Genomic DNA, 288,358 nt, shown 5'->3' with positions numbered 1-288,358 from the left:
ATGTGTCCCAGAGATTCTGGTATGTTGTGTCTTTGTTCTCGTTGGTTTCAAAGAACATCTTTATTTCTGCCTTCATTTCGTTATGTACCCAGTAGTCATTCAGAAGCAGGTTGTTCAGTTTCCATGCAGTTGAGTGATTTTGAGTGAGTTTCTTAATGCTAAGTTCTAGTTTGATTGCACTGTGGTCTGAGAGACAGTTTGTTATAATTTCTGTTCTTTTACATTTGCTGAGGAGAGCTTTACTTCCAACTATGTGGTCCATTTTGGAATAGGTGTGGTGTGGTGCTGAAAAAAATGTATATTCTGTTGATTTGGGGTGGAGAGTTCTGTAGATGTCTATTAGGTCCACTTGATGCAGAGCTGAGTTCAGTTCCTGGGTATCCTTGTTGACTTTCTGTCTCATTGATCTGTCTAATGTTGACAGTGGGGTGTTAAAGTCTCCCATTATTATTGTGTGGGAGTCTAAATCTCTTTGTAGGTCACTCAGGACTTGCTTTATGAATCTGGGTGCTCCTGTATTGTGCATATATATTTAGGATAGTTAGCTCTTCTTGTTGAATTGATCCCTTTACTATTACGTAACGGCCTTCTTTGTCTCTTTTGATCTTTGCTGGTTTAAAGTCTGTTTTATCAGAGACTAGGATTGCAACCCCTGCCTTTTTTTGTTTTCCATTTGCTTGGTAGATCTTCCTCCATCCTTTTATTTTAAGCCTATGTGTGTCTCTGCACGTGAGATGGGTTTCCTGAATACAGCACACTGATGGGTCTTGACTCTTTATCCAATTTGCCAGTCTGTGTCTTTTAATTGGAGCATTTAGTCCATTTACATTTAAAGTTAATATTGTTATGTGTGAATTTGATCCTGTCATTATGATGTTAGCTGGTTATTTTGCTCGTTAGTTGATGCAGTTTCTTCCTAATCTCGACGGTCTTTACATTTTGGCATGATTTTGCAGCGGCTGGTAGCGGTTGTGCCTTTCCATGTTTAGTGCTTCCTTCAGGAGCTCTTTTAGGGCAGGCCTGGTGGTGACAAAATCTCTCAGCATTTGCTTATCTGTAAAGTATTTTATTTCTCCTTCACTTATGAAGCTTAGTTTGGCTGGATATGAAATTCTGGGTTGAAAATTCTTTTCTTTAAGAATGTTGAATATTGGCCCCCACTCTCTTCTGGCTTGTAGAGTTTCTGCCAAGAGATCCGCTGTTAGTCTGATGGGCTTCCCTTTGTGGGTAACCCGACCTTTCTCTCTGGCTGCCCTTAACATTTTTTCCTTCATTTCAACTTTGGTAAATCCGACAATTATGTGTCTTGGAGTTGCTCTTCTCAAGGAGTATCTTTGTGGCATTCTCTGTATTTCCTGAATCTGAATGTTGGCCTGCCTTGCTAGATTGGGGAAGTTCTCCTGGATAATATCCTGCAGAGTGTTTTCCAACTTGGTTCCATTCTCCCTGTCACTTTCAGGTACACCAATCAGACGTAGATTTGGTCTTTTCACATAGTCCCATATTTCTTGGAGGCTTTGTTCATTTCCTTTTATTCTTTTTTCTCTAAACTTCCCTTCTCGCTTCATTTCATTCATTTCATCTTCCATCGCTGATACCCTTTCTTCCAGTTGATTGCATCAGCTCCTGAGGCTTCTGCATTCTTCGTGTAGTTCTCGAGTCTTGGCTTTCAGCTCCATCAGCTCCTTTAAGCACTTCTCCGTATTGGTTATTCTAGTTATACATTCGTCTAAATTTTTTTCAAAGTTTTCAACTTCTTTGTCTTTGGTTTGAATTTCCTCCTGTAGCTCGGAGTAGTTTGATCGTCTGAAGCCTTCTTCTCTCAACTCGTCAAAGTCATTCTCCGTCCAGCTTTGTTCCGTTGCTGGTGAGGAATTGCGTTCCTTTGGAGGAAGAGAGGTGCTCTGCTTTTTAGAGTTTCCAGTTTTTCTGCTCTGTTTTTTCCCCATCTTTGTGGTTTTATCTACTTTTGGTCTTTGATGATGGTGATGTACAGATGGGTTTTTGGTGTGGATGTCCTTTGTGTTTGTTAGTTTTCCTTCTAACAGACAGGACACTCAGCGGCAGGTCTGTTGGAGTTTGCTAGAGGTCCACTCCAGACCCTGTTTGCCTGGGTATCAGCAGCGGTGTCTGCAGAACTGCGGATTTTCGTGATCCGCGAATGCTGCTGTCTGATCGTTCCTCTGGAAGTTTTGTCTCAGAGGAGTACCCAGCTGTGTGAGGTGTCAGTCTGCCCCTACTGGGGGGTGCCTCCCAATTAGGCTGCTCGGGGGGTCAGGGGTCAGGGACCCACTTGAGGAGGCAGTCTGCCCGTTCTCAGATCTCCAGCTGTGTGCTGGGAGAACCACTGCTGTCCTCAAAACTGTCAGATGGGGACATTTAAGTCTGCAGAGGTTACTGCTGTCTTTTTGTTTGTCTGTGCCCTGCCCCCAGAGGTGGAGCCTACAGAGGCAGGCAGGCCTCCTTGAGCTGTGGTGGCCTCCACCCAGTTCGAGCTTCCCAGCTGCTTTGTTTACCTAAGCGAGCCTGGGCGATGGTGGGTGCCCCTCCCCCAGCCTCGCTGCCGCCTTGCAGTTTGATCTCAGACTGCTGTGCTAGCAATCAGCGAGACTCCATGGGCGTAGGACCCTCCAAGCCAGGTGCGGGATATAATCTCCTGGTGCGCCGTTTCCTAAGCCCGTCAGAAAAGCGCAGTATTCGGGTGGGAGTGGCCCGATTTTCCAGGTGCGGTCTGTCACCCCTTTCCTTGACCAGGAAAGGGAACTCCCTGACCCCTTGCGCTTCCCGAGTGAGGCAATGCCTCACCCTGCTTCGGCTGGCGCACAGTGCGCTGCACCCACTGTCCTGCGCCCACTGTCTGGCACTCCCTAGTGAGATGAACCCGGTACCTCAGATGGAAATGCAGAAATCACGTGTCTTCTGCGTCGCTCATGCTGGGAGCTGTAGACTGGAACTGTTCCTATTTGGCCATCTTGGCTCCTCCCTCCATATTTTTTTCTTTTCAGCAGAATTGATGTGGCTTATTTTGTTCATTTTTTCAAAATTCTATTGACTTTGTTAATTTTCCCCATGCTTGTCTGTTTTCTGTTTTATTTATTTCTACTTTATACTATTTCTTTCTTCTATGTAATTTGTGTTTAATTTGAGGTTCTTTTTTGATATCTTCCATTAAAATCTTAGAGCATTGCTTTTAAACCTGTCTCCTTTTCTAATACACACATTTAAAGCTATAAATTGTTTTTCTGAGCACTGCTTTATCTGTATCCTATACATTTTGTCATGTTATGTTCTTATTATCATTTAGTTCTAGATAATTTCTATTTTCTTTGTGACTTCTTTTAGTTATTTAATTAGAGATGTTTTGCCTATTTCTAAATATTTAGGAATGCTCTAAATATTTTTGTTACTGATTTCAAATTTAATTTTATTGTGGTCAAACAATGTACTCTGTATAATATCTAACATTTGAAATCTACTGATTTTTTTTTTTACAGGAGAGAATATGATCTGTCTTGGGCAGTGTTTCAAGTACACTTGAAAAGAATATACATACTACTGAAGCTGTATATATTGCACTATAAATGTCAGGTAATGTCAGTTGTATTACCACTATTTTTTTTATTACTTGTTTTATCAATTACTGAGAAGGGGGTATTAAAATCTCCAGCTATGATTGTAATTTTGTCTATTTTTCTTTGTATTCTGGCATGTTTTGCTTCACGTAGTTTTAAACTCTGTTATAAGATGCATACATATTCAGGATTGTTATGTCTTGAATTGACCTATATATCATTACAAATTATTCCTCTTTACCTCTGGCAGTATTCCTTATTTAGAAGTCTAGTTTTTCTTGTATTAACATAGTCACACCAGCTTTCTTGGGTTTAGCATTTTCATGGTATAATTTTTTCATTCTCTTACATTCAGATTATTTGTGTCTTTATATTTAAAATGCATCTCTTATAAACAACATTAAATTGGGTTTTCTGTTTGTATCTAGCTTGACAATCTCTGTCTTATAATTGGATGTTTGTTCATTTTTATTTAATGAGATTGTTGATATGTTTGGGCTTAAATCTTGCTATTTTTTTCCTGTTCATCCCATATGTTTTTATTATTTGTCCCTCCTTTTCTATATTCTTCTACTTCATTGAGTATCTTTTAGTACTTTTTTTAACTTCTTCTTTTTTTTTTTTGAGATGGAGTCTTGCCCTGTCACCCAGGCTGGAGTGCAATGGTGCGATCTCAGCTCACTGCAACCTCTGCCTCCCAGGTTCAAGCGATTCTCCTGCCTCAGCCTGCCAAACAGCTGGGATTACAGGCATGCACCACCACACCCGGCTAAACCCCATCTCTACTAAAAATACAAAAGAAATTAGCTGGGCGTGGTGGTGCATGCCTATAATCCCACCTACTTTGGAGGCTGACATGGGAGGATTGATTGAACCCAGGAGGTGAAGGTTGCAGTGAGCCAAGATCATGTCACTGCATGCCACAGCCTGGGTGACAGAGTGACTCCGTATCAAAAAATCAGAAAAAATTCATATAAACATATTCACTTCCCTCTCCTCTTTGTGCTATTATTGTTACATATTTTACTATTATTAAATTTCACAATACATTGTATTATTTTGGCTTTAAAATTTAATTATTTTTAAAGAAATTAAGAGAAAAAAAAATGTTACCTGGGCCAGGCACAGTGGCTCATGCTTGTAATCCCAACACTTTGGAAGGCCAAGGCAGGAGGATCACTTGAGCTCAGAGCTCAAGACCAGTCTGGGCAAAATCTAAAGATTCCATGTCTACCAACAGAAAAAAAAAAATTAGCCAGTGTGGTGGCATGTGCCTGTGGTCCCAGCTACTCAGGAGACTGAGATAGGAGGATGGCTTGAGCCCTGGAGGTTGAGGCTGCAGTGAGCCGTGATCATGCCACTGCACTCCAGCCTGCGTGACAGAGCAAGATCCTGTCTCAAAAGAAGAAAAAGAAAAGTAATCTATATGTATCCACATATTTACCACTTGTTGTGCTCTTTAGTCCTTTATATAGATCCAAATTTCCACTTGTTATCATTTTCTTTTAACCTCAAGAACTTCCTTTAACATTTCTTTCAGTAAATAAATGAAGAAAATAAATCACCTCAGCACTCTTTTTTCTCAAGAAAAAAAAATCTTTACACTTTAAAGATACCCTATTGTGTTTTAACTTTGTTTTTCTGATGAGAAATCATATATTACTCTTTATATAATATGTATTTTTATCTGGCCATTTAAAAATTGTTCCCTTTATCTTTAGGTTTTCACAGTTGGGCTATGATTTGTCTACATGTGGTGTTCTTTTAATTTATCTTTCTAGGAACCTCTGAGCTATTGGATCTTGGTATATTTCCACTATATTAGGGAATTTTAAAATCCTGTTTCTTTTTTCTTTTTTTTTTTTTTTTTTTTTGAGATGGAGTCTTGCTCTGTGGCCCAGGCTGGAGTGCAGTGGCGCAATCTCGGCTCACCACAAGCTCTGCCTCCCAGGTTCATGCCATTCTCCTGCCTCAGCCTCCCGAGTAGCTGGGACTACAGGTGCCTGCCACCATGCCTGGCTAATTTTTTGTATTTTTAGTAGAGACAAGGTTTCACCTTGTTAGCCCAGATGGTCTTGATCTCCTGACCTTGTGATCCACCCGCCTTGGCCTCCCAAAATGCTGGGATTACAGGCGTGAGCCACCGCACCCAGCCTAAAAATCCTATTTCTTTTAAAAATATTCTACTTCATGCTCTTTCTCTCTCTTTTCTTTCTGGTATTTCAATCACACACATTTCAGTCAGCTTGCTATTGTCCCACAGGTCTCTGCAGTTTGGTTAATATTTTCTCTTTTATTCTCTGTTCTTCAGTGTGAGTGAGACTGATTCTTTCGAAGTGTCTAATCATCTCTAATTTCCATTGAGTAATTTTTTTAATTTTCTGATATTGTATTTTCAGTTCTAGAATTTCAATTTGGTTCTCTTATGATTTCCATTTCTCTTCTGGGATTCTCTGTTTACCCATTCTGCCTATCTTTTCTTTGAAATCCTTTAGCATATTTAGAATAGCTGTTTTAAAATCATTGTCCTAGTCTTAACATCTGAGTCATCTATGGATCTTCTCTTGTTTTGTGTTCAATTGATATTTCCTATTTTTTCCTGCTAATTAAAATGTTCAGTAATATTTTATCCTGGATACTTGGGAATGAACATATAGAGATTCTGTATTCTTACTCTAAAGAATGTTGAGCTTGTATTGGCAAGCAGTTAAGTTACTGATGGATTACGTTAATTTTTTTTTTTTTTTTCCTGAGATAGAGTCTCGCTCTGTTGCCCAGGCTAGAGTGCAGTGGCACGATCTTGGCTCACTGTAACCTCTGCCTCTCAGGTGCAAGCCATTCTCCTGTCTCAACCTCCTGAATAGCTGGGATTACAGGCACCCGCCACCATGCCAGGCTGATTTTTGTATTTTTAGTAGAGATGAGGTTTCACCATATCAGTCAAGCTGGTCTCAAACTCCTGACCTCAGGTGATCCATCTGCCTTGGCCTCCCAAAGTGCTGGGATTACAGTCATGCACCACCGTACCTGGCTGGATTACATTAATCTCAAATGAAGGCTTGTTTTAGGTTTTGTTATGGTGGATTTATTTACATCTTGCTTTACATTCTAAAGTGGAGTTTAGAGTCCTGGGCTTAGTCGTAAGGTGTGGCTTTTCTGAGGTGTTAGTGGAAAGTCTAAGATGTTTACCAGAACTTTCTAACTTGGCAGAACTTAAACTTCAATTCTTTCCCCCCAGCACCATGCAGCTATTAATGCTAACTTCTACCTCCTAGCTGCTGCTTTCTGCTAAGCGTCTTGATTTCTCACTCTGTGCATTTGCCTCTCCAAAGATTTTGAGAGGATTTGAATGCAGTATGTAACTATCCTATTAATATAAAAAGTAATAAATCTTTAGTCAGGATAGGCTAAGTTATTTTTATAATAAACAACCAGAAGATCTTACTTCTCAGTAGCTTAAAAGCAACAGAAGTTGCAGCTTGCCTTGAACTAGCACTTCAGCTGACAACAATGATAAATTCTAGACTCTAAGCTTATTATGTTTATTTGAAAAAAATACAGCTATCAAACCAACCCCTTGATTTCAGTCATATTATTACTTAAGTTGAAATAAAGTGAGTCACTTAAAACAAAAATATGAAGAAAATAAACGTACAATCGATGCTGGGAAATAGACAAAATTTCTGAGGATGATGTCATTGGTGCATGAAAAATAGGGGTATGGATTATTCCCTTAAGTCTAAAACAAATTTAGGTTAAGAAAAAGTTCATTTGAGATAGTCACTTGAACAATGACACAAATGATTAATTAATCTTATTTTTTTCCATTAAAAACTTACTATGTTTTTGGTGGTACATTATTAAGGAGGTGTGATCTTATAAAAAGATTGAGTATATTCATAAACGTTGGGGAATAACAGGTTATTATTTAAACTATTGTAACTTGATGCTTTAACTAATACTGACATTAAGTTTTCCAGGACTTCAGGCAAGTTGTAACCTTGGATAAGATACTTTGCATTTCTGATTCAAAAAGTACCTCTGTACTTTGAATTTCTTAGTGTCTGATTTAAAGTTTGTAGAATAAGCCATTATTTTAGTGTAGTTTGATATTGGCCAATAGTAAGTGAAAAGAATTAGGGTTCTTTAGCAAACTTATATAATTTTGACTTAGGCCATGGATATTTCCCTCCTTTTCAGTTCCCCTTTCTGCTGTTTTTTAAGTGGCATCTCCATGCAAGATTGAGGAAAGATGGCAAAGATCCACATGCCACTATTGTTTAAATGCAAGTCCATGACAACCTGAATCTAAAATGAATGTCCGAGTCAGTGTTAATGAATCGGTACATTCATAATTGGAAAATAAGCCTTTTTCTCCCTCCCCCTGACTTGCTGATACCTCTCATTAGCTAGTGGTTCTCAGAATGCCTGTGATAAGAATCTGAAGGCAAAGTTGGATGGAGAAATATTCTAATCCTATTGATAGGAGAAGAAAAGGGAAAGGAGCTGGGATTTTTCACCCAATTTATGGAATTTTAATTAAACTGAGACTTTATTGTGTTGTTTACAAGCAGGAGGAATACACAGGCAGCTGCATTTTACATACTGAGTAGCTATAAATAGAAGAATTAATATAGAAAAGATTAAAAAGCTATGTGGATAATGGGCATCTGTTACCTCCTGGTACACTATTACGTTTTTATTGAAGAATGCCAGTCTGTGTACTCGCCTTTTTAAATTAAATTTTCTAAGCAAGAAAGATTGGAACCAAAATTCTGAACCTGGGAACTTATAAGAGAATCTCCCTTTTAATTCTCACACATAACTCTGTAAACATGATTTATAATTATATCTAGTTGTATAACTTTTTATTTAAAAACTCTCTTTTTCACCAACTGGTAAAAGCTATACCTCATCTGTTTTGTTCACTGACGTCAGCCTCTGGCATAGGGCCTATCACAATGTAGGTCCTCGACAAATATTTATGGAATAAGCAAAATAATAATTTTTAAAGAGATTGACTATGAAAAAGTAGTGTGAATAATTGTTGTAGCAAAAAATATGTAAGGAACAAATATAAACCTCAACGTGTTAATGACTAATGAGAAAAAAAGATGAAATACTTAATTAATATGCTCAGTTTTTCTAATGAAAATGCTAATATTATGGAAATAGATCAAAAAATTTTGCAAGGAATTTATAGGCAAATTTTACAAAATTTTATAGGAAATTAATGTAGCATTACTTTCTGTGAATGTCCTCTGACTGCAATCTATGCACCAAATACTGTGTCAGCCCTTGGGGCGGAATGCATATATCTGGAAAAGCTGGTACCTAAGTGCAAAGGAGCTGGCATTCTAAAACGAAAACCAAGAAAGTCCTCAAACACCCTAAGGTTGTAAATGTGGAAGATAGAGTGGTGCCCCAGTGAGAGCTGGATTAGAAGATGGCAGCCTCAGCATTCTAAACTGGATCATTCTGCTGCTGTCACTTAGACACCCTCTCACAGGAGTGATCATCTAAATCACACCCCCTCCAATTCAGATTGGCCTTCTAATAATCAAATCAAATGAAACATTTCATTCTCTAGCTCCTGGGAACTCTCTTAAATTATCCCTACAACTTACTGCCTTCTTCCTGAATTTTAATCTTTCAAGAACATGTAACATTGTCACTCACACTGAGGCCATGAACAAAGCTGATGAAACATAAAAAATAAAAATTAAATCCTGCATTATCTGTGAGGATGGGCGAGCACTGCAATTCTCTCTCTCTTTTTTCCTTTAATGGTACTATAAGTATTTTAACAACAGTTGTATCTTCTGGCACACTCAATTCCCAGTTTTCCCTTTCCAGAAGCAATCATTTCCAACTCTTTTAGCCACTTCTAGTATTTACCACCATATTTGTAAATTGCATGTTAAGTGCTATTCCTTGATTTTTTTTTTCCATTTTAATGTTGCCTTTTAACTCTCAGATGGAAGACTCTCAGGTCTCTAATCTCCACAGAAGATACATTTCCTTTTCCTTTCATTTCAAAATAGATCATTAATTATGGTTAAATCATTATTCAATGTTTTCATTATTAGACAATGAAATATTGTTTTCAGCTTAGCCACAAAGATTCTCCTAATAAAAACACCCAATTTTTTGTTAATTATTCCCAAATTCTCTGACAGAACTAACAAGTCTTCTCTTCATTTTTTCAAATACAGCAGGTAACCTGTCAGGTCATTTTTCTCACAGCGAGGAATACTTCATGGGTCTCTGTCTTCCTATTCCAATCTAGACTGGAGGCTCTCTCAGCATTATTTAAGTACTTCCTTTAATGATATTTCTGCCAGATGTCAATATCTATAGGTACTTTCCTCTTGTACTGCCTGGTCCCTTAGAGGTGCCTTCTCTAATAATCGCTTGGGAGTATAATTCTGGCAGCTAGCAATCTGGGAGCTGAAAGGAGGAGTGGTTACAAATGGTATTTGCAATTGTCAGGGAAGAAAAACTTTTCCGCTATCCTTTTAGGTCCAGTAACTGGGGGCCTGCAAGTTAAACTAAGACAGATTAACAGGAGAAAAAGCATACAATTTTTATTAATATTTACATGCACAGAAGTTCACAGAAAAGAAGTGAAACGCAAAGAAGCAGTTTGACTCCAGGGCCTTATATACCCTTTTAACAAAGAAATAGTCTTTGGACGTTAAGGGACAACATTAAAGGGAAATATATGCCCTGCTTTTAGGTAGATAAGATGTGGGGAGATAACTCTTTCTGCATCTGTTGATTTTGAATTGCCTTCAGCTCAAAATAATTCCCACTCTAAAGTGGCATATTTTGGGGTTGCATATTCTGGGCCACATTATGATACATTCATTCCATCCTCCAGGTTTTACTGTGACAATTCACCCCTGCCTTTATACCACCTACTGGGTCTACTCAAATCCAGAGCCTTCCCTCTGCTTTCTGAATATAGGAGGGGTCATCACTTGGTTAAAATGGGGAATGGGAGATGTGATGGTTTAACTGCTACTCAGAAAGCCTTTCACTCAGCCCTACTCTTTTCAGTCTCATCCTGCACCCAAAACTTCAAAGATAACTTGTGCCTCCACTTCCTGAGACTTGTTGAGGTTATGCAGATGACTCCATTGCTCCTTGATGGGTTTCCCCTCACAGGCTTAGGTTTTAGTTTCTCCATCTAAGTCAGTTACTACTCATCCAGCTGTTTTCCAATTTTTATTGACATTGCCTGCCTGCTGTCTCCTCATCTCCCATTCTCTTTCTTTGCAAGTTTATGCCTTTTTATACTCCTTTATTTCATATTACTATGATTTTGGGAGAGAATGGAGATGAAGATTTGTTTTTAAATCACCATGCTTAACATAAAATTTCCTGCATTTTCTTTACATGTGAAAGAAACTTAGAACCAGGAAATGAAAGTGACTCCCAATTTCAGAGCTGCAACTGAAATCCAGGTTTCATGAACTCCCTGCCCCACCAATGATAATATTATGATAATAATAAGACGAAGAATAAAAAGTCATGTATTGAACAACTACTCTGTGGTTAATAATGTTTTCGTGTTTTATATATTCTGAGTTTTAGTCCTCACAACAACCCTTAAGATAATGATATTATCTTTTATTTACTGATGAAACTTAGAATATCAAAGACATTAAGAAACTTCTCCCAGGCCACAACTTGGTAAGAGTACGAGAGAAGATCCAAACTTAGGACTAATTGGCCCAAGGATCATCCTTTTTCCATTAAGTTGCAAGTTGACATTTATAACAGTCCTTAAATGATAGCCAGCATCTCCCAAAGTACTTACTGACAAAACTTTATTGTGTTCTATTTACAAGAGAAGGGCATTCCAAGCTGAAAAATATAGCCTAAAATTATAAAAGGAAAGCCATAGTTATTATCAATTATAATAATAATGACTTTTGTTGGATGTTAATCAATGCCAGACAACTTAGAAAAATATGATGGCATGGTTTAGTCTCCCTGTTGTTAAAATTCATAGAGAATATAATCAAAAAACAAAATAATGGTCACAAAATAACTGTCGGACACCTTAGTCCACAGCATTTTGCCCTTCGTCCCCCAAAATTCATGTCCTTCTTGCATCCAAAATACATCTGTTTCATCCAAAAACTCCCAAAAGTCTGAACACATTCCAGTAGCAACTCTAAAGTTTAAAGTCCAAAGTCTCATCTAACTATCATCTAAATTAGACATGTGTTAGACTCAACATATGATTCGTTCTGAGGGAAAATTTCCCATGAGCTGTGACCCCATGAAACCAGAAAAGTTATGTACTTCCAAATTATAATGGTAGAACAGGCAGAGGATAGACATTCCCATTCCAAAAGGGAGAGATGTGAGAGGTCCTAAGCAAATTTAAAACCTTGCAATATGGATTTCATCAGATCTTAAGCCTTGAGAATAACCCTCTTTGGTTAAGTGCTCTGCCTTCTGAACCCATTGGGGTGGCAGCATCATACCCATATAGCTCTAGTGGGGGTTCCACCCTCACAGCTCTGCCATACGGTGCTCCTGCTCCCAAGATTCTGGATGGCCACTGCCTGGCCTGTTGAAATGGAGGTGATGCCCCCCACCTTTGAAACCAAGGAGGCAGCCCTGATTATCTCTGGATCACCTTCAAAATTATTCTTCCCTTGTCTTGACAAATAGCTCATGTTTGCAGCGAAATAGCTCTATGTCCTGGTCCTGTAGGATCTAAGAATACTCACAGTCTTACTCCATATTGTATCATCTCTTTCCCCTTTAGTTCAAACTAGTAGTGTTTTTGCTGAGGTAACTGATTGGGTCTGGGGTTCATACCCATCCTTATCTCCATATCAAATGGCTATTCAGCCACATCCTTGGTGTTCTTTTCATAAAAAAAAACTTTTTCATCTTTTTGCAAAATGGATAGGCTGAGAATTGTTTAAATCTTTAAGTTCTGATTCTTACTTGCTTAGTAAGTCCTTCTTCCATTTATTTCTTTCCTCTAAAATTTTACTATAAGCAGTCAGGAGGAACCAAGCCACTCCTTAAATATTTTGCTTAGAAATCTCCTCCACTAAATATCCAATTTTATCTCTCATAAGTTCTACCTTTCACAAACAAGTTCTTTGCCACTTTATACCAATAGTCACCTTTTCTCCATTTTGCAATAATGTATTTCTCACTTCCATCTGAGATTGCACCAGAATCACCCACAATGTTTGTATTTCTAGCATGCATCTCAAAACTCTTCTAGCCTCTATCTATTACCCAGTTTCAAAGCCACTTCCACATATTTAGCATCTTTAGATATGAATTGTAGCAGCACTGCACTCCTTGCTACCAAAATCTGTCTTATTCTGCTTGGGCTGCCATAACAAAATACCATAGACTCTATAGCTTAAATGACAGAAATTTACTTCTCACAGTTCTGGAGTCCGATAAGTCCAAGATAAAGATACTAGCCTATGCAGTTCCCTGGTGAGGTCTCACTTCCTGGCTTGCAAACTGCCACTTGCTCACTATGTTCTTGTGTCCGGAATTGGTGGGTTCTTGGTCTCACTGACTTCAAGAATGAAGCCGCAGACCCTCGCGGTGAGTGTTACAGCTCTTAAGGTGGCGCGTCTGGAGTTTGTTTCTTCTGATGTTCGGATGGGTTCGGAGTTTCTTCCTTCTGGTAGGTTCGCCGTCTCGCTGGCTTCAGGAGCGAAGCTGCAGATCTTCGTGGTGAGTGTTACAGCTCATAAAAGCAGTGTGGACCCAAAGAGTGAGCAATAGCAAGATTTATTGCAAAGAGTGAAAGAACAAACCTTCCACAGTGTTGAAGAGCATGCGAGCGGGTTGCCACTGCTGGCTCCAGCAGCCGGCTTTTATTTTCTTATCTGGCCCCACCCGCATCCTGCTGATTGGTAGAGCCGAGTGGTCTGTTTTGACAGGGCGCTGATTGGTGTGTTTACAATCCCTGAGCTAGATACAAAGGTTCTCCACCTCCCCATCAGATTAGTTAGATACAGAGTATGGACACAAAGGTTCTCCAAGGCCTCACCAAAGCAGCTAGATACAGTGTCAATTGGTGCATTCACAAACCCTGAGCTAGACACAGGGTGCTGATTGGTGTGTTTACAATCCTTGAGCTAGATACAGAGTGCCAATTGGTGTATTTACAATCCCTGAGCTAGACATAAAGACTCCACGTCCCCACCAGACTCAGGAGCCCAGCTGGCTTCACCCAGTGGATCCTGCATGGGGGCTGCAGGTGGAGCTGCCTGCCAGTGCTGCGCCATGCGCTCGCACTCCTCAGCCCTTGGGCGGTCGATGGGACTGGGCGCCGTGGAGCAGGGGGCGGCGCTCATCGGGGAGGCTCAGGCTGCACAGGAGGAACCCACGGAGGCAGGGGAAGGCTCAGGCATGGCGGGCTGCACTCCCGAGGCCTGCCCAGCGGGAAGGCAGCTAAGGCCCGGCGAGAAATTGAGCACAGTGCTGGTGGGCTGGCACTGCTGGGGGACCCAGTACACCCTCCGCAGCCGCAGGCCTGGGTGCTAAGTCCCTCATTGCCCGGGGCCGGCAGGGGCGGCCAGCTGCTCCGAGTGCGGGGCCGCCAGGCCCACGCCCACCCAGAACTCCAGCTGGCCCGCAAGCAACGCAGGCAGCCCCGGTTCCCGCTGGCGCCTCTCCCTCCACACCTCCCCACAAGCTGAGGGAGTGGGCTCCCACCTTGGCCAGCCCAGAAAGGGGCTCCCACAGTGCAGCAGTGGGCTGAAGGGCTCCTCAAGTGCCGCCAAAGTGGGAGCCCAGGCAGAGGAGGCATCGAGAGTGAGCGAGGGCTGTGAGGACTGCCAGCACACCGTCACCTCTCATTCTCACATCAAAGGGATGGAAGTGGGGGGAGGGGAGAGACAGACAGAGAAGCAAGCTCTCTGCTGTCCCTTCTTATAAAAACCCTGATCTCATGATAAAGTCTTGACCATCATGACCTCATAAAAACTTAATTACTTCTCAAAGGCCCCATCTCCAAACACCATCAAATTGAGGGTTAGGGCTTCAATGTAAGAATTTTGAGGGACACAATTCAGTTCATGGCAATAACCAATCTCAAAAGAAAGGGAAATCACCAAGGAAACAAAGAGCTCTAAACCAGGGAGGTAAGCACAAAGTGACTCAGAAAGGGTTCATATTGGGTGAGAGAAAGGGTTGGTTTTAGATATGAGAAACAAAAATAAAACTCTAAGCCCCCCACCCAACTGAATCAACCCCTTAGCCAAGGGGACCCCTCTCCCTTGCTGACCACTATAAGACTTTCTTTCCTAAGAGTTAAACAGAAACCAGCCCTTTCAAAGATTTGCTTTATTGCACATTTCCCCTCCCTTTTTTGTTTTTTGTTTGTTTGTTTGTTTGTTTTTGTTTTTTGAGACAGAGTCTTACTCTGTGGCCCAGACTGTGTTGTACAGTGGCAGGATTTTGGCTCACTGCAACCTCCACTTCTCAGCTCAAGTGATTCTCCAGCAGCTGGGATTCCCAAGTGGCTGGGATTACAGGTGTGGGCCACCACACTCAGCTAATTTTTTTGCATTTTTTGTAGAAACAAGGTTTCGTCATGTTTACCAGACTGGTCTTGAACTCCTGAGCTCAAAGTAATCCACCCACCTCGGCCTCCCAAAGTGCTAGGATTATAGGAGTGAGCCACAGCGTCCGGCCTCGCCTCCCTTTTTGCAGTTTCAACACAACTGAGCAGCATTCCTTCCTGATAGGAGACCACCAATGACAGACTGGTTCTGTCCAGTCCAGGGAGATTGCATACAGAGTGCCTCTGTGTCCTCCATTTGACACGTATAATCTAATTTTGCAATATTTACATGTTAAGTCTCTCCACCCCAAAGGGAACATGGGATGTATGTAACATGCATGTTTGCTTAATATGTGTGCATGGCCCCCTTTCCGTGAATATTCATTGCTCTTCCTATAACCTGTTGAACATGTATACTTAATCTATTCAGCATAAATTTCTCTCACCCTTCCTCCTTTGAAGTGCCTGCTTTGGGTTTCTGCCTGAAAACTATGCTCCCCAGACTGAAGGATGGCCAGCCTTCAGGCTGTAACCCTTTATAAGAAATAAAGCTCTCCTTTTTAAATGTATGTCCAAATAAGGATAGTAGATGCTGCTCTGGGCTGGAGATTTGGAGTTAGCTCCCCTAATAAAATGTACGGCCTCAAAGAGCTTCCTGTTTTGAAAAGGGGACAAACAAAAATTCTGCTCACTGACCTAGGGAAAGTATCAAAAATACTTGTCATTCCAGAGCCTTGGATACACAGAAATGCTTCCACTTTTAAGAAATCATCTCCAAGGAAACTAATTCCAAGTTCTGTGTGTAGGGAAGAAATTATATAGACATATAGAAATATAGAGAGATTAACATAAAAGTTGGCCCAGGATTATTTAAACTTCTAGAGTCTACATAGAAGAAAATAATAGTGGATTCACAATAAGAAAAAAAAGATGAGCTGAAAATGAGCTAACAACAACAAAATCACAGTTGCAGAGAAAATGGGAAAATTGAAAGAGAGGTCTGAGCAAATCTCCCATAATGCAGCACACAGAGCTAAACAGATAGTAAAATACATGCGGGCCAGAAAGAGGAAATCCAACATATGCCTAATAGGAGTTCCAGGAGAAGAAACTAGAGAATGTTTATTCATTCACTGAACTTTTGGTGTGTCAAGCACTGAGGTTTGTGCCTCTAAGTGTTATTTCATTTGATCCTTCCATAAGCCTCACTGGTGGTGATTTTTACCTTTATTTTAAGATGAATAAACTGAGGCTCAGAGAACTAAAGGGATTTGCCCATGGCCATACAGCTGGCAAATCCAGGTCTTTCTAACTCCAATGCCCATACTACATTCCTTCAGGACTCATGATTAGTCCTGGAAGACTGGAGAGATATCACAAGAAAGTTAGTCTTTTATGCCATGTCAAAAAGTTAGAATACATTTGGTAAGAAAGAGGGAAGCTCTTTCCCTTGTTCTTCCTTTTCTAACCTTCTATCCTCCCCTCAAATTCCAAGCGCCATTATGCTTGCTGCCTCCTCATGTCGCCATGGCAATGACCATATATTCTTGACTCTGTCTTGGAGGATGGTGATAGATCTTCACACTGTTCAGTAAGAATATCTACAAGACAAGAAAACTCTCTGCTAGTGCTGATTGCTTCTCCTCTTGTAACTTTAAGGCATGTATTTTTAGAGTCCCTCTCCAAAAGACTTCTTTTCTTCCATGCAGGGATGAGAATGGAGGTATTAGAGTCCTTTCCTGTTACATATAAAACACAAACATTGAAGAACAAACAGGTATTTGTTGACAGAGTCTATTTTATCTATTAGTCTTAGTGTGTTTTGCAGTGCTGTAACACAATACCACAGACTGGATAATTTATGAAGAAAATAAATTTATTTCTTACATTTCTAGAAGCTAGGAAGTTCAAGGTCAAGGGGCTTGCATCTGGTGAGGGATTTCTTGTTGATTTTGGCTGGGTGCAGTGGCTCATGCCTGTAATCCCAGCACTTTGGGAGGCCAAGGCAGGAGGATCTCTTAAGCACAGGAGTTCAATACCAGCCTGGCCAAAATAGTGGGATCCCATCTTTACGGAAAATAAATTTTTTTTAGTTAGCCGGGCATGGTGGCACGTGCCTGTTAGTCCCAGATACTCAGGAATCTGAGGCTGGGGGTTTGCCTGAGCTTGAGAGATCAAGGCTGCAGTGAGCCATGATCATGCCACTGCACTCCAACCTGGGCGACTGTCTCAAAAAATAAAATAAAAAATAAAAAATAAAAAGTGTTGTTTTAAAACAAGTATGGCAAATCTTGATATATGAAAACATTTGAAATAATATTAAGTGGAAAAAACAGGACACAAAATAAAATGCATTTACTGATTACAGTGTTATAAAAGGCATAAAAGCCTTTTTATGAGGTTAGAAGAAAATAGAGATACTAATGGTTGAGTTTTAAAATATTTATGGTGGGTTTTTTGTTTTGCTGAGAAGTTAGTATACACATTTGTAGAAAAAAAAATACTTGCAACTTGAGATAATCTGTATAACCAGTTACTAAGAAACATGTATTTACAACTTTTCTTTGACTCGTACTAAAAAATGCTAACTCAGTTTTGTTCTTGAGACATGGAAATGTTAATTGTTTTCAAATGGAAACCATCACACAGAGCATATTTTCTGAATTTACAGGAGTAACTTTATTTAAAGTGTGATGCATTTAAGAGAAAAATATTATCTAAATCTTTGCTACAGACCACCATATCCAGATACAATTTACTGAAATCCCATGACAGACCAGAATTATATAGCCCAGGGTTTATATAGTAAAACCCTGTATAGTGGAATTTTTAAAAATACTGAAGTCTAGTTAAAAAATTTCAGTGGTTATTTCAGAACTTTGTGAAGATCTAAACCATGTGATAGGGAATTCTGGGGAGTCTAAAGATCTCTCCAAGACTGCAGTGCAAAAGAAAACTTCTTTTCTTTCAAATATCTTTAATTAGCTAATAGTTACAAAGTGATCAACAAGGGGAATTGACTCAGTAGTTTTTCAGTAAACTTTATTTGGAATGGCTTCAGTAAATGTTGCTTTCATGGCACATTTAAAATTTATACATGTAGATGCTTTCACAGATTGCAAGGGAAAGGAAGAATTCATTTAATATTTAAACTCTATGTCATGTAAATTATTGATTAGCTTTAATCTAGATACACACATCGATTCATATTTGTAATCATTGTGCACATATTTTTCTTTCCTGTTATATGTGCATATCCATGTGTCACCATGTTTAATGACTGTCTATTGCCAAACTTTGTTGGAAGACAGAAAATCTTCTATTAACTGTGAAAGGCTACACTGTTACCAGCCTAGAGACCAAACACCAACTAGATTGCTTCCAAATGTGTTTACTTATCACATTCCAATTTTTCAACATTTTGTTCATTTCCAATTTTTTATTTATTTAGGGGTCTGTTGAGTATACTTTTATACAAATTGTCCCTCATTTGGATTATTTCCTTATGAGAGATTCAGTAAAAGTGAGATTACAAATGGAAATTCAAGCAATATTGATTGACCGCCTACTACTTGGCAATTCCATGGTTTTTTAATATGCATTATCTTGAAAACAGACATTATTTACATATTGGTCTCTTCAGTGACTTTTCTTCTGAATATAGATTTATTATTCATGTAATTTGTACCCTGGTTTGTTTTAATATAACATGGATACCTTAAACATTTTCAAATTACAGTAATAGGATCTTCATAACAATAGTTTTTAGTGAATCAAGGATTATCCGCACTTTATCTATTTGTCTCAATACCACTCTTTCTATTTTTCAGTAGTTCTCAGTAGAGTCCCTGCTGGCACCGGTTCAGGAAAGTAAAAGAATTTTTCCATCAGAGGATATATAAAGTATCCACAGTCTTATCGTCAGCCTAAGGGTAACTCAACGTCCACCACTTGCCCCCTCGCCGATTTGTATTCCGAAAAGAAATTCTGTCCATCAAGGTCAATGCTTTACCTTTTCTACCAGCTCCACCAATCCTATCTGTTTTTGTTTGTTTGTTTGTTTTGAGATGGAGTTTCACTCTTGTTGCCCAGGCTGGAGTGCAATGGTGCGATCTCAGCTCACTGCAACCTCCGCCTCCTGGGTTCAAGCGATTCTCGTGTCTCAGCCTCCCGAGTAGCTGGGATTACAGGCACATGCCACCATGCCCGGCTAATTTTTTATATTTTTAGTAGAGATGGGGTTTCAACATGTTGGCCAGGCTGGTCTTGAACTTCTGACCTCAGGTGATCCACCCGCCTTGGTCTCCCAAAGTGCTGGGATTATAGGCGTGAGCCACTGCACCAGCCTCACCAATCCTATATTTTAATGACTTACTTTTCTCTCTAAGTCTGCCTTTTATGTTGGTGAAGGTGAGGCTGAAGGAGAAACACATGAAGGGAAGGTAAATGGTAAGGTGGTTCAGGGGAATTCTACACCTCAGAAATCCACAAAGTCCACACTGGGATCTTCAAATATTTACACTGCAAAGCCTCTTGATGAAAACAATCATCTCAGATTTGAGAGTTGCTCTAAGGTTGGCAAAATTACTTTGAAATTCTGTCTTGCTCTTGGCAAATTTATATACATAGAAAAAAGTCATTATTTTAATCTTTCTGGAAACAGCTCCCGAGAGGATGGAACCACCAAAATTCTAGGACAGCAAGCAAACTAATAGCTAACAATTCTAAATCATGTTTCTCTTTGGGTTATTTGTTTTGTTTTGTTTTGTTTTTGAGACTGGGTCTCACTATGTTGCCCAGGCTGGAATGCCTTCAACTCCTGGGCTCAAACGATCCGCCTGCCTGAACCTCTCAAGTAGCTATAACTACAGGCATGTGTTACCATGTCCAGATTCATATTTCTTTTAAAATGCACATAAATATAGCTCCAATCTTTAAGTAGTAGTAATGCTAATTACATTCAAACCATTAAAAAATAAATACCATTAATGAGATGTATTCATTTGTAATACAAATAAATTCTTTTGAATCAATATATACTTTTACCGAAGTTCTTTCTTTACTTCTCTGACATATTGTTCCTGGAACTTATATGATACTTAATTTTCAACTAAAACATTGTTCTTAGGGAAAATGTAAACCTCATTACATTCATTACCTTTAAACACTCAGTTTCCGGGAACACATGGTATTTTACTCTGTATCCCTTCTCCTCTTAATATATTATGTTTATTTTATTGATTATTTTTATAACTTTAATATTTAAAATTCTACTTCTCTATCAACATCAGTCAGCATCCTGACTCGACTCTATGTAAGAGGAGAAATGAATTCTACCCTTTTCTTCACATTCCTCCCTAACTTCACTTTCTGCCTTCTGTCAGTTACACTCTTACATTACAATATTAACACTTACTCTGTTTTGCAGCTACAACTGACCCATGTCTTGTCTGAAGGCTGACTCTTAATGTTAAAACTAATATACGCAATGTTAATATTTACACCTATGTAAATTTTTTTTCACACTGGTTCAAGAAATGTGCTAAGATTACATCTCTTTCTTTTCATGGTCACTATCTGACCCTCTGGCCACATAAAAGAAAATACACTTTACTAAAAGTATTCAATGAACTCTGTTTTATTACACCATTATTTCATTTTGTTTCATATTTCAACATAATTTTATTGTACAACTTCTGTTTTTCCTTGAGTTTCTAATCACCATCCTTTTTATCATTCATATATATGTATATATATGAATGAAATATTATATTCCAGATGAAGCCACATGACTGGTCCCTGTAAATGGAATGTGAGTGGGAAATGGGAGTGGGAAGTATTACATATATTATATGTGTATATAACTTACCAGATTCTCAAGTTGTCCTGTCCTTTTAATCACATTCACAGTTTCCAATATCCCATGCCTTCTTCTTCCTTGCTTCTCTGAGTATAGTCTTAATACTCTCTTGTAGTAGCACTAATTATTTGTTGTATACCCATTTCCTAAAACTTTCTCTGTTTGACCTCTGCATTTTCTCCTTTTTCAAGCCTACAGCTGAGACAGCTGGCATTCCACTATCCATCTTGAATCATGATGTGACCCTGAGTATGAGAGCAAAATGTTAGGATGGTAGAATAGAAATATAAGTGCATAGGTCCAAAATGACAGTGTATAGACATCATATCAATCCTAGTCTGCCTGCCTCTGAATTTATTTTATGTGGAAAAGGAAAAAATGTCTACCTTGTCTAAATAACTGTTACTTTTTCTGTCTATTACATGCAACGAACCTGAACCTAACTAATATGTATTTAGTTTCCAATATTCCATGCCTTCCTCTTCCTTGCTTTTCTGAATATAGTCTTAATATTTTCTTGTAGTAGCACTCATTATTTGTTTTATATCCATTTCCTAAACTTTTATCTATTTGGAGAATTCCTTATTTTATGAATCTTGATAAAGAAAAAGAGACCACCTCATTGTATAAGAGCTGAAAATGCCAGCTAATTGCAGCTAAGTCACAGATGTTTCCTAGGATATCGTAGTTAACTGCATCCAGAAGGTGGAAGAGGAAGAAAGAATGTGAAAAAAGACCCAGTCTGACTCTGAAAAGCCTTGCTCTGAAAGGGACACACATCACTTCCCACTCTCATTCCATTTACAGGGACCAGTCATACAGCTTCACCTGGAAAAAGGAGTGGCTGGGAAATGTAGTTCCTAACTAAAAAGCAGCAGGCCCCAGAGTGGCTAATTTCTCTAATACCCTTTACTAAATTCTTCACTCTTCTTTTTATTTCTATATTAAGTCTTTACACATATCAGTGTCAGGTTCTGGACTACATATTTAGTTGACTTTCTCTCTCTCTCTCTTTTTTTTTTTTTTTTTTTTTGAGACAGTCTGGCTCTGTCACCCAGCCTGGAGTGCAATGGCACAATCTTGGCTCACTGCAACCTCCACCTCCCAGGTTCAAGCGATTCTCTTGCCTCAGCCTCCCAAGTAGCTGGGATTACAGGGACCCGCCACCACACCCAGCTAATTTTTGTGGGTTTTTTTGTTTGTTTTGAGACGGAGTCTTGCTCTTGTTGCCCAGGTTGGAGTGCAATGGCACAATCTTGGCTCACAGCAATCTCCGCCTCCCGGGTTCAAGTGATTCTTCTGCCTCAGCCTCCCTAGTAGCTGGGATTACAGGTGTCTGCCATCATGCCCGGCTAATTTTTTATATTTTTAGTAGACACAGGGTTTCACCATGTTGGCCAGGCTGGTCTCAAACTCCTGACCTCAAGTGATCTTCCCACCTCTGCCTCCCAAAGTGGTGGGATTACAGGCGTGAGCCACCATGCCCAGCCAACTTTCTCTCATTCTTAAATCAATACTACACTGCTTTAATTATTTCACTTTAACTATTAGTAGGCAATTTCCCACTTAATAGTCATCTATGTCAATAACTGCTTAGTTATTCTTATTCTTTCCTTTCTCCAGATAAATTCTCGAATTATTTTGTTACGTTCTTAAAACGTACAATTGAAATTTTGGTTACAATTTTATAAGACTCACAATTTCAATTGGAAAAAAATGACATCTAAAGGTTTTAAAAACACAGTCTTTCAGGAGAGAAATGTAAGGTAATAAGTGAAGTTTTTTAATACCTGAGACATTTGAGGTTTGTCCTCTCTCTTTACATTCTTCGTTAAGAACTTATTTCAAAACTTCACTTCTAAAACAGTCTGCAGGATGGAAATGAGATTCACTGTGCCAACTGAGGACAAGAAACATGTGGTGCCTTAGTCACATGGGCCTGCTGTCTTTGTCCCTTTTGACTCATGTAGTAAACACTCAGGACAACCACTTTCCCTTAGGGAGGGTGGCATTTTCTGTCTGTCCAGCCTCTCTTTATATGTTGGAGTAAGAGGATTTTTAACATGTGTGTTTAGGTTTTTAAGTATAGTTTAAAAGAAGAAGACATCTTAAAACCATTTGTTCATAAACAAATATACCAGACATAGGTAACACACTAAAACAACATAAAAATTAGTGAAGAGAAATTAAAGAGGTTCCAAAACCCAGAATCTACGTAGAAAAATAAAATGAGTGAATGATTATAGATAAGCTAAGAATGTGTAATCAACTTTCAGCCCAGTGAAAAAGGGCTAATTTATTATTTTCTTGTGTCCTTGTCCTTTGTACTCCTCAAGGGATGCATATTGCTTTGGGTTGCAACTTTGCTATAGAGGAGGAATTCTACTTGTTTCCACTTGGCCCTTTGACCCATGATTGCTAGTATTTCACAGATTAGGGATTCAATGTGGAGTTCAATTGCCTGGGATATTCGCTTGGGATCAAGGACCAGAAAAATAACTATAGAAATGGATTCAGCGTTCCATCAGACCTTTTATGAGATGAATTCAAACCAGTGTGGCGTCCTACAGTGCCCTCTCCCTAAATTTAGGTGTTTCTCCTTCCTGAATGCGTAGTCACATGGACCACAAGTCCTTTTGTGGAAAAGGAAAAGGGAGATTCACAGTAGGCTCAGCAGGGTTCTTACTTAGGGGTACTCTGTCCCCTCTTCCTTTAAGGAGCTCTGGAGCTGGAAGCTCACTCGGGTCTGGAAATGGGTGAGAGGTTGTGACCTGATAGTGCAATGACTTATGTGAAGCCTCTGTTTACCAGGCCTGGAGGGTTTGGGGTTATGCAGATCAAGATTTTAGTGGGCAACCTGTTAAATTAATTTCTGTGACCCTATGACTAATTAAACTTACCTTTAGCAATTTATCTAAAAGAGACTACTGAGCTCATCATACTCCCTATTTTAATTACTGTGCTTACTTTGCCACATGAGCTGGTCAATCTGGACGTCAATTTTTCTAATAGTCAGAACCCTTTGACTGCTAATGACAGAAGCACAATTTGAAAACCCATAATCAAGAAAACGGAATTGCTGTACTCTTGAGCCTGAGAATGGTTGAAGGTGACTGGAAGCCATGTCTCAATGCTTCTAGGAAGCTGTCAAGCAATTCTGCTTTTCTCTAATTGTCAACTTTATTCTCTCCTGTGGCAGACACATGGGGCAACATGGCTGCAGATGGCTCTAGATTCACATTCCTATCTTGGGAACCCGACAGTATTACCTGGCCTGGCACAAATTAGAAAAGTCCTAAGAAAGGACTCTGAATGGTCCAGCTTGAATCACCGAGGCCAGGAGGAGATGAGAACCAAGCTGCCTGGTTTGGGCCTCAGCACATTTACTCACTTACTAGTATAGTGACATGGGGAAAGATACCCTCTCTATGCTGAAGTGCCCTCATCTTTGGAGGAATAGTTATCTCATAGGGTTATTATGAAGATTAAATGAGTTAATTTATGTACAGCACATAGAACAGTGCCCATGCCCAACAACTGTTCAAGCATGATTCAGTGTCCACTCCTTTGGCCAGAGGAAACGCCTGTTGCCAGAGAGCATGGATGGTACACATGTGGCAAACACCTGTTACCAGAGAGCATGGATGGTACAGATGTGACTGCTGAGGCTACATCTATGAGGAGGGCCCATCTTACTCCTCCCTTCATTTGCCCATTTGTGAATAAGCATCTGCACAATCGCATAACCTTGAGTCAGAGCAGAGTACCAGCATCTACCTTGGAGAAGAGAGGGAAAACAGGTGGAGTGAAGACTCTTCAAAAATTGGCAAAAAACATCTATGAACTTCATACAGTCCTAGAAGCAGGAAACGGAGAAAGGAAATGGCTGGGTTTGCCACTGAGGGCCAAGGTGTGCCACAGTGTACTGAAAATGAGGGAGCAGCCTGGGAGTGAAAGCTTTCCGTGTGAATGCAGCAAGGTGGAGAAGTACTTGGTGTGTCCAGCAAAGGCATACTACTGTTCTACTATACAACCGACATAAGAAAGAAAATAGGAAAAGAAGGCTGCAAGCAAGTGCTGGAAGTATGGCTGCAGGCATACGAGGAAACCTCACCCACTGGTAAACATGGCTCAGTCTCTGTCCTGGTGTCTAACCAATCAGATTAGCAATTCTTCAGTCGTTAAAGAGGATTTAGTGAGAGGAGATGAACTGAAAGCCGAGGACACTGTGCTAATGTTTTAAATGTGTACATGTTAGAATCCATCTTGTCTCTGGTAACCTCCGTGAATTTCTCTTCCACACCTGGGGTTGATGTGAAGTTTCCTTTCCTTCTAACAATTTTTCTAGGTGCTTGCTATAGTTTGGATGTCTGTCCCCACAAACCCCATGTTGCAATTTGATTCCCAATGTTGGAGTTGGGCCCAAATGGGAGGTATTTGGGTCATGGGGGCAGATCCCTCATGAATGAATGGCTTTCTGCCTTTCTCATGGTAATGAATGATTTCTTGCTCTATTAGTTCTCATGAAAGCTGACTGTTAAAAATTGCCTACACCACCTGCCTCCACCCTTGCTTCGTCTCTTGCTACTTGATCTCTGAACACACCAGCTCCCCTTTGCCTTCCACCATGCGTGGAAGCAGCCTGAAGTCTTCACCAGAAGCAGATGCTGTCTTCATACTTCTCGTATAGTCTGCAGAATTATGAGTCAAATTAACCTTTTTTTTAAATAAATTACCTAGTGCTCAGGTATTTCTTTATATCAACATTAAACAGATGAGGAAAGCAGTGCTCAAACAATAGATATTTATTGAGTGCCTACTATGAACCAAACTAACACTTTGAAGTATCTGAAAATTTTTGCAATACTGAGTGTGAAATATGAGTGACTGTGAGTTCATTCTCAAATCCACACTATAGTTGATTATTCCAGCAAAATGTCTTAAGAGTATCCTGTCCCAATTATTACACTGCTCCAAGTTTGGAATGTATTAATTCATTTACTTCATTCATTCATTCATTTTTTAAAATTCTATGTTTATATCCTTCTCACTCCTCAAATTAATTTGAAAATAATTTTACAAGACATGAGCACATATGACTATGAAAATAACTATGCTAAATTCTTTTAGCAGTTTAAATTTGTTTCTAAATTCTATTCCATTCTATTAAGATTTTTATTCTGCTTTTAAACTGAAGCCATGTGCTTTAATTCATTGTCATGTCGTAACAGAAGAATATAAAGCATAATGGGAGGAAAGCATGGGTGTGAACGAGAACACATGGACTCATTGGGGGTAAACAACACTCACTGGGGCAGTGGGAGAGGGAGAGCATCAGGAAGAATAACTCATGGATGCCAGGCTTAATACCTACGTGATGGGTTGATAGGTGCAGCAAACCACCATGGCGCACATTTACCTGTGTAACAAACCTGCACATCCTGAAGGTGTACCCCAGAACTTAAAATAAAAATTGAAGAGGAAAAAAAAAATTTGAATGTAAGCCCTGACACCCCCTTTCTATCCCTGGAAATGGGAGCTCTCCACTCTTCAAACTTCTCAACTGTAAGGTGATGTACCTTGAGGCTTTTTTTGGAAAGGGCATCTGTAACTAAATCCAAAAAGTAAATAATCTCTAAAGTGCAGATAACACTAATCCTCTCCTGTTCAATCTAATAGCGTTATTGTGATAAATAAGTGAGAAAATGTGTGAAAATACTTTATAAATTGTAAAGCACCAAAAATCGTGCTATCATCATACTGAAAAGGTGTTTTTACTCTCATAGAGTTTCTCATCATTTAAATAAATAATGTATTAATGACTTTTTAGTTTTCCAGTGGGATTTTCACACTCACTTTGTCTTATATGTAAAGTATCTCATAAAAAGTGGTGTCAGATTAAATATACATTAACTTAAACAGCATTTTTAGCATAACAATATTTCATTTTCCCAAGGTCTCGAATAAGAGCCATAATGCATCTGTCTATTATTTCTTCCTTTATTTCTTCCAGAGTGCTTTCATAATTTCTTTTAATTAAATCTACCGGAGCCAAATGAATATTTAATTATTTAATTATTATTCTGAAAGAAATTGATTCATTCACTTTATTCATCTTAATTTATAGGTGTGTGTCACTAACATATAGCACTGTAATTTATTTGTGAGTGAATGTTGGCTTTGACTGGATCCTTTAGGAACCAGAGCCTTAGGCGGGGAGAAAATGCCAGAACTTTATTTGGAGCTGCAAGCTCAGAGCAGTGAGGTAAATAAAAAATTAAAGGGCGAGTGAAGTAAGAAAATAGGCAAAGTAATGCGATGAACCACTTGGCCAGTGAGCTGCAAAGTGTGTTGTTCAGTACTCAGCATCTCTCCAGAAGGGCTGCAAGGAGGAACCACACTTCAGTACAGTCCACAGGAAAAAAAATAGGGGTGGAGTGGGAACTTTTATCTGTGCAGCCCTCTTGATCCTCCTATTTCCTATTGGTTGAGGTTCACCCGACAGTATAGTAACTCTCCTGCACTGCTAGGTCAGGTCATCCAGCCCTCCAGCAGAAGCCAGGAGTTAAAATGCATACGACAGAGTATCATGACATCCAAGCCTGGGAGTGGTGGTTAAAGGAAGTAATTCTTCATGGAGAATGTGTGGGCCATGAAGTCAGGGGCTTCAACTTAACTCAAGCAAGCTTTGGGAGTTCAGCAAAGGCAGTGAGGCTAGCACAGGCTTGGAGGCAAATGGCATCATTAGAAAGAAGGAGGCAGGTCAGGGTATCTGAGGAGATGCACAAGATCTGCATCTGACACAGGTGTGTGCTTTGTCCGCTACATGTATGATAAGGTATGGGTGAAATATTTATACTTTACTATAATTTTGTTGGAATTCTAAGGAATTTTAAACTATGTCATCTGTGGACATTTGTTTTATTTTTTTCTATATTTTAATTTCTATTTCTTCTCAAATAGTTATTATCAGTGTCTGGTAGTATGTTGAGCAGGACTAGTGTCTCAGTCCATTCAGACTGCTGTAGCAGAATACCATAGACAAGGTGGCTTATAAACAGCAGAAGTTTATTTCTCAAAGTTCTGGAGGCTGGAAGTCCAAGATCCAGGTGCCGGCAGATGCAGTGTCTGGTGAGGGCTTGTTCCTCATAGATGGCATATTCATGCTGCATGCTCACAACATGGAAGGGAGAAAAAAAAGGGCCAAACAGACTCCCTCAATCCCTTTACTAGGGCACTAATCCCATTCATGAAGACCCCACCCTCATGGCCTAATCACCTCCCAAAGACCCTACCTCCTAACTCTACCAAATTGGTGATCAGGTTTCAACATCTGAATCTGCTGGGGGCAGGCAGGGGGCATGGGGGGGACACAAACATTCAGACCATAGCACCTAGAAACAGAATTTGTTCTTAAGTTTATTCCTGAGGAAATAACTCTGTCAGGCCCACATTAACTATAAATGTGGGCCTCCATGTTAAATATGTTACCATGTAAAAGGTATAAAAAGAAGGTTAATGGCAGATATTTTCCACATCAAATAGTGTTCTCTTTCTTGATACACAACTAAATTACCTTTCCCAGTCCCCTTGCATCTGGATGGAGCCATGTGACCCACCCCAGTCAATGGAACATGGACAGTGTGAGTACAATCCGTGTTCTCTGTCTTGACTTGCCTGCTGGCTGGGTACATGGGATCCAGCAGAGGACTCAGAGCCCCTAAGGAAGTGGCCCCTTGAATGACTAAGTGGAACAGGGCCCTGCCTAGTCCCCTTCCCCCCATACCACACACATACTATGCCAAATGTGATGTGAGCAAGAAATAAATCTTTGTCAAGCCCCAGCATTTGGGAGTTGTTTGTCATAGCAAGTGCAAAATCTCTCTAGTAAACTTTCCAAACCAAACTTTTAAAAAGTTTTCATCAAGAGTAAAGGGCAAAGTTTACTGGGTGACTTCTTAGCATCCACTGAAGTTCTTATGCAATTCTTATCGTATTTTTTTTGGCTCTCGTTTTCCTTTGGTATTCTAATCTTAGATAACACCTAAAATAAAATTATTTTCTATTGCTAACATTTCAGCTGAGAATTTCTGTTTGTTTGTCTGACCTGTGTTCATGGGAGGTAGTATGGCCTCTTTGGAAAAACATGGGTTTGGAGTCACACTGAATCCCATTTCAGCCATAGACCCTGTTGAATTTGTCATGAACTGTTCCGAATCTCAGTTTTCTCATCTGGAGTAATAATTTCTATCTTAGAGGGTTTTGTGAGTATTAAACAAAACATTATATATAAAATACCTGATACACAAGACCACCTTAATAAATTGTAACTATTATAATTATTATTCTTATTTTAACTTGATAAGCCATTCTCTGTCTTTCTCTGTGTCTGTGTTTATCTCCTCCCTGCACCTGGCCCTTTCTCTTTCCTCCCCTCCCTTTCTCTCTCCTCACTTGTGCAGTGTTCAGACTTGGGAATTCATACACATAGGAGGTGTTAGGCACTATGTTTAGCTCCAGTATTTCCACAAATTAGTCGGTTAGTATTCTGCCCCCTCTGATGTGAATAAGACTGTTTATCCTTAGATACAGTGTTCAAGGGCCGGGCGCAGTGGCTCACGCCTGTAATCCCAGCACTTTGGGAGGCCAAGGTGGGTGGATCACGAGGTCAGGAGATCGAGACCATCTTGGCTAACACAGTGAAACCCCGTCTCTACTAAAAATATTAAAAAATTAGCCGGGCGCAGTGGCGGGCACCTGTAATCCCAGCTACTTAGGAGGCTGAGGCAGGAGAATGGCATGAACCCGGGAGGCGGAACTTGCAGTGAGCCGAGATAGTGCCACTGCGGTCCGGCCTGGGCGAAAGAGCGAGACTCCGTCTCAAAAAAAAAAAAGATACAGTGTTCAAAATCTGAAGTCTATTTCTTGCTCATTGTAGCCCATTGACTTTATAAATCTCCTTAAATTGTATGAAAAGTATTTCATGGATGTGCATTTCCCTGGAGGAAAGGTACATAGCTGTCATCAGATTTTCAGAGGGATCTCCAACCCCCAAAATATTACAAATTTCTGCCTTAGATCCATATCACCAATAACTTTTCTAATCCACCACTCCTCCAACTCTGATCATTACCATATCAACTATTTGCCCAGAAATACAATCGATTAGATTTTTGTAGCATTTATATACAGATCAGCTCATCCATCTTGAAATTCTCTTTCCTTAATATTTTGAAACTCTCTCTTTCCTTGACCTTTGTCCTCCTCCTACTTCTTTGACCATTTTATCTCTATATATCTGCTTTTCCTTTCTCTGGATAGTCTCTGAAAGTGGATGACACCAAATCCTTTTACCCAGCCTGGAGGTGGGGGGGAGTCTCACTCCGTGGCCCTGGCTGGAGAGCAATGGTGCAATCTTGGCCCACTGCAACCTCTGCCTCTCGGGTTCAAGTGATTCTCCTGCCTCGGCCTCCCGAGTAGCTGGGATTACGGGCGTGTGCCACCACACCTGTCTAATTTTTGTATTTTTAGTAGATATGAGGTTTTGCCATGTTGGTCAGACTGGTCTCAAACTCCTGACCTCAGGTGATCTAATCACCTCGGCCTCCCAAAGTGCTGGTATTACAGCTGTGAGCCACCACGCCCGGCCTTTCCTACAGCTTCTAATCTCACCTCTTTGCAGATGACTTCTAAACCTGCCCTGCAGAGTTAGTCTTTCTCCCCAGCTATAATCCTTCTTACCAGTGGCCTGTTAAGCACTTCCATATGGTTATTCTGCTGACACTTTAAACTGAACGAGTCCCAAACCCACGGACTCTTCTTTAATCCCCAACCCAACTCTTTTCTTCTGACTTCTTTTACTCTAAGAGCATCACTTTTTCTCTGGCATTTAAGATTATAACTTTGGAGGTTCATTTTCCTCTCTATTCTTCTTCTTCCATCAATCACGCCCAATCAATTGCCAAGTCCTATAAATTCTAACTCCACAATGGCTTTTCAATTAATTCTCTCTTTTCCAAGAGGTGACATATTTATTCTCATCTTTACCATTTGAATGGTAGCCACGCTACTGCTGACACACATTTTCTCTCTACTTTGGCCATTACATGAGCTCCTGTGTTGGCATCACTCCCTCTAGCCCTTCCTTCACCAGTCTATCCCTTTCCAGAGAAGTCTTCCCAAAGCATACATATTTTTTTCACCTTTATATTAAAAAACCATCAACACCAATTTGTTATCTTTCAGAGTTTCATGGCAAATCATCACCTTGCCAGTCATGCTAGGCTCTGCATCATACAACTGGTACATACCTTTTCAGCCTGGGTTCCACACTAAGACAGGCCAGGGTTCAAATCCTGATTTTGCCACTTGCTGATTATGCAACCTTAGGAAAATTGCTTAATTTCTTCAAGCCTCTTTTTAAAAAAATTTGTTAAAGTGGGGGTGATAATAATATCCATCTGTGGTAGACTACAGATAACTACAACCCGTTTACAGCCTCTGCCTACTCAAAGTTGGACTGTGTTTTCCCACCCCTTGAATTTGGGCTGGGTTCATGACTCACTTTGGTTAGTAGAATATGTGGAAGTGAACTTCTGCAATTCATGAGCTTAGGCCTCCAAGAAGCCTAGGGAATTCTTGTACACACTTGAAAACCTGAGACCACCCTGTGAATGAACTCGAGCTAGCTCTCTGGAGTAGCCACGTGGAGGAGCTATGTTTGCCCTCCAGCTGCCCATCACTAGTAATGTAACTGAGGCCATCTTAGATCATTCTCTCCAGTCAACCAAGCTGACTACAGCTGCAGGAGTTAGCCCAGGCCAGACCAACTACAGCTCCTCTCAGTTGAGCCAAGCCCACAGATTGTGAGCTAATTTAAGCCACTATGTTTTAAGGTGGCGTTTTATGCAATAAAAGTTAACTGATATATTACCTCACAGCATTGCCATGAGCATTAAATGAGACAGTATACATAAAAGTATGTAAAACGGGGTCTGACACAATAAAAGACAGTTATTACTAAATTATTAGTTCATTACACACACACTATGAACCTGTCTAACTTGGCTATTCACTACTACCTGAACTCGTTCTGTTCTTGCTTACCTCTGCACTTTGCATATGAATTTTAAAACTGGGGGAATACACTTCCCACTCTCCCTCCAATTTATCTAATCCTACCCATGATTCAAGCCTCATCTCAAATGGCTGCTTCTTTATAAAACCTGTCTTAAATCACTAACTAGATAAAGAGATAGTTCTTTAAAGCCAGAACTGGATCTGAATTCTGACTTTTCATTACCATTTAATCAGCTATACAAACTTAGTTAATTTTTTTTTTTACTTTCCTGAACCCTACCTTCCACCCCTTTAAAAGGAGTTGTTGTGAGGATTTAATGACAATATATAGCCTGATGCATTATTGGTCGAATGTGTAATATTGATTCAACAAATGCCAGCTCTTCCTCTCCCCTTTGCTCCTCCCAATGCCCCAGCTCTCTCTACCCTGCCTCAGGGTACATAACATGTTCTGCATGTGATTATAATTTTGAGTAGTTATTTTATACTGTACTTAGGGAAAAAGTGTTTTATTTATCTTGGAGTTCCATATAGGACCTTATATGGTTATTTTCACATGGTAAACACTCAATAAATATTTATTGCATTGGAATTTTTTAACTGCCAAATTATACAAGCAATGTTCGAGGAGGAAGAGCTCATTTTCACTGGGTGGTCGGGGTAGGATTTATAGAGAACTTGGATTCCAACTCGGTTTTTAAAAATAGGAAGGAGGCCTTGTGCAGTGGCTCTTGCCTGTAATCCCAGAGCTTTGAGAGGCTAAGGCAGAACAATCACTTAAGCCTAGGAGTACGAGATCAGCCTGAGCAACATAGCAAGACCCTGTATCTACAAAAAAAAAAAAAAAATTTTTTTTTTTTTAAGACAGAGTCTCGCTCTGTCACCCAGGCTGGAGTGCAGTGGCGGGATCTCAGTTCACCGCAAGCTCCGCCTCCCGGGTTCACGCCATTATCCTGCCTCAGCCTCCTGAGTAGCTGGGACTACAGGCGTCCGCCACCACGCCCAGCTAATTTCTTTTTGTATTTTTAGTAGAGACGGGTTTCACCATGTTAGCCAGGATGGTCTCGATCTCCTGACCTCGTGATCCACCCACCTCGGCCTCCCAAAGTGCTGGGATTACAGGCATGAGCCACTGCGCCCGGCCAAAAAAAGTTTTTTTAATTGGCTGGGCATGGTGGTGCACACCTGTATTCCTAGCTACTCAACAGGCTGAGGTGGGAGGATTGCTTGAGCCTAGGAGTTTGAGGCTACAGTGAGCTTTGATTATGTCACTTCACTCCAGCCTGGGTGACAAGGGTGAGACTCTGTCTCTAAAAAAATAAAAGTAAAAAAGAGAAGGAGTTGGAAAGATGAAGAGTAGGAGAGAATCCTAGGAAGATAGGCGTTAAAACACAGAGCTGGAGCATGCATGGCCATTCGGGAGACAGAATCGAACGTCTGGCTGCAGCAGAGGACTGATGGCAAGGCTAGAGGAGTAAGGCTAGAAAATCAGGTGGCACCTTGCTTGGCAGGTTAAGAACACTGGATTTTTGTTCCATAGACAATGAGTCATCACTAAGAGATTGTTATTATTGTCTCTTTTGCTTTTATAAAAATAACATGGGCATTACAAAAGGCATAGGAAATATAAATAAGCAAAAACAGAAATTAAAAAGTGTCTCTAAGCTCCTGATTCAGAGATCACTAACATCAAAACTTTGGTGTATATCCTTCCATCCTTTTTTTTAACTTTTAATTTTGAAATACTTTCTAGCTCACAGGTAAGATGCAAAAATACTACAAAAAGTGTTACATGTGTCCTTTACCAAAGTTTTCCAATTGTTAACATTTTACAAGATTTGCTTTATTTTCCTTGTTCTCTTTTCTGAATTATTTGAGAGTAACTTGCAGACATGAATCCTCCTTACCCCTAAATACTTCACTGTCTATTTTCTAAAAACAAGGACACGTTCCTACACAACCATAGCACAGCCATCAAAATCAGAAAATGAACACTGGCATAACAATCTACCTCCATCTAACCACAGACAGAGTGAGACTCTGTCTCAAAAAAAAAAAGTATAAATTGTTTATTTCTGGAATTTTCCATTTAATTTTTTTTTTTTTTGAGACAGGGTCTTACTTTGTTGCCCAGGCTGGAGTGCAGTGCTGTGATAACAGCTCACTGCAATGTCAACCTCCCATGCTCAAGCAATCCTCTTGCCTCAGCCTCCCAAGTAGCTGGGACTACAGGTGTGTGCCACCACACTTGGCTATTTTTTTTTTTTTTTTTTTTTTTTTTTTTTGTAGAGACGGGGTCTCACTATGTTGTGCAGGCTGGTGTCGAACTCTGGACAAAAACTGGGATTACAGTAGCTGGGATTACAGACACAAGCCACTGTGTCCAGTGTCATTTAATATTTTTGGCCACCAGGCCAGGCATGGTGGCTCATGTCTATAATTCTAGCAGTTTGGGAGGCCAAGGCAGGTGGATCGCTTGAGTCCAGAGGTTGAAACCAGCCTGGGCAACATGGCGAAAACTTGTCTCTACAAAAAGTACTAAAATTAGCCACACACGGTGGCACACGCCTGTAGTCCCAGCTACTTGGGAGGCTGAGGCAGGAGGATCGTTTGAGCCTGTGATGTGGAGGTTGCAGTGAGCCCAGATTGCGCCATTGTACTCCAGTTTCAGTAACAGAACAAGACCCTCTCTCAAAAAATTTAAAAGATTTTAAAAATAGAAAAAAAAGTTTGTGACCCTTTGTTGACTCTGGGTAACTGAAATCACAGACAGCAAAACCCTGGATGAGGGGGACCATGGTATATACATGTGAATGCCCCGCCCCCCCCCCACACACAATATCTATACCCATTATCATTTAAGAGTTCTTACCAACATTGCAATTCTAATCCACTGCTACAAGAAATATTCTAGCCTTCCTGCTCTTCATAGTCTCCCTTCTTCACCAACAATGAGACACATGGCTCCCATTATCTTCAATATACTTATTGGCTCAATCCCACTGTACAGAACCAATCTCTCTATAACACCAGCTGTCTCCTTGGCCATCTCCCTAGCCCCTACCCTACCAGCTGCCTCCTAAGTCACTCCCTTAGTCCTGGACATGCTCACCAGTCCTCGGCCCCAACCATAATGGTCCCCTTCTTGGCTGCCTCCAAAAACTATTAAAAAAAAAATGGTCAGGTGCAGTGGCTCATGCCTGTAATCCCGGCACTTTGGAAGGCCGAGGTGGGCGAATCACAAAGTCAGGAGATCGAGACCATCCTGGCTAACAAGGTGAAACCCCGTCTCTACGAAAAATACAAAAATTTAGCAGGGCGTGGTGACACGCACCTGTAGTCCCAGCTACTTGGGAGACTGAGGCAGGAGAATGGCGTGAACCCGGGAGGCAGAGATTTCAGTGAGCTGAGATCACACCATTGCACTCCAACCTGGGTGACACAGCAAGACTCTGTCTCAAAAAAAAAGAAAAAGAAAAGAAAAGAAGGAAAGAAAATGTATTCTTGGCTTCTCTTTTTGGATATGTGGCTGCTGTGTATTGAGTACAGGTACTATACTAAGTGCTCTATATGTACTCTGTCAATTAATCATCACAATTACTATCTTAAGTTAATATCAGTACCCTTATTTTATAGATGAAGGTCCTGAGGCACAGAGAGGTTAATTGGCCAAATATTAGAGACCTAGGAATTGGACAGAGCAGGCATTTGAACCCACGTACTCTTCAAGTCCAAAGTCTTCACTCCTAATTACTACACTCTATTCCCTCCCCTTGTCTATGCACATGTTATTTAAATGTATCAAGAGGAAGTGTAAGGTAGAAATTATAATCACAAGCTGTAGAACCAGATTTAAAACTTAGCTCCATGATTTATATTTGCTCTGGGACCTTGGGAAAGTTACTTAACCTCTCGCTGACTCCATTTCATCTGTAAAATGATAATGATTGTGCCTTCCTAGATCACTCAGGGTCCCCCATAGGAAATTGTAACCACTAGATGAATTTTAAGGAGAATGGAATTTAGTGCAAGGAGTTAGGTGCTAATAAATATTGTTGGAAGGAATGGAGGAACAAGCTATAGGCTTGGACTCCAGAAGAAACTTTTGAACATCACCACCCATGTATCATTGTTAGAAAGGTGGGGACTCAGGTGGCCACTACTAGAACAATTGAATTAAAAATACATCACCATGCTACAATCTAGGGAATTAGTAAGACAGATCAGCAAAATTGCTGTTGCCTCCAGCACCAAAAGTTTAAAATTGGACACTGGAATTCTGCTCCTGGAAAACCCCGTGTCTCTACAAACCCACTGGTCAGCAGAAAAGAGCCAAAAGCAGCATTAGATGCTCCACCTCACTTCTACTTTCCAGGTCTCTCCCATGTGTATCTCATTGAAAAAACTAAATTCTCATCAGAACCCTACCTGAAGAGAACCTGGGAAATGTAGTTTGGTGACTTCTTGTCTTTCTATTAGGTTGGTGCAAATGTAATTGCTATTTTGCCATTAAAAGTAATTGCAAAAACTGCGATTACTTTTGTGCCAACCTAATACAATGTTAAGGCTTACCAGGGAGTAGAAATAGATGCTCAGTGCCATTGCCCACCTCCATCACCCCCCTCCCAAAAGATAGTTGTGAGGATTAAACAAGTTATCCCTTCAGTGTCTAACCCAAGATAAACCTAAGTAAATGTTAGATATTAGTATTACTGTATAAAAATTTAAGAATGAACTCCTGGTATATAGTCTGCTGTGGGTTTCAAGTTAACATTCAAGGGTTTTAAATAAAGACCTTGGAAGACTTCAGATTTCATTTTCTATAGACACGTCACCTCAAACTCTTTGGAAACAGTAATAAACTGCTTGGCAGTCATGTGCAGATTGGAAAGGAGAAGGGAAAGAGACTGAGAGATCCGATTCAGGGAAGTCAGCTAAGGAACTATATTGCAAATGAGTAGAAAGAAATAAAAGATTTCATCCTGGTGAGGGAAGCACAGATGCAGATAAAAAGACAGGTAACGAGAGCACTGAGTATAAAGAGACGAGGATCTAGAAACTTATTAAATACAGGAATAAGAGAAATGAAAGGCTCAAAAGTACTTCAGTGATTTCCTATCATTTTGGTAGAAACGTGTAACCTTGATGCCAGTTAAGTGCTCCTGGTCCCTCGAGATCAAGATAAGAATGATTCACAAACCCATTCTGCTGATCAAGGAAATCCAAAATCCTCTTCCAGTCATCTTTGAACTCCTAGGGGAGCTGATGTTCTTTTTTTTTTTTGAGACGGAGTCACCCAGGCTGGAGTGCAGTGGCATGATCTCGGCGCACTGCAAGCTCCGCCTCCCGGGTTCACGCCATTCTCCTTCCTCAGCCTCCCGAGTAGCTGGGACTACAGGCACCCGCCACCACGTCCGGCTAATTTTTTCTATTTTTTAGTAGAGACGGGGTTTCACCGTGTTAGCCAGGATGGTCTCGATCTCCTGACTTCGTGATCCGCCCACCTCAGCCTCCCAAAGTGCTGGGATTACAGGCATGAGCCACCGCGCCCGGCCGCTGATGTTCTTTTGAACAGTCTTGGCCACAGATTCCTACTTCTCCCAGTCAATTTTATCTATCTCACAACATGGCAACCCAGGCTTAACATGCTGCTCCTTCCACCCCAATCACACCAAGAACTTTGGACATTGAAGACTTTAATAGTAATGTGCAGGAAAATGGGGGTCTTTTGCAGCATTATGACAGGCTTCAAACAGAGCACTGTTTAATGACTGTTTTTTAAGTGAGTCTCTCCATTTAAAAAATTATTCTTGAACCTAACCTTCAGGAATTTTCTCTGATTCTTCACCTCACCAACTTCCAGCCTCTCTCCATCTTTCTGGCCCTTCTGTCTACCTCCTTACCTTTTCCTTCCTTCTGTTTCAGGAAAACACACACAATACTGCCCCAAATATCTTATCTTATACTGGACAGGTTGGCCACTATTATTTTGTGTCTTAAGAGACTCCTTTCCTTAAATCATTGTCGTTGAAATCTATACTCTGACTGATTTGTCAAGAGAGTTTCTGTAAAAACATTTCCCTTCTTAAAAGAATTCTGGTGCCTAGTTGCTAAAATAAGGACTATTTTTTCATCCTATTCTAAAAAGTAAGGTGAAGAGCCTGAGAGTCTGCTCACGGGATCCTGATTCTAGGGTAGCTGGGAAGCTGGGAATGGGGTGACATCAAGACAATGGATGGCTGACAATTACCCTAGAGACATAGCACGCCAAGATGAAAGTCACCCACCTGCTCTGGCTGTCATACAAGGTTTCTTTTCTGCCCATTTTTCTTTTTTACTTTCTCAAATTAATTATCAAACATGTCTAATGGAAATGAGTTTTGAAGTCAAGCTGCCTGTCCACATTTCAAGAACAAAAGTAGACTCCCCCTACATGTTGCACAGCTCTTAAACCTGTACCTCACCTACAGAAGTCCCGGCCTGAAGCAGGGACTGGTAAGGCACACTGAGACCGTCAGATACACACATTTATTCTAAGAGGCTGGCATAGGGTAAGTGAAGTCAGAGCAGAGCAGGGGAGGGAAGAGGGATTAGCAAAGAGAGTCAGCGTGAGGCAAACTGTAGGGGAAGGAGCTTAAGATCCAAGATCCTATTGTCAGAGGCTGGGAAGGTGGGATGAAGGGGGTAAGGCAAGAGAACAAGAAGGAGAGATAGGCATGAAGAGGCATTGATGTGTACCTCATACTACCATTCAGGTGAACGTACCCAAGGGAGGTAGCAGATATCCACAGCCCACAGGAAGCTCAGGCCCCAGGGCTAAATTCTACCTAGGCTTTGGGAAAAAAAGGAAAGGAAAGCAAGGCCAGGGCCCCAAACCTCTGTAAAATTGCTGAGAACAAGGTCAGACCCCAATGCTAAGTTCTACCTAAGCTTTGAAAAAATAAAAAAAATAAAAAGGAAGAAAGGAAGAAAGGTCAGGGCCCAAAACGTCTGCAAAAATGCTGACAGCTTGGTTTGGCACATCATATCCAAGCCCAGAAAAGTTAATTGTATTCTTTCTAACTTAGTCTTATTTTTCTTAAATGTTCCTTCTCCAGAAATTTAGAATTGGCCACCTCCATCCAGTTCTTTCTCTGACCTGATTTAAGCATTCTGTGAATATTAAGACTGGGATAAATGAGACTGTAATTGATTAAACTGTTAGTGCATGCAAGAATGTGTCCGGATATTTTATTCCTCAATGTAATATTTTTCAAAATATGTCTTTTTGTTAGTATAAGTCAGTCTTTCTATTGGAAAGCTTCTTTGTTCTGATTTGTTTTGTTTTCAGATTTCTAACAAGCTTGGAGTGCATCATAGTTATCGCCATGCAGATTGTGTTGAAAACATCTTTGATGCTTCTCCCAGTCCCAAGGTACTCCTGGTAAACGCAGAAATCCATTTTTTAATACAACATTTGTTGACAATTGTGCATGTCTATCAAAAAGAAATAAATCTGGGAGGAAATTTGTGACGGCAGGAGGCTAAGAGTGCAAGGGAAATGAAACAGGCAGAGATTATGCATGTGAGGATATTTGCTTCACTCTTAGCTGGATGTGACCAGAATATTTCTTAGTGGATACCAGAATAATGGCAGTTTCTTAGAAAACATTGTCTTCTGGAGTGTAAGAACAAGAAGATAAATACAACTAAAACATTGGCCAAAAAAAGCACCCTACGATCCCGCAAATAAAAAGTAATGAAAAAATACTGGTTTCTGAAAGCCAGGAACTGGAATCACTGAAATAGCCGGAGGAGAAGGGCTCTTTATGGAATACTAAGTAGACCTGCCCCCTTCAGTGTATCATTAGTCATGCCTCTTGGGCCAAGTGAATGCATCTTCAGACTCCTCAGCTGCTCTTCACCCCTCAGTCATAACAGTAGCTACGTTCTGCTTTGGCCAGTGGGGCTCCCCTGCCCAAATCAGCTGTTCTGCCCTGCTTCGCCCCTCCAAACCTTTCTCAGCACTCAAGGCTGAGCTCCTGTGTCACTCCTCTGATGGTGCCAGCCCAGAATAATCTCTGCCACTTGGAAATCACTTTGGCACGGGGTCTAGGTGGGCATCATAGCTACCAGAGGGTCTGTCAGGTGAACCTCATGGACATAAGGATTAGCAACTGAAATCAGAAACAAAAGGCTACAGACAGTACAATTCCATTTATGTAAAGTTCAAAAGCAAGTAGAATTAATTCATGGTGATAAAAGTCATAACTGCTATTACTAAGGATGAATAGCAACTGGGAAGAGGGATAAAGGAGCCTTCTGGGTTGTTGGAAATGTTCTAGATTTTGAAATGAATGGTAGCTACATGAGTGTCAGTGTTTGTAAAAATTCATTGAGCTGGGGCTGGGTGCAGTGGCTCATGCCTGTAATTGAGACCAGGAGTCCAAGACTAGCCTGGGCAATATAGCAAAACCCCATCTCTAAAAGAAAAAAAAAAAAATAGCTAGGCATAGTGGCACATGCCTATAGTCCCAGCTACTTGGGATGCTGAGGTGGGAGGATCGCTTGATCCCAGGAGTTCGAGGCTCCAGTGAGCCATAATTGTGCCACTGCACTCTGGCCTGAGCAACAGAGCAAGGTCCTATGTCTTAAAAAAAATCATTGGGTTGTATACTTAAGATTTGGGCATTTCAAATTCTTAAAATTTTTAAAACAAAAGTCACATTGACAATTTAGCAGAGTCTTTAAGAACATGGCTCTGGAGCCAGATAATTATTGGTTCAAATTCTACCAAATGGTAAATACCAGCTAAAAGAACTTGTGTCCATTGCTTCATATCTCTATCTCTGTTTCCTTGTATGTAAAAGGAGATAATAGTAATGCTCGGGGGTAACTGTAAAGATTAAATGAGTTATATGCAAAATTATTGGTATATTGTTTGGCAAACAGTGAAGTATTATAGAAATTGTATCAATTATTAGAGCTTGGCATGGTGGCACATGCTGTATCCCCTGCTACTCTGAGGTGGGAAGCTGTCTTGAAGCCAGCAGTTTGAGATTGCAGTGAGCTATGATCATGCCTGTGAATAGCCACTGCACTCCAGCCTTGGCAACATAGTAAGATCCTGTCTCTATTTTCTAAGAAAAATTATTTAAAAATACTGTTGTTACTCCTAAGTTAATCAATTATCAATGAACTATTATAAGTTAGTAGAAGCATTAATATTGTTCAGAATTATTAATGAATTATTATCTTAAATCATTTCTATTGATACAAGAACAGAAAAAGAGTTTGGGCAAGAGAATGATACCTTAGAGTATACATGGATAAGAAATACATAAAACAAGATTTCCTCATGCAACATTACCAACTGATCACAGCATTCTTGCCTGGGGAGTTTAATGACTCAAAAGCCTTCCCCAAATGAACTCCAGGCAGCTAACACCAACCAACCAGAGGTGATAATAGAGCTGAAACTTTTAGCCAATGCTGGATTATAATCACCTAAAGGCAAAGGCAAGAATAGGCAATATGCGATTAAATGTTTGATAAACCTTCTCTGATGATGCTCCTATAATGTGTACTCTGCATATCATGTGATCAATGACTTTCATTAAAGAGAAAAGTATAAAGGAACCAAAGTTGAAAGGTACCAGGTTTTCACTAAAACTAAGTAGTCAAGTAGATACTAACACCAGGGTCATTGGCAACCAGAGGCTTGGATATAGGGCGAAGAGTTGGGGTGGTTTAGAAAAGCTGCAGCTAAGCAGGCCTTGCCAGGAAAAAGAAGCCTATAAGGAGCAGAACCTGGAAAACAACAGGCAAAGCAAAACTGCAGGTCCAGAGCAGCGTGAAGCAAGGATAAGATCACTAAGTGAAGGTCAGTTTAAGGCTACAGTCAGAACAAGTAGTTAAGCCCACGTCAGGGCATATCAAAGCAGCAGAGTCAAGATAGTCATTAGGCCAAAGCCTAGGAAGACAGGTGGCAGTCAGGAAAACACACATTTGGAAGGGCTGGCTAAGGTGGACCTAAGAGGTTTGAGATGCCTATTGAAGATCCAAGTAGAAATGCCAAGTAGACTTGGATATTCAGGACTGAAGAGGCTGGAACTAGAGAAGTGAAGTTAGGACCTATGGTATAATATGTAAAGGTATCATATGGAATAAGATACCCTAGAAAGTAGAGAAGTCCGAGGACTGAGACCTGGGGCCCTTCAACATTTCAAGGTCAAGAAGAGAAGAAAAAGTAGAGGACACTGAAGAAGAGAAGAGGAGAAGCCACCAAATTAGGAAAATATAAACAGTAGATGATCTGAAACAAAGTGAAGAAAATGCTCTCAGAAAGTGTTTTGAGTGGTATCAATAGGTTCATAAGATAAGGGCTGAACATTCACCACTGGATATTGCAAGATAGAGGTCACTAATTACCTGGACAAGAGCATTATCAGTGGCATAGTAACTACAAAGGCTTGGTTAAGAGTGGGTTAAGGAGAGATCTGGAGGTGTTAAAATTAGAAGAGATAAAATGTTAGAAGAGTTCTGTGAACTGTAAAATGCCATACATACAATGATAATTTTGTCACAACTGATCATTATGGTGAAAATTACTTAACGTTAGTACTTAAGACTTGTTGGTGTAGATAAGTGAATGGTTAGTAGATAAAGATGGTCAGCTGATGACAGATGGTGACAGAGTCATGTCTTAAGAACACATTAAGGGTGCAAAAACAATTTTTCTGCCTCTGTTCCAAATCTGTTTAGGAAATAGCTGGGAGTCGTTGACAAATGCAGTAAGCAGAAGAAAAGCAGATCTTCAAAATGGAATCCATGCATAACTGAATGTAAAATTTGTACATTTGTAGGCCCAAGCATACATGTAAGCAATAATTTGTTATCTTCAGACATTACAATTTGGCTAATTAGAAAGCCATGGAGACTTCCATTTGCTGTGGATAGTAAATTTGATAATCCAGCTAGCAATTGCTGGGGAAAAGTGAATTGTGGATTCCTATCTATCTGTCCAAATCATTTACTAAAATATTATTGGATGCCTACTACATGTAAGGTTTCTGAGCCATGCCATACTAGTAAATGTAGCCAAGGAAAACTTTTTTTTTTTTTTTTTTTAACACAGAGTCTCACTCTGTTGCCCAGGCTGGAATGCAGATCTCGGCTCACTGCAACCTCTGTCTACTGGGTTCAAGCAATTCTCCTGCCTCAGCATCCCGAGTAGCTGGGATTACAGGCACCCACCACCACCACACCCAACTGATTTTTGCATTTTTAGTAGAGACAGGGTTTCACCACGTTGGCCAGGCTGGTCTTGAACTCCTGACCTCGGGTGATCTGCCCACCTCAGCCTCCCAAAGTGCTGGGATTACAGGCGTGAGCCACCGCGCCCGGCCAAGGTAAACACTTTGTCACACAAAACTCAGAGTATATGAGAGACTTGTAACTTTTAAATTATCTCTGATGAATTAAAGTTCTTCAGCAGCCTTAGTCCCACAAGGCAAAAGGAAAAATTTACTTAAATGCATACATAAACAGTATATTTTTCCATTAAATTAGTCTCTTTAGTTTAAATTTGCTCTCTTTCAGGTAAATACTCACCACTCAGGGGTATTCTTTTTTACCTCTTCTTCCAGGGTTAGCTGGTTGAAGGATAACTCGCCTGTCCTCCTGGTGATAGAGGAGTACTTGGTCCCCATCCTGTCCTCTGGGTCTTTGACAGCCTCTGACGTGGTACAACTGTTCTGCTCTCATCCCTGGCATCTGGCCTGCACCCACTGCTACAGTTGTCAGCTAAAGAAGCATCTGGTCTATTCCGTGATAGCTCTAGCTATGGGTGTCTTCATATGTTCATGTCTCTGATGCTGGTGGCATCTTGCTGCCAGCTCTATCAGATGGCCCATTTTCAACTGCCCTCTTGGGACTTTCCTCCCTATCCTTTAGGCATTAGGAACCCCACAGAGGCAGAACCAGGGAGCTTCTGATTCCTGGTGCAGGTCCATCCAACAAGATTGTGGGGAGATCGTGGACATGGCTCACCTTCCTGCTCTCTTCCACAGCCATTTCTGGGTCCACAGGAAGGCTAGGAATTCTCTCCTTGCCAATCAGGGCTTCTTATGAAGCAAGGGAGATCGCTCATCTTCCACCTTGCTATGCCTCTCTGCCATCTCTGCCTTACAGCTTGGTGGTGCTGTCATCAATGCAGAGCTACTTCCCAGAGAAGCAAGGACAAGTCTCACAGCTTTGTGTCCCCTCAAACCTATCTGCTTATGTTCCAGTGACTTTCTACCCTCACCCTCTGGGGTTTTAGGCCAATAGAAGACAGCCAGGCACATATGTCTCATTTCCTTTACTTACCTTCTCTCCTCCAAAGCCCTAGTTCTTGGTGTCAAAGAACTATCTTTTTCTTCTCTTCCTGTCTGAAAGGGCTTTCTCCTACAACTGGAAAACCAGCCGGGTGCATCGGCTCACGCCTGTAATCCCAGTACTTTGGGAGGCCGAGGCGGGTGGATCACTTGAGGTCAGGAGTTTGAGACCAGCCTGGCCAACATAGTAAAACCCCATCTCTACTAAAAATACAAAAAATTAGCCAGGCGTGGTGGTGGGTGCCTGTTATCCCAGCTACTCAGGAGGTTGAGGCAGGAGATCACTTGAACCGGGGAGGTAGAGTTTGCAGTGAGCCGAGATAGTGCCATTGCACTCTAGCCTGGGCAGCAAGACTGAAACTCCATCTAAAAAGAAAAGAAAAAAAAAAGAAAAGAAAAGTAGAAAACCAAGCAGGGGAACCCACTGGGAAGTATTTTTAGAAAACACCATAATTGTTTCAAAAGAACTGAGTATATGAGAGATTGCTTGTCTTTCGAAACCTTGCAAACTAATTGGAAAGATAAGACAATATGTAAAAAAATAATGCACAAGCTACTGCCATGTTGCAGATGCTATCATCTGTCCAGGGGCCAGCCCAGCTGATTGGAGAGCTGAGCTAGACAGAAGGCTGCAGGGAAGCCTCCCTGAATTAGCACCAGCATGGAAGGCTAGGCTAACGTGAGGGGTGGGTGGAAATGAGTAAGTTAGCAAAAGGCCTCCATAGAGAATTCTGGGCAGCATTATATTGGGTTGATTCTTTTTTTCTTCCTGAGTTGTGCTACTCTGAGCAAAAAGAATTTTGGACAGACTGTCATTTTGCAAATTCATAGATTTGAACTAACTCTAGCCTTAATGGAAAATATCCCTTATTATTCACACCTTACTTTCAGCTGAAATGTTAACAAGTATGGGACACATTCTTCACTAGCATTCCAGAAAGGAACTTGCACCGTCAAGGTCAATTTAGGCTTTTCCCTATGAAGGAATGTCCTTTTACAAAGCTATGTGTCTATGGCTTATATTTCATTCATTCTTCCTTGGATATTTCTTAGTCTGGTAAATGCAGTAACAGATATATTCCATGCAATTAGATTTTCTTACTTTGATGATGTACATTAATTCTTCTGTTTGTCTTTATTCTTTTATTCCATGAGTTAGGTTAATATAATGGCAAAAGGGGAAAAAAACACAAAAGTTATATATGTCTATTTACATACCTAGTATGCATATAGTATGTATAATATCTGTGTATATTTACATGCAAACATATGGCATACATAACATTGACATAAAGTATATGTATATAGTTAAATATTGTGAATTTATGGAAGAAAAACATACATAAATATATATATACACACATTTGGATAAATATAAAAGTACTGAAGTCCATATTGAGGTATAAGCTACAGATCCCCATTTGATACAAATAAAATGTTTCATGTCTTTGCACCTTTGCATAGATTGCTTCCTTCAGCCTGAAATGTTCTTTGAATCTCCTTCACCTCCCAAACTCCTTAGTCTTCAAGAACCAGCTCAAGATCCACTTCCCCATTATGCTGTTATTGTGCTAGATTTCACCGAATTCTTTCTTTCTTTCTTTTTATTTTTTGAGATGGAGTCTCGCTCTGTTGCCCAGGCTAGAGTACAGTGGCATGGTCTCAGCTCACTGCAACCTCTGCCTCCTGGGTTCAAGTGATTCTCCTGCCTCAGCCTCCTGAGTAGCTGGGATTACACGCACTTGCCACCATGCCTGACTAATTTTTTGTATTTTTAGTAGAGACAGGATTTCACCATGTTGGCCAGGCTGGTCTTGAACTCCTGACCTCATGATCCACCCACCTCAGCCTCCCAAAGTGCTGGGATTACAGGCGTGAGCCACCATGCCCCACCACCAAATTCTTATATTTATGCTTCCATTATTATATATTCCTGTCTCCTCTCCTAGACAATGAGCTCTTTGAGTATAAGAACTGGGTCTCATTCATGTTTGCTTTGCCTCAGACCTTAACCCTCAGGCACATACTAAGCACTCAATAAACATTTTATGAATGAGTAAATGCAGTCCTTGAATAATAATTAAGACTTCGATGTGAAGGAACATAAAGCCCTCTCCTAACCCAGACTGGGGAGGGACTTTGAGGAAGGCTGGAAACTTTTTCTAAGGCAGAGAGAAGTTAAAGGACATCAGCCTGCTTGGGGAAGGTATCTGGAGGATGGAGACCACCTGCTTGGGTGACATGGAGTGATGTCATATGGATAGCTTTTGTGTCTAGGCCTTTGCAAACTAACATGGTATAATGATTACTTTTCTAAAGCTAGAAAAATTCTAAAGAGGGTCAAGCTCTTTGAAAGTTGGCTATGCAGGCAGTGGCTTTGGAGATGGATGTTCCTCCACTTACCACATGACCTCAGCAGGCCATATCACTTTTCTGGAACTCAGCTTCTAAGGAGGCAGTGGGGAGGGAGAATAGTGCCTACCTTGCCAGGTGAGGCAGAAATGAGAAATTTCACCTAACGTGCTGTGTGTAATATATTATTGAGAGTCAGGGCCTGGTCAGGAAAACTTCAACTATTTCCAAGTATTTAGACCAGAGGAAATTTAATGCAGGGAATTTGTTAAGTGGGGTCTGGGAGAACTGAAAGCAAAGAGGTATAGTGAGGAAATCCAAAGATCAGCCACAGCAGGAAGCCACAGCTGTCCCTAAGCTGCAGAGATAAAGGGAGGGAATGGTGTTACAGAGACCAAGAGCTGAGGTGACCCAAGAAAAGGTGAAACCATGTCCAGCGGGAACTGGGACCATGGAGGAGACTTGGCTATTGCTAGGAAGACACCTGCACCTAAGGCAGAAAGGAAAGGGAGAAACACCTGGGTTTCTTTTCCCCTCTGCCCTCTTGTCTCCCACCACCACAAGCCACTATCTGAACCCAGGACTCAGCCGCTTTGCAACAGAAGGTAAAGCAGGAGAATAGAGAGAAATGAATCTCAAAACAAATGCACAATTCATTTACACAATCAGTTATTCATTTACACAGTCAGTTAGAGTTAGTTTTGTCCATGAGGGACAGAAAATTCAAATAACTGTGGCTTAAATAAGGAAGAAGCTCATGTTTCTGTCACGTAAAAGCCCAGGTAGGTGAGTTAGGTCTGTGATGGGACTTTATCCTGACAGAACCACAGGCATCTTCCATCTTTATACTCCTTTGTGTGTGGCTTGAGCTCATGGTCCCAAATGGGGCATCTGTGTTTCAGGAGGCAGATGGTAAAATGGACAAAGAAAAAAAGAGAGAGAGGAGCACATTAAAGCCATGATTTTAAAACTGTGGGTCATGACTTACCAGTGTGTTGGCAAGTCAATATGATGGGTAACTTTAATAAATGAAATGGAATAGAATAGAAGATATCAGACTGTACCACCGAGTAAAGATATTTCTATATAAAAGTTTTGTTTCAGAAATATATGAGTGTATAAGTGATAAATATGTAATATAATATTTCTTTTTTTTTTTTTTTTGAGATGGAGTCTTGCTCTGTTGCTCAGGCTGGAGTGCAATGGCGTGATCTCGGCTTACTGCAACCTCTGCCTCCCAGGTTCAAGTGATTCTCGCCTCAGCCTCCCGAGTAGCTGGGATTACAGACACACACCACCACGCCCAGCTAATTTTTGTATATTTTGTAGAGACAGGGTTTCACCATGTTGGCCAGGCTGGTCTTGAACTCCTGACCTCGTGATCTGCCCGCCTCGGCCTCCCAAAGTCCTGGGATTACAGGCGTGAGCCACCGTGCCCGGTCATAATACACATTTCTTATGGTTGAAATGCTGTCCAGAAAGTGCAAGGCCACCGTTAGACAAGAATTTCCTGGAAACTACTCCACTTCTGTTTCATCTCACTGGCCAGAACTTAGTCACATGACTGTGCAGACTTGTAAGAAGAGCTGGGAAATGTACCCTTTATGACAGGGAGCCATTTGTCTGACTAAAAATTAAAGACTTTATTAGTATAAAAGAAAGAGAGTTTCCATATTCAGTGATAACTAGGAGTCTCAGCCACATCCACAGGCATTGTTATCACCGTCTGTTGTTATTGTTATCACCGTCTGTTGTTATTGTTACTATTGATGGTTATTATTGACAGAAAGCCATCCCACTCAGGGGGTGACTCTTGGCAGTTTAACACAGTGATGACAAGTTTGGTGCCTGGATCCACACAGTCTGTGTGTGAATCCCACTTTGTCCTTTAGCTTTCTCATCTCTAAAATGGGGATAATAACTGTGTCTTCCAAGTTTCTGGAAGGACTAAATGGGGATGAGTGTTGAGCAGACACATGGTCCCTATGTGAGCCCTTAGTGATGTTGGGTGTAGATGTCAGCACCGGAGCCCAGAGGCAGGGCATATGGGAGGGTGGCAGGGAGAAGGCATGCTGTGTCCAGCCAATGTCCGTTCTGATGCTGAAGCAGTTGTTAAATATATGGCAAATCACCTCTGCCCCATAGCGGCACACAAGAACTGGGCCAGGAATGAGATGCTAGCCAGCCATGAGGAACAGTAGACAACAGCAGAACACTCTGCAACTTTTGAGGAAGAAAGTTGAGGAGCACTGAGTGCATCTTTCAGGGTTCAACTAAGCTTGGAGTAATAATAACCGCAGTACCTGGCATATAGTGGGCCCTAGATTATTTGTTGGCTGATGAGTGAATGACCAAAGTAGAATTGTGAAAAAATACCTTTTGACAATGACATAAACTTCCTTTTTTTCCTGTTGCTGATGTGACATGGAAAAGACAAAGGTAATATAAATAAGAAATCACACTTAAGTTGATCGTGTTTCCAAAAATAAAATTATTGTCACACTCTTTTATTAAAAATACATAACTTTTTATTCCACCTTCTGTATGTTATGATCACTCTTGTAACACTAATTAAACACCCGCCATGTGCTAAGTGGTAAACAGAACATGTGAATAATGATGTTTGTGCTCTTATGGTGATGGGCAGAGAAACTGGGTAGAAAACTCCACAGGAAGGATGAAGGTGAATTTGATATTTTAATATTAATCATATTGGCATAGTGTTTTCATGGAAAGTTGTGAAACATCATTATTTGGATGTATGAAAAAAAGATAAGCCACACTTACTGACAATCAGAGAAAGTAAATGGCTTGTCTAGGTTCCTTCTTCATCTCCAAGGAATATCATGTGCCTAAACTAGAGGTTACTTTAGGGAGGGCACGTGTTCCACATGGCCAGTGAATGCATTTATTGTACCTGCCTGGTCTCAGTCAGTATTTAAGGTGATATTTCTACAAACGTTTAATAGTCTCCAGAATGTATTCATTCATTCATTCATTCGTCCATTCATGTATTCATTTTTATTCATTCATGTATTCCTCAATTCAGTAAATGTTTGTAAAGTCCCCACTATGTGCCCTATGCCACTGAGAAGTAAAATATTAAAAGACTAAAAACAAATTGCTTTTCCCCTAAAGGAAATGTCTGCCCTCTGAGAAAGACAGTCAAGAGCTACTAATTGCAGTGCAGTTGGATAAAGGCGAAGACTGGCACAGGGGGCATCATGGGAGCATCAGGAAGTGGTTTCTACCTCCACCTGGAGTACAGGGCAGAGTGGTCAAGAAAGGTCCCCTAGAGGGACGTGATTCCAACTGAATCTTCAAAATTTAGAATGCCTGAGCTAGGTGGCAAGGTAAGGAAAGCAGGGAAGTGTAGCACCGGGGAGTCAGAGATTGTAGTAGCTCATTTTGGCTGGTGCACAGGATGTAAATGCATGCTGGAGGAGGGTGGGGGGAGGGGTGGGGACAGAGAGATGCCTGTAGGTCCAGATCATGCAAATCCTTGTGTGCTTAAGAATTTCCTTTTCGTCCTAAAGATTATGTGGGATCATTGATACATAAATACAGGAGAAATGAAATGACTTGATCAGGCTCAAGAAAAGAGCATTCATGGATGACTTAAAAAATAATCTCAACTTTTATTTTAGATTTAGGGAAGTACATGTGCAGGTTTGTTAGATGGGCATATTGTGTGATGCTAGGGTTTGGGGTATGGATGATCCCATTACCCAGGTAGTGAGCATAGTACCCAGTAGGTAGTTTTACAGCTCACAGCACCCCTTCTCTACCTCCTCGAGTAGCCCTCAGTGTCTATTGTAAGGATGACTTCTTTATTTCAGCCTTGACACACTCAAGTTGCCCTTGTGTGTCCCCACCCCTGAGGGTGGTCAGGCAGGAAGTAGGTCTGCCAGTCAGTGCTATGAGCTGAGGGAAAGAATACTAATGTTAAGATGCCGGCCGGGCATGGTGGCTCACACCTGTAATCCCAGACTTTGGAAGGCCAAGACAGGCAGATCACGAGGTCAGGAGATTGAGACCATCCTGGCTAACGTGGTGAAACCCCGTCTCTATTAAAAATACAAAAAATTAGCCGGGTGTGGTGGCACGCACCTGTAATCCAAACTACTCGGGAGGCTGAGGCAAGATAATCACTTGAACCCGGGAGGTGGATGTTGCAGTGAGCTGAGATCATGCCATTGCACGCCAGCCTGGGCAACAGAGCAAGATTAAAAAAAAAAAAAAAAAAAAAAAAAAGCCTCATGCCTGAGAGTGACTAATTCAAATGTGTCAGAGATGACACTGAAGTAGTGGGTCCAACATGGATCATCAAACCCAAGGGCACTGAAGGAGAGACTCTGGGGTCAAGAGTGAACTGAAATGGGCCAGGGAAAACTAGAGATGGCAGGTGGAATGAGAAGTCTTCTGGGCTTGTTTTGGAGGTTTCCGTTGCATGTTTTTAGTACCGCACTAGCAAAGGCTTGCTTGGGTACTTAAGGGTTCTTGACCCCTGGGACTGTAGGGTAAAGTTGCAATGCTCAGTATGCACACCCAATGCAGTAGGAATTCTGAAATTCTCCACTGTTGTGGGGACATCAGTACAATAGGAACACTGATCCGAAAATGCCTAGCACAGTGTCTGCCTCTTATAAAATTCCTCACTTGTAGTTACTTGTTCTTGCAGTTACTAGTTCAGTATCTGTCCTTGCCACCAAGTTGTAAGTGCCGAAAGAAAGGGAGTGTGCCTGCCACATCTCTGTTCTCTAGTATGTAGCCAAGTTCCTGGTGTGAGTGAATGATAAACAATTTTAAAATCTGAGGCCAGGTGAGGTGGCTCACACCTGTAATCCTAGCACTTTGGGAGGCCGAGGCGGGTGGATCACCTGAGGTCAGGAGTTCAAGATCAGCCTGGCCAATATGGTGAAACCCCATCTCTACTAAAAATACAAAACTTAGCCAGGCATGGTGCTGGGCGCCTATAATCCCAGCTACTTGGAAGGCTGAGGCAGGAGACTTGCTTGAATCTGGGGGCGGAGATTGTGCCACTGCACTCTAGCCTGGGTGACAGAGCAAGATTCCATCTCAAAATAAAATAAAATAAAAATAAAATCTGAATCTGGTTTGCCCCATTAACCACTAAGATATTTATGTACTAATTCAAACTCAAGTCAGTTGGATGACATTGATAAACTATAGCATTTATACCATTAGTGTTTCTGATCCTTCAGAACATTTTGTGGTTAAGTTCCTCTGTTTTGGCTTTCATACAGACATGTTTTGATAGCCCAACTTTTCTAAACAATAGTTTCCACCTTTGCAAAATGGATTTGATCATAATACCTAAGCTGTTATTATGAGTCGAGATAGCACTTAATTAAGAATGAGAGCCTGGACTTAAATAATGACACTAACACATATTACTTCTGAAACCTTGGGTAGAAAACTCAATCTTGTGAAACCTGAGTTTCCTGATCTATAAAGTGGGGATGATTATATCTACTTAATATGTTCTCTGCAAGAATAAAATAAAATAATTCATTTAAAACACTTAGTATAGTGCCTGGGACCTAGTGAAAGCACAAAAATGTTAACTATTATTCTTATGACTCATAGAGTTTTAAGGATTGAATGAGATCATTTCATTTAAAACATACAGCATCATGCCTAGAACCTAGTAAGCACTCAGAAAGTGTTAGCTAACATTAATAGTTATCTATTAATATTAATAGCTATCTATCTACAAATGCTTCATGGCCTTCCCACTTGCTGTTCCCTATGTCTTGAAACTCTTCCTTATAATATTAATATAAATAGCTAATATTAATAGATAATTATTAATATTAGCTATTAATATTATTTCCATATATAATCATCATCTGTGTTTTGTTTGGTTTTGTTTTGTTTTTTGAGACAGTGTCTTGCTCTGTCACTCAGCTGGAGTGTAGTAGTATAATCTCAGCTCATTGTAGCCTCGACCTCCTAGGCCCAAGCAATACTCTCACCCCAGCCTCCAGAATAACTGGGCCTACAGGCATGCACTACCACACCTGGCTAATTCTGCTTATTTTTTGTAGAGATAAGGTCTCACTGTGTTGCCCAGGCTGGTCTCAAACTCCTGGGCTCCGGGGATCCTCCTGCCTCGGACTTCCAAAGTGCTGGGATTACAAGCATGAGCCACCACACCTGGCCTACCTGCTTTATTTGCTTTGTTCCATCTCTTGTATTGCAGCCTCAATAGGTGGTTTCAATCTCTTATTGCTAATTCACTTTGTATATTTCTAAGTCTTGCCTCCCTAGCCAGTGAGTGAGTGCCACAATTTTCTATGGGTTTCTTGCATTTTTGCATGCCTTGTGAGCAAGATGTTAACCACTCTTTTGTTCTAGACTGTATTTTCAAAGACTGCTGTTTACTGAACAGCCTGGGCAGGTAGAGATAGTGTCTTTCTTTAGAGCAAAGGGAAAATTTGCTTTCTGTTCAATATATTAAACATATCTATTTCTGGGGCAAAGGGCAGTTTTGTTTGCATTTCATCATAAAAGATTTGGGCTATCTAAGCTTGGGGTTTCTCTCTTTCAATACTACCTGTTGTATGCAGGTGTCACCTGGCTCTCTTCATATTGCCCTGTGGAAACTGGGTCTTGGAGGACTGGCACAAACGCTGACACTCTGGCTACTGCTATCATTCTGAGCAATAAAGCCCTTTGTCTCTAACTCAGGAGTCTCATGTCTTCTGCCACCATCATGAGGCTGTGGTGGGTTGACTTGTTGGCTTGCAAATGGCATAACCTTTCACAGTTCCTAAGAGTGAAAGCAGATATTTGAAGGAAGAGCATTCAAGACAGGGAATAGCAACTGGAAAGGCCATGAGGCATTTGTTGGACGTAATATTCTCTGTCTTGATTCACTGTCCTTTCTGATAACTGTAAAGTTCTTAAGGACAGCCAATCATATTCATCTTTATATCCCTAGCACCCAGCAAAATCATTGGCATATAGCAAATGCTCAATAAATGTTTGTTGAAATTAACAGGAAAAAATAATTGCTGCTTTGGAAATAAGGATGTTTCTTGGGCAGCGACTCATGGGGTGCCAAATAACATAATTTCTTTTCTTTTTTCTCATTCAGAGAGAGGCACATGATAGAGTTGCAAAATAATTGAGCTGGGAGTCAAACAGACCTGGGTTTCCGTCCCACCTCTGCTGTTACTAGCCTGTAACCTTGGTCAAGTTACTTTACCTTTCTGAGCCTCCTTTTCCTTGTGTATAATATTGCAATGATCTTGTCTTCCCTATTTTGATGCTTAAATGATAGAATATAGGAAACATACTAAGAGATTAAGAAATGAGTCTGGGCATGGTGGCTCACTCCTGTAATCAGAACACTTTGGGAGGCTGAGGCAGGTGGATCATCTGAGGTCAGGAGTTCGAGACCAGCCTGGCCAACATGGTGAAACCCTGTCTCTACTAAAAATATTAGATGGGCATGGTGGCAGGCACCTGTAGTCCCAGCTGTTCAGGAGGCCGAGGCAGGAGTATCTCTTGAATCGGGGAAGCAGTGGTTGCAGTGAGCCAAGATCCTGCCATTGCACTCCAGCCTGGCTGACAGAGTGAGACTCCATCTCAATGAAAAAAAAAAAAGAAAGAAAGAAAGAAATGATATGCTGTGTGTCATATACAGCACCTAACCATAGAAGGTTCTTAGTAACTTGTACCTCTCATGGTTATTCAACCTTTACTATCTCCCAGTTTGAAGGGAAATGGGAAATCTGATGATTTTTTAAATCAGCAGGAGGAATGTGAAAAACAGAGTCCGTGTTCTAAGATTCAGTCTAGACCATTTCCACTCATTTAACAATAAGTCGCTGGGCATGGCAGCTCATGCCTGTGATCCCAGCATTTTGGGAAGCTGAGGTGGGAGGATCACTTGAGCCAGGGAGTTCGAGGCTGCAGTGAGCCATGATTGTGCCACTGCACTCCAGCCTGGGTGACAGAAGGAGACCATGCCTCAAAAAAAGATTTTTTTTAACTTAAAAATTAAAAAAAAAAAAAATCGTAAGTTGCACTGGCTGAGATTTGTAGTCTGCTAGAAATTAACAAGTGAGTGTTAATTTCTGCCCTTGGAGTTACCAGTCCCATTCTCCTGAGCTCCCTGAGTTCACAGGTTCAATATAGTTTGCAGCTGGTTATTGTTTTGTTTATTGATTGATTGATTGATTGATATGGAGTCTCACTCTGTCACCCAGGCTGGAGTGCAGTGGCATGATCTTGGCTCACTGCAACCTCTACCCCCCGGGTTCAAGCGATTCTCCTGCCTCAGCCTCCCGAGTAGCTGGGATTATAGGCGCGCGCCACCACGCCCGCCTATAGTAGAGACAGAGTTTCACCATGTTGGCCAGGCTGGTCTTGAAGTCCTGACCTCAAGTGATCCGCCTGCCTCAGCCTCCCAAAGTGCTGGGATTACAAACTTGAACTACTGTGCCTGGCCCAGTTATTGTTTTGCATGGGAGACCTGCCTGTAGCATTAGGCTGAGAATTTTTTGCTAACTTGGGTCTTATGTCCACCTCAGAGCATGTAAAGGGAATCACGGTAGCTTGGGAACTCCATACCACATTTCTGGAAATCTGGCCAAGAGTTCCTCAAAACAATTTCACATATAGTTTTTCTGTGATGAAGATCTTGGACAGTGCGTACCATGAGGCGGTCTATCACTGAAGTAGCTTTATAATTCCCAAAATATGGAAGAGCAGCCAGTTTGATCAGGACTCTTGGTTATTCTTTAGCAGTCAAGGAGCAAAATTGTTATTGTAGCTCCTTGCATCAGAATTATTGATTCATGGATTTTTCTAATTTTTCCCCCAATTATTTGGTTCAACAATTCTTGGGTTTCTACTCTGGGTCTAGAACTATGCTAGACTCTGTGGCAGTGAATAAAACAGACATAGTTCCTGATAGGTCATTCCTCTGTAGGTGGTTAATAGAACACACCATGAGAAACATTAAGATGGAGAAAACAGACTTGCAAATGGACAACTGCAATGTTAATTGCTGGAGCTTCTGGAGAGGAAGCAGATAATGAACAAGTGTCCAACTCAGTCATAAGCAAGGGGTAGAGGATTACTCTGTGGAGAAGATAAAATCATCAGACAAGTTTCATGGTGATCTGTGGTCTTCTAGGGACAGTTGTGACCCACTTACCAGTCTTTTCATTATTTTGTAGTTCAAACAACTGCACAGTCAATAGTGTCCTCTCTGTATAGAATGGATGATTGAACTTATCTATAGAGTTACATCAAGACAAAAGATAGAAGAAAAGGGTCTATTATTAATAGAACATATAGACTGGATTTGGAATGAGAAAGTTCTGAAATCAAGTCAGTTCTGGCTCTTGGTGACAGTCTCTGTTACAGGCCATAGGTTCTATGTACTCCACTCTCCCCTGTCTCTGATTGGCTTTCTTAGCTCTTTCATGGGGTTTGCTCCTTCACAGCTTCAGCTTGCAGAGTCACACTGCTACTTATTGAGTGTGTCTATGTACCAGGTCCTTTGCAAAGTGTTTTATGTGCCTTTTCACAAAAACTTTAGGTAGCATTATTTACATTGTATGGATGAAGCAACTGAGGCTAAGAGAAGTTAAGTTTTACAGAGATGACAGCTAAGAAGTATTGTCCTGGGGATCCAAACCCAGATTTTGTCCAAGATGCACACTCTCAGCTTTGCTATATGACTATGTATGTGTGTGTGTGTGTGTATATGTATATATGTATATATGTGTATATGTATGTGTATATATTCACATACATATACACATATATACACGTGTATATACACACATATATACACGTGTATATACACACATATACACACATACCTATGTGTACATATACACATATATACACACATACCTATGTGTACATATACGCATATATACACACACATGTGTACATATATGCATATATACACACATACATATGTGTACATATACATATACACATGCATATATATGCATATGTATTTGTATATATACACACATGCATATACATGTATATGTATTTATATACAGCCATCTAATGGCTATATTTATTCTATATCTATATCTGTGTACATATATATGTATACAGAGGTGTATACATACATATATGTGTGTGCATATCAGGGACTATATAGTCATTATATACATCTGTGTATATATTTGTGTGTTTGTGTGTGTGTATATATGTGTATATATATATGCCTATATATTTCCTGCTATATACATTATGAGATTCATGGTTCCTATGGCCCCCTCTCATATCCTTGTAGTTTTAACTACTACTTCTAACTGCTTTTTCCTCAGTATTTCCTAACTAAAATTTTTTAGAATGAGGACTTGTCCCAGTTAATATTTCTGCCATGCCTTAGGTGCTGTAGATTGGTTGCCTTGATGTCACATATCTACCCTGGTCCTATCAGTTGACTCTGCCAGGGAAAGAATCAACTAGTATTGAGCAGAGGTTGACGGGTAGGACAATTTCACTTATATGGATGAGGAACATTAAGGATTGGCAGTTTATCACACAATAAGCTTTTATTGGTCTGTCACATACCAGTACACATGTGGGTAAATGTTCTCTCTGACGTCAGACTAGTAGCTCAGAGCTTTTGGTTTGGTGTTTGAAGGCCCAGGTTTGTATACTGACACCACCATCTAAAAGTTGTATTACCTTGGGCAAATAACTTTATTTCTTTGAGGATTTTCTCTACTGGCAACATAGGAATAGCCATATGTTCCTTTCCAGGTACTGAGACCCTCCTGGCTATAGACACTGGGCTAAATAGAGCTCCAGGATGCATGAGTTACCATCCTGGCAAGCTTGCTTGCAGTCTAGCATTAGTTCATAAGACTAATGTCAGGGTCGGCGGGGGGGGGGGCGGGGTCTATAAAATGCATATTCCAGGACCCAACCCCCACCTCCAAAGATTCTGCTTTAGTAGACCTGGAATAGAGCACAGGATTTGCAGTTTATTAAGTGTCCTGAGGCTAGTGTGTTTGGTGGATCACACTTTGAGAAACAAGATGGAGAAATCAAAGCTTTCAAGTGGAAAATCACAATGCTGCTTGTTAAGTGCTGCGGGGACATTAAGTACTGAGAGAAGAACCAAGAGTTTGGAGCACCAAAGAGGAGCCGTAAACTCTGTGGGGGTAGGTGTCACAGAAATGACACCTCAGCTGAATAGGGGTCCTAGCAAGTGGAGAGAAGGGGAAGAATTTTGAGGCTGCCAGATAGGTGTTTTCTGGGAGTGGTGAGGCAACCGAGGGGCACAGTGGCTACAATAAGGCCAGAAGAGCAAACAGGTCAGAGCACAAAGGGCCTTGTTTGTTAAGTTTACTTATCTGTGATGGGGCATCAGAAATGTTTAGATTAGTGAATGATAAGTTGAGATTTGACTTTTAGAAAGTTGATTTTGACTTCTATGTGAAGAACAGAATGAGGGGGAACAGAGAGACTGCACAGAGACCCATGAGGAGACTGGTCATAATACAGGCAAGCTGCAATGAGGAACTGAAGTCAGGCCATAGGATGCAGATGGAGAGCGGGGGATGGACACGGGAGATATGTTGGGAGCTGGGGTGGATGGAGAAGTGGCTACCTAGCTTGCAGAGTGGGTGACATCCACCTAGATTTGCAGCCAGGCATAGATTTAGGTGGAACATGGGGGGAAAGCAGTAATGAGTTTTCATTCAGGTATATTTACTAGAGAAGTCAGGAACTTGCTAGAAAAAAATGGAGATCCATGTTGAGCTTTATTTAGAAGTATGATAAACTCGTGTTTTGGTAATAATTGAAGGCATAGGTGTGGTCGAGAGTCCTCAAAAAGAAGAAACTGAGAGTGAAAAAAAGGTGACATTGGATTAGCATCCCAAGAAATAGGACCTCAAGAAATACCAACATATAAAAGATGGGCAATAAATGCCTATTGTGAAGGCATTTCAGAAGTTTAGAGATGTGTGACACCTTGGTGATGGTAACCTTGAAGAATCAAATACAAAAAATAATGCTATATGTCATTATTATTTTTGTTCTTTACTCTTCCACTAATCACGTGGACTAATATGCTTTCTCTTGCTGAGTGTCATGTCAAAGGTACAACAATTAAAAAAACAGAAGTTAAAGGATCATCTTTCTAACAAATGTCAGCTCAACTCCAGGAATAGAAGACATACAGGTAGGTTTTTACCCCATTATTAACTCAAGAATCATTTTTCCAGTACTACTATGTGCTTGTGTGGATGATGTGGAGGTGAAGGGATTGGTCCCCACACTCAACATGCTTGCCTTAGTATGTAAAACAAACATCACAGGCCAGGCGCGGTGGCTCAGGCCTGTAATCTCAGCACTTTGGGAGGCCGAGGCAGGTGGATCACCTGAAGTCAGGAGTTCGAAACCAGCCTGGCCAACATGGCCAAACCCTGTCTGTACTAAAAATACAAAAATTAGCAGGGGAGTTGAGAATAGAGAAGTGATCTCAATGAGGTAAAAATGGGCCAGGGACAGCTTACAAGAGAAGATGACTTTTTAATACAATATAGTCAAAGATGTAAAACAGAAGGTTTTGCTGTAAAATGAAAAGAGCCTTAAATCCGGGTTCTAATCCTGCTACCACCTCTGCTAGGTAACCCTGGACTAGTCCTTTAACCTTCCAGTGTTGACTCTGTTCTCCAGGAACCTGCAAGCAGCAAACACACAGGGCTTGGAAGGGAGAGTGGCTGTTCTCCACACACAGCCGGTTGACTTGTTCCAGGTGCTTCCAACAGGTGATTTCTCAGCGAGCCTGAGCCAGTAGTCAGGGACAAACAGGAAGGTTAACCTTGCCTCTCCATGCTTGGGAGAACAGGTGTGTGCGCCGTGGACTCCGGTTTAGTCGTTCTTTTTCTTTTTTCTTGCTTTTGATGGGATCAGATGGTTCATTTCCAAAGAGAGACAGAGAGAACTGTGTCGTGTTTAGGAGCAATAGCCTTGGAGTAAGACTTGTGCTTAAACTCTGGATTTGTTTCTTATCCCCTGGGTGACCTTTGGCAATTTATTCCACCTCTCTAAGCCTCAGTCTTTGTTACCTAAAAAAATTGGGATAAAGATTCGTACCTCCTATGGCATGTCGCGGAGATTAAAGGATAATGTGCACACCCCCGAGCCCAGTGCCGGGCACACGTTGGCTGGTTGCAACAGAAATCTGTGGGTGGAACGCTAGCTAGCCATTGTGATGAATAACATCAAGGAGAAGGAGTGGACCTACACATGGCAGTCCCCTTCTTCCCCAACCGCTGCCAGGCAGACAGCCAGCCAGCGTCCTAGAACTTAAAGGACTTTTCGATGGGTGGAACCTGGGCCGGGTGGGCTCCCTGGCGCGGACGGAGGCGGAGAGCGCTGGCGGGGGTCTCCGTCTCCGGCCACGGGAAGGTCCGTGGGCTCCCCTGCCCGGGCTGGGCCGGTCCCCGAGCAGAGAGAGAGGCTGGTCCCCGGCCCCCGGCGTCCCGGGGGGCAGGTTCTGAGGCGGGAGCCAGGAGAGAGAGGAGGGGCAGCCGGGGGAATTTCCCCGCCTCTCTTGCTGGTTCCATAAATCACCGCAGTCGCCGCGGCGGCCCAGCCGGGAAGTGCACAGAGCCGGAGCGCAGCGTGGTGGCACCAGACGCCTCCCTTTCCCCACTGCTTGCTTTCTTTCTTTCAGTTGTGTGGGTTTGTGAAGCCTCCCCTTTCCCTCCTCGCTCGGGTGGCTGCCCCAGTCTCGCAACCCGGCCGCCGCTCCTCCTCCCCGGGGGCCGCCGTCCGCCCTCGCCGCCGCCTGCTCGCTGCGCCGGGACTCGCAGGAAGCGAGAGCCGCGCGGCTCGGCTCGGGCTCCGACTCCGACTCCGATTCCGACTGTCAGCCCTGGGGCCCGCGCACCCCAGCCTGCGGGCGCCCCGGCTCTCGGAGACGCCCTCTGCGCCGCGGGGGCCGTGTGGGCGCCGGGCTCCGGGGACCGCTCGGGCGGCCGCCTCCTCCTCCAACCGCCGCGGAGCCCCGCGATGGTGGCCGCCCGCGCTCCCGCGCTGTAGCCGGGCGCCCCCTAAGTTTGAGAGCCGCCGCCACCGCGGCGCGGAGCAGAGCCTGCAGCAGAGGAAGAAACTTTTACGGGGTGCGCCGAGCGGGGCCCTGGGCGCACCTCCCGCGGCCCGCTTCCCCGCGCCCGGAGCCTGTCGGCGGGGAATGGGGGGAGGCAGCATGGCCCGCCAGCCGGAGGAAGAGGAGACGGCCGGGGCCCGGGCGCCGCGGCCGCCCCTCTGGCTGCTCTGCCTGGTCGCGTGCTGGCTTCTGGGCTCCGGGGCCGAAGCCGACTTCTCCATCCTGGACGAGGCGCAAGTGCTGGCGAGCCAGATGCGGAGGCTGGCGGCCGAGGAGTTGGGGGTCGTCACCATGCAGGTAAGTGGCCCCCGAGCTGGCCAGACATCCCGCCTTTCTCCTTTGCTCGAAGCCCCATCCTACTCCCAGTACAAGTCCCCTGGACTGTGTGCATCGGCTCCTTGCATGCAGAGCCCGGCTTCCCGTCGGACCCCTCTGTCCTCTGCACAGACCCCCTGACAATACACCAACTCTTCTTCCATGCATTCGTCTACCCCTGCCCTTCTCCTCTGCAGAATCCCCTGCCCTCTGCACGGAACCCACCTTAACCTGCAGAGCCCCGCTCTTCTGAGTACCAGCTCCTTCATCTCGTCAAGGATTCTCCAGTTTCCTCGCACGTCTTCTCTAATTTGCACACATTTCCCATGTAGGCTTGTTTTCACCCTGCCACCCCTGCAAACTCCCCTCCCTCTTTGTGTCCCCATCCCAGAGCAGCCAGCCCCGTCTGGCTCGGACGATTTTCCGAAGTCCCCACCCTACCCCCTTGACCGCGTCCTCGCGTCCTCCCGACCGAGGCGCACCAATGGGCGCCGGGAGGGAAGGCGCCGCAGCGTACGCAGCTGCCCCAGGGACACCTAGGTCCCGGCGGAGAGCAGCCCTCCGAGTGGGCTCCGCGCTCCTTTCCCCGCCCGGGAGCATGGGGGGAGGGGCTGGCCTGGTAGATTCCGGGTAGACTCCCGACTCTAATCCTGCTGGGGGACTCTTTTTGTTGCTTTCCGCATATCCTGCTGTGGTTTGCGTGCTGTCTGCTGTATGATTTTTGTTTCGTGTGTGCCTTTTTGGGGCGAGGAAAAAGGGAGCCAAGTGAATAAGGTTCCCATTTCTCCAGATTGTTTATCATGTCCGTCCTCCTCGGGAGAGGAAGCGGGGCTGACAGAAAAACTGCCCGCAGCTAGTAAGGAATCCTGATGATGTTACTCACGACCAACAGTAGTAAAAATTGCTGAACACCAACCACCTGGAGATTCTGCCCCGCTGTTATTTTAATCCACTTGGCCATAAAGGCCCACTAGATTAGGAGAGGTTGAGATGACATTCCCAGCTTGAAACCTTTGCTATAACATTCTTAGATAAATTAACACCATTCTCTTATACATTCTGACAATCATGGGGATGAATGTGGTCTTCGAAAGATTGAAGTTTCCAAGAATGCGTTCTTGGAATAGGTTTCTGATTTCCAGCCTACTGGGACCAATCCTTCCACCTCCCACCGGGAGAGGTGTTTAAGTCACTTTTGGGATTTAGGTTTCTTACTTCTTTCTTCTTCGTCGTCGTCCTCCTCCTCCTCCTCTTTCTTCTTTCTTCCTTCTTCTTCCTCCTCCTCTTCCTTCTTGACCTCCTCCTCCTCTTTCTTTTCTTTTTCCTTCTTCCTTCCTCTTCTTTCCACTCACCAACACCAGTCTCCTCCTAAGAGGTTACAATTTTCTTGAGGCAAGTTCCACAGACCTTTTCTACTGTGGGGAAAGACCACCGGGATTTTTTTTAAGGGTGACATGAGGACTGAGGAGTGGATTTTGAAAGGTAATTTTGCATTTATTTGTAGACACCCAGCCCTGAAGTGCGATGGAGTGGGGTTTTCTTGATTTGCTTAATAATAGATAAGCTTTTAAGATGCATCATTCAACTATGCTGATCTTTCAGGTTCAGATTCAGTTGCAATTTTTTCCATATGCATTTTCTGATTTCTGATTATTGCTGAGTTCTTAGGAGTGAAGTGACTTTTAGAAAAGATGGAAAACTAGGATTAAAAAAACAGTGGTGAATATTTCCATTCAGAGCACAAACAATTGTATTTTTGCATTGAGGCACCTCTTTTAATAAAGGAAACTTAATATATTGGAGTTGTGGACTCTGCTTGTAGGATTTGTAGGCATTTGCCACCTTCACTCCATCACTAGGGCTGGACAAGAAATCTTAGGATTCCCCCCTATCCCGCCCCCCCATGCCTTTTCCTTGTAAGCTAAGGACTTGCTTTTTCTAAGATGCTGACAGCCATTTTACTGTTTCTCACCCAGTCCTTGACAAAAGGTGAAATTGGATCCCAACACATTGTCATTCAGGTAGGGATCCTAAGCAAATGTAGTTTTAAAAGGCTGCCCAGTTGAAAAAGAGACACTTCGAAAAAAAGCTCTGATCGGTGGGGGGTTTGTGCCCAAATGGCCCTTTATCTCCTCCCAACTGGCCTCTTTCTAACACCTTTGCAACCTCATTGTGGAAATGGACCTCCTGTGGACAGGGTTTTGTCTGGCAAAATGTGAAGTGGCTTCTCTCCTTTTTTGAAAGGAGACATACATACTGTATTTAAATTCTGCTTCTTGAGCTGTACATTGATCTGCCGGTTGCTTCTATCTGGGAAAATTGCAGAAAGTGTCTCTTTTTAATTTAGTTAGACTGGTTGGAAAAAAAAGTCGAATGCAGGTTAGATTTTTGGCCTTAGAACAAAGATTTTGAGCCCCACATTCTCATCTGTAAACCTTTGGGATTTGTTCAGTGGGTCTGAAATTATGTGGGTTTAGTTACCTAAAGTGTAGGTTATATAGCCCTCCCTGCAGCATGTTGGATTTTATAGAGGTGGAGCTAATCTTTTTTCAGAGGTAAGCCTCACATAGGCTTTAAGGTGTGACTTCCTACGAAGATGGTCAGGATGGGGATGGAGAGGGGGATAGTTGTGTCTCTTTGGAAAAGAATGTCTTCCCTTGCTTAAGGGATTGACTCCTTTCATTTGACCTTGGCATTTTGAGCATAGTACAGGCCCTTCAGGACAGCATCTCGCTTTATGAGAAACATTCTATAGGCCTCTTTATATGTAAAAAGCCAATGTTCAGACTTTTATATTGCTTCTGCTGCTGAAATTCTCGAAAGACAATTTTAAAGTTTGAGAAATTATAAAGTAGCCCTCAAACCAGGCCTGTTGTTTTGCAGCATTTCAAGTGGCAGCACTTACTGCTTATAAGGAGTTGCAAGGGGGGGTACTTTTACAAAAACAAAAACCTAGGCTTCTTTTAGCACTATAGTTTCCCCTGACGTAGTTTTTGCACTTGCTGATAGAGAAGACAGTTTGAAAAGTGTCTATCTTGAAGATTTTCTTGGAAAATTCTCCAGCGGGGGCTGCCTACTCATGATTTTTGTTGTTCCTTTTTAATAATGGACAAAATATATTTAAAAAATCTTTAAATAAGTTGTGCCAACTAATTTCACCAGTACTCTGGGAAAGCTGTCACTGAATACTGTTCCCCTGACAGCAGACATCATACATCATGGATAAAAGTCAAAAACCTAATCATCATCTTCTCATGGGTCTGGTGCAGAGGAGCCATGGTGGCATTGAGGTCTGGGAGCAGTAAGTGGCTGTGTCCAGGGAGACGTGTTTTTGCCTATTTATTCATGCAACAAGTTTTTATCAAGCAGCATCATGGAGTGGAAAGAGTCCCACGTTGGGTAGGTAGAGACCTGGATTCCAATTCTGCCAATTGCAAGTTGGGTGATTTTATCTGTAAAATTGAGGATGGTGATTCTTCCTCAAGATTTGCTCTGTGGACTTAAAGGAAATAGTGCGTGTAAAGGCATCTGTTAATGTTAAGCCAGGGCTGAGAAATATTGATGGATGTGGTTGTTCTCAAATGGAGAAATAATTATTGGAAGCTTACTGAGCATGGAGCTCTATGCTGGGTATTCAGGGGATTTTACAAGGACATATTCCAGCACAACTCCTTAAGGAGTTTACATTCTCGAGGAGGAGATAAGATTGCACAGGTAAACCAGCTAAGTAACAATGCCTGCTTGTTAGAAGGCATATCTGGCTCTGGGAGCCATTTCACCAGGCACTTATAAGGCCCATTTAACATTATAGGACAATACAGGCTTCCTAACAGCAAGGGCCTGGCACAAGGCCAGTGTGCCTGCCTTAAAGTTAGCCCAACTCTGCTGGGCTGGGCACACTTACTATGAAGTTGGCGGACAGACCAGCAGGTTGGTCAGACAGCTGCTGGATGAGGCCTGGGAGGGAGGGAGGAGCAGGGTTTCTTCCAGTCAGGGCAGAAGAAATACCAGAAGCAAGAACTGGAGCTTCAACTCCAATTGAAGAAAAGGCAGCAGCTAGAACAGAGGCATGTTCAGGAACTGAAGGACTCAGCTGGGGCAGAAGTGTCAAAGATATAAAGCAATGTTGTAAATACTGACTACAGCTGGAATTAAAGAGCAACCCTTCTTTGTATGCAGTAAAACAGCAATGCACTAAATTCCTTCCTTTTTTTTTTTTTTTTTCTTAAGAGACAGGATCTTTGCTCTGTCACCCAGGCTGGAGTGCAGTGATGTAATCATAGTTCACTGTAACCTCAAATTCCTGGGCTCAAGCAGTCCTCTTGAGTAGCTGAGACTACACACGCATACCATCACACCCTGCTAATTTTGTTATTTTTTTGTAGGGATGGAGTCTCACTGTGTTGGCCAGGCTAGTCTTGAACTCTTGGCCTCAAGTGATCCTCCCACCTTGGCTTCCCAAAGTTCTGGAATTACAGGTGTGAGCTACCGTGTCTGTCCTGCATTATTCATTTTCGCATATATCCAACAAAATTTTGGGGAGCTTCTGCTCTATGAAGGGTCTTGGGTTAGATTTTATTTATTTATTTATTTTTTATTTTTTGAGATGGAGTCTTGCTCAGTCACCCAGGCTGGAGTGCAGTGGCATGATCTCGGCTCACTGCAACCTCCGCCTCCCGGGTTCACGCCATTCTCCTGCCTCAGCCTCCCGAGTAGCTGGGACTACAGACGCCTGCCATGACGCCCGGCTAATTTTTTTTGTATTTTTAGTAGAGACGGGGTTTCACCATGTTAGCCAGGATGGTCTCGATCTCCTGACCTCATGATCCACCCGCCTCAGCCTCCCAAAGTGGGGTTAGATTAAACTGGCAATCAAAGGTGACTAAAAGGACTAAAGATTAAGCCCATGCCCTTAATCTCTCAACTAATGATGGAAATAGACACAAAAAGAGGCATTATGATACAGGTAGTTAGCGAGAGACAGAGGCGTTACACTGCAGTAGGTTAGTGCAGTGGTAGAGAGAGAAACAGGATATTGTGGGAGCATAGAGGAGCCTTGCTCAAGCCCCTCTGGTGAAGTCAAGGAAGTTAGCTACTTCTCCATTGTCCTTTTCAGTGAAATGTCCACACACACAGGCCAGTCCTGAAAGCAGCAGCAGCAGCAGCAGCAGCTTCACACATGAAGGGTAGCCAAATCAGTAGTTCATCAGATGTTTCTGATTCCTTTGGTGGCACTGAACAAGGTAGCTGGTGTATCTTGAACACCTGAACAGGACTCTGACTCCTGTGCCCCTTCATATGGCTCCCATGTCTCCTTTCTTTGGCCATTATCCTAGAGCTTCTGTGGTTATTGGACATAAATATCTTGCTGGCTCTATTATAACTGCAAGCTGATTTGCAGTCATGTTTGGTAAGATGTGTAATTTCCTCTAAATCACATGCATCGTAACAGGACAGGGCTGGTTTAGAATTATTTGAATGTGTAATTATGCAATATAGAACATTTTTGAAGGAAAAATCACCTGTATATGCAAATAATGTGATTTGATTCTATGCGTTGTGTACCATATAAGCCTTAGTGGAAAAACTGCTGTGTGGCTTTCTTTTGAAAATGGATATTTAGAATAGAAGAAAACTGTCCATTGGCAGATGGATGACTCTGAGTTGAACTTGTCAGGAATGAGCCCAAGAAAAAGCATGTTGAATGACTTCTGATAAACTGTCTCTGTTGTGCTTAGCACTTCCTCGACTTCCTTCTCACTAATGCCTATCTTAGCTGGCCTTATTCCTTGTGCTTATTATGTTTTTCCTGCCAATAGTACTTGAGTCTGGAAGGGCTTGGGGGAGGGAGAGGAGATGGTTTTACACTTAGTAACATGTTGCTGCTATTTCTGGTTGCTGCTTGAGGAGTTCCTTCCTTGAGCTTAAGTGGATGAGCAGGCAGGAACCTTGCAGAACTCTGGAATTTTGGTATTAGATGGAGTGGGATTTATTTTAGATATGCTTGGACCTTGGAGTAAGAATTTATTGAAAGTCAAAATATGACGGGACAACAGGGACAAGAATTTTGACTCAGCCAGTTAGTTATTAACTGTGTAACTTCTATCATGTTATTAAATCACTCTGAACTTTAGTGTCTTTGTATTTCATGTAGCTAATGGGGGTAAATATATTTTAAAGGATAACCAAGTGTCTAGCTCAGGGCCTAAGGTAGGAGCAGTCAATAAACAGAAATGTAAATATGAGAGCAGTTCATTTAGTGCCAGGGCACAGAACCTGGAAGGTAAGTAAACATGTAGCTCCTGAGCCTGAATGAAACTGAAATCTAATTTGTAGACCTGCAGATTTCAATATGGTCAATCCTCCGCCCCCAGGTTTTTAAGATATAGTTCACAGACCTTTGGATGTGGTGCAAAACCATGCTTGGGGCTTTCTGAAGAAAATACTAGACCTGGCTAGTCATAGTTATTTCTTTAGTTTTAAACTACAAAGATTTAAAAACATATACAAAAGTAAATAAAATAGCATATGAATATCCACATACCTCTCACGCAGCTTAGACAGTTATTAATTGATGGTCAGGCTTGTTTCATCTCTACCTCTGCTTCCACTTTCTCTTCCCCCCAGATTATTTTGAAGCAAGTTCCAAATATCACATAATTTCATCTATGACATTTTTATTGTATCCTTATTTAATTTCTTTATTTGTAATGTTTTATAATATGTATAATATATTGGTACACTAGTATATAAAATTTACAATTGACAAATAAATATAAATATTTTGGAGGTTGTTTAGGCTACATTTTTTAACAATGTTGTGCCTGAATAAAACCATTGGTGACCCTCCTAGATTTTTACAAATTAGCTAATACCTTTGCCCAGCAAATTCCCCAGGCTTCCAGATGTAATGCCAAGTTTCTTTGGGGAAGCTCCTCTGGGTCTGTCCCTAATTGTGCTGTCTGGCCCTCGATTTCATGCCTGGCTTTCTCCACAAGACTAGGAGGGTCCTTGTTTTTCTTAAAGGCTGGCATATAGTCTAGGCACACACATTGGACTACTGCAATATGAATCACATCTACTGCTTGTCCCTGTCCTCTCCCCCTTCCAGAAGAGACAAGAGTCAGAAAAGGACTAAGCGAGATAGCTGTAACTGGGAGAGAAGAGAGGCGGATTGAAGAGGAAGAGCTGGACTAATATATAATGTCTTCTGATCAGTCTGTCAGCAAATATTCACTAGATTCCTTATTGCAGGGAGGCTGAGAGTAATACAGGACATCCAGTGCCTCCCCCTAAGACCCCAGAGCTCTGTCCTATCCGGAGAGGCTAAACCAACTTGGATGGCTCAAGACAATATAGAAATAAATGCTAAAATATGGGATCTAGAGTACACCCAGGGTTGCTATATTGAATTCATGTTTCTAGAGGTCAGTTAGACACAATGAATGAAGTGGACCAGGTGTAGGTAAGCAGGGAATGGTGTTGGATGTTGCAAGCTGGAGGGCATGTGCCAAGGGTGAAGGGGGGCAGGACCACTCAGCTACTCTGTTGCCCAGTAGCCATGTGGGTCCAATGTTGTCACATGACTTTGTTTTTTATGAGAAGCTAGGTGTCTGTTTTTTCCATAAATTATCTTTAAATTTTTGGCAACTAATTCAGTTTAAAAAAAGAAAAAAGAAAAAACACACTATGTGGGCCAAACCAAACATGTCTGCAGGCTGGATAGAGCCAAAGGCCACCAATTTGCAGTGTCTGGGTTGGAATTATTCAGCGGGTTACAGAAAGAAAACGCAGTGCTTGTGTGCAGGTTATGGGGAAGCCAATTTCTTTGTGATACAAAGGAGAACTTTCTGATAGAAGAGTTGTAGAATGGATTGCTTTGAGATATGAGCTTGTCATCATAATGACTTCAACACAGATGAATGTTTACTTGGTGCCAGGCACTATGTTAGGTTTGGGATACCTACCCATCAGTTAATTTCTGATGTAATGAATGTTATGAGCAGAGGTTCGGGATGCTTGGAGAAAGTGTCAGGGATGTTAACCTATTTAAGGGCACAGAGGGATTCTGGCAGGCCTCCCTGAGAAAGTGGAATGAATTAGGAGTTGGTTAGTCAAAGAGTGGACTTCCCAGAAGGCTCCTTTTTGAGGAAAAGCATAGCACCTTTGATGAGTGGAAAGATGGCATTATGGTTTTGGAGTTTAGAGAACTAGTGGGAGGAAAGGGCATAAATAGAGGTGGGAGAAATAGGCAGAGGTCAAGCTGGGGGCTGTTTCTTGGATGCTTCATGTCAGTAAAGACTTGTTCTGCGGGCAGCAGAACACTCAACTCACACTGGCAAGAAAGGAAGCTACCACCCTATGCATTTGAAGTGTCTGGGGGTAGATCTTTGGGCAGAACTAGATTAGGGCTCAAAGCATGTGGCCAGTATGCTGTTTTTCTCTCTTTGCTTGCCTACTTCTTAAATAGGTTCTCCCCTCTATTTCAACATGGCTGGCAGTAGCTTATCAGTGTTTGAGTTGGGAACTGGCTGCTGCTTGTGCCTAAGTTCCTTGTATTTGGAGGTGATGTGCTCTGAGGAGAAGAAACAAAAATCTGGAGAAAGCTTAGAACCTAGAAAACTCAGCCAAAATGACTTCAGACTCAGACACTCTTCAGCAGTCACCAGTTGCCAAGGCCTGCTACATTTCTGGATTCTGCCTCCCCAAGTCCAGCTGGAGCCTGCAAGGTGGACTCCCTGCTTCTGGCCCAAAGACAGGCTGGCTGCCCAGTGTGGTCCTTCCTGTGGAGCTGGGCAAATCCAGGCTTAGCAGGCCTGCCATTTCTCCCCGACCTCAGATCTGCAGATCATTGGCTGCTATGAGAACAGGGATGGACCAGAGAGATAGTCAAATCTGCCCTGCTTGTATTACAAATGTTCATTTTACAGAAACTGAGGCCCAGCAAGGAAGTGGCTCTCTGGAGAGCATACCAGTAGTAATTGATAGATTTAGAACTCATGTTTTGGTTTTAGACTCTCATTTTTTGACCCTTTTCGTGATATTATACTGTGGGGCCCCTGTTTTTTCCGCATTTTTCTCTTAGAATGGAAAAGGAAACTTGACATAGTAGTATACATTCCTCTTTTGAAAAGAAAGTTTGGCTTAATGATTTAATGGCTGCAAACTTAAAGCTGATGGTCTAATTTGACAGCTGACTAGATTTTTAAGTTGTTAAATACCTAGAAGTCAGTGAGCCAGTGAAGAAAGTTAAAAAATTCTTAGACTTACTAGAATGTTGTTAGATTTTTTTTTAAGTGCAAAGTTAAGTGGTCAATAAATATCATTGTGAACCAGTACCATCAAAACAATTTGTTTTTTGTTTTTTGGTTTTTTTTTACTGAAAAAAATAACTTTACTGAAAAGTTATTTAAAAAATACTTTAGAGGAGGAATGACTTTGTTTTGTGTTTGTTTATGTAAAAGCCACAGAAGAAAATTCCACCTGTAATTTTCAGGTAAAGTTCTATTTTGAAATTGGATTTTATGACCTACATCTCTCTCCCTAGTCATTAAGGGGATATGAAGTTGTTTCTTTCTCTCTCTCTCCCTTTTTTTTTTTTTTTTTTGGTGAAAATTGCAATAGGATTACTACTTTGGAGGAATCATTCATTTAATTTGATGATGAAACAAACTAAATGTCATTTAAATGTTTCTTTACCTTGCCATCTTTTTTCTGAGTTCAAAGGTAGCTTTCTCTACTTCAGATTTACACAGTCAAATGATTTCCGAGTTAATTACAGTTTGAAAAGTTCCAACACCTAAACACCAGAGTGGGGAATGTAAAAAGTAGCTTATGGTCCATATTTCTCTGGAAATAGTATGCTTTATTGTAATTGTAGAGTGGAAGCCAGGGGACTAAATTCTTATCTTGTACGTGATAATGTCTTGGTTCTCTTCCAACCATAACAGTTGTTATAAAGATGCAGTCAAAGCCCAAGACGGCAGCACTTTTTTTTTCTTGCTTCCCCTTGGATTTTCATTTTATTTTATTTTTGCATGGAGTATTTTTAAAGATATTCAAGGCCCTGGTGGAAGGACAGTGAAAATCGGCAAACCAGTGAAAATGAATTTGAATGTTTAATTAGGCTTTGAGTTGTTTCTTCAAAGTGTGGAGACATCATTAGTGATGTAAGTCTTGTTGCATTAGCAGAGACTGACATTTTACTTCAAACGCAGAGAGTGCAGCTGTCCTGTGCAGATAAAAGTCGCCAAGTATGGAATAGCAAGGTGGATTGGTAGATAATTAGCTGTCCCACATTACTGCAGTGTGGAAGAAGCCTGCCAGTCATGGGTAGGAAGGAAGAATTATTAGCAGGAGAAAATCCAAGTGTATCATAAAGCAATTTGGAATCACTTCAGCTGTGGCAGAGCTGATAAGGCTCATGTTAAGGAAAAACACAAACTGAGTCTAGTATATGGTGGCCAACTTTTCTTGCTTTCTTTTAAAAAAATCTTAATTCAAAAAATGAATTGCTGGAAATTAATGATCTATAAATATGCTGAAATATAGATTCATCAGTCTGCCTTGACTCTCTATATAAAAATTTAACCAGCTTACAGTAGTTTTATTTCCATGTCACTTGGAAATAAGGTAAGGATTCTATATAGGAAAAAAAATATATTACAGAGAAGCCATGAACCCATGGCAATTACTGTGCTGTGTATTACCATTAAAAGATATTCGAAGAAGAAAATTGGAAGTATATCACCTCTGATATAAATGTATAGTATTTATAAATGGTTTCAAGATATTTTCATGTCTATATTACTGGTAGCATATGTCTGTGTATTTAAATATTTTAAGAGTTTTTCTGTGATCATTGCATTCATTTCTAAGGGACTAGAGGTGTAGAAAGACCTGTTGGGTTTCTTGTCCATCCTCTATCATTTGCTAACTCACATGAAACTTCATGGGATTTTTTTTTCCCCATTTGGATTACTCCGTGTGCCTCTGCCAGAATACTGGCCTTCTTTGTTCTAACACAATCCACTTTAATTGATTGGCTCTCTCTAAAGCCTATATTTCTCATGACAGCCCAAAGACAGGATGTGCTGAAATGGGTTGGTTTCCATAACTCTGCTTGGTCGTGCCTGAACAAGGGTTGCCCTTGGCCACTGCAGGAGACAGCCAGTGCTTTTTGCCGCTTTTTCTGCTCCCTTTCTAGGGGACTGTTAGTCACAGAGTTGTTGCTGCCGTTGTTGCTGCCCTGAGTGGTTTTGGGGGAAAACCTGGAGAACATAGATTGGGTTGGTTGGTTTGTTTTCTATTGCAGTCTTGGCTATTCGATCCAGAATTGGCTTCACTGAACCATTTATGAAAAGGGGAAATTTGCCACTTCTGTAGTCTTCAGGGGGGTTAGCCTGTGTGCTAATTATGAACCAAACACATTTGTTAGGAGTATTTTAAACTTGAGATAGTATAATTTCAGTTGACCATAAAAGAGGCAAATACATTATTTGCACATATTCAGACAACAAATGTAGGCAAGAGTTATAAGCAGTAAAACATCCTGAAGATTACTTATTAGAGCATGAGCTCTTGCAGGAAAGAACACAGACTTACTCATCTGCGTAGTCCTGGTATGGTTACCCCTGTCTGTGTCACATGATGAGGACTCAAAAAATGTCTAGACCACAGACATTGCCCAGCAGCCTTTAAATGGTAGACTTTGTAACTTTTTAGTAGTTACTGTTACAAATTTAGCTTTTACTACTATGTTTAATGTGTCCATTTCATTACCTTAGAATTACTAGGAAATGTCTAGGGTCTTTATCTGCTACTAAAGATTAAGAATGTTTCAGGTGAGTAGAAGTATCTGCTACAGTATCAAGCACATGAGGACTCTAAGTAGACTCTAAGTATTAGTTGGTTCTAATGTTTAATATATTCACCTAGAGAATGTTGGGCTACATTTAGGAATGTAAAACATACAAAAATGATTGAGTACTTGCAAACTATATACTTGGAGCTGCTTTATCCTAGAGGTTAGACTTCATTAGTTAATTCATTTCACAAATCTTTATTGAACACAGACTATGTGCCAGGTATTATGCTTGGATTTGAGTTTATGTCGTCACAAAGAGAGAGACATGGTTCCTACTCTTATGAAATATGCAGCCTGCTAGGGGAAATAGACTTTAAACAAATAATCTTATAAATATACATTGTAAATTTTGAGTAATGTTATGAAGGAAACATGGGGCCTTTAGAAAGAGTACCAAGGGCAGGCTGGGCTGGGTGTGGTGGCTCACTTTGGTAATCCCAGCACTTTGGGAGGCCGAGGTGGCAGGACCCCTTGAGGCCAGGAGTTCAAGACCAGTACAGGCAACATGGTGAGACCCTGTCTCTACCAAAAAAAAAAAAAGTGCCAAGGAGATCTTTTAGAAATGCAAGTCAGATATGTCATACCTCTGCTTAAAACTCCCTAAAGGTTCTCATCTGACTCAGTAAAATCCTGAATTACTGGTGGCCTTCACAGCTGGATGTGATCTGGCCCCTGCCACCTTTGTGACCTTATCTTTTACCTCCCCTCCCCCTTGCATATAGCTCTGTTCTTTCAGCACTCCAAGCACATTCCTGACCCAGAACCTTTGAACTTGCTGCTCCTCTTGCTTGGGAACAGCAAGAAGTATCCTTGCCAAACCTCTTTGAAACAGCACTGTCCCTTGCCCTTCCTCATTGTTTCCTACCCTGTTTCTTTTAATGTTCGTCATGCCCCCTAACCTCTCACAGGTAAGCACTGTATTGTTCAATGCTATATTCCTGTAGAATGGTGCTTGGCACTTAGAAGTACTCAATAAATCATTATTGTACAAGGGTGAGCGGGAGCGACAACTCTAAAAGGGAATCTGAAGCAGTGATGGAAAGGAGGAGCCAATCAGGGAAGGGGCTTGGGGCCTAGTAGAAGGAGGAACCAATCAAGGGAGAGGTTGGGAGGGGACATGGCAGAAGGAGGAGGAGCCAACCAGGGGAGAGGTTTAGGGGGTCTAGCATTCCAACAGAAGGAAGAGGCTTTATAGAGGTCTTGAGAGACAGGACCTTGGTGTAGTTTAAGAACTGAAAGAAAGCCAGGCGGCTGACAGCATACAAGCAGAAGGGTGATGTGAAGGGAGGAATTTGGGTTCTTATTCCTCTTCAATTCAGGTATATTTCCCAGTAGCTCTTTTAGGCATGGCCAAAAGTGTACAGTTCTGTGGCATTAAGTACTTTCATATTGTCATGTAACCACATCACCATCCATCTCTAGAACTTTTTCATCTTCCCAAACTCTGTACCATTGAACAATAATGCCCCATTCCTCCCTCTCTCCAGTTCCTGGCAATCACTGTTCTACTTTCTATCTCTCTGAATTTGGCTACTCTAGGTACCTCATAAAAGTGGAATTAAACAATGTTTGTCCTTCTGTGACTGACTTACTTCACTTGGCATAATGTCTTCAAGGTTCATCCATGCGTAGCATGTGTCAGAATTTCCTTTCTTTCTAAGGCTGAATAATATTCCATTGTGTATATATGTCACATTTTGTTTATCCGTTCATCCATCAATGGACACTTGGCTTGCTTCCACCTTTTGGCTACTGTGAATAATGCTACTACAAACGTGAGTGTACAAATATCTGTTTGGGTCCGCTTTCAGTTCTTTTGAGCATGTGCCCAGAAATGAAATTGCTAGATCATATGGTAATTCTGTTTGTTTGAGAAACCGCCATACTGTTTTCCATAGTGGGTGTACCATTTTACTTTCCCAACAGCAATGCACAAGGGTTCTAATTTCTTCCCCTCCTTACCAATACTTGTTTTTTGTTTGTTTGGTTTATTTGTTTTACAGTAGCTATCCTAATGGGAGTGAAAATATACACTTTTTGTTGAAGTTTCATGAATTTTGAAAACGCAGTCATGTAACCAACACCACAGTCAAGATATACAACAGTATCATCACCCCGCAAAATTATCTGATGCTGCTCCTTTATACTTAGTCCTTTCCCCACCTGAAACTCCTGGAAACCATCGATATATTCTCCATATCTATAGTTTTGCCTTTTCCAGAAGAGGATAAATGGAAATATTATGGTGTGCATTTTGAGTCTGGCATCTTTCATTTAACACAGTGCATTTGAGATTCATCCATGTTGTATGTATCAGTAGTTAATTCCTTTTTATTGCTGAGTACCATTCGATTGTATAGATATGCCACAGTTTGCTTATCCATTCACCAATTAAAGAACATTTGAGTTTTTGTAGTTTTTTGTTTTGTTTTGTTTTGAGACAGGGTCTTGCTCTGTCACCCAGGCTGGAGTGCAGTGGCATGATCACAGCTCACTGTAGCCTCCACCTCCTGGGCTCGAGTGATCCTCCCATCTCAGCCTCTTGAGTGGCTGTGACCACAGACATGCCATCATGCCTGGCTAATTTTTGTATTTTTTGTAGAGGTAGGGTTTCACCATGTTGCCTAGGCTGGGAGTTTTTTGATGTTTCAAATCTACTATTAAACATTCAGGGTTTAATAGTAGTTTTGGGTTGAATGTAAGTTTTCATATTTCTAGGGGTGGGATTACTGTGCCATATGTTAAGTGTATGTTAAACTTTATAAGAAACTGCCAGTCTATTTTCCAAAGGGGCTATATTACTTTGTATTCCTACCAGCAATGTATGAAAGTCCTGGTTGCTCCACAGTCTCACCACAACTTGGTAGAATCTGTCATTTTAATATTAGTCATTGTAAAATGTGTGAAGTGGTATCTCATTTTGGTTTTAGTGAATATTTCTCTAATGAACAATGATGCTGAGCGTTTTTTCATGTGCCTATTTGCCATTAGTATATCTTTTTTGGTGAAATATCAAAACTTTTGCTAATTTTAAATTGGGCTGTTTATTATTGATTTTTAAATAATTTAATGATTTTTATTAAATTTGTAGCATTATGCAGTGAGCACCACTATCTGGTTTTATAACATTTCCATAACCCAAAGAAGTTTTCACATATTCATTTATTGTCAAGTTTTGAGAGCACATACACACACACACACACACACACACACACACACACACGTATTCAGATGTGTTTTTCATCTTCCGGATGTGGACTAAGTTCTGCTACTACAAATTGATTTTCTTTTGAGTGACATTGTTCTCAAAGGAAATTTGCTTTTATTATTTAAATAATAATGACATCCAGGATTAGAAATAATAAAGTGTAATCCAGGGTATATAGAAATCTTCAAGAGAGCTGTGGGTTTTGCAGTTCTTGTTTTCAGCTAAAAACAAAGCATCATTTAGGATTTTTGGGTCAATGTGGCCTGTGCAGAATCTTGGGCTTAGTCAGTCAATCTGCAAGAAACTATAGATTGAACTTCTGTTATGCGCAAGCACAGCTTTGGGAGCTGGGAGCACACTGATGGATAGAACAGAGTCCCTGCCTTTGAGGAGCTTACATTCTTATAAGAGGGAGATGAATATTTAAACATGTAAATGCTAAGTACAGGTAATGTTGGACCCTGACCAGTTCTGTGAAGGACATAAAGTAGGTTAACGTGGAGTTCAAAGACGCCCTCTTGGGGGTGCTGATATTTGAGTGGAGGCATGAATGATGGTATTGGCAGCAGCCTTGGAGGACCTGGAGTAAGGAATAAAGCATACAGATACCTGTGGAGGGAAGGAGATCAGTGTGTGTGAAGGGCTGAAAGAAGGCACTGAAGAAAGGTGGGAATAAAGGAAGATGAGCGAGGATAGGATCACTGTGGAGAACAAGTTTGGATTTTGTTCTGGCTGAAATGGGAAGCCACTGGAGGGTTTTAGGCACAAGAGCAAGGGAGTTGGCTTTTGCTTAGAAGGATCCGTCTGGCCGGTTCCATTTTTTTCTCTTACTCTCTCGGCTCTATCACCCCCTGGCTGTCAGTTTATCCTCAGGCTGGTTTTGCCTGTAGTAAAATGAGTGCGTTCAGTAGAAGAGGGCACCTTTCTCCCCCAGGCTTTGAAGGATGCCTTGGGCTCACTCTGATTGGACCTTAGTGGAATACAAGAGAATGGGATTACATTAGTTTATGCCAATCAGGACCTACTCCTAGAGCCTAAAGCTCCTAGAGCTGGGTTGATTCTACTCACATTTTATGACCTACACAATCCAGTGATTTGGATGGCAGAGAGGTGACACCAATATTTACTACAATTATCACTGTTACTATTCCACTGGCAGTAGCATGCAGGGAATGATTTTGATCATTTTGGCTAGTGTCTTGGTTATGCTGGACCTCCTTTTTTAAAAAAAAAAAGTAACTGATTATCTACTTAGCACCTGCCATACCTAATTTCAAGACAGACATGAAACAAAGGAAATGCATGGTGGTGTTACGTCAACAATAGTGCCGGGAACTGCTTAATTCATTTGGTTAGTAGAAGAATTCAAATCAATTAGTTTAGAAGGCAATTCTAATACTTTATGTATTTGAATATAATTTCAACTTTTTGTGAGGTGATGTGATTGTGGTTTGGAATTGCCCATGCTAGTGGGGTTTACATTTTATAAACATATTACTACAGATACAGCTTAAAAATATAATATGTTTTATAGATAGAACTGGGTTTTTAAGTAGCTGGTGGTAGATGCTTTTATGATTTGTGTTTTGTAAGTTTCAGTTCTTTGACCAATCTCTGTTTGTCCATCTCTAATTTCTGGTTGGCTGTGTCTGTTCTATGATGATACTGAGAAAAGTTACAAAGAGAATTGCTGCTTTTGGATGTGGCTTTTAAACAGCGTGCAATCGTTTCATCTAATTAGTGAAACTAAAATACATGATTTTTATAAATGATTTTTGAGAGGTTTCTCGTTCCCAAAATATTAAAATCTATTCGGGACAGTTATAGAGAATTCATTGTACAGAGAATCTCATTATGACATAATAAAATATTATTGAGGTAAAATATGAAAAACATCCTTTTTGAGTTTATCTTCCTCATAAAAATTTGTCTTCTATTTGATGCAAATCAAGATTATATAGGACTTGCATGTAACCTGGCAAATTTCTTGTTGAAATTTCATTTAGTGTTTTCGCTCATAAATTATTGAAGTGAGAGTATTGTGGTACTATTTTCCAAAATGTCTGACATTGAATGAAGAGGTGGGAGGTCTACTAACATAACAATATGTTCCTCCATTATTCTTTCTTTCAATATGCATTGTGCATACAGCCTGCCAAGCTGTGTGTCTTATCCAGTGAATTCAGGTATCTTCCATTTCATTAGAATTTGACTTTTATACACTGGTTCTCTTAGTTACAAGACTGAGATCAAAATTGTGTAGATAAACATTGAGCTATTCTTACTTTTATCATCACATTAGAATTCTATAGATGTCATTTTCCTCAAAGCATTCACATCACTGTAGAACACCTTTAAAACATTACAAATGATTCTCATGTTGAAACAATTTAACCAGGAAAATTAAATAAATAAGAAACTAAATAATTATTTAACATATATTTAAAGTCTGTTACTAGCCAGGTACTCTGGTAGATACCTAGGATAGAAAAGTCAACCAAATACAGCCCTGCTTTCCTGGAGTGAACATTCTACTGGGGGATTAGTAAGCAAGCTAGGAACAGCAGGGGATGAGGGTCAGCTCCGGGAAATTATGGGAAATTGTTTGTAAGCAATGGTGGAGATTTTTGCTTGATGGATGCCCATGGGTCATGTTCCCTGGAGGACTGTGTTTGAGGGATTAACTCTTTTTAAACTAGTCTGTCCAAAGCTGTATTTCTTATTTATGGCATTTTTAGACAGCCCACGAGTGGCCTGTAAACAATTACTATGCTTCATTCTTCCTTTGTGTGTTTTCTATAAACCTTCAACTTGGTTTTTTATTTCCTTCTTATAACTGAGCTGCCAGTTGCCCTGAGACTTTTTCCATTTTCCAATCTCCCAGAACTGCCCTGCCAGGAATGCTTACCTTTGTGGGCTTTGTGGATGTGCTTTTGAAGGAGGAGTGAGTCCTCCAAACTAAAAGTGATTTTTAAGTAGTACAGAGACCTTCCCCAAAGGAGGCGAGAGATATGGATGGTTCCAGCAATCCCCAGTTTACAAAGAGTCTGGCTTTCAAAGCTCATTTCAGAGTCTGTTGTCTGGAACAACATTCACCTAGAGGGGTTATAAAAGCAGACCCCGCTCTCAGACCAACTCACAAAAGCCTGTTTAGGAGAAATGGGATTTTAATCCAAGCTCTCTTGCTATCCTTCTGAACCTCAGGTTTCTTACTGTAAAAATCAGGGCTGTTTCCACCGCTGTTGTAGAGTTAAATGAGATGAGGTTTGTAAGAGTATCTAGCACAATGCCTGATGCCAGAGGTCTCAGGAAGTGTTTGCTTTTCTTCATGTGAGGATACATAATGCTAAGTCTTCAGAATTTTATACTGTACTCCCCACTTCTAGATTTGAGCAGCCAGGAAGAGTCCTGGGTGTGTGGGGATGATAGATGAGGAGGATGAATCTCCTGTTATTAAGGACGAGGAAAAGGGGAAGTGTTATAATATTATTAGTTCCTATTTATTGAGCATTTACTATGCACTGCATACCATGCTAAGCACAAGTTAAGTATTGGCTATTATTACCTAACTTATACATACTCCAGTGGACCAAGCTGGCTGTCAGAATGTCCATTCCTAATTGCCTTAGCCAAAGGGAGTGGTACAAAGGTACCTAATTCCCTTGGCCAGAGGTACAAATAGCTCCACCTCAGCCCCTGCCCACTTTCAATGTCGCCCCTGTCCACCGATCAGGAATAACTATTTGGGGATATTTTTGTCTGTCACTAAGCATTTTCAGCAAAAAGGAAGATATTTTTCAAATTCCCAAAGGGCAGAAGCAGCCCTCTCTCTGGTACTGCAGGTCTGACTGGGCATGGTTTCCTCTTGAAATGTCTCCTTGTGATGTTATAACTTAAAAGATGGAGGGCTGTTTGATCCAAGCCCAGGATTTGTTGGCTACAGGGTTTTCGTTAATAGAAAACATTCATGCACCTCTAGGGGGGAGAAATTAAAGCACATACTTCTTCCTGTTTGACCTTCGAACCCTTGCCATTTACATCAAACACTTGCTGGGAGAGAAAGCTAATTTAATAAACTGTGATAGCTTCTTCTCTAACAAGCCTCACTTTAAACTTGGCATTTTCTCCTCAAGCTGATGAGTTTCCGTCTTCTCAGAAGATGTGTGTACCCTTCAGACATCTGAGGGGAGAGAATGTACTTTGTGGGTGGTGCAATGTCATGTTCTCCCTTCAGTGAGTTTCAAAAATAGCTTGCCTTTTAAGAACAATTACAAAGGAATCGTGCAAAGGCAGAGTGACTTGGCTTCAGCAAGCCTCAATTTCTTGATCTGTAAAATAGGGATTTTACCCTACCTCAAAGGTTGTAGTGAAGACCAAAAGCAAGAATTTATATAAAGGTACTTTGTATCATGCTTTTTCAGTTATAACCTTTTATTCTCAGGGAAGTCAGCAAATGCTGGTGGGAACATAGGTGCAGAGCAACATTTTCGCTCTCCAAACATGGACTGAAAACTCTTGCCCTTTAATTTTCAGAAAACCCCCCATCCTATGGGGTTCTCATGTAAAAATTAAAAGATAAAAATCTAGAAAAATCTTTGCTTAAATAATTTTGAAAAAGTAAATAAATAATTGAACCTGTCTAAAATCGAGAGACCAGTATGATATGACTGTAATATTAATAATGTCTAAAATTTGTTACCCTGCTTAAATTTGGGCAGGGGTTGCTCTCAAATGGTCCAAATTATAAACATGCAGTCCGTGAATGCCAAGGTCCCTCTATATAGTAACTAACCCAAAGCACTGGGAAAAGAAATACCTTTCTTCAAGGATTGCTTCCTCTCTCTCTCTCTCTCTTTTTTTTTTTTTTTTTTAAGAAATGATCTCCCTCTGTATTACTCTGTTTTCACACTGCTATAAATAATTATCTGAGTCTGGGTAACTTATAAAGAAAACAAGTTTAATTGACTCACAGTTCTGCATGGCTGGGGAGGCCTCAGGAAACTTACCATCATGGTGGAAGGCAAAGGGGAAGCAAGGCGTGCCTTACATGGTGGCAGAAGAGAGAAAGAGCAAGGGGGGAAGTGCCACACTTTTATACCATCAGATCTCGTGAGAACTCAAGAACTCACTTACTATCACAAGAAAAGCATGGGGGAAATCCACCCCCATGATTCAGTCACCTCCCTCCAGGACCCTCCCCTGACACATGGGAATTACAATTTGACATGAGACTTGGGTGGGGACACAGATTCAAACCATATCACCCTCTGTTTCCCAGCTCGGCTCACTGCAGCCTTGACCTCTCATGCATAAGTGATCCTCCTGCCTCAGCCTCCTGAGTAGCTGGGACTACGGGCATGTGTCACCATGTCCAGCTAATTAAAAATTTTGTTTTTTGTAGAGCCAGGGTCTTACTGTCTTGCCCAGGCTAGTCTCAGACTCCTGGACTCAAGCAGTCCTCCTACCTCAGCCTCCCAAAGTACTGGGATTACAAGTGTGAGCCACTGCACCCAGCCTTTTTTATTATTATTATTAATAAGAATTAACAGTGAGACACTAGCTTTGCTGTGTTGAAATCATATACTGTACTTGATTTCCTGAAAGTACCTTTCACTAGTTTTCTTTCTTAACAAAAGATGGTTTGAAACTGGAACTTCCCTCAGTATTTCTGTATGAATTTTAAAAGATGGAAGCTTTCTTTAAAAAAAGAAATTTGGAATAAAAGGTGAAGAAAAAAATTGTTTTCATCTAGGTAGCATTATTCATTTGGGAAAAAGGAGACAGTTGAAGAAACTATTCTATACCTGCAGTTTAAACAACTTATATTTTGGAAATGTTTTATCCTTAGCAAAAGGCTAGTGGAATTCTTTGTTGCTTGAAGAATAAGGGCACTTGTATAACTTGAGAAAAATACAGGGAAGGATGGCCTTTATTCTGATAGCATGGAGTTGGGTCCCCCTATTGTTTTCTTAAAACAAGCCGTTAACCAGCAGCTCTGGCCTCCATGTCCCCTTTGGCCTTTGTCTGTGGGCACATTAATGCCACTGGACAAGACCAAATGGCTCCTGGCTTCAGATCTCTCTAGGCCAATCTCACAGGATGAGTTTTCCTGCTCATCACATTCCTTCTTGGAGATATACTCCTCCCCGTTCTGATACTTCATCATATGCCACACGGAAACAATAAGCTTCAGGTGCCCAGCAGCGCTGTGCCGTTACTCTGCTTATCGTTAGAGTTAACGTCAGTGTAAAAGACAGCACCGCCACTGGGACTGCCTGGGCTTCCTGTCCAGTTATTTTTGTCTTCTGGCACAAAGGTGATTATCAGGTCCATTTTTTCTTAGCCTAGTTTAATACTGGTGAGTCGTGGAGGACATGTTGATGTGAAAAGAATAGGAAATTTATCCTTGAAAATTCAGCTCTGACATAGTCTTCTCTAGAAAGATGCCTGTTTTCTTACACCTAAGCTTGGGTTGCCCTTGTGAGATACTTAGCAGTAGAGACTACATCTGCTTTCCCTGAATCCATACCTTCAATAGTGCCCAGGCCAAGACTAGGCCCTCAGTAAGTGCTGAAGGAATGAATGAATGAATTTGGAAGGAAAGACTTGGGGCTCCACTTAATCTCTCTGGGTCTCTTTCCTGACTTGTAACACGGAAGTTGTTAATATCTGTGTCACAGAGCTGTTGTCACATCGAACGAAATGTCTCTAAAATCCCTTTGTGAACTGGGAAATCATTTGCATATCTTATAAATGTTTGGAAATACTTTTTGAGTGAAAGATTTTTTGTTTTATCTTATGTATAGCTAGGTAAATAAAAGGACATTCCACTTATTACTATGGGTAAACTTGCTTTTTGTGTAACTTTAATTCTTCTCCAGGAGGAGGTGATCATGAAGAAATAATGAGGTGAAAAGCTGAATCATTCATGAAGCCAGTGTGATGACCCATGAGGGGCTTAATAAATCTATAGTCGAGCACTTCACTTATCTATTTTGAGAAAATGCATCACACATTTTAGTGGAAAATTACTTGTTACATTTTGTGCTTCCTATTTCTAAAAATTTGGGAGACTGTGGAAAGTGCATATTACCACATAGGGAACTGTTATGCCTTTCTTCTTACAACTTAGAGGAAGGAATATTTTTGCAAGAGTTATGACCCATAGCTGGACAATATAAGAATGCAAGTGGAGGAAAGGAATTGTGCAGATACCAAATGGCTCAACCCAGGGGTTGTGGCAGCCTCATTGGACAGTTTTGTCTATACCTTCTTTTCCCCAGGGAATTACCAAGAAGAGTGGAGGCCCCCTGCCACTAATTTTAAATCCTCCCTCCTCCCTGCCACACACACCTTTTCTCCTCCCTGCAGTGGATTTACACACATTTTGTGGGGCTGATTTAGTGAGCTCGTGGTTCTCATAATCTCCTTATAGAAGTGTATGCACATTAAGGGGACCTATTTAATAGACACGGCTGCCTCTGTGAAAGAATGCTTTGTGGAAGGGAGCCTTTGTGTATTTCTCCATCTCAGCAGTTCCTGGGGCGCTTCCCAAGTCTCTCTGACACCGAATGGCAGAGCTGGGAAGGACCTGCTCCAGAATAATGGGAGGGAGCGGTGGGACAAGGGAGGGAGGAGGCGGCCAGCATTGGAATGTGGAGACCAGGGTATTGGCACTTCAGAGCTGAGCATCTTAACATTTTCTCTTCTTACCCCCAGCTGGGGACTTTGCATTTGCAATGAGGGCCCCACTTCTCTGAGCCCTAGTGAAAGTGGATCACTTTAAGCCCACAACAATGGTGGCTACTTATCCTCTTAGTTAATGCTTTAGATAACTTTTCTTTTAGACCAGGTAGGGGCTTGTAAAGTGGGACTGTGGCTCTGGCTTTGCCTAGTAAGACACGTGAAATTTTCTCATCTTTTCTAACTATCTTCCCTCCCCTGTTTTCTCTTAATTTGAAAGAAATCTCTGCATTGGTAAATGTGGACAAGTCAAGCTGTATTAGTGACATATCTCCAGCAGTTGTCACGGACGAGATTTATTTATATAGGATAGCAATTCTCGAGCTCCCCAACAACATCCCAAAGCTTTGGGATGGTTGTAACAACAAAGAATTTACATTTGTCTTTCTTTAGTTTGATTTGGAAGCTCCAATCTAGAATTTAACCATGTAGTAGCTGCTTTTATTTGCTACCTATTACCTACCAGTGAAACCACAAGGCTAGTGGAATTCTTTATTCCATAAATTGACAGGATATGGTTGCTTAAATTGCTAGGAAAGGGGGGAAAATCTCCTAAGGACCACATTTTATTGGTAAGTAGGACTTGAAATAGTGCTCACTTTTTTTAGTGTTTTTCATGTGCCAGGCATTATGCTAAGGGTTAGAGTTCTATTTCTAATGCAGATAGCTACTAATTTCAGAAAGAGAAATGACTTATCTAAGACGTGAAAGCCACAGAGTGGTAGATGTGGGGTTCAAACCCATGTCAGCTTCTGCTTGAGCGCTTAGGATTATTACATTAATTGATTCAGCATTTTAGTGAGCCCCATAATATTTGCTGTTGGCATAAATCTTGTTTCTTTGTGTAGTGGTCTCTTTGTGTGGGGGGCTCTGGAGAATATGGGCATGGGTTATGAGAGGAACTGGTATTAGTTACAGTTCGGTCAACAGGAAATACTTTACAGATCCAGTGGTTGAAAACACGTTTGTTTAGATCATTCCTCTGTTCCAAGTAGGCATGTATTGGAAACCAACCTCCCCTCCCCTGCTTAGGGAGAATGGAATGTATGAATATATGTAGAAGTAATTTGAAAACTGGAAATGAATGCAAATGTAAAGTATTATTGTCATCATTATTAGAGGAAGAAAAAGAGAAAAGGAAAGAAAACCTGAGGATAGGATGCTAAATTCCAGCCTTAGGTAAGTTTATTACAGTATATAGTGTCTATGCTATATTCTGGAATTTTTTCCTCATGTGTTAGGAAAAGCTCTCCTATATAATCTTAATTTATTTCTTTTTGACTTTCTCTGTTGAAATAAAATGGCTACCATCTCTTCTTACATACTTGAAAGACTAAGTTCTCCCTTATCTTCCAAGTGTGAATGACCACACAAAAGGGTATGTCCCCAATGTACTTGGTCTGTCTGCCTGGATTGAAGTTGGCAGATGGACTTTGCCCTCAGTTCTTGATAGGGAGAGAGATGAAATGATAGATACACATGGACAGAAAGAGAGCAATACAGTGCTTTTTATTTGACTCCGAGCTAAGAGAATTACCTTTTTTTTTTTTTTGACCCTTTTTGAACCTGAGTTGCTGTAATGAGTTTTCAAAGGGCCCTAGCACCAAAATCCTCAAATTTCTTCATCTAAGCCTACTTTTTTTTCTTCTTTTTCTTCAAGCTATGGCTGTGTCTCCTGCTTTCCCCATTTCTTCCCAGGCTTGTCTTTCACAAAGAAATACAACAAAAGTTGGAATATCTAATCCATTAAAAGAAAAAAAGAACATGTATGGACTTTTCTCCTTTGTTGGCTGGGACCTTGGTAGCTATATTTTCGTTTTATTATATATATTTGATTAGCTTTGAATGTACTGCCAAAGGCAAGAGGGCACTTAATACCTTTGCATTTTATAATGATTTGTTTGCCAACCTGGCCCATGTCCCAGACAATGCATCCTAGAACATGGGTGGTAGTGAAAGTGACTTGATGTATGTTTAGTGCTTGTTTGAACTACATTCAGGCCTATCCTTTGAAATTTGTGGTGTATTTCACTTCTGGTAGTAGGCTCAAGGTTCTATAAAGGATGTCAAATTGTGCAAAATTGCCCCACCTCAGTCTTACTGAAAATATTTTGATTGCTTTTTGGCTTATTAGTAGTAGTAGTTGTAGTACTTAAGTTCAGCCAACCTAGAATATTTAAGAGGAGATGTGCTAGAGTGTCAAGAAAAGTCTAGTCATCTTTGAGGTAGGAAAAATTATTCTACATCTGGCCATATATATGATGAAGCCTTGAGCTAATAACTTAGCCTCTCTGTGCCAGCTTCCTCCTATAATCTAGTAAACAACCTTCCCAGTCTAATTTTCTAGGATTATTTGCTGACTCAAATTTTTCCAATCTTGTAGCCAATGGTATCCCACTTGAGGTTCTTATCCTACTTGCAACTTATAGCTTACAAACTTCACAGCCTTTGGGTGAAACTAGAGTGTGTTCTACCTAACATGAAAGTTAATAGTGGAGACGGTGCACTGGGAATTGAGAATAAGAATCTGTTAGAGAGGTGAAATGAGTCAAAGTCTCTTCCAGCTGAGCCAACCTGGGAAAGCTTTATTTATGGGTCAGTTTATGGGTCAATGAAGTCACATGACATGGACTGCCTTCCTACAGGACACTCGTGCATGGAAGCCCAATTTCCTCAAAACCTAGATTTTCCTTAGAAGTTGTCTCAAAAAAAAAGAAAGAAAAAGAAAAAAGAAAGCTTTGCCTAAGTGGTTTCCTGTCCTTAAGGTTTCCATGGAGAGAACATTTTCAAGATTAAAGGAGTCTAGCTGTCATTTTTAACCCGAGGGGTCTTCAGATTTATGTTTCAAAGCAGGGTGGGAATTTGGTCCTTAAAAAAAAAAAAAAAATCATGTTTACTTTTTCTTCAAAAAAATGACGAGGAATTAGCCCATTGGCTACTGACTATTAGCTTTGCAGTAAAAAAAGAGTGAGAAAGAGACATAATCTGTAATTTTATAGTGCCTCCAACACTAAAATGAAGGCAGAGCTTTTTTCTTTCTGCCAAGGATGCTACAGGGCTTTGATTTGCAGTGGTCATCCTTTGATTATCCACTCACTCGGCTAACATTTTTTTAGTCCCTACTCTGTGCTTCCATCGTGCCTTGGGAGGCTTTAGGGTAGATAAAGGAAAGGACACAGGCCCTGCATCTGCTTATTGTGTTTGTGGGCTGGGGGAAATCAAGAGAGTCCTTCCTAGTTTTGAAATTTCACTTTCAATTAATTATAGCCAGCAATGGTTGGCAAGGAAAGTAGGGAAAGATGGAAGAGCCCCTTAACCAGGAAGAATTAGGAGATTTCAAGGCCTGTTGAAATTAATGTGATGGTTATGAGAACTGCGGCTATTTGGAGTCATACAGTTCAGGAAAAAAAATACCCCAGAGAGAGCCAGGAATCAGCAGGCATTAAACCCTGGCTTGTTCTCCTGGTAAATGAGTCAGCCTCTGGGGGGAATATAATCAAAATAACAACAGGACACATCAGCATATCAAAAAGGGACAGAGGGAGTTTATCAGGGGCCAAGAGTGAGCACAGACTGGATCCCAAGCCCTTTGACAGGCCTTTGGGCATTCCTCCTTTCTCCAGAAAACCTTTCCAGAGTCTTCCAACAGTGGGGCAATATACCCCTAAACAAAACTGTGGCAGGCTGGGTGTGGTGGCTCATGCCTGTAATCCCAGCACTTTGGGAGGCCAAGGTGGGCAGAACACCCGAGGTCAGGAGTTCAAGACCAGCCTGGCCAACATAGTGAAACCCTGTCTCTACTAAAAATACCAAAAATTAGCTAGGCGTGGTGGTGCATGCCTGTAATCCCAGCTACTCAGGAGGTTGAGACAGGAGAATCGCTTGAACCTAGGAGGCGGAGGTTGCAGTGAGCTGAGATCGTGCCACTGTACTCCAGTCTGGATGACAGAGCAAGACTCTGTTCCCAAAACAAAACAAAACAGTGTGGCATATCCTCATGGAGCTAACAGACAATTAAACAAGAGGTTCACCAAAGCTCGGAGAGAGCTACCAGAGAGAAGGCATAGGGGACTCACAACAGCATATAGATGCTAACTCATGCAACTTGTAAAATCACTCATGTACAGTACCAGATACAGTGCCTGGTCCAGCACATTACAACTACTTATTCTCTTCTTTATTTTTTCACCATTCGAAACTGAAATACTGTGTTTTCTAAAACATTTAGTTTAAAACTGTATTTGATTATATTCCTTGTATCATCGTATTTCTGAGATTTTTAAAGTTTACTGCATCTTTACTTTTGTGCGAGGAGGCGCCTTCCTTATAGAAGGAATCTGAAGCTCAGTGCACTGTGGCTTCTTGCCCATGTTTGCTGAAATAACTGGTGATGGGGCCTAGATGAAAAGCTCTGTTTCACGACTTTTGATCCAGTGGCACTTCTACCAGACTACAGCATCTCTCAGTATTTGAAATGTGAAAAAAGATTGAGTCTCAAGCCCCAACTTCTTGGTTTTCAAGTCTTGCATGCAGAGTCTTAATTTCAAATACTTCTTGATATTCTGATCTCTTGTCTCCCTATCAGGACTGACATCTACAACTCAGTTGTCTACTCTGTCTCCTATTCTTGAGTAAGGTGTTGACTACCTTGCTGGGCTGATTTGGTGGTTTCCCCTGGGGAAATAACCAGAAAGAAAGTGCAATAATCATGTGCTTAAAGTACATTGATCATTTCTCTCTTTGCAACTTGCAGAATGGAGAAACATCTAAAACAGTATTAATTATTTCAGCATTGCTGTAGCCAGCCTTCCTAGATTTATTAAATAGAACTGATTTCCCAGTTAGTTTGGGGTATACATTCTTGAAATAGTGCTGACCAGCTGCGAACTGGACAGCATTCTGATAAGCGGCTCCAGCACCTCGTATCAGCAATCTTCAGGTGTCTTGATGTTTCTTGAAGTCATGACAAGCCTCCGGACCCGGTGTTTTACCAGCAGCATTTTGTACAACTGTTGGTTGTTTTTCCCAGACTGGATGATGTTTATCATGTTAGAGGACGTGACCAGCCCCTTACGGGCTGATTCTTATCAGTTTTCTTGACCATTGCCTTAAAGGCACCTAAGCCTCCATAAAATTGGATTCTAGCAACTGGAACAATACTCTTCCTTAGTTCACTGCAGTCATGTTCAAAACTGTTTGCCGGTACACAAAATCAGTGACTGAAACTCAATGGCAGAAGACAGGCCAGAAAGGAGTCTGCCACACACACGGCAAAACATGCAACCCTAGGGAGCTCAGTAGAACTTTTGCCTGAGAAGTTAGATTATGATTGTATTAGGAGATGGTGAAACTCAGAGCTTCTTATTCTGACTCCACAGAATTCAAGGAGTCCATGAACTTGATGAGGAAAAAAATTACAACACAAACCTCTAACTAAAATCTATCATTTCTTTCCATTACATTGTAGACAACAGATCCTAACAGTATTAGCAGCACATGGAGAACTTTATCACAGAAACAAATACTTCATATATAATTGTAGATTTCTACAGATAACTTGAAATGGCATAATCTTCAGTACTTTGAAATTACAGTAGTTGTTAGACCCATCGTTAGAGATGTTGTTGATTAATAATAAAGAAGCATATATTACTATGTTACAGCTGTAAAAAATTATAGTGGGTGTTCTTTACAATCTTGTGTGTTTTTTGCATTTAAACATATGATTCTGGGAGATTCTCATACTTCACTGCCCTGTCCCTGAGCTGCGTGACACACAAGAAGCTAAGAACACCTGGCTGAGGATAGGCTGTGGTAACAAATGAATCCTTATTATTTCAGTGATTCTACACATCTTTCTGGTTTAATGTGTCTTCTAAGGATTGATGTGGCCTTCTTCTATCTTGAGATGTTACCATCTCAAACTGTGACATTAAGATTTGCCTCAAGAGGGCAAGAGAGGCATGGAGAGCTCACCCTCATTCATGTAGGCTTTGGCTGGGTAATGACACAGGTTACTTCTGATCAGCCCATTGGCCATGACTGGTCACATGACTCCACCTACCTGCAAGGGAGCTGGAGTCTATGGGAGAGCACTTGAGAATTCCAGTAGACAGCATACACATGTCTGTTTCACAATGGTATGTTTTTCATTTGCCAGTAGTGTTTGGCCTTGTGTCTTCAACATATGTGACTGTTGGGAATGAAGTTTTTGGTGTCGCAAAAAAAGAATGCCTTTTTATAATCTTTGAAGAAGAACCTTCCCATTTCTCACATACCTAATAAATATCTATGTTCTAAATAGTATCCTTGATTTGGCATGCAAACAAAACAAATGAAACCCAGAATAGAACTTTCATAAAATCCAGTATTTAAGTTCATACACAAATTATAAGAATTAACCTACTGCGGCTGGGCTCAGTGGCTCATGTTTGTAATCCCAGCACTTTGAGAAGTTGAGGCGGGAGGATCCCTTAAAGCCAAGAGTTTGAAACCAGTTTGGGCAACACAGCAAGACCCAGACCAGCTTGGGCAACGTAGCAAGACCTTGTCTCTTAAAAAAAAAAAAAAAAAAAAAAAAGGAGAGAGAGAGGCCGGACGCGGTGGCTCATGCCTGTAATCCCAGCACTTTGAGAGGCCAAAGCGGGTGGATCACCTGAGGTCAGGAGTTCGAGACCAGCTTGGCCAACGTGGTGAAACCCCATCTCTACTAAAAATACAAAAAATTAGCTGGGCGTGGTGGCAAGTGCCTATAATCCCAGCTACTTGGGAGGCTGAGGCAGGAGAATTGCTTGAATCGATGAGGCGGAGGTCGCAGTGAGCCGGGATTGCACCATTGCACTCCAGCTGGGTGACAGAGTGAGATTCTGTCTCAAAAAAAAAAAAAAAAAAAGAGACAGAGAGAAAATTAACCTATTTTAACCTATTGCTATGCAGATAATAAGAGTTTATTATAATTCTTATATAATTAAGCTACTTCTTGCAAATGAAGATTCTCTGTTCCCTCCTCGTGCATTTTAATAAATAAAGAAGAAATTAAGAGGAAAGTGCAACGAACTTACTACCATTATATTTTCTAGGAAATAAGTGAAAAGAAAAATAGTTATAGCCAGAATAATAAAGTGGTTTTGATACACTGTATTTCTTGCCTCTCTTGGAGTTCACAACCTCTCCCTCTACCAGCTCTATCTTTATTTTATGTATCATTTCTCTTGGGATAAAACCAACTTCACTCATCATGACCAGAGGCCTTCCAGTCAGATTGGCAGCTGTATTCTTGGATTTATTTTAGTCTAGGTTCACCTCTTTGAACTGATTTATGCCTTTTTGTGTTGATGCCTTCAGCAGTTAATTTCATAGTTTAACTACTTTTTCTGTAAGAAAATACTATCTGAACAGTTTCTAGAAATTACATCTTCTGGCAAAAACTGCTTCTGGTGAAATTACTTCTACTTCTGGTGTTTTTGTGCACAAAAATACCAAACCATAGTAAGTGTAATATAAACACCTTGAAATACTACCTACCAGTACCTTTCTCTCTGCAAGGTGTAGAAGGATGGCTATTCCACTTTCTTCCAAGGCTGATGAAAAAGAAATGGAAGTGACTTCCACTAGAAAATCATCAGCTCCATCTCACTTTGAATAAAACACAGTTGATCTTTTAGGGGCTTACATGTAGATTTAAGCCTGGCCTAGATGCCTCTTTGCTGGCACCTATTAAATAAACAGAGTAACTAAATGATAGGTAAAAGGTCTAGAACTCGGGTGTCATTACTGAAAAGTGTTCTCTTTTTCCCCTTCACTTTCTTCTCAGTAGAAATTCCCCAACAGCAAGTTGGATATGACAGAAGACTTAGCTTTACTTTACAAATATTTAAGGTTAATTGTTTTTGGATGTTTTCCCAGTTGTTGTTGTTGTTGTTTTTAAAGGCTAAGGAAAAGAAGCAACAGAGATTTTTCCTTGTTTTGAATAGAGAAGACAAACAACAACTTAAACAGGACAGAAAACATTGCAAGTAGGTGCCTTTCCCACAATGGAGCTGTGAACTTATCCTGTAATGTACACTTCATAGCTGTCTTATTTGAGCAAATCCTCCTGAGCCCTAAAATTGATTTGTTGTATTGCTTCCACATTTTTTGCCAACAGTTATTTAGACAGAGCTGAAACATATTAAACACTGGTTGAGTTCCCCATTGTCCTGTCTGGCACTCTGTTTCCATCCATAATATACACTGGTGTACATTAGATCACTGAGGGGCTCATTATTACTGAATTCCAGCCACGACTTCATTCCTAAAAAACACATGTGCCTGCCTGGTATTGCTTGTAGGCTTTAAGCTCTACTTTTCCCTCTCTCTGTGTGTGTATGTGTGTGTGCAAGCATGTATGTGTGTGTGTGCATGTGCATGTGTGTTGTTTTCAGATAATAGGTACAGCATAAAATCTTTTTAGATTATAATTGTTGTTTCTATTGCACATTCTGTTATGGTGGGGGAATTTCAGGTTAAAAAGGAAAATACCAACTCTGTCTAATTAATGTCAAAATTTAGGTGAAGTAGGTGAGGAGAGGTTGAAAATTTGTGGTAAGTAGAAGAGTATGAATAAAGTTAACTGCAATTAAAACCACTTAACCTGTAGTTACATTTCCCAAACCCAAGTGGCAGCCTTAAAACTGACCACTGAATTATGGAAACTGAACGGAAAAAGGGTTTGTTTCATTGCATCAAAGTATTTTTCTTTTCCCATTTTGGGTGTATTGATCTCCCTGTATTCCCTGGGGTTGCTGGAAAAACTTGGTCAAAAAAGGATAATTACTTTTTTTATTTAGTTGCATGCTCTTCAAAAGGCAACAGCAAGTATTCATTAATTTCCATCTGATAGAGCCGAACTTTTTTTTGTGGTTAAACAATTGAAACAGGAAATGACCCAAGATACAGTTTCCATGACACCCTGTCACTTGGATCCAGTTTTCCAGAAGATGAAAGACCAAAGCCGGCTTTTGATAGTGAGTAACTAATTGGACTGGCTGATAGTGGGAGTTTTTTAATGTGAAAAATAAAGGAGAAAAAACTGGAACAGCTGTGTTTTGGTACAGTTGTCTAATCCCCAGATAAAACACTCCAAGGACATTGAAATTGAATAATGCCTTTAGTTAAGGGGAAAAATCTAAACTCTGTCAAAGCAGTGGTTTACTTTAGAGAAAATACAGAATATATTTACGTGAAAAAGCCAAAAAAAAAAAAAAAAAAAACCTCCAAAAATTTACAGAGCCAAGATACTAAGTGATGCCTTTTAGGAATCATCTTTGTTCATACAAAGTATGATTTCATATTTTTAAGGTGAATTCTTACATGTGAATAAAGAGAGTACTTGCTAGATTACTTTTTCAGTCAACATTTTCAAATGCTGTGTAGCATGGTGGGTAGACCTGAAGAGTTTTGTTAGAAGGATGAAAAAGTTTTGTTTAACTCATGTTAAACAATTTGAGGCATACAGTTAGAAGTGTTTTTACTGATGATCCCCCCATACATACATAAATGTAGGTTCCAATTGTTTATATTTTGTAGAGCTTCTTTAGAGAATTAAATGTGAATAAGCCAGGGGTTTGTTAGACTAATGGGTAAAACTTCCTGTATACTACTGGGGAGATCATTGTTTTGGGCTCTAATTCTAGGCCTTGCTAGCCATCAGCATAGTGACCTGTGACGCTGTTTCCCTTTCTTTTGTAAATGAAGAGGTTGGGGATAGTTCTTATATAATAGCTTTTGTCATTCTGCCTACTTTGGAAATGTAGGACAAGCACTGACCTCTTCTAATATAAAGGTAACCCTGATGGACACAATGGAGATGCACATGAAAAGGTGAAAATATTTTTATTTTTTTGAGACAGGGTCTAACTCTGTCACCAAGGCTGGAGTACAGTGGTGCAATCATGGCTCACTGTAACCCCCACCTCCTGGACTCTAGCGATCCTCCCACCTCAGGCTCCCAAGTAGCTAGGACTACTGGCGTGTGCTACCATGCCTGGCTAATTTGTGTATTTTTTGCAGATATGGGGTTTTGCCATGTTGCCCAAGCTGATCTCAAACTCCTGAGCTCAAACCATCCCACCTGCCTTGTCTTCCCAAAGTGCTGGGATTACAGGCATAAGCCACTGCACCCAGCTGCTGAAAATGTCTTAAAAGGAGAAGACACCTATTTTACTTAAATGTGACACAACATTTAATCACTGGAACTTAATGGTATACATTAGAACTGTTTTTTGAGGAACACGGTCTTTGACTTAATGAATTTTCTAGCAAGTCTCAACCTTTCTCTTTTGGGTGTACCAGAATTCTGTTGTCAGTTTTCCATTAGTTGGATTTACCTGTTGGGTTTAATTCTTTCATTTTGTATAAAGGTACCTCTGCTTGGTTTCATTTTGCTTTCCTAAGCAAAGGAGTAGAAACAGATGTTAAGACTGAAATTCTACTATATTTAGGAAGACATAAATATATCTTCCACTATGGTAAAATGGAAAGATATACTGACCTGGGCATACTCATGGGCAATGTACCTGTTGTAAATCCCCTCCTTTGCAAATTGTACCTACTTTGAGGTGGACTGCAAGTTCTATGAGGCCTGGGACCTCCCTCCAACCCTTTTACAAAGCCCGCAGTGTAGTGCTATCTATGCCTATCTGATTGAGACACTGATCAGATGTTTGAATGGATTGTGAAGACAAGGTGCAAGGATGTACACCAGGAGCACACAGTGGCTGTTCAAGAAATGGTGATAGTTTTTGTTTATATTTTCATTTCCATGAATTGATATTTTGATAACAGCAGTCTTTGAGACCAAGACTTCCAAACTTTTTTCTGGAAAGAATTTTTTTCTTCCTCACCCAGAAGAACATTTATTTTCTGGATGTAGTTCAGATTTCTCCTAAACTGGCATCTCACTTGGTGTGAAACTAGAGGTATAGAGGTAACTTTTTATTACACCACCACCCAATTTTAAGCTCTGGATGACCGTGCAGGAACTGCTTTTGTTTTCCCAAGGCCACCATCCCCGGTGCAGATGGAAAGGAACAAGATACAGGAGGGCAGTCAAGAGCCACTGGGGAGCCCCTGTGCTCAGCCCCGGGAGCCACAGGCATTACTGTCAGGGTGGCTGTCTCCTTATTGCTCGTTTTGTAACTATGACTATGCTGCGAGGTCTGGAGGGGAGGGGAGAGGAGGGGACATTCCTCCTGCTGCACCCTTGGAGGCTGCGGGCTTTCCTGGGCCTCGGAGAGCGGCTCAGCGAAGGCCCTCAGCTCAGCAGCCTGATGAGGTGCATAAAATCGCTGTAGCCAGACGGGACCTCCCCGCCCCGGGGCCGGGCCCCGGCCCCTCCTCTGGGGCACACCCCACCCCGCCGCCCCTCCCCCTCCCTGGGCACACCCTATGCCGCCGTTCCTCCCCCTCCCTGGGCGAACCCCGACACCTCCACCCCTTCCCCCTCCCTGGGCGCACCCCATCCACGCCCGACCTTCCCCCTGGACCCCGCCGCCCCTCCCCCTCTTGGCTGCGCCCCGCCCCGCCTTCCCGGCGCCCTCCTTCCCGGGTCTGCCTTCTCCCTGACCCTCCTCCCGGCCGCCAGGACCCCGCGGCCCGCGAGGCAGCTCTTTGTTCCCCCGCCTCGCGCCTCGCCCCGCCCCGCCCCGCCCCGCCCCGCCCCGCCCCGCCCCGCCCCGCCGGGTCGCCGCCTTAGTCCCCGGCCGCCCGCTCGTCTCTCCCCTCGCTGCTCTGCCCTTTGTCTTCCACGCCGACACCTCGCCTGCCCCTTCAGCTCCTCTTGCCCTGCAAACCCCGGGTCGCCACCTCCACATCCCTTCCACTTCTACCTGCCTGCCTTGGCCTGCATTTTATTTTCAACCAAGGTTGAAATGGTAGCCCCACGCAAAATCCGATGGTGTGTGGAGGCACTGCCCGGTCACTGCAGTCTGCACGCCTTCTTAAGTGTCAGATGCGAGCAAGGCCGACCAGGAACTGCCGATGGGCTTCACGTGTCAGACTGGACTGCCACCTGCCACACATTCATTGAACTTTTAATAAGCACTGCCGTTGTGCTTGGCGTTTTGCTGGGCTCCAGAAATAAAAAATTCAGAGAGGCCAAAGTTCTTCAGGGATGCAGACAGGTGATAGAACCATCATTTATTGAGCACTTGCTAAGTGCTAAATACTCTTACCTGCGTTATCTTGTGTAATCCTCACAACCACACTCAACGACGACCTATTGAATGCTCTCTAGGTGTCTGGCAGTGTTCCAAACAGTTTATGTGTATTTGTTTGATCTTCCCAACGGCCAATGAGGTAAGTACTGTTATTTTAATGCAGAGGAGAATTATGGAGGGACAGAGATTAAATGACTCAGAGCCACATGCTCATGACAGCAGAGCCAGGAGTCAAAATCAGGCAGGTTGTAGTGGGTATACTGAGAGAAAGTACGTGTTTTTTTTTTTCCTAGTTGGAGCGAAGTGGATGTGTCAAGAAAGATTCAGAGGAAGTGACTGTTATGCTAAGTATCTGGTGTATCTTGTGTCATGGTTTTGTTCTTGCCCATTACTCACTGTGTTTAGAGAAGATGTTCAAAGAGTACCTAGAAAATTGTTTTAAATACAGTTAAAGCTGTTTGGTATTTTCACTTGCGTTTTTCTGTGTAATACATCAAATTGCCTGTTCTTTGTTCATGTAGCTCCCCCATTAGAGCATGTTTTTTGAAACAGTTAGGAACCTATAGTTGTAAAGTGATTGAAAACCTTTGGTAGATAGGAGCTGAATTTGCTTTTCAGCTCTTTTTGTTACTGTTGTTAAGTAAGGATTTCAACTTATCTATAAAACGAGATTAATAATAAACTCTACCATCTCTTGTGAGATGTGAATATTTTGAGGTCCCAAGGAAAAAGGCCTTGGAAGTTCATGACTTGTAAATTAGTATGTATTTCACACATCATGCTTTGAAGGTTGTTCTTGATGTGTTAGGATAGGACCAGGACACTGACTTTAGGATCACAGCTACCTCCCCGGAACCTCCCCTCATTTCTCCCAGCTAGAAAGGGTTCCTTTTACCCTACTTTCGTGTCTCCATTGTACTCCTTACTGGAGTCTTGCCTTGTAGTTAGTTGTATCCACTTCTGCCTGCCCCACTATGTTATACATTCCTTGGGGCCAGGGACTGCCCTACCCATCTTTGCTTTGTCCTTGAGTTTGAGGCCACAGTTGGGACCACAGCATATGCCAATTCAGTTGAACTAGTGGGCTGCCTGGTTAACGTTGAGATGAAAGGTGATGTTTTTTACTTTCATCGATGTTGTTGTTATTTTACTTTCTGGGGTGGAAAAAGAACATCTTGCATAGGTAGATGTGGAGCATGGGCTCTAAAGCCTCCAGGGAAGAAGCAGGGGCAGGAAAATGGGAGAACTGGAGTAGGAATCCGCAGACAGCCTAGGAGATAGAGAATGTGGAAACTCAGGTTGTTTCCATGACCCAGGGAGAAGTAAGAATAAGCTTTCTGGAGCTGCGAGTGAGAATGGAAGTCCAGCTCCAGACAGAAAATAGCTTCTTTTTGATTTGTCAAAAATGTGATATTTAGCGGAAAAAAATACACCTTTAGGAGTCAGAAGACTTGAGTTCAAACCACCAGTATGTTGCCTGGGCAAATAATTTAAAGTTGGGGTCTCCATGTCCTCATCTTTAAATCTTAAAGTAGAAAAATGAATGTATCTCATCTCCTTCTGTATTAGTCCATTCTCACACTGCTGTAAAGAAATGTCGGAGACTGGGGAATGTATAAAGAAAAGTGGTTTAATTGGCTCAGGGTTTCATAGGCTGTACAGAAAACATGGCTGAGGAGGCCTCAGGAAACTTAAAACCGTGGTGGAAGGTGAGGGCAAAGCAGGCAGATCTTCACATGGCCAGAGCAGGAGGACCAGAGAGAGAAGGGGGAGGTGCTACACACTTTAAAACAACCAGATTTTGTGAGAACTCAGTCATTATCATGAGAAGAGCAAGGGAGAAATCCACCCACATGATTCAGTCACTTCCCACCAGGCCCCTCCGTCTTCCAACATTGGGGTTTACAGTTCTACATGAGATTTGGGCAGGGACACAAATCCAAACCATATCACCTTCCTGATGTGGTTTTATAGGAATTACATGAGAATGCCCGGAGAGGTATTCTTGTATTAAGTGTAACGCACTACGCAAATGCTGGTGTGAAGGTGGGTGAGAGCTTCTGGTGGAAGAAATAGCACTGGATTTAGCAGGGGCTATGAGAACATATGATCTTTTTTGTGTGTGTGATCTTGGATTAGCAAATTTATCTGTCTAAACCTCAATTTCCTCATGTGTAAAATGGGGATAATCATGCCTACCTTACATGAAATGGACCTGCCAGGCAAAGCACATATGAGTTGGGTCTGTCCTGGAAAACTTGTTTGAGTGATTGACATTAAACACCTGCTACCCTTACTTAGATATATTCCTCCCAAGTCCCTAAGTTGTTCTCTCACTAAGCCTGAGAGTGAGGGGGCTAAGTAAGATAGAGATGTACTGCATTTAGAGAACCATACTCAGTCTTCTGTTAAGACACTACCAGGTCTGACACTGGCTTACTGCCGCAGGCTGTTTATTACTCTTAAGCCCAAGACAACTTCTGCAGTCTGGGTAAGTTGCCTCCCTAGTTCATCTTTTTATCCTTGAAAAAGGCCCAGGGCTCCCAGGCATTTTCTTTTCTTTGGTGTCTCCTGCCATTCCCCACCCCCAGGGTTCTTCTCTTTCTATGATTGGCTGCTACTCCCCTCATCTTTGCTGCCCAGAAGGCAAGCACAAAGGAAAAAGGTCTTTTTTTCCTTTTAAGGCTTTTATCGCTAATTATAAGAGAAAAAGCAATAAGGCCACAGGACTGAAAATTTAATGAAGTTCATACTCTCTTTTTTTCTCTGTTACCTTGTTCCTAACTATGAGTATGGATGAAAAATGCTCTCTGCTTTTATTTCTGAGGGTTGGGGCTGCTCATCTCTTTGAACTGTCATTAGCAAAAGGCTCTATAACTCCCTCTACCTTGGCACCTTTCATGCCTGTGTTATCCGCCCCTTGTAGCAAGTGTGGAGTTTTCATTTTTTAGAGATCTCCAGACTTGGTAATAACAAGTTCACTGGGCCTCAGCTCTGCCCAGGAGGGACTAATTGCAAAGTAAATCCCAGGCCATAAAAAGGAATTGATGAAAAAGCACCATCTTTAATCCTTTCTTTGGCTTCAGCCACTTGTTATTAAAAAGGTGTATTTGAATCAACTAAAGATGAACAGCTTTAGTTCATTTGTCTTTCTTGGCTTAAAAAAAAAATGGTAGGAAGGAAAAGGATCTTAGGGTAAAACACTCAAGTTATTCAGTAATTTTATAAGTCTTTATTTTTCTTTGACCATGAAATCAGCCCTAGGGTGCTTTTTAAAGTAGGGAAGTTTTGTTAAATCTCCAAGGATAGAAGGAAAACACTACAACATTATATATAAATGCAAAATTAAGACTGTGAGGTAGATTTTATGATATTTTTTCAAAACCTAATCTAGATACCTATTTTAATATTGTGACATTTGCATCCCTTCTCAGTTTATTAACAATAGGAGAGATTTATTTAAGACATAGCAGAGACAATGATTCTCAAACGAATACTCCTAGATGTATTTTGTCTTGCACAATTACTGTTAAGATTTTTCAGTTTAGGATTTGGAAGAAATAATACCTTTCAGAAAAACATATTTTTTAAATGCTGAAAAACTGGCAACCCAGATAGAACATGCCCCACATACATACATTTCACATTTATGATAGAATAGTGAAGAGATATTACAACATTCATATAAAACCTACATTTAGGGTGACTTAGAGTGCTAGTTAAAACTGCTTAAGGAAAATTTTAATGGGAGTCAAGAACCAGGAGCCTCAGGTGAATTCTCAGTGCTGGTACGTGACCAGCTGCGTGAACCTGAGCAAATCAGTATCTTCTCTTGTCACAAAAAAGGGATGCGGAGGTAAAGTAGAGTTGCTCCAACAGCATTAAGATGAAGATTCAGTGAAGTTTTGGACACTTACTGCTGTTTCAGCTGACTTGCATCTTTGCACCCTTTCGGCTCTAAGAGCCAATGGGAGCTATAGGGGAAGGCAAGTGATCCTCTCTCCTGCCGTGGCAGCTGGGGCAGTATGTACGTTACATACACTAGGCCATTAAAGACTGTTACCTGGGACTTTGAGCATTAGGCAGCAATAGAAATGGGACAGTCAATAATTTTAAGGTTATGGAGAAAAAAAGAGAGTCCAGTGACGACGGAACAGCCAGGTATTCACAGTTGCCTTTCAGCAAGGCTGTTTAGGTGGCTTAATCTCCTGGGCGATGTTCTCAACTAACTAACCACTAAGTTTCTGCCTCTTGTTGTGTTTCTAGTGTCTTTCTAATAAATCTTTCTTTTTCTGATTAAGTTCATTTCTGTCTTGTTATTTTGTTGCTCTGGTGGTCGTTATTCAGGTTTGCACAATTTTTAAATTGCTAAAACCAGAAATTGCCAGAGAGATTGGCTCACTGGGACAAAGATTCAGATCCATGCAGACAATGCCAAGTGCTCCTGTAAATCTCTTGCAAGATTGTGGTATGATTTAAATAAGATGTTGCATATTGGAGTGCTGTGGGTCCTTGAAAGTTCGATGCATGTATAATTGTTATTCCTGGAGGTTGTAATGAGTGGAATATCGATGGGATTAATATGGCTGTGGGTACACTGGAATTCAGAGTGTCAAAGGCCACTGGATTTGGTAATGGTTCTGGTCCTTGTAGTGGAGAATCCATTTTCCTTTTGCTGATATCTATGTAGCAGGTAAAACGCCTTTTAGATCATAGATATTTTGGACTGTGCTTATTTTTAGTGTACCTAAGATCTCTATAGGTATAGGACATTAAAGCAGATGGAGTATGGTATGTAGTAGGTTTGCAAATGAAGGAGACTAATCGTACTTCCGCTGTAGAGCAGGCACTGTAATCTGTTTTTTTCTCGTTTGATGTTACTTCCTCTTATTTTATAGACGAGGAAATCCTCATGAGAGGAAGTCTTAGTACCTTGTCAAGTATCAATTAACTATTATAAGGGAGATTGAACATTCACATCCAGGGCTTTTATATTTCAAAACCCTGGTTCTTTCCATTATAGCATGCTAGGATCATGAGAAAATAAAGAAGTGGAAGAAAGACCAGAGAAAGGAGTAGGAATTGCCTAGGAAAATAAACAACCATCAGGTTCCAGAGAGAGGTTATTAGAAATCTAGAGTTCAGACAAAGAATCATAAAATTGCAAGATTAGAATGGACCTTAGAGAAGTAGAGCTCACCACCCTCTCCAGCTCATCTCTCTCTCCAACATCTCCAAGTGGTCACCCAGCCACTTCCCGCTACAATGATGGGGAGTGTCTTACTGCAGAAGACAATCTGTTCCATCTGTGTTTAGCTCTGGCCACAAGGAAATTATTCCCTTTGAACCCCAGGATTTCCTTTGGCTCCAAGTTTACAAAGCAATAATTAGCACTTTGAGTTGGGAAAGCTAGGCAGCAAAGTGGTTATGAACCCCAGCTCTAGAATACAATTGCCTTCCTTTGAACTTGAAATGGCCTTTCTCAGCTTATCAGCTGTGTCCTTTTCTCATCCGAACATGGTGGCCACCTCACAGTGTTGATATGAGAGTCAGATGAGGTAAAGCATTTTTGGCATAGTCACTGTCATGTATAGTAAGACTTTTTAATAAGGTTTTATATATAAAGTCTGATTGTTATTATTTTCCATAACTCTACGAGGTAGAAATTATTATTCACACTTTCTAGATCTTAGAAACTGAGGGACCTGACTGATGGTCACAGAAAAAGCAAGCAGGGCTGGGCATGGTGGCTCAAGCCCGTAATCCCAGCGCTTTGGGAGGCCAAGGCGGGTGGATCACCTGAGGTCAGGAGTTTGATACTAGCCCAGCCAACATGGTGAAACCCTGTCTCTACAAAAAATAGAAAAATTAGCTGGTCATGGTGGTGCACACCATAGTGGAGCTGAGATCGCACCACTGCACTCCAGCCTGGGTGACACAGTGAGACTGTCAAAAACAAAACAAAACAAAACAAAAAAAACCAGAAGCCCCCTGGAGTTCAAGGGCAAATGATTCAACTTCTGCTCTTCCCCTTTTAACACTTCCTGCTGTTCCTCCTTTACTTTGAATGGAGAGAGGCTACTGCCTGCCAACTGGAGTAACTAAGACAAAATAACAGTCTGCAGGTGTGGCTAGGGACACGCACATCCCTGCCAATTTCAGGCTAAATTCAACATTTCCACTCTTCAAGTTGCTGTACCTTCCTCTTTTCTTTCTCCTAAAGAGGGATTTTCATTTGAAACTGTTATTTCCGTCATTTGTATTCTCCGCTCATCAGCACATGGATTAGTTGTAACTTCATGTAGTTGTTTTGAATAGCTGATACAAAAAGTCTTTTGGGGGAGTAGAACTTTGTTTTTCAGTATATACATGTAAGCTTGGTATGTGGTTAAGTTTTTTCTGCCACCATTTAAGTGACTTCTGGACCCTTTCATGATCAGGTAAGATATACTTTATATTAGTGAATGTTAATCTCTGACCTCTGGATATTTTTACACAAGTTCATGCCAGAGGCACAAATTTCCATCCTTGTTCTATTTTTCCATTCTCCATTTCTATTGTTACATTCTGACAGCCTGCCACCGGAGTCCAAATCTTGATTCTGTTGCAAGCTGGGTTACCTTGAGTAACCCACATTAATTTCTAGCCCAAGATTATCCATCTGCAAATTTACAGCAATATTTCTATGTTCATCTGGGTCATTCTAAGTCAGGTTTTCCCAACCTTAACACAGATGACATGTGACGGTGGCAGGGGAGGGGGCTGTCCTGTGCACTTTAGGATGTTTAACAACCTCTCTGGCCTCTACCCACTAGACGCCAGCAGTAACTTCCTCCAAGCTGTGACAATCAAAAATGTCAAGTGTCCCCTGGGGGCTAACTCATCCCCGATTGAGAAATACTGTTCTAAGGTGAAACACTGTTTCATGTTGAAGGGCTGCTGTAAGCCATAGAGCTATAAGATAACTACTAGATATTTTATTAAATATCTGCTTTACGTAAAGCACTGTGCGAATGCTATGGAGAAAAGGAGGAAGTAATCATGTATAAGGGTATCCTTGCTTCCCAGCAGCTATGGTGGGGGGAAGTGATACAGGTAGAATTTGATAAATCTGTAAGATTCAGGAGGTATTTCAAACACAAGGCATTTGACATTTGAGTTGCATCTTGCCAGGAATGGTAGCCATGAAAAGGACTCAAAGGAAAGGGTGCTTGCTTTCTAGTTTTTTAATGGGCTGGCAGTCAGAAAATGGAAATGAGTGAAGTAGGCCTTGAATGCCTGTGACACAACTGGAGATGGTAGGAGCCACCTAAGAGAAACAGTTGCTGTTCAATGGAAGCCACTTGTTGGCAGCAGGAATGTTAGTCTGGAGATGCCACATCTACTAGTTTTTCTAAAGATGTTGGAAATCCAGATTTTTATAAGATGTAAAATTTCCTGAATTTTAAACATTAGCTCAATTTAAAACAACAACATGTGTGAGTCAAACAAAACACCTGTGCAGGTTAAATTAGGTTGCCAGTTTGCAGTTTCTGTTCCAGATAATCTTTTTAGGAGGGATTCTCTAATCCTGTCTCTTAAAAAACAATTGGAGGAAAAGTTAAATTGATATGTTCCTTCATACTTTATACAATTCATTTCCATCCATGTTTTACTTTCTCTGTTTGAACCTTAGCTATCAAGATAAAGTTTAGATCTGAAGTGTTGCTCTAAATAAAATAACATTTTGGAAACTGTGAACATCCCTCAGTTAAGAATTCTCCAGGGTCTTCAGCTAAAAGTGAAACCTGGAATGGTTGCCAGCGAATGCTTTTTGTGGCCTTGGAAATTCAGAGTGATTTATCACTTGTTGGTAATAACTGGAGGCCTCTATATACAAGAAGGGAGTTAAAGGTAAAGAGGCCAAAAATAACAAGTCTAACCATATGGCTTTTTTCAAGAGGTGTCCATATGGCTATCTAGTTAAAAAGGACTCTTGCCAGCTTGACTGTGAGTTTTCTTTTTTGTAGCTTGATATAAACGTCTTTTAGCTTTAACATTGTAGGAAGGAATTCCTAGGTTTCACTTCTAGGTTTTGAAAAACTGAACTGGGCAGTGGGGGAGGAATGTAGTTGTAGGCAGCTGAGCTAGATGCATAGTTGACCATAGGATCATTGGTATTTACCACAGCAGCAAAGCTATGTGATAACTCCTATTTATATTCTTTTTAGTCTCCAGCAGTAGTTCAGCTTTTTATGATGGTGTCAGAGTTCCAAGTCTGACAGTCTAGCTCAGTGTGCCTTCTTGTTCTCAAGAATGGAACATGCAATACTTTGTCAAATGCGTTGGTGAAATCAAGGTATGTATTAATTCATATAATTTCTACCTGTATATTAAATTAAGTGGCATAATTTGGCCTGATTTGTTCTTACAGAATCCAAATTTGTTCTTAGTAATTACAATTAAATAACCTATTCTATAATATGCTGAGAAAGAAGCAAAGTTGACTAGTTCCTAGGTTCTGGAGCTCATATTTGCCTGCTTGGTCATAATGGAGACATCTTGACTGTGTAATCTCTAAATCTCTTCATGGTATGCTGCCATCCATGCGATTTTGGTCATATTACATACGGTATTGGATGATTTAGGAGGAAAATACACACGGAGAAATAAATGTATATGCTTATGGCATAGAAAAGTGAAAATTTTGGATCTAGATTAATCCGAATGGTATTAATTCTTAGATTTTCCTTCCAGCAAATCCCAAATCCCCATTAATGGTAACTATTTAACAATTTCTACTAATTTTAATTGAACCTGATACTTACAAAAAATAATTGCTTTGGAGTGTCCTTTGGAAAATAGAATTGGGGAGCTATGGAAGTTATGTTCAGGTTGTGACAAAAACAGACAAGAAATAATACAAACCCTACTACTTTGTGCAAGAAATTGAATTTAAATTACCCTAAGAGCCTCCTCAACCCAGATGTGTTTCCAGTATGATTGGTGTGACATTTGTTCAGGTTCTTTAGAATATAAGCATATGCAATTAATAATGAAAATGAATTCCTATCCTTGCAAATTCAAAATATCTCAAAGCATTTTTTCCCTTCTTAAATCATTTTGACTATTAGTATTTGTGTTGATATGGCTTCCTCACATGAGAAATGCTATTATGCAACAGCTGTAGTTGTGCTGCCTGAATGCATGCCAGTTCTGTTCAGATTGAGCCACAGGGACTGCTTGTTAGCTCCCTAGCTGGTTGGGAGAGAGGGTAATGTAAAATTAATGTATGAAGAAAGGCCTGTTATCTGACACTATTTGGGGATGCAGGTGGTCTGAAGTGGTGTGCAGAAATTAAACTCACATGCTAATCTTTCTATGATTATAGAAAGGTGGCTGGGATTCATGGTTTCAACTCTTGGTATTAATTTTTAAAATTGGGAAGGGCATTGACTTGACTCCTTCTTTTGCCTAGCTCTACTTCCTAAACTTGAAGCATGTATAAAACTTGAGATTATCAGATACTTTCATTTTTGGAATTCAGGGCATGCTTCATAGTTTGGAAAGGAAGTGGTAGAAGAGATTGTTAATAGGATTTTTATATATAGGTTGCAAATATCTGAAAAAAATACTTGTTTATTCAAGTAGTCTTTTTCTTGATAAGTAGCACGTAAACTAGACCAACATGGAACATTTTCAAATTAGTTTTAAGTTAAGGACAAAGTAACATGGGTTCTTCTTCAGCAATGCAGTCCCAATTCTAAATATACCTGTCTGTTTAACATTTTCTTTTTTTTTCCTGGTGATTCTGCAATCCGTTATTGCTATCTCTCCATTCTCATTTTAGCCAAAGCAAGCAATTTCAGCATTTAATGTTAACATTGCATCCTATGATGTTTAGTACATAACTTGCAGTAGCATTTCTCATGTGGTTCTAGAACAGCTGTTTTGCTGATCTGCCTCATCTCTAGACTTGGAACCTGTCTTACTGCGTAACGGACCAGCTTACAGTGTTCATAAACAAAACACCCAGCATAGTGCCTGGCACATGCTAGGTGCTTAGTAAATGTTTACTCATTTATGAGATTCTGTCAGTGAGGCTGTCACATTGGAAAGAAGGAATGACCAAATAATGAGCCAGACTTGATTATGCATTTTCATGAATATTATCTCATTTAAATCTTTAAAACAGTCTTGCACAATAGGCATCATTATCTCTTGGTTTAGCTTATTACTCACACATTGACCTCAGAGCTGGTTAGGGGGAAGAGTCTGAATCTGAACCCAGGTTTTTATCCTCTTATTATTGTTCTTTCTACTATACCATAAAGCATATTCTATAATATAGAAACATTTCTAGGGAAATTTTTTTCTGGAGACTTGTCTCTGAATTTACTGGAGCAATTCTTTCTTGTATTTTAAACTGTTCCTCCTAGTAAACAAAATTGCAAAACTTGTCTAGCAGAGCTGGAGTGGGAAATTTAGCATTGCAATTAACTGGAGTCAGACAGACTTGGGTTTTCATTCTGACTTCTCCACTTACTAGCAATGTGATCTTGTGCAAGTCATTTAAGCCTCAGTTTTGTCATGTAAATTGGGGATGCTATTAGTACCTATTGCATGGGCTTGTGATGACATGAAGCAGGGAAAGCACTTGTTATATGTGTGAGACATAGTAGGTACTGAATGCTAGCTGCTGTTATTGTTAGTGAATAAGTGACATCTCATTTATTCAACAAATATTATTAATTACATTTGATCCTAGCCAAAAGGCCAAGAAGTGATCTGCAAATATATTTTCAGTGTATGCTATGTGCTTTTAGTTCTACTAATTCATCAGTGATCAAAACAGACAAAAATCCATTTCTGCATGGAGGTTGCATTCCAATTGCATTCCATTGGGGAGAGCTAGACAATAGACATCATGAATACTGGGAAATAAATGATATCATATGTTGGCGAATGGCTAGTACTATTCAATAAAAAAGAAATAAAGGAGAATCAAGTGAGTGTGGGACGGGGGAGAGTTGGCAGGGAGCTGTGGGGTTGCAATGAAATAAAGTAGTCACTGGAGGCCTCACTGAGAAAATGATACTTGAGCAAGAACTCAAGGGGAGACAAAGAATTATGCTGTGTGGATTCTCTGGGCAGAGCTTGGCCCGGTGGGATGAATAGCAAGGAGGCTGGTGGGGTAGGAAGACAGTAAGAGCATCACTACGGCTTTAAAGGCCATTGTAAGGGTAAGGGGAACCTATGGGGAATCTTGAGCTGAGGAATGACATGATTGACTTTAGATTAAAATTGTGATCATCATCACCATGAGCTTCTCTTCAGGAGGAGGGACCTGGACAGTGTAGCACCTTTACCCGATTACTCTTCTTTCTCCTATTAGCTTAACCTTTTACACTTGAAAAGTATATTCCACCGCCCCAGGGTAGCTGCCCTGCCTACTCTATGTCATTGATTGAACTTGGCGGTCCTGTGGCTGTAATGGTTGTATTCCTTGGGAAACAAAGGAAATGATTAGATCTTAAGAGGGAAGGAAAGTAGAATCCTGTGGTAGCACAGCTTGTGATCCTCTTTGAACATGACTTGATCTCTTCCAGGCTTCCCTTACTGAACCAGGAAACCTTTGTAGAGGATCCTGGGCGGTGTTGGTTTGGTTTAGTGGTTTCTAAATGTTTGTATCTCCTTACAGTGAGAGAGATCCATTATGGAGCAAGGGGAAGAGCTTAAGTGTAGTAATTTGTCAGCTCATGACCTGTGCTTAACTTTGTTCCTCTAAGATAATAGCAGCGGACATACTCTCAGCACACATGGGGATGGAAAACATTTCTGTGCTACTTCTCCAGTGAAAAGCAATGACTTTTTTTTTTTTTACTTTAAGTTCTGGGATACATGTGCAGAATGTACAGGTTCATTACATAGGTATACATGTGCAATGGTGGTTTGCTGCACCTATCAACCCATCATCTAGATTTTAAGCCCTGGCTTTCAACATTCAAGATGGTCTTCCATTATCTCATTTATGTCCTATTATTCTCAATCAAGTTAATTGGAAATCTGTTTATTTAGTGCATGTGCAGGAATATGGCAATATCAGGGAATGGTAGAGAAAATGGGAGCAGGTCTAAGATGCAAAATTTAACACAGAATCACATGGATTGGTGGAGTCAGAGGATCAAGGTCCATGCCCAGCTCTGTCAAAGTAGTTGTGTGATTGTGCCATGTCTAAGCTGGAGTTTCTTTGTGCCTCATGGGATAGGAACAAAGTAAGGTATATAGATGGCTAGTTTTGTGACTCCAAGTGATGGGAATCACTTTTCTGGTGAAGTTATTGTTTGAGAAGGGAAAGAGGATGGGACAGTCCTTGTTTAGCCTTTTCTGGATAACGTCAACATGCCTAGTGTGGGTATTTTCCTGCTGCCTTATTCCCTGGGAGTTGGAGCCTTTGTCTTCCTGTCAGGCTATTTACAACCTATTGTGTTCTAGAACCCCATAGATAAGGGCTTAGTCACTCCTTAGCTTGTGCCTTCCAGCCCTAGTGATTCTATCAATATCTTTGTGTCCTTCACAATACCTCACATTTCCCTTCCTCATTATGTTAATTATTTGAGGTAATTTTAGAGATAGGTACCACTTAATTGAGTGAAAGCTTTACAATTGAGGGGTTACTCATTAGCAGGACCTGGGTTTTGTTTTTAATCTCATTAACCCCTTGTTACCCATTTGATAACAAAGACTTCAAGGAAGAATTTGCTCAAAAATCTCTGGGAGACAGTAATAGCTTCTTGGGCCTGATTGATAAACTTTTTGCCTCCAGCAATGGAAATGTGGGAAAATTCCAGATGCTAAATGATCTGGCTTGGACCCAGCAGGTTGAGGTAGTGGAGCCTTTTGATTGAGGCACAGCCCAGGACTGCTGCAAGGGAGAGGCACAACAGATACCATAAGGAGGTCTGATTTCTGAAAGGAGTACCATAGAAAAATTATTGATCTGTCCCAGGCCTCAGTTTTCTTGTCTCTAAAGTGAAAAGATTGACTGACTTAGTAATAGGGAACTCGTTATTTTATTCTAATAATGTAAAAAATACCTACCAAACTATCTGGTAAGTCTGAATTAACTTTTTTCCTTCCACAAAAAAAAAAAAAAGAAAAAGAAAAGCATTACCAGTGACTGCCCATTAACTACCAATCAGATCCTCTGAGCAGTTCCAGTTCACCAGAGTTAACCAGAGTTACTAAGCTGGCATAATTCCTAGCTCAAGCCAAAAAACTTGATGTTTTAGTTAGTCTTATGACGAGCACATTTTGAGTTTTTTTCTTTTAAAAAATAAAATATTGCAAACAGCTCTCAGTCATTACCACCTGTTGTAAGCTGATCTAAGCCAGTTTGGTTATACACAACTCCTAGGTGCTTTTTTCTGGTGGATTTTGATAGCTGCCAAATTATTTGAGGTGAGAGGTTTTGCTACTTTCCCACAACCTTGCCACCTAGTTGTAGCTAATGCAACTCTGAGGCATTCTGCTGCACCTATAGATGTTGATTAACAGCCATATATCAGCCAGTAGGCACAAAATATTTCTGCAACATTACTTTCTATACTTGATAAAGTCCCAGCTGTCTTCTTTTAGTTGTTCTGCTCACCACTTTGCGTGAAAGCTGTACTTGTAGACATTACAACATTCCAGAGGAGAGTTCTGTTATCTTTAATAGTCAGCATCAAGCAACTGGAAGTCCTCCAACTGTGCCGGACTCATGTCCACTTAGGGGACAAGCCTATCAAGGCTACACCCTTATTCATACAAGGGTAGAGGTATTTCTAGAATATTTTGGCCAATTCTCATAATTTGAATATATGTTTAAGTTTACCAGGGATGGCCCATTTCTCACATTTATATTGCTAGCAAAGAAGCCATTCATCTCACACACCCACACAAATCCACCTCTGACATTCACTTTGCTAATTGGCAAAGGGCCTGGTGTTAATGAGCATGGATAATGGAAATATTTGCTGTGTGTCTTTCTGGAGTATGGGCTTCATGCTTAGAATACGACCTGCCTACCCCTGGAGTGCCTTCCTGAATATAATGCCAATCGCATTTGAGTTGTAGTTTAACCTAATTAACTCACATGCAATATCTCATTACCTATACTGAATTATTGTTAAGTTAATTAGGCATCCTAACATTGCCTTTGGAACCCCACTGTGGAAACCACTGTTACTAATGTCACACTGTAGGAGTAGACTTTGAAATGATTTGTAAGGATTCTTTTGCTTAAAAAGCACTGATTAACTTCCACATACTCAGAACCATCTCTTGTCACTGGGTGGGAAAACATATTAGTTACCATTTACTGAGCACTTAGCATGTGTGCAGTCCTTTATGTACATTGTCTCTACACCCCTCTAATCAACTGTGTGAAATAGAGACTTGGCTCCATTTCATAGATGAGAAAACTGAGACATGCAGCGGGAATCTTTATCAAAACCTAGGTTTATCTCTACAGGTAGGTTTATCTCTACAGGTAAGGCTTTCCTATTAGTCCTATTGCTGCATAACAACTTACCACAAACTCAGTGGCTTAAAACACCACAAATTTATTCTATCCCAGTTTCTTTAGGGTAGAACTCTGGGCTAGGTTCTCTGCTCAGGGTCTCACTGGACTGAAATCAAGATGGCAGCTGGTACTTCAGTTCCCTTGTGGGCTTGGAGTCTTCTTCCAAGCTCACTGGTTGTAGATAAGATTCATGTCCTTGCTGTCGTAGGGCAGAGGTCTCAGTTTCCCTCCTAGCTGTCATTTGGGGGTTGCACTAAGCTCATGGAGGCTATTTTGTGTCTTGCCCTGTGGCTACTATAGACGGCTCACAACATGTGTGCTGTTTGCTTGTGGGCCAGCTAGAGTATGTCTTTGATCCCCTCTGGCCCTAACCAAAGAAAACTCTGCTTTTAAAAGGTTTATGTAATCAAAGCTTAGGCCCATTGGATAATCTCTGAATTATCTGAATTAACTTTCTGAAAGTTGCTGTGCCATATAACATATATAATGTGGTCTTTTGTGACTGACTTCTTGCACTTAGTTTAATATCTTCAAGCTTTTTCCAGGCTGTGACACATATCGTTACTTGATTCCTATTCATGACAATAATATTCTATTGTATAGATATACTGTATTTTGTTTATTCTTCAGCTAATGGACATTGGATTGTTTCCACCTTTTGGTTATTATGAATAATGCTGCTATAAGTGTTTGTGTAGAAGTTTTGATACACATTTTCATTTCTATTGGGTATATGTTTTTGAGTGGTATTGCTGGTTCATATGATAACTGTTTAATCATTTGTGTATCTTCCCTGGAAAAATGTCTGTTCAGATTCTTTTCCTATTTTTAAATTATCTTTTTATTGAGTTGTAAAGATGCTTTATATATTCTAGATACAAGTCTCATCAGATATATGATTTGCAAATATTTTCTCCCATTCTATGGGTCATCTTTTTAATTTCTTGATGGCGTCCTTTGATGCACAAAAGTTTTTAATTTCGACAAAGTTTAATTTATTTTTCCTTTGTTTCTCATGTTATTTGTGCCATGTTTAAGAATCACTGGCCAAATCCAAGGTCGTGAAGATTGTCCCTGTGATTTCTTCTAAAAATTTTATAGATTTAGTTCTTACGTTGAGATATTTGATCCATTTTGAGTTAATTTTTACATGTGTTGTAAGGGTCCAACTTTATTCTTTTACATGTGGTTATCCAATTGTGCCAGCACTATCTTTTGAGAAGACTCTTCTTTCCCCACTGAATGGTTTTGGCACCCTTCAAGACCATAGATGGCCATAGATGTATGGGTTGAAACAAGTTCTTTTCTTCTCCTCTCAACCCCCACTTTTTTTTTTTTTGAGATGAAGCTCGCTGTTATCTCCCAGACTAGAGTGCAGTGGCATGATCTCGGCTCACTGCAACCTCTGCCTCCCGGGTTCAAGCAATTCTCCTGCCTCAGCCTCCCGAGTAGCTGGGATTACAGGCACATGCAACCACGACCGGCTAAATTTTGTATTTTTAGTAGAGATGGGATTTACTATGTTAGCCAGGCTTCAACTCCTGACCTCAAGTGATCCACCCGCCCGCTTCAGCCTTCCAAAGTGTTGGGATTACAGGCGTGAGCCCTGGTCGGAGCAAGTTCCTAAAGTTCTGTTATGTAAGATGTTATCAATGGGGGAAGGTGGTTGAAGGATACAAGGAAACTCACTTTATTATTTTTACAACTTGTAAGTCTGAAATTTTTTCAAAAGAAACCTAAAAAAAAAGTCCTTGAGGCACAGGCAAAATTTAGTAGATTTGGATTCATTTAATAGTTTCCTCCTAATCATGAATTTAGGAAAATCCTAATGATGAAAATCCCAGTGAGAAAAATGGCTTTCTGTATTTTATTCTGGTGTGGTATCCCTTCCAGGTGAAAGAACATTGCATCTTGGCTGCAAGAGAAAGAAAGGATCCTCAGTAATGTTTGGAATGATTTGAGTCCAGGGAAGTAGACCATACTGTGTCATAAGTGCTGGCACAGTTTTAAAACAAAAGCATAAGTAGCCATGATGGCCTTCCCTTCTGTTTACTGCTGCCTCCGTCTTCCCCAGTAGAGCAGAATTTGAACCTGACTGGGTATTTCATGATATTCTGACATTGCTATTAGTGTGACAATGGTATTGTTACTTTTATTTTACAAAGAGTCCTTGTCTTTTAGAGTTTTATGCAGACTAATTGTAGATGACACAATATGGTATCTTTCATTTTATTCAGAAATAATCTAGGTTTGGGAAAGTGGGCATATAGAGGAACAAGATTGACTATGAGTTGGAAATTACTGAAACTAGGTAATGGGTATGTGGAGGTTTATTATACTGTTTTGTCTTCTTTTATAGGTTTTCCATAATTAAAAAATAAGTTTTCTAGGGGGTTGTTTTTAATATAGCATTGAGGCATTTGAGTGGCATTTCCATTTGGAGCTGGCTTTGCTTTACATAAAAGTGAGTCTTTCTGAGTTTGGATGCTTGTGCCATCTAGGTCTGGAGGAGCATTTTGACAGACCTGTGAACAAACAGTTCCTGGAACAAACACTTTTAGGAGGCTGGATCCATCTGAGGCTTGCTAGAGCCCTAACAGAATAAACCTGTGGCTCACAGTGCCGTTTTTCCTTCATGTGTTATTGATGTTAATCAGCCTGCCCTTGGTTGCAGGGTCATGTGAGTCTGTTTTTCTGAAGCTTTTTAGGCCTGTGATTCTGTAAATCTTTGTACTTTTTAAAATGTAAGTTGACATATAAAATGTATAAAGTTGATAACTAGAATAAGTCAGAAATACTCTGTGGAGAATCTGCTCATTTGGGGTCGAACGATATTCTTTTCCAATGATTGATTGTGCTGTTTGTAGAAGAGACTTTCACATGCTTTATTCTTTCTTGCTTCCGTTTTCTAATGGCTATGGACCTCAGTAAATGGAGTAGATGAGTCTTTATTTATCCAAGAACAAGATTCTTGCATAGAATTGTTATAGCTCTGTATTCACATGACTAAAGCTTTCAGAACAATGTTAAATTGAAAAATCTGTACAAAAAAAAAAAAGAGACACCATCTGGAAATTATTCTATGCTTTATTCTTGGTTCTACTAGTAATGAAACGTGAGCATTCCAACTTCTCGTAATGGTTAAACTTTGTGATGTAAATGGTGCCAGGCTCTGAAAAGGCTTGTAAAGGTTTTGCTGACTCTTTTGTTTTTGTTTTTATGTGCTTTCAATGAAACTATTTGTGCTGCTTTAGATAAAAGGAGGAGCAGCTTTGAGTACCTCTGGATTATTTTAATATTTTAAATAATGACAAGCAAGTATGTGAATGAATATTGATTACTGTGTGAATAATTTGTATACAGGACGATTTTTCATCTTTTTCCAGAAGTGAGCCCATTGTAGTGTGTTGGTTCCATGTCTGCTTTTGTGAAACACAGTTCAGGATCAAATAGCACCACTTACTGGGTTTTTAACTCTTGACTGTGTGACATTACCCACATTAGTGGCTTGTTCTGTGCCTCAGTTTTCCTAACCAGGGATATAGGAATAATGTAATATGTAGCACTTAACTGTATAAAAAGTACTTTCAGGTACACTATATTTGCCTATCTACCTCACTGAATTTGCAAGGGTAATGACAAAGGTAGTTCATTACCAAAATCCAAAGAGAAGTTCTAGAAAAGGATGGTTCCAGAGATGACTTTTTGATTGCAAGAATAATTGAGTGGCAGAATTAGAAAAAGCAAATGTATCTTTGAAATGTTTTTAAGTTACAAAAATAACTCTGGAAGCAAAGACACATGATGATGATGTGAAGATGATGATAGCTTTATTGTGCTCACTATATTTCTGGCCCTTTCATTACTGCTTTCCGAATATTGCTTATTTTCCTCCCTTAATATAGCACTCCCATGTATGAGAGACTCATTTCCATTTTCAGATGAGGAAACTGAGTAAGAGTGGCCAAGTCACTAGCCCAAGGTTGCATTGCTAGTGAGTAGAGAGCAGAGCTTTGAACTTGGTGTGTTTGAAGAGCCTTAACTATTTCTTTGTACCTCCATATCCAGTACTTACATAATATCACCAGTGGACCGTCTCTGTGAATATTTTCCCACTCATTTCTCTTTGCTTCTAATATTTATTAGCATATTAAAATATTACAATATTGTTTGTATTCTGCTTTATATTATAATTCTTCTGAAGCTCCTAAAAATCTGGACAAGAAAAGTTTGGATTAGGTATCTTGCCAAGAATGACACTGAGAAATTAGTACTCAAGATCAGAGACAGGAAATAAAAATGTGATCCTCCAAGGGTTTAAAATGACAGAAGTTGCAAAAGAATTTCTCAGTGATTAATACATAGTCAAAAAATGTCAACTTGATATTTACTCGATTTGAAAAGTAACCTATCGGACATTCTTTTCCTCCCCGGTAAGATGAGCAGTTCATATTAGATGCTCTGAAAAATCTAATCCAGTTTTGACATGCTGGTTCTCAAGGCAGCCCACTTAACTTCTTATCCTGGATTCTTTCCTACCACACTGTATTACTGATGATCAAATACAGTAACCTGCAGTACTTAAATCTTTAGAGTTATTGCTGATGTTCAGTTTTAGATGTAGGTCAGACATTAAGGGGACTGGGTGGCATTTCAGTATTTTCCTAAATATAAAGGTCATCTCCACCTAATTGATTCCACACGTGCAATAGCCTTAACTGGTTAGATTTCTCTGTGGACACTTTAGGTAATGGCAACATTTTCTTTAGGTAATGGCAACATTGCATTCTTCAGCCTGCCTCATGTAAAGCTATGTGGCGAAACCTCTGTGCAGAGTGGAGAATGGAGAAAGGAGAACCCTTCTAGGTAGACCACTGATGATTGCTAACTTTATTGCTCTCCCAGAAAACTGTAGGTGAGGATGAACACACTGCCTACACAATTTTCATGTGGTTATGAAATTCTTAGGAATGTAAGCAACAATTTTTCTGGTTTTGTTCTGGGTGTGTGCTTACTTTAAAAATTATTATTGCTTTTAAATGGACAGATGATCCAGGACCTGGAAAGAATTGAATCTGTATTAAGTGCTACTATTAGGGCCAAATAAAAATCTATGCCAGCATTGCTTTATTTGATTTATGAACTGTGTCAACTTCCTGGGATTTAGGGTCAGATGATGGTGAGTTTGAGCTCAACCCCTTTTGGACAAGCCACAGCTCCTCAGAGCCCGTGTGTTGGTTGGTAAAGTAGACATAATTGCAATGGTGTCCACCCATCAAATATGACTGTGTGAACTGTCTTTTTTAAAGGTTTTCTATGAGATATGGATTCCTGAGCCACAGTTAAGGTGCGAGCAAGATTCTAAGTTGTGGATGGTTTCTCTTCTCTGTGGCCCTTTCTTTTTCATTCTTTTAATAGTGAAAACTGTCTAAAAAATGATTCATGTCTACCCAAATCTGTGGGGCCACTAGGACTGCAAGTGCCGTTTTTTAAAGCCATTTGAGAAAGAGACAAACAAAAATGGGTAATAAGAATAACAACGTTATTCCCGGAAGAAAAGGTTCCAGCCTGCTATGACTTGTTTTGGAATCTGTGAAAAGTCCTGAGAGGACTGATTGCTCCGTAACAGGGTTTCTTTTAGACTCTCAGGTTTAAAAAGACTTGAGGAGGGGGGAGCGGAGAGCACATCAGGGAAAGAAGCAATTAAGTTAAAATTTCAAAATTGATGAAGTGAAGCAATTTCCCATTCCTGCTAATGCAGAAAACTCTGCAGATTTATTTATTTTTTTCCCTGTAAGTCAGAAACCTGTACTTTTCCTTCTAGGCGTCTGGCGCCCTGCTGTATGAGAGTCTCAGCTCTTGCTGGGGTCCTTTCTTCCATCTTCCTTTCCTTCTTTCCTCTTCCCCACCCACCTCTGGTTTGGTTTTTGTCACTCAGCGGTAGAGTATAGGCCTCAGTTTATTACTGCGATTCTTTCGAAAAACCATTTATTCCTCCAGGGAAAGGAAAACCATGGGAGCCATCTAGCCAGAGGGTCATGAAAGACTTCCTTGGTGTAGTGGTTCAAGACGCTTATTACACATTTGATCTGTAGCGAGCAGTTCGGAGTCAGTAGATCCTACCTGATTTCTTCTCTTGGGTAGAGAGAAAGAATATAGGGAGTTAAAGACAGCATTGCTTTTTAAGGGCATCTGGTAAAATTGGCCAGAAAAATAACTTGATTCTTACTATGGCGTAAAATGGATGAGTGCAAGTGCAGGACCATGGAGCGGCACGGGGACAGTTGCAGATCCCCTTGCTTTTAAGAAATGGGGTGCTGATTGCCTTGAAGCTGGGATCCATCAAGGACACCCCAGATCATTCAGTGCGGCCCATGTGACTTCTTGCTGGCACTTCTAAAGAGTGCTGTTTACATTTCAGTCCTGAAACATTGTGAAGCCACCACATTCTCTTTGATGTGAGCTCTCACAGCACATCTGTATTTCATCCTCCCAACTTTAGGTGAGACAGTAGGCATTTCTTCGGGGAGTCTTGTGATATGTATTTTGTGCGGTAACAGTGTGGACACGCTCTCACGCGGTCCTGTTGTGAAATCATTTTGTGTGATGGCATTTGCTGCGTTTTTAGGGTCTGGAGGAAGTGAATTTTGACCTGTGGCAGGCTGGTGTCTCACAAATTCTTGAAAATTTTATATTCTTCCTTTTGTTTATAACTTCATCTGTTTTCCTAACGATTATAGTTTAAAACCAATTTCCTTTCTCTCTGTTTAAAAGTAAAGCAGATGTTACTAACATGTATAATATTGCACTCAATATACAAATCTATAAAAAGATTATATTTTATTTTTTGTAGTAGGAGTCAGCAAGTACTGATGTTGATCTGATGGCCAGTACTGTGATCTTAGAGTACTTGCTTTGTACAAAAATCAAAATGAGTTTTCTAAGGCCTCTTCTTAATTAGGGTCCAACAGTGAGTATGTTTCTCGGTTGTCATTTTGTATTGCTAACTGGCCCAGTGCTTGTGGAATCTCACTGTTTCTGCTGCTGCCAATGTTGACTTCTCACGTCCATTCTTCATGTTAATTAATGTATGTGCACAATGCAGAATAAATTCTGGAAAGGGGGGGGGGATGAGTTTCTGAAAGATTATCTCCATTTATAATGTGAACAGCACTACTTCAGAATTTTACCATTCTTAATAAGCCTCGTATTTAGAATCAAATCTCTTACATGGTCTAATTATGGAGATGGATATTATTATCTCAACATCCTCATATGAGTTAAGTTTGAAGACCTTTTTCTTTACTGTTTCTGAAAGGAGGTCCAGCTAATTTACTGCAAATGAAATAAGAAGTATTTTGGAGGAATAGGTTGACATTTAGCATTCTGGTTTGAAAACCCTCTGACTGTTAAATATTTAATGTGCTGCAAAGCATCCTTAAAAATTAAATATGAATGAGTTTTAGAAAACCTTGCAGTGGCATAAAAAATTGAGATCCCCACAACCCCATTTCAAGTGTGAGTGTCTGCCTAGGGAATCTTAATTATTTTTAATGAAGATGACATTATATATTTGATCAGCATGGGGCCATCCTAAATAACAAAATTAATATAAATAAAATCTTTCTGAATAATATCACAGCAGAGATTTACTTTGAATAAATTATTAGTTTTGTCTTTGGAGGTTAATCACTCTACCCTCTTTATTTTTTATTTAATGTTAAGAGTAAAATCAAATGACCACATAAAGTGCTTTTGTTTGAAAGAAATTTTCCTAGGTTTGTGGCTTTGCTAAAAGTAGTGGGTTACTTTTATAGACTCATGAGATTTAGAGTATTATAAACATTTTTTTTTGGTGGGATCTCTGAAAAGAAGCATTAGTGTATTATTATTTAAGAATAACCTGGTTGATGTTGATATTGGTAATCACATTTTTTTTCCATTTAAAAAATATCCTAATACCTAATGGTAGTCCCCCAATTTAATGGCATTGGAATTAAATGCAAGACTCTTGAATTTGTTTTACAGTGCTGACATCTGACGTTTTAAAAATTTATACCTATATTATTATACTTCCTACCTTTCATTGGGTTATATTCTGTTCTAGTTGCAAACTGTTTTAAGTATCTGTTATAATTTGGAGAAATGGGATTTGAATTCATGAGTCTATAGTCTGATGTTTGTTTTTATGAAAGGGTGTAAGTTACATGTTTCAAAAAATGTTTTTAATTAAATTCCATGAGTTTTTCTTGAAACTCCTTTTCTAAGAGAAGTGGCTTGATATCTGTACCCTGTTTGAAAAAAGATGGGATAACTTTCAGTAACTATACTTTTAATTTTTTCTGCCTTTGCAGTAACCATAGAAAAATATTGCTTATTTCTCTTTCTTGTTTCTTTCATTTTGACTAGGTAAAAACTAACACACTCAAAATGGAACCTATCATTGCTGGTCCTGTAATTAACCAGCTTTCAAACCTCTTTGGCATGTTTATTCTCAATACTCCATTTATTCTCAATACTCCACAACCAATCTACAACTGAGAGCTCAAAAATGCCCCTTGTATCCATTTTCCTTCTTTTGCTACTAGAATCATCATCTTCTTCTAGTCTTCCAGTTCTCTTTTTTGGTTTATTACATTAGCAACAATAAAAGTTATTACTTATTGAACACTTACCATATGCTGGCTACTGTGTTACTGTGATAAATGAATTATCTTATTAATACAACAGTCCTATGAAGTGGGAGGGAAGGAACTTAGGGCTTAGGTAATGTGCCCTTGGCCACTCAGCTAGTATTCAGCAGAGCTGGGATTTGAATCCACAACTGCCTTTGGTCCTCGTATCCATATTCGACCCTATGTTATGTTTTCATTTTTGAATAGGTCTTGCTGCCAAGAACTATTCTATGGGCCCAGATCAGATCAATTAATTCCCCTGCTCTATAATGTTACTTTAGAGGGTTTTTATAATTTCCAAATCTTAAGTCTTGCTTCTAGGTCTTCTGTGATTTTGGCCAAATGTACTTTTTCATCCTTCTAGTTGTTTACGATTGGTAAAGATTTACTGGCTAGAACAAAACGAAAGATGCCTTCATAGCTAACATTGATGATTCTATAGTGAAGATCATTTAGTGTTTACTGAAGTAGCACAGTGCCTGGCAATAAAAGAGGAAGGCATCCTTCATGGTCAGGATTTAATAACACAGAACCCTTCCTTTAAAACTGAAAATTATGTTTAGCGTTTTGCCCTATAGTTTAATTGGAAGAACACTGGGCACCTGCTTCAGTGCTGATTCCTGATGCTTGAACAGTTTAGCATTACCCGGGGCCATTTAACTTTTGCAAATCCCAACCTCAAAAATAGAGGTTGGTTCTATCACCTTATTCCCATCTTCTCCCTAGAGACTTAAGAATAGCAACTTCTTAAATAGTCAGTGAAAACAGCTTTAAGAAATAATACTTGAGATGGAAACCAAGGTCATTGACAAGATCTTAGAAATCTTTGTGTACACACCTGGAAAAAAAGTCGGAGGATCAAGTTCAAAAACAGTAAAGATATAAAGTGAAACATACCTTTAGCCTTATTTACCTGGTCATGGTGAAGAGTTTTTTTTTCTTTTGTTTTTGTTTTTTGGCCATTATTAACGAGCTGACTCTTCCCTGGAATGGTTAATTAAAAGGAATGAACGCTGGGCGCGGTGGCTCATGCCTGTAATCCCAGCACTTTGGGAGGCTGAGGCGGGCGGATCACCTGAGGTCAGGAATTCGAGACCAGCCTGGCCAACATGGTGAAACCCCGTCTCTACTAAAAATACAAAAATTAGCTGGGCATGGTGGTGCACACCTGTAATCCCAGCTACTTGGGAGGCTGAGGCAGGAGAATCGCTTGAACCCAGGAGGTGGAGGTTGCAGTGAGCCGAGATGGCACCACTGCACTCCAGCCTGGGCAACAGAGCAAGAGTCTGTCTAAAAAAAAAAAAAAGAAGAATGAGCTCAGATGTGTATCAACATTCCATTTTTTTTTTTTTTTAGAAGGAAGAATGAATTCTCACAAGTACTTATTTCCTAAGCCTCAATCTCTCTAGGAATTTGTTTTAAAAAATCCAAGGAAAACCTTATTGGCAATGAACTGTATATCAGATTCAGCCAGTTCTATAATACAGCACAAGTCTGTTCATTACATGGAATGCTTCTCTGCTGGCTTCATTCCTTAAACTTGAAATTAATGTATTGTGGATAGAATGAAAAGCATCCTTATTTCCTGCCTGCCCAAAACCCTTTAAAGGAAACACTCTAGAGTCTGTAAGTCGGACAGTTTCAGGGAGTCCAATTCATTGTGTTTGGATGCAGTCCTCCTCTCCAGTGCTGACATTGAGCAAACTGATTTCACCTGCCTGTATTTGCATAGTGTTTGTGGATTCTTCTAGTTTCTTGATTATTAATTAGGGTTGAAGAGATTGAGAAGGGAGAAATCCCGGCAAACGTCTAATTTAAGTCAAGACTTTAATCTGAGGATGAATAACTCTGCCTTCTGTACCTTTGCTTTTCATTAGTTAATGATTTAGGATGAATGTGGTTGTGTGTGTGTGTGTGTGTGTTTGTGTGTGTGTGTGTGTAGGGGTGGGAGGAGAAGGAGAACCAGAACAATGACAAAAAAGACCGTCTTGAAGAACTTATTCTGGGAAAGTAAACAAGGTCAACAAGACCATAAACTCTGACAGAACGAATATCTACCAACAGATGTGTTTAGAGTGATTCTCAGCTTATTAACTTGCACATTACCCCCTGGTGTCTCTTTGTTGCTCAAACATGGAGAAGCGTTTGCTATACCAGCACAGGCTGTGTGTGTTTATACACTGACGGGTTTGGTTGGTGATACTGCCCTTTGTGGTGGGAAAATCTTCCATGTTACAGTTTAATGCCAGACTCATTCCATTACCTGAATACTGGAAGCTTCTGTAGGATGTATTAGATGGTATCACTACACCGCATATTAAAATATAGCAAGCCACTATATACTGTGAATTGAAAGATGAGAAAGAATGAGTCCCTGTGTTCTAGAAACTCACAGGATAGGGATAAGGGTGGGGAGGACTAGATATGTAAACAAATAATTGCAATGCCTTTTGTAAAGTGTTAGAATAGCGTGAGGCCCCCAATGTGTAAAGATCAGAATACTTTCCAAGGAGGTGAAAATTAAGGGAGTCTTAGTGATAAAACTTATCAGGGAAATTAGAGGCAAGTTACATTCTAAGTAGCAGAGAGAGACTCTTCAAGTGGTTCTCTGTGTTTTGGATTTCCAGTGGCGTATGGCTGACTCATAGCAGATGTACAACTTGGGCCCTTCTTGTGAATTAATTAATTGAATGCCTACTATAGGCTGGTTCTAGGCACTGGGGACAGTGGGAACAACAACAACAACAAAAAGCCATCGTGCTCACGCAGCATACGTATTGTGGAGACTGCAGACAAGAGTAGAGCGTAAGGTGTGCTGGATGTGATGAGCTACTGGAGTTGCTATTTTGCATAAAATGGCATTTGAGCAGAGGCCTAGAGGTAGGCTGGGAGCAAGCCCATCCCAAGGAGGTGTGTTTCAGAAAGAGGAATGGGGAGTGCCAAGGCCCTGCAGCTGGAGAACCCTCATCAAGTTTGAGTGGCAACCTGGAGGCCCGTATGTTGAGGGTGGGGAAAGAAAAGAAGGGCCAAGGACTGGGGAGAAGCTCAAAGGATGTGAATGATAGGTAAAGACTTTGAAACCAAGATAGGACTTGGGGTTTTACTCTGAATTCATTGGTAAGCCATTGGAGAGTTTTGGGCCTGGAAGTGGCAAGAGACTTAGTCTTGGAGTCAGACATATCTGAGTTCAAATCTACTAACTGTCTATGTCTGACTCATCATCTATAAAATAGTGCTTGTTGTTCTTACTTGAAAGCTTGTAACGAGGAAGAGGAGGAGTAAAGTAGTGGTACTAGTAGTAGTAGCAGCAGCAGCAGTAGTGGTAGAAGGTAACAGCTCAGAAGGATTTGTTACTGTTTATTGGTATCTTTTATAACGAGAGGCAGGACATGAATGAGTGAATTCTGTAGGATTAGGACAATTACTTGAATATGTGAGGCTGGAGTTCCCAACAGAGCCCCAAAGAGAGGCCTTGCAGGGCCAGACGTGGTGGCTCAAACCTGTAATCCCAGCATTTTGGGAGGCCGAGGCGGGTGAATTGCTTGAGGCCAAGGGTTTGAGACCAACCTGGTCAACATGGTGAAACCCCGTCTCTACTAAAAATACAAAAATTAGCCGGGCGTGGTGGTGCAGGCCTATAGCCCCAGCTACATGGGAGGTTGAGATACAAGAATCACTTGAACCCAGGAAGCAGAGTTTGCAGTGAGACGAGATTGTGCCATCACACTCCAGCCTGGGTGACAGAGTGAGACCCTGTCTCAAAAACAAGAGAGAGAGGCCCTTCAGACACCGAGCTGTTGTGGCTATAGAAGGGGAATATTGCAAATACTTGGGTAACTAGGATTCATCCATATGTATTTACAGCAGCTGGGCTTTTCAGAGGCTGAGAGTGACCCAGCCCACCTCTAGTTTTTGAACCTGTTGGTATATTAATAATTGAAGAAATGCCAAACAGAGTTACCAACACTAATGTTTTAAATGTATCTGTTTACCAAATTAACTCAATGTAAACATGCAGTACAATTGTGCCATTTATGAACTAATTTCAGCATTTGTTTCTAAAGCATTAATTCAGAGAATACTATACATGATGTGTTCTATTAGCGGAATGAAAGCTCAAAATTGAATAATAGATATCTTTTGCTTCTCTCTCTCTCGCTCTCTTTTTTTTTTTTTTTTTTTTTTTTTTTTTTGTGAAGACGGAATCTTGCTCTGTCATCCAGGCTGGAGTGCAGTGGCGTGATCTCAGCTCATTGCAAGCTCCGCCTCCTGGGTTCATGCCATTCTCCTGCCTCAGCCTCCTGAATAGCTGGGACTACAAGCACCCGCCACCACGTCCAGCTAATTTTTTTGTATTTTTAGTAGAGATGGGGTTTCACAGTGTTAGCCAGGATGGTCTCGATCTCCTGACCTCGTTATCCACCTGCCTTGGCCTCCAAAAGTGCTGAGATTACAGTCGTGAGCTCAGCATTTTTTTTTTTTTTTTTTTTTTTTTTTTGAGACAGAATCTCACTCTGTCACCCAGGCTGGAGTGTACTGGCATGTTCTTGGCTCACTGCAACCCCTGTCTCCTGGGTTGCAGAAATTCTTCTGCCTCAGCCTCTGGAGTAGCTGGGATTACAGGTGTGCACCATCATGCCCAGCTAATTTTTGTATTTTTAGTAGAGATGGGGTTTTGCCATGTTGGCCAGGCCGGTCTTGAACTCCTGACCTCAGGTGATCCACCCACCTCGGCCTCCCAAAGTGCTGGGATTACAGGCGTGAGCCACCACGCCCAGCCATCTTTTTCTTTCTATTGTGTTATTTTATCTCTGACTGTGTGTAAAATCTCATTAGGAGAGAAGATAAAAAGTATAGATTTGGGGCTCTTGATAAATATGAAGGGCAGGTAAACAAACAAAAAGCCTTCCTGTTATATCCCCAACTCTGCACATCAGGCCTTAATAATATTCCCTTTTGAATGCTGAGCCTGAGGCTCTTGATGACTTTGCATAATATTTGGATGTAATGTCCCTTCCTCAAGCTTGCCACTACATATCCTGCAGTATCTGCTTGCACTTGCCTCTTCTTCCTTGCACTCTGAGCAATTCAAGGGCAGGACTGTCTTAGTGCTGCATCTTCCAGAGCCTCGCTTGGGGCTGGCCCATAGTCTGTGCTCAGTAGCAGGAAACAGAGTTGGGCCATGACTGGCAAGTGAGCATTTCTACAACATTCAGCTAAGGAAGGCTGAAGCTAGGACAATGGAAGCTGATCACCTTCTTTAGCTCCTGGAAGGACCAAGAGATCTAGATCCCAGATTCCAGCCCCCTGGCCTTGCCCTTGGGAAGCCTAGAGTTGTGGGATTGCAGCTTCCCTCTGCTGCATATTGGATGTGAGACTTTGGTGGAAGTTGCTTTGTCATGCATTCTGCCAAGCCTTAGTTTCCTCATTTGTAGAACAGGGATACCAGTAGATACTTTTCAGGTTGGTTAAGGCAGAGACATTACAAATCAAAGTGCCCGTTCCTTCTTCTCTTTCTCCTGTCCTCTCAGGAAGCCCACTAAAGCTTATTTCATCTCTAATTCTGAACTTGGTGGACACAAGTAGAAAGTGGTTAATACCTAAAGATTGGGAATATGTCCCTTTTGCCCCCTCTAAGTGGTTTAGCAGTAGTAGATATTGCTTTTCTTTCTTCCCTCTCCCTCCGTCTTTCTCCACCTCTTTGTTAAGAAATTTCTTTTAGCCAGAGCTTACTTTTAAGTATACTTGATGGGAATTTGGAGAGTTTTTTCGTTTTTTGTTTTTTGTTTTCTTTTTTTTTGAGATAGAGTTTTGCTCTTGTTGCCCAGGCTGGAGTGCAATGTGTGATCACGGCTAACTGCAACCTCTGCCTCCCGGGTTCAAGTGATTCTCCTGCCTCAGCTTCCCAAGTAGCTGAGATTACATACATGTGCCACCACACCTGGCTAATTTTGTATTTTTAGTAGAGGCAGAGTTTCACCATGTTGGCCAGGGTGGTCTCGTACTCCTGACCTCAGGTGATCCACCCGCCTCGGCCTCCCAAAGTGTTGGGATTACAGGTGTGAGCCACCATGCCCAGCTCTGGGAAATTGGATTTCTACAAAAATTCAATATAGGGAGACCATTACTGACATTTCAAGAAATTGACAGTAGAAATGTCTCCATTTGAAAGGTCCCCTAGTATAGGACTTTTAAAGCAGTGTTTAGTAGACCACCTCCCTCAGGGCCACCTCCATGAGTCTTACACATGCTGACCTCCCCTGGCTTCCTCTGGGCCTCTGGACTCATCTGTGGTGGTGGGGGGCCTAGGAATCTGCCTTTTATAACAAGCAATCCAAGATGTGTTTTGTACTCTTAAGTTTGATAACCACCACCTTTGTGTCAGAAATCCAATTTATGCAACTGTTATTGAGCACCTACGATGTGCTTCCCATCATATTCCTCACATAGGTAATAACTAATTAAGTCCTCAAAGCTGTGACCATAAGGTTGATATTATTGAGATGGTTTACATTCCATAAAATCTCCTATATAAAGTGTACAATTCAGTGGTTTTTAGTAAGTTTCTAGTTATGCAATGATCACATGATCTAATTTCAGAACATTTTTCATCATTCCATAAAGAAATGTTTATTCCTCCCTTAGTAGTCACTCCCCAAACATAGATTTATTATACCCATTCTTGGAGATAGGAAAATGGAGTCTCCGGGCATTTAAACAACATGCCTTCAACTCTAGAGTAAATGTGGAGCCAGCAGCCAGAGTCCAACTTCCTTGCTTCCAGAACCCATGCTCTTTCCACTACACCATGCTTCCCATCCAGGAACTCAAGCCAAATTAAATATTTACTTGGTGGGGAGAATAATTTGATGTTCTCGTTTTGTCCTTGTTCAGTAGTTTGGGATAATAAATTTTCCCTTTCCGTTCCAACTGGCACTGAGGGGTAAATAAATATCGTTTAGTTTCTAGTTCGGTGTGCAGTACAGCCAGATTTTGAAAATTACATGAGGAATTAGCATGGTAAAAAATTTAATAGTGGGAGGCTGAGAGTTAGTGGGAGGCAGGAGAGTTAGGTCCTGCCTCTGGTTGGTCACTTATCACATACCTCCTGGATGCTTGATTTCCTCTTCTGTCAAATGAGTAGTTGTACCAAATCTTTTATTTAGTCATTAAACATTTACTGAACATGTATGGGTGATTAACACTGGATGTTGGATATTCGGAGAAAACCACAACAGTTTTAATACCAGCTACACTTAATTGGGCAAAAACAGTATACCAGATGCTGTCTTAGCTGGTCATGCCATTTAATTCGAAGAGCAAACCTAATAGGTGGCTATGATAAATCTGTTCTGTCTCCGTGGGGTTGGAGGCATGTTGCTGAAATTCCCGTGAGGAAACAGGCTCAGACAGTTTGGATAATTTGTTCTGGGTTACACACATCTGACATACCTGAAGTCTGGAAAATCCAAAGTGCAGACCTTTGTCCCCACACTAGACTGCCTCTCTAGGTGAGCAGGAGTCCTGTTGCCCTCTGTGAGGGTCACTGTATTTGTAGCATGATGTGAAAGTAAATATTCAGTGACAGCACCAAAAAGGGTTTCATCTTTTTTGACTCTGCTTGCTTGGGTCTGGGAAGGTGTCTCAGACCACCCCTCCTATTCTATTTAAAGGTTAGCCAATGATTGCGTTTCCCCCTCACCCAGTACTTATGCTGCCCTGCCCAGAAAAAATGAATTGTTTGTTGAGCGGTGCTAGATTGGGAGGGACCAGCACCTCTGCAACGTATTTCTTAACTTCAGTTTACTCCTTTGGCCTCCTTGGTGTGTGCGTCCAAAGCCTTGGGCTAAAGTAAACTGGAGATTTGGCTTGTTCTCAGACAGGTGTTCCCATCAGATCTTATAAACAAGGGGAAAAAAATCACTTTCTCAAGGACCCAACTTGAACTTGAAGAGGCCAGTTTGTTGAGACTGGGAGCGGAGCTTATAAAGGCACTGGGAGCTACCAGTGTCACAGCTGGATCTTTAATACCACAGCCATTTCCTGAAAATGTATAGCTTTGCGAAAGTCTTGTCACTTCCAAAGGCTTCAGAAATGCTGATTTGGAAGAGTTCCTATCATTAGGAATGGGACCCAGGTAGTCCCAAATGACATTATTTCTGTGAATACATGTTCTTTGTGAAGGATTTTAAAAAGTTACTATTTATTGAGCTCTTACTATATGCAAGAAATAAGTGCTATACATGCATTGAGCCTCACAAAAACCAGTGAAATAGCTATTATCACCTACATTTTATGAATAAGCAAATGGAGGCAAATCCAACCTCTCCAAGGCCACCCTGCTGGTAAGTGGCAAAGATTTTTTTTTAACTCCCCGTTTTATGTTTCCTTTATTTTTAACCCTAAAAACTTAAGAAAATTTCTACCCAGCATTTATTTATTAAAATTATATTGTGCATCTGAGTCCAGAAAGCCATCATTCAATCAAGATGTTAGTTAATAATTATTGTTGAGAGTCATGGCATGTGGTGCTGCAGCCTTTACAGGCAAGGGCTGTTACCATGGCATTCGATATGCGTGACAGGCACCCTGGCTGTGAGAGCCTGAAAAACGATATAGTCAGGAGGACCTGGGAGTCATTTATGTAATCATATTAGCATCACATTTATTCCATAAGGGCTAACTACTTTGACTCATGGCTTCAATTTCCACATTTAAACTCATCATTTTCAAGATTGATTCTATTTAAATTTTCATCTTAAAAAATTCATTGCATCAGTATTTGAGTTCTCCCCCCTGCAGCAGTTTCAGAGATATGTTTATAATTATTTTTAAACAATTTAAGTCAGCAAATATAATTTTCTTGAGACATCATATGACAGAAAGACTCTTAGCATCAGTAGCTTTTCAAAAGTCTAGCAATTGGCATGTCAGTAAAATTCTAGCACAATGGTAGAGTAGAAATTTTAGGTCCACGGTATTTTATAGAATCTAACCCAGTTTCCTGTTTTTTATGTGAGGGAAACTAAGCCTAGGGAGGAGGCTAAATGACTTCACCAGACTGTAGAGCTAGTTCGCACAGAGCTGCAATTTGATATTATTAGTTATTTAGGTTTTGTGATGTTTTGATTTATACTTTCTGTACCTGATGATTGTACTGAAAAAGTATTTATTTGAATAAAGGAATATACCAGAATCGTATTTATGAAAATTCTCTCTTTGGACGTGATATAAACAAACACTTCTTCAGAAAAGCATCCAAAACAGCCTCACAGTTAGTAGCATATTTTGAAGTGTTGAAAACTTATTTTCATCTCAGAATGCAACATTGCAACTGTGTTTTAAACCCTAACAGTTGTTTTCCATTAAGTTATTTTAAAATTATTTTTTGAACAAGTATTTCTCAGTCTCATTCTCCAACACTACTCCATGCAAGTGCTATAGGGATTGCAAGACTGAATAAAACTGCCCCTCACAGGACTTTATAATCTTTTGGAGGAGGTAAGACACATGGGAAACTCCACGTCAGAGCCTCTCAAGCATCATACTAGAAGATGATGCTGTTCATTTGGTTCTTAGAGCTGTCACAGACCCTTGGGATGCTAATGGATTTCTAAATGGACTGCATTTTTTTCTTTGCAAAAAGGCTTAGGAACAGTTTAGGAAAGTGGGTGCCTGGCCCTGAGCATGTCAAACATAAACATTCTTAAAGCACCTATTTTATCATGTCACTCCCCAGTTAAAAATCCTTTTAATGGCTATTTATTTCTTGGCAAATATACATTTATTCATTTACCCATTCAAAAAAAATATTTACTAAGTACCTACCACACGCATAAAAGCCACCTCCTCTCCCTGACTTGAAAACCCTCCACAGTCTATGTATTCCATTTAGTTCAGCTTTATTTCCAAAAGTACCCTTTATGAAGCTTGGCTTTCTGTTACCACATGTGACTTTGTATCATAATTATTGGCTTCAGGGCCTCTCTAGAATGTGAACTTTTTCAGGCAAGAAACAGCGTCTTTATCTTTGAACACCCCATTTCCAAATATGCAAGCCAATGTGTAGTGAGTCCTTTGTAAGTTGAGGCCAATGGGGCTAGAATGTAGGGTCCAAACGGGCAAGGATTTTCCTCTGTTATACCCACTCCTGTATCTCTAGGGTCTAGAACAGTACCTGGCCCAAAATGGGGCTTAATAAATATTTTCTTTATGAATGTACACTAAGCGTCAGACCCTCTTAGTGAATACTCTGAAATGCTCTCACCCAAGCTTTTTTTCTCTTTTCCTATTTAAATCCTACCTCAAAGGCAAGTCCAAGTTTCTCCCCTGCTGAACTCTGACAGCACCTTGGGCCTGTGCCAAGCATATTGAGTTCATACCAGAGTCTGTATTGCATTGTTCACTGTTGCTTTTTATTTTTTTATTCCTAATTTCTCTTTCCAACTAAAGGGTGAGTTTCTTAAGGGTATGGGACCATATTTTATATAGCTTCTGACTCCTTTAGAAAGGACTTGATTGATTGCCTGAGACAGTAATTAAACATCAGTCACTTAAGTCTGGAAGATTAAGCATCTCAGGTTTTCCAGTTCCCTTTGTCCTTGATGGATAGATTCCCAGAGACCTAAGCATTTGTGTGGATTTGTGTACACACAGAACGCTGAATATTGAAGGCTTATATAAAGCACCACCCTCCAAGAATATATGTATAGCCGCTAAATACCTCCTTTTTTTTTTCCTTTAAAAGTGAAACAAAAATTGCCTTAATGGAGATCTAGGGGGTAGGGGTGGAGGCATTTGGTGTTGGGAGAGTGAAAATAGGGGACTGGAAATTTGGCACCATCTGCAAAGAGTTTGGGCAACTCGACTTTCCATTTCTGAGAGGTTGCCATGTGCATTGTCACGAATATTACTTTTAGTCAAGTTATATTGGCTAACAGCGGACTCTTTCCAACATGTGGAACTGATTTATTTGACATTTTTCCTCTTACCCACTTTGAAAGCCAAAACAACAACAAAAACCCAATAACCCTTCAGAACCTTTATTGCATTTAGGGAAGTGTTTCCGTCTTGGTTTGCCTGTCTTTGTTCTCCGGGTTCGTGTTTACTCACCCGCTCTCCTGGTTTTGAATGCTGTAACAGGAAATCAAGTGATCAAGACTAGAAACCCTTCTCGCTGAGATGATTGCTTTAGATTTTCCCTGCTAAATCAGAGTGCAGGCTGTCCCTTTTTCCCTGTAATTTCTTTTGAGGGATGGAGTGAACCAAAATAGGCAGCCCTTTGTAAAGGTGACACTTGTCAGCAAATTATGACTCTCCCACATGCTTTCTTAAAATTCAGAGCTCATGTTGGTTTGTAGGGTGTTAAAGTTAAATGCCACCGGGGTAAGGAATTCATAATTTGAGTTCTTTGGCAAACTTGAAGTATCCAAGTGGCTGTGAGTGTGTGTGTGTGTGTCCACACGTGCACACGCACATACGCCTACTTAAAGCTGAAAGAGGACAGGGAAGGAAAAATGGAAGGAAAGACTTGTTAATTGTTGAGAGAAGGGGAACATTTTTTAGCCTAGGGAGAAAGGATATCTTCCTGTTTTTGCTAGCTAGTCGAGTACCCAACCAAAAAAAATAATGATCTGTATAATTTAGTGCTTAGGCTAGTGGATACACAATGCTTATTTATGCTTTCTGTGTACAATCCACTGTGTTAAGGAATCATGGCATGGGCTAGTTGTCAAGGAATTTACAATAAGGTTAGGACCTAGAAATTCTGAAGACTGGAAGGAAATAAAGTAAAATGTAAATAATATTGGTTTTTATGGAGTAGTCAGGTACAGATTTTTTCCCTTCTTTATATATTTTCAGATGTTTTTTAATGGACATATTACTTTGATTGTAGCATAGACAGTCTTTGCCATAGAACTTTAGAAAATGGAGAAATTGCCATTGGTGGGAGGTTGTTAAGAATGAGGTGTGGGGCTGGGAGCGGTGGTTCACACCTGTAATCCCAGCACTTTGGGAGGCTGAAGTGGACAGATTGCTTGAGCCCAGAAGTTCGAGACCAACTTGGACAACATGGCGACACCCTGTCTCTACCAAACAAAACAAAATGAAACCAACAAAAAAGATTAGCTAGGCGTGCTGGTACGCTCCTGTATTTCCAGCTACTCAGGAGGCTGAGGCGAGAGGATCACTGGAGCCTGGGAGGTCAAGTCTGCAGTGAGAAGTGATCATGCCACTGCACTCCATCCACCTGGGTGATAAGAAAACAAAAACAGAATGAGGTGGGAGTGGAGTCAGTAAATATCTAAACAGGTATTTTTGTTCCCCCATACCTCCAACTATCATAGAACAACTATCATTAATAGAATGTTATTATAGTCTTAAAAGATTAACTATAGTAAAATAGAATAATAGTAGATAACTATCATAATGGTGTGTGAAGTACATTTATAATATTTTTAGTGCACTCTATATGAATTGATCTTCTCGTTTATGAGATAAATGAGTTATGTAAAGCACTTAGTGCCTGACAGATAGTAAGCACTATATAAGCATTAGCTATTATCATTATTTATAGCAACATTAAAACAAAATACGGAAGTTTGTTGAGCTGGGTCATGTGTACCTGGGCGTACAGTTTGATTTGCACAAGGTCATCTATTGTGTCACTGATGCATTTTTTTTTTAATTCCCAGTGTAAGCCTGTTCCTTTGCCATGGTTTTCAGTAACTAAGCATTTCCCTTTGTTATATAAACTGGAATAGCCCTGGTTTCTCGCAAGTCACTGTGCCATTCAAGACATAGTTTTTATAGTGAGCATCAAACGTAAGCCTCTGAATTTATTTTCTCCTCAGAAAGCTCTTGAGGTGGTGTAGAGTCTAGTTGTAACTTTGGATGTATGTGATTTTGTGAGTTTGACAACTCTGAAAAATGTTTGTCTTTCTCTGTTATATATTCAATTTTAAGATTTGTGGGGGAAGAAAGGAAAAATATATATTTTAGATACAATTTACAGACAAGCCCTGTTACTATTTTGATCAACTTCTAGGTGTTACATAAGTTTTCTCTATTAAACTCTATTAAAGATGATCTTTGCATAGGGGATTACACATAAATTTAGGAGTAAGACAGGCTTTGTGTTCAGACTTGACCATATACTTACTAATATTCAGCTTTATCAAATTAGTCTCTCAGAACCTCAGTTCCCTCATCTGTAAAATGAGGACATAGTTATAAAGGTCATTGTAAATATTAAATGAGACAATGTGTTGCAAAGCACCTGAGTGCATTCCAGGCCCTTAGGATACATGGCAACATTATGATACATAGTACATCCACAAACACATCCACACACACACACACATACACACGCATAATTAGAATAATATTTATATATTTAAATGCTGCTTTACACATATTAACAATAAATTTTTTATATAAACATGCTTTTAATAGCTGCACAATGTTTTTGATTGGATGAAGAGTCTTTTAATTGGTTTCCTATTGTTGGATAATCAGGTTACTTTCTAGTTTTCTTTTTAGTGGTAACCTTTTCCATACTCTTGGCAAACTATTTTCTTGAACCACCTGTATCCAAAATGAACAAATTCTGAGATTAAAAATTGACCAAAGGCCAGGCATGGTGACTCATGCCTGTTATCCCAGCACTTTGGGAGGCCGAGGTGGGAAGATTGCTTGAGGCTAGAAGTTTGAGACCAATCTCAGCGACATAGCAAGATCCTGTCTCTAAAATATATATATATGTATATATATACACATATACATATATACACATGTATATATATACATATACATATATATACATGTATATATATATATATTTTTTTTTTTTTGTAAATTGGCCAGCAGTGGTGATGCACATGTCCTAGCTACTTGGGAGGCTGAGGTGAGAGGATCACTTGAGCCCAGGAATTCAAAGCTGCAGTGAGCTAGGATCATGCCACTACACTCCAGCCTGGGTAGCACAGTAAGACTGTCTCTAAAATAATAATAATAATTTTAAAAGTGACCAAGATCTATAGCAACAGATTTTTGACCTCAGAATGCAGAATAATTAGCCTCATCAGAGAATGCCATTTTTATTGGGCCTTCCATTTGTTTAATAGTATGAGGTTAAATAGTCTGGTAAAAATCAGATGATGTCTAATCTGGACAAGAGGGTTCCCTTCAAACCTGGTAAAAGGTTATTCATGGGGTATACTTAGGGAAGATCTACAGTCATACACATTTTATTTCTTAAAATACTTAAATTAGGTTTTCATTAATTACCTTTTCAGTGCTTTTTTTTTTTTTTTTTTGGGTAGAAACAGGGCTTCACCGTGTCGGCCATGTGATCCACCCACCTCAGCCTCCCAAAATGCTAGGATTACAGGCGTGAGTCGCCACACCCAGCCCCATGATTTTTAAAAAAAATTTGTTTAAATGACAGCATTTTGTCTTTTAGTGGTTAGTGTTGGTCAACTTCTTGTGATAACAGTGGTGATCTATATTTTCCTCCCCTTTAACCACAATGCCTGGAATCGTAGGAACAGATCCAGAGCTGAATGAAGCCATTACTCAACTGTCAGCCATATGTGCTTGCCACAGAGACCCATAAATAGCAAGAGAATAAGCTTTTGAATAAAAACTCAGTCCACATTTTCTTAGCAAATATCAGGGAGGGAGACCCACAGAATCTCATTAGGCTTGCAAAGGTATTTATTTCTTTGCTGTGGTATTCTGCTGTAGCATTCATTTCAATATCTAGTTAAAATTTGGCAGAGTTGTTGGTGGCGTGAAGGTTGTTGGGCCAACTGTCTGGACTGACCATCTTATTAAACACACATGTAATTGTCCTTGTTCCAGAAAAGTGGAATTCTCTTGCCATTTGTCAAGCAGGCTCAATTAATTTGGGAGATTTGGGAAGGGAGGAGATGATGGTTTGGGAGGGTGGGTCAGTGAATGGAGAGAGGGAAGGACTAAGGTGCAGCCAGTACAAGGTGGGGAAGGCAGGCTACCCATGCGCGCACGCACACACACCCCCACCCCCCACCCCCACACACACACCAAGATGTTTGTCTTTTTTTTTTTTCTTCCCCTTAGAGTAGAGGTAGGCGGAACTGTATTCAACTGTTATTATGTGACTCTAATTTTTAACTTCATTTGTGTTGAACCTGCTCTTTTGGGGAGGGAGCGGGGAGGCAGTGCTTAGGGAATAAAAGAAAGGAATATGTAAAGAGATTTGATTTAATAATGTAACATACCTTTAGAACATTTAGGTTGGATGAAACTCAGTAAAGATACCCCTTTTCTTGCTGAAAATACAGATTTGTACAGTACTGTTAGATGGAAGCTGGAGAACTAAGCAATATTGTATATACTTAAAGTATGAGGGAACAATTAAGATGTAGCCTTGGGGAAGGCTTAGGAGACCTTATCTGTGAATTGCTAGTTGACTCTTCAGTTAGCATAGCCCCAGTTGTCTCTGGATTATGGATTGTGGTTTAGATTTTTCTTTGAGTTTTTATAATAGCCCAGTTACTAGAGTCTTGCCCTTCCTTTTTAAGAATGCATAAATAGTTTTAAAAATACACAAAACAATTGTGTGTTTACAAAAACATTTGAGTAGAGTATATTTTAGAGAGACTACCTAGAATGTATGTTTAAAGTAAATTTATTGAAGCATAGCATACAGAAGAATGCACAGTCTTTTAAGTGTACATCTTGATGAATTCTCACAAAAGTGAACACATCCGGTAACCAGCAACCACATCAAGAAACAGAAAATGTCAGCATCCCGGAAGCTCCTTTTATGCCCTATTCTATTCATTCTCCCACAAAGAACAACCACTATGCTGACTTTTAACAGGCTAGATTAGTTTTGCCTGGTTTTGAACTTTATGTAAATGGAATTATACCCTTTGTATGCTAGTGTCTGGCATCTTTCACTCAGTATCATGTTTGTGAGATTCATCATGTTGATGCATGTTGCAATCGTTTTTCATTCTCATCACTGAATATTCTGTTATGTGAATTCACCACAGTTTAATTTTCTATTGCTGATAGGCATTTGAGTATTCTAGGTAGGTGCTACTACGAGTAGTTTTGCTGGGTGAACATTGTTGTATACTGTAGTTGTCTTTTGATGAACACACAACCATGTGTCTGCAAGGTGTATACCAAGGATTGCAATTGCTGAGTCATAAATATCCATATAATTAACTTGAGAAGATACCGCCAGTTTTCCAAGGTGCATGCATTAATGAGAGAAAGGTCAGTTTTGTCTCTAAATCAGAGTGCTCAGTTACCATGCACATAAGAATAAGACATTTTGTTCTTGTTTTCTTTTAATTACAGAAATAAATTAACAGAAGATTCTGTGAAATGTTTCTATTTAAAATAACATTTTAAAACTCCTCACCTATTTTAATCTGTTCACTATGTATAATAAAACATATTTTTAGTTTTAGTATTTGATGAAGAATTTTAAAAACAAGAAAGAGTAATGGGCAGGGCTGTGCAGTATCTTTGGCTTCATTTCCAGGGATTTGCAAAGTGAGGAGAGTTAACTTCTGACTCCCTTGGGGTTGCGTTCACATTAAGAGTTCGGATTTCTGGGATTCCTTTAGCCCTCCGGGGAGTTGGGATAAAGGAAAGTGACAACTTGGAATAGAAAGCAGAATGTTCACCCTGCCTACCCTAACCCTGTTACTGTGAGTAAATCATCCAAGAGGACTGAAGGATCAGACCTGTCATGATGGCCCTTCATTTTCTTTTCCTTTTTCTTTTACTTTTTTTTTTTTTTTTTTTTTGAGACATGGTCTGACTCTGTTACCCGGGCTGGAGTGCAGTAGCACAATCTTGGCTCACTGCAGCCTCTGCCTCCTGGGCTCAAGTGATCCTCCCACCTCTGCCTCCTGAGTAGCTGAACTACCCGTGGGTGCCATCACACCCGGCTAATTTTTATATTTTTTCATATAAACGAGGTTTTGCCATGTTGGCCAGGCTGGTCTTGAACTCCTAAGCTTAAGTGATCCACCTGCCTCAGCCTCCCAAAATCCTGGGATTACAGGCATGAGCCACCACTCCCAGTGGCCGATCATTTTCATGTTTTAGGAAAAATGTTCCTTTCCATTTCCATTTTCCAAGTCCTCTATTAACCAGGAAAATCTTTACCCTGAAGTCACAAAAATGTTGGCTAGATGTATCATTTTGAATTCCTGGCTCTTGCATTAAAATCAAAAGCTCCCAAAAGCCCCGTACTCTATTTCTTTTATAATTTTACATAGCAATAGAAGTAATAAAAAATAAAACCTTTGTCTGGGATTCTTTAATTACCCTGGACAATATATCTTGCTTAAAATAAAATGGACAGAAAAAAAAACCCCAAATATTCATTTTTTTTCCTACATGCAGGTATTAGGATTCCTAGGCTATACAGAAGAAGAAGGTGATATGAATGAATTTGTTTAATAGCTTTGCTAAATACAATGCCTGTTTTTAACTCAAGGTCTAGATTTAGGCCTCAATGCTTCAACTTTTTACCTGGGATATATTTTCTACCTTTGGAAGTGTAGTTTTTTAGTCTGTAAAATGTGGTTTCAGACCCCTGCCCTGCCTACCACATACAGTTGTTACAAAGATCAAATGCAATAATTTATGTGAAATTGTAAAGTATAAAAGTACTAAGCCTTTGAGAGCTGGGCTTAGCAGGCCCTGCATTTTAAGAAAGACAATTACTGTCCACTGACCTAGAGCATAGTGAAAATTCACCCTGTAGTTTGAGATCTTGTGCACACACATAAGCCTGAACTTTTTTGTTGTTGTTTTGTTTGTTTTTTTGAGACAGAATTTCGTTCTTGTTGCCCAAGCTGGAGTGCGATGGTGCGATCTTGACTCACTGCAACCTCTGCCTCCTGGGTTCAAGCGATTCTCCTGCCTCAGCCTCCCGAGTAGCTGGGATTACAGGTGTGCACCACCATGCCTGGCTAATTTTTTGTATATTTAATAGAAATGGGGTTTCACCATGTTAGCCAGGCTTGTCTTGAACTCCTGACCTCAGGTGATCTGCCCACCTAGGCCTCCCAAAGTGCTGGGATTACAGGCATGAGCCACCGCGCCCAGCCTAAGCCTGAACTTTTCACCTTGCACCAAATGTGGCTGATCGGTTAAGTCATGAGTTACTTGTCTAGGTTCTACTGGCTTCCCATGGCATCTCACTAAAGTTCTTAAAGCTCCTCTCCATCCCACACCCCAACTACTTGAGGAAGGAGAAGGGGTAAAAAAATGTTTTGCTTTGGTGATAGCCCCGAACTATGACCTAACACATCCCCTTTCACTTCTGGGGTCGATACAGGGTTATACAAAATAGGTAGTCTATAGAATCACTACTGCTTACATTTAAAACATCTTTCTTGCTTTTAAAATTTTCTTTTGCCCACCCACATTTATTAGATATGAAGAATATAAAAATGGTTATGTCATAAAAAGATCTACTAAGATAAAAGTATTAGTAATCACTCCTGTTAAGATAATAAATGAGTAAAATAGGGATGAAAACACAGCTTCTCGAACCCTTCCGGGCATATATTCTTTATTACTACTGAGGAATTCACCTTTGTTTTAACAAAAAAGAGAAGGAAGTATCTGATTTGGCCCTTTGTGGGTGTTGGCTTGAGCAGGGTGGATCTGGAGTAGTTCATGCCTCCTTCATCAGTCAACTCGGTGGAAGCATTTGCCAAGATAGAACAGATACTGTATCAATTGGAATATCACTGCCAGAAAGGAAATAAGAAATTGACCATGTTTATCAAGATCTGGAGTCACTACATGAATTATGTTACTTTTAATAAAAATGTACTGTTGGCACTATTTAACAGCTTTTGGAAATCAAATTGTATGAGAATAGAGAATATATTCTGGGCGGCATGGGTGGTACATTGACCAGGCCTCTAAGAGCATTATAATGTAGTGAACTAAGATGTCCCCCAAAGATCGGGAAGAGGTCCGTAGGTTCTTAATCCTTCTTCCAAAATGAGTATTTCAGGATTTAGAATCCTAATGCCCCCGAATGTAAAACACCTGTAGTGGTATCTAGAGCAGAGCCCCATAATCAAATACATTGGTTGAGATCTGCATCAAAATGTATAAATAGCACACTAAGTGGTTTAACAAGGACTATACATACACATCAGTTCAAGTTAGGATTTACTGCCAAATAAGTTCAGGCTATTTCATATTTTGCTAACAAATGTGTTATGTAAAACTTTTTATTTTCAGAGCCTTTTGAATTTTGAAATTACACATAGGGATTGTTGATCTACATTATGTTCAGGTGTTAGCTCAGGACTGCAGCATCTTTTAATGTATGTAAAGCAATCAGGTAGCAAATTCTTGTAAGACAATATAGTTAGGAGCGCCAGATCTGAAGTCACATTGCCTGGGTTCAGATTCCAGCCTTGCCAAGTGATTTGGGGGTATGTTATTTAATCTCCCAGACTCTTAGTTTTTCATCTTTAAAGCTACAGTAATTTTAAATGAACATTAAATAAAATATATACATGAGGCACAATATCTGGATTGCCCTAGGCACTTGGTAAATATGCTTCAGTTTCCTCATCTATGTAGAGATAATAATAGTGCCTATCACAAAGGTGTTTCATGAGAGTTAAATAAATAAATGTAATGTGCTTAGAATAGTGTCCACTCCATGGTAAGTATTCAGTAGATATTAGCCAATGATAATATCATTATGAACATTACTAGAAACCTGTAATGAACTTTCCTACCAACAGAGTCATTTTCAGAAAAGAAAATGACAATAAACATCTGTTGAGTAATGAGTGGCACATTGGAGAATGATGGGAGGCACCATGATTTGTAATTATAATTTTCCAGACTGTAATTTCATCCTAGTCCTTCTCAAGTTTGTTTGCTTCCCTCCACCCTGCACTCCACCCCCCGACCAAAACCTCCCTCTAAGCCCCAGCAGCTTGATCTTCCTTCATTTGGTCTGTTTAGATGTACATTGCATGATGAAGTTGGCTTCACTTGTCTTCTGTGCCACAACCATGCAGGTGTGTTAGGCCATCTGGGAAGCTGTCCCAGATGCTGACAAACCCTTGGCAGCAGGATGGAAAGGAAGAAGGAAATTTTGGCTGACATCTCCAGGTCTGACTCCTTACTTATCTGGAGAGTTCAGTGGTATCTTTAAAGCTTGAAGATAAATGATAAGGCTGCTGCTCTTTTTCTTTTTTTTTTTTTTTTGCTCCTCTAACAGATACATAACTTAGATTCTCATTTTTTAGTTTGTTATATGTTAATCTCTTGTGATTACTCAGTAACGGTACAGATTGGTAAAGTCGTAAGTCTGCAGAGACATTTTAAATAGACGCAATGTATGGAGGAGTAGGTACCAGCTAGGCAGGGACCAGTGGAAGAATGTGTGTGCTTGTGTGCTGTAGTTTGGCCTAATGTCTTGGCACAGCTGTCATATTTCCTGGCATGTAAGAACTGGATCTTCTCTTAAGTCCACACATATTTGGCAAGCCCTATTATGTTATTCTCCCGATGGGGTGCTTGAGTAACGAAGGTGATAGATAATATTGGGTAGGTACTGACTGAACAGGGACATGAGAGGATATGAAAAGAATCCCTTTTAAAGATCTTTATTGCATTAGATGTTAGTGTCTGTAAACAATTACAGCATTCAGGGAGTACAGGATTTAAATGAGAAACACAATTTGGTCAGATTATACCAGTCGGATAAAATGGCATGGACTCCGGAAATCTATAATTAAATGTATTTTTGAAAATGAAAAATATAGTGTAACACCTGGTTTATTTCACTACAGAGGTGCCTGGATATTGCTTACATAAGTGTGATTGACTTTGGCTGATACTTAGGTTTCTTTCTGTAAAATTACTGCATTTTAATTAAAATTTTTTTTCTACTAGATTCTATTTGTTGTAAACAAATTATTCACATACACACTCATATAGAAAATGACTTATTTAGCAAATCTCATGTTCATTTTCTTTTCATTGCAGCGGATATTCAACTCCTTTGTTTACACTGAGAAAATCTCAAATGGAGAAAGTGAAGTACAGCAGGTAAGAGGCTATGAGTACTTGACACTCCCTGTCTTTGTCTTGCTTTTAGATGTGGCTTCGTCACTCTTTCCAAGCAATCTCCACTTGAGGTTTCCTGTTCTTTCTCTCTGTATAATTTCACGTGCATCTCATGCATAATGGTGACAACCTTACATTTTGGATTCTTAGAGGCGGTTAAAAACTTATGTGCATGGTTTTCTGCTATCCACGCTATAATTTGGAACTATTTAATTCCTTTTTGTTTTAAAAATTCCTAAACGACTCACACCTAAAAACATTGAAAATTATTTTATCTGATGTAGAAAATAAGTGTCCAGGCTTTGGAATCAGACAGACCCCACGTCAAATTCTGGTTTTCCTCCTTATTTTGTGGCCCCAGTAAGCAATTTAGCCTTTTTGAGCTGCAGTTTCTCAATCTTAAATAAGAGGAACATAATACTACCTTATGGGGTTGTGAGAATTAAATGATGACAAATTGACCAAGAATGAAATAAAATTGTAATTCTGGCATAGAAGCAGCTCATTGGATGTTGGCTTCTTTTGTTCTTTTCTTTTTCTTTCCTCTTTTTTTTCCTTTGCTTCTCCCCTCCCATCTTCTTTCAGTTCTCTGTGGAGTCAAGAAGTTTTGAGGTCAGATTCTATTTACTTTATTTATAGCTGGCTTCAGATGGACTGCCTCCTAAAACATAGTGTTGGTGAACCTGGTCGTAAATAATTGATCTGTGCTTGAAAAGAAGGGTGGTAAATAGGAGTTGGTTTTAATTTCAGCGAAGCCACCAACTTCTTTACAGTATGTGACCATCAACACCATCAACTAGTAATTTGAAGCTAGGTTTGAAACTCAAGTAAAAAACAGAACCAAGCTAAAAACCAGAGTGTAGCAGACTGCTTCCACAGAATAGAAAGATAACTATAGTAAACTGCATACAATTTTAAACTCTCTGAGATTCCGCCATTATTATGTTCATGGAGAACAGCTTGACGTTTACAAGGGTCCTTATAGTAAAGTTGTTTGTAGGATACTTATTTACTTATAATAAATTACCGTGGTTTAATCTTGAAGTGCAGCATTTCCTGTTTAGAGACATTGACTTTTTAAAGATTGGGTTTCTGCAGGTTAAATATAGAGGATATAAATAGTCATGTATATGTATATTCTTTTTCTTAGCTTTAGATATTTTTAAAAGCTGATGGCCTGAGTATTTATTTATTGTAGTAAATAGGATGTAGTTTGCTGTGCTAAGTCTTATCTTCATAATTCCTGTCTTATTTTTATTTCAGCAAACTAGAAAGTTCTTTAGGGTCGTGAAATTTAAGAGATTTTTTATGAGTGAAGATTTCTGAACGAAGCATGTTCAAGGAAACTTTCTGGGAGACCAGAGGCCATTTGATAACATTTTAAAGAAACTGATCCAGGGATATCAGTTTTGCCACTTTCCTTCAAGTAACAGATACAAGTTCTTACTTAGGCTGTTTTCAAATGTGAAAGTTTTTCCCCCCCACCCCCCTTGCACTGATGTCATTTTTTATTTATCTAGCTAGGAACAAGTTTAGAAGCCTTTAATAATAATTTTAGAGATTATAGCTGGTGACTGAGCACTTATGGAACATCAGTGCTAGGCAACTTCCATGTATATCACATTGATTTTTACCAAATAACCTTGAAGGAAAGATATCTTATTACAGATGAGGAAATTGGGGCTCCAAGAGGTAAAATAAGTTATTTGTAGTTGATGGATATCAAGCAGGACAGCTAGCTTTTGAAATAAATATGACAGAAAGTTTTATTATTTGTATTTTTATTTTGTTTTATTTTTTTTTTGAGACAGGATCTTGCTCTGTCGCCCATGCTGGGGTGCAGTGGTGTGATCATAGCTCACTGCATCCTTAATCTTCCAGGCTTGATCAAGTGATCCTCCCATCTCAGCCTCTCAAGTAACTCGGACTACAGGCACATGGCCACATGCCCAGCTGATTTTTTGTTGTTGTTGTTTTTAGTAAAGATGAGGTCTTGCCATGTTGCCCAGGCTGGTCTCACAAACTCCTCAGCTCAAACAATCCTCCTGCCATGGCCTTCCAAAGTGCTGGGATTACAGGCATGGGCCACTGTGCCCAGCCTATTATCTGTATTTTTAATTTGACATAGTTTATTTTTAAAATACATGTTTTCATCAGATACAGGAGTCTCTGCCAAACTGTCTTTATCTGAATAATTCAAGTGCAAGGGAATTATACAGTCTATTCTGTGTGTCTTCTCACTGATTGTCAAAAAGTTCTTTTTTATATTGAACCAGAAGTGTACTGACTTTTAAATTCCTCCAGTCTCTCCAGTCCATCCTCTGGAAGAACCCTTAACAAATAGATCTATGTCTGTTGTTTATCCCAAAAATGAGGACAGTTGTGTCATTGTTATTATCATTTAGCCTAAATTTTAGTATAAACAGATCTTAAATAATTTCTTCTTCTGTGACATGATTTCCAGATCCTTTCAGTACTGTGGTCATTATTACAACAACATAACAATAAAAGCTCATATTTACGCATTTATTGAAAAATTTGCTATCACTTCATTATGATGGTTCTCCCATGGGTTGAATTGAACACGGGATTTCTCATTCTACAGTGAAAACACAGACACTTCAGTACCTTCTTCACTTAAATAACTGCTTAGACATTCTAGACTCTGTGGGCCTGGACAGTACCCAGAATGAAATCTTTAGGGACATGTTTACCTCCTGTGTTTCCTATTCTGTAAAATATCCGCCATCACAATCACTCACACTTCTATGTCCTTTGAACTTCAGAACAACTCCATGAGGTAGGTGGCAGTATTATTATTAGCAATGTTCAGAAAGGCCACGGATCCTTTCTGCTAGTAGGTAATTAAGCTGGCTTTTAAAACAATTGTGAAATTTATCAAATATATGGAGATGTGTAAAACATACATATAAATAAATATATTTAAATGAACATCTTAACTTACTACCCAGTTAAAGAAATGAAGCATTACCAAACTTAGAAGGCCCTTGTATGACCTTCCAAAGAGAATATCTTCCTCCCTCTCTCTCAGAGGTAGCCTTATCCTAATTTTTTGTTAGCAATCCCCTTGCATTTTTTTGTTTTGATTTGTTTTATATGTACTTATCCCCAAATTAATTTTGTGTTTGGCTATTTTTGTTCTTTATATAAATTTTAAGCATATGTTTATATTCACATATCTTGCTAGTTTCACTCAGCTTCATATTCGTTAGAAGCACCCATGTTGACATCTGTAATTAAGGGTCATTTATTTCCATTTCTGTGGTATTCCATTACATGCAATTTATGTACCCATTTTATAGCTGACATTGTTTGGGCCGTTTCTAATTTTGTTGTTGTTTTGTTTTTTAAGAGACAGGTTCTCGCTCTGTTGCCCAGGCTGGAGTGCAGTGGCACAGTCATTGCCCATTGCAGCCTCAAACTCCTGAGCTCAAGCAATCCTCCTGCCTCAGCCTCCCAAGTAGTTGGGACTACGTGTACACCACTAAATCTGGCTAATTTTTAAAATGTTATTCTAATGTTTTGATTTTTGTTCATACCTCCATACATAGTACAGAAGGAATAATTCCTTTAATTGCAGGAATTTTATTATCCTTGGCCTCCTGCCAGCTTAATGATGGTAGAACTGTGTGTTGTATGTGTGTCTCCACACACCACTGCCCTAAATAGTGGGGCACAGGACACTATTCAGCTCAGGTGGAGAATCACTTCTCTAGAGTAGAAGTGCTGGGTGTCAGTGTTCAACATGACTGAATAAAGCCAGACTGCTTCCACAGTGGCTGTCATGGGTCACTTGCTTATCTGCATCTCCTTTAATATCTGATATTATCTGATTTTTAATCCTTTGCCAAATGTGGGGGTGTCTGAAATTGTATCAGGTGAGTTTCATTTGCCTCACTCTGATTACAAATGAAGTTGAAACACCTTTTTGCATGCTTATAGTAAATTTTTGTGTTTTTGTTTTGTCAAATATCTATGAATGCTCTTTGTCCAGTTTTTTAGTTGTTTATTTTAGAAGTTTAAAAATGCTGTATATGTTCTAGATCAGTGCTGTCCAAAGAGAACTTTCTGAGATGATGATGTTCCGTATTAGGGCAAGTAGAGTAGCTACCAGCCACGTATGACTACTGAGTACCTGAAATGTGTCTAGAGCTACTGGTAATTACATTTTAAATAAAATAGCTTTATGTGGCTGGTAGTTACCATGTTAGATTGCTGTGCAGATTTATGATTCATAAATAAGTCCTTTTAGTTTTTGCCTTCCTTGTCTTCTCATCTCATTTTAGCGTTTTTATGTTTTGTTTGGTTTTGAGATAGGGTTTTGCTCTGTCACTCCAGTTTGAGTGCTTAGTGCAATCACGGCTCACTGCAGCCTCCACCTTTGGGGCTCAAGCATTCCTCCCGCTTCAGCCTCCCAAATAGCTGGGACCACAGGCAGGCACCACCATGCCCAGCTAATTTTTGTATTTTTTGTGGAGGCAGGGTTTCTCCACGTTGCCCAGGCTGGTCTTGAACTCCTGAGCTCAAGCAATCCACCATCCTTGGCCTCCCCAAAGTACTGTGATTACAGGCATGAGCCACTGCAGCTGGCCTCATTTTATCTTTTAAAGAATTAACGTTTTAATTTTAACTCAGTTTTTTAAAAAATCGATCTTTAGACATAAAGATAGTCTCCTATACTGCCTTCTAAAACTTCTGCCTCTCTCACTTAAGACTTTTTTTTTTTTTTTTTTTTTTATGATGGAGTCTTGCTCTGTCACCCAGGCTGGAGTGGAGTAGCACAATCTCAGCTCACTGCAACCTCCGCCTCCTGGGTTCAAGAGATTCTTCTGCCCTTAGCCTCCCGAGTAGCCGGGACTACAGGAGTCCACCACCATGCCCGGGTAATTTTTGTAGTTTTAGTAGAGATGGGGTTTCGCCATGTTGACTTGGCTGGTCTCGAACTCCTGACCTCAGGTGATCTGTCCGCCTCAGTCTCCCAAAGTCCTGGGATTACAGGCGTGAGCCACCCCGCCTGGCCTCATTTAAGTATTTTATCTACCTGGAATTGATTTTGGTGTTGGATGTGAAGTAGGTATCCAATTTCCTTTTTTTTAGTAGACATCCAATTGCCTTTTCTTCCCCCATATGTGTTTTCAAATATTCTATCTCTGTCAAACAATCTGTACTTTCCTCATTTGTTTTCAGTGTGTTTTCTGTCATTAGTTGAGTTTTTGTGTAGGTATGAATTTGATTTGGTTCCATTAGTCTATTTATCTATCCTTGTGCCAGTACCACATTATCTTAGTGACTAGTTTTATAACAAGTTTTGAAATCTGGTTGGGTAATACCACTCCCTGCATTTAGATTCCTTGGTTTCCCATCTTGGCCAAACCCTGAGGTTTATCTCCTATCCCTGGTGCTCTATGCTGTCATCAAAGTAGACGATCAAGGTCTCCAGATTATGCCCACATTCTCAGGAAGAAAGCAGGGTGTGACATGGGCTTACCGCCTAGATTTCCTGCTTTCACCTTGTTTGAGGACTCAGTCTTCCTAACAGCGATTCACCAGTTTCACCACTTCTTAATAGCTTTAAGAACAATTGTAACTGCTTATAGGATTTGTTTGATAAACTAAAAATAGGTTAGTTATTCAAAGCAGATTATTGACCTGTGTGCTTTTAGCTCACAACCTTTAGGTGAAAGGGAACCGTTTCTTTATGCTTGGTTTTGTATATTTTGTATTATCTAGAATTCTGGCTTGCATTTTCTATCCATTATTTCTCCTTTGAGTTAATGAAAATTAGATGCCCGTGGGTTCTTGCCCTCCCTCTTTACTAATCAAATCTTGTTGAGAGTTGGATCTTTCTTGTGCATACTATCTAACTTGGCAGGAAATCTAACATGTTGTTAATGTCTTCTGGTTAGGGGAGCAAAGGAATTAACACTAATAAAAAAATTTTGTGATTTTTTACTCTTGGGTATACACTTTTACTTGCTTTTACTCATTATTTCTTTTAAACTAACCTTCAGAGAGTGTGGGTCTAAATTGTCTAACAATGTTTTTTAAATCCTGAATTAGTTCACTATATGTAGTTTTGCTGCCAAAGAAACTATGGCAACAGCCTTGGAAAAATTAAAATTCCACGCACACATTCTTGTGTGGAACACCTCTCATAGACTTCATTTTTGAGTACTTTAAGAAATTGGCAAGGCAGGCGGATCATGAGGTCAGGAGATCAAGACCATCCTGGCTAACATGGTGAAACCCCCGTCTCTGCTAAAAATATAAAAAATTAGCCGGGCGTGCTGGCGGGCGCCTGTAGTCCCAGCTACTTGGGAGGCTGAGGCAGAAGAATGGCGTGAACCTGGGAGGCGGAGCTTGCAGTGAGCTGAGATTGCGCCACTGCACTCCAGCCTGGGCGACAGAGCAAGACTCCATCTCAAAAAAAAAAAAAAAAAAAAGAAAAAAGAAAGAAATTAAGTTGTGTGTTTGCTTAAGGGTATTATATAAAGTTGAACCTGAATCAAGAAAAATAAATTTTTGAGCAAGTGCCTCAGAAAGTAGCAAAATATGATCTGTAAAACACAAAGAAGAAACAAAAGGAGAAGGAGCTTCTTGGGGGGCTTGATTGGATTATTAAATGGATCAGAGCCACATTGGACTTGTTTCAAGAATTCACTCTAACTTTTTCTCAAATGCTCTAGTAATTATTTATATTAATAATTTACTCAATGAAATTGCGAACGTATTTTCATAGTGTTTCAGAAACTGTTGAATTGATGGCAGTGATGGTTTTAGAGGATTTCAGAATTCCTTTGAAAGGGGTCAGAGAGAACTGAGAGAACTCCTTATACAGGAGACGTACCTGACATCTGGTCAAGGGCATTCCTCTAGCAGCTCTCCCTGCTCTTCTTTGGTTTTTGATCATATCCATCACCATGTAAACACATTTCACCTATATTAAACAAATAAAAGACCCTTTTCTTGACCCCATTTTCCTCTCCAGCTGCTGTCTAATTTCTTTGTTTCCCTTTGAGTCACAACCCATCAAAAGAGGTGTCCATACTCATTAGATCCAGTTCTGCCATTTTCTTTTTCTTTTTCTGTTTTTAAAAAATTATTATTATTATTATTATTATTATTATTATTTATTTTAACAGAGTCTCTCCCTGTCACCCAGCCTGGAGTGCAATGCGGCGATCTCGGCTCACTGCAACCTCCGCCTCCTGGGTTCAAGCAGTTGTCCTGCCTCAGCCTCTTGAGTAGCTGGGATTACAGGCACGTGCCTCCACGCCCAGCTAATTTTTGTATTTTTAGTAGAGACAGGGTTTCGTCATGTTGGCCAGGCTTGTCTCGAACTCCTGACCTTGTGATCCACCCGCCTCTGCCTCCCAAAGTGCTGGGATTACAGGCGTGAGCCACCGCACCGGGCCCTCTGCCATTTTCTCTTAAGCCTACTTCAGTCCTACCCGTCCCACAAATCTGCTCTCTTTAAGATCACCAAGGACCGCTACTTTGCTAATTCCTCATTTATTTAACTAACATTAATGTTGAACAGTTGATCCTTTTCATCTTCCTTGATAAATCTTCCTAGCTTGGGTCTTTGGAATAGCACGCTCGCCTCCTTGCCTTTCCAGGCACATTCCTTTGCACAAGGTGCTGTTCAGACAAAGATCCCCATGGGCCCTCACCTCCTTCAAGTCTGTTCTCCCATGTTACCTTCTCAATGAGGTGAGCACCATTTTCAAAGCTGCAGCCCACCCTGCTTCCATGCTCCTGATTTTCCTTTTCCTTGTTCCATATTTCCTTTTTTCCCCTATCACTTATCACTGTTTGGATTTAGGTACTGACTTGATAAAACCAGTTTGGCTATGAAAATTCTGGAAGACAAGCTAGGCAATAACCATCCTGGACATTGGAACAGGCAAAGATTTCACAACAAAGATACCAAGAGCAATTTCAACAAAAGCGAAAATTGACAAATGGGATCTAACTGAAGGTAAGAGCCTCTGCACAGCAAAAGAAGCTATCAACAGAGTAAATAGGCAACCTACAGAATGGGAGAAAATTTTTGCAAACTATACATCTGACAAAGGTGTAACATCTAGCATCTATAAGGAACTTAAACAAATTTACAAGAGAAAAACAACCCCATTAAAAAGTGGGCAAAGGACATGAACAGACACTTCTCAAAAGAAGACATACATCTTCCCAACAAGCATATGAAGAAAAGCTCAGTATCACTGATCATTAGAGAAATGCAAATCAAAACCACAATGAGATACCATCTCACACCAGTCAGAATGGCTGTCATCAAAAAAGCCAAAAATTAACAGATGCTGGCGAGGTTGCAGAGAAAAGGGAACGCTAATACACTGTTGGTGGGAGTGTAAATTAGTTCAACCATTGTGGAAAGCAGTATGGTGATTCCTCAAAGAGCTAATAATGGAACTGTCATTTGATCCAGCAATCCCATTATTGGGTATATACCCAGAGGAATATAAGCATTCTACCATAAAGACACATGTGTGCCAATGTTCATTGCCACACTGTTCACGATAGCAAAGACTTGGAATCAACCTAAATGCCCATCAATGACAGACTGGATAAAGAAATTGTGGTATATATATACACCATGGAATATTATGCAACCGTAAAACAAGATCATGTCTTTTGCAGGAACATGGATGGAGCTGAAGGCTATTACCCTTAGCAAACTAATGCAGGAACAGCAAACCAAATACTGCATGTTCTCACTTATAAGTAAGTGGGAGCTAAATGATGAGAACTCATGAACACAAAGAAGGAAACAACAGACACTGGGGTTTACTTGACAGGGGAGGATAGGAGGAGGGAGAGGAGCAGAAAAGATGACTACTGGGTACTGAGCTTAATACCTGGGTGATAAAATAATATGTACAACAAACTCCCATGACATGTGTTTCTCTGTGAACAAACCTTCACATGTACACCCAAACCTAAAATTTAAAAAAAACAAAACAAACAAAAAAAAAACAAGTTTGGAAGTATTCCTTTCTCCTTTACTTTCTGAAGGAAAGGTGTTATTTCTTCCTGCAGTGTTTGATAGAATTCAACAGAGCACCATCCGGACCTGATATTTTCTCTGCAAGCAGGTTTTTGAGCATCCAGTTTCTTTAATAGATATAGATAGGGTTTCTTATTTTGTTTTTGCTGCTGTCCTTTTGTTTTTGTTTCCTTGTTTTTTAGATTTTCTATATCATATTGTGTCAATTTTGGTAAGTTGATATTTTAAAAAAGAAATTTGCTATTTTCATCTAAGCTGTCAAATTTGTTGGCATAAAGGTGTTTGTAATATTCTGTATCTTTTTAATATCTATCAGCAAGAAGAAGAGCAATAGAGCCAACTCAATAAAACCAAATGCTGGCTAGTTCTTTGAAAAGATCAATAAAATGGATCAACTTCTAGCTAGACAGACAAAATCAGAGATAGAATGAATGGTAAAATATTAGTGATGACTTATTTTTTCAAAAAATGAATTTGGCTTCCTTAATTTTCTCGTTTTCTATTTCACAAATTTATGTTCTTTATTATTTCCTTTCTTGTACTTTAGGTTTTGTTCTTTTTCTAGTGTTTTAGGTTGGAACATTAGATCACTGATTTTTATACCTTTTTTTCAAATAGATGCATTTAAAGCTCTAAACATTTCTCTTAGTACACTTTATATACCTCAAAGTTTGACATGATGTATTTCTATCATCATTCAGTTTTAAATATTTTCTGATTTCTCTTGTGATTTTTAAATTTTGACCCACGGATTTTTAAGTATTTTGTTCAATTTTCAAAACGTTGTGGTCTTTAGATATCTTATTGTTATTGATTTATAATTTAATTCCATTATGGTCAGAGAACATACTCTGTTTGATTTCAATCCTTTTTAATTAATTGAGAACTGGGTTTTATGGCTCTACATATGATCAGTCTTCGTGGATATACCAAGTGAACTTGTAAAGAACATGTGTTCTGCAGTTTTTAGGTGTTCTTTATGTATTAAGTTGGTTGATAATGTTGTTCACATCATTTATGTTTGGGCTGATTTTTATTTTCTTTGATTTTTATTTTCTGTCATTTGTTGAAAGGGGTGTTAAAATCTTCAACTGTAACGGTGAAATAGTATTTTTTCCATTTAATTCTGTTCATTTTTGCCTGATATGTCTTTATATACACATTTAAGATTATGCCTTCCTGATGAGTTGTGAATTAGAACATTATGAAATGTTATTCTCCAGTAATATTATTCTCTTCTTAAAGTCTATTTTACTCAATATTGATATAGCAACTCCATCCTTTATATACTTACTGTTTACATGGTGTGCCTTTTCAGAAGCATTTACTTTCAGTTATAGATAGCATATAGATGAGACTTGTTTTTTTTTTAAATCTATTCTGAAAATTTCTGATTTTATTATTAGGAATATTTAGGGGAAATGTTTAATAAATTAATATTTTGGGATTTTTTCTGGTTTTTTTTTCATTAGCTCCTCCTTCCCAACCCACTTTTGAATTTTATCTATTAATATTCTATCAACTTCACACAAAATCTAAAACCCTTGCAACTTACAGGTTCATTTCTCTAACACTATCCTTTATGCTAGTTATCATATCTATTACATCTGCATATGTTACAAACTGCACAAGAAAATGTTATAGCTTTTGCTCTAAATTGCCATATTTAATGAAGTTAAAAGAAAAATTATTGTATATTCTCACATAATTGCTATATTTCTTATGCTGTTTGTTTCTTTCTAAAGATAACAGCTGATATTGAATCTGAAGTTCCTTTAATATTTCTTGTAGTGAAGATACCCTAGTGACAAATCCTCTTAGTTTTTTTATTATTTCTTGTACACAGAAAATGTTTCTTGGCTACATGCAGTGGCTCACACTTGTAATGCCAGCACTTTGAGAAGCTGAGGTGGGAGGATCACTTGAGCCCAGGAGTTCAAGACCAGCCCAGGCAACATAGGGAGACACCCACTGTCTACAGTTTTTTTTTTTTTTTGATTAGCTAGGGGTGGTGGCACATGCCTGTAGTCCCAGCTATTCAGGAGGCTGAGGTGGGAGGATTGGTTGAGCCAAGGAGGTTGAGGCTACAGTGAACTGTGATGATGCCGCTGCACTCCAGTCTGGGGAACAGAGCAAGACACTGTCTCAAAACAAAAAAAAAATTTTTATTTTGCCTTTCTTCTTAAAAGATATTTTTGCTTTAGATAGAATTCTGAATTGACAGTTTTGTTTTTTGAGCATTTTAAAAATGTTCCACTGTCTGCTGGACTCCGTAGTTTCTGATGATAAATCAGTGAAAGTTTTTGTTACCCCGTATGCAATGTTTTTTGTTTATTCATTTAATTATTCTGGCTGCACTCAAGATTTTTCTCTGTTTCCTGGTTTTCAGCAATTTGACTATGATTATGCCTACCTAGACATAACGGTTTAAATATTTATTCTGTTTGGTGTTTTTTGAGCTTTTTGAATCTGTAAATTTGTGTCTTTCATCAAATTTGGGGACTTTGGGACCATGATTTTTTCAAATTTATTTTCTGTCTCATTATTTGCTCTCCTTGTACGTCTCTGATTACAGGTATGCTAGATCTTTTGATATTTTACTACAAATCCCTGAGACAATGCCTTTTTCTTCTCTTTTTCAATTTTTTTTCTCTTGGATAAAGATAAAGATGGTTTATTCTTCTTATGCTGCAGAATTTCCTTTTTTTTTTTTTTTTTTGGAGACAGAGTTTTGCTCTATCACCAGGCTGGAGTGCAGTGGCATGATCTCAGCTCACTGCAACCTCTACCTCCCAGGTTCAAGCAGTTCCCCTGCCTCAGCCTCCCAAGTAGCTGGGATTACAGGCACGTGCCACCACGTCTGGCTAATTTTTTTTTTTTTTGTATTTTAGTAGAGATGGGGGTTTCACCATGTTGACCAAGATGGTCTCGATCTCCTGACCTTGTGATCTGCCCGCCTCGGCCTCCCAAAGTGCTGGGATTACAGGAGTGAGCCACTGTGCCCGGCCCTATTTATTTCTTTTTAATCTATTTCTCTACTGAAATTTCTCATTTTATTCAAGCGTATTATCTTTGCATTCTTGAGCATAGTTATAATAGCTGCTTTAACATTTTGTCTGCTCGTTTTAACATCTAAAAATGGTTTGAGGTTTATCTCTGTTGACTATCTTTTTTCTTGAGAATTGGTCACACTGTTTTTTTCTTCTTATGTCAAAAAGTTTTGGTTGTATCCTAGTATTGTGGAAAAATCTGGATTCTGTTATATTCTTGTGAGGAGTGTTTGTTTCAGCAGGCAATTAACTTGACTGGAATCAAACTGCAAATCTATTTTTTAGACAACTGCTCAAATGTCAGCTCAGTTTATCTTTAGATAGAGTTTACCCTGCACACATACAGTTCAGGGATTTAAGAATTTTTCTGCCCCCCACCCCCACCCCCACCCAGTACTCTAGTATTTAAAATATATTCTGACAGACAGTTTTTTGGAGTATTTTTCTGAGTTTTATTTGATAATGAGAATTTTACAGGAAAGGTTTAAAATTTGATGTTTTATTTCTCCAAATATCTGCTGGGACATTGTAAAGGAGAAGCAGTTTGGTTTTATAAGAAAACGATACTTAGCAGGTATTAATACTCCAAACAACTATTTTACTCAAGTATACACTCAAGACTCTAGACACGAGGAATTTGGAAAAGTTCAAAGCAATGAACTAGAATTCACCTGAAAGCAAGATATACTTCCAGATGTAGACCTTGCACAAAATTCTATCCTTTTATTCGTAAGAGAATAAAGATGCCCAGTAGCAGAACAACTTACATGTGGCCTACAAACACAGAATAGCTCTTTCTTTAAAGAAATTTTGAATTGAGGGTGAACCTTAAAGAGACAGCACTTTATGTGCCCCGATGTGAATCATCAGTCCTAATAACTAAGGTGATGTTTTAGAATTTTAGAGCTGGTATACTCAGATACCATGGAGACAAGGCCAAAGGGGTTAGGAAACTTTTCTCTAGTATTTTTTGGACAGCCTCAGTAAGGGTAGCATGGGATACAGAATTAAAGAGCCTCATCTTTTGAGATGGAAAACTCAAGGTCCAAGCAAGACTCTGTCATTTACTGTTTGATTTTTAACAGGTATTTAGCCTTTCAGTGTCTACATCAATTTTATCTATAAAATGTAGATAAAAGTTGTTTAAAAGATTATGTGGTTGCCTACTCTATAGTAGGCATTCAGTATTTTGTATTCTGCTTCCAGATTACAAAAGGGTGATATAATGTCAATATAAGGATACCAAAAGAGTTCATGAAATGTCATCCCAAAACATTACTTTGAACTGAGGGTACTTGGGGAACAGCAGGTGCAAGTAGAGGCTTTCTCTGAGCACCACTTGCATGCAGAGCCTTTTCTCTGAGCTCCTCTTATCTGTCTAAAGACAGATCCTCCAAAAGGAACTCAATTGTCATGAATCCCCTCCCTGGGAATTTTATCAACCAGGGAAGATTAACTTGGATCACAGGAGGGGAGACTAGAGGTTGACCCTATGCCCAGACTATCACCTCTTCTGAGGGCTGCTCAGAAACAACTTTTATTACCGACTTTTTATCTGTATAACAAGACAACCTTTATTCCCCGTGCATTTCTTCCCCTCACCCTCCCATAACTTGTGTCGCCACCCCTTTCCCAGAAGCCCCAAGCCCTGATGCCTTTCTGTAACTTGGGATGCTGTATCAGCATCAATCATCTGACCCTTCTTTGAGGCTCCTATTTTGTGAGACTCCTGTGCATACTTATGTAATTAAATATTTACATAAGTCTTTCTCCTGTCTTATGTCAGTTTAATTTGTAACCTAGCCAAGGAACCTAGAAGGGTAGTGGGATGCCATTTTCTCTCCCCTGCAGTGTGCTACAGAGAAGATTGCTATTCTTAATTTGTTATTTAATTCTCTTGGGTAAGGCCTAGAAGGAAAAATCTGTAAATCTGTAAACTTTAAAAGGGGAATTTTCAAGAGAAAATGTTCACAGAAGGCCCTGGAAGGAGCTGGTAGAAGCTTTTAATAGAAGCAAAACTAATTGAGAAGTGTGAGACTGGACATTGTATTAGCTTTGCATTTGTATTACTTTTGTATTTCTACTCCCAAACACTTTCCACTATAGGAAAGTTTGAGTGTGTTCTTGAATTATGTACTGAGCCACAGGAAGAAAAGGGACAATGGTTAGACAAGAGCAGGTACAGAAGAGTTTAGCACTAGGCGGGTATTTAATACATATTTGTTAAATAATGACTGGAGATACTCTGGCACCTCAATATTCATATTTCCAGGATCTGGATTTGTTTCGGGTTGCCTTGCCAAGTGTAATCTAGTATGGTGGTAGCCTGAGGGCTCTCATTTTGTTTACAATTTACCTACTGAAGTATTTTAAAAGCTCAGACTTGTCCAGGCTGCAGGAATCTGGAAGGTGGGGTGGATGAATTCCGTTCTTTCTTTGTCCCCAACTTTTCCCTCATCTGTACCCAGGGAATTTGTTCAGGTTGGGTCCTGGTTTAGTTCACCCTCTTACCCAGATCCACACTTGGCTCTGTGTTGATTGTGCTTGTTAAATGTTTATTGAATGAGTGAATGGAAGGCACTAAATCTGTAGGAAGGCAAAAGAAAGGTTGAGAGGTATTGATGCCACCCAGATGGGGAATTTACAATGAACCAAGCAAGGACCAGAGTAAACAGGAGGCTGTTCTGTCCAGCCAGAGCCCTGGCAGGTTTACCTGGTTTAGTGTTTATGTTTCCTTGATTGGAAATCAATCTCTGTCTGTCTTAGCTCTTTTTTTTTTTTTTTTCTTTTATTATTATTATTATTATTATCATTATTATACTTTAGGTTTTATGGTACATGTGCGCAATGTGCAGGTAAGTTACATATGTATACATGTGCCATGCTGGTGCGCTGCACCCACCAACTTGTCATCTAGCATTAGGTATATCTCCCAATGCTATCCCTCCCCCCTCCCTCCACCCCACAACAGTCCCCAAAGTGTGATGTTCCCCTTCCTGTGTCCATGTGTTCTCATTGTTCAATTCCCACCTATGAGTGAGAATATGCGGTGTTTGGTTTTTTGTTCTTGCGATAGTTTACTGAGAATGATGATTTCCAGTTTCATCCATGTCCCTACAAAGGACGTGAACTCATCATTTTTTATGGCTGCATAGTATTCCATGGTGTATATGTGCCACATTTTCTTAATCCAGTCTATCATTGCTGGACATTTGGGTTGGTTCCAAGTCTTTGCTATTGTGAATAATGCGGCAATAAACATACGTGTGCATGTGTCTTTATAGCAGCATGATTTATAGTCCTTTGGGTATATACCCAGTAATGGGATGGCTGGGTCGAATGGAATTTCTAGTTCTAGATCCCTGAGGAATCGCCACACTGACTTCCACAAGGGTTGAACTAGTTTACAGTCCCACCAACAGTGTAAAAGTGTTCCTATTTCTCCACATCCTCTCCAGCACCTGTTGTTTCCTGACTTTTTAATGATTGCCATTCTAACTGGTGTGAGATGGTATCTCATTGTGGTTTTGATTTGCATTTCTTTGATGGCCAGTGATGGTGAGCATTTTTTCATGTGTTTTTTGGCTGCATAAATGTCTTCTTTTGAGAAGTGTCTGTTCATGTCCTTCGCCCACTTTTTGATGGGGTTGTTTGTTTTTTTCTTGTAAATTTGTTGGAGTTCATTGTAGATTCTGGATATTAGCCCTTTGTCAGATGAGTAGGTTGCGAAAATTTTCTCCCATTTTGTAGGTTGCCTGTTCACTCTGATGGTAGTTTCCTTTGCTGTGCAGAAGCTCTTTAGTTTAATTAGATCCCATGTCTTAGCTCTTACTGTTGTTCGTCTGACTCTACAGAAAAGAAGGTAATTTTTATCGTCTTAGAAACCCTCTTCCTGAGCCTCTTATCAAATCATTGTATTCCCTGTGAATAAAAGAGGCTGGTGGTCTGTCATTTCTGAAAGAGAGCCTGAGAGGAAACATAACTGTTCTAATATTTATGTTTCTTTATCAGTTTTCTTTGTGCTTCTACACATATTTTCTCATTTTATCCTCTTAATGATGTAAGAAGAGCAGGTATTATTATCCTATTTTCCATAGGAGTAAACCATTTCAGAGAGGTAATAAGTATAAATGGTTCAAGACCTCAGAAATGAATGTGGCAGTGACCGGATATTTAATCCAAGTTTAGTGTTTTCTTTGTTTATATTGTACAGGCCGTGATAATAATCAGCATTATTTACTGAACATATGATTAATTAAGCACTATGATTAAATCTTGTCTCACATAACCACTTGGCTGGTTCCCTTACATCCTTTTATTCTTGGCTGAAATGATACCTCTCAGGGAGGGCTTCCTTGACCACTCATTTATAAATTTTATTAATTGCATCTCTCTTTAGTTTTTACCCCTTTCTCTGTTTTATCTCCTTACAGTTTATCATGTAGGACATAGGTATGTATTTATGTTTTTCATTGTGTATCTTTCCCTAATAGAATAGAAGCTCCATGAGGGCATGGATTTTTGTCTGTTTCGTTTCTTGATGTGCCCCCAGCACTATTAAAACTTTGTCCATGTAGTATATGGCAGGTGCTCAGTAAAAATTTGCTGCATGAATTAATAATCCTCAAAAACAACTCTTTCAGATTTACTGACAAGAAAAATTATGCACAAAGAAATTCCCTTTCCAGGGTCACCCAAGCAGGGGGTTAGAAAACTGATTTGAAATTCAAGTGTATTTGGATTCAGTGCTCCACTATATGTTTTCAATTTTTCCCCCCAAGGTATGGGGGAGGTACTGCCTGTCTTACCACAGAATGGAAGGGGCTAGACTCTGTCCTCCTCACTCCTTCCCCTAGCAATTCCTCTTATTTGTTTGGTATATTGAAGGTTAGTATGAGGCTTTTTTTTTTTTTAATGGTCTTTCCTTTTCCCCCAGCAATTCATCTTATTTGTTTGGAATGAGGCTTTTTTTTAAATGGTCTATTGCTTTTTTTTTTTAAGGGAAGATTTACAAACAATTATACTACAGCAAAAATTATGCAAAGCTGAATTTGAATTTCTTCTTAAAACATGCAACAGTATTGTAATTGGGATGCTCTTTAAAGTTTGGAAGAGGCAAGAAAAAAATAAATATTATTAGAGCTAAAAGATAATATGTTCACATATATATTAGAGCTTTTAGCTCTAATAATATTTAGAATTAAATATTATTAGGGGTATGTATATGTTTATTGCAGAGAGTAAATGGTATGTGTCGCCTCCTCTAAAAGGCAAAATTAGGTTTCTTGTGGAAGTTAAACTCCTGAGTATAGGGACCATGACAGACTAGTTCACACTGTAGTGCTTTGTAGATATTGGGGAATGAGTGGATAAACTAGATTATGATCTCTTTGAGGGAGAGATTCTAAGCATACCTCTAGTAAGTGGTAGGCAGGTGATGAACTCAGCACACATTTGTTGAGTACTTATTCTATACTTGGCATTGTAGTAAGAGAAACAAAGAGCTTATCCCAAGGACATTGTTAAATTGCAGGAGCATTTGTTCATGCATTTGATATTTCTTGCTAATCTTTTGAGGGTGATGCCCTGATGGACTGTGGATCTCATCTAGTGTGGCATTACCTTCATTTCTGTTCAAATTATGTATGTGTCCCTAGAATCCTAACAAATGCCAGACGGTTGCAAGAATTACTACACATGTAAATCGTGTTGCATTTTGGAAAAGATTTTATTTATTCAACATGATAGTTTATATTCATTTAACAAACACTGCTTCACATAAGTCATCCCATTAAATTTGTGCCACAACCCTCTGATACAAGTACAGTTCTTCGCCTCATTTTGAGGAAATTGAGACTCAGAGACATTAAGTAATTTCCTAGAATCATGGCTGAATTAGGTGATAGGATTGGGATTTTAGCCAAAGTGGTCTAACTCTAAAACCCATGTTCTTAACCATGTTCTAAAAACATATGCTGTGTTGTTTTTCATACTTTTTCTGCTGCAAATTCATCTGTACATTTTCAATTTTTAAAATGAAGGTGGTTTATTTTCTCTTGAGAGTCATACATCAGCTGATATAAGATAAATAATATGTCTAAACAATGTAGATACTATGATGAAAACTTAGCTGCTAAATGAGGAAAAGATCGAGTTTAAATGTTCAGTTGTCGGGGTAAAACAATGGTGGAGGGTGCCTTCTGTGCTGTTAGTGATGAGCTTTTAGCTCTCATAAATCACAAGGATATAACTGGAGCCTTAGGAGGAAGCGCATTATATTACTAATGGATCATCCTGCGGGAACATAAACAAGACATAAAAATAAGTGAAGTCCTTGATGACTCTTTTGTCTTTCTTCCCAATTCATCATTATTCCATTATTAACATAACCTTAAGACAGTTGGTTATAATTTGCATCCTCATGGAATTTCTGTTGGGCTATTGGGGTTTGGTTTTGTTTTGTTTTAAAGTAAGTACCTCCTAAATAAGAACTTTTAGCTAATTGAGTGAGTGAAAAACTGCAGCTGTTGGACCAGTTTGTGGGATGAAAGCGTAACATCGTGAGCTTCCTTTCTGTCACACGGGAGAAGCTGATAACAACTTGGCATTCTTAGTGTAGAACTGTGGTTGGTAAGCTTCTGTTAGTACAGTTTCCCTGGAGGATATAGCAACCCTTAGATACCTCTCAGAACTCCCGGATCTCTCTTCCCATATGAAGCCTGGACAATAGTCAGGATGCTTGGAGTACTGTTCAGCTAGGAAAGAACGAGATGGTCACAGAGAGAGGAAGCCACCTGACAGCTCCCCATCTCCCCACCCCCCATTTGGGATTTGGAGCCATCTTGTTTCTATTTTAAGGAAAACATACATGTAACCTCTGTTCTATATTCTTATATATATATTTGCAAGTTAAAATATATGTGAATGCATGCATGAAAGCTTAAATCTCTGTACTGAATATAGACCCATTGACTTCAGGGTTATGTATAGTACATTAGTCAATGTATGTGCCTGGTGTTGAGGTAAGCTGAGATAATCCTGCTTACATACACTCATGCACACACCCTGTGTATGCACATGTTTTATGTATTGTATTAACCATGTACACACAAAAGCAATATATATCTATTGTTTACAGTTATTAATTGTACTCCAGGCACATATTTACTCTTTGTATGTACAGTTTTTTGTTTTGTTTGTTTGTTTGTTTGTTTTGAGATGGAGTTTCGCTCTTCTTGCCCAAGCTGGAGTGCAGTGGTGTGATCTCATCTCACCACAACCTCCGCCTCCTGGATTCAAACGATTTTCCTGCCTCAGCCTCCCGAGTAGCTGGAATTACAGGCATGCGCCACCACACCCGGCTAATTTTTTATTTTTAGTGGAGATGGGGTCTCTCCATGTTGGTCATGTGGGTCTCGAACTCCTGACATCAGATGATCCACCCACCTCAGCCTCCCAAAGTGCTGGGATTACAGGCATGAGCCACCACACCCAGCCTTATGCACAGGATTTTTATATTTGTAAAAATAGAAATACAAATATAAAAGTACATTTATAAAAACACACAAATATACAAATGTAAAAATATACACCTATGCCATCTATAGAAAATAGAATATTTAAATCTCTCACCATCACTGCCACTACCACACACATTTAAGTCTTGGAAATTCTAGTTACAGGTTTTTTCTGGTGGTAGTGTTGTTTGAGCAAAACCACAGATTAGTCCATTTCCTCATTCCCTTGATTCTCATAGTTTGTGTTCCCACTCTAAGGAAACAAATGAAGGGGCTGGTACTGCTTCTTTAGGGGGAATGGGTGTTGCAGGCAGGCCCAGCTGGAGAGGAGCAGGGGGACCTTGCAGCAGGGCAGGAAGAGACATGTAAGCTCCCACTCTGGTGTGCCTCTCTCTGTGTTCCAGCTGAAGGTAATACACTGGGTGTTACATAAGTAGCCATTAGTTTAGTTTTATAAAAGTCAGCTTTTCACATAGCTCTGCGATCTATGTATGTGCAGATGTCTTCTTTCAGTGAAGCAGACCCTTGAAAAAAACATGGATCTGGGCTTTTTACTCAAATAGTCAAACTTCATTTAACTAGAAGGGAATAGACTGAGTCCAAGTCCTCATTTTAAAGGCCAGCAAGCCTGTATCATAAGAAATGAACATTCCACTAAAAATGGAAACAAGTAAGCCCATTTTACATGCATTTCCAATATCTCAAGGTTGAATCGTATTTGGAAATGCTGGTAAGGGAGCAGCCAAGACTTCCCCAGCCCTCTCCCTACCCCAGCCCTACCTGACTCCATCCTCCACCTAAAACAGCTGCTCCCACTGAAAAATAAAATAACCTCAAATTATCTGTACTGGCAGAATGAGTAAACATAAACTCATCTGAGAACATATTATAAAACCTGGCGAGCAACTCAAGAACAGGGACCACCCATCCCTAACATATCCCATGGTGCAATAGGAAATATTTTGGTAATGATGTGAAGGAATTAATTACTGCTCATATCAGGAACCCCTGAATTGGGTAAATGCTTTGAAAATCTGGACCCATGAAATAACATGTGGTGTGGTAAAACTGGAAACCTGCCAAGAACTATAGCTTTATTTTAATAGTAAAAGACTCTGGGGAGGTAGGGATCGTGTTGAAATAGCTGTTCATGGGCATTCACGCTGGGTGTTACTTAAGCAGCCGTTAGTTTAGTCCTTTTACATGCTGCAGAGTCATCAGGAAGTGTCACTGTCACATCCGCTGACATGCATGTCAGGCCTACCATGGCACCAGCCTCTAAAAGAAGGTGTTAGCAATGAATCCTGCAGCCAAACAGCCAATAGAAAGCAGGCATGCCCCAGTTCTTCTGTTTGCAGTTCGCCCTGTCATCAGATAGGGGATGAGAAGACCTTCCTAAATCCAACTGTGACTTAGAGAGTGATATTAGATGCAGCTTGGCAAGGGAACACACAGAATAGTTCAGAGAAGGATATAATAAAATTGTTGCGGTTCAGGCAAATATCCTCATTCCTCTGGTTGGCAACCCATACGGGAAACATTTCTTTTTGTTGTTGTTTCTAGCAAGTCTTAATAGCAGGCAATGTACTTTCCAGCAGCACCCAACATTTGTACCTCATCTAAGTTGTGGGGGGCAGGCGGGGGTGAGGGTGCTGTTATTGTTGGCTTAAAAATTTTTTTTCCCAGTGATATTAAAAAAAACTTATACCTCTGGATCAGCACTTACAGCTATATGCCTGCATTGTAAAGACCCCAAAATCTCAGGAGTTGCTTTGCCACTGCTAAAGTATCTTGAAACTGAAGCCAAGAAAAGCCTTTTCTCTATTGAGTGATATTAGCGCATTACAACTGGCTTCATTGTTCAAAGGTAGGACCAGGAGAGAAAGTGCTCCTGCCTCCTAATGCCACATCAAACTCAAGACTCAGGTAATGTGGATACTCAAGGCCAGTCTTTAACAATTGGAGAAATCAAACATTCATAAGATGCTTCCTTTTGTACTGTTTTTCTTTCCTTAGTTTTAAAGGGAATTTACCTTGTACAAATTTGTTACTCTAAATATAGAACTCCACTGCACATGAGGCTCTGTCTTGCAATCATCTTTTTAAATGAGGCACTAGGAGGGAGAGACCTTGCAATTACTGTAATTGAGCTCATAGTATCAATGAAATCTTAAAATGGCACAGTGCTATATTTCATTCAAAAGGCAAGCTAAGTTAATATTATTTTAAAAGGGGAAATAGAAACATCTCGATTTTTAAAAATTTTAGAGAAGGTCATTGTGTCTCAAGATTGTCATCCCAGGACTTGGATTCAGTAAGTACTTGGCCAGTGTGAGGGTAAGGAAGTGCTTAGTGGTAACAGATACTTGTTTCCTTGCCAGTGTCATCTTTCCACTCCATTGCTGAGCTAATTGACGCTTGCTGGCAAATGTTTGATCGATATTCTCTCAAAGGGGCCCTTGAAGAACCCTAACATGCTGTGGTCAGTTATCCTCTAATGGGAGGCTAGGTCAGGTTTCGTCCTTCATTTATGCAGCAAACATTTTTCTGAGTTTCTACATCGTGTGCCAGGCTCTGGCCCAGGTCACAAGGTTGGTTTGTGACAAGATATTATTTGCATTGAGTCTGGAGAAGAGAGTCTGGGCTCTGTGAAATTTCAGGTTCCCAGAGCCTTTCTGACCTATCCATCCCCATTGTCTAGCGGCCTCCCTTTTATTTGAAATGCATCTGTTACACTTAGTGTTTATAAGTTATGCACAGATATTTGTTCTTCAAGTAAGAGTTTTATGTAGGAAGTGACTGGGTTTGCTTTTCTTTTCTACAGTTGAGTGTGTCTTTCACAGGCCACCAGAGAATTCCCAAGTTCACGAACCCATAGTGTTTTTCCCCTTTCCTTCGTGATTAATATTCTACACAAAAAGTTGTGACGTGAAATTTTAGAGATTAGTCTGTGGCTCCTGCTCTCTCCTCTTCCCAATTCTCAGCTTCTCGATTTTTTTTCTAAGGTCAAGAATAGGTGGAACTTCTTTTTCCTTGCGAAGGAATAGATGGTAAACTTTCAAGGCCTGGGCTTATTTCAGATGTAAAAGAATCTCGGGTCAGGGGCTCCTGTTACAGAGTGAAGTGAGGAGAAGTGGGTTGAAGCCTGCCTTTCCCTTTGTTTCTTTTGTTATGATCTGGTTGTTAAGGGTAGAGTGGGGTGAAAAACAGGGCAAGAGTCCATTGAGCCCTTGAGTTGATAACCTTGGCTTTTGGGAGGCTTGGGTGTGTATTGCAGTGACTCTCCTGCAATACCCAACACAAACTGTTATCCAAACCAACCCCATTATAACCTTTAAAGCAAATGTTCATTTTGCATGAAGAAAGAAGCTAAGCTGCTGGTCTCAACTGTTTCCCAGGGCTCAGCCTCCCCCTGTTCTCTGGCATGTCAGCACTTGTCTCCTGTTTTTTCCATTGTACTCCTCCCAGCTCAGCACAGGGGCCCCACCTCTCGCAGGATCAGGATATGTGACCCTGGAGCCCAGACAGCCTTGCACATAAATCTTTCTGGTCCACCTGCAGATCGTCTGTCAGCAGCTGCCCTGCTTCTCTGTTGGATGGGCTATTCCCTCACATCTGTCAGACTACCCTGAAGTCTCCACGGGCCAGTGGAAATTCAGACTGGCCCTACTGCATCTCCAGGTCTTCATCTATCTTGTCCTGTATCATTGCCTGCCATGCCCAGGCTCTGTCCTACTGAATAATTTCATGAGGCCCAAACTAGTGGTGATGAGCAGCCATATCATGACAGCGGCCAGTTGCTATCAGTATACCTTTCTGAACAGGTGCTCTTTTGGGGGCAAGTATGGACTGAATGTTTGTGTCTTCCCCAAATTCATATGCTGAAGCCCTAACCCCCAATGTGATGGTATTTGGAGGTGGGGCCTTTGGGAGGTAATTAGGGTTAGATGAGGCCATGAGGGTGGAGCCCCCATGGTGGGATTTAAGCTTTTGTAAGAAGAGACAGAAACACTGGAGTACTCTATATAAGACAAGGAAGAGACAGACACTCTGTCTGCCATGTGTGGATACCAGAAGGTTGCCATCTGCAAGCTAGGAAGGAGGGCCCTCACCACACACTGAATCTGCTGTCATCTTGATCTTTGACTTCCCACTTTACAGAACTATGAGAAACAAATATTTGTTGTTTATGCCACTCTATAGTATTTGTAGAATAGTTGGAGCTAAGACAGCAAGACTTGCTTTAGAGCAGCTGATATTACCTAGGAAGCAGATCAAGATAGGGAACTGGAAAGGCCCTGAAGCTTCTGATTGGCTTGAACCAGATATGAGTAATAGTCATAGGTTATCTGCCTTTGTCTACACTCAGAGGAAGATCTTTTCAATATGGCAAATAATGGTATATTGTGTGGAGGCATGTGACATTAACATCTTTAAGTCTCTTCTGTGTGCCAGGCAACAAATAAAAATGCATAGTGCAGTGGTTCAAGAGGATGAATGTGATCTAATTAGTCTGTTTATTAGCTGTGTGACCTTGGGCATGTCAGTCCATTGGAATCATCTGTAAAAATAGCATAGGGTGATTACCAAGGGCTGTTGTGAAGATTAAAAGGCATCAGGTAAAGTCACATGTCACACAGTGCCCTAAACATAATCAGCAATCAATTATTTCTAATTATTGTTGTGTTATTGGTTTGTTGGGATAAACAGGGTCTTCAAATGAGGAAAGAACAAGAACAGTGTGAAGCAGAAAGTGGGTGGAACAAATGGTGAGTCCTAGGAAATTTTGGAAAAGGACAGAGAAGGCTTCAAAGAGGTTGAAATTGGGCTGGAACCAGAAGGAATGAGTAGAATTTAGATAATTTGATCTGGGAGAGTTCACATTTTTCTTCAATTTGAGGGAGCTTGTTAGCAGAAAGAGAATTGACCTAGAGATTAGAAGAAATGGTCTTTTTGTTTTCTACCTTTACTCAGCACGAGCTTGGGCAAACCACTGAGCCTCTATTTCCTTGATTGTAAAACTGGGACAGAGAGAATATCTGCTCCGCCTAGCTCCCAGGGTTGTTATAAGGCATAAATGAGACAATTCAGGTAAAAATGGTTTGAAAATGGTAAAATGCAACAACACAAGAGTAAGGTCATTATTAGAGTCTTAAAAGAGGATCCCAGAAAAAGTCTGAGCTGCCCGAGACTGTAATTACCTATCCTGTATGACACAGTGCTTTAGAAGAGTCACTGACAGCTGTAGTAAGGTCATGGCCTACTGCTGACACATCTATCCTGACTGTGTTGACTACTCACCCTTCTCCAAGTACAGAGAATGTTCTTTGGATTCTCCATTTGTACCTAGCCATTGTTAAGTTCCTCAAACAATAATAACCATTACAATAATAGTTAACAGCCACTACCATTTATTTGGCACTTATAATACATTGGGCACTCTGCTAAGTACTTTACAAACTTTATCCCGCTTAGTTCTCAAGCAACATCACAAAGCAGCTATTATTATATCCAATTTAGAGGTAATTAAGTTGAGGCTTAGAAAAATAACTTGCCTCGTTTCCTTCAGCTAGTAAATGACAGCTGAATTTAACTGAAACTTCTTTGACTACAGCCCTCTGTGCCATTTTGCTTTTAATCTAAGAAAAAATGCTTTCCCCCACAAGACCTTGTGCCAGATTTTCCATGTGGAATTAACCATGTGGATGAGTTAAATGAATAAAATGGTTAGTTAACATTCAGTTTATTACTTATAGCTTTATCCTTTTACTTCTAGCTCTGTTAGAAAATTTAGACCCCACAATATTTCCCCAGTTACTACTACATTTCTAGGCCAGAGATTGTCCACTATGATAGTAAGAATAATCCCTTGTATTTGTCCTAGGCTTTGTATATTCACTGTGTTTCATTTGAACACCACAATAAGTCCTTTAAGGGATACTATTTCTGTTTTACTCATCAGGAACTGATGCTAAGGGAAGTCAAGGAATTTGCCCAAATTCCCAGCTAATAAGTGAGAGAACTCTATGTCTGTCTGAACCATTAGGACTATTACTAGTAGAAAGAATAGCAGAGAGTTAGAGCATTTCTTATATCCTGTATATGATGTGCAACATGAAACAATGAGAATATTTTCTATGAAGAACTTTAGAATGCAATGGTGTGATGTTCAGAGATGTTAAATATTTGTGCTTAAAATTATTTTTATGTCACATACACTCAAATAACTAAACCCTGAAACTTACTAGAAAACAAAATACAAGGTTTATTCTTTAGTATTAAGGCTAGAGTTGAAGGAAATAAGGATCAACTATTAAATTCTTACCACGGCACAAAGGATTTTGAATGTCAAATGTTAAACTTTTCTAGGTTCAATAGGAATTTTGCTATGAATCTTCGGTCCCCTAGGGTATATTTCCTGTCTGTGCCTGTCAGCTTCATTGTTACGTATTTTAAATAAAGCTTTCCCTAACATTCAAAACTCCTTCCGGCCCTTCCTTTTAGGAAGCAGACATAAATAAAGTACCCACTATGCCTTTGCATTTTTGTTTTCTTTTACCTTTTTCTAACCATGTGCCCACCCCACCCCCAATCTTCTGAAGTATAAAGCTAAGGTAAAAAGAGCTTTTAAAAAAGGGCTCTGGGGAAGTATGCAAATGACAGAAATGTCTATGGGAAAATTAAGGGAAAAGAAATTCAGCAAGAAAGAAATTCATTGATGTGATGAAACGTTGTCACTGGAGATAATGACAAATTAGAATCCGTTCCCATGGGGACCGCACGCTACCTACTGATCATTTGACCCATGGCTGGATGTTGGCTAGCCTAAGAATTGACCCAAAAGGTGACAAGATGGTTTTAGTCCTGTTGTCTCATCCGTATTCAGGAACCCCTTAGGGGATGAAGGGGAAAGGATAAAGAAGGATAAAAGATGAAAGCTGAGCTGTGGAAAGAAAAATGTTTTTAATTACGCTGAGAAGGATTGTGGGTCCACCTGTAGCTTTCTGTTGAGAATGTCTTTGTTTTCTTCTGTCTGCAGGGATCATAGCAGGATACAGACCCAGAATCTGTCTGGCCTTTTGGAAGGTTCTACATTGGCCCTTCGGTCCTCTTCAGTTTATTGGATACATTCAGGATTAACCTCTCTGTGGGCTGTCTTTACTCTGAGGTTCTGTTATGCTTGCTGAGCAGCCTGGGTTTGGTTGGCGTGCTAAAAGAGATTCCTTTTAGAGGGAGGAAAAAAAAAGACACGATAGTGGAGCACAAGATGAGGTTTCCATAGTGTGTCACCATCACATTCCTCATCAGAAGGACACAGGGAGCTCCTCTCAGGCAGTGAGGTGGAGGGAGGCAAGAGCACCCCCGGTAGTCAAGACACTTATCGCTCCATATGCTTCAGTTTCTTCACTTGTAAACTGGGAATCACAGTGTTCTCTTACTGTCCTATAATGGTACATAGTCAATTAAGGTGAAATTCTTTAGGAAAATACTGAATTCTGAAGAAAAGGAACAATACTAGCACTCTGTTCTCTTGTCAGGTGGCCAACCAACAAAAACCCCTTGAGTAATTTGAACAATTTAAGATAGTTTAATGTAATTTATTCCACGATACTCAGGTAATATTAGGTAGGCATCGTTTTGGTGGGTTTTTTTTTCTTTTCTTTCTTTTCTTTTCTTTTTTTTTTTTTTTTTTTTTTGAGAATTCTTTATAACAAAGTTGATCATATCCCCACCTCTTTCTTGGGAGGTGGGGATGGTGTATCATAGGGTGGAGTGCAGTGGCACGATCAAGGCTCACTGCAGCCGCAACCTCCTGGGCTCAGGTGATCCTCCTGCCTCAGCCCTCTGGGTAGCTGGGACTAAAGATGCACACCAATATTCTTGGCTAATTTTTTGTGTTTTTTGGAAGAGACAGTGTCCCGCTATGTTGCCCAGACTGGTCTCTAACTCTTGGGCTCAAGTGATCCACCTGCCTCAGCCTCCCAAAGTGTTGGGATTACAGGTGTGAGCCCCTGCTCCTGGCCCCTTTTTTATATTTGTGGTAAAATTTAACAATTCTAAACTTCTTCAAAGTACTTGATTTTCATAGGAATTTTGAAGAATATTATTAGAAATCATATTAATTTTTAAAAATCTAATTCTTATTATGAAGTAATGAGACTGTGCATAGCTTATGGTATCCTGCCAAGCATTTCACAACATTTGTTAAAACTGATTTGAAAAGAAATGTGGGGAGAGGGTTGATCTCCATATTACAAAGAGAAGCAATGTTGAGTAAAGGTTGAAGGCTTGGGCTCTGAAGTCAGAATATGGGTTTGAATCCCAGCCCTACCACTTACTAACTTTGTAACCTTCAGCAAATTACCCCTTAGTGTCTACTTCTGGAAAATGGAAGTGTGCACCTAATAGGGTCCTTTGAAAGATTAAGTTGGTATATGCATGTGAGAGGCCTAAAATTGTGACTTGTACATAGTTGGCACTCAGCAGATGTTGGCATTTTTCTTAGTAAGGCAAGATAACATGTCGCTACATGAAAGATTGGGGAATTTCTGACTGACAGCTGTGAATCCAAGTAGACAGAGCATGCATTTGACACCTTTTGTGAAGTGCCATAGGTGTTTGGAGTCTATATTTTTGGTACTTACTGTCTCTACTGATGAAGAATGCAGCTGAAGGCCCACCCTAACCGGGAAGGCAAAGGCAGACATTCTACTCCGATCCCCCAGTAAAACACACCTCTGCCAGGGCCCGTCTCCCAGCAACCAGTCACCCTGCAATCCCAAGGAACATTCGGTTCCATAGCCAGCCCAGAGTTGAGGACCTTTTAACATTCTGCTCTTTGCCTTGTTTGATTATGTTAACAGGAATTCTCAGCCTGTGTAATATGTCATGTTTTAATATTTCAAGCCATCATTGCAGCTCCTTTTAGGTTTGGTTTGTCTGAGGCACCACAGCCAGTGCGTGAGCACACAGATTTTGAATTTGTATAAGTGAATGGCTCTTCCACTTACTTTGTGGCTTTGGGCTCATCACTTAACTCATTGATATAAAATGAGAATACCCACCCTGTAAGGTCTGGTAGCTATTAAAATTTTCTGAAGAACCCTGAAATCTCTTTGCAACAGGTTTACAACTCGCAGGGTACAATCTTGATAATTTTGATGATTTAGATGCAGTGCCTACATTTAGGAATTCTGTTTCACCTGCTTCAATATGTTTATCCTAGGATGGCATACAGCTGATCCTGCATTTTCCAGTTTTTCTGTTGTTGCATAACAAACCACCCAAAACTTAGTGGCATAAACAAACATGTTTACAAATTCTGTGGGTCAGGATTTTGACCAGGCACAGCAAGGATGGCTTGTCTCTGCTTCATGATGTCCATGGCTTCATCAAGGGGCTACTCTGGGGGCCGAAATTATCTGGAAGTTTCTTGGTTCATGCCATAACTTGGGCTGGGATGACTTGGAAGACGTGCTAAGCTGGGGAGCTGCCATCTAAGCACTGACTGTGGCATCTCCATGTGTCTTGGACTTCTTACAGTTGCGTAGCTGACAGCTACCAAGAGTAAGCGTTCCAAGAGACAGGCATGTCCTTTTATGACCTAGCTTTAGGAGTCACGTAGTATCACTGTCTCTGTACTCCACTAGTAGAAGCCATCATAAGCCTACCCAGATTTAAGCAGTGGGGAGAGGGGGAAATGTAGACCCCACCTGCCAAAGGGGTAGACCTGTTAAAGAATTTGTAGGAAATTTCTATAAAACCACCACACTAGGATTGTGGCACCACACTGGGATTATGGTTCCATCTGGGGATAAATTAGGGCCCCTGACTTCTACCTATAGCAAAGCAGGCCATACAGACTCTTGCAGCTACTTAATCTGCCATTGTAAAATGAAAGCAGCCATAAACAATATGTAAACAAATGATCATGTTCCAATAAATATTAACAGTAAAATTAGAATTTCATATAACTATTAAATATTAAAAATATTCTCTTTTAAAAAACATTTAAAAGTGTAAGAATCATTCTTAGCTCATGGCCTATGTAGAAACAGGCAGTGGACCAGATTGGAATGTCTGAGTTTAGCTAGATCTGACCCTTTAAAGTTAGAATCCTCCAAATGTGTAGAAGAAACCCTTGGGTATTTCTCAAGTGGAGTTAAATATTAAGAGTGTGTGTGAGAGAGAGAAGGACATATGATTACAAATTTTATTTTTATTTTAAAGTGAATTTGTGAAGATATTTCAAAATTTAGTTCTTTTAATTACATCTTATGTTCATTATGTTACAAAACATTTATTCCCAAGGGCAATAAAGGACTATACACTCTTAATACTCCTATGTGGGAAATTAATGATATTTACTTTATCAGAAGTCAGGACCTACAAAGAAAAGGTAGAACTTGCTTCTTGATGGAGCTTCCAGAAATACATATTGTTGTATATTTTAAAAATAAGTATGTTTTAAAAGAGTTTATTATTAGAACAGAAGATAAGGTTGATGACTCTCAGGAATGAATTTTAAAAATCTTTATCACTTCATTAAATATTTTTTCTATGTCTACAATGCCAGGCAGTGTGCTAGAGGCTGAAGATACAGTGGTGAACAAAAACATATGTCGTATGTTATCTTTTAACATCTGGCTGTCTCATGAGACTGTATGTCCTAACAGTGCTTGTAGTCTCATGAGATAGCCAGATGTTAAAAAAAAAAACAGCATCAAATTTAATGTGTGTTATGAGATGGCTTATGCAGGGCATTATGAGAATATAAGGTTTTCAAGCTGGGCCTGTTGCTCTGACACCCTCTACTGCCCATTGAATGTGAAAGTCTAGGAAAAGAGGGTTGTTAGATTAGTTGCAAGCTGCTGTTTAAAAACCACGTTAACACGTTTGATAATGAGTGAATAGTCCTCTCTCCATATCTGGGCCACATGTGATGGCCTGTTTAATATTGCTTTGGGGAAGGAAAAAACAAAGAATGAAAAAAATTGCAATTGTTGAAATGTACAATTTTTTTTTCCCTGATAAGTTATATGATTTTTTTTCCCTGATAAGTTATCATTTTGGATGGGTGGAGAATTCAAATAGAAGAACAGTTTGGAACCTATTGACTGAATTACAAATTGGGATAATTTACTGATTTTTCTCTAAATCAAAGTTTTTCTGGGTGACAAAATCATTTGTACAGCAAACCCTAGTAATGTGCAATTTATCCATGTAACAAATGTGCTCATGTACCCCCTGAACCTAAAATAAAAGTTGGAAAAGAAAAAATAAATTGGTCAGAATCATACCCAAGAATAGCCCTTAAATAAAACACCTGGTTAATAATTATTTGACTGCAATCAGAGGATACTGCTAAAGATTTTTAGAGGGCCCCTGAAAGGGTTATATTAATATCCTTAATAAAATGTGAATTTTTTGCTTAAAAAGTGATTTTCCAACACCTGTTAAAAAAGCAATCAATCGAGGTTTCAAGGTTTCTCATCTGGGCCATTAGTGACATTTGAACCAGATAATTCTTGGTTTTGGGGTGCTCTCCTGTGCATTGTAGGATGTTTAGGAGAATCCCTGGCCTCTATTTATCTACTTTGCAGCATTCTCCACCAAGTTGTGATGATCAAAATTTTCTCCAAATGTCCCCTGAGGGTGGCAAAACCAACAGTTGTCTAAATTAAACTGGGTTTATATGTTTTAATTCAATGACCTCAATGAGGAAAACCTACTTTATTTTAATAGTAAGAAGTCTAGGTCAGGGAGTATTGTGAGTCATTTTATAAATTTCCAAGACCCACAACTCCTCCTTTGAAAATGATAAAATGAATTTGGACAACCCATTATCCAATTAAACATTATACTCATATCCCTTTGTTATGTCTGGAAGTTTTTCTAAACTTTATAGTTTATATAATTTCTAGCAAGGCTGAGAACCTCAGTTATTTAATTGAGACCCTGAAAGCTATAGAATATTCCTGGAACAAAATCAAGATTTAAAATTGGCTTGAAAATAACAAATGAAGATATTTTAATTTGACTCCATGTTCTCAGCCTGGAAGCTATTGGATTGTGTGAAACGCATGACCCAAAGGAGATGATTAGTTTTCCTCCAGTGTGATGATAATGAATAGCACTACAAAACCAATTAGCTATAATTCTATCAGTCATTTCGTTTGGGTAACATTTTGTTTAAGGGGAAGAAAAAACAACACAGTTTTCCTTGGAGATCTGTGATGAAGCTGTGGTATTTGATGGGAACAATGGATGAAAAAGTATGCTCACCAATTTGCTTTTATTATTCCTGCATGAAAGTAAATCATGATGAAGTGTTCTGTTCACAGCAGTTAAGAAAGACATTTGTTCATCTTAAAGGTGTAGCAGACCAAACACAAGTATATTTTTAAGTGTGCATTTCATTTATATGGATTGTACAACTCCAAGGAATTGCCATTCACATGGAAGACTAAGAATGGTGTCCCCTGGGACTGTGTAGCAGGAGACACTGAATGTTGTTTCCTTTCCTTCTGTTATTACCCCCCTTGAAAAACTGTGAACCCAGAACCACAAGTAACAGATAATGTCTCTCCTCTTTATTCTCCCGTCATTGTCGTTGCTCTGTAACACGCAGTGCCCACTGTCATGCTGACAATAATGTCAACAGTCTTTGTTTTCCTTTTTCCAGCAAGGTATTTTATGGATAGGTATTGTTCTATTTAACGTGCCGTCATCTGTTACAAGAAGATATAATTTTACTGTTGTCTGAGTATCCTTCTATGATTTCTGGGCATTGTGCAATTTTTATCTCAACCCACACAGTGGAATATGACTTGGGTGTGTGTTGTTTGTTTTACTTGAATTTTAATATATGCAGCTTGTGACACAAATTACTAGTTTATTAGAAAAAAATACAATGAGTTATTGTCTTGGACTTTCAATTTATTTTGCTCACTGTCATCCCACAGCTAGCCAAAAAAATCCGAGAGAAGTTCAACCGTTACTTGGATGTGGTCAATCGGAACAAGCAAGTTGTAGAAGCATCCTATACGGCTCACCTAACCTCTCCCCTAACTGCGATTCAAGACTGCTGTACTATCCCACCTTCCATGATGGAGTAAGAGTTTAAAACTTTTTGTTGTTGTATAAACCAGAAATTGAATTGCTTATACGTTTCATTTCATATTCAAAATACCTGTGTTTATTTATTGCAAATTGTGTAGCTTATTTCCCACTATTTAAGATAAGCCCTTTATCTTTAGATAGACAAGTGATTTTTAAAGAAATGTGATTCAGTGTTCCTGGACCCTCCCTACTCACCTTTTTCTCCTGATGAAATTCAGGTTGAGGAGTATCAGCTATTTATTTGAGTACAGAATCGAAATCTAGAAAATTGGAAATGCTTTGTCATGAGTCAACTATTAAGCCATGTCACTTGCTTAATTTAAGGGAGTGCCTTTTGTCTTTAAAAGAGTAACCAAAAATTCCCATTCCTTACTTTAGTAGATACTGTCTTTAAAACTCCTATGGGAAATGTGGTTTCAGATCATATTGAAACAGGTTTGTATCTGCATGGTTGAGGATATTTTTATTTATTGGCCTAGTGATACTTATATCTGGAGGGGTATAAGGCTATGGGATGCTGGAAATTGTAGTGGAAAAAACACTTATCTGGAGGTGCAAAGAGCTTAGTTTTAAGTTTGACTTGGTCTTTAATTAGCTGTGTGTCCTTCATCAAGTTACTTAATGTTTATTTTTATGCTCAGTTTTCTACCAATGTGGAAAGTAATCTTATACCAATTTTCTAGTGCTACTTGGAATAAATAAAAGACACTAATATGTTTTAAAAATATGAGTGTAAATGTAAATTAGTATTTATTATTCCTCTCTTTGCGTGACAGGTGCTCTTGCGGATAGGCAAAGGATGGACATAACGTTTTTTGGTGGTTAAATAATGCTTTGTTTCCATAAGCAAGTTTTTACTTATTATGATTTCTTGCTGGGCTTTTAGGTAGCAGGGCATCCTCAAGTCATTTTATTTCTCCATTTATATGATGTTAAGATGTGCCTTTGCCTGGCTTACCCTGTCTGTGGCCTGAAGAAACTCATACTAGTTGTTCTCTAAACTAAATAGAAAGCATATATAATTTGGAATGAGACTGTCTGGATAGGAATTCTACCCCTAACACTCAATACCCACATGGTCTTTGGATATTTGGTGTCTTCGAGCAACCCTGTCTTTATTTCTGGAATGAGAGCAATAACTAATACTCCAGGATGTTGTGAACATTTCAGTGAAATCAAACATGAAAATATTTTGTAAACTGTAATGTTCTAAACAAGTATTAGCTGTAATATTAAATACTTGTATACCTTCATATCAGAGTGAACATTTCAAATTTTGTTTGTTAGATATTAGTTCCTTCTCACACCACTAATAAAGACATACTTGAGACTGGGTAATTTATAAAGGAAAAGAGGTTTAGTGGACTTACAGTTCCACATGGCTGGGGAGGCCTCACAATCATGGCGGAAAGTGAAGGAGGAGCAAAGACACGTCTTACATGGTGGCAGGAAAGAGCATGTACAGGGGAGCTGCCCTTTATAAAACCATCAGATCTCGTGAAACTTACTCACTGTCACGAGAACAGCACAGGAAAACCCACCCCCCGATTCAATCACCTCCCACTGGGTCCTTCCCATGATATGTGGGGATTATGGGAGCTACAATTCAAGATGAGATTTAGGTGGGGACACAGCCAAACCATATCAGGTATAATCAAAGATTATCTTTTATAGTGGGGCACCTGTAACTTAATGTTTTGACAACCTTACCACTATCTAAAAATAAAATGAGGGTCCAGTTGAGTTTTAGGCCCAAAGAAGAAACCATTTTCGGGGCAGGAAGAACAGATAGTAGGGTAAGGAGAAGTTCTTAGAGCTAGATTTATGCATTTTTCTCCTAGGGAAAGACATGTGGCAATGTCTGGACGCATTTTCAGTCGTCACAACTTAAAGGCTGGAAGAAAGCTCCTGGCATCTCGTGAGTAGAGTCCAGGGATATGCTACACATCCTATAACATTCAGGACAGCTTCCCAAGACAAAGAATTACCTTGCCCAAAATGACAGTAGTGCCAAGGTTGAAAAACCCTGGCTTAGCACATTGGGGATCTTCATAAATTCCTAAGTAGAACTAGTGCTCTAGAGGGGAAAAAACCTGAAACTTGAATTGGCTGGCTGCTACTGGTGAATCTACCCAGTCACTTGCCCACCTGGTGAATTTCTATGAATGTTTCAAGGAGCAACTCAACAATTGGGCTTTTCTTCATAGCTTCCAATTACCTCTTTCTTTCCTCTCGTTATTCCCTTTTGTCCCTGGAAGAATTTATTGCTCTCTCATCTTTATTCCCATAGTAATTTCCATACATCTCTATATAGTGTAGAACTTAATGTATCAGACCTTGTTGTGAGTTGGCCTCCCCTTCTGTTCTGGGCAGGAATTACACCTCACCTTTTTTTACCCCTAGCACCTGGCCATTATATTTAATTTTTATACTATTTGTTGGAATCTGAATTGATTTAAATTGATATAGGAATGAGTAAGAGGGTGTCTACTCTCTAGAAATGTATAAGTTACTGGGTGTGGAGTGGCAAATATTGAGCATAATTAATAGGGCAAAATGTGACATAGCAGAGAGGTATTGTGGTTCCTCAAAGCAGAGAACTATACCAGATAGGTTGTATTGGAAATGATTTTATGAACTTCAGAAATATACCTCTTACCTGATTTGGCCATTAGGAGGAACATCACAAAAATATATATAATATAAACACGTAAAGAAAAATATTGTAGTACCATTTAGAATAGAGAAAATTATAAATACTCTAAATTTCTAGCAATAGAGGATTAGTTAGGAAAATTATATCACATCTATATATATGAGATGGTAAGATGCAGCCATGCTGTTGAAGCTGACTTGTGAGAATGGTCAGACATACATACACACATGCATACATTACACTTGATATCAGCCAAAAGCCAAGAACACACGTGTATGCATTAAGTTTGGGAGTAAAGATAGTGATTTCCATTTGAATATGTTGAGATAAGGGTTCAGGTCTGGGACAGAGGCCATCTAATTTGGTAAAACCCAGTGGTCAACCTTTTTGTTAATACAATCAAGCATAAAATGTAGTTTCTGTCCTTTAGGAACTTCTCATTTAGTTTAGTTGAACATCCATGAGACCTTAACTGTACCCCTAGAAAAATACACACCGAGTAAGCAGATTAGTAGGAGAGAATGTTCCTCCCTCAGAGGTGGGACCTCTGCACTGAATGCTGAAGATGCAGTATTCTCTCCTGACCAGGAGTAGTTGACAGAGCCAAGAACTGCTTGGGGTGGATATTGGAAAACCAAGGCAGTTCTGAAGGTAAAGCTGAACAATCAGAGAATGTACAGATAAGCAATACAAGGAACCTCCTTCAACAGATTTTAAAGATACCTGACAACAGAGAGATCTTTTGCAACAGGAAGTGGCCTGTGGGGACTTCCTTCAATTATACTGTGTCTGCTTGGCTTTGAATGGAGCCCACTTTCCAGTGAAATGTGTGAAGGAATTTTGGGAGTGAACCCTGAGCTGATACTTTTCTAGACTTTGGCTGAACACAAGCACTTTGTAAAATTACAGGAACTCCTCAGTTTTTTAATGAAGATTTAAAAATGGAAAGAGTTAGTAGTATGTTGTTGCAGTGAACAAGGGTACAAATTCTCAGCTAGCCACCTTTCTTCCAGACCCTCAGAAAGTGCTTTATCTGCGTATTCTAATGGCTGGGGTGCCTGCTGGACACATTTTCAGTTCACGCCTTCCTTTTGTTTTTTTGGAGACAGAGTCTCACTCTGTCGCCCAGGCTGGAGTGTGATGGCACCATCTCGGCTCACTTCAGCCTCCACCTCCCAGGCTCAAGCGCTTCTCGCACCTCAGTCTCCCAAGAAGCTGGGACTACAGGGGCGTGCCACCACACCCAGCTAATTTTTGTATTTTTAGTAGAGATGGGGTTTCACCATGTTGGCCAGGCTGGTCTCAAGCTTCTGAGCTTAGGTGATCCACCCACCTTGGCCTCCCAAAGTGCTGGAATTACAGGCTTGAGCCATGCTTGAGCGACTGCACCCAGCTGACACTTTCCTATATTCCAATCCTTCCAAAAATGTCTCTATTTTAAATCTCAACAACTTCATGTTGGAGTTAGGTGAGGAAAGGAAGATCTCCTAGTCTTTCGAAGCAGTTTAAGGATGTGATTAAAAACTTTTTTTTTAATACTAGGGAGATTTGGTTTTGAATCTCATGAACTCATATGTGGACCTTTGGAAGTCACTTATTCTGAGCCTCAGTTTCCTCATCAGTGAGATGAGGATAACGAGAGTACCCACCTCACATGGTTGTTATAGAGGAGATGTTTTTAGGTTATACTTAGATATTTTTTAAAATTTGATTATGTATTTATTTCAATATTCACTATGTCAACAGTTTTTTTTTTCTCTACTAGCAATAACAAAGTTTCTTTTTAATATAAATGTAGCTCAATAAAATTGAATTATTTTCAATGAAAACATTAAGTGAATGTGACCAAATGTTTGAAAGTGATAGAGATGTAGTAGTGACTGAAGTTCATGAAAAATGGGCTCAAGATTATTGCAAAAGTCCTTCCAAACTGTAAGATATTGTAGTTCTATGAGGCAAACTCTTTAAAACTGTTTATGCCTATGGACTGTATCTTGCCATATGTATATGTATTAATACTGCCTTTATAATAAATATAAGCAGTTGGACCTCAGATAAGAGACCTCCAGTCTTAGTTCTGAATCTTCTTCATTCTTAAGTCATCTGGGCCTTATGAACTTTTTTTTTTAACTCAGCACTGACCCAGTGGCATGATGGCTGTTTGTTACTAACATTTTAAGTGCCTGTGGCCTATTGACCTTGCTTCTTCTCCAAATATACTAAAGATTAGTTAGAACTAGACAATGTTTTTATAAGTAATTTTAACTAATGGCTAATTTTTACTTTTTGTCTCAGGCCTAACTTTTCATTTTTAATGATTTATAATCCATATTTGGTTTTCTTCACTAGTGCTTAATAGTACATATTTTTTAAAAATAAAATGCCTAGTTCTGAAGAGAGAGGAGCTTTAAAGAGCTCTGTTACAGAGCATTAGGCTATAGTATGATGACAACAGAGAGAACCTGCATAGTGGCAGAAAATTAATTTTTCAGATGGGTTTGATACTTTCCTTCTCAGACCAGTCAACTCTTAAAATTCTTGCACAGGAGCCTTAGAAGTTAATTATTCTGCACAAGGCGCTGCATAGTGATTGGGTACTCTGTCAATGTTTGTTGTTGAAGGAATGATCTAAAGAATTTGCATTCTTCAATATGGAAAAAAATAGGCTAAGTTTAATCAAAAACAAACTCATTTTCAATGGTATCACTTAAAACAACATAGTTTTGAGAGTGGGCTCATTTATTTATATAATTTAATTCGCAGCTCCCTTTGTGTTCCTTTAGGTGAGATGCTAGGGACACAGGAGATCCTGGGCTCTCCCACAAGGAGTGAACAAATGCGTAATTACACCCATGGACTATATCTGACCTGCAGGTATATTTTTTCAGCCCTCAGGTGTTTTAAAGGTTTTTAAATTTGTAAATTTTAAAATCTGTTGCCAACATTTAAACTTTGAAAGATTAGCAATTTAAAAATCCAAGTATCTGTCCTCTCTTGAAAAATCAGAAGATTTGGCAATACTGGATCCACACTGCTACTTGGTAACAGTCTGCTTTCATGAAGAGCAGCTCCCCTTTCAATACAGGGGATGAGTTCCTGACCTGATGTGTTATACCCAACCTATTTTCCTGATTTATATCACCTGTTTGGCCAACCTTAGCATGTGAATTTGCAATTCCTGACCTTAAAAGACCATACAATATTAATAGATTTGACTTAAGAAAAATGTCTTATCCATGTGCTTTCCCTGCTATGCCAACAAAAATGTCCATTCTCATTCTCTCAGGTTTTAAAGAATATAACTCCATTAGGCATAACACTAAGAATAGCTATCCCTGAAACCCAGCTTGCCACAGAGATGAGGTTCCGATGTGTGCTTCTAAAGCTATTGTTTATTGAGCAGGCCCTACTGATCCTTGGCTTTTATATAAACAAATCAATACTTTTTTTTTTTCTTAAGACAGAGTCTCGCTCTGTTGTCCAGGCTGGAGTGCAGTGGCATGATCTCATGCCTCAGCCTGCTGAGTAGCTGGGATTACAGGTGCGCCACCACGCCCAGCTAATTTTTGTATTTTTGTAGAGACGAGGTTTCACTGTGTTGGCCAGGCTGGTCTCGAACTCGTGGACTCAAGTGATCCACCCGCCTCAGCCTCCCAAAGTGCTGGGATTACAGGCATGAGCCACCATGCTGGGCCCAGATCAATACTTTTATTGTCCACATCACTTAATTGATTTATCTATTTCTTTCCCCAATTTCTTCTATAGATGTTACTACCTGTTGGTATTCTTATTTTTTTAATTTTTGGTGTCTTTATTTAAAAAGAAGGGGGCGAAGGGGAGCATAAGCTAGGGAAGAAATACTGGAAAGATGAATTTAGATTTTTATTCTTTTTTGTATCTCCAAGTGGGGTTCAGTGCTGTTATCCTGATTTAGTTAATGCATGTTAATTGGCTAATCATGGTTAGAACTGGCATTAAGGCATCTGTCTGGCTTGATGAGCAAATTGATACTCTGATGGAGCTACAGTAAGTAAGCAACTTGTTTTCAAGGTTCTCTGAAGCCAGCCACCTGGAGCTGGAAGACTTCAGCTGAATAGATAATTCTCTCAGGGGAGACTTAAAAAGCTTCACTGATTCCAAAAATGAAGAAACTCTTGGAACCATTGTCAAATTGGATTCCTGCTATTTTACAGGGAGCTCTTTGAGTTGGGGCATCCGCTGAGGTTGATATAGTCACTGTGGAAGGCAGATAGGACTCATCTCATCTTCTAAGAACACAAATTCAGTGCATTTCCAGCTGGCACCCACTTGAATTATATGATTTCAGGAATCCCATCTTATTCAACCTCTTGAGGGTATTGTGCTGCAGACAAAGCAACTAGCGTAGGTTTTGATACAAGAACACAGGCTCCTGATTATAATAATGCTCACGAATAGCACCGTTATAACCCTGTGTTAGATAGGGTTCTCCAAAGAAGTGGAACCAATAGGGTGTGTGTGCGTGCGTGCGTGCGCGCGCGCGCGCGTGTGTGTGTGTGTGTGTACATACAGAGAGATGAATATTTATTGTTAGGAATTAGGGTTGTGGAGGTACAAGTCCAAAATACATAGTAGGCTCGCAAGCTGGAGACTCAAAGGAGAGTTGCAGTTGGAGTTCAAAGGCAGTCTGCTAGGGAAATTTCTTCTTGCTTACGGAACGTCTGTCATTGTTCTACTAAGTCCTTCAATTGATGAGGCCCACTGATGTTATGGAGAATAATCGACTTTACTCATAACCTATTATTTAAATGTTAATCTCATCTAAAACATTTTCTTCACAGAAACATCTAAAATAGTGTTTGGCAAACCTATCTGGGTAACATAGCCCAGCCAAGTTGATATAAAGTTATCCCTCCTGTCCTTTTACCCCTTTTATCTTTAGAAAGGATAGAAAAGTGTACTGCCAAACCTATCGTTAAAATTAAGGTTTTGTTAACCTTCAGATTTAGACTGGAGAAGGCTAAACTCTCACTTACAGAACTTTCTACTGTATTCTCCTACACAGCTTCTCTTAAAAAAGTTAATGCTCGGCCAGGCGCAGTGGCTCACGCCTGTAATCCCAGCACTTTGGGAGGCCGAGGTGGGTGGATCATGAGGTCGGGAGATGGAGACTATCCTGGCTAACACGGTGAAAACCCGTCTCTACTAAAAACAAACAAACAAACAAACAAAAAATTAGCCAGGCATGGTGGCAGGCGCCTGTAGTCCTAGCTACTCGGGAGGCTGAGGCAGGAGAATGGCGTGAACCCGGGAGGCAGAGCTTGCATTGAGCTGAGATCCGTGCCACTGCACTGCAGCTGGGCGACAGAGCGAGACTGTCTCAATTAAAAAAAAAAAAAAAAAAGTTAGTGCTCATATAACTGAGCTGCCTGGAAAGGAATCTCAGCATTTGAGTAGTTCTTTTTTCCCTGTAAATTGGTTGTGTATTTTGTGGCATGATTTAGATGTTGTATACATTTCTATAATAGGATTTCAAGTTCTGTAAGTATTATTGACATCATATGAGCCAGAGGTAACTTACTCAGAGTTGTTTTTTTTTAATTTTGATGATTACCATGCTGACCCATAATGTTCAGATTCCTATACTTAGCTCTTTAGGAATTTATAGTAGATTTAAAAGATACAATTTCTATTCTTAAGGGACTTAGCTTCAAGTCAAGGGTTTTTTTTGTTTTGTTTTGTTTTGTTTTTTAATTATTTGTTTTTAAACTGAACTCAAGCATGAGCTTCTATCATTTCTAAGAAGAGGCAAGTCTTTTTATTTTATTTGCAGCTACTATGGTGCAAAAGAAGTATCATAAGCAGTAAGTTCAGGTGTGATGTAAATTATACCCGAGTCATGTAGTACAAAGAGTGAATGGGCCTCCACTCTGCCACTTTGCCATGTAATCTTAAGACGTTCACTTAACATCTTTGGTCCTCAGTTTCCTCAACTGTAAAATGAGCAGTTTGAACTATATTTCAGAGACTCTTCCAACTTTGAAGACTGATATAATTTTCCTTAAACTCCTTAGGAGGTTGTTTGTGTTTGTTTGTTTTTAAACTGGAGCCATTTGCCATTATAGGCAACTTTTCCTACTGCTCAAATTAATAAATTCTGGATTCCATGAGAGAGCTTGTTTTTATCTTTTTGAGAGTGACCTTATGGGGGGATAAAAGATGATATGCAGCAAGAGTTACAGAGGTTAAATCACTCATTCATCCATTCATTTGAAAAAATAAAGGCTTGTGGAATGGTTTATGGAAGAAACATTTCAGCTGGGTATTTAAGCAGGAAGAGGATTTGAATATATGGAGATATGGAGGAAGAACTTTCCAGGAGAGGAAGCTCAATATGAAGAAACCCCATGCCTAGAAATGACCAGGAGCACTGAAGAGGGACTTGTATATGGAGCAAATGATGGAAGAGGCAGCTAAGAAATTGGATCATTATTAGATCATAAGGATCCTCAAATGCTAGACTAGAGAATTTAAACTTTGTTCAGTAGGGTTTAGGCTCCATAAGTGAAGTAAAGAACAATGTCTGTCTTTCTCTTGCTTCTATATCTACGGTCTAACGTATAGTAGACACTCAATAAATATTGGTTGCTCGAATGAGGGAATTAATTTATGATTCTTGAGAAAGGGAGTAAAATGATGAGACCTGAACTTTAAGGGAATTTCACTTCTTAATCATGTAACAACTAGAGGACCTACCTGATTTCATTTATGTAAGCAAAGAGCAAGAGGAGGCCTGGAGTTGGATGTTGGCTCCTACTTCTTGAGTTTTGGAAGAGGGAGGAATCATAGGTGGCCAAAGTTGATTTTGGGTAACTGAGAGTGATGGTACCAGGTGCTAGGGCATATTTGTTCTTTATGTACTCTCTCATCTTTCTTAGTTACTTTAACTCAGGGACCCTGTCAGATACAACTGTATTCAATACCTTGCTTAAATAGGTCCTCAATAAATATTTGCCAAAGGAGTTAGTTTGTAGTAGCAAAACTGACTTTGTCTTTAGTGTTTGAGTCTCAGTCATTATGATGCTGTCAGAATTAACAAGCTACTTCCCTTCTGGGCAGAAATTGAACAATATTATTAAATACTTTTTTGCCTATTCATAATAGTCATTGTTTTAATCTGAACAGTGTTATTACAAGCTGTGATGTGAAACATGTTTGATATTGATTTAGTTACCTCAGTTATCAGTTATGCTTAGTAATTTTGTTATATGCATGATGAATTTAAAAAATATGCATTCCCAAATGCCTACATACATGTATATCTTTTTCAACTCAGCTTGTCTGTACCATCTTCAAGGCAGTTAATGTATAATACATTGTACTAGATACTGTCTGATGGACAAAGATGAATAACACAGTATGTACCTTCAAGAGCTCATAGGACACATGTAGAGTAAGCTAAGGCAGTCTGTGGCAAATGTCATAAAAGAAATCCAAAGACTTTTAGAGGAGGAAGAGATTATGAACAAAGGCCTCCGAATGCTCAAGCTTGGTGAAAAAGTGGTAGTCAAGGCCTTGAAGAGTAGAATTTCCACAGATAGATCTAGGGGAAGAATGCTTCAGACCAGAAAACAGCAAGTGTCCATACAGCAATTGAGGATGGGGAGGTGGAAGACCCAGCTGGCACAATGGATAAGAGAAACACCATGGTGGGCTTGAAATACTAGGTCAGCTACACAAATTTCTCTCAGTAAGCAGCAGTTTTAAAGCAAGGAACGGCTGTGGTCAGGTCTTGGGCAAATTAATTAGTTGGCAAATGAAGAATAAATTACGGTAGAAAGGCAAGTTGCTTGTCAAGTTGGGCCAGTTAGATAATCACAGACAAAGTAATGACACCTTAAGGGACAAAGGTGCAAAAAGCAAAGACGTCCAGGGACTGGTGTATTATATAGAGTGTCAAAATAGGGATGTACAATATGCAGAATCTGGCAACTAGGTTTTCTTGGAGAGTTTGGTAAGGAGGAAGATTAGAAATGACAGCCCCAATTTTAAATTGAGCATTTTAGGAGATGGGAATCTATTAACTAAAGGGTGAAAATAGGAGCAAAAGAAGACTTTTAGGAGGGAAATGATAGATCCAGTATAAACATGCTGATTTGAAGTTGTACGTAGATCATTCTTGGGAGATGTTTGCTAAGCCTCTGAGATTAACCTGCAGCACCATTTTATTTTCATCCCACAAATATTTTTATGCCCATAACTATGTCATGTGCATGGCAGTTCAGGTGAAAGGGAAATTTGAGATGTCTACTTTTAATGTTGTGTTAATGTATAGTTTTGTATAGAATGATGTTTCAAGACATAACAGCTGACCCATAAGTTGGCAACTCCTATTTTTTTCTAACCCAATTTTAAGGTAGTGCACATGGAAAATATGATATAAGATGTTTAACCTTATATACATCTTATTTCTTATTACTGTTTTTATGAGAAATATTGTGACTTAGGTGCTTATAACTTTTGTTCCTTTGTTATCTGTGTGTCACAAGGTCAAATAATGTGACAAGCTTGGTCCTGAACAACTGAGTTTGAATTTATTGCAGGTCACATTATTTCTCCATGAAGATATGTTTTGTATTTATGCCCATGAAGTGTTGTATGGCAAGTCTTAGTCTTTCAAGTCATTTTCACTGCCTTATCTCACACTTCCATTTCCAATGCCTTTAAAAATTATTATTTCCTACAGGCTGACTAAATGTTACAGATAGTCTTTCTGGATATTGGTACCAGAGGACTGGAGTTGAGCTCAAATTTAACAAAGATATTACAGAAAGCTTTGTATTTATGAAAACTTAGTTACATATGTTTATACTTCAGTGAAATACTTTTTTAGGCCTGTTGCTCTTTAAACAATATGTTACTTACATTACATCCTTCATATGTTCCTCTGAACAACCTGGTGGGGTAGAAACTGTCTCTGCCCACCTCCCTCATCCCCACTTTTACAGATTAGGAAATAGGCTTAGAAAGTTTATGGCAGGGTAATCCCAGCACTTTGGGAGGCTGAGGCATGTGGATCATCTGAGGTCAGGAGTTCGAGACCAGCCTGTCCAACATGGTGAAACCCCATCTCTACAAAAAATACAAAAATTAGCTGCCCATGATGGTGGGTGCCTGCAATCCCAGCTACTTGGGAGGCTGAAGTAAGAGAATTGCTTGAACCCGGGAGGCGGAGGTTGCAGTGAGCTGAGATCGTGCCATTGCACTCCAGCCTGGGCAACATGAGCAAAACTTTGTCTAAAAAAAAAAAAAAAAAAAAAAAGAAAGGTTATGGCAGGACTTAGTGGAGAGCCAGGTTTGGAATTTAGGTTTTCTAATTCCAAATGCTGTTTTCTTTTAATGGTACTCTGACCAGTAGTAAAATTAGAATGGCTCATCTGCCAAGTGAAATGCTAAACTATGTGTTCCTTCTTAGAATTCTACTTGAGGTAACTAGATGACCCTCCAAAGTTTCTAAATTGGCTGACCTGCAGCAATTTGTGTCATTTCCCTGTGTGTGCTTATGTGTGTGCATTAGATAGATGTCTTTATCTTTAGGAGTCTTGATGAGTACCCTTATAGCAGAAAGCGCCTGCATTTGGATCTGCTGAGAATCTAGCTTCCTGCGTTTTTCGTGTGACCTTCATTGAAGGAAGAATGGGAAACCTGCCTCACTGCTTATGCTATTGAATTTCACCAGCTGCCTTTTATGGATTTTAAATAGAGATGGTTTTGTGATTTTTCTTTCTTTTTAAAATCTGATCTCTGTAGAAAACTGCCTAGCAGACTATACCAGCTTTAAGAAATAGAACCTGTCTTAGCTGAAAAGCAGAAACCTTTTTGTGCATTTTTATTGTGAAAAATACCAAAGCAATTTCAAAGAAGGCCCAGATTTAAAAATCTATCAATAATCTCTTTCTAGGGACTTGACTTATCTGGTACGATGATGTAGATATCTGTCTTTACACTCTAGCTTTATTAACTTGTTAATATTGGGATAGTATTCCTTTGTAGAATCAGCCATAAGTATTCTGCATCTTATATTTTTCTGTTTCTTTAACAGAACAGGGAGATGTGTGGACAGGACTCTTCCCTCCTCGGTGCATGTGTGCTGGTAGATGGAACCAGTTAATCTTCAAGGTCATCTGCTAACTCTTAGTTGTTAGTGCCTCTCTTTTGTGTCTGTGTCATACCACTCACAGTTGTCTGCTGTGTAGCAAATACTCAGTGTGTGTGAGGGGAGAGAACACACCCAATATACAGCCTCTGGTCTCTAGTCCTGGGAAATCTCAGCCTCTTGGGCTTTCTGTGTGTATTTATCCGGCAGACATTGACTAAACTTTTGCTCTTCACAAGGAGACTCTGAGCTAGGCCCTGGGTATAAAGAAACATAAGAAAAGACCTCTCCTTTTGTGTCTACCAAGCAAGGGAGAAGGGTATATAAATAAATAACTGTAAAGTGTGTCAAGTCCCTATTAGAGGTCAAGTGGCAGGTTGGACAGGGGTGCTATGGAACGGCACAGAGGCAGCCTGCAGACCCCACCAAGCTGCTCTCCCCAGCCTGTTCTCTCTTTGATTTTTCCAGATACCCGTCTTTCTTCATGTGCCCCTAGTCCAACCTGGTGATGAGGAAGATAAGGATAAATGTTTAATGTGGTTGTGCGCCCACTTCCAATTCACCCTAGATGTCACCTGTGCAATTTTCCAAGCTTTTATGAGAAAGTGAATTGAATGATAATACCATCTGTTTGAATATAGAAGTGAGACACAAGGTCACAGCAGGGCCTTCTCTCCATAATCTGTTGTGGTAGGGAAATGGCGAAAAAGAAATATGGTTGGTCTGTGTGATACTTAGACTTAATAGAGAGGGAGACACTTTATTGCTCTAAAAGCCTTACCTTCCAAGGGCATTTGAAACCAGCCCTTGTTTCCAATCTGGCTGAGTTGCTGAACCCTGAAGGTTTAATCCTTATTACTGATAAGAAAGAAAGAATGTGACTTATCACTCCAATCTCTGCAGAGATGGAAGGAAAAACTATTTCTCGGAATGTGATTGCATGTTATTTGACAGCTTTTTGGTTGGCCCATCTATTTAGGTGTTTGAATAAGTAAACTCAGTCGAGGGGGGGTTTGAGTATTATTTACTTTATAAATGTGATAGTTCCTTTTTGAAGTGATCCTGCTCTTGCCCCTTTCCTCTACCATTCAAACAGAGTTTAAATATTTGCCAGTGCAGATGTTTGATTTTTATCTTAGCTCTTTCTTTGTTTAACTTTATTCTCATGGGTGGTTAAGTGGACGATAAGGAGGTTCTTGTTTAATTCTTTTCAACTGGTGTTGCTCAAATATTTGGAGAGCAGATGCTTCCCAGAAAGAATGAGCGGGAACCTGGTTGAATAGAGGTAAAGAGCTATGTCTCCGTGTCATATCACAGTAAACCAGACCCTGTTAGGCTGTTTCTAGGGCCCAGGGGCTTAGTAGGCCTGAGTGTTTCTCAGTGTCCAGAACCTTCCTTTAGCAGCTCCTGCAGCTACTGGTGAAGGGTTTTCACCGCCTTTGTTTTCCAGAAAAACGTGTGCTGTTCTAAAAACAAAGCTTGGTAATTCAGTGGCACTGGCAGCAAAGGCCTGTTTGTGTTGTGACCTCCAATCGGAAGCCTCTCAGCATTTCTTCCATACCCACTTCTGATCTGATATCAAGTTTTGCTTTCAGAAGAAATGATTTTTTTTAACCTTTTGCACTTATCTCAGCATTGTAGCAGTGATTAAAAACAAGCAAACAAGTAAAGAATATTCCCTACCCTATTAGCTATCATTACATTGGCTTTGTGTGTGGACTTGATGATCAGTTTCCACAGGGATTTGCTTTTTAATCATTACCTTAAAAATTCATCCATGAACAATTCCACATTTCATCACTGCCCTTGGAACCGACACTGTGGGTGTGATTTTTATATGCTATGTGATAAATGAGGCAGACTTCTCTGGAAATATTGAGAAAAAACGAGGTTTCTGAGTGATTTGCATGGCAAATCACCTTCCCTAGGAAATTTAAACAAAGACCAAGAAAGGAAGTAAACCCCAACTGGTGTGTGAGTTGGGGGGTGCTGGAGGGGGGGCGGGGTCTTTATATCTCTTTCTTTCTAAACTGGGACTCCACTGAAAAGTTGATGTACACTGTGAATCGAGGCTGAATGAAATCCAATTGGAACTCACTTGAACACAGTTTTGATGTAAGATTCAAAGCTTCTGCAAATTTATTTTATCTTCTACATTTGCTGATCTCCTGCTTGTAAATCCTGTTGAAGGAGAATAAAAATGACTGCAGCCTGATGGGAATTAAATGTCTGAAGTTCAAAGCAGTTTGCACATCAGAGCAAACGTCAATCAAATGAACATCTTGCAAGCCAGGCAGGGAGTGAATTTCTCCATGGGGAAGAGATCAAAGTGGGAGTCACAGTTCTGTTTTCTCCCTCGGGATGCAGTTTCGATCAGTTGTTCATGAAAGTAAATCCAGAAGGAAGTGTTTTTTTTTTTTTGTTTTTTTTTTTTGTTTTTTAAACTTATAGGGGTTGGAGAGATGGAGTTATTTCTCTTGAAACTGAATTTCAGACACTGGTTTTATCTTATGAAAATGAGTATAGAATGCAGTTATAGAGTCGGGGTCTAAAGGAGATTTAGATCAGATTTTTCTATTGTCATTACTAACTTTGTAAAAGCACAGGCATGAGGAATGAAGCAAACCAAACCTCTTAAGTTGAATTGCCCATTCATTTTGTATGAAAATCTATGATTTTACCACTTCTTGGCCTTTCCATAAACCCGTAATTATATAAATGTGACTGGCAGCTAATGTACTTCTTAATGAAAAATCTTTTAGGTAACCCCTAAGAATAAGTGACATGTTTTTATAAAGTGTCCTAAGTATGAGCTTTATATTTCTCACACTCTCCAAATCAGGGTGAATAGCATGTTTCTTTTTATAAGTCACTTTTCTCAAAGGCATATGGGCATAAAATGCATTCCTGTCTTTGGCAAGGTGACTCTTCCTCTGGGGACCAGAGGTAGCTAAAGTAACAAGGATGGCTGAGCATGTTTTACCCCTGTGTGTGGAGTCCAGAGTCCAGAAAAAGTGGCAGGCGTTGGAGTGTTAGTGAAGGGTAGAAAGATAAGCACTCTTCACTTTTGCTTCCAGTAGTTACTCCTGCTAGCCTAGCTGGTCCACCAGCCCTGTATATCTTAAGCCCCTATTGACACCTCCTTCTTTATCTGACCGGCACATCAGTGGTAGTGAGAAAAGCAGCAGAGTGAGGTTGATTTCTAGGCTTTTCATGCTAACTTGACTGGCAAGTGAATACTGCACAGCTGAAATTCAGCACATGTGAGAGAACTCATGGCAGTTGAGACTCTTATGAAATACAGTAGATGTTCAATGAATATTATGAAATAAAATGCCGGGAGCTTTCTGGTGACTTAACTGTCTGCCCTTTCTCGTTACTCAGTCAACCAGTAAGAATTTATGGAAGGCCCCACCTTCCAGCAACTGTGCTAGACGTGAGAGAGAAATATAAATCCTCCAGTAACCTACAGTCCCATTGGGGGAAGCTAAAATTTCTCAAGTGCATAAAAGGTTTTAGAGAGAATTGAGAATTCAAGAGCTACATGGGTAGGGTTTAGTCAAATAGGGGTTCCATGATAATCATCTTTTGGCATTTCACCCCCATGTAACACACATTTATTTGGTATAGGGGGAAGGCAAAATGAATACGATAATTTGTTCATTATTTATAATAAATCTTATTTTTAAATTTTATTGATGCAATGGTATGAATGTTTGCCTTCTCCATCCCAAATTTACATGTTGGAAACTAATCACCAATGTGATCATCACCAATGTGATCACCAATGTGATCATATTAGGAGGAATATGATTAATATTATATATTAATATCATTAATATATAATATTAATGATATTAATATAATATTATATATTAATATCATTAATATATAATATTATATAGTAATATCATTGCCTTTGGGAAATTAGATCATGAAAGCAGAGCCTCCATGAATGGTATTAGTACCCTTACAAAAGAGGTCTCAGAGAGCTGCCTTACCCCTGTCACTGAGGACACAGCGAAAAGGCCACATCTATGAACCAGAAAGTGGCCCCTCACCAGACACTAAATCTGCCAGTACCTTAATCATGGACTTCCCAGCCTCCAGACTTGTGAGAAATGAATTTCGGTTGTTCATGAATCACCTAGTTTATAGTCCAAATGGACTAAGACAATTGATTAGTGTTTTGTTGGTATAAGCAGAATCTTAAAAAAAAATCAGTATCTAATAGATAGGACTGTGATATTATGTTGCTTGATTACAAAATAAGAAAAATAGGAAGAAGACACAGGCATATAGTTAAGAAGCAGAATGGCATTAGTCAGCTTGCAGGAGGAAGGACTCGTCATGGGCCAGTACTAGGGAGAAATTTGAAAGAGGCAGAAGAGTTGAGCTGGACTTTGAAGAAAGGGTGGAGTGGACACTGGAGAGCATCACAATTGGGGTCGAACAGAAGAGCACATAGGGAGGGGCCAGTTTGGTTAGAAGTGTAGGATAGGAGACGGTGGGAAGAGAAGGTCGGGTAGATTATTGTTGACAAGTACCACATTGTGAAACTATTTTATGATGGAGAAATGTTTATCAAGCACCTACTTTTGTTATTGAGTCACTGTCATTTTTATTGTTATAAAAATGTTTTCTTTAATGCTCTTAGAGATTATCTTTTCAGCAAAGGAAGTAAAACAACCTATAATAATAGTTCCCTGATGTCCCTGGTCCCATGAGCCAGCCTGCATTTCACAAAGGTCCAGAAAAATCTGTGTATCCTCAGCATTGGACTTCAGCTCTCTCAAGGGGTGATGCTGAAAGCGACATGCTGTCTGTGGAAACTTCATCCAGATAGACAAAGGCTCTCTCCAGGTTTACACATTTCCTGGGAAGATATGTCAGTAACCCTCTTGAGTTGCAGGTTCTTCTTTATGTATCACTTATGCAGAATCGTATGTGGTTTGTCTCTGGAAAGGAGTTGAGTGATGGGTTCAAGTCTCTCTTAGGTCCCTGACTTGCTATGTGATCTTTGGTATCATTTTTCTCAACTGTGAAATGGGTAGGAGAAAGGGTTCATAACTTGGACAGCAAAGTTCAGATGTCAGCTGCAGATGTACCTCAGAACTACCCTATTCTCTTGATCTAAATCCAATCAGAAGATCCTGTGTCTTCTGTCTCTTTGAGACCTACAGGGAAGTACCTGTGCTCATGCAGAAAGCCATTACTTTGCTTTATTTCTAAAAGAATCTGCATAGCAGAATTGGAGGGTAGTTCTCATTCCTCCAGAGCCTATGAAAATCAGATTCCTTGGCCTTACCCCAGGCTCACTAAATCAGACTCTCTTAACGGTAGATCCCAGGGATCTGCATTCCAACATGCATCCCAGGTGGTTCTGAAGTAGCTAGACTTTTAGTATTGGAACCATTCAACTGAGTCATGGTCCTCACTTGCTAAGATTCCTTGGAGCCTTCCGGGGAGCCCAGAACAGGACTAGGCACCCTGAATGGTGTGGATGGTCATAAAAGACCAGTTAATATGAGCACCTACTTATGACCAGAACAATGCTAAGCAATGTATGCAGTGGTGAACAAAATCAACAAGACATGGTGCTTCCCTTCATGGCACTCTTGTCTATTTATGGAATCTGATCTATAAAAAACATGAATAGAATGGTAAATTTAAAATTATGGCACATGCCTTGACAGAATATGGAGGCAGTTGACATAGACTTGGGAAGTCATCACAATCAGGATAGGCCTTTCTGAAGAAGGGAAACATGAACAGAGACTTGAAGGATTACTAGACAAGTAATCAGGAGAACCTTCTAGCCTTCCATTGTCCAATATGGTAGCCACTCTTCAGTGACTATTTACAAACTAAGATGAAATAAAATAGAAAATTTAGTGTCTCTATTATGCTAGCCACATTTCAAATGCTCAGTAGCCACATGTGTCTAACATGTTGGACAGTGCAAAAATAATACATTTTCATCATCCCAGAGACTTCTCTTGGATTGCCCTGGTCTAGACTAGCAGTGGTGAAACAGGTCTGGAATACCACCTGTTTTTGAAAATTAAGTTTTATTGGAACACAGCCATACTCAATCTTTTATGTATTTTCAGTAGCTGCTTTCACACTACAATGGCAGAGCAGTTGCAACAGTCTTTTTGGCCCACAAAGCCTAAAGTATTATCTACCCTTTTATAAAAACGTCAGGGAGGGAATAGACTTAGTGTGGCTAGCTATAGCATAGAGAGAAGTGAGGTTATAGTGATAGTGCCTTGCCAGCATGGACACAGCGGCAGCTGCTGTACTAATCTCTTCTTTTCCCTCCATCTGTGGCTTCTGAGGCAGCAGTCTTCTCGTCTAGACAAACTGGAGCAGGTCCAAGGAAGGGCAGCCACGTTGGTGAAGCAACTGTGTCCTTTGAGGCACAGTTGACATTGTTGGTGTAACTCTGCACTAGGTTAGAGCCTGGACTAACAGTAAAATCCAGCTATCTCCTTCTTTGAGATGATATGAAATAAAGCAAGACTGTTTTTAGCTTTTGCTGTTGAAACCAACATACCATGTGAAAACCTAGTCCCCTTGCTTGTACAATCAGTTGCATGTGTTCTTATGTGTTCTTATGTGTTAGGAGATGTGATCAACAGATAATTAAAGTTCATGCCAGTGGTCAAATGGATATTGCTTTTTAGGAATGTTTCTCCTAGCTTTATAGCTTCTCTATTTGGGTTCATAGAGTTGCATTAGTGGTTCCTGAAGTTGACATTTTAACACAAATTTTTAAAAACCTTATTTCAGGTTGCATTTATGTGAGGATCTCTTAGAAACTTTAAGAGTCCTCTCAGGGTCTGAAATCCTAAATAGTTTACTTAGAAGTTCAAGATCCTTCGCTTTTGTTACTCCTGGATGAAATTCACTTAAAAATACTCTTTATGACTATATGTAAATAAGCTGGTATGTTTTCCTATTATATTCTTTCAGATTGTTGGTTGCTATAGCAATGGATCATTGATTCCACTAATATTTATTGATAAGCTACTAGCTAGAATAATAGCAATGTTCTAGCTCTAGTACTAGCATTACACTACCACTGGAAATCAAAAGACTTTTGCCTTATTTGCATGACAGCCTGGCAGGTACAAGCTATGCGTCATGTACTATGAGAGGAACTTCCATACATTATTTTTAATTTTTTTATGGCTTTGGAAAATAAGTTTTATTATCTTTTTCAGATAAGAAAACTGAGACCCAGAAAAATTGAATAATCTTTCTAATAGTTGACAGAGCAGGATTTCACATCTAGACCATTCCTACTCCACACCCATTCAACCTTCACTACTGTCTATTTTTGTACTTGGTCATTGGTTTTCAAATAGGATAATTTAAAGAATTCTGTTTTACATGTAACATCAGAGCTCCCATCTGATTTTTTTTTTGTAGCTTTATTTTGAATTTGGTCATCTATTTTCTGTATGATTTTATCAGTAGTACTGACTTGAGTTTATTCGAGAAAAGTCGATTTGAAGAATGGTTGTTTTTATCTTCGAATTGAATTTGATTTCTAAAATCTTCTAGATGCAGGTGTTCCCCCCACCACATACAGAGTTCTGAAATTATTTTTTTTGAATATTTAAATCTAAATCACAGTTGTACTGTTTATGGGCTGACCTGTCTTGTACACGTTGTAAACCATTATTTTTGTTGGTTGGTTTTTCTGGACTGAATAAGTATTGCTAATTCTCTCCTATTGTTTCAGATTCGATGGGAACTTTAATACCAATGTGTCTAGAACAATTAGTTGTGATCGACTTTCTACTACTGTTAATAGCCGGGCCTTCAATCCAGGACGAGACTTAAATTCAGGTCAGTAATCCATTGACTTTATAAAGATTAACTGTATTCTACCACATTCAAGTTGAATAAATATATTGCTTCAATTTTTTTTTTAATTTTTGAAGAGAAGTATTATATACTTAAGACTGGATATTTCTTGCTAGAAAGTTAACCATCAAGAGAGGGAGAGGAAGAAAATAAAAATCAAGCTTACATCTTTTTTTTGAAAGAGAGTCTCAGTCTGTCGCCCAGGCTGGAGTGCAGTGGTGCAATCTCAGCTCACTGTAAGCTCTGCCTCCCAGGTTCACGCCATTCTCCTGCCTCAGCCTCCCAAGTAGCTGGGACTACAGGTGCCCGCCACCACGCCCAGTTAATTTTTTGTATTTTTAGTAGAAATGGGTTTTCACTGTGTTAGCCAGGGTGGTCTCAATCTCCTGACCTCGTGATCTGCCGGCCTCGGCCTCCCAAAGTGCTGGGATTACAGGCGTGAGCCACCACACCCAGCCAATATCTTAAGCTTCTACTAGATAGCTATATATGGTACATGCCAAATACCTTTCTATGCTCTTCAATCTATTAACTCATTTATCATGAATTTTACGTCTGTTATTTTAAAGGTTATTTTAGAGACCCCAGTTATCTTTGCAATAGGAGATATTGGATTTTCTTTGCATTCCCTAGTTACAATTTTTAATCTGTTTTGGAATTTTTCTGGAAGAATGCTGTGAGATCTTTTCTATTAATGAACTTAGGGCCATAATACTATATACCAAGGTTGAACTTTCTTCCTGTTCTCATTGGAACTCAGCTGAAGGCGGTGTTAATAACTATGGGGTACTCATTTATATAACTACTGGTTAGCTCCAAAGTGACCTGATATCTCCACTTTTTTGCCCTAGAGTTTCACTCCATATTTCTCTTTCTTTTTGTCTTATGTACTCTTGTTGATTGATACATCTCAGAACCTAGAGGCTTCACCGTTTAAGAGCTGGAAGGAACTTGAGAAATAATAGCATCTCCAATCCTCAGATTTTACCAAGAAAAAAATCTAAAGCACAGGAACCTCCTAAGACTTTCCTTATTGCTGGAAAGACAAAGCATCCTTAAACATGAAGAACCATACTTCCCAAATTCCAGGTCTCATGTAGACACATAAAGCCGAAGAGAAAGGCAGAGGACCAGAATATTTACTTTTAGGGCCCCAGTAGGTCTCAGTTTGGGGCAGAAATTGTAATCTTTGGGAATTGTATACACAAATCATGTAATCTATTAGGTCTGAAAAGAACAAGCTGTAAGTTGCATGTTTCTTAGGCATAATAAAACTATAGCTGCTAGATAAATGATCCAACCTAAATCTGCTAGGCATATCGTTTTTCATTGGTCAGATCATCTGGAACCGTCTGCAGCAAGTGAGGTTTACTACTAGAAAGGAAGCCAAATGAGAATGGTTTTCATTACAAAAATAACAGAAGAGGGTGGGACAAGGGCATGGAATGGGCAGGTAAATTAACGGGGAGGATTCCACAACTGGCACAGGGTACAAAGCTGGAATTCGAGTCTCCAGGTTCCCAAATTCAGTTTTTTCTCTAAAACATTCCCAGGTACACGAGAGATGTTGCTTGGTCTGAAGACTTGAGGTTGAAATAGCAATCTTTGAATAGGATCAGATGTAAGTGTTCCAGAAATACATACTGTAATCCAACATTGTATGTAGTTAAATTTTTTACAAGTCATGGTAACTCATGGGTTTTTTTTTTTTCTTTGAGATAGAGTCTTGCTATGTCACCCAGGCTGGAGTGCAGTGGTGCGATCATGGCTCACTGCAACCCCTGCCTCCCAGATTCAAGCAATTCTCCTGCCTCAGCCTCCCAAGTAGCTGGGATTATAGGTGCCCACCACCACACCCAGCTAATTTTTGTATTTTTTGTGGAGATGGGGTTTCACCATGTTGGACAGGCTGGTCTCAAATTCCTAACCTTGTGGTCCACCCACCTCAGCCTTCCGAAGTACTGGGATTACAGGCATGAGCCACCTCGCCCAGCCTTTCTTTCTTTTTCTTTCCTTTTTTTTTTTTTTTTTTTTTTTTTAAGACAGAGTCTTGCTCTGTCACCCAGGCTGGAGTGCAGTGGTGCAATCTTGGCTCACTGCAACCTCTGCCTTCTGGGTTCAAGCAATTCTCCTGCCTCAGTCTCCCAAGTAGCTGGGATTACAGGCACCCACCACCAACTGGCTAATTTTTGCATTTTTAGTAGAGATAGGGTTTCACCATGTTGGCCAGGCTGGTCTCGAACTCCTAAACTCAGGTGGTCCACCTGCTTCAGCCTCCTAAAGTGCTGGGATTACAGGCATGAGCCACCGCGCCTAGCGAGATTTAAGAATTAGTGTGCATTTATACAATAATTAAGTTTTAAATACTAGTGTGTATTTATATAAGATCTAGATGGATCACACATAAATGTTATTAGTTATTTTTTAATGATGAAACAGTGGGATATTTTTACTTCCTTATTAATTTTCTTAATCTTAAATTAAGCATTTGCTGTTTTTATAATCAGGGAAAAAATAAAACAAGAAGGAATTACGGACTACTTTCAAATGCATTTTTACTCCTTTCCAGTAGATAGTACCTTCCTTAACATATTTCCGATAATAGATCCTAAGTCTGGTGTTGAGATTCTAGAAGCTCCATTAACCTCCTGGCTGTGTGACTGGGACAGTAGGAAAGGGCAGGCTTGGGCAGACTGAGGGTTCGGTGTGCTCACTTGGGGTCCAGAATGATGGTCCCCTGCCAAGACCATCCAGATCAGTGGGTCAGATCTTGGAGGATCTGGAGGCTGTGGCAGCCAGGGTCTCATCCTCATTGCCTTATTTTATGTCTATTTATTGTATTGTTTCTGATAATGAGCACATTGTTGAGATCTAGCTTCACTGTTAGAAGTAGTGTTACTTTTTCTTAGTGAATACTCAGGCCATTCTTCCAGGTTATGGACTTTAGCTTTTGCTCTGAATGAGTTAGAAGGCCATTGGGAGAGTTTACACAGGGGAATCTGGGGAATGGCCTCTCTAGTATATGGCCATAACCTGGAAGAATGGTATCCTACCTATTAAGTGTAAGGAATAAGTATAACTAGAAGTCATTTGACAAATATATATTAAATGCCTTCTGCATAGTAAGTACTCTTTTGTTCTAGGTCAGGAGCTGTAAAACACACACACGCACGCACGCACGCACACAACACACACACACACACAGCTTCTAATCTGGAGGCCAGGGGCCAGGAGACATAGAAACAAGTGATATGTTAGAAGATGATGAGTGCTATCAAGGAAAAGTAAAGCAGAGATGAGACATAGGGAATACGGTTGGCTGTCAGGGGGAGGAGCAGACGACTTACTATTTCATCTAAGGGTTTGTGGGTGAGATCTGAGTAAGTGGGATTGTAGACTATGAGTTTATCTGGGGGCAGCATATCTGGGGCAAAGACCTTGAATTGAGTGACTGTTTGGTGTGCTCGGAAACTGCAAGAAGGCCACTGTAACTGTGGTGGTGTGAAAGAGCTGGGAGTAGATTAGGCCAGAGAGGCAGTCGGGGGCCAGGTCACCAAGAGCCTTATTTTACTGGCCATTATAAGGACTTTAGCTTTTGCTCTGAATGAGATAGAAAGCCATCATGTGGTGGGGGAGTTAAATAGAGAAGTGACATGATTTGACTTAGGTTAAAAGGTTTACTGAGCCAAGACTAGACTGGACAAGGCAAAGGTAGAAGTAGGTTAAAAGGTTTACTGAGCCAAGACTAGACTGGACAAGGCAAAGGTAGAAGTAGGGGAAGACAACTTAGAAAGTTACTCCAAAATCCAGGCAGCAGATGATGATAGAATTAATAGTGCAGTGACAGTGGAGGTGGTGAGAAGCAGTTGAATTCTGAATATGTTTTGAAGGTAGAATCAGTAGGATTTGCTGGCCCATTGGATGGTGGGCAGGGTGGGGGACCGGGTATGTGAAAGTAAGAGAGGAGTCCAGAAAGACTTTTAAGATCCTTGGCCTTACAAGAAGAAGGACAGAGTTGTCATTTATTGTGATGGGGAATGCTGGGAGAAGAGCAGGTTTGTGTGAGAGGCAGGTTATTAAAAGTTACATTTGAGATGCTCGTTGGATATCTAAGAAGGGCCTCATAAGCTGTTGGATATACAAGTCTGCAGTCTAGGGAATAGCCAAGGCTAGAGATTCATTGTGTATAGGTAGTACTAAAATCATGAGGCTCATTTAGATCACGTAGCAAGTGACTGTGGGTAGAAAAGATAAGGGCTCCAGGGACTGAGTCTTGGGGTGCTTTACTGCTGAGGTGACACTGAGATGAAGAGGAAGCTGGAAAGGGAGCTGAGAAGGGCAGTCAGGTGGGTAGAAAGAGGACCAAGAGGGCTGTCTCCCTGAAGCCAAGTGAAGAAAGTGTTGCAAGAAAGAGGGAGTGATCAACTTTGTCACCTAGTCCCTGTATGCTGAGGGTCTACAAAACCAGCCATATGATTTAGCAATGTAGAGGCTATGGGTGAGCTTGTCAAGGGTTGTTTGGTAGAATAGTAGCATAGGCTGATCCTAGAGGGTTCAAGCTCTGGAGAACAGAGGAGAGGAGTCAGAGGAAATAAGGACTTGAACTCCTGAGATTTGCTCAAAGGAAGGTTGGAAGGCCAGATGAGATCAAGAAGATATTTTTTAATTGAGAGAAATACTCAGTTTATGTGCCAAAGGGAATAATCCAGTAGAGATTGACACAAGAGCAAGGGGAGAAGATTACTAGAGCTTTTTCCTTGATCAGGTAAGAGATACTGCATCACCAGTAGAGGACCTAGAAGCACAAAGAGTTCATTCATAGCAAGAAGAGGAAAGGAAGAGTACATGGATGGAGATGCTCATATGATGATGGGTATGAACTTGGGGGCACTCCCTTCTTAGTGATTCTGTTTTTTCAGAGAATTAGAAAGCAAGATCATCAGCTGAGAGTGAGGACCAGGGAATCAGCATTAAAGACCTGTTAGTGGTACTAAGATTACCTCCTGTTACTGAGGTTTAGACTGAAACTCAGTGCACAAATAATCCCAACAAAATGCTGATGTATTTCAGTGTTTATTTATTAAGGAAGAGAGTTCAGATAGTTTGAAAATTCAGAGGGTAGGGAAGAAGAGTGTGGAGAGGGCAGAGGTAAGTAAAATATAAAGACCAGATCTTGAATTTTTATATTTCTATGAGCATGTCTCAAGTATAACCTACTACATAACAAGAGTTGTTCTCAGCACAGTTGACACAGCTAGATTTACAAGCAGATTTTGGCAATATTCAGATATTTAAGAACCGACTTGCTTGCATTTGAAGTTTTGCAACATTCTACTAGGCAGTGGCTACATCCCAAAGTCCACATACTTGAGCAGTTATTTGTAATATGAGAGGAGTGGGATATGGTGAAAGGTGACCTCAGAGTTCCCCCTTTTCCTCCTGTACGGCTCATACCCCTTTTCAGAGCAGAATTAATGTACTTTGTAGGTTATCACATGTCTGATATTTACATCTGTAAGATGTCCAGCCTTAGGCTCTTTCAGACTGTGTATAATTCATCAATGGGCCCCTAATTGATAACACAGTTTCAGATTGCCTCTCAGACTAGCTGGAAGCAGACTCACATAAATTATAAACCATTCTTAGCTTCATTTGTCCAAAACTGGGTCATGTGTCCATTCATCCAACACACATGTGTATTCTTTTTCTTAAAACCACCCCAGCCAGATCCCTACTTTCTAAATTGACTCCTTGTCCCTGAGTCTATTCAAATAACTAAAGTTTGACAGTACATGTGTTATATTATGGTTCTGGTAATGTTTTGCTCAGGTTCTTTCCTGCTTTTATCCCTACTTTCTCACTCTCTCTCTTTTTTTTCTTTTAAATTCCTGCTGAGCTATTTTCTTGTGCATGGCCTGATCCCTAAAGAGAGTTTATTTGAAGAGTCCAAGAGAAGTTGCCTCTTGCTCTCTTGAGTTATGCAATTGAGGTGAGAGTGAAGTAGGAGTTAGTCTTTCTCACTGAAAGAAAAAGCGTCTGGACTTTCTTTATTGCGTTTGATTTTAAAGAGCATTTGAAGTTGCAAACTTCGATCTTGGTAACATTGCAGTCTTCATTGAGAAACGGGATTCACGGGGTGTAAGGGGCATTTATAAGTCATGTTACAGAGGTAAATGCTATAGGATAGGATGTACAGGTGGGCCTTAGAGGCTGTCGATTGTTGTGGCTTCATCATTTCCTTCTATGAATGATAATGAGTAGCTATGTACTATTACTATAGGTTTTTCTCTTTAAAATACCATGAAAATTACCTTTTAAATATGCATTAGAAAAGTTATCCTGGTAACAATTCAATGAAAAAGCCATGTTCTACCTGAAATAAAGAAGGAAAATCAACCAAGCTAGAAATTTCTCATTCCTTTTTATGCCCAATTGCTTCAGCTTCATGATTGCATTAGTGTCATAAAATATGTAATTATTTATATAACATTTAAAAGCTGTTTAGTCACTCAGAAATCTAGATTCTTGAGCTTATATGATTCAGTTTATATTTGTATGTATGTGTGTATACTTATGTATATACACACACAGAATTAAGGAACTAAACAAACAAGGTCCCTTTCTTTACCTGATTCGCCCTTCAAACTCTATTCCTATACTGCAAGCTTATATCAAAGTTTGGTCTTTCTTATAGTTTCTCATAACGACCCTATTACACTGACTTCAGAAGATTTTGTTAGCCATATACTGGCATATAGACATATATACACAACATATGTATATAAATACAAATATATATACACACTCATACTACATATCATAATGGATATAGCCTTTTTTTAACTTAGCAAATGTATCCTGAACTTTTTATTTTCATAAAATAAGATTTTATGCAGTAAAATCAATAAAACAAATCTTAATTTGTTTGTTTAAGCTCCCACATTTAGACATATTGTATTAGTCCACTCTCATGCTGCTAATAATAAAGACATACCCGAGACTAGGTAATTTATAAAGGAAAGAGGTTTAATTGACTCAACAGTTCAGCATGGCTGGGGAGGCCTCAGGAAACTTATAATCATGACTGAAGGGGAAGCAAACATGTCCTCCTTCACATGGCAGCAGCAAGGAGAAGTGCAGAGTGAAGCAGGGAGGAAAAGCCCCTTATAAAACGATCAGATCTCCTGAGAACTCACTATCACAAGAACAGCATGAAGGTAACCATCCCAGTGATTCAGTTACTTCCCGCTGGGTCCCTCCCATGACACATGGGGACAGAAACTACAGTGCAAGATGAGATTTAGGTGGGGACACAGCCAAACAATATCATTCTGCCTCAGCCCCTCTCAAGCCTAATGTCCTCACAATTCAAAACATAATCATGCCCTTCTAAGAGTCCCCCAAAGTCTTAACTCATTCCAGGATTAACTCAAAAGTTCAAGTCCACAGTCTCATCTGAGACAAGGCAAGTCCCTTCCATCTATGAGCCTGTAAAATCAAAAGCAAGTTAATTACTTCCTAGATACAATGGGGGTACAGGCATTGGGCAAATAGACCTGTTACAAATGGGAGAAATTGGCTGAAACAAAGGGGCTACGGGCCCCATGCAAGTCCAAAATCCAACAGGGCAGTCATTAAACTTTAAAGTTCCAAAATGATCTCCTTTGACTAGATGTCCCACATCCAGGGGTATGCTGATACAAAAGATGAGCTCCCACGGCCTGGGGAAGCTCCGCCCATGTGGCTTTGCAGGGTAAGCCCACCTCCTGGCTCCTATCATGGGCTAGCCTTGAGTGTTTGCAGCTTTTCCAGGTGCACAGTGCAAGCTGTCAGTGGATCTACCATTCTGGAGTCTGGAGGATGGTGGTCCTCTTCTCAAAACTCTGCTAGGCAGTGCCCCAGTGGGGACTGTGTGTGGGGGCTCCAACCCCACATTTCCCTTCTACACTGCCCTAGCAGAGGTTCTCCATGAGTGCCCCGCCCCTACAGCAAACTTCTGCCTGGACATCCAGGTGTTTCCATACATCTTCTGAAATCTAGGCAGAGGCTCCCAAACCTTGGCTCTTGTCGCCTGCACACCCACAGGCCCAACACCACATGGAACCTGCCAAGGCTTGGAGCTTGCATCCTCTGAAGCCATGGCCCAAGCTGTACCTTGGCCCTTTTTAGCCATGGCTGGAGCTGGAGTGGCTGGGACACAGGGCACCACATCCTGAGGTAGCACAGACTAGTGGGGCCCTGGGCCTGGCCCAAGAAACCATTTATTCCTCCGAGGCCTCTGGGCCTGTGATGGGAGATGCTGCTCTGAAGGTCGGTGACATGCCCTGGAGACATTTTCCTCATTGTCTTGGCTGTTAACATTTGGCTTCTTGTTGCTTAGGCAAATTTCTGCAGCTGGCTTGAATTTCTCCCCAGGAAATGGGTTTTTCTTTTCTACCACATGGTCATGCTGCACATTTTCCAAAATTTATGCTCTGCTTCTCTTTTAAATATAAATTCCAGTTTTAGATAATCTCTTTGTTCATGCATATATGCATACAGTTTTAGAAACAGCAAGGTCAACTCTTGAATGCATTGTTGCTTAGAAATTTCTTCCTTGCCAGATACCCTAAATCATCTCACTCAAGTTGAAAGTTTCACAGATTGCCAGGGCAGAAGCAAAATGCTGCTGGTCTGTTTGCTAAAGCATAGCAAGAGTGGCCTTTGCTCCAGTTCCCAAAAAGTTCCTCATCCACATGTAAGACCACCTCAGCCTGGACCTCATTGCCCATATCACTATCAGCATTTTGGTCCAAGCCATTCAACAAGTCTCTAGGAAGTTCCAGACTTTCCCTCATCTTCCTGTTTTCTTCAGAGCCCTCCAAACTCTTCCAACCTCTGCTGGTTACCCAGTCCCAAAATCACTTCCATATTCTCAGGTATCTTTATAGCAGTGCCTCGCTACCTCATTGCCAATTTTCTGTATTAGTCCATCCTCATACTGCTATACAGATACTACATGAGACTGAGGAGTTTGTAAAGAAAAGAGGCTTAATTGACTCACAGTTCCACGTGGCTATGGAGGCCTCGGGAAACTTGTAATCACGTTGGAAGGCAAAGGGCAAGTAAGGCATGTCTTACATGGTAACAGCAGGGGATTGGGGTGGGGGAACTACCAAACACTTTTAATGCATCAGATTTAGTGAGAACTCACTATTATGAGAATAGCATGGGGGAAACTGCCCCCATGATCCAATTACCTCATACCAGGTTTCTCCCTAACATGTGAGGATTACAATTCAAGATGAGGTTTGGGTGGGGACACAGAGCCAAAACATATCATGAACCATAAAAGCATAATTCAAATGAAAGTTATTATATTATCTTAATACAAAGTATCTCTATAATAGAAGTTTTTTTATAGGAATCCATATATCAATACCATTTTTGTATGCATTTACCTTTTCTATCATACTGTGAGATCACAGAAGCATTTATCTATCTTTATATCCTCATGGGCAACCATCTTGTTCAGTCTTCACTGTATAGGTGCTTGTATAATGTTTATTGAATTGAATTAATGTTGGTGGTTACTTATCCTCATTGTTGCTAAATTTTATAATGTGTATGTAAGGAAAATACCTAGGTCATTGAAGGATAAGTCTAGGTAGTAGTATATAGAACAATACTCAGATGTTTTCAGGGAAAATGAGTCACATGCATTTGTTTGGCTTTCTGCTTAGAATTAATTCTCTCCCTCTTTTCAAAAAACCTGGAAGCATCTGTTTACAGCATGTTTTACTGAATATTTTAAGCCCACTCTGGAGTCCCACTTCTCAAAAAAAAGGATTCACTTCTAAATATTGCTACCCATTGACAGTGCACCTGGTCACCCAAGAGCTCTGATGGAGATGTGCCAGGAGATTAATGTTCTTTTCATGCCTGCTAGTACAGTGTCCACTCTGCAGCTGATGGATCGAGGAGTGATTTTTACTTTCAAGTCTAATTATTTAAGAAATACATTTCATAAGGCTGTAGCTTTCATAGATAGTGATTTCTCTGATGGATCAGGGCAAAGTAAATTAAAACCTTCTGGAAATGATTCACCATTCTAGATGCCATTAAGAACATTTGGGATTCATGGAAGGAGGTCAAAATATCAACATTAATAGGAGTTTGGAAGAAGTTGATTCTAACCTTCATGGATGACTTTGAGGGGCAAGATTTCAGTGGAGGAAGTCACTGCAAATGTGGTAGAAATACCAGAAAAACTAGAATTAGAAGTAGAGCCTGAAGATGTGCCTCAATTCGTATAATCTCATGATAAAACTTAGACAAATGAGGAGTTGCTTGTTATGGATGAGCAATGAAAATAGTTTCTTGAGATGGAATGTACTCCTAGTGAAGATGCTGTGAACATTGTTGAAATGACAACAAAGGACTTAGAATATTACATGAATTTAGCTGATGAAACAGCAGCAGGGTTTGAGAGGATTGGCTTCAATTTTTTAAAGGAGTTCTACTATAGGTAAAATGCTGTCATATAGTATCACATGCTACAGAGAAATCTTTTGTGAAAGGAAGTCAATTTGTGTAGCAAACTTTATTGTTGTCTTATTTTAAGAAATTCCCACAGCCACCCCAGCCTTCAGCTACCACCATCCTGATCAGTCGGCAGCCACCAACATCAAAGCAAGACCATCCACCAGCAAAAAGACTATAATTTGCTCAAGGCTCAAATGATCATTAGCATGTTTTAGCAATAAAATATTTTTAAATTAAGGTATGGCAATATTTTTAAGACATCATGATATTGCACACTTTATAGACTATATGTAGTGTAAAAATAACTTTTATATGCACTGGGAAACCAAAAACTTCATGTGACTCTCTTTATTGCCTTACTCACTTTATTCCAGGGGTCTAGAACTGAGCCGCAGTATCTCCAAGGTATGGCTTGGAGTGTTTAAAAGGCAGGCTATCATTGCTGCCTGGAAGGATTTCAAGTGACTCCTCTACAATTTTACTTGACTATTTTGTAGCAGTTGACATGTAAACCTCTTTTTTGAAACTCTCTTATCGTTTGGTTTCTATAAAATTACTTTCTGCTATTTATCCTCTTATGTCTCTGTTTAATCCTTATTTTTCCTCTGGGGCTCATTTTTCTTTATTCTGTTGCTCAAAGTAGATGTCCCCACATATCCTCTCTTACCATCCTCCTCACCTCACTAATCATTATCTTCCTGAATGTTCTAAGTTTAGCCAGCTTCCCAGCTTCTGCCACATGCTGGTGAATTCACAATCTCTAGCTCCAGACCTGGTCTATTTCTGAGTTTATTTATCGAATAACCACCTTCAGGACACACATCTCACTGTGATTTTCCTGTAGGTACCACAAAACAAACTTTCCTTTGAATTTGCTCCCCAGTCTGGGTTCCCTGTCATATTCAGTATTACCTTCATTCTGGTTACACTGGGAATTTTTCCTCACCATTTTCCACTCAGTACTTCTCCAGGTTTTATCCATTTTGACCTAACAAGAGTCATTGTCCAAGTAAGGGTATGAATAAATAAGTGAATATTTGTCAAGTATTCACTAAGTACTAGACCCCTGGCTGGGCATCTCCCTGTGCATTGCTCTTGTTTAGTCTAGACACCAGCTGGGCATCTGCCTACGGATTGTTTTTCTTGCTTGGTCTAGACACCTGGCTGGACATCTGCCTATGTGTTGCTCTTCTTATTTGGTCTGGAAGCTGAGTGGGCATCTGCCTATGCATTGTTCTTATTTCATCAAGACACCTGGCTGGACACCGGTCTGTGTGTTGCTTTTCTTTTTGTGGTCTAGATACCTGGATGGACACCTGCCTATGGGTTGTTCTTGTTTGGTCTAGACACCTTGTTGGACATTTGCCTATAGGTTGCTCTTATTTGGTCTAGACACCTGGCTGGACGTTTGCCTATAGGTTGCTCTTGTTTAGTCTAGACACCCCGCCGGGTACCTGCTTGTGCATTGCTCTTCCTTTTAGGCCTAGGTACCCAGCTGTGCATCTGCCTGTGTGTTGCTCTTGTTTGGTCTAGATACCGGCTGGGCATCTGCCTATGAGTGGCTCTTGATTGGTACACTGACTTGTGACGTAGGTCTCATTGTCCTCTATTCATTGAAAAGGAAATTTGGCTCAGATTCTGTAGCTAAAAATGAGTCTTGAATCCCCTTTCTTTTTCCCTTGCTGCTGTGGTAAATTTAGATCCCCATTTCTCTTCTAGAAGAATAATTAATGTAGAAACCCCCCAAAAGGTTTCCCTGCTTCTCTTCCCTCTTTTTCCACACATCCTAAACACACACTGAGTATTTTGAAAAAATCTCCTCTGTAACTGCATTTCTCAAAAGCCTCTGATGGCTCCCTTTACATCTAAGCTCACTTTGGAGACCCTGCACCCCCATCTTCTGCTCCTTTTCCTTGAGTCCTCTGGGCTCTAGCCTCAGGAAATCCCTTTCATTTCTTCAGAATCACCCACCTCCATCACCGCTCCATACTTTTGATCACATTATTGTTTCATCCTACAGCACACTGCCAGCCGCCTCTGACATGTAAAACATTGCTCATTCCTAAGGATCCAACTTCCTTGTCACCTTCCGTCACCCTTCTAGATAAGAATTTCTTGTTTGTTGTAACAGGTTGGCTTTCTGAGTAAGCAGACTCTGAGATGGACCTTGGCAGCCTATGAAGGAAAGGAGGAAAGGAGAATTGAGAGTGGGAGAGAGCAGGGCTTCTACACAGTGTCAGCAAAGGCCTCTGCCAACCCCAGGACTGCTTGGAAGCTGGGGTGGCCTTCCAGGGTTGTGTTGGCTCAGCTATGACTCTTTATGACTTTACTCTATGGCATATTCTTACTGCAGATTTTTGATTTTTTAAGTTAGATGCCTACCTGACCTTGTGCTTATTTTTATTTATTTATTGTATGCCAAGTGCCCAATCCAGTGCCTTGCCCATAGCACCTACACAGTAAATTCTTACTGAAAGAAAGAATGAAAGTCACTAAGATTTTTGTTGTGCTTTTGTTTCCTCTTCTGTATAATGGGATAACCAAGACTTTTGAAGGACTTCGGTGAAAAAAGGATTGCGATTGTGATTTGCTGTTAGTTGGCAGTGGTTTCCTTAGCTAAGCAGCAAATCAGCACACATCAATGTACCATGATGTGGAGTGACACAGACTACACAAATGAATAATGGTATTCTAGAGTCACATGAAACCATCTATGATAAGCCCAGACACACAATATATACAAAACAATCAGTCCGTTCCTTCTTAGTACCTCATAAACCATTTTATACTTTCATTTTATTCTTACCATAGATACCAAGGGCAATTATAAGCTTCCTTTTACAGATGAGAAGTTCTGATCTACCTAAAGTCAATGAGCAATTGTTGGTATTGACGTGGCTTAACATTATGTGTCCTGACTCCTAGTCAATGGCCTCCCTGAGATAGATTGCTTAAGATGAAGAGATGTATTTCCATCACTGTATTCTGCCTACTGACACTTGAAACTCTTTGTATCTAAAACCATACCTATAAATAGTCTCTCTACCCACCCAAACTTCCTCCTTGGCCCATGTTCCGTATGTCAATTAACAGCAGGTTCATTTTACTAGTTACCTAATCTTGAGACCCAGAATAAGTTCTGACTCCTTCCTGGCTCTCCCTCGTAAAGACCTTCTCTCAAGTGACAAGCATGTGGTGGTTACCGTGCCAGACACCAGGATAATGAAGTGTATTGGTGAGAGGGGAGAGGAGGAGAAAAATCAACAGACAAGTTCAATTATGTTAAAATGCTAAGTGCTGTGATGATAAAGGTGAACCCTGGGCACTTGACCCAGGTGGTGAGCTCTGAGCCGGGTCTTTTAAAAATGGTAAGAATTATCCAGGTGATGTGCTTGTGGCAAGCATGCATTTTGGAATCAATAGAATGTGCATGCAGAATGGATCATTGTTTAAGAGGGAGTTGAGTATCAGAAAATAAGAGTAGTGCTAAGCCAGATTTTAATGGGTCGTTTATATCAGTCTGAGGTGTTTTGTTTGGGTTTGTTTGGTTGTGTTTTATCTGTTTTTTACCCTGAAGGCAACCAACTGAGAGATTTTAAGCAGGGGAGGCAAAAGAGCTTTATGGAAAATGGAAGGAAGTGTAGTTAGCCTGGAAGAAGGAGTACCTGGGACCAGACTATTAAGGTCATCTAAGAGTGAAAGGAAGCCGGTGGAAAGGGGCCATGGCATAAGCAAAATGGCTAGATGCAGGTTGAGTGGGATGGCAAGAAGTAGAGAATTGGTGTAGACCACTCTTCTTAGTTGCGTAGCTGAGACAAGGGGAAAGATTACTGATAACTTAGGATATAGGAATGTTTTTCATCATTATTGCTTATTTTTTTTAAGTTAGAGAAACTTAAAAATGTTTATATGCCAAAGACAGAGAAAGAAGCGAAGCAAACAGATGGGAAAATGGAGATTAATGTCTCAACTTAGTTGCCCCGAACCAAACTGAACATCAGAGTCACCTGGGGTGCTTTGCAAAAAAAAAAAAAAACAAAACAAAACAAACAAACAAAACTATTGTTCAGCTGCCATGCAGACCTAGTGAATCAGAATGTTGGCTTGGTAATCTGTGGGTTCTAAAAATTGTGATGATCATCGAGGCTTGAGAACTAAATTTTTGTTAATTTTCTGTTATTTATTTTATAAATACTTGAAGATCACCTTGACCTTTGGGTCCTCTGGGAATGGTCTACCATATAGGAAGAAGAGAGAGTGGTGGAGCCCCACTGGTTTTGGATTATCCCAGAAGTTTATTCTAGATTCCATGAACCCATGACCAGGCTGTCTCAAGTGAATTAAGGACAGAATGGACTGGTTATTTTTGCATTATATAATCAACCTAAAATGGACATAAAGAGCTATGAGCTCAGAACACAATCAAGGGTTTGAGGATGCCTGCTCCTTAGTCATAGACTAAAATAATAACAAGGAGATAGGAAAGGATTATTGAATTGCCCCCAGGAACAGGCTTGGTCAACTGTCATTGGTTTAACTTTTGCAATGGGCCTTAACTGGCATGATCAATGTGGTGGCAGATCACTGAGCAACATGGCCTAGGTCCCATTCAGGGCACAGGGTTGAAGTCACTCCCCGCTTTCTGAAGCAGAATATCCTCAGCTTAGAAAATGGTAATAATGGCTGGGTGCAGTGGCTCATGCCTGTAATCCCAGTACTTTGGGAGACCGAGGTGGGTGGATCTCCTGAGATCAGAAGTTCAAGACCAGCCTGGCTAACATGGTGAAACCCCATTTCTACTAAAAATACAAAAAATTAGCCAGGTATGGTGGCATGTGCCTGTAATCCCAGCTACTCTGGAGGCTGAGGCAGGAGAATCACTTGAACGCGGGAGGCGGAGGTTGTAGTGAGTCAAGATCATGCCATTGCGCTCCAGCTTGGGCAACAAGAGTGAAACTCCGTCTCAAAAAAAAAAAAGTAACCTGTCTATGCCTTGGTTTCCTGAATAATAAATAAAACCTACCTCATAGATTAAAAAAAAAATAGCAATAACGATGGATAATAAAACTTACCTCAAGACAAATAGCAATAACAATGAAAGACATTCCTATATCCTAAGTTATCAGTAATCTTTCCCCTTGTCTCAGGTACACAACTAAGAAGAGTGGTCTACACTGATTCTCTACTTCTTGCCATCCCACTCAACCTGCATCTAGTCATTTTGTTTATGCCATGGCCCCTTTCCACAATAGTCTGGTCCCAGGTACTCCTCCTTCCAGGCTAACTACACTTCCTTCCATTTTCCATAAAGCTCTTTTGCCTCCCCTGCTTAAAATTTCTCATAGGGTTGTTGTAGTAATTAACTGACGTAATGTAGATAAAAGCCTTACCTGGTACATGGTCAAGTGCTCAATATACTTAACACCCCTGGAGCAGCATAAAGAGTATCCAGTGGTCCCTGAAATATATGGCCCCTCCAGAATAGTATATGGCAAAATAATACTCAAGATGTAAGTGGGAGGTGGGAATTGGGAAGGTGGGATACAGTATGATGCCAGAAATTTTGTTTGGAATCCTCAGAATGTTAATTTATTTTCTTCTCCTCCAAAATGTTTGCTGTTGTACAGAACATTACTGAGAGGTGCTAAGTTTTGTTCTGTTGAGGAATTATGTGTGTTTTCGTTTGTCTGTGTCTCTGTGTATTTAGGATAGCTCTTGTATTTTCTATTTGGCAAGCGCGGGAGGTAGACAGCTTGGTGTGTTTTTCTGAGTGGTGTTGGGCTGGGCATCAGGAAGCCCAGATTTCCTTGAGGTGGGAGGCAATAAGCTTTCCATTACAAATATGTTCTATGTGTCCCTACCTCTGGTGGACAATATTGTTGAGAAAAACAGAAGTCACAACCCAACAAAAATCCATCTTTTTCCCATAGATGAGGTGGTTTAAGAATTAAAGAGGGCAGGCAAGGAGTTTGAGGGACATGGTTGGTTTTGTTTTGACTGCAGAGGCTGATGACATAAGAACTAGTTAGATGTAGATGGTGAAATTGGAAGGAAAACGTCTGGGGGTCAGAGAATCTGGGGCCCATCTGTTAGAATTATTCATGGAGAGTTTAGTATACTATATGCTGGAAGGTCTTGAGACTCAACAAATGGGAAGTGAGAATGCCTGAAACGGGGAAGGCATATTTTTTCAGCTGTGTATCTGAAAACAGTTTGTGTGCTGTGGCTGAAGAAAAATAAGCCAATGGTTATTACAAAATTGTGAGGTTTTGCTTAGAATTAGCATAGTAACTCTAAGAAATAGTCAGTTTGTTGAAGTCCTTACACGGAGGATGATGGAGGAAATAGAGCTTGTCAGAAGAACTGTTTCCTTCCATTTCGTGATATTACTTTGTCAGTATTTTATAGTATGGAGATCAAATAGAACCTGTATTCGAGAGCCTTACATATTGGAATGCTCTGGGCAAGAGCATCTTGGAATGCTGGTAGGCACTGGAGGTCGGATCTAAGAGCACCTCTCTCTCAGGTACCATCATCTGTATTCTCACTGCTGCATGCCAAGAATCTTCCCTTGGTTTAGTAGAAAGTGTTCTAGACCCAAAAGCAGAGGGCATGATCCCCGCACTGTGCCTTACACATAGTCAGGACTCAATAAATATTTGATAAGGCAAGAAGGAGGGGGAAAAAGCAAGATGACTTACTAGATCCATTGGTCAGAATTTGCCTCCTCTAGTTTTAATAACTGTATGGACATAGATAAGTTGCTTCACTTGTCTCAGCTTCAGTTTTCTGCTTTGTAAAATGACAGTAATTATATTGACTTTATAAAATGAATTGTTATGAGATTTCAAAAATATATAAGCAAAATATCTAGAATGATACCTGGTCTCTTATTGTTATTTTTATCTAAATCTCATCTCCCTCTTTACTTATTATCATCTGCTTGGCACCCTGGGAATTTTTCATTGGTAAAGGTTTAGAGAAGGAGAAGTGGGCTGGCAGCACCATATCTTATCAGTTTTTTCATCCAGGCATCATAGGCCTTCAATGTTTTAATTTTTTAAAGCAGTTTGGACTTTTCTGAGCTGCTGTGAACTTTTGTTAATATAAAATAGAGACCCTATTGACTTTGGAAACAGTGAGTATCTATATATCTTCCCTCCCTACCTACATGTAGCTGTTTAGAAATGTGACTTCATAGTGATCACCACAGAGACTGTCCTTACAGTGCAACCTCCTTCATAAGCAGATTTCTAATTCATATGAATATTAATATCAACAGGAGTGCATTGTCCCTTAAAGTAGAGACAGACCTCATCCCCTCCTAAGGGGTTCACAGATAGAATTAAGAGATTCATCCATTTGGATGTTAAATAAATTAGATCTTTATTTTAATTGATCTCTAATTCAATCGTAAATTAATGTAACAATCCACAGTGTACTTCTCATGCCAGCGATTTTCGCCATCAAAGAAATCATGGCAATTTTCATCTCACATAACAGTTGTTGAATATGTCTTGAAATATCATGTATGCTCATCATGATTTCCAAATCATGGAAGGTATGAGACCTACCATACTCTTTCTTTCTTAATGCATTAATCTTTCTTAATGCATTAATAGGAAGCACATATATTATCATAAACTTACATTTGTAATATTTTGGAAACTATTTTTTATAATAGGTTTCTTTTGTGATCTTAAATGTTTTATTTGTATGCTTTACAAAGATTCTGTCTTCTCCAGACTACCAAAGCCTTTATGGAACAGAAACTATTAAGAGCCTGTGCCTTAGAGTTGGCTGGAGGAGGAATGTCCCGAACTTACAGCCAACTAGAAAGATTCCTACTACACAGTCTTTAGTGGGACCAAATTCACCTTCCACTGGCCCACTGATAGTCTGGTGGGCTCTATCCAAATAATCTTAAATTATTAGGTATCATTCCTGCTTGTAAGGGCTTTAGAGTAAAAGATTTTATGGTTGCTTTGATAATTAATACTTAAAATGGTAAATACTTGAAATGCTTGTAATGAGAATACTTGAAATGAGAAAACACTTCCTCTTGCCCTTGCTCATCAGTGGTCACAGTGAGCTACCTGTGATGGCTCTGTGTTTTTAAAAGACTGACATTAAATTTTCTCCATATGTTCATCTAAATAACCTTTCCCTGGTACCACTTGGACATTCCATATATATAATCTTGGGCCATTGGTAGTAGTCTCATAGTGCTGACTTACATCTTCTAAGTCAGTAGGAGTGAGGATGCTCCCCTCTTCCCCTTTTTTTGGATAAACTTGATCAAAGCCAGCTGGAAGTTTGTTCTTCCTCTCTAGTTGTAAATCTGTATACTTCCTTCCCCATGGAGCTTAAGGCTTCCTGTGTAAGATATACTAAACACATAGCTACATAAAGAATACACAGGACGTTACCAGTTTTTGCTGTGAAGGAAAATGCCAGGTACTATAAGAGAGGATAAGAATCGAGAGTGGTCAGGGGAGGATCTCTGAGAAGGTGGAATTTCAGGCAAAACCTGAAGGATTAAAAAAGAACTATATGAAAAGTGAAGAAAGAATTTTCCCAGGCCTAAGGATCACCTTGTACCAAGGGCACGTTTGTGGAACTGAAAGAATTGGCTCTTGATGTACAGTGTACTGAGTTGAAGGGGGAAGAGGTGAGGTTGGAGAATAGGAAGGAGCCAGGTCATGCAGGGCCTTGTAGAGTTTGAATTTAATGCTAAGTGTAGTACAGTAGGGAACCTTTGAAAGGTTTTAAGCAAACCAACAGGGGATTTGATTTACATTTTAGAAAGAAGCCTTTGGATGCTATATAGAGAGTAAATTTAAGGTCAGACAGCTTGCCAGTCTTAAGAGATAGGACTTGAACCTGTGGCTTTTCATTCCGAGTCCATTCTGATTTACCAGGGTCTTTTTTCTAGTTGATAAGTACCAACCCGAATTAAATAGAAAATGCAAAATAGCACCAGGCCTTTTCCAAGTGGCTTTCTTGTACTTGCTCAAGTTGACAGTGAAAAATAAAAGCCACCTAACGCTCGTGTCTCTAACCTGTTGAACAACTCAAAATAATTAAGAGATCGCAACTGTACCATTTCTCAGTTATGTAAAAACCCCATCTCTTATCTAACATACGCTATTTAGTGTTTAAGGTTGCTCAGATTCATACATGCACTATCAGCTCTGCCTATTAAGCAGTAGCTTGTGTCTGTGCGATTTTCCAGGTAAACCAGCCTGAACTACCCAGCTAATGTTTGCCAGCTTTAGCCGTTCAGCAGTTTGTTTTTCTTTATAAGATTAAATGGTCAGTTTCACCTTAGGTTTTATTCCAATTATGAAATCATTTCGTTTTGTTATGCCTCTGCTTAATTGTACTTATTTACATTGTATGTACAAACTAATAAATCTGTTATTTTGATTGAGAAACCCCTGCATGTTTATATATTTATTCTGCCTGTCAAGAATACTCAGTAAGTTTTTTATCTGTTGATTGCTAATTCATCTAGCATGTATTTCTTAACACGGAAGTACTATATGTAGTGTTAAAGGCAAGCACACCTAAATCAATCAAATCATGCTGTGCTCTTGCCACCTTGAGCATGTTAGTTCTGCATCTATAAGATGGGAATAAAATAACAAACCCATAAGGTAACTATGAAAAGTAGTACACCATAGATGAAACTGTTTTGTATGATGGTCAATACATTTTCACTGTTTTATTAAAACAGTTTTATTGAAGTATAACTGACATCCAATAAACTTTAACATGTACAGTTAGTAGATTTGGACATGTATAGATCCATGAAATCACACAAGCAGACTTTTTATCTCTCCGTTTATCTATTTCTATGCTGGTTGCATTGGAAAACTTCCTTAATCAAGGCAGTGGTATTCAGAGAATGAAGTGTCTAGGTTTTAAGACATATTTAAAATTGTCATTGCTTCTATATTGATGTAGTCACAATATTTAATTTATTTTTTTATTAAATTTGGCAGTAGATTGGGTTTGGTGGCTCATGCCTGTAATCCCAACACTTTGAGAGGCCGAGGTGGGCAGATCACCTGAGGCCAGGAGTTCAAGACCAGCCTGGCCAACATAGTGAAACCCCGTCTCCACTAATAATACAAAAATGAGCTGGGCATGGTGACAGGTACTTATAATCCCAGCTACTCTGAAGGCTGAGGCAGGAGAATCGCTTGAACCTGGGAGGCAGGGGTTGCAGTGAGCCAAGATTGTGCCACTGCACTCCAGCCTGAGCAAGAGTGAGACTCTGCCTCAAAAAAAAAAAAAAAAAATAGCATTAGAAGAAAATAAGATTTTAGAACTTAACACACAAACATACAGATAATCCCAGCCTGTGTGCTACAGATACCAATCCTGCAGCTCTCAGAGAATGTGTGCCTCAATGTGAAAAGAACTAGGAATCTCTGCTTTAGGATACAGAGATGAATCAGGTATAGATCTTGCCCTCAAGGATCTTAGAATCTAGGGATGGAGGAGCTGGAACGTATCTTTAACACCGATAATGTGGAGTAGAAGGTAGGAAGAGGTAAAACACCGGAGGAGGATTTAAGAGGGTGCAGTAACTTCTAACTTGGGGATGCACTTCACTGAGGAAAAAACCATTTATTGCCTCCTGCACATGTGTCTGTCTGAGGTAGGTGTAGGTGTGTAGAGCAATTCAGACAGATACAGACCCTGCCCATTAATCACTTAAATCCTAATGCTGTGCATCACCGCTCGATGGATTGGGCGTCTGCCCAGCTTTTTTCCTGGACCACTTCCAACATTTTTGAGGAAAGAGTGAGTGAGTGTGAAGGACCCTGTGGCTGGACACCAGCCCAAGTTATCCAGTGGCTAGACACCTAACTGACTCATAGGAATGGAGGAAGCCCCCTCTGGGTTGCCTGTGTGGATAATAAGGCTCTCATTCACCTCCACATCTAGGTCAGAGAGGGGCCACCTGGGATGCACAGCACATTGATAGATTACTTCTGGGCCCCGGGGGCCTCATTACCATCATATCCATCATCTTCTGCTAGTACCAAATAATGGATGTAATTTAATCAGATGCGAAAGGAGTCCTCAGCAGGAGAATTGGAGAAACCTTGCCTGAAAGTGTGCTATAGTGTTGGAATGATTATAATGAACCAGAATGATCTTTTGTGGTGAGACTAAATGTATCATGCACTATATGAGTTCTGATTTATTTTTAAAACATTCTTGCTCCCATTGGCTCCCCTTTTAATAGTTTCTGTAGCCTGTTTATTGTTACAGATGTTACTTTTAAATGAGGTCATTGAGCTTTCCTTTACTTCCAAAGGCAATGTTTGCCTTTTTATTAAGGGGTTGGCAGGGCTGTCTGGAGAACAGTGCTAATGTGAGATCAAGGTTAAAGCTTCAGACCCCAGGAGACTAGGTGGAGAAAAAGCCTCTTCCATGTTTACACACACTCATGTCAGCCAGATGTCTCACAAAGGGCAAGTTTCCTGGCGGAGAGGCGAGAAGACAGGCATTGTGGTCACAGACTGCCTTGACTCTCATGGCCCCTTCTTGCCCACTGTGAAACCTCAGGCATGTCAAAAACAAGCTCCCTGAGCCTGTTTCCTCAGCTGTCACTTGGAGATAATAATTTTTATTCCTAGGACTTTTGTGAGGATAAAAGGTGTTACAGCCCCTTGGTATGCATGAGGGACCTGGGGAGGGCAATGGGTGTAATAGCTAAAAGTCTAAGGCTTTGGAAATGCTTTAAGTCCTATGTGTAGTATATTTTGCATAGCTTTGTTAGAGGACTGCTGACCAAATCTAGCTTGCCAGTGATTTTTGTAAATAAACTTGTATTGGCACACAGCCCATTCATTCATTTACAAATGTCTATGTCTGCCCTCTCAAAGATAGATTTGGGTCGTTATGACAAAGACCTTATGGTCTGCAAAGCCAGAAATTTTTTTTTGTATTTTTATTTTTTATTTTTTATTTATTTATTTTTTTATTATACTTTAAGTTTTAGGGTACATGTGCACAATGTGCAGGTTAGTTACATACGTATACGTGTGCCATGCTGGTGTGCTGCACCCATTAACTCGTACTATCTGGCCCATTACAGAAGTTGGTCAATCACTGTACCAGACTGAAGGAAAGTTTCTATACAGAGATCTGGTCATTTAAAGCAGTGAGGGATAGGGGATGAGTGGGAATTCTAACGTGTTCCTGCAAAAAGTCAAATACTGAATGTTGTCACTTATAAGTGAGAGCTAAATAACGTGTGCATTTGGACAGAAAGAGTAGAATGATAGACATTGGGGACTTGGAAAGGTGAGAGGGTGGGAGGCGGGGTGAGGGATGAGAAATTACCTAGTGGGGACGGGCGCGGTGGTTCACGCCTGTAATCCCAGCACTTTGGGAGGCCAAGGCAGGCGGATCACTTGAAGTCGGGAGTTCAAGACCAGCCTGTCCAACATGGTGAAACCCCGTCCCTACTAAAAATACAAAAATTAGCTGGGCATGGTGGCGAATGCCTGTAATCCCAGCTACTTGGGAGGCTGAAGTGGGAGAATCACTTGAACTCAGAAGGCAGAGGTTGCAGTGAGCCGAGATTGCACCACTGCACTCCAGCCTGGGTGATAGAGTGAGACTCAGTCTCAGAAAAAAAAAAAGAAAAAGAAATTCCCTAATGGGTACAATGTACACTATTCATGTGATGATTACCCTAAAAGCTCAGACTTCATCACTACACAATATATCCACGTAACAAAACTGTATTTGTACCCCCTAAATCTATAAAAATAAAAAAAAAATTTTTAAAGTGTTCCTAAATGTCTATGGAGTTTGCTCTATTCTGATTTAAACACCTGAAACCTTAGTGCGTGTTAAAAGACTGGTTTGTTGAGGTGAGAATTAAGTGCTATATGTGGGAGCATTAGCACAAAGCTGTCACATGCAGATGCCAGGTAGATGTTTGCTAAGTCGAGATGTTCACTAGAGTCGAGTCTCCACTATATTTCATCAGTCCCCACATAGGCATAACCCTGTTTGGCTCTGGGCATATGTTTCTGGGAGTGGGCAGGTTGACAGAGGCATCACCATGGGGCAATTTTATGGAATAGTCACATGTTGTTCCAGCATTTTCTTCTATGTAAGTTATTGTTAACAATTAGCCTAAAATGAGGTTTATTGACCAATGTCTTTATCTTTGCCTCATGCTTTGAAATTGTTCCAGTGATAGGTGAAGCCAGCACTAAAGTCATACCTGAGTATGTACATGCTAGAAATAAAGATGAAACTGGCATTTTAACACCAACCACAAATTTTAATGGCTGTCACATGTGTTAATTTTTGGAACGCTATCAAAATATTTGCCATGGCTCAAAAAGGTAGTCCACAGATAACATATTGCTAATGGCAGAAAGACCTCTGCAAGGTAAATAAAACGTTAAAAATGGTGATCCTCACTCGGATGGAAAAAGGGAAAGGAGTTGAATATATTGTCACTCCGCACTCTACATCATATGTAGATGGCAACAGCAAATGCTGTGCACTTATGTACACTGTCCTTTAATAAGTCATTGAGAGGAATTTGGCCTCTGACTTCCTGTCTTGCTAATTGAGCACTCCCTGTAGTTACCCTGCTGTAAAGCTCTCACTCCCCTCCTCTTGCACATTGGTCATCTTGGGAGGTGGGTATGTTTTCAAGGTACATGCCCAAATGGCAAAAGTCCACCATACTTTGTAGAAGGCGCCTAGCATAATGCCTAGAGGTTCACAGGCACTCAGTCAGCACTTGTTCCCAACACCATCTCAATGACAACAGGTAGATCTTTCCTATCTTTGGATTTCCATAGCCCTTCTGTGTACCTCACCCAAGCTCTTAATCAGATACTGTGATAATTAATTAAAAGTTTATTGTGTATTTCCAATCTCCCTCAATTAGTCTTTCTTTTGTAGGTAAGGATTTAGTATTTTTTTTCTCCTTACCTCCATTCCAAAAAGCTGTTCCCTGCCCATGGTAGGCCAAGAACAAATCATGAAAAGTTGATCAAAGCCAAGCAGACATCAGAATAATAGTGGATATAAATACAGTAAACTAGAGACAGCAGAGACTGGAAGCAAGGCCTGTCTGTTTCAGATAAAATCTCGGGGCTGGGCACGGTGGCTTATGCCTGTAATCCTAGTACTTTGAGAGGCCAAGGCAGAAGGATCACTTGAGGCCACGAATTTGAGGCCAGCCTGGGCAACATAGTGACACCCTGTCTCTACAAAAATAAAAAAAATTAGCTGAGCATGGCAGTGCCCACCTATAGTCTTAGCTACGCAGGAGACTGAGGCAGGAGGATCACTTGAGCCCAGGAGATCAAGGCTGCAGTGAGCTGTGATTGCACCACTGCATTCCCACCTGGGCAACAGAGTGAGACCCTGTCTCAAAAAATTTTTTTAAATAAAAAAAATAGAATAGGAATTCAGTCCTGCTAATATAACAAACCTTCAGAACAGGACAGCCACTGTCCTGAGTGCCAAGGAGACAGAGTAGACCATCGTCTTACCTTCTTGGAGTTCATGATGCTCTAGAGGAGAGGAGGCAGGCACATGACTGTTGCACCTGAGTTCACAGGGAACCATCACCCCCACAATATCCTGCAAATCTTTGCAGCTCCCATTTCATAGTGTAATTCCTGATGCTACATATGGTATAAAAACATAATACCATAATTAGTCCACCCACTTTTATTTGAGGCCGAAGGATTTAGTGAGAAACACAGAGTCAGAAGAGCTATGTTCAAGACATGATCTTACCACCTACTAGCTGTGGATATTCATTTGTGTAGGAACTATTTACATTCACTGTGCATGCATTTTTCTAGGCTACAGGGGGGACAAGGCCAAGTTCTTCATTGCATGGACCTTAAAATGTAACTGGGGGTGGGGAGGGAGAAGAGAAGGATGAACTGGTATTAAACAAACGATATTTCAGATGGTGATAAATGCTATGAAGAAAATAAAACGTGGCAGTGTTATAAAGGGCCATTTAATTTATTTGAGCTTCAGTTTCTTCATTGCTATCTGAAGATAAGACCACATATAATGTATTATTTTGTGAAACTTAAATATCCTGTGTGAAAGCTCTTTGTCTGCAGTAGAGGTGAAGATCCATCATCATTGTTAGAGTCATATCTCAGCCCTTGTAGTCATATAAACAGATCCTTATTTGATCACATGGGTGTTTAAAGCTTAATGTATTTTCTGGTCAAATACACCTCATGCATTCCTTCCTTTTTAACTTTGCTCAGAATCTTCCCACCACTGAATTTCTTTTTGTTCCATTTCCATCTGTATAAGTCTGCTTGTATATCAATTATTACAATAGGGCTTGTTTTGTGCTCATCTTTGTATATCTTGCCAAATGTAAAGTAGTGACCAGCACATAGTAAGTGTGTAATAAATAGCTGAGTCAGAATGGAGCAGAACAAAAGATCCTAAGAGCTCAGAAAAGAGAGGAAATTCTGATTGCGGGAGAGGGTAAGAAAGACTTCTTCATGGAGGTCGTGGGACAGGATTGCACACAACAAGGTGGTTGGCACTTGGGCTGAGGGAATGGCAGATGCAGGTCAGTGGTAGGGATGCTGTGTAGATGAAGGGAGGCAGTATAGCATGATGTAAGGAACACGGGAGTCAGGACAGCCAGGTTTGAATCCCAGCTTGGCCATTTACTGATGAGGTCTTTGATAAATCACTTAAGCATATTTTCTCGACTCCAAAGTAGTGATAACAATACCACCCACATCTTGGAGTTGCTTTATGGATGACATGAGATAACATAAGGAAGCCTATATTCCAGCACGGGCACAGAGGAATCATTCCATAAGTAACAGCTTTACCGAATGATTATGGCCTGTCTTTTTAAGTACCATGTATGCTGCTTCCTTCATTGTGAAGTAAAGGCAAGGTTAAGGTCACAGGTCTAGTCCCTCTGGCGATGAGGCCTATTAACATCAGCCTATTAACATCACTGTTTTCTACAGTTACAGACTGTACCCCAAGCCAACTAGTGTGTGCTAGCCCAACAGGGACCAGCTCAGTGCGGGGAGAGATTAATGCAAATGAATCATTTGTACCGGAAAAATAATCCAAGACATATAATGTCATGGTACAATATTAAGAGTAATAACTTCACTTAGCTGAAACATTGTATTTTCTGTTCTTGAGGTGTTTTTTAAGGGGCAGAAGGCAAATGTTTCATAGAAAATTTACAACCTGGTATCTAGTGGGATTTCTTCATACTACAAGCAGTTTATGCAAAACAGATGCCTGAGGAGCAGTGCCTGCATGCACCTGTGGATTTGGTGGTTATATTTCATTTTCCTTACCCCTCTAGTTCTTGCAGACAACCTGAAATCCAACCCTGGAATTAAGTGGCAATATTTCAGTTCAGAAGAAGGAATTTTCACTGTTTTCCCAGCACACAAGTTCCGGTGTAAGGGCAGCTACGAACACCGCAGTAGGTATGTTGACTTGCATGCCAAAGTTTTAAATTATTGCTTAAGAGTGATCTACATGAAATATAAAACTTCTCATTTCTACTCATGGCTATGCCTTTAAGCTGTGGATTCAGAAATTTGTACTTGTTCTGAAATGAATTCACCATTTAGTATATGTGGATGTGAAATTCCAGGCAAGGGCAAATTACAAAACCCAGAGCTTTTCCATAGCTATCTAATATGCCAAATATAAAAAGGTACTTACTCGTGAAGTCAAATTGTGTGAAGCACCTAGAGTGTTTTGAGTTTCAGAATTCTTTGTTGAAATGTAAATGATGGTACCTTGTCTATAGTGCAGCCCTTGAACATAACTTTATAACATATCTCAGAGTAGTTTGTTATACTCAACTTCCCTTTCTATGATGACATGCTTGGCCATACTGCATGAAATTTACATGCAGATTTTAACTATTAGAAGTTTTGAGGTGAGCAGAAAGCATTGGATTAAAAATTACTAACATCCTGCTTTTCTCACTCACAGACATGACTTGAGATTCTACCATGTAGCCAGAAGGGCAATAATGGTGAGATAATTTGTATGACAAGACTCATTAATTATAGAACCCCCCGAAGCAAATATACTTTCCTATTTAATCCTGACAGTTTCCTGTTTGCAGTGTTAGATGTTTGATGCCAGAACATCTGGAGCTCTAGTGCAGGGCGCCCACTTTTCACACCATTTTCTGGAGTCTACACAATTACTTTAGCTTCCCTTCATCTTCACTTTAAATTGTATCTAGAATTTTTCCCCAAGGAAAATACTTCATCTGTGCTTTTCCTAAGATTTTTGTTTGTTTGTTTGTTTTTTCTGAGATGGAGTTTTGCTCTTGTTGCCCAGGCTGGAGTGCAATGGCGCGATCTCAGCTCTGCAACCTCTGCTTCCCAGGTTCAAGCGATTCTCCTGCCTCAGCCTGCTGAGTAGCTGGGATTACAGGCACCCACCACCATGCCTGGCTAATTTTTGTATTTTTAGTAGAGACGAAGTTTTGCCATGTTGGCCAGGCTGGTCTCGAACTCCTGACCTCAGGCCTCCCAAAGTGCTGGGATTACAGGCATGAGCCACATGCCCAGCCCAGCCGTCCTAAGATATTTTTATTGTTTATATGGTTTCTTCCTTTCCCTCCCCACACATTCTGGTGAAGACTTGGGTGTCTTGGAGACTGAACCAGAAGCCATGATCATGGCTTCTCACAAGAACAAAGGCCACCATGAACCATCTAATTCTCATTTGCTTCTAAGAAGAGATAGGCTAGATGGCATGCTGATTTTAACAAAGCACCTGTGAAGAAAAGTTTAAAAAGGAAAGCGAAACCTTGTCAAAATCAGCATTCACCTACACAAGGCAATTTGGAAAGGTTTCATGTATCTCCACCCTAAATCTGCACTAATTAGCCCTTGAACCTCTTTTCCCTTGGCTAAATGATCCACATTTCTCTCCTGATAGACTGAGATTCACATCTCTTGTCCTAACTGCTTTCCTATGATGCCTTTCCAAGTTCTCTACATTCCTTGGAAGTATGAAATGGATTTCAGGACATAGCAACACAGGAAAGGAACTGGTGGATACCAGTCATTCTATGAGGACTGCCCCCCAGTTTGTACATTTCACATCACTATTTATATATCCCACTAAAGCAGCTTTTAACAACTTAATGTGACAATGCCAACACATATCCCAAGTTTCATTTTTGTGAATTGAATTTGAACAAAGGAAGTGTGTCATTTTAAAGAAAATCCACCCACCTAGCTTGGAGAATCTAAAAAGTTAAATATTTGACCTACTTGTCAGTGTTGAGATGGTCAAATTTTCCTTCTTTTCTGTACTCTGTTTCATTTCTGTAGCCACCTCTCCTGGATTCTTTTTTGTTGCATTTCTCTACTGGCTCAATGGTATTGACTCATGAAAATATAGTGGTACTTTAGTAATTACTGCAGGACTTTGGGCTTGAGAACAACTAGTGTAAATTTGGCCAGATTTTGAGTTTTTTTGGTACTTTGCCTACATTTCTTAATTTGTGCCCAGGCTTTTGTGATTCAGCTGGCATCTAACATTTCACAGGAAAATCTAGTGTTTTAGGGATGTCAGTAAAGGAGAGAATTCTCTTGAGGCTGATTTGCTTTCTTAAACTCCTGCTAATTTGTTCCAGCTTTAGAACTGTGAATAGAGACCTCATTAAACCTCTTCTCACAAACCTTCCTGCACTGCACATTAGCAGAAGGCTGCTTTGATGGGAGGCATTTCTCCTTTGTGGCTGCCCCCAACCCCCTTTTTTTCAATGTTGGCAAACAAAAACCTGGCAAGAAGAGTGGCTATCACAGACTTGGACAAATTTTGATGGCACAGTTTTAAATGCTCAGATAAGGGGCCTTTTGGTGGCTGACCTATGTGAATTGTTTCAGTCCAGAAAGGAAAGGGGCCTCTTAGCAGGAGCCTTTGTATGAGAAGAGAGAAACCAAACCTGCCATTCAAAGCTGCTCAGCATGCTCACGGGTTATAGGCTGCCTCACTTCTAGCCAAGCCCCACTCTGCAAGTCTGCAGAGGAGAATCCAACCCTGGTGCTGGGACCTTTTTCTCCTTGGCTGGTCTCTCAGCCCAAGGGACCGCTACATCCACATCCTTTAGCAAAACAGGTACGCTGGGCAATACCAAGCAGAGGTTGTGCATATTTTATATGAGGATTTTAACTACTAGAAGTTTTAAGCTGTGCAGAAAGCATTGGGTTAAAGATCACTAACATCCTGCTTTTTTCTGGAAAAAAAAAAAAAGAGAGAGAGAGAGAGAAAAGCAGGATGTTAGTGATGCTGAAAAAGCCAACCTCTGAAAGGGTTTGCTCCTGAAAAACTTATCTTGTCTGCTTTGACCTTTAAAGGCATAAATTACCCATACCTGTTCTACAGACACACCTTGTTGTCTTAAGTACTATTTTCAATGCACCAGTATGGTTTCTCCGTCCATGTGGATCTCTCCATCCTTGTGCCATCCCTGGGAGAACACAGAGACCAACATGCCCATGCACTATAGTGTTCACAGCTGTGTTAAGTTGAGGCCCTTTACCTAAACCAAGACTGACCCCAGAGAGCTTCTTCTCCCTCCAGACCCATCTACGTCTCTACAGTCCGGCCGCAGTCAAAGCACATAGTAGTGATTCTGGACCACGGGGCTTCAGTCACAGACACTCAGCTTCAGATTGCCAAGGACGCTGCTCAGGTCATCCTCAGCGCCATCGACGAACATGACAAGGTGACCGTGACCCTTGTGACCCCTATGGCATCGGGTTCTCCTTGAATGCCTTTTTTAAAGTACTTTATTGTTTTGTGATATACAGGTCCTCCTTGACTTACAATGGGGTTACATCCTGATAAGTCCATCGTAAGTTGAAAATACATTTAATACACCTGAGCTACATCACAGCTTGGGCTAGCCTACCTTAAACATTGTCAGAATACTTAGGTTAGCCCTCAGTTATGGAAAATCATCTAACACAAAGCGTATTTTATAACATAATAAAGTATTGGCTATCTCATGTAATTTATTGAATACAGTGCACTGCAGAATACTATATCAGCGGTTCTCCTTTGTGATTGCATGGCTGACTGGGAGCTGTGGCTCGCTGCCATTGTCCAGCACCATGCGAGAGTATCAGGAGCCTGGGAAAAGATCCAAAATTGAAAGTACAGCTTCACTGCCTGCCTATTGCTTTCTCACCATCGTAAAGTCAGACCATTGTATGTCAGGGACCATCTGTATATTTTTTAAAATCCATCTTTAAAAGGACTTTGGGAAAAGAGTATTATTCTAATATTTGAGGAAGCAGCCACCAATCCAAAAATCTCTTTCGTAACTACCACCAAGCTTAGTCTTATACTTCTTTATGGCTCATGGTAAGGTTTCTAATTAGCCATGACTTTCACACTGGAGGTTACACTGAGGAGGAGAGGGGTGGGGGATTTGGATGCTGATGGATGGCTTAACTTTATTGCAAGATTGCTGGGAAGTCAGGGAGAAGGGAAAGCTGCTAGTGGCTGACTAATCTCTGGGACACCTCGGAGAGAGGTGTGGGTACAGCTAATGATAATCTATTGCCTGTGGACATTTTCTGCTTCATCATTTTGACTTTGCCAACTCCAGAGGTTTTGCTCACTAACCTAGTGGCTTAAAACACACACACCTCACTCTCTTACCCTCACCCCTCACCTCCAGGTTGAAAAACGGGATAGTTCATTCTTGCTATGACTTTTCTCTGCATAAAATAGTTTGTGTGTGTGTTTAATGTTATATATGAACACAATACTACTACTTCATCTTGGAACAAAAGCCAAACTCTAGGGGTTTCCCCACTTTACCAATCCTTATGGATCCTTTTCAAATTTGATAGATTGATGGCTCCAGGGATTTATTTTGAAACTCTCAGAATCTGTTCTGTAGGCCTTCTCACTGTTCTGTAGGCTCTTCTGTTACATAAATAAATAAATCTTTAAACGGTAGGATAACAAGTTTGGTTTTTTTTTTTTTCTTTCCTGCAGATTTCTGTGTTAACTGTGGCGGATACCGTCCGGACTTGCTCACTAGACCAGTGCTATAAGACCTTCTTGTCTCCAGCCACCAGTGAGACAAAAAGGAAAATGTCTACCTTTGTTAGCAGCGTGAAGTCTTCAGACAGTCCTACCCAGCACGCAGTGGGATTCCAAAAGGCATTTCAGCTGATTCGAAGCACAAACAATAACACAAAGTTCCAAGCAAGTGAGTGCGTTCTCTCAGAGGACGTACAAGCATAATAGATAAAGATGGCAATAGGAATTTATTGTAAATTGATCACACAATGATGTTTAGTGAGATTTTATTTATGTATTTATTATTTATTTATTTATTTATTTATTTATTTATTTATTTACCTTGAGACAGAATCTTGCTCTGTCCAAGCTGGAATGCAGTGGTGTGATCATGGCTCACTCTGGCCTTGACTTCCTGGGCTCCAGCAATCTTTCTACTTCAGCCTCCCAAGTAGCTGGGACCACAGGCACACGCCACCACGCCCAGCTAATTTTTATATTTTTGGTAAAGAAAGGGTTTCACTGGCTGAGACCTGTCTGATCTCAAACTCTTGAGCTCAAGCAATCCACCTGCCTTTGCCTCCCGAAGTACTGGAATTACAAACATGAGTCACCCCATCCATCGTAGAAGGATTAAAAAAAAAATTGATTGGGGGCGAGGTGCAGTGGCTCACGCCTGTAATCCCAGCACTTTGGGAGGTCAAGGCAGGCGGATCGCAAGGTCAGGAGTTCGAGACCAGCCTGGCCAATATGGTGAAACCCCATCTCTACTAAAAACACACAAAAAAATTAGGCAGGCATGGTGGTGGTTGCCTATAGTCCCAGCTTCTCAGGAGGCTGAGGCGGGAGAATCACTTGAACCCAGGAGGCAGAGGTTGCAGTAAGCCGAGATCATGCCACTGCACTCCAGCCTGGGTGACAGAGCAAGACTCTGTCTCAAAAAAAAAAAAAGATTTGGGATAAAATTGTCATATGTTGTCTTCATCATCATCTAATTCTAGGGTGTTAACTGGATTTTTCTCGTCTTTTCCAATCAAAGATGGTCAGTCTGTACAATTTCTTGACTCTCAGAGCCTCCGCCCCATGCCCCTTTATTTAGATCATGTCTGCACTTATGTCCCAAGGGAATCTCCACATCCTGTCTAATGCTGATTGTCAGCTTTGCTTCCTCTTTGACTTGGAGTGGATGTCTGCTTGTGCACATGTGGACGTGAAGTGGGCAGCAGGAATTCTTGCCTTGATCCTTCCTTCTTCTAGCCAGCTGTCATTTAGATGAGCATGGCCCTTCAGATGTACAAAGGCACTCTAATTTAATTTTTTTTTTTTTTTTTTTGGGAGACGGAGTCTCACTTTGTCACCCAGGCTGGAGTGTAATGGTGCAATCCCAGCTCACTGCAACCTCCACCTCCTGGGTTCAAGCGATTCTCCTGCCTCAGCCTCCTGAGTAGCTGGGATTACAGGCATGAGCCACCATGCCTGGCTAATTTTTGTATTTTAAGTAGAGATGGGGTTTCACCATGTTGGTCAGGCTGATCTTGAACTCCTGACCTTGTAATCCCCCCACCTCAGCCTCCCAAAATGCTGGAATTAGAGGCGTGAGCCACCACACCTGGCCTCTAATTTTTATGTATTAAAGAAAATCTGGAATTAGGATGCATGCTAAAGTAAGGGAAAAGATATTTGAAATGGGGCTCATGCTTTGAAACTACTTGAAGGAATCTATTTCATTTTCCCTTTTATTTTCAAAAATCTGTTTATAGGCCGGGCACGGTGGCTCATGCCTGTAATCCCAGCACTTTGGGAGGCTGAGGCGGGCGGATCACAAGGTCACGAGATCCAGACCAGACCAGCCTGACCAACATGGTGAAACCCCGTCTCTACTAAAAATACAAAAATATAGCTGGGCATGGTGGCACACACCTGTAATCCCAGCTACTCGGGAGGCTGATGCAGGAGAATTGCTTGAACCCGGGAAGCGGAGGTTGCAGTGAGCCAAGATTGCGCCACTGCACTCCAGGCTGGTGACGGAGCAAGACTCAGTCTCAAAAAAAAAAAAAATCTATTTATAGATTTTTTTCTTTGTTTGTAAACATTAATGTATCCTATTGAGATAAATTTAAAGAATACATTTTTAAGCCCTTCATTGTGTCTGTGTTTAAACTAAGCACTGATTAATGCAAAGCACAGTGCCTAGCACATATGGATCCTCAAAAGAAGGAAGCTACTGTAATTATAAATAATGGTGGTACATGGTGTGTTAGTTTTATGACTCAGCATAACAAATTACCACAAACTTAGTGGTTTAACACAATATACATTTGTTATCTCACAGTTTTTGTGGGTCAGGAGTCCAGGTACAGCTTAGCTGAGTCCTCTGTTTAGGGTCTCAGAAGGCTACCGTCGGAGTGTCAGTGGGACTACCGTTCATTCAGAGTCCTAAGGTTCATGCTAAGGTTTGTTCATGCTAAGGTTCATTCATGCTAAGGTTCAACAAACATGAGCTCACATGTTTGTTGGCAGAGTTCATTTCCTAGCAACTGTAAAACTCATTTCATTTACTTCTTCAAGGCCAATAGAAGAGCATCTCTTCAAATCCCTGGCTTCAGAGAAGGCTTGGGACTCTTTTAACAAGCTCATCTGATTAGATCAGCCCCACTTTCCCTTTTGATTTAATCAGATTACTCTCGCTTGTGATTAACTCAAAGTGAGTTTATCAGGGACCTCGACAAACATCCATCCATCTTTGCAAGCACAGTCACAGGAGTAATGGCTCATTACTTGCCATATTCTTCTTCTTAGAAGCAAGTTACAGGTTATGCCCACATTCAGCAGTATACAGGATGTTGCTCATTTAGATCACCTTAGAATTGGGCCTACCAGCTTTGGCAAGCATCAGCTATCCACAAGCCAATATTATGGGGTGGCTGAGTGTAAAGTTGCCCTTGGTTCAGTAAGGTCAGTTAACAAGGCTGAACTCAAGTACTCAAGGCAGATTGGCCTGTTTGTCAACGCCAGCCACCTGTCAGCATTCCTCACTAGAAGTGTCCTTTCTACTGAATTCTTCTGTCATCAAACCATCTTTAAAGTCTAGTTTTGATTATTATGCTTTTCAAATAATGGAGAGAAATATTAGACTAGCAGTTGCAAACTCAGATGTCCACAGTGGCCAGGCAGCGCATTTGAGTCAAGTGAGCTGGGGGAAGGTAATGAGGATGAGTTGGAGAACATGGTCACACGGACACATGCACCATCCAGAGGGCAGCTGCTCCTCTGTTCAGTCCATTGAGCAGGAATGTCTGCCCACTGCTGCCAGATCTTCTGTTTCAAGAGACGCCAGAAATCTGGATTTTCATGTAAAATCCCTTGATTTTCAAATGTTGACATTTGTCCCAGCTTTAAAACTGTGAATAGAGACCTCATTAAATCTCTTCTCACAGACATTCCTGCACTGCACGTGAGCAGGAGGCTGGTTTGATGAGAGGCATTTCTCCTGGGTTTTTCTGTGTTTGTTTTTCTTAATGTTGGCAAACAAAAACATGGCAAGAAGATTGACCATTAGAGACTTGGACGAATTTTGAAGGCACAGTTTTCGAAGTACTCAGAGGAGCCCTTTTTAGGCCAAGTAAGATGTTTCTAAGGCTTAGCTCACTGGCCTCTAGTTTATAGCTTTTACTGACAGTTTAGAGAAAAAAATAACCTAGATTAGTTTGTATAAAGAAAAGACTTCAGGAATGAGCTTTGTCCAGTTTGTTAAGGAGCGGTCCCAGGCTACTCTCAGGCAATATAGCCCAGGAGTTATGCAGGTTATGGATTTCAACCAGTGTTCTACTCTGAAATTTTTCTAACCTTGTGAATTTGTCTATATTGTTTTATTTTCTCCAGACCTGGATTCCTCATCTGTAAATGGAGGGGTGATAATATCCAGGATTCCATCATAAATATCCAATGCATATTTCCTGTGATTATTATGATATTCACTTTCCTATAAGACTTCTAGCTCCAGCTAAACTAGATCAGATGCCCTAGATGTCCTAAGTTGACCTCAGGCCCAAAGATGGCCAAGGCCTAGGCAACAGTGTAGCAAGGGGTCTGTATACACTTCCTAGAAGTTTATTCTAGTGTAAACTCTATACATCACTATTTCTCTTCACTCTACAGACAATTATTTAATGTCTACTGTATATCTGGTACTGTTTTAGGTGCCACATGTGAGGTTATTCAAATAATAAGACCTACTCTTGACGATTGTTGTAAGGGTTACTCTACATTAAAGTAAAGTGTATGCCCACATTGGTAGCCATATAAAAATAAGCTACATGTCATAAATCATTGTTGGTTGACACTAATTTGCCTTATATCAACCAGAAGGTCTAAAACTTTTGTCCAATTCTGACCCTTTTTTCAGTCTTACGGTAGATCTTTAACTGACAGCATTAACATCTTGGAGTTGTCTGTTCTGAATTTGTTTTGGAGCTGATTAGTTGAGGATCATAATGAACCTCAGTTAAAGATGGTTAAGAGTGGAGATCTAATGGTATGGGCAAAGCCCAAATTTGAGTTGCTCTTCCCCTTTTGATGTTGACCCCAAGACATGCCTGGTGGCTTATAGAGGGACTCACCAAATGGAGAGCTATTACATTTTCTTCCAGTTACATGCTGCATCTCTGCTGTACCCCAAGTCCCTGTAATTACTCACCCCTAAAATTGCTCTAAGTGGGTGACTAAAAAGGGAATATCCCAATGCATTAAAAAAAAACAAATGAAACTAAATTTGAAAGATCTGATAAAAATGGAAAAATAACTCAACTTTTCTTGAGGATAAGGTGGGAATGGAGTCAGGGGTTGGGCAGAGCCAGCAAGGATACTTACAGAGTGTATGTCTTTTGTTGGAATGGAAAGAAAATGTGCTTGGCTACCAAAGCAGCTCAAGGGCTGCAAGCCTTCTGGCCTTCCAGACATGGACCTTTGCCCTAGAAACAGCTCTAAATGACAGTGTATTTTATGCAGAATCATAAGGCTAAGCGAGAAAACTTGAGACTAGGGTTCTCTTTTAGGTCACCCTAGATGTGTCCAGGAATTTATCACACATGCATTTTTGCCATGAGGAGATAGATGGTTTGTGTCATACCATAGATCCTCCTCATGCTGTATCTATATATATATATATATATTATGTTCCCTCCAACTAGGGACTCAAGCCATTTTTGTTTTTGTATTTTTCGGTCTGAAGTTTAAATGAACTGTTTAGGGTCCTTATAAAATAATTTACTGAACTGTATATACAACTGAAAAAATATTGACACCTGGTTTGTTGACATCTAATTTAAGACAGGAATATTCCTAAAGTGTGGATTTTCTTTTTGCTTCGGCATTCACTTCCTAATCTCTGATAACTAAATAGTGAAATTTAAATGTGCAGTTAATGTTCACTAGAGAATGATCAGGTATCAAAATTGGTATTAAGTATTAGGAGTAAATAAAAGAACTTTGAATGCATTTATTTCTTAGAGTCAAATTTTGTTAAACTCAGTTCAGTTATCTATGACATTCATACATTATAAGTTAACTGTTAAATTCTGCATAATAAAGAATACTTAAATCTAAAATGGAAATGTATAATTTGAAGGAAATTCAAGCTTTGTGTCTTCACCATTAGGATAACTTTTTAAAGGGTAGCTATATTCATTAACTATTGCTGTGTAACAAATTATTCCAACACTCTGTGGCTTAATACATCTTTATGGTCTCATAGTTTCTGTACTTCAGGAATCTGGACACAGCATAGCTGGGTGCCTCTGGCCCAACGAGTTTCTTGAGACAGCAGTCAGCCTATTGCCCAGAGCTGCTGTCATCTCAAAGTTCTACTCGAGAAATAGCTGCTTCCAAGCTCACTCACACTTTTGCTGGCAGGATCCTCAGTTCCAAGGGCCTCTGTTCCTTGCCTCTCCATAAGACTGCTTACAGCCTGCCAGCTGGCTTTCTTCAGAGTGAGAAAGGCCCCCTTGCAGAAGCCACAGTCTTTTTGTAACCTAGTCTTGGTCTTGATGTCCCATCACCTCTGCTGCATTCTAGTCATTATAAGTGACTCACTGAATCCAGCCACACTCAAGGGGGAGGCAACTACCCCAGGAGATGAATGAATGTTAAGACATGGAATCACTAAGGGACCAAGTTTGAGGTTGCCTGCGGCAGTCACTTTAGAGCAACCTCAACTAAAACACAATAACAGAAACCTGAAGAAATAAGTGTATAACATATTATATAAATATTTCTCAGTAAAAAGATAAATATGTAGGATGTCCTAAAAATATATATTGAGGCCAGGCGTGGTGACTCACGCCTGTAATCCCAGCACTTTGGGAGGCCAAGGCAGACAGATCATTTGAGGTCAGGAGTTCAAGACCAGCCTGGCCAACATGGTGAAACCCCATCTCTACTAAAAATACAAAAAATTAGCCAGGCATAGTGGCACGTGCCTGTAGTCCCACTACAGTAATCTGAGGCATGAGAATCGCTTGAACCCTGGAGGAGGAGGTTGCAGTAAGCTGAGATCACACTACTGCACTCCAGCCTGGGTGACAGAGCAAGACTCAGTCTTAAAATATATACACACACACACACTCAACATATGTATTTAACATATATATATATATATATATATGTTAAATCAAAGAATTACAGATTAGAAAGAGGATGTAAAAGTCCAGCTCTCTGACTTCTCTCTTTTTATTGTGGTCATCTAGCCTCTGCTTATTTATCTCTAATTGCAGGAAATTCATCACCTTTGTTTTTTTTTTAGTCAACCCACTTGACGGAAGTTCTACTGGACCAAAATTAACTCTCAGTTATTCTACCTCACAGCCCTATTTGGAAAATGATTTCACTTCTAACTCAGGGGTGCTCCTTCAATCCAATGGCATGGTTTTTGTTTTCGTTTTGTGTGTGTGTTGTAGTTTCTTTTTTTTCTCTTTTACCTTCTTTTTTTCATAACCTTTTTGCTGATAGTCTTTATGTAAAATAACCAATTATTCTTCACAGCAACACTACTAAGTCAGTCCTGTCATTACTCCCATTTTATAGACAAAGAAAATTAGGTGTAGAGAGGTTGAGAAATTTGCCTCAGTTACCCAGACGCAGCTTGTAAGTAGCAGAGCTGGGCTTTGAACACAGGCATCTGGCTTCTAAGTCCATGTTTCACTGCTCTACTGATGAGATTTTTAAATGAAAATTACCTAGAGATATTTAGTCTAGGAGCAAATAACATTATGTGCCTGAAGAGCCCTGAAAGAGTCATCATTTTAAAGCCTGGTCCTCAAGAAACGAGCATTCATGGTGATGTTCCTGCATCACAGAGGAAAGGATAAGTCGCGTTGTGCATCATCTGTTTCAGAAGGCAGGAGAGATTTCCATTTGAATTGGCTTAAATTACTATAACCATGGGTGCCTAAAGGAAATCACCTCCTTCTATCTGGTAAATATATTAGGAACATCTCCTTACCTGATGCTGCATAAATGTGGCCTCATTGTCCAGAAAGGGTGGGATGGAAGAAAGGCAGAAGCAGGGGGATGAAAGCCACAGCATCAAATGGGAGGGGCTAGGAACCGTGGGCTAGGCAGGTCCTCGAGGTGGGGAAGTCCAAGGACATGAACAGGAAACTGAACTGCTTCCTTTAGCCAGAATCCAAAGAGAGCATTCAACTGATGTGTTTTTGTTTAGATACAGACATGGTCATCATTTACCTGTCAGCTGGCATTACATCAAAGGACTCTTCGGAAGAAGATAAAAAAGCGACTCTCCGAGTCATCAATGAAGAAAATAGCTTTCTAAACAACTCCGTAATGATTCTCACCTATGCCCTCATGAACGGTAGGTAGAGTTTCAAGATTTTCCTTTCAGATCAAAGATCCCACTAAGTGCATGCTGCTTTAAAAAGAAGAAGAATCGTAACAGTGTGCTTGGATGAAGGCTACAGGGAAAGGCAACCAGGCAGCTCTTTCTCTACCTGATGTTGGTATTTAGGGCATGTAAGGAGGTTCCTTTCTCTTCATCTGTCTCTCCAGCGAACTGCTTGTTTCTAAACCTCTTCACTTATGTGGTCTTGCAGAGGATTTTATACAGCGTCCCCCTGCCCTACCTTTTTTTTCAGTTCTCCTTCATATTCTAGGATTATCTAAGGTTTTAACTTATCTCATTGGTTTAAGCTGCAGGAAGCCAAAGCACTGACCTAGATTCTTCTGCACAACCCAATCTGTGAATATCACATTTTCGTGCAGAATCACCACCTGAAGCCTCTTCTGCCACTTTCTCCACCTCAGCTTCCTTAGCCGTAAAATGGAGATAAGCATTATCTACCTTGCAGTGTTGTTGTGAGGATTAGCCTTAATGTACAGTAAACACTTATTAAAATGGATTGTGCTGCTGTTGAATGACAGAATGTAAAAGCGTTTAGTAAATTGGTAAATTCAAGCTACTACTCCATTTTTTCCCTTCTGCTATTCAACCTGTCCGCTAATCTGAGTGCAGCACAGTTTTCTAGCCGTATTGTATCTCTCTGCCTGTTAATACATTGCTTTTCTCCCATGACATCTTCAGGCCCATTGTCCTCAGTATTCGAAGTGGCCATCTTGTCTTGGGTTTAAGAGGCCATGTCTTGGCTAGACACAGTGGTTCACGCCTGTAATCCCAACGCTTTGTGAGGTCGAGGTGGGCTGATCACGAGATCAAGAGATCAAGACCTGGCCAACATGGTGAAACCCCGTCTCTACTAAAAATACAAAAATTAGCTGGGCGTGGTGGTGTGCGCCTGTAGTCCCAGCTACTCAGAAGGTTGAGGCAGGAGAATCGCTTGAACCCAGGAGGCAGAGGTTGCAGTGAGCTAAGATTGCACCACTGCACTCCAGCCTGGTGACAGAGCAAGACTGTCTAAAAAAAAAAAAAAAAAAAAAAAAAAGCCATGTCTTGATCAAGCAGTCTTTCCCACCTACTATCTTTTGTTTCTCTTGTCAACTGTGAAATTTCCATGCAAAACCATGTGGTTTAGGGACAGTGGGCCTCATATTCTGATGTGCTAAGGATTCCTTGGGGAATGGCTTTAAAATGCAGATTTCCAGGCATTGCTCTCAGATTCTTATTCAGATCCTCTTAGGAGGGGTTCAGGAATCTACATTTTGGCCAGGGTGATTCTCTTCCAAATGTTTTCTAGACCACACTTGAGAGAACACAGGCTCTGATGTCTAGTGGTCCTTAGCTGCTATCCACATTTGCTAGTCGTTTGGCTTATGGCAAGTTACTTAATCTCTTTAGACTTGCAGTTTTAGCTGTGAAATGAAAAATAGTAAAATCTACTGCATAGGGTTGTTGTAATAATAAATAAGCAATATATGATTGTGTTTAAAGTTCTTAACGTAGTACCTGGTAAAGAACGGGTCCTCAAAGGCCGAGCTCGGTGACTCATGCCTGTAATCCCAGCACTTTGGGAGGCCAAGGCGGGCAGATCACGAGGTCAGGAGATCAAGACCATCCTGGCTAACACGGTGAAACCCCATCTCTGCTAAAAATACAAAAAAATTAGCCAGGCATGGTGGCAGGCGCCTGTAGTCCCAGCTACTCGGGAAGCTGAGGCAGAAGAATGGCGTGATCCCGGGAGGCGGAGCTTGCAGTGAGCCGAGATTGCGCCACTGCACTCCAGCCTGGGCGACAGAGCAAGACTCCAAAAGAACGGGTCCTCAAAGCCAGCGTAAGGAGTTTATGAAAGCTTATATGGTTTCCTGTCTCAGACAGCATAGCTCAGAAGTGGAGCTCTGCCATCCAGGGCCAGATCTCTGTCCAGTCCTCTTTGTCCCCTGGCACTTTGTGCCTAATTCTGATAAGCATGTCTCCCATTACACTATAGTAAGGTGCTCACATACTGTCCTCTCTCTCTTCTCCCTCCACTTTCCACAAGAATGTGAACTTCTCAGGCATGAACTATGTCTTAGTTTTCTTTGCATTCTGAGCGCTTAGCACAGGACTGAAAGCAGCTGAGGTGGGTGAGGATGCCTGGGCACGTGCCCGTCAGTGTCATCTCTGACCACCTTTTGCTGTTTTCTCCTTTGTGTTGGATTCTTTCATTCATGAGAGGTAGGAAGGGTGGGAGAAAAGGAGGAAGGGAGGAAAATAAAATTTACTGACCACCTACCACGTACAACACAGGGTACTGAGGTTTCAGAGCTGTATTATACGAAGTTCCTGTCTGCAAGATGCTTATGACCCAGTGAGGAAGATAGGTGGACATGGAAGATGAATGAAATTCAATAGTAGAGGAGTAAGGAGGCCCAAAAGGAAGGGATCACTTCTCTTCCATTAGATTTGAAGATCTGCCTGGGCAGATACTTCCTTACTTCCTTGCTGTCACCCATTCCTTCACTGGTCCTAAATTCTTCATCCAGAGTCTCTTACACACTTTCTGTTACAGTAATTCCGTACTTTAGAATCTCTAGTTACTTCCATCTCAGCATCCTTTACTCTTCTCTTTCTTCCTTTAATCTAGCCAGACAGACATCCTCACTGCCAGTTTTCTCTCTTTCTCAGAATGCTATTTCTAAGTGTGATTCACTAGAGTAGACACAATTAACCTTACTAATAGTGAAACAGATTGATTAAGAGAACTGGAATAAAGAATTTGTTGTCAGCTAAAAATTAAAACACTTGGACCAGGCTCAGTGGCTCACGCCTGTAATCCCAGCACTTTGGGATGCCGAGGCAGGCGGATCACCTGAGGTCAGGAGTTCAAGACCAGCCTGACCAACGTGGTGAAACCCCATCTCTACTAAAATACAGAAATTGGCAAGTGTGGTGACCCATGCCTGTATTCCTAGCTGATCAGGAGGCTGAGACATAAGAATCGCTTGAACCTGGGAGGCAGAGGTTGCAGTGAGCCAAGATGGCACCACTGCACTCCAGCCTGGGCAATAGAGTGATACTCTGTCTCAAAAAATAAAATAAATAAAACACTTGAACTATGGGAGATAAGAGACTGGGAAGGGTACCAGAGAAGTTGGGAGGATTGGGAATGGTTAATGGGTAATCATTGGTAATGGTTACATGCTATCTAACAAAAATATAGTTAGATAGAAGGAATAAGATCTAGTATTTGATAATATAACAGGGTGACTATAGTCAATGGTAATTTATTATATATTTTAAAATAACCAATACAGTGGAAGTTTGATGTTCCTAATAGTACAAAGAAATGATAAATGATTGGGGTGATTCATACCTTGATTACTCTGCTGTGATTATTACACATTGCACAACTGTATCAAAACATCGCATGTACACCATAAATATATACACCCGCTATGTACCCATAAAAATTAAATTTAAAAAAGAGTTTATTGTCAGAATTAGAATGCACACAATTGTGGGAGAAACTGGGAGAAATTGTAGGAGAAAAAAAAATGAAAGACCCAAGATGGGGAGTTGACATCTCAGAAAGTTTAGTAACCAGGTTGGGGCCTGCTGGGAAGTCTGGGAAGTCTAGAAGCTAGGAACATGGAAGATCACTTAGGAGACCTGGTGTAGAAGTCCATGGAAGGTTGTTGGCTTTTTGTGGCTGCCAGCCCCTGTGCATGCTCAGTGAAGCATCTGGAACATGCCTGGGGTTGCTATCAGTGAGCAGGTCAGCAGCTGGGAAAAGGAGCTGAACACAGAGAAGAGTAGGACAAACTGGGGCATTCTGGCCCCTCAGTGTCTGTCTCTCACCACTTCTTACTTTGTCCCCCAAATCTCACAATACAGCCCTCACTTTTTGCACCTTTAACCTGGTAGCATACAAGAAAAGAGGATCCTGGGAAATGTAGTTTTTAGCATGACCATGTTGATACTAGGCAACCCAGTGTACTTACCAATCAGCCACCCTACTGACCTTCCTGCCATCCCTGCATAACATCTCATGATGGAGTAACACCTCATACTCAATCCTCCATAACCTTCCATCCCACGCTACTCTTCTTTGCCTAGTAGATATTGTTGTTTGTCACTTTTCTTTTACATTTTGAGAGACTCAAGCAATACATGACAAAGAAGGGAAATTTAGTTATTGCTCGAGTTTTCTTCTTTTATTGTTTTACTTCTGTGAGCTTCTCAAGGATATAAGGTCAGGTACCAATCATGTCTTTGGTGTTAACTTTTACTCTGGAGCGTACCCCTCCCCCGCCACCTCAGCTCTGTGCCATGCAAAGGGAACAGTAATCTGATTCTGACTTAATTTGGCCCAGGTATTTTTTCCTTTCCTTTAGCATTGCATGAGTGGAGCAAAAGTCAAGTTTATTTAAATATAATGTGTTTTAAGAAAGAAATGATTTGCCAGACATGGTGGCTGACACCTGTAATCCCAGAAGTTTGGGAGACGAGGTGGGAAGATCACTTGAGGCCAGGAGTTCGAGGCCAGCCTGGCCAACATGGTGAAACCCCGTCTTTACCAAAAATACAAAAAAAATAGCCAGGCATGGTGGTGTATGCCTGTAATCCCAGCTACCCGGGAGGCTGAGGCATGAGAATCGCTTGAACCCAGGAGGCAGAGGTTGCAGTGAGCCAAGATTGCGCCACTGCATTCCAGCCTGGGTGACCGAGGGAAACTGTCTCAAAAAAAAGGTGGGGGGTGGGGGAAAGAAATTAATGTTTATTTTATTCTGCCATGATTTTAGAAGTGGACTTCCAGTGCTAGAAGTATGTACACTCTCTATGTAGAAATGCTAAAGACATATGTGGTAGATGAACCATGAAAGCTTCAGATTCTTTTTAATGACTGAGTAGTTCATGGTTTGGTATTGAAATCTGCAAGAACATGAGACAAAACCTTTTAAAAAGGCAGTGGTAGAATCTCAGTAGTGACTGAAATCATTTTGAATTCGTTTACAACAGTGACCATATGCAATCATTTTCTAATCCTTTTGACTATGTTCCAACAATAGCAAACTAAAAAAAAAAATGTATTAAATTTATTTTTGTGCTATAAATTACAGATGTTGTAGAATAATACATCCCATTGTGCCTAAATTTTGTACAAAGTTTTCAAAACCCTCTAAATGTAAAAAATTTGTATTAAGTAAATCAAATTCAGTATTATCCTAACAATATCAAGCACAAATGTGTTTATAATTAAAATGAACTTAAAGAAACAGGGTTTGGAGGCATCAGCAAATGCAATCCATAATTCTTTCATTTAGTTGCATGGCAGCTAGACTTTGGCAAGTGGTTTTATAGGTGAAGAAGTAAGGAATGAAAGGATCAACCTCTATTCTTTAAAACTCTTACAGTTTCATCTACTACATTAAATTAAATGCAGACGTGTTAATTATTACTTTTGCTTTTAAATATTAAATGCAGAAAATGAATTTTCATTTTATAATTAACTTTTGGGGGAGAACACATTCTTACTGAATGGGACTCCTTTATTTGCGCATTTGTTTTTCATTATTGCCCTGTGAAGAGTCCCTTTCCCCTCTTGACTGAGGAAACATGCCTCAGGCTTTGTTTCCTCAGCAGGAGCTGGTATTTGTGTCCAGAGTCCATGCAGTCTCTGCAAAAACCCCTTTGGTATTACAAGACCTCATCCATGCCCGTATTTGATCTAAATGGCAAGAGGTTGAATGGATATAAACCATTTTGCTTTCTGTGGTCTTCTCTCGGCTTTCCATTTTAGATGGGGTGACTGGTTTGAAAGAGCTGGCTTTTCTGAGGGATCTAGCTGAACAGAATTCAGGGAAGTACGGTGTGCCAGACCGGACGGCCTTGCCTGTGATTAAGGGCAGCATGATGGTGCTGAACCAGTTGAGCAACCTGGAGACCACAGTGGGCAGGTTCTACACAAACCTTCCCAACCGGATGATTGATGAAGCCGTCTTCAGCCTCCCCTTCTCTGATGAGATGGGAGATGGTGAGTTTGGATAAACGTCCTGTTAAAGGAAGGGGAAAAGAATTGGGTGGATAGAAATGGGCACCTCTTTCTCAGGATCATAGGGTTTCTTAGCACCCCTGCCACCTGTCCTATATCTCTGTATTGTACAGCAGAAATCCCCAGCCCAGGTTCTTCCTTATTACCCTGGCCACAGTACACATAATGGATGTATCCTCTGGGGAGGCTTTGTGAGGATTCTCGAGTATCCACAAGCTTGTGAATTAGAACTAAAGGGTAGCTTTGTATCATGGCACATGGGAAATGAAGCTCAGAAGTGCTGAGGATTCAGCCTCAGAGACAAGGCAATGTGGCATCATCGCACAAACACGGGCCTGGCCTCAGATGGACTTTCAAATTCCACTCTTCCACTTGAGGTGTTGTCCTTGGTAAGTTATTTAATGGTATTAATTCTCCATTTGGTCACCTGTAAAATGGGATAGTAAATCTTTCAGATTATTAGAATTAACTAGATAACATATATGACCTGTCATTATCTAGTTAAATCTAGGATTACCTAGATATTATAAAATATATGATAACACATGACCGGCATACCATTCAGTTATAATTACTGTTTTTATTTCATTTATTAAATGTGTTTTACCTTTGTTGTTATCATTGTTATTATTACTAACATCAGCATCACCATCATCCTGATGCCTAAGTTACCCATAACAGGATGTTGAGTAAAGTACTGAACCTTCACAGGATTCAATTTCCTGACCTATAAAATAGAATCTGGAAAATATAACAGAAAATACAACATTTCCCTCAAGGCAGTTGTGAAGATTAAATGCAATAATAATAAAACATCTAGAACAATGCCTAACAGTATATTTTCAGTAAAAGCACAATCTTTTTCTTTTCCTCCTCCATGTTCTTACTTATCCTTTTCTCTATATCCTCCCCTTTCTCCTTCCTTGACAGAGAAGAAAATTGAAGAAGTAGGTAATTATTAGCCAGACAGACACCATTGCCATTTGAGATACTATATTTATGATTTGTTAGCTAGGAACTCTTACAAATATGGATTTTTTTTTAAAACTCATGTGTAAAAAGTAACAAGCCTATAGAGAAGGTATTTTCTAGAAACTAGGTAGACATTCTCTTTCTATAAGGAAGAAATAAGCCAACTGCCATTATATCTCAATTTTTATTTTTAAAGAGACAGGGCCTGTCTCACCCAGGCCGGAGTGCAGTGGTGTGATCATAGTTCACTGCAGCCTCAACCTCCTGGCCTCAAGCAGTCCTCCCACCTTTGCCTCCTAAAGTGCAGGTGTGGGCCACCATGCCCAGCCTCGCTTTTTTTAATCACTCCTATTACTGTCAGGGACTACAGATGTATATAGAATAGAAACTCCCACTTTTAGATAAGGTTATTTCCCTTTTTAGTGAAAATATGAAGTCCTGAATGCAAGTTACCTTTTATGCATGTAGCTTATATTACTGAGTGCCAGCCAAGCATTGTGCCAGGCAGTGATGAGTGAGGCTCACCTCCTACCCTCAGTAAGCTTGTAAGTCGATAAGAGAAAGACAAATCAGTAATTCCTGTTTGTACTGTGTGAAAGGGACAAAGGATGATGTAGAGATCCAGTTTTTCACAAACTCAGATTATATAGCTGAATTCTATTACTGATAGTGGTATCAGGTAGAGTGGAACTCCCTCCTAAATCCAGAGAGCTACCCTGAATGCTTTAAACCAAATCACATGTAGAACTTTGGCCACCTGTTGCCTGATACCATCCAAATTTTGCTCCTTGGGGCCTGTGTTATGAATCCTGTGCAGTGGATTTCAGTGATTGGTTTGCAGATCTATTGAATTCCTCTTCTAGAGTGTGTCTGTCTTTTCATCTTTGTGTTTTCGGTCCCTAGAATTATTGAGTGACACATCCTCTGACTCCATGACATGAGGCTTGATTCTGGGGAAACCCATGTTTATGTGGCTCTAATTCAAAACCTACACAGATTAAAATATCAGTTACTGAACATATTTCTTTTTAAAAAGTAAATCTATGTGCTTTAGGTTAAAGTACAGAGAGTGATTGAGGATTTTGTCAGTATAACAGGAGCTTAGCATACTTTATTTGCCATAATGGGATCAAGAGTCTTCTGTCCCAGTTGATAATTGAAAAGTAAGATTGTGTTTCTTTTTTAAGACTTTGTTCTCAACCTGTCCAGAGGAGAATAGAAATTTGAAGTGAGCAGGCCTCTCAGTCACAGAGTATTTCTGTTGTACTTTACTGATCTATGAAAATGGCTTTAATCCTAGACTAAAGCTCAGGGGACTGTGGTGGGCAGATTGTGACCTCTGTCTCCATGCTGGTCCTCACAGCCTGCTCCTGCCGCTTACAACCTATTTATCCTGGGAGACCTGGGAAAAACCTTCTCCAAAATGCATTTCTAAAACCTTCTTAAATATCTGTTATTTTTAAACATTTTAAAACAGATAGCATTCTAAATGTGAACTGCTAAAAAAATGCTTTTGAAACCAAAATAGAGACCCGTTGCATGAGTTTTCAGAAGCTTTTTCAGTGATGTGTCCACTTCTTCCTATCAAGTGATGCATTTAGTTGGCCTATGCAACCATAGCAACTCGATAATACCTCAAGTGGACATCATATGCAACTCTCTATGTAGAAGCTCATTCTTTGTAGAAGCCTTCAGGAGTTTTAAATCCCTTTCCTGGGTGTTTCTAGAAGAATGGCTTTCTGATAGGCTGATAGACATCAAGCGCAGGAAAAAACAAAATCAAGATAAAGATAAACAATCCATCTTTTTGTTTAGAGTTTTCTTTAGACTAAAGTCATAGGATTGTGAAATTGTTGGGGATAGTAAAGATCATTTAATCTCACGCCCAATCTGATGCACGGAGAGTCTCATTCCAAGACGTGGCACAACTTACCAAACCCAGCAGAGAAGCCAGGAGGAGAAACCAGGTGTCTCGATCTCAGGGCCATGCATTGACCCACCTCTCTTTCTACATTTTCCTCCTGTGTGCTTTGCTCTTTCCCTAATTATCCTATTGTTGTTGTTGTTGTTGTTGTTTTAATGGCCTGTTACCTAAATACAGTCTTTATATTTTGAAAAGGTTATTTAAAAAAAAACAACAACAACAACAAAAATTCTGCACTAGAGACTGTGTAGCCCACAAAGCCTGCAATATTTCCTGTCTGACCCCTTACATAAAAATTTAGGAACTCCTGGCCCAAATGACTGGAAATACATTCCTTTGGAAACTTAATTTCTCCTTCAGCTACTTGAAGTTCTGTATGTTCAGATACTGTGCCTTTCTAAATTTTTTCCCCTTGTTTTCACCTTTTTTTAAAGGATGCATTAATGGGGTATAGTAATAATACCTTTTAAGCATTCCTTTTTCCATAGTCTCTTTTGATCTAACATTTCCTAGAAATCAGTAAAGCAGTTAATGCTGTGTCCTTTAAACAGGTGTGTGAGCCAGGCATAGTGGCTCATCCCCATAGTCCCAGCTACTTGAGAGACTGAGGAGGGAGGATCACTTGAGCCCAGGTAGTTGAGGCCACCATGAGCTATGATCACACCACTGCATTCCAACCTGGTGACAGAGTGAGACCTCATCTCAAAATATTAAAATTAAAAAAATAAACAGATGTGTGAACCAAGGCTCACAGAAGTATATCCAATGTCACCTGTACAATACAAAAGGGGTACAGCTGGACTATTAAGTACAGTTTTTAGATTCATTGTCCATTGATCTTTCAAGTTCAGCTGAATCTACCTACTTCACAAAATAGAAAAATGTATTTAGTGTTGCTGATGTTTTGCACTGATCTGGAAGGTCTTATCTTTTTAGGTGAAAAAGTAGTGGAAAACATAGAAATTGCCTCCATTTAAATTAACTGCGCTATCTGAGCTGCCAAAGGACGCTCTTTCCCTCCCACTGTAGCTCATTTATTAGGCTGTCTGCAAAGGCAATGCTTGATTACTGCACCACATGGGAAACTTTTCTTCCAAACAAAATTGAGACAGCTGATAGAAGCCTTCATGATTCACCGGAGCACAGTTCCAGTCTTTGTCCAATTCCCTCTCTGCTAGTCTTTAGATTTATTTTGTTTTTAACCCATAGGTTTGATAATGACTGTGAGTAAACCCTGTTATTTTGGAAACCTACTTCTGGGAATTGTAGGTGTGGACGTGAATCTGGCTTACATTCTTGAAGACGTGACGTATTACCAAGACTCTTTGGCTTCCTATACTTTTCTCATAGATGACAAAGGTAATCTGCTAAATGTTCATCCTAAGAATACTTTTTTAGAAACCTAAAGAAAATAAGGTATAGATATTCTGCAAACAAGATAGGAAAATGATAGTGTAAAGAAGAGCATTGTGACTAAGATTGCTCATTTGTAGCAGAACACCGTAAAGATGGCAGAGTGGATCTCCAAATTACACATGTGTTTCTATGTTCTTTGAGGGGTAGGGAACAGTTATTTGTAACATCAGGAAATTAGACTGGAGGATTGAATGACACATAGAATGTCATCCTTTGACATGAAGAGATAACTTTTCTAAAGAAGAAATAACGCAGCCAACAAGCCTATGAAAACAATCGCAGTATCCCTGATCATTAGAGAAATGCAAATTTGAACCACAATGAGATGCCATCCTACACCTGTCAGAATGCCTATTATTAAAAAGTCAAAAAATAGCAGATGCTGGCAAGGTTGCAGAGAAAAGGGGACACTTGAACACTCTTAGTGGGAATGTAAATTAGGTCAGCCATTGTGGAAAGCAGTGTGATGATTCCTCAAACAGATGAAACCAGAACTACCATTTGACCCAGCAATCCCATTACTGGGTGTATATATGTACCCAAAGAAATGTCAATCGTTCTATCATAAAGACACCTGTATGTTCATTGCAGTGCTATTCACAATAGCCAAGACATGGAATCACCCTAAATGCCCCTCAGTGGTAGACTGGATAAAGAAAATGTGGTACATATGGAATACTATGCAGCCAGAAAAAAAGAATGAGATCATGTCCTTTGCAGAAACACAGATGGAGCTGGAGGCCATTATCCTTAGCAAACTAACTCAGGAACAGATACTGCATGTTCTCACTTACAAGCGGGAGCTAAATGATGAGAACACATGGACACAAAGAGGAGGACAACAGACACTGAGGCTACCTAAGGGTGGAAAGCGGGACGAGGGAGAGGAGCAGAAAAAATAACTATTGGGTGCTATGCTTAGTACCTGGGTCACAAAATAATCTGTACAACAAACCCCCGTGACACAAGCTTACCTATATAATAAAGCTGCACATGTACCCCTGAAGTTAAAAGAAGTTAAAAAAAAAAAAAAAAAGAAGAATGTCATCCTTTGGATCTTTTTTTAATTAAATTGTTATCTTAGATTTATTGGCATTAAGATTTATGTGGTAGATTAGAATGTTTTAATAAAACAACAAAACAACCAATACCTCCAAAATACTCTTGATTAGACAGATATTTGATAATTTAAGACATCTTTCCACACTTCAAGAGTTTTATGTAAACACATATAAAACAGGTTCAGTTTTTATTGGACTGGTGAGTTGCACAATGAGAAGTTGAGTATCGGACAGCCAGCCCAGAGTACCCCATATTTCAAAACAGTGATTCAGAACTTCCTACAACATGTTTCTTATTAACATGCATTTTGTTTTCTTATTGCAGGATATACACTTATGCACCCATCTCTTACCAGGCCATATTTATTGTCAGAGCCCCCACTTCATACTGACATCATACATTATGAAAATATTCCAAAATTTGAATTAGTTCGGCAAAATATCCTAAGGTAAGGAAAAGGGTGAGGGTCATAGGATTGTTTTTCTCTGAGAATGGGACCCATCAAAGCCACATACGAGTATTTACTACAGAGTATAAAACAAGTGTACAAATTATTTTAATGTTATCAAAAGTATTCTCAGTAATGTTTCCGTAAGAATAGCACCCAAGATTTTGCTTACTTTGTATCACAGATAAGGTCTCTTAGAACTATTATTTGACGATAATGTCTTGTAAATCAAATTTTATGTTCACATTGACTTTTATTGTAAAATCAGATATACTTCATCTCATTTTCAAAAAAAGTTCCAATGATACCAAACTGAAAAATGTTGGCAAAATAAAAGGCTAAGTTGAGGACCAGCTTTTTTGCATTTGCCAAAAAATAGCCTGGCAAAGTAGCGTCCATTCCGAGTTGACAGCACAATCTTATACATTGTTTTTTCTTCAAATAAAAAACAGATTGGATTTTTTTCCAACTGTGATACATTATTTTGGCAGATGGTAACCTGTAGAGGAATGGGTCTTTGTGCTCATTGGTTGAAAATTAACGACTGAGTGATTTGAGACAAGTTAGTCTCTGGAAAGAATTAGAGTTGGGGAGCAAGGATGCAGAGTAAGGAATGTTTTTAATGCAGAACTGACATAATGCTTTTACGCAATTGAAAATCTCGCATTATCTCTTTCAAAACTGATGAGCTTCATTGGTATTCAACATCAGGAGGTGGCCATTGACTCAACAGCTTCTTCCTTGCCTTTAATTAAGTGCTTAATTTTATCTTTTGCCTGAAATATTTAATTCTGTTTGCCAACACAGCCTCCCTCTGGGCAGCCAGATTATCGCAGTCCCTGTGAACTCATCCCTGTCTTGGCACATAAATAAGCTGAGAGAAACTGGAAAGGAAGCCTACAATGTTAGCTATGCCTGGAAGATGGTGAGTGAGAGGAAGTTGTGTTTGCTTGAAGAGCTACAGGGTACAGTGCTCTTCTTCATGTTGGAATTCTCAGGCAGGGGGTGGCACTTGGGTCTGATAATTTGTCTTGTAATGTGACTAATCAGTTTTTAAAGTGATTGGGAAAGAAGACATTCCACAGATGTTGTATAATTATTTTTCCTTTTTTGTTTATAAAACTGATAATTGTTCATGATGAATTCATCAAACCATATAAAAGGATGTAAAGTAGAAAGTAAACTATGCCCAGCCTGGACAACATAACAAAATCCCATCTCTATAAAAAATGTAAAAATTAGCCAGACGTGGTGACACATGCCTGTATTCCCAGCTACTCAGGAGGCTGAGGTGGGAGGATTGCTTAAGCCTGAGAGGTTGAAGTTGCAGTGAGCCATGCTAGCACCAAAACTGTCTACTTCCTTCCTTCCTTTGACTTTCCATTCCCCATAAGTAGCCACTTAGATCAATTTCCAGAAAATGTGTATATACAGGCAGGTATATATATTTGTGTGTGTGTGTATACGCTCACACACGGCTTTAATGGCTATATAGGATTGCATTGTGTAGATGACCCAAATTTCTTTAAACAGTCCCATATTAATGCATATTTAGATTACATCCAGTTAGTTTTTTTCAGTTCAATTCAGATTGTGGAGGTTGGGAGTTTAAAAGGAGACATGAAAGCATAAGTACCTTCCGACATTCTCTAAGGAAAAGAAAATTTTAGATTAGAAATTGGATTATTCATGTTCAACACAAGCAGATGGATAGTTTGGCCATAACTTGTGGCACCCATTTCTGCTTTCTCTTACCAGATTCTTTCAGACACCAGGCTTCAAAGAATCATAGAGAAAGCGGATCTAACACACGCTGTTCATGTTACCTGTGTTTTTCTTCTCTCCTCTTCCTTCCCAGTGTAGCATAGCAGTGCTGTTGAAGGACCCTAAATACTGTAACTGACCAAAAGGGGAGTAGAGTTTTACTTTTATCATCAAATTTTAATCGCTGAACATAAAATGCAGTCATACATGAGATTTTTCTTGGATGGACAAATCTGATGTTTAACCTGTTAACTCCAAATAGATCCATTTAATCATCCCTTTACAAACTACTTATTGAACATTTTCTGTGTACGAAGAAGGATAAAGAAGATTGACACTCTCTCTGCCTTCATAGAGCAACGAGCCTAGTGGTGGATGCAGATGAATAGCAACTCGATACAGTGTCTCTACCTATATCAGTTGGATCAAGAAAGATAGGAATTGGGAGTAGCCAGAATGCCTTTAGGCAGGAGTCTCTTCCAACCTTCTTGTTTGGTTCTTAAAGTATCATTATGGCAATAGCAATTACTAAAATGCAAATGAAGCAAACAAATTAATAAATGAAACTATTTGAGAAACTTATGTTTATAAGCCTAATTCTACTGGTAGTTTGTTCTTTGGTAATACACATTTGAGGAAGGTCAAAGCCTATTTTGAAATTCTCTTAGCTGACTTATTTTCAGATTTTTCTTTAGAATGATAGCACCATCTGCCCTTATATTTATATCATTTTTAAAGATAAATTATTTACTTTTCATATCAGAAAGGGTGAGCCAGCCACCAAAATTCTCAATTAGAAAACAGACTTTTGTGTTTGAAATTAGAGATTGTTTACCTCCAGCATATTCTGATTGAAAGCAACTCAGTTACATCCTGGGAAAATATCTGCATGGTTGCTGGCATTAAAAGAGAAAGAAGGAAATGTAGGTATTTGAGTGACCTTCTTGATACAGTAAAGAGCCTCAATGTTAGTGGGGTTTTTTCAATGATGCTAATAAATTCTGGTTATTCTCCTTAGGCAAATTCAAGGTAGTAATCATGTAGTCACTTCAGGTAGAAGTGTTAGCTTTCTCCGAGTTCTAAAATTGTTGAGCAGATCACTATTAAGTGAAAACTTGAGATAATAAATAATGAGATTGGAGACTTTAAAAAAAAATAAAAAAAAATAAAAATAAAAAATAAAAAAGCTAGGCTGGTTACCCAGTAATAAGGGCAAATATTTTTAAGATCTCTTTAGTTACTTTGTTGGGGAGGAGGGTAGATACTTATGTTGTCCTAAAAAATAAAATGGTTTCTTCTAATATAATCCAAATAGAGTTAGCTTATCCTAAGGACAATTGGCTAAACTGCTTAGCACTTATAGATATAGCAGATATTGAGGGATTATTTCACTGAATTAATTTAAATATAACTTGAGAGATTATGTTAGCAGCATTAAGAGATTACTCCATCACTGTGTAACCCAAGTGCATTTTTTAGCATTTTAGGAGGCTGTTTGCTCTGATAGAAGTACTGACTATTGGAAGGTATTCACATGTTCCCATGTTACACAGGCCTGCTTCACTTCAAAACATGGATCCCATGTTATAATCAGTGAAAAAAACCCACTCCCAACCCATAGAGAGCCCATCTAGAAATAGAGTTCCTTTTAATGTAGAGACTTTTTTTTTCAACTAAGAACATGACAGAAAGACCTATATTGAAATCCACTTTCCTAAGAACTGTTTATGAAGTGCTACTTTTAGAAGCTTACAGTAACTTTGTTTTTCTCTTACAGAATAGACCCAATTATAAAATTATATTCTAGTCATTCTGGTAGGGTTTTGTCTTTTGGTTCCTTGAACACACAACATAGGAAAACAAACTTAAAGGATGACTGTGAGATTGAAAAGACAGAAAATAGTAAATGCCACTTCAGAGCACCTTGTCAATTTATAATGTGGGGAATGGAGGAAAAGGATTAAATTTGTTAATCTAATTGAATATCTTTGCCAGCAGTACTTGAAAGCAATTCCAGGAAGATGCAAATTGCTTCTGTGTTTAGGAGTCTGCAACCATCCTCACAAATCCTAAATTTCACTTAACTCTAACCTGTCTAGTTAAAATTTTCTCCTTTATCTTTTACTTTTATTTCACTAAGTAAGTCACATGAGCTGCTTTATAAGGCACTGTTCTTTAGTTCTGATTTCGCTAGTCATCACCTTCTTCATTTATTTATAAACCATCTTTAAATAGGTTCAGTCTTTCTTCTAATATGATAAGATAATAATCGAGAAATTTGGCTTTCTTTTACTTTTAAGTCTTTCTCAAGTGGCTAGAACTAGGTAGATTGGCTTTTGATTCTGTGGTGGACATTGTCCCCACTAAATTTTGTTGAAGCATCTCTTTCTAGGCACAAAGTGAATCTGAAAATACTACTGTTTCTACATATGAGCTTAATAAGTTAGACTTAAGCTATGGCACACTTCCCTACCATGGTCTGCAATGACAAATCAGGCTGACTCTGCAGGGATGCCATAGGATTTGTGTTTTTCATGAGTTTAAGTAGTGATGTTGGTCATTTCCAACCAGGACAAGAGAAAGCGTTAGTTGGAATAGAATGAATGAACTGGATTCTGTATTGGCTGCTCCTCAGTCCTTTCTTTTAAAGTGAGAATTCACTACTGGCTTGAAAAATAGTCAATTCTCAGAATACTTATTGCAAAACCAATTATGTATTTTTAAGTGCATTTCAAATCTAAATAGAAATAAGTGTTGTGTTATTATGTCCTGTTCTAGCTTGTGCTCATTAACCCACATTAGCAAAAAAAGACTAGGGTCACAGTTTCAAAGGGACTCCTTTCTTATCCTTTCATTAGCCCCATGATTTTCTGTTACATACTTCAAGTCTGCTCAACAAGAAAAGAAAACAGAAAATACAAAACTAGATACCTTCTATCACCCTAAACTCATGTCTTCATTCATTCATCGTATATTTAATGAACACCTTCCATGTGAAGATAGAAGATAGAGGCAGTAGAAAATAATGTATGCAAAGTCCCTGTCCCCATGGAACCCTCATTTTCTAGGTTAGAAATTCTTTATTGATTTTTACAGGTACAAGACACTTCCTTTATTCTGTGTATTGTGGTGATACAACCAGAAATACCTGTGAAACAACTGAAGAACCTCAACACTGTTCCCAGCAGCAAGCTGCTGTACCACCGGCTGGATCTCCTGGGCCAGCCCAGTGCTTGCCTCCACTTCAAACAGCTGGCAACCCTAGGTAAAGCCCTTACACTTCCTTCACGTTCTTACTCTTAGCAGCTCACTTTAAATATCCTTTTGAATACCATCCACCCTACCCCTCCAAAAAAGATACTGAATGCCTGCAGAGTCAGCTGGTTTGGGGATACAAATGTGAAAACGATTTGAAGCCTGGCCTCAAATCAGATCGTCTAGCAGACTCTGAGACAAGGTTTTGTGTGCTTGCGATTTATACAGGATGGGCTTTGAGAAACCAGTGAAGAAGTGAGGAAAACAGGACAAGGAAGGAAAAAAAGACAAGTTTGATGTTGAGTGAAGTTTTAACTTCAGCCTGGTCTTCTAGGGGGGCTCTGGAGTGTAAATTACACCAATAGAGTTTGCCCAGACTCTAAAGAGAGCTCACCTTTCACATTTCTTAGTCACTTTCAACTTCTAGTGCTAGGTACAGAGTTTTCAGTAGCCCAAAGTCCATAGAGGGAGGCACAGATACAGCCCATTAAAGGTAAACATATAAGTATGGGGATATTGAGGAGGGGTGGGGTAGAATAACAATAAAAGGCTTCCAAAGGAATCTATGTAGCATATCAGCAGTAATCTACCACAGATTCCTATCTTCAGAAGGGCTTAGGAATACGAAGATAATTCAAAGGAAGCAAAAAGGAATTTACATTTATTATGTACCAGATGTTTTTTATTTTTCACCTGAGTTGACATGTGATTGATTTGGGTTTACCAAAGATAATTTCCCCCCAGATAACATAAAATGTAGCAAAGCTGAAATTTAACCCATACACCTCTGCTCTGCCATGTGCCAGACACATAGTAGGCATTTGTGGTCTATGTTGTCACCAAACCACAGTATACTGACAGTACAGTAAAACAGGTATTCTCTTTTTCACTGTTGAAAAGACTTAGGGTTCAAAGCAGTTAATAACTAAGAATCATCACACAACTGGCCAACTGAGAAGAAGGGGAACAGATGGGAATAAAATCAAGGCTAGAAGTCTGCAGTCTCTAGATTCCAAATGATAGCACTCGTGTTTGTGTTCCTCCCTTAAATTCCATCCTCGAGAGTTCTGCCTGGACATGAGATCAGAAGAGCAGGCTGGACTAAGTGGTCTCTTCTGGGATACCTCCCAGCAGTGTTGACAATTTGGATAGAGCCAATGATGTTGATCCAAGAAGGCAGGATTTTATATTTCTTTGTTCTGATTTGGTCTTTGGGGTTTTGTTTGTTTTTATACAAAAAAGTGTGTTTAAAAATTTCATATTTTTAAGAAGTGCTTTACTGAAACACTGATGTGTACAAGCCTCTTTTAAGTTCTATGTGAGCAAGCTACTGCTGGTGAAAATTAGGTCACTGTTTTGAAATTTGAGACAATAAAGTACAATAGTTTTCTTGATGAAAAAGAAGCTCAAGCCTAGATTTTTGGTTTCCTTTGCATAATCTCTCATAGCTACAGTTTCCAATATGGCAGCCACTAGCCACATGTAGCTATTGGGCACTTTAAATATGGCTCATCCAAATTGAGGTGTATGGTAAGTGTGAAGTTCATACTTAATTTTTATATTGATAACCTGTTAAAATTATAATGCTATTGTGGATATACTAGATTCCATAAGCATATTATAAAAATTAATTTAATACTACTTTTTGCTTTGCTTTTTTTTTTTTTTATTTTTACTTTGACAGGGCATTTTGCTCTTGTCACCCAGGATAGAGTACACTGGCGCGATCTTGGCTCACTGCCACCTCTGTCTCCTGGGTTCAGGTGATTCTCCTGCCTCAGCTGCCTGATTAGCTGGGATTACAGATGCGCGCCACCACGCCCGGCTAATTTTTGTGTTTTTACTAAAGATGGGGTTTCACCATGTTAGCCAGGCTGGTCTTGACTCCTGACCTCAGGTGATCCTCCCACCTTAGCCTCCCAAAGTGCTGGGATTACAGGCGCCACTGTGCCCTGCCACTTTTTGCTTTTCTTAATGTGGCTACTGGAAAATTTTAAATTACGTCTGTGGATCGCATTGTATTTCAGTTGGACAGCAAGCACTGCCTCACAGAGATTATTCAGATAACGTATGAACTTAATTATTTCATATATGATTAACAAGCAGACCATAGGCCAGTGTCTGACTTTCACTGGGAGGTCTTGGCACCCTTCCTCACCTGGATGGTAAGGCCCCAGGACAAGGTGGAGAGGTAATCAAGGGCATCTTAGTTAGGATCAGTTGGCAATGAAAGTGAACTAAGGTAATTAAAATACAATAAAAAGGGAATAGGAAATATGGGAAGCAATGGCAAAGAAGTGGTTTCCATTTGATTTCATTGATGTGGGGGTTTAGAGGCCAGGTCTTAAATATATGTCACCTGTGTTCAAGTGAGCTGATAGAAGGACATCATCTTTCTTGGTACACAAAGAGACAAAGAAAAATTTTTTAAGAGTACATCATCTAAGGCAATTAAATATGTATATGTGTGTATAAATAAGCATGTCTACTTCCTAGAGACAAAGCTTTGGGTCCTGTATCTTGATTCTTTCTGTCTCTTTGTGCTCACCCCATCTTACTGCACTAGCCTTTTCTAAAATGCCAGTCTCTGTCACTACAAAAGAGACCCACTCCCCAAGCCACCTCTTCATCTCTTTACTCCAGCCCCGTGGCGACTCTTCTGTCTCTGAAGTGGGCATATGCCTTTGACACTTCTTATATTATTTTGTTATTCTTACATTGTTATTTTTCTCTATTTTCCTTATTCCTTGTCACTCCAATCAGATCCTAACTTCTTTGAGTTCAGGAACTACCGTCTCTCTTTTTGGCATGTCCTTGCATGGAGGGCCTGCAAAAGAATATATACATGAATCCACAGCATGCTGCTAGGCACCCTAACCTTTTCCACCCTCTGGTTGTCTTTGCTTTAGTTAATTAATATAATAATGATCCCCAGGGTAGCCAATGAAGATATCATCAGAATTAAATGAGACATAACATTATTTAATGTTTTCCGGGAATGGCAGACTAGATAATTCTAACCCAACCTACTGAGGACAACTATTTAATAAAATTCCTGGATTGAAACGTAATCCTGGATTAAAATCTTGGAAAGCATCAGAGCTAACATGAGAGAGAGGAATTACTGGGCAAAAATCTCAGAGAAAATAAGAACCCAGAGAAGAGAGCCAACACTCAAAGCCACTTTTGCAATGCACATGTCTACCATGAAGAAACAGCTGTGAAATTAAACAGTGCTTTAAGTAGCTACTTCAGGCAAGGAAGAGAAGCAAAAATCAAATCCAGGGTCCACAAAAGGTAGAGACTCTAATAAATTTTTTACTCCCAGCCCCACATACGTACATGCTTTTAGCAGAGATTCTAAAAGACTACATCTTTAGGGGAAGGCCTGAAGTTAAATCAGGCCTTGACTTGGGGTTCCTATCATCTGAATGGTTTGGGGAACTTCAAGCATTAGCCTTTGAAATAGGATTAGTTGAAGTCATGCAGTGCTTAGGTCAGTATCCTGGCTCCTAATTGGGAACTGTTTCCAACACCCCACCTGCTACATCTTGCAGTGTGGCACAGGACAGGATGAAACAACAATCCTCTCTGGAGAAGGATCCCCCATCTTCTTAGGCCTCAAGCTGGTTCTACAGATTAGTTTTTAAGTACAATTTCCAGCACAATTAGAGATCACCAGGCTACCAGGAGAAAAGACATGACATGTGAGAACTAGCAAAAGGAGTAGAAGATGCCCTATGTGTTTAAATGAGATAGGACACATGATCATGCTTTCTAAAGCTTTTAAAAATACTATAAGGTTGAATGGTAGAAAATCTCAAAGGCAAAGATTTAGTGTTTTTGTTTTGCACTGTGATTCATTTTGAGGATTTTTATCTTAAATAGAGAACTAGGATTTTCCTGTTAGATCAGACCAATAATGAAACATGTATACATTAACTACTATATTTCTAGAAGCTTTTGTTTGTGTCAAGTTTTGCTGCCACCATCCAAGTGAATAATTTTTATTTGATTTTTGCATTGATTTCACTGTTCCATCTTTCTTTCTTAAATAGTACTACTACTATGAATAATAGTTAATACTCATTTGCTTTACAAATATTAACTCATTGAATTCTCACCGTATTTCTATAAGATTGCTGCCATGCAAATGAGAGAAACACTACATGTATTATAACCTGCCCAACATCACACAGCCAGAAAATGGCTTTAATCCAGACTGGTTTCATGTATGTCATAAGCTGTCCCCTCATTCCTTATAAGATATTATATGTAGATCTCAGATAGTTTGAAGAATTTCTACTCCCAGCACTTGTGTTTATTGGTGCATGTCTTTACTGGTTCATTCTTAGGACTGTAAGCTCCCTGAAGGGAGAGAATGTGGCCCTTTAGATATTAAGCCACCGCCGGGCGCAGTGGCTCATGCCTGTAATCCCAGCACTTTGGGAGGACGAGGCAGGTGGATCCACGAGGTCAGGAGATCGAGACCATCCTGGCTAACACGGTGAAACCCCGTCTCTACTAAAAATACAAAAATTAGCTGGGCGTGGTGGCGGGTGCCTGTAGTCCCAGCTACTCGGGAGGCTGAGGCAGGAGAATGGCAGGAACCCAGGAGGCGGAGCTTGCAGTGAGCCGAGGTCGCGTCACTGCACTCCAGCCTGGGCCACAGAGCGAGACTCCATCTGAAAAAAGAAAAAAAAAAAAGATATTAAGCCACCATAGCTGACAGATTGGCAGAGCCCAAGTGATGTTTTTGTTTGGGATGAGATAGAGTCTCCGCATTCTCAGGCCTGCTTTGTTTGCTTCTCTTTCAGAAAGTCCCACCGTCATGCTGTCTGCTGGCAGCTTTTCCTCCCCCTATGAGCATCTCAGCCAGCCAGAGACAAAGCGCATGGTAGAGCACTACACCGCCTATCTCAGCGACAACACCCGCCTCATTGCTAACCCGGGCCTGAAAGTAAGCGCTGGCGCAGAGCTCCATTTCTGGTGTCCCCCTCCACAGGCCCAGCAGGGGGTGCTGGCAGTGAACCTTTGAAGTAGGAAGCCCAGCTCTGCATCTGTGCCTCTCAGCTGGAGAGCTGCAGAGTGTGTGGCCCAGGGGAGGCTGGTCAGCAGTGACTCTTCTGATGGATGAAGAAGCCCCGTGGGCCACATGGAGAATCTGTTACAGGCCTTAGAAGCACTGGGGGTTTCCAGTGATGTTAGAGGGATGTGATTTAGAGACTAGTGAAACTTTCCCAGCCCTGTCTTACCCAGAGGAAGAAGTAAAGTGTCCCTGCTGTCTCTCGAGATAAATATAAGTATAAAGTTTAAGGAACAAAGCTTTAGGGTTAGTGTGTATATATGTGTATATTAATGACTCACTATAGGATTTTTCTTCTTAAACTCAGAAAGCCTAGGTAGGGTGAACAATTGAGTGATCACGCATCTGCTGACTGTATTTCTGCAACCTTTTGTTTTCACCAAGTTTGGCTGCATCCGTCTGCTGTGGAAAGATTTTTAAAAAGTAATTGGGCTTGGCTTCTCTGCAACAGAGCTTTGGGAAGCCCTGCCAGCAGCCCACTCTCTTTTCATGTGAGTTTTAAAGGATCCCTGCTATGTCTTCCTTTGTTTCCCAGTTCTCTGTCAGAAATGAAGTAATGGCTACCAGCCACGTCACAGATGAATGGATGACACAAATGGAAATGAGTAGCCTGAACACTTACATTGTCCGCCGTTACATAGCAACGCCCAATGGCGTCCTCAGAATTTATCCTGGTTCCCTCATGGACAAAGCATTTGATCCCACTAGGAGACAATGGTGAGTTTTAGGGGCTTCCATTATCAAAGGTTCTCCCCCAAATCCTGGAGAGACATAGTAAGTACATACAATAAAGCAACTTCAGGCCATTAAACTAAAGAAGATACTTTCGTGGTGGTGAAAAATGTTTCTGAATAGTGTTTTCAATGCAGCATTAACAACAGCTTTGTGGGGTTTTTTCTATCTAAAATGTTTTTATCTCTTCATTGAAATTTTGAGCCTGAAATTCTTTATGCTTGGCCATTTTAATTCCTAGTGTTTTGTTTGATTCCTACCTTATGCAAAATGTGTCCCTAGTGGATAGACTTCATTTTACTACACATGATTATGGAATCAAGTTACAGCTTATGTATGACCTGTGAAAAATGAACACACAAATTCAAAAACATTCTTTTACTTCTAGGCTTTATTTTGACTTTAATTTTCAAAAGGAAAAGCTAACAATGTGCTGTAGCATAGCAGGGGAGTCAATTGGACATAAGAACAGAAAATCTACCTAGCCTCTAAAACATCTCTACCTGTAACCCTAGCACTTTGGGAGGCCAAGGCAGGTGGATTGCTTGAGCCTAGGAGTTCAAGACCAGCCTGGGTAACATAGCGAAACCCCATCTCTATAAAAGAAAAAATACAAAAATTAGTTGAATGTGGTGGTACACACCTGTAGTCCCAACTACTCAGGAGGCTGAGGTGGGAGGATTGCTTACGCCTAGGAGTTTGAGGCTTCAATGAGCCAAGATCATGCCATTGCACTCCAGCCTGGGTGACAGAATGAGACCCTGTCAAAAAAAAAAAAAAAAAAAAAAAACAAACCAAAAAAAACAACCATACTACATATCTTAGTAAATGCCCAGATATATGCTGAGTTCAGTGTCTCTTTTTAAATTAAGAAGGAATTTCAGATTCTCTTTACTACTTGTGTTGATGCTACAGTCAGATACAAAAGATGAGAATCCTTTTGCATTTCAGTGTAACACAAACAAAATTCATCATAAATATTTTTAGACTTATAAGCTCACTTTTCTTTGAAATTTACAGAGTAGAGGTACATACTTTAAAATAACATGACTTGGCCGGGCGCGGTGGCTCACGCTTGTAATCTCAGCACTTTGGGAGGCTGAGGCGGGCAGATCACGAGGTCAGGAGATCGAGACCATGGTGAAACCCTGTCTCTACTAAAAATACAAAAAATTAGCTAGGCGTGGTGGTGGGCACCTGTAGTCCCAGCTACTTGGAGAGGTTGAGTCAGGAGAATGGCGTGAACCCAGAAGGCGGAGCTTGCAGTGAGCTGAGATCGCACCACTGCACTCCAGCCTGGGGGACAGAGCGGGACTCCGTCTCAAAAAAAAATAAATAAATAAAAAATAAAATAACATGACTTTCTTTGGTCTCCATTAGGTATCTCCATGCAGTAGCTAATCCAGGGTTGATTTCTTTGACTGGTCCTTACTTAGATGTTGGAGGAGCTGGTTATGTTGTGACAATCAGTCACACAATTCATTCATCCAGGTAATATTTTAACTAACTTTATAGTCATTTCTTAAATATATCAAGGATATTTTGGAAATCTGAATAGAAGAGTACTGGCACCAAGGCTTAGAGGCAGAAGCATGACCTTTAAAGTGAGGCCAGCTGGGATTTGAACATCTTCTCTTTCTGTCACTTTCAATTCCGTAGCTTTCTCCTGCCATCTATAAAATGGGAATGATACCTACCTCACATGGTTGTCATGTAAACTGAGTCAGTGAAAGGCTGTTAGCCCTGTTCTTGGCAGCCATGATGATGTTTATGAAGAAGAAAAGATGTTGGAGTCTAAAGAGCAGTTTGAAGAAATATCCACTTTAAACTGATGAAAGAAATATCAACAGGAGCCTGACAATTATGATTGCCAGAGAGTGTTTCCCAAGAAAAGGAGGATTGTTAATGAAGAAAACAGGCTGGGTTCATTGGTTCACACTTGTAATCCCAGCACCTTGAGAGGCTGAGGTGGGCGGATCACTTGAGATCAGGAGTTCTGGACCAGCCTGAGCAACATAGCGAGACCCTGGCTCTACAAAAAATAAAATAATTAATCAGGCATGATGGTGCGCACTTGTATTCCTAGTAACTCAGGAGGCTGAGGCAGGAGCCTTGCACCCTGGGAGTGCGAGGCTGCACCCTAGCCTGGGTGACAGCGTGAGATCCTATCTCAAAAAAAAAAAAAAAAAAGAGCAAGAAAGAAAAAGTACCAAGACATCAAACTTATTGCCTCTTATATATGAGTCTAACTCTTTAGAATTAAATAAGTTGTTTGTCTGGTTTTCTTCTTTAAAAAAAAAAAAAATTGTCCTTGAAACTATCTCTTGAAAAATTAAAAGGCTTTTTGAAAATTGATTTTCCCGGAATGCTATGTCAATATCACTGTAAATATATTTAGAGTGCTTTATGCTTCCTGCTTTTAAGGTTTCAGTATTTAAGCTACAGATGTCAGGGAAATGGTTGGTGGGGAGGCAAGTCACACACGTTGTTTTAATCCCTTCATTATACAAATAGCTATTTTTTCCTAGCAACCAAGAAAGATCATATTTTGACTGGTACCTGTGATGATGTCTTAACATTTATAGGAGGCAGATTTTCTTGCCTAAGTTTATGCTTTTCTCTGGTGCTCATTATGTGTCAAATGATTGACATTCAGTACAATTCCTCTAACAGAAGTTCATTGGGAGCAAGAATTGGGAGGCCATAGGTGTGGAATTTCAATATCATGGCCTATGTGTCTGTGGAAAACGGGGCCCTGCAGCCAGCCAAATGTTGACTCCTTTGTAGGGTATGGTATGTGTCTGACTCTGTCAGCTTCTCCCATCATATAAGATTTCATATGCAAACAAGTAAACACTTACTTAGAACACATCCCTCAGTGTTTTCATTAACAGACCATGTGTGAAGCACATGCCTACTGATGTCTAAATAGAGTGACTTGTCATCCCTCCCATATATTCTAATGGGTTGAGAAAAAGTAAACAAAGGCTGTTTCTTTTGAGGGGACACAGTCACCTTGGTCTTTGATTACAGTGAAATGGGCCAGAACTGGGCTCTTAAAGATGTTGTTATAGTGCAGGGAATCAAAACCCAGGTGTGCCTTAGTCATTAGGTGACCCAACTGACTCCCCTCACCTGGCAGCTTGTTATCAAGAGCCATTTGTTTTTCTGTCTAGACATATTCTTTTTGTTCAAGAGGGTAAGGGTAAGGGCAGATGTTTATGCTTGTGTATGTATGTTTACATGTTTTTGTTGGGATTCAAATGGGTGGAAGAACTTTGATTTGGTTTGTTTACAAATATTTATCGTGTTGGTCCAAGTGAATCACAATGGAAATATGATGGACTTTCAAGTTAGAGAAACCCAGGTTCAGGCCGGGCACAGTGGCTCATGCCTGTAATCCCAGCACATTGGGAGGCTGAGGCAGGCGGATCATGAGGTCAGGAGTTCAAGACCAGACTGACCAACATGGTGAAACCCCATCTCTACTAAAAATACAAAAATTAGCTGGGCATGGAGGTGCGTGCCTGTAGTCCCAGCTACTCAGGAGGCTGAGGAAGGAGAATCACTTGAACCCGGGAGGCGAAGGTTGCAGTGAGCCGAGATCGTACCACTGCGCTCCAGCCTAGGCAACAGAGCGAGACTCCATCTCAAAAAAAAAAAAAAAAGAAAAAAAAGAAAAACCCAGGTTCAGCCAAATGCAGTGGCACATGCCTATAATCCCAGCTACTCTGGAGGCTGAGGTACAAGACTCACTTGAACCTGGGAGGCGGAGGTTGCAGTGAGCCAAGAATGTGCCACTGCACTCCAGCCTGGGCAACAGAGTGAGACTCTGTCTCAAAAAAAAAGAGAAAACTCCAGATTCAAAACCCTCATTTGGTTGCTTTTACATCATGGTTGAACCTACCCAGTTTAACTAGAATATAATAAGAGCAAGAAATGGCAGTTGAAGTCCTGGGTTCTGCCTCCTGAGTCACTCAATGAGTGTATATTCCCCAGAACAAATGCTCTTGCCCTGTGCAATATGAAATACCATGCACCTGGTTGTTTGAATATTTTGCTTAGCAGAGTGTGATTTTACTATTTAGAGCTGTGTATTTTTCAATCAACAGAGTTTAAAATGCAAGTCAACTACCTCTTATGGTGCTCAAGCAGAGTAACTATGACTTTGATGGATGCATGGATAGATAGGCTTTGCAAAGGTATTTTTTTCAAATGATTACTGATGATTTTGACCTTGGGTGCCAGCTTGAGAACTTCATCCCTCCTAACATATGGTTCTACTCCCAAAAAGTAGATTTGCCATTTACTGTTTGCGTGACTATAAACAAACTCCTTTTCACCTTTGTTTCCCCACTTAGGAAAGTGAGATATTAGAGCCTATCTCAAATGATTATTTTTAAAGATTAAATTATAATAATGTTTTGTGACCTTGCTTACCTCATATGTAAAACAGAGGCTGTAATACCTGCATTGAACTGATAGGATGAGAATTAGAGATGATGCAAGCATGTCAAGTGCTTAGTACTGTACTTAAAAGGTCGAGTCCCAAATAAATGGCAGTTATTTTTATCATGCTATTTTTGTTTTAAACTTCTGACATTTTAGCAGGTCAGAAGAGAAAGCTTAAGCTAATAGTCAGCTTGTCATGAAGCAGTCCCATGAACTGTTTGCAGTGGTTTGGCTGAGAATTAGAGGCATTTTCTAATTCAACACTCACTTATCAGTTACTCTTAGTAAGCTTTCTTGTGATTCTTTCATACACATTTTTAGTGCCCTGAGAATCTGGGTTTGCATTCTTTGGAGAAGGGTGGTGCTGCTAGAGATGAAGTACAATCATTGAGTAAAGGACTGGTTAGATGTGTCTTTGGCTGTGAAAATCTCATGGAAGTATTGCAAACAGCCTGGTCTGTTGTACTTAGAAATATAGGTTTGGTGTGATTTTTTTTTTTCCAATATCATTCTTTATGAGTTGCTATGGTAACAGTGTACCCATCTGAAATGCAGGTGAAAGTATGAATCCTAGACTTACGTAGGAAATATACATGCTGTTGCTTTAGCATGTTTATCATTTTGAAGCAGATGGCAGTTATAAAAGAGAAGTTTAGAAATAAAATTACCTTATACCAAAACACCTAAGTGCTATTTTTCACCAAGGTAGCTGTAGGGTTGCAGAAAGAGCCAGGTGTGGGTACTGGTCTGATCTATCTTATGTGTTTTTGCCATTCTAAGCCTAATCTTATATTTATAAAATGGAAACTATGATTCCTTATGGCTTTTTCACAGATAGTTAAATAGTGTCAAGTTGCTTTGAAACTCTTGAATGCTCTGCAGATCTAAGAAGACAGTATAACTTCATGGTATATGCTTTGGAGTTGAAGACACTAAGTTTAAAGCCCTGCTTCCACCAGCCCATTGTTGTGTGTCTATAATCCCAGCTACTTGAGACTGGGTCAGGAGGATCACTTGAGACCCCAGGAGCTTGAATCTAGCCTGGGCAACATAGCAAGACCCCATCTCTTACAAAAATGATAAATACATTTCTGCTTCTACTAGTTATTCACTATGTGACCTTGGACAAATAACTAATTTCTCCAAGCTTTAGTTTTCTGGAAACTATAATGCCTTGTAAGATTGCTATGAGAAATAATTAAGGTTTTTGTGATTAAAGAAATTAGGCAGGTGGGTGATGCTAAATATTAGGCTCTTAGAAAGTCCTATGTTGGGTAAACTGCAAATTCTCAGCCACAAGAGTATGGGGAGTTCATTGGTCAAGTAGCACATGCCCTCCCAGTTACCCATGAGCATAGATTAAAAAGAGCCAAGGTTCCAAGTGAGAAGTCCACACTTCTGACACACCTAGCAATTTCTTGAAGTGCATTTTCTCTGAAGGAGTAATAAGTTTATTGTCAACTCATGCCTGAGGGCTCAACTTCACTGTTTAGTTTTCTTTAGCTTAGCTTCTATTTTTTTAGGTGTTCACTATAAATACACCGTCTCATTTAATCCCAATAACAGCCTTATAAAGTAGGTACTATTATTGAATCCATTTTCAGATGAGAAAACTGAAGCTTAGAAAGGTGAAACAGCATTCCATAAGCCACATATATAGAAAGCAACAGGGCCAAGATTTGACTTCAGATCTGCTGATTCCAGAGCCAAACAAGTTAGCACTGTGTTTTACTGCCCAATTTTCTCTTCCTTGGCTGTTGAGAGTAGCAGGGTGGAATGGAGAAAGCACTGGCCTATGGACCAGGAGAGTCTTGTTCTAGAATATGAGCTGTGCTCGGAGTAGAGTCAACCTTAATGTTGTGGAAAGAAAACTGGACTAGACATTGTTCCTCCTAAGTTTTGTATGACCTTAGCCAGTCAGTTAACCTTTGTGAGATCTCAGTTTTTTTATCTAAAAAATGAAGTAAATAATAAGGGTGTTGCTAAAGGGGATTTTTTTTTTTTATCTAGGGGTTTGTTGGAAGTAACCGTAGTAGTCATGCATCCAACCTCCCACCTGATGCCTCTGTGCCCATATTTTTGTCAGTCGAGCCACTCTCTGAACATCATATTTCATAGCTGCTCAGGTTTGGGGCCACTCTTATTTAGACAGTCCTATATTAAGTCTTAAATTTTTTTCTCTCATAAAATTTCCATGTTGTGTTAAATCAGTCACTTAGTTGATCGTTTTTGTAGGTGGGAAAAGTAGGGAGGAACAGTGGGAAGGTATTTCTAATACCAAACAATGTCCCTGTGACTGAACATAGCTTTTATCTTTAAATAAGCCATGCTTATTGTTCTCATTGATCTTTTTCACATAAAGTACACAGCTGTCTTCTGGGCACACTGTGGCTGTGATGGGCATTGACTTCACACTCAGGTACTTCTACAAAGTTCTGATGGACCTATTACCAGTGTGTAACCAAGATGGTGGCAACAAAATAAGGTAAGCGCTTTAGGGATGCTATTTCCTTTCTGGCTGCAGAAATTTAAAAATACATGTCAGGTATCTCTAGTTGAATGGGAACCACATAGCTATGGTCAGGACTAGAAATCTAATTCATGGCTTGGGTATCCTCTTAAGATGGTTTTTGTTCTTTTTCTCTTCTTTCGTTTTTCTGAGATGCATACTGTTTATGATTTAGACAGACTCAGCACACAACAAGAAAAGTAACTGTAGCAAGGAATGCACCAAAAGCTCTTGTTTCCCTGGAAGTCAGTAATTAGAGGCTTCCCATATCTTTGGTACTAGAAAGACCAGAGGGGACTCTCTTGGGTAGGACTTTTGATGTTAACTTTGTCATTAAACGAAAGTCTTTGTGACATTTTCAGCTGCTTAGACTGTTCCTTTTACATTTCCCCAGAAAGAGACCATGGAACCAAAAGTCCCTGCCTCCTGAATTTCAAAAGAACATGTCTGATCAAAGCAAGGGCATACCCTTGATTTATTGCAGGCTGCTTTTAAAAATAGCTTTCTTAGTTCCATCTCATGGTTCACGCTTCGTGTCATTGGCCCTTATGGGGAAATGCAGAATTCCTGGCAAACTGATATCACTAATGTAAAGTAAAATAAAGCAAAATATAGTCTTGATTAAAGCAGTTCTAGCTTCATTTATTGTTTCTATCAAATATAGATTAAATATAGTAGTCCCCCTCTTATCTTTGGTCTCACTTTGTGAGGGTTCAGTTACCCACAGCATAATACAATAAGATATTTTTATAGAGACAGGAAGACCACATTCACATAACTTTTATTACTGTTATAATTGTTCTATTTTATTGTTAGTTAATGTTGTTAATCTCTTACTGGGCCTAATTTATAAATTAAACTATCATAGGTAGATATATATAGGGAAAAAAAACTGTATATGTAAGGTTCAGTACTATCGGCACTTTCAGGCATCTATTGGGGGTCTTGGAACATATCTTCCACAGATAAGGGAGAAGGACTACTGTATATTTTTATACATCCCCTGCGTGTTGTTATTTTGTGTGTATTTATCATTGAAAGAAGAAATTATATGCTTCAAATCTGTCGGTAGAAGTACTCAAGTCTACTTCCTTTAGGATCTGCTTCCGTGGAAAAAAAGAACAAACTTCCCATTCATACATCTTTGCAAAAGGTCTGAGTCCATCTTACTTGGACTGGGTGGGTGCATTCTGTATGAACTATGTAGATGACCACAGAGTCAGGTGTAACTCTCACCTTAACCTCTATTCTAGGTGACCCGCAACCTCAAAAATCATGTACCTGTCTACCTGCCTGCCAGTTTCCCTTCATTTTTCCAATGAGTATTTATTGAGAACCTGGGATAAATGCAATTTGTTTCAGGTCTAGCAAGATAAATGCTCTCTGAATACATTTTTAAAAAAAACAGCTGATATGAATGAGGGGCATAACTTGTTTTGGTACAGGTGCTTCATAATGGAGGACAGGGGTTATCTGGTGGCGCACCCGACTCTCATCGACCCCAAAGGACATGCACCTGTGGAGCAGCAGCACATCACCCACAAGGTATTTGTCACAAAGCTGAGCTGCTCCGTTCTCCAACCGCCTGCAGCTCACTACATGGCATATGTCTTCTGTTCTCTTTGGCCTTGGTAGGAGCCCCTGGTAGCAAATGATATCCTCAACCACCCCAACTTTGTAAAGAAAAACCTGTGCAACAGCTTCAGTGACAGAACGGTCCAGAGGTTTTATAAATTCAACACCAGCCTTGCGGTAAGTTGATCTGATTCCTTAACACTCTCATTTTTCCATCCCATTATGGAACATGAATTGGAATAATGGCTAGTGTCTGAATATTATCCCTACCTGTTTCATTGCCTTAGAACTATAGAATGATAGGAGGAGACAGGACCTTAGTTCCAGTTCCCAGTTTGACGATTGGGAGATATAAAGCTCAGAGTAGAAAAGTGAATGTTTTAAGGTCTCTCAGTTGGTATTTTGTTTTGGTTTTGTTTGTTTAAAGACTTACCCAATCTAAGCCCTTTGAAATATCTGCTGAAGTTGGTTCCCACAGTCTTGTATAAATATGTGTGGCACCATGTGTTCCTCTCTTCCTGCCTTCTAGAGATCACTCGGGCTCCTTAAATTCCCAAGGCCAAGTTAGGTCAGTTCTTGATCATTTGCTCTATGAGATGGGAACTCTCATGTAAATCATCTGAAAATAATGTCTTTTTTTTAGCTTAGAGTACTCCGTATAGTTTGAGTTGCTGCAAATTTACCTGGTTATGGTTAAAGATCTTAAGGACATTCTCATTAATTTATAAATAATCCTAGTTGGGAGAAAGCTAAAATGGGGAATGAAAGAACATTCAAAAAGCTATTTACAGGAAGTAGGTTTTTTATTTAGAATAGGCATTTATGTCAGTCATTAAGTATGTAATTAATTTTTAAAATGTACTTGGTTAAATTAAAAATCCTAAACTGAGTCTCAAAAACTCAATTGCAGAAAGCAATTATCTGGTGGAAAAGAGTACTTTAAAACATGAATATGTTAATAGAATGGTGTGTTCAAAGCAAGGGAAGTCATTATTACCCTGTTCAGACCCCATACCATTTTGAGAAGCACTATTTTTAAAGGAGACATTGACAAATGAGACTGCCAGGTAAGGTTGTCATAGGAAAGTCTGACTTATTCTGTGTGTCTTCTATTATTTATGCAATGGTTTCTGGAGTCTTCAGCACACAATGCCAGGATACTCAGGTAGATACTTCTCAAAAGGCAAATTTGAATAATTTATTGGCCCAAGTTATTCCCAAATGGAATTAGAGCATTCCTGGGTATTGGGGCTGTCAGGACTCCAAGCCTATGTTACTGCTTATGTTCTAGAGGTAGGTGTCTTCCAGACAGTGAGAAATTCATGTAGACCTCTAAAAACCCATTCAGTGCTATGATTCTCAGAACTAAGCTCATCCTCACCAAGCATATATACAGGGTGAATGGCATGAAACAAGCTTGAGATGAAATAATTTGCCTAGTGTATCCGACACACATGCAGAAAAATGATTACACGCAACTCTGCAATACCACTTTGGAATCTTTGATTTTCTAATATGGTAAACAAAATTGGCAATTCAAGACACTTGCTATCACGTTTTCTTGTTATGGAATGAAGAAAAGGGATACTTGCTTTAGTTGGACTATTTAAATATTCTAGAAGCAGAAGTTTGCCTCTTAGGTTTGATTTTTAAATAATTTTATTATTATAAAAGGAAAAAGGTTCATCACCCAAAAAAGGGAAATGTGCAATTTGTGGTTAATTACGTTTGCATGTGAATAAATTTTAAATTATTCCTTCCCTGAAAATTGTCTTTTATTGCTTCTTGAAGTATTCATTTTCCTGGTATATTGTTATGTGTTAAGAAAAAGCAGATTTTAATAACAGCTATAAAATTTATATTTGTGCAAGCACAGATAAAAGAATTCATAATATATACACAGCTGTTCAATGGTAGTTATCTCTGATTATGAATAATTTTATTTTCTAAATTTTTAACAGTGACTATATATTTTTTAACAGTGATTTTTGTAATCAGAAACATTTTATTTTAAGCTATTTTTCATAGGTAGTTGAAGAGTTGTTTTCACCAAGGTGGGGCTGAGTCTTTGCATTGCTGTCTGTCATTTCTGATACCTTGATTTGTTCTGTAGGGGGATTTGACGAACCTTGTGCATGGCAGCCACTGTTCCAAATACAGATTAGCAAGGATCCCAGGAACCAACGCGTTTGTTGGCATTGTCAATGAAACCTGCGACTCTCTTGCCTTCTGTGCCTGCAGCATGGTGGACCGACTCTGTCTCAACTGTCACCGGTAAAAATGCAATGGGTCATATTCTGTGTTCACCACACTGTTTAATATTTCAACTGATGTCAGGCATTTTGAAGTCAAAATAAACAGAAAGTGCTGGTGTGTGTCCTGAAGAAAAGTCACAGTTACAAAGGCACTTAGAGCTGTGCCGTTTGCAGCATCCTTGTCCAAAGAACAATGGATTAAGGCCATTTATGTATTTAACCTTTGGCTGTAACTTCTTTTTTACTATTCTTTTAAACTAGCTCAGAGCTTCATTATTTTGCTTCCCCAGCACATGTACAACTTAACAGTTTGCCATTGACCTCCTGCATAGTAACTTTCTTTTTGCTTTTCAGAATGGAACAAAATGAATGTGAATGTCCTTGTGAGTGCCCTCTAGAGGTCAATGAGTGCACTGGCAACCTCACCAATGCAGAGAACCGGTAAAATAATTAATAATAATAATAATAATACATATATAATACTGTGAGTCTCTTATAGGTTTGTTTTCAGTTAGGGCGTATAAAGATGATTCATTCTAATGATAGAACTAACTGTTCAGTGAGCCAGAATTCAAGCTCCGTAGTGCCATAAAATGATGCCTGTTTCAAGGTTTAAATTTAACTGCTATAAAAGTATTAAGAGTGTATGTGCTACATACAAAAAAATGTGAGAATGTTTCAAGCATTTACCAATTGTCTACCATGTGTTGAGTACTTTATGCACATTGTCACTTAGTGTTTTAATTAACCCTGTGATAAATATGCAAGTGTTTTTCACATACGTATGATGTGTTCTACAGCATTATTTATATCAGTGACAGATTTTAACACCAGGAAAATAAATTGTGATAAACCCCTTCTCTAGAAATTAAGAGTGTCATGTGTGTTTGTATTGTGTGTGTACATTTGTTTGTTGAGACATGGTCTCACTCTGTTGCTCAGGATGGAGTGCAGTGGCACGATCATGGCTCACTGCAACCTCTACCTCCAAAGCTCAAGCAATCCTCCCACCTTTCTACCTCCCTCGTAGCTGGGACTACAGGCATTGATTCCCAAGCCTGTCTAAATTTTGTTGTTGTAGTAGTTTTCGTAGAGACGAGGTTTCATCATGTTGCCTAGGTTATTTGTATTAGTTCTACTGTACATAAAGATAAATAAATTGAAGCTCAGAGTTGTTAAGTAATTGATACAAGGTTGCACACTGAGTAGCAAAGCCAGGATTCAAACCCAAATCTGTCTGACTGCCGTTAAGGACCAGGAGCATGAGTTTGGAATGTGGGCGGTGGTCGTCTTAACCTCCAGACTTACCTCCTGCACAGAAACCCAAGCTGCGAGGTCCACCAGGAGCCGGTGACATACACAGCTATTGATCCTGGCCTGCAAGATGCTCTTCACCAGTGTGTCAACAGCAGGTGCAGTCAGAGGCTGGAAAGTGGGTAAGCAGAACCTAGTAAAGAACTGAGGTTTTCCAGCTAATATTTATTATTCCTACTCTTCATGTTTTAAAAAGGTATGTCAGTTTTTCAGATCTGAAACTGATTTCCATAAGCCTTTATCCACCGGATTAAATGTTGTCTCATTCCCACTTATTACCCGTATTTAGCGTGTGTACCATATGTTAGTAGCCTCATCTGTGAATGGGAGTTTTTCTTGAAATAAAAGAAGTGTGAGGGGCCATGGCATGAAGCAGCAGGGCAAGGGAGGAGGAACCCCTTAGGTCCAGAAGCAGAACCCAGTGGTCAAGGCTCTAGGTGTGATATTTTGAAGCTCATTTATTTTCCTTTCTTAGGAAACACATCTGCTTCATGATAGTTTTGAGAACTAAAAACTGCATGTTCCCTGCTCTCTCCCCACTCCTCAGGTGGGATTAGGAGTTTGGGACTAGACATTATGGAAATAGTGGCTGTGGTAGACTAAGTAAAGGGGAGTTGGTTTTTAGCTTATTGTAGCTGTAGCTTGCCATTTTATTAAACAGTGTTTAGAGGGATAGCTTACTCTGCTTCGTGTGTGTATTTTAGCAAAGGAATTGTGGCGTCAAACTGATTAATTTGGGATGTTATACAGTAGCCCCAAGCCAATTAGGTTTGGGAAATGCTGACACTGCTTATATTCTCTTGAGACAGTCACAATGCATGTAATACACTAAAGGCTCTGAGAAATTGGCAGTGAGGAAACCTGTGGTAACTGGCCAAGTATTTCCAAACTTATTGGACTTTTTTTAAATTTTTTTAAATGACCCCACACTTGGGGGATGTTAAGCCAGAGTCTAACAAACATTGGGGTCATTTCTGTCTGGTCTTGTAAGATGATTTTGAATAGCCCCATGATGTGTGGATGTCATTATTTAATTCACAGAGAGCAGTTTTATTTCTCTCCTTTCCAAGTTGTTAAGAGGCATAAAACAGTTATTTCCCTGGCAGTCTATTGCTATTCTCATTTTATAAGGAAAGGAAACTAAAGCTCAAGAAATTCACAGCACTAGTAAGTAATGGAGATCCTGAGAACTGTCTGATGCCCACACTTAAGGGCTGTCCCCTGCCCCACACTGCTTTATAGAAGACTAAGTATTGTTTTTCTGGCAGGGACTGTTTTGGGGTGCTGGATTGTGAATGGTGCATGGTGGACAGTGATGGAAAGACTCACCTGGACAAATCCTACTGTGCCCCCCAGAAAGAATGCTTCGGGGGGATTGTGGGAGCCAAAAGTCCCTACGTTGATGACATGGGAGCAATAGGTATGTTTGTTGGATACCCCAACAATTTGATTCTTGAATATACAATTTCCTGCCTATATACTAGGACATCTTAAAATAATCCTCTTCCCAACTTCCCTGATTCCTTTGCTAGTAGTCTTTAGTTACAAAACCAAGGCAGATAATTACCTTCAGAACTGGCTAAATATTCTATGCAGAGAGAGTGAGTGGCCATCTGTCCTGCCAAATTTTACAAGCCTGGAATTCATTCCCATAAAGCTTGTTCTGATAAATATCAGGCCTGGTTTCTGCATGGCCAAACTCTGGAGTCTGTTTGGATATGCACGCCAGCTGTCAGAAGCACAGGGCCATGTACAGAGTGACCACTGTATGTCTAGTGCCTGCTAAAACCTTCACTCACAACTTTTGCAAGGTAGAAGTCTTATAGCTACAAATCAGTATTTGGGGCCTTGGAGTCAACAGAAGCCAGAGCTACCCAGTGCAGCTGGGACAGCTTAGGATGAAGCACAGGGACACCACGGGGTGGAGAGCCCCCGGGATCAGTCTCCAAGACCTCAAAAATACTGCCAAGATTAGATTGCTTACCTGAGATTTTTTTTTCAGTCTTTCCAGAATTAGCACCAAGTCCTAATTCTTAGATGGCAGTAGAGTCAAATATTTAAATCCTTAGTTAATACCTTGATTTTTAACATCACTTACATCAGCCTGTCTAGAAGAAAAGCTCATATATGAGGAAGGATTTTGAGCTTGTATGTTACTACTGAACTAGGTGAGGGTACATACGTGAAAGTGACTTGGCTCTGAGAAATCACTTTCTATGCTCACGTGCAGTTCCCTATCTGGAAAGCACAAATGGCCTTTTAAAGGAAACCCATAAGCTTCGAAACTTGGTCCAGTTAGCACATATTTATTGGACCTGGTGCCTTTTATTTCAATGGTTACTCTGTACTAGGTGACTTTTCCTCTCTTCCAAGAGTAACTCATACCCCAGGGAGCTAGGACTCTGTTGGTGTTGGATGCTGCCTGTGTAAGCAATTCTTCTGGACTGCTCACTCTTCCCAGCAGTTCTTGCCATTTGTGCTCCTGCTCTGCCTAGCAACCAACACTGGAGAACCAGGAATTAAATGAAGCCTCCACTCCCACGTTCCCATGCGTCATGTTTGAGGAACTCAAAGCCTAACTAAGCATCTGTTTATCTTCCCCCAACCCCCTTCCCACTCTATTCCCTCCCATCTCACCATCCTTACTTTCTTCCCCACTTGGGAAATCTTAACAAGGAACATCTTCTTGCTCTTTCACTGAAGGTGATGAGGTGATCACATTAAACATGATTAAAAGCGCCCCTGTGGGTCCTGTGGCTGGAGGGATCATGGGATGCATCATGGTCTTGGTCCTGGCGGTGTACGCCTACCGCCACCAGATTCATCGCCGGAGCCATCAGCATATGTCTCCTCTTGCTGCCCAAGGTGAGCTCAAAATGAACCCCACAGGGGAGGCAGCAGCCAGGCTAGAAGGACAGTGGCGGGTTATGTAAGCCTCTAAGGAACTGTCAGAACAGTGCTATACTTTCAGCTTCTGTGGAGTCATTTTGGAAGTCCCCAAAGCCTGCTTTCTTCTTCAGTGCCTAAACCCTACAAGCTCTGTTTTGGTCCCCAGAAAAATCCTTGGATCCTCTCCTTACCAGCATTAGCCCCCAGTGGCCTGCCTCTGCAATAAGCCAGTCAGGGTAGCTGGGATGCTGAGTGGGAAAATGTGCTGCCCTTGCAATTCCAAAAAGACAGGCAAATCAAAGATACCCCAGATCACTAATGGCAAGAATATAATCTGTTCTATTGCAGCTGCCGTTATGTAGTGTGAATAAACACACATTTGAATAATCACATCTCTTAAAACAGGATAAGTCGGCCAAGTGCGGCGGCTCACACCTGTAATCCCAGCACTTTGGGAGGCCGAGGTGGGTGGATCATTTGAGGTCAGGAGTTCAAGACCAGCCTGGCCAACATGGTGAAACCCCGCCTCTACTAAAAATACAAAAATTAGCCGGGTGCATTGGCACATGCCCATAGTCTGAGCTACTTGGGAGACTAAGGCAGGAGAATCACTTGAACCCAGGAGATGGAAGCTACAGTGAGCCAAGATTGCGCCACTGCATTCCATTCTGGGTGAAAGAGTGAGACTCCATCTGAAAAAAAAAAAAAAAAAAAGTCATCGAAGCCAAGTACAAAATGATTCACCTATAATCATGGCCTCAATACCATGTGCAGTATCTATACTCTGTTTAAGTGCAGTATCTGTACTCTGTTTGCAGGGAACAAAACTGTTTAATGGCCATCTCCATCCTTCCTAAAACCCCAGTCCCCAGGGATGTGTTGACCTGACCTTTTTGGAGATGAAGTTAACTCATCTTCCTGGCCACTTAGCTCACTCTAACAGCTGTAATGACAGGTTGATGTTAAAACATTTCACTATGGCCACAAGCCCAAAGGGGAATCATGGAGTAATGTTGCCTGATTTAGTAACAGGGATAATCACCATGTGCTTCCCTTGGTGAGACTCAGCTAGACTGAGGATGACCGTCATCCAGTGTTAGCTTATGCCTGGCCTTTTGGAGGCTTTTGTTGCACCATTTCACCAACACAGTCAGTCATTTTTCAATCCCTTTCCTTCTGTTTCAGTACCTTAGTAGAGGATTAAAGATTTGTTGGCCTCAATCAACCTCTTTTCTCCTCCTGTCTCAGAAATCAATTTCAGATGTCTCTTGATTACTTGTTCTTCTTCTTTGGATTCCTGCTCTCTCCTCCTTTAAAGAAAAATGGGGCATCAGTTCATTCCCTTCTAAGATGGGATTCATTCTTGATGGAATACTGTCACCCAGCCATCAAACAAGCGCTCAGCAGGGTATTAAAGCGGGTGATTTTGTTTGATTAAATAGTCATGTTTCTCTCTTTTTAATGATGGGTAGAAATGTCAGTGCGTATGTCCAACCTGGAGAATGACAGAGATGAAAGGGACGACGACAGCCACGAAGACAGAGGCATCAGTGAGTATTCAGGTGCCTTGCTGCAGAATGTGTCAGCAGGAGGCTAATCCAGAATAAATATTCTTTCTTATATCCTTTTGGCTTGTATTAAAATTTAAGAAGCTTTGACATGGTGGCTGGGTTTTTTTAGTTGTTTTTTTCCATCCTTTTTTGTTAGGAGTACGTGTAGGTCTTTGCTTTGTTTTAGAGAATCTCAAAAGATTTTATTATGTTTTTTTTTTGCATTAAGTGTGTTGGCCTAAAACAGCTCACCCTCTCCTTTCTTTCTCTTGCTTGTTATTTTCCAACCATAGTATTTTAGAAAAGGAAATTTCAGGTATGCATTTTTTTAAAAATCCCTTAACTAGTATGTACAACTCAGGGAGGAAAAAAGAGCATTTTCTTTATCAAAAGAGATTTCCATTAGTGTTAAGACACCCTGGCCTTCACCTACTAGACCATAGCTTCCTGATGCACATTGGAGATATATAATTAAATACCTCTCACTGCACCAGTTCTAAAATCAGCACCCCAATCCCCAGAATTGTTTAAAAAATGATTTATTCTGGCTTTCCAAAGAGAATTCTCCCAGCATGTAAATGAGCCCTCTCAGAGCAAATGTGTTTGAAACAACGGAGATACTGGCATAAGAGTGACATTACCTGTCCTTGGCTTCCTACAGTCAGCAACACTCGGTTTATAGCTGCGGTCATCGAACGACATGCACACAGTCCAGAAAGAAGGCGCCGCTACTGGGGTCGATCAGGAACAGAAAGTGATCATGGTAAGGTCTAGCTTCCTGCATTTGAAGACCCGAGGAACCTCATGTACTCCTGTGGGATGATGCTCACACCCTATTTTGACATGGTTTTCCAAAAAGACACACCCCAGCATGCCACTGGTTTATAAGAGCCCAAGGACAGTTTTGCTTGTCTCAGCACTCCTCTGGGCACACGGATTGCTTTCCAGTTTTTCTCCATACAGAAGGATTCATATTGTCTAAAGGGAGCCTGCTTGCCATCCCACTTGCTTTTCCATAAAATCAGCATCCTCTTAGGTCCCGCTCTCCAGTGTTGGCTGGCAAACAGCAGGATCTTTAAGGGCTTTTTCAGTCATGTCCCCTTGGGGCATGACAAGAATCTGTGCTGTCCTCCAGCATTCTCTTGCCCTGACCTCTGGCATGGTCTGGGGAGCTCAGAGAAGGCTTCACCAAAGAAGCAAGAAGCAACATTTGCACTGAGCCTTGAGGGAGTGATTAAAGAAAAGGTAGGGGCAAAGAATATTAGAGGCCAAAAGACCAGTGTGTACAAAGTCACGGAGTTGTATAGTGCCTATAAGATGCTCAGGAAGGGTCAAGACCAAATCATGAAGAGGCGCCAAGTGCTAGGTAACTTATGAAATCCACATGCTCTGCCAAAGACTTGGCCATCCCACATGGCTTCTCTCCATCTCAGAGTCCATATTGCTCATTGTTGCAAAGAACAGCAGATGTATCCCAGTCTATAAGCATCACTGCCATGGTTCCACAAAAATATAACAGGCGTGGGTAGTGTTTTTCCTGCCATTGTAAAATCTTTTTATTTTTTTAAGATAGCTGTTTAATTTTCCAGAAATCTGTATTTTCCTCCTAGAATCAAGTCCTTTTTTAAATACATAAATAATGTATTTAAGCCTTTTTGACTTAGCTTTTTTCACACCTATCCTGGAAAAAAAAAAAGTCCTCAAATACTGTGTTCCCTGTATCTATACTAAAAAATGCAGAAATAGATATTCCTCAGAGCAACCAGCGTCACCTTTTACACTACAGCCAGGTCTTCAAACTCCCTTTGGCAAATAAGAGCAGCTAAAGCTCTGTTTTATAAATTGGAGACTGTTAATTTGGGCTTTGAATGACATTATTCCCACCAACTAAATAGAAACTTTGGGTTTCTATGGAGAACCACAGCAGAACTTAAATTTTTCAGTTTCTTTGACTTTTTTGCTTTTTTCCCTACAAACCTTTGAACTTGCATAAATTCTTGCTGCCAGGCAGTTCTGTGCCTGCTCGTTTGAATAATAAAACAGGTTTGAGGCTACTAAAGTTCAACAGAAATAATTTCTTATTCAGCAGAAATACTGAATTCTTTTCTCTCTCTGAAATACTGAATCCTTTTTCTCTCTGTTCCTCAATAGGAATTGCATCAATACCAAATTAGGATTCTGAGTGATGTTTATGACATTCCATTAGCCCTTCCCATTGTCTTAGTAAAATGGCATATGAAGCAACAGCTTAGATAAAAGGAAGGGTGCAGTGTCAGTATCTGAACACTAAGGCATCCAGCTAAGGGCTTGGTTCCTTTCATTTTTCATCATAATTGGATCCGTGTTATCCCCAAGGAATGAAAAATAGTTTCTCATGCAGACAGAATGCAACACCAAAAGAACGGGAAGGCATTGACACTCCCCATATTCCAAATGCATCATAAAATCAGTAGAATTTAAATGCGTGTTGGCATCCCTTGAACCAGTACGTGGGTCACTAAAAATGGTGGCATTGAGTTAATGTCCCTGTGATGCCTAGAGGCAAAGCTATATACACCCATTAAACAAGGAAATCTAATTGTTTTGTTGGCACACTTCTTGCTCATCTGTGTATGCTCTCCTCTCCTATTTGGTGGATATATTGGCATCTGCTATGCACAGTTATGCACTGCATAACAACACTTCGCATATACTGCAGGGGTCCCATAAGATTATAATGGAGCTGAAAAATTCCTGTTGCCTAGTGACATCTTGATGATCCTGACCCTGTGTGGGCCTGGGTAATGTGTGTGTTTGTGTCTTAATTTTTTTGTTTTTGTGCTTTATTTTTTGAGACGGAGTCTCGCTCTTGTCGCCCAGGCTGGAGTGCAAAGGCGCGATCTCAGCTCACTGCACTTCAAAACTGTATCATTCCTTACATATTAAGGATGTCATTTGTGGTAAAAAAATTTTTTGGTATTTTATCACCATTTAGTTATATTCGTGGATTTTCTTTGTTTTTTGTTCTTTTTTTTTTTTTTGGAGATGCTGTGTCTTAGTTTTTTAATGAAAAAGTTTAAAAAGTGAAATGTAAAAATTTTTAAACTAGAAAAAAGCTTATAGAATAAGGATATAACAAAAGGAAATATTTTTGCACAGCTGTACAATGTGTCTGTATTTTAACCTGTTATTACAAAATAGTGAAAAAGTTTAAAAAGTTTAAAAGTTTATAAAGCAAAAAAGTTACAGTAAGCAAAGGTTTATTATTGAAGAAAGAAAAAAAGTTTAATAAATTTAGAGTAGCCTAAGTATATATAGTGTTTATAAAGTCTACAGTAGTGTACACTGATGTCCTAGGCCTTCTCATTCACTAACCACTCACTCACTGGCTCACACAGAACAACTACCAATCCTGCAAGCTCCATTTATGGTAAGTGCTCTATACAGGTGTACCTTTTTTGTTTTTTGTTTTTTGTTTTGAGACAGAGTTTTGCTCTTGTCGCCCAAGCTGGAGTGCAATGGCGTGATCTCGGCTCACCACAACCTCCACCTCCGGGGTTCAAGCGACTCTCCTGCTTCAGCCTCCCAAGTAACTGGGATTACAGGCACGCGCCACCATGCCCGGCTAATTTTGTATTTTTGGAAGAGACTGGGTTTTTCCATGTTGGTCAGGCTAGTCTCGAACTTCTGACCTCAGGTGATCCGCCCACCTCAGCCTCCCAATGTACTGAGATTACAGGCGTGAGCCACTGCTCCCAGCCACAGGTGTACCATTTTAAAAAACCTTTTATACAGTATTTTTCTGGTACCTCTTCTGTGTTTAGATATATAAATATCTATAGTATTACCTACAGTATTGTGTACAATTGTGTTGCAGTTGCCTACAGTATTCATTGCAGTAATATGTGGCACAGGTTTGTAGCCTAGAAGAATAGGCTATGCCATATAGCCGAGGTGTGTAGTAGGCTGTACCATCTAGGTTTGTGAAAGTACACTCTGTGACATTTGTGCAATGATGAAATTGCCTAAGGACACATTTCTCAGAATGTATCTCTGTCATTACACAAGGCATGACTATACCCTAGTACACTGTGGAGGGGGCTACAGATGGGAGTTGTTACTTCCTCAAGACAGCTTGGTGTAGAGGAAGAACTTAGGAGATAGGGTAAAGCCAGTTCACTTTGAAGCCTACTTCTCCCCCTTTTTTTTCCACAAGCTGTTGAGACCTTAGTGAGCTACCTTAGACCTGAGTTTCCTAATACTTAAGGTAGGATTAAAAATTTTTACTGCAGTCTGGGCAATATGGTGAGACCCTGTCTCTACAAAATAAAAAAATTAGCCAGGCATGGTGGTGCGTGCCTGTAGTCCCAGCTACTCGGGAGACTGAGGTGGGAAGATCACTTGAGCCCAGGAGGTCGAGGTTGCAGTGAGCCATGTTAGCACCACTGCACTCTAGCCAAGAACTCTTTGAGCTCTTTGAGACAGAGCTGTCTCAAAAAAATAAAAAATAAAAAATAATAATAATGCTGGGTGGAGTTGCAATGAGGATGAAATGAAATGACATATGATAGGCACGGTGCTCAGGGTTGACCTCCCTACCTCTGTGCCAACCCTGCCCTGAAGAAATTTACAGTCTAGAAGGAAGCCATAAATGAATGCATGTATTCATATGCTTGATAAAAGGTGGAATATGACAGCTTCCTTAAAAGAGTAGAACAAAGAAGGAACGGGGTGAGAGTTCACTTTTATCTGCGAGTAAATTATGGGAAACCCCATGGAGGAACGTGGCATTGACTGGCCCTTGAACTGGTAGGATTGCGGTGTCATGATTCTCTGCTCCCTGATAAGCGTATTTCCATGTGAATCCTTGAGTGTGTTACACAAAAGGAAACTCAAAAGAATTAAGTCTATAAATACATGACTACACAACGGCCTAGGCTCTCATGGTATGGTTCAGAGTTGTGATCCTAGAATTGAATGAAAATTGAATGTTACCAGACTAAACTTAGAAACTTTAGGGTGTATTTTTATTTAGAAATATTTTATGTGGCCAACAGAATTTCGTTTTTCAAAAGAGTCTAATTTTAATTGTTGTATCTTAAGAAAAACCACTCCAATTGAGAATGTTTTTTGAAAGTAGAATCATTTTGGTCCATAGTCTAAGACCACTTAGAATGATTGATTTTCAGCAGTGTTACCCTCACAAGTGGAGGTTAGAAACAATTACTACCTGTGTATGTTTTCAACTATCTATCTGCTTTGCCCATTTCTCTTAAAAATATCGTGTTCTGTCCAATCATCTATTGGCTTATTTTTAAGTCAAAAAACACCTATATGTTATTTGTTCCTCGTGAATTTGTATTTTAGTTACTATCTCATCAGAAACTTTATGTAAGTGTATATTAGGCTACATTTTTTTCTCTGTAGAGGAAGATTTCTTCCTAGTTCGTGGCAAATTCCAAAATACTTAAAAAGCAAATGCTGAACCTTAAAAACCTGGTCAAAAAACTTTGTAGATGAACATAAGACCATTTTCTAGAGGTGCACAAACATTCTCCTGCAGTTACTCTCTGTGGCCACGAGATGGTGAGTGAGTCCCCAGAGGGACGTCACACCCCTTATAATCAAACGAAGTTTCTTAGGAGCTATTAGATAAATACATAAGCAGACTGTCAAAGAACAAAAACCTAATCTCGGCTCTTTTTGATAGATGCCTGACCTCCTTTCTAAAGCCCGTTTCCCACTTGAGATTGTATTTGCAGACACTTTGCTACATAACCCTTTGGATAGTAGAGAAATTTTTCCTTGAAAGTGTTTGCAAATATCCTTTGTGTTTCAAATAGTGCCTCTTCCTCCATGAGTCAGGGACTATGTCTGTCTTAATTCATCACCCTTCCCAGTGCTCAACAGAATTGCCTGGCGCTGAGTAAACAATTAATTTATTGAATAAGAAAATGTGTTTGTCTTTCTCCTGCTTCTCCACAACTTGCTATTCCCTGCTCCCCTGACCCCTTCAGATTTCCATTAATGATTGAAATAAGAGGAAGTTACAGAGGGGTTGAGCGATGGTATCATAGTAAGGAAATTAAGTGGAATGCCCTTAGTATGAGAGTTTTACTCTGAAAGCACCTCTGTTGAGGTTCCTATCAGAAAGCAGTAGCAGAAGAGATGGGGGTGCCATCCTGAGATGAAGAGATGGGTGCCCTCCTGAGTTGCCTTGGAGACAGCTGCACCATCACTACCGTCCTGGATGTGAACCCAGGACCTGTGACCAGCCAGGTTCAGAGTGTCACTGGATTCTGTCATAACCCCTGGACAGAGCCCAGTGTATCCTAGAATGTCTGCATTATTAGATGAGACTAGTGAATGTCCTACCAGGCAAAGCCACAGGTAACTACAAAATTCATTGATGCCGTTGCTTTGAGAGTATAGTGTACGTTGGTGGGGGGTGGGGCAGCAGTTGTTTTTAAGTTCCTGCTTTGTGTGAGTCACTGTGTTAAATACTAGCGATACAAAGATAAACAGGAACTTACGATTTAAAAAAGAATTTGCTAATGAATAGATAGCCTTATATTTTTTATTATAATATGGCAAAATGTAAGAGATGTGCACAGAACGCATGTAAAATCACAGAAGGGGCACCAGCCCCCATGTGGGCTGCAAGGACTGGAGGTGGGTGGGGGAAATAGGTTGGGAAAGCTTCCCAGAGAAGACTTTCCAACTGAAGCATGAGGCACAATAGCAAGATGAGGAAGGTGGGAGGGTGAGCCAAGCAGAAGGGCCACCATGAATCTAACACCTCGAATGCTAACATGAATTATCAGTTAGTGTGTGGGTGCTTGTGAATGAGCAGAGATGGGAAGCTATCCAGGAAGTGTTTGAATAATCACTGGGATTTTGTGAAAATCCTGTTTTCTACTTTAATCCTTTACATGTATAGCATAAGGTGGTTTCAACATGCACAGCAGTTTGTGACTTAGGTTTTGGAGCCTAGCGTCCAATCTAACACTCCAGACCTAGCACTGCTAAAGCTGAGAAGCCTATTCTGGCTCCTGGTCTCTTAACCCTGGGTAAAGGCATCACTATTTGCTCAGCATCTGACCTTTTCCAAGGATGTCAGCTCCCTGGCGTCTTCATCAGGCAAGTCCATTTGGTCACCAAATCCAGCCTACTGTGCACTTGAACAGTCCACACACTGCGACTGCCCTACTTCATGTCCTTGCCTTCTCCTCGAGGCCCATGCTCCAGCACCCTGTCCTCTGAGCCTCTGATCCCCACCTTCCTTCTGTCCAGCCTCCCCATTGCCCCCTGACCACTCCCACTGTCCACTACTAGATCATAGCTCATAGCTTCAGCCAGCCTTCTTGACCTGGTCTTAGCCTATCTGTCCAGTGCCATCTCCCACCGCCCCCACCCCCAGCACCAAGCTTTCACCATTCCCAAAAGCCACCAGAGCCCTTCCAGCTGTTGTACTATTGCATGTGCTTGGGCCCTGCTGGAGGTACCTTTACACCCCGTCTTTACCTACTGAGCCCCTTTTCTCCCATCAGGGTTACCCAATTGTCACCTCCTCAAGGATCTAAGCCAAGTTCATTGGCTTTGGAATTCCTTTTGTGTGCCTCCGTTTTAGCACATGGGTGTTTCCCCTTCTTGCCCATGGGCCTCTCAGGAGCTGAGGCCTCACCTTAGCCCTTTCCTGTCCAGCCTCTAGTCTGGCACCTGGCACCAAGAAGGCACTCAGTCATGGTGGACACATATATCTCCCATCCAAGTACTAACGAGGCCCGACCCTGCTTATGGTGGACACATATGTCAGTGAACACTTTCTCTTCTGCCCTGAATTTGCAGATGACACTTCTGAGATTCTGGCTAGACATCTCCACATATGTGACCCACAGACTCTCAAAATCAGGCTGTGCATAAAATTTGTCTTCTTTCCTGAGACTCAATCTGGAGTTGTCCTTTCTTATCCTTATAACTTGAAGTTGTAGTCACCTTTCACTACTCCTCACCCCCACAGTCCCCCACATCTGATGACTTACCCATTTCTCTTGCCTCCACCACTGAGATAGCTTTTACATCTGTCCAATCCCACTGCCCTAGTTTTAATTCTCTATCTCTCACATGGGCTGTTGAAATAACCTCCTAACTGCTCCCTGTCTTTCCTTTCCCTTCATCTCCCAAACCACCATCCTCTAAACACAAATGATCATGCCATTTTTTGGCCTGCTCAGTATCTTGTGTAGTCTCTCCATTTGCTACTCTTCGCATGGGCTTTATGATCTGACTTAACTTCATGCCACCCACCTGCCCTCCTCTCCAGCTACCTGCTAGCACTCATCCAAGCCACGCGGAACAGGGATGGCCTTTATATCCGCACCTCTATGGCTGTGGTCATCCTGTTCCTTTCTTTATATCCACTTATCAAACTCCTACTCATCCACTTAAGCCCAACTAAAATATACATTCTCTGAAGATTCCTTATTCCCCCAGCCAGAATTAGATATTCCCTCTTCTGGATTTTAATTATACCTCAGTTATAGCACTTACCATTATCTGTGTAAAAGGAGGCTTTGCTTTGTGAGCATCTGTCTCAAACTCAACTGTAAAGTCATTAGGGAAAGGTGACGTCTCTTATTCATGTTTCCTCATCTCCCGCTCCAGCCCCATAATGGTCTTCAATAAATGAATAAGTGAATGACCAATGCTTATATTTGTTTCATTTCTCAAACACTAGCTTTTGAGCTCCCTGTGCAGGGACCAGGCTTTCATCTTTGTATGTCTTCCAGTGCCCAACACAGTGACTTGTATATTATAGGTACACAGTAAATATTTGTTAAGTTGGACTGACAGCTAAATAATTCTATCATTTGAGTAATGTTTCATTGAGGACAGAATTTTTGCACAGAGCATACAATTTCAACCACAAATGACTCCTGCTTGGCTGCATGCAAGGACATCAATCTTGCAGCCATGAATGTGACTGGCACTACCCACGGGTAAGTGCTGATTGATGCTAACTGTAGATGCAGTGGAAATATTAATGAGCTGTTGCTTCTCAAAATGTTTAAAGGAGATTTTTGCAATATTTAAAAACATGCCAGGAATCTCAGAATGGAATCCTTTGATCAGCAAGGGTATTTGCCTTTGAAACATGTATTACTTAGAATACCAAAAGAAATTAAATTTAAATGGGGGAGAGGGGGCAGCTAACACAGAGAATAGTTGATTCCACAGCTAGTTGCCGTGGGTATATGTGGAGTTAGTGTTTCATTAGGCACTAGAACTTTGGGCAAACTCCTTAACCTCTCTGATAATCATTTCCCTGAACTGTAAAATGTATATTAAAATATATCACCATTGGTGTGCAAGAATTGCCTGACACAAGTGCCCGCTACCGAGCAAGTGCGCAGGTGATGGTGATGGTTCTTTTTGTTCTATTGTGGCATCACATTCAGGCATTCAGGCGGAAGCCCAGATTTCCGCACCAGCCCCAGTTGATCTGAGTCCTGTTCAGATCTTCTTCTTGAAGCTGTCCATTTTTTGGATTTCTTTAATAAAAAAGATTATCTTTATCTTAGGTAGAAGCGTAGAAAGATAGGTCCCCAGTGGTGGCTAGCCATGGATGATGGGATATAGTGTGATTTTCATTTTTGTGTTGCTGGTTTGGGGATTTGGGATAAGGGTTCTTGTTTATTTTCTTTTTTCTCCTCCGTACTTTCTCAGCTGTCTAAAGTGGTTATGTATTTATTGTGTCATTGTTTTAAGGGAAAAAAAGAGTTATCACTAAATCTCTTTAAAAATAAATTACTTTAGCATCTGCTGACAGTCTGCCAGTGTTTGCACCTGTGTATTGCAAAGACAGGAATACCTCCCAGTGCCCTAGAAATTGTAGGTGAAATCTTCTGTCTGCGTCTTGAAGCTCTCAGCTGTGTGTTTGTTTTGTTCTTTTTCTAGGTTACAGCACCATGAGCCCACAGGAGGACAGTGAAAATCCTCCATGCAACAATGACCCCTTGTCAGCTGGGGTCGATGTGGGAAACCATGATGAGGACTTAGACCTGGATACCCCCCCTCAGACTGCTGCCCTACTAAGTCACAAGTTCCACCACTACCGGTCACACCACCCTACACTTCATCATAGCCACCACTTACAGGCGGCTGTCACGGTACACACTGTCGATGCAGAATGCTAACAATCTCCTCACCTCCACTCCAAGACGAGATCTGGGAGCTACAGAATGTTCTGGAAAGAAAAAGAACCAGCTTAAAACCCACAGCAAGAGACCTCCCTTGTGTTTGTGCTTTGTGCAGAGTTGTTTGAGTCATTTCCTCCTGCCTGTCGACATGGTTAAAAACAAGAGAAACAACAACACAGTCACATTTGTGAAGACCTGAGGCTGGTTCTGAAATGGAGGGGAAATAAGCCTGATGAACGAACCTGCCATAACACTAATGGAAGGGAACAGAAGGCAAACCTCCAAACACAGACGGAACCTGCAAGTGAAGCTGAGCCAGAGGAATGTTCCGAAGAGCCAGAAGCATTCAGCTCTCCTTAACTGGAAGAGAGAAAAATCTGCTCACCCAGAGACTGGAATGTGGCACATGCAGATACAAATGTGTGCATTGAAGATTTCGCTTTGTTTCTTAGCGGTACCTGGATACCACAGTTGCTGTATGGAGCTCATGTTATGCTCTAAACGATGCATCTCAAAATTTCTAAGTAAAGGATTATTTTTCTACTATTTATTGAACTTTCAAACATTCTCAAACTTTGGGGAAAAGGAAAGGAAACACAGGAGAAGTTTTCAGCAGTTGCCCCGAGCTGTTTTGTGTGTAATGAAGTGGTTCTTTGATTAAGGAGCTCTATTTCTTATTTAACTGATATCCCACTGCCCCACTCCACAAAATAGGAAAATGAAGAAATCTTTCTCTCTGACTTGTTTACATCATTTCACGGAAACACATCTTTATTTGTAATGCAGTATTCTTTCTCTGTGTTTAACAGAGATGGGGAGGGGCAGAGGAATCTAAAAGGTTTTAAAAGAAATGTTATGTTTCTTATGACTTGTTTCCACTCCTCGTACAATGCTATTCTTAGGTTTCTTCGAAACCTAATGTTAGAACCACATCCTTTCAGCTAAGGGAGGGTTGGATTTATTTTCCTTGTTTTAGAGACTACAAATTTTTAAATGTCCCATTTTGACTGAGAATATTGACATATAAGGGAAGAAGTTTTCTAAATTGTGAAAGTCTGGTTCTTAATTAAAGAATTTTTTTTTTTAATATCATGGTTAAAAGCTGCTGCCAGTTAGCCAAGACATTATCCACCAAATTGCTTTGTGATTTATACAGGGATTAATCAAATCTGGCTACTATAACATGGGGCATTGTAACTTTAAAGTAGTGTTTTAATTACAGTGATGTATTTTAGACTCACATTTTGTGATTCAAATATGTTATAAAGACATTCTTGCACTGTGGTAAAGAATGTGTGTGGTAAATCTCCGTTTATATGTAGTTGGAAAAAATTCACTGAATAATGTTTTAATGATAGGGTATTATGATACAGTGTAAAAAAACAATTGGTTCTTCAGCAGTACAGAAAGTAAACTATATATGTGCTATCAGGAAACCCCTTCATACTGTGTATAAAATTGCAATCTAGTGAAATAAACTGTATGCAACAGACCATTTTAGTGGCTACAGTGATTTGTTAATGTACCACTCCTCATGCCTCAAGGCAAGTTACATTCACTTTGTAACCTAGCAGGTCAGTTGCCAAACTGAAAATAGACCTCCTTTCAGTGCTACAGTCAACTTCCAGGGCTTCTTGACCATCTAGATCAAATATGCAAACAACTTAACAGTATAATGGGATAAAAATGTGTAGAACATAGCTCTCCCTTCCTGAGTATCTATATCCATGTCACTAATAACAAATGGTTCTTCTCTAACTGCTAGAAGGATTAAATGAGTTTCCTGCCTTCCCAGAAAATTAAACTTCTTCATGGGATACTAGTTTGTTTCCTAAGGTTGAGAAACTCTGTGTTAGGAAATTGATTGAGGAGGGAGAAGTGCAGTGAAAACTTCGTGCTTTCAAGAAAAGAATCACAAAACTTAGAGCTTAAAAATGAAATAGGTACCATCTATACAAATACAATAACAAAATACATTTTGTATCCTTTGGGTTTTTTTGTTTGTTTTCATTTTTGAGATGGAATCTTGCTGTGTCACCCACAGCGGCATGATCTCTCAGCTCACTGCAACCTCTGCCTCCTGGGTTCAAGTGATTCTCCTGCCTCAGCCTCCCAAGTAGCTGGGATTATAGGGTACTTGCCACCAGGCTCAGCTAATTTTTGTATTTTTAATAGAGACTGGGTTTCGCCATATTGGCCATGCTGGTCTCGAACTCCTGACCTCAAATGATCATCCGCCTTGGCATCCCAAAGTGCTAAGATTACCGGCGTGAGCCACCGCACCCAGCCCATTTTGTATGTTTTGTGATAAGAGTTTTTCCTATTCCAAACTTGAGGGGAAAGTAATTGAATGTTTATACCTAAACCAAAACATTACTGAGTTTTAAAAATCCTGTGAAATATGACATACAGGTTGAAGTTTTGATCTTCTATAATTATCTTTTATTTAATCCAAGGGTTACATATAATGTCATTTAAACATTTGTTGTCATTGTTTAAAAGGAAAAATATGTTTTCAGAGACTTTTTATCATGGTGCCAGTTACCAGTGTTTGTTAAACATGAGTCTTGCCTGAGATCCTGAAGGAGGTCCTACCAATATCTTTTCATTCACCATAGCCTCCTGCTGCCAGTAACCAACATTGCTTATCAATGTTGATAAGTATCAAAGCTAAGGAGATTCCAGGTCACTTTATATAGCTAGGAAAAAAATGTCCTGTTGTAGCCCAAGGAAAACGGGGCTCAGGCTCATGCTAGTCCTCGTGGTATATACGGTTCATCTGCTTTTCAGATAGGTTTATTTTAGAAATTTTGTAAACTATACTGTAGGGTATGTTTTTTCCTCCAGTTGATTGAATACTCAACTAAACCTCATTGATAATATATTTGAAAAACTTAGGCAATATGAACTTGTTTTGCCTATCAGAGTGACTGGTATGTGGAAAGAAGTCCCGAAATACCACAATTTCATTTCCCCATGGCGATGGACTATCCTAATGATCACATTTTTTAAAATTTATATCTGGCAGAATAATTATATTCTTAAAACATGCCAGCCAGATCCAGGTGCCATGTCTCACACCTGTAATCCCAGCACTTTGGAAGGCTGAAGCAGGTGGATCACTTGGTCAGGAGTTTGAGACCAGCCTGGCCAGTATGGTGTAACTCAGTCTCTACTAAAAATACAAAAATTAGCCGAGCATGCTGACACATGCCTGTAGTCCCAGCTACTCTCGAGGGAGGATTGCTTGAGTCCAGGAGGTCCAGGCTGCAGTGAGCTGAGATCACACCACTGCACTCCAGCCTGGGCAACAAAGTGAGACCCTTTCTAAAAATGAAACAACAAAACAAAAACCCATACCAGCCAGGTCTCATCTATGTTCCTTTTGGTCTGTTTCAGAAGACAGGAGTAGTGATTTTCCTGGCTGAGATAGAATGCCATATTCAGAAATTTTTTTCTAATGTTTTAGTTAAAAAGAATTTTAAGTTTCTGTATCTATTACTTAGGAACTATAACTAGATTTTTTTTGTAGTTAAGTACACACACACACACATTGAGATTGAGATTTTTCTGGATTTCCTCCATTCTCTCTCATCAGCCCTAAATTGCTCATTAGGGCCCCTTCCTACTCTTAATGTTTCTCATTTTTTATTGATTATTGCTCCCTCCCCTTGAGGAAGAAATTTTAATTTAATTTAAATTCTTCCTAACAAGGGAAATTAAATACTAGAGGATACGGTTTTTTTGGATTGGGTTGCATTTTGGAGAGCTACAAATCATTGTAATCTCTGTTTCTTTTCCTTCTGTAAGAATTCATTTTCACTCCTTTATGGGCAGTATCTCCTCTGTTGAGAATGTGTGCCCTAAATAAAGGGGTTCTTCAAAGTTTTGGCTTCAGCCCCATTTTTCAGTACTATTTGTTGCCTTCCATCTCTTTTTAAGCTACACATGCTTTCTTGTCATTGCTTGGGGTGGTAGAGCACTGAATTGAAAGCAAGAAGGCCTGAAGTTGAGTATATAGGAATGAATGAAACAGGCATGATCCCTTTCCATACTGAATGTGGAGATGTAAGTGGATAACAGGGTTGACTCCCCAGTATGGGACTCCCAGGATTGTTTATCCCACAATTCCATTGACTTCAGTCGTAGGGTTGGATTTCTTATTCCTATGACAAGAATAATAAATCCATCCTACTTATTTGGGCAGAAACTAAGACTCACTGCAAACAGCATAAAGCATTGTTCATCATGATAGTTAGGGGGAAACATGTGACCTAATTTAGTTCAATCTGACTGAAAGGACTTTGGTTGCAAGGAAAGACTCTGTCTCCCAGTAAATGTGAAGAAGCCAGCAGGTAAGATCCATCCTACCTGGCTGTCATCTTTGTTTCACCAGTGTCAGCAGCTTCAGGGTGACACTGATGCCATGGACAGTGGAGTACAGAGAATGAAAGAATAGGACATCTTAAACTGCTGACTCAACCAGCTCTGAATCCCATCCTACCTGTGGATTTCCACTTATGGGAGATAATAAAATGTCCTATGGTTTAAGATCAGTTGAATTGGCTTTTTAATACCTCTACTTGAAAGCATCCAGTATAGACATAAAACTAGCAAATACAAAAATATAAGTACATCTTTGCATAGGGCCATTTGCTGTGAAGGCATTGGAAGAGTGATGGGTGAATTAGCCCACAATGGGAGTTGCGGGGGGATGGAACCTGCTTTAGATTTGATGCTCGTGAGAAGCCTCTGAGAAGGTGATGTTGAAGCTGCCACCTGAAGAATAAGAAAGAGCTAGATAGTCAAGGGTACAGTGGGCAGGCAGATATTTCAGACAGAGGGAATAGAACCTCAGTAGGCCTGAGCTAGGAAAGCATCAGGTCTAGTGCATTGGTCAACAAAGGGAAAACGAGATACAGTGAGAATGAAGAGGCAGGAAAATGGAGTCCTTAAGCTATGGCAAGAAAATCAGTGAAGTAAAGGGAGGGGAGGGTGAGGAGAAATAGATAGATAGATAGATAGATAGATAGATAGATAGATATAGATATATAGCTCTCTCTATATATATATATTCTCACTATGTTGCGCAAGCTGGAATGCAGTGACTATTCACAGGTGCTATCATAGCACACTACAGCCTCAAATTCTTGGGCTCAAGCAATCCTGAGAAGCTGGGACTACAGGTGCATACCACCATGCCCGGCTATCTATATTTTCTTAAAGACCATTCTGAATTGAAAATACATTGTAGGGTAGCAAAAATGGAAATGTGGACAGGAAGCCATTGCAGAAGTCTAAGTAAATGCAGGATGATGACAGTGAAGACAAAGGAAAGTGGAATGGTGAAAAATATATTTTGGAAGCAGAAAGAATAGGGCCTGGCTGGTTGTGGGACAGATATAGAGAG

At 40.2% G+C, this 288,358-nt stretch overlaps 1 protein-coding gene across 3 annotated transcripts; it reads left to right on the top strand.

The window, feature by feature from the left end:
• Window positions 1-60,406: 60,406 nt before the first annotated feature.
• On the top strand, window positions 60,407-284,438 carry CACHD1 (cache domain containing 1). Of its 3 annotated transcripts, none has more exons than XM_054447274.2 (27): window positions 60,407-61,222; window positions 140,523-140,585; window positions 173,185-173,333; window positions 193,886-193,992; window positions 220,916-221,042; window positions 224,176-224,320; window positions 225,604-225,820; window positions 233,348-233,497; window positions 239,316-239,549; window positions 243,673-243,822; window positions 245,266-245,389; window positions 246,197-246,314; window positions 250,250-250,418; window positions 255,226-255,368; window positions 256,030-256,211; window positions 257,607-257,717; window positions 263,041-263,163; window positions 264,633-264,732; window positions 264,823-264,939; window positions 266,876-267,036; window positions 267,372-267,458; window positions 268,337-268,453; window positions 269,600-269,751; window positions 271,035-271,196; window positions 272,693-272,770; window positions 273,432-273,533; window positions 282,707-284,438. In XM_054447274.2, exons 1-27 carry the CDS (start codon window positions 61,010-61,012, stop codon window positions 282,943-282,945), a joined length of 3,840 nt encoding a protein of 1,279 aa, XP_054303249.1. In that variant the 5' UTR covers window positions 60,407-61,009; the 3' UTR covers window positions 282,946-284,438. The 3 variants fall into 3 exon arrangements, with proteins under 3 accessions (XP_054303249.1, XP_063510666.1, XP_063510669.1); XM_063654596.1 differs by lacking the exon at window positions 60,407-61,222 and adding an exon at window positions 95,769-96,393; XM_063654599.1 differs by lacking the exon at window positions 60,407-61,222 and adding an exon at window positions 99,051-104,592.
• The last annotated feature ends 3,920 nt before the right edge of the window (window positions 284,439-288,358 follow it).

Source organism: Pongo pygmaeus, chromosome 1, assembly GCF_028885625.2.
Source record: "Pongo pygmaeus isolate AG05252 chromosome 1, NHGRI_mPonPyg2-v2.0_pri, whole genome shotgun sequence".
In the NCBI taxonomy this organism is placed as follows: Eukaryota; Metazoa; Chordata; class Mammalia; order Primates; family Hominidae; genus Pongo; species Pongo pygmaeus.
The sequence above is the reverse complement of the archived record's forward strand: the minus strand, read 5'-3'. Positions and strand labels throughout refer to the sequence as shown.

Bases quoted from the DNA above. Each gene is read 5' to 3' on its own strand.
- CACHD1 (XM_054447274.2), top strand. From the start codon at position 61,010: ATGGGGGGAGGCAGCATGGCCCGCCAGCCGGAGGAAGAGGAGACGGCC. The intron at 255,369-256,029 runs GTAAGCGCTGGC...TTTGTTTCCCAG, and splicing joins TTGCTAACCCGGGCCTGAAA to TTCTCTGTCAGAAATGAAGT. The intron at 267,037-267,371 runs GTAAAAATGCAA...TTTGCTTTTCAG, and splicing joins CTCTGTCTCAACTGTCACCG to AATGGAACAAAATGAATGTG.